Source organism: Clytia hemisphaerica, unplaced genomic scaffold (assembly GCF_902728285.1).
Source record: "Clytia hemisphaerica strain Z4C2 unplaced genomic scaffold, Clytia hemisphaerica genome assembly, whole genome shotgun sequence".
Classification (NCBI taxonomy): domain Eukaryota; kingdom Metazoa; phylum Cnidaria; class Hydrozoa; order Leptothecata; family Clytiidae; genus Clytia; species Clytia hemisphaerica.
The window spans coordinates 1,124,483-1,357,454 of NW_027103900.1; the positions used below are offsets into that span (position 1 = coordinate 1,124,483).

Consider the following 232,972-nt stretch of genomic DNA (forward strand, 5'->3'; position numbering starts at 1 on the left):
TTAGTAGATAAGGAACAGCAAAACAATGGGGAACTAAAAGAGCCAGAACTTGAATTAGATGTCGAAAAGCTTGTCTCTGTGTCAACTGAGGAAGAAAGATCGAGCCCTGTTGACGAAAAATTGGCTCAGTTAATTAAGACAAACTGGGACGGTGAGAAGCCTTTTGAGAACATGAAAAAGATTTTCAAAACATACCCTTGCCCAGAAAACTGTACCCTTGACCCCCCGAAAGTAAATGGGAAACTCTGGAAAATCTTGAATAGTGCCCAAAGAAAGTCAGATGTTAAACTAGTTACCATACAGAAATCACTGAAAAAAGCCCTGAATGTAAATCTAAAAATCTTAGAAGAAGTTAAAAATGGTAACGTATCTGTTCAATCTCTGGCACAGAAAACTGTGGACATGGCTGCTATTTTGGGCCATGCCTCCTACGAAATTTCACTGAAACGCAGAATCTTTATTTTTGCAATATCAATCCTCAATACAAGGACTTGTGTGCACAGTCACAGCCAATAACTTCAAAACTGTTTGGGGATGATTTCCCAAAACTAGTCAAAGAGTTGAATCTCACAAATAAAATAAGCAATAAATATGCTAAATCATCAACTACAAAAAGATATGACAAACCCCAGAGAGCGCAAAATTACAACAGAAGAAATTCTTTTTTAGGTCGAGGGAGGGGGAGCCTCCCATACCGTCAAAACAACTACACCCAATCGAAAAGACCAACAAAGAAGTCAAACTAAGCAAAGAAAACATCCAAAACCAGGTAAGAAACAAATTTAACCTTGACTCAAAGCTAGAGGAATTTGAAGGAGGTCAACTATCCAAGCATCAGTGCCCAGTTTTTTATTTGACGTCAATTAGATAAGACGCTTTTGCAACGCTCTTCGGAAAAATGGCTGAAAACAAACAAAAACATCAAAATTCATGAAAATAACATCAAAATGGATAAAGATCAGCCTTTCGAAGCAGCCTCACCACCTCAAGCTTGCACGCCGTCAAGATGTACCAATGATGAAGACCTGGATCGCTTGGAATGCAAAAAATGTAAAAGATCAGTTCATTATGAGTGCACACAGCTACCTTTGTATCAACTACAAATATTCGTGACATCCTATAACGATCATTACTTATGTTCAAACTGCGTCCGAATAACGAAGAACCTAAGAAATAAAGTGGGGAAAAACACTCAACATATCATGCAAAATGAACTTAAAAAGAAAGACGACGTCATACAAAAACTGAACAACGAGGTCAACACCAACACCAAAACCCGTGATTCCATCAAAAATGATCTCAAAATTTTTCTGGCAGGAAAGCTACAAGAAATGGAAGAAAAGACAAGAACCATGATAAAGGAAGAAATCAAGCACACAACAGAAATAATGACGGAGACATCAAAGAAAACATACGCCGAAATTACTAAGAAGCACAAAGAAGACTTAAGATCTGCCGAACAACAAAAACGGAAGGAAGAAAGTGAAAAGAAAGACATAGACTCTAGAAAACTGAATATCATCGTTCACGGGTTTCTCGAATATTCAGGCCCAGATAAGGAAAAAGAAGAAAATGGGGAAAAATATGACATATTTCGGTTCCGAGAACTCCTGGAGGACATCAATGTTCCAGAAATAAATGTTACTCACCACAGATTAGGAAACAGAAAAACAAAAAACGGCCGTCCTCTTAAAGTCACCCTACAAAGTCAGCATGACAAAGATCTTATCATGAAGAATTTACACATGCTGAAAGAAACTTGTTTCTTTCAGGTAAGTATCACGGAAGATTTCACAATTAACGAACAGCAAAAGATAAAGGAGATGCACGAACAAGCAAAGAAACTTAACAAAGACAATAAGAATAAAGACTTCAACTGGCGCGTTAGAGGGAGCCCAAGAACAAAACTACGAATCGTTAAAAAATTACAAAATCAAACAAATATATCTTCAAATTATAATGAACAAAAATACACAACAGAAGAAATCGTCAGCGATTGGGCATCAACAGATGATGTAGACTATTCGTCTACAGATGATGATGAATGAATCATTTTGTAAATAGGCAGTCGAACTCTATTAGCTTTAAAGCTAGTACATATTTGTACACTTTTTTCGACTTTAAAGAATATACACATTAACACATTCACATTAACACATTAACATGGGGTAGATATACATCTGATGCTGCTATCATGAATATCATAAAAGGAGACTTTTCTCTTTACTTGCTTACCAAGGTCAAAACATTTTGCAAAAAATGCACAATTTTCTCCAGAGGAGAAATCTTTCATCAGGGAAGAAAACAAAGAAATAATCAAGTATCTAAAGAAAAAGATAATCAAAAAATGCCATCATGAAGATGAGGAATTTATCTCCCCAATATTTACCAGACCAAAATCAGATGGTTCAATTAGAATGATATTGAACTTAAAAATATTGAATGAACACATAAAATTTGAACACTTCAAAATGAGCAATATTTATTCAGTACTCAACATGATTTCCAAGGGATGTTTTATGGCAAAAATTGACTTAAAAGATGCATATTACAGTGTAAGGATAGCTAAGAGATATACCAATACCAAAAGTATCTGAAATTTGAATTTAATAATCAATTATACCAATTTACTTGTTTTCCAAATGGGCTTGGGCCATGCCCAAGAAAGTTTACAAAAATAATGAAAGTACCAACCTCAAATCTTAGAAAAGCTGGTATCCCAGTGTGTGGATATATTGATGATCTCTTTACTAAATCTCAATCCTATGAAGGCTGTCTTAAAAACATTATTGAAATAGTAAAATAATTTCACTATGTTGGTTTTGCCATTCATCCAATAAAATCTGAATTGGAACCAAAACAGATTTTAACTTTTTTGGGGTTTGTTATAAATTCCATTGAAATGTCAGTATCTTTGACCCCAGAGAAGGAAAACCAACTTAATCTAGTATCACAATTACTAAAAATCAAGAATCCAATAATAAGATTTGTAGCAAAAGTTGTTGGTACCTTGGTTTCTAGTTTCCCGGCTGTAAAATTTGCTCAACTGCACTATAGACATATTGAAAAAGTAAAATCTGAAGCATTGGCAAAAAATAAAGGAAATTATGAAGCCAAATGCCAACTTTCCAATGAATCTCGGGCAGAATTAAAATGGTGGAAAACAGCCATTCTTAAAAATTGGATAAGTCCACCACCAATAACTCTAGAAATGAAAACTGATGCATCCACAGGTGATTTCTCTCCAAATTCCTCTGGCGGTTGGGGAGCAACATGCCAGGATATTCAATGTGGAGGTGGATGGGACATTATAAAGCAATCTTACCATATAAATACTCGTGAGCTTCTGGCTATCTACTTTGCACTTCGATCTTTTAAAAACCTTTGTAAAAGTAAACATGTTCGTATTCTGAGTGATAACACTACAGCAATTGGCACGGTCAACAAAATGGGCTCTGGCAAAAGTCTTATAAATAATGAGATAAGCAAAGACATTTGGCAGTTTTGTGAAGAAAATGAAATTTGGGTCACAGCAACTTACATTCCAGGAATAGAGAATGATATTGCTGACACAGAATCCAGAAGAGAGTATAAAGAGGCAGAGTGGAAACTAAATCCTGAAATCTTTGGATTTCTAACTGCTACTTTAAATTTCAAACCAGAAATAGACTATTTTGCTAGTAGGCTTAACACTCAGCTACCCAAATATGTCTCCTACAGGCCTGACCCATATGCTCACTTAATAAATGCTTTAGCCCAAAACTGGTCCAACACTAAAGGCTACATTTTCCCTCCTTTTAGCTTAATCGACCGTGTACTTCACAAGATTCGACACGAAAAAGCAACAGCAATGGTATACAACTTACATGGAAATGCTGAGATCGAAGCTGGTAACGATTCCACCCTGTCCAACCGTAATGACAATGCCACAAGCTCCAAATCTGGTACACCCTCTTCACAAAAATCTTACCCTAATGGCGGGGATCTTATCCGGCAAAGATATCAAAATGTGGGAATAAATGAAAGCTCAATCAACATTCTTCTTACAAGTTGGAGAAAAGGTACAAAATCTTCCAATGCTAAGTACCTCACAGCTTGGAAAGATTTCTCTTTGTCAAGAGGTATTGATTCTTTTGACCCAACAATACCACAAGCCTTAGCTTTCCTAACAAATTTATTTGAGAAAAATCAAAGCTATGGTTGACTCAATACAGCTTGCAGTGCTCTTTCAGCTGTATTTGCTCCAAAACAAGGGACAACTTTCGGAAAACTTCCCATTATAAAAAGATTCATGAAAGGTGTATTTGAAACTAAGCCATCTTTCCCCAAATATACAGTCGTTTGGGATGTAAACAAAGTCTTTGATTTCTTCAGATCCCTTGAGATCACTGCCAACTTACCACTGAAAATGCTAACTCTAAAACTATGTATGCTTTTAATGTTGATATCAGGGGGTCAAAGGTCACAAACCATACATTGCATTGCAAGAGCTGATGTCAAATTTATTGACGAAACGTCAGTTTACATTCCTATTATGGAAAAACTGAAGCAAACAAAAGCCACAAACCATGTGGAACCCTTAGAATTCAAAATGTTTTCTGAACATAAGTTGTGTGCAGTGATACACTTAAAAGAATACATTAATAGAGTTGAAACCTTAGCACCAAATGCAAAACAGCTGTTCGTTAGCTTTGCAAAACCGCATAAACCTGTATCTAAAGACACAATTTCACGCTGGTGTAAGGAGGTGCTAAGGTTGTCCGGTATTGATATTTCTAAATATACGACCCATTCTTCTAGATCGGCAGCTACATCTAAAGCATCCAAAAAGTGGATACCTCTAAAAACGATTATCAACATAGCTGGTTGGAAAAATGAACGTATGTTTGCAACCACTTATCAAAGGACAATTGAATGCGACTTTGACATTGTCACTTGAAAAAATTAACACTATTTCATAGTTTACTATAATTATAATATTACTTTGAGTTATGTATATGAAATTTTGGGCAAATCTGGCGTATTAGAAGCTATTTACGTACTAACTAAATGAGATGCGAATTAGATTTAGTTTGAATGTTCTTTATTTATTGATTATCTGCTGAGAATTTTTTCTAAAGTTCATGACACTAGTTGTGTTTTTTGATAGTATGATAATACTATTTTTACCTACCTTGATGTAAGTTGCATTATATATTTTTAATTCACAGAATTACCAAAAAAGGTGTCAAATGATATCTATTTCGTTAAAACCTACCTCTCGCATTGGCTTACAGAAAAACTTGCGAAATCTTCACTATACTCTCGAAGAGTCTGGAAACTAGAATGACGTAAAATTGAACAAATAAATGAGACTTACCTAAGTTGATATTTATTTGTGATTTTATGATTTCTAGTTTCCAGTAACGATGAGAGAGATTATAGCGCCCACCCAGGTGCTTTACCCTCCCAGGTATCTCTCTCATCGTTATTTCTGTAAGCTGATTACTTGCCAATACTGACTGTTCCACTCCGCGTTCTCTTCGCTATTATAATCTCTCTCATCGTTACTGGAAACTAGAAATCATAAAATCACAAATAAATATCAACTTAGGTAAGTCTCATTTATTTGTTCAATTATATTGCATCATCTATCCTACTCTTTAAAATCTTCTCCACATCATGTCCGTTATTCCATTCAATCATATTCGCCTTAAATTTATCTCCCTTATCTTTCAACAACCTCATATGCATAGAATAACCTGTCCTCGTTAACACGTGTTCGTGACATTGTAGAGATAAAGCAGCACAAAAATCTGCAGCACCGTCACCAACATAGAAAATGTTTTTCCATTTCATATCACGTGACCATTCTGTTTGTTCACGATACGTCTCGACGAAAACACCTGGAAAATGCAACATTGAAAGCTGAGAGGATCGAGAAAAACTTTCTGGTTTGTACAATGCAATGTAAACAGGTCTATTTCAATTAAGTAAATACCTGAAGGGCTAGAAGCTAGTAGGATTCGAAGCCGCTAAATCCTACTTAAGTAGGATCGAGCCTTGATCAGCCCGCATGGTTTTTAAACAAATACCAGATTGAAAGTAGAATATGCTACTAGATTTCAAAAAAATATACATCTCGAAAACAAAGAAACTGCTAAATTCAATCCGTCGTTAAAAATAACGGTGTATATCTTACGGTTTCACTTTTCCTTGCCTGAGAAAGAGTAACGATTCACTTCTAGCCCTTCGACATCACTGGTTTATGTTCACTTAAGGAGCTCAGCGCATATCTGAACAAGAAAAAAGAGTTCTCAATAGCCTTTTATAAATTTATTGGGTGCAACGACTACCTCGTTTCGGAACACTTAACAAGGTCATAATAGTCCTCAAGTCTGTAAACATTTACAGGATAGGGTAAACGTTTTATGAATTACCCCTAGGAGTCGATTAGCATAGTAATATTTTGAAAACGAGGTAAGCGTTGCTCGTGACGTAATATATTACAAAAATAAAGTGTTAACATTATTAAGAATACAGTTGACCCTCTCTAATTCGATTTTCAATGGGAATCGGATTTTAATCGAATAAAGGAGCGTATCCAATGTTAAGTTGTCGTTTATGAGCGTTTCTTGTTGATCGTGACTTTCAATATTATCGAATAATGGAGCTTAACGAGTGGTAGAACATCAAATTAGAGAGCGTCAACTGTAACATTTTTGTACCTTTACAGAAATCTGGTGGACAGATTTGACAATTGACAAGGAATGGATGATAAGGTTTGACCAGAAGAGGTGCATCCTTCATCCATTCTGCTTCGTATGTGTGTATAGAATCAAAACAATCACCAATTGAATATTTCTTCACCAATAAATCTATGAAATAACTGAAATGGAAAAGTGGGAACACAATGTTTGAACTGGTATTTTATCTATTCGTATATGCTACTTAGCCAAGAGAAATCAAAATCGACAAAAGCTCCGATCTCCCAATGAATGCACGAGACTTTACCCTATTGTCATTAAGACTCTTTGGCCGCCAAAAGGCACCGCAACATTGCAAATGGCGACTTGTTCGTAATGAATTGGCTACTGAACTGACACACAACGTTGTTTCAACGTTTATTTAACGTTCACAACGTCCATATAACGTTAGATGAACGTCGAAACAACGTTGTGTGTCAGCTATGGGTAGCAGTGTCTCAACATATTTATTGAGGGATTGGCTTCAATCATGATTTACAGTTCCTTTCATTTTTGAATATGTTTTCTATCCTGGAACCAAACCATTAAAATTGGCATTTAAGAGGTTTCATTAACTTTCGCTTTATTGCAAACTAAAGTTTTAAGTTCAAAATTAATAAACGGAATAATCCTGCAAAGTTAATTTACAACAAGATGACTCACCTGTTCGAATGCGAGAGCATTATGCATTCACATTTCTCTTGATTCTGACGTATAAATTCAAAAACGGTTTCAAAACCAGGAGTCAATGGTATATCTTCGATAATTTTATCAATGTCCTTTTGAGAGATGTTATTTTGGTGAAGATCAGCCAGCGCCAGGGACATTGTTTCAGCCCAACCAAGGTCGTTTTTTAAATACCTCTTCCCTGACAAACATTTTCCATATAAATTTTGTGCTTTAATGATTTCTGAGTCTGTATTTTTGTCAATGATTGTGTTATCAAAATCAAATATGAGAAGAATTTCTTTCTTGGCTTGTTGAGCTTGAGGAGTGTCTGCCGATATCGGTTTTGCAGCCATTATCTGTTAATGTTTTTTTTTACGATGAGTTTATATTATGATTATTCATATGCACTTCTGAAATGAGAAGAAGTTCATAATCACCTGAAATAAAATATCAGCCATACAGTAGACTCTTATCAAACCTCGCAAAAGTAATTACACTATACAAAGTTGCCATAGTTTTAAAAGCTTTTCAGCAAAAAAAGATTGTACAGAAGCGTGGCGGGATGCAACAAAATCGCAGCCTTGGGGACAGTTGCACCTCCTAACACACCACAGTTAGTGGAGATTAACACTAGATGTTGCAGACATACCAGTATCCCTTTTATAATCAGTTAAGAACAATTTTTCACCTCGGCCCATGGTTCGATGGGTCGTGGTGAGATATCTAAACTGCCTAACCAATCAAAAGATAAATGATTTTTGCTAACAAGGCACTTTTAAAAAAATAAGTAAAAACAAATTTTGCACTCCTTTCATTTCTTTGTTGCTCATTGTTACCCGTTAAAACGCCATCTCAACAAAGCTACCATACTCTACAAAAAACCTCTAACCCATACCACAAACTACAATCCAAACTTTAATTCTTTTATATAAGAACAAGAGCCCTAATCCAAGCCAAGGGAAAACGTTTGAAATTGACAAATTCAGTCGATGGAGATCTACTTAGGTCATTCCTTTGGAAATCAACATTACCGAGTTTATGTATGTGTGTTTTTCAGCGACGGAGACGGTAAGGTTCTAATTTGGCTAGATCATGACCAACTGAGGACGACGGTAAATCAGCACTTTTACCGTCCTCGATTTTGCGGGTCAGAACTGCGGGTTTTTCAAAATCGCTTCAGTCACTTTACCGTCCTCAAAAGTGCAAATACATAAACTCGCTATTAAGGCTTGCCGTACGGGCATCAAGCGAGACGATGTTTAGGTTATGAGTAGTCTCGATTTCCAGACCACTGTTCTTTAAACACAAAACGTAGGAGCAATCCTGCCTCAAAGTCAAAAAGAAGAAAAAAAAGCCGTATGGGAAATTGGAATAGTGGAAAACTAATTCAAACACTCGAAAAGTAAACAAACTTCTAGGTAGGTTTTTTCTACTACTGTAAAAGAAGCTTTTGAGTAAAACTGATGTTAATTAGTAGTCTAGCTCTAGACTAGGTTACGAGGCACCTTCTAGTACCACAGACATCTGTATTGTCCCAGCTCAGTCATAGTGCCCTTAGCTTTCAAAACGGGCTATAAACGAGCATCTAATTCTTTCAAGATCAGAACATATAACTGTTTGAATTTGAAATACTCAACACTGTTATTTCTATAACCAGCATTCGGCTGTTCTCATTTTTTTGACAATTTAGTTCAGATTGTTCTTACCCTGTTCTAATTTTGAGGGCAAATTCGTTTATTTTACTACTTTGATGTCATTTTAAGTTGCAAAAGTTTGGAAGATCAAACATACGTGACGGGAGCATTGAAAAAGTACGTTCGTCCAAATTTCCCTATTTCCAGATCCAGCTCCCCCCTTGTTTATCAGCGTTCGTTTTAAAGTACCCCTTCCCCATTTGTACGTTCATTGAAATAATTAACAAGTTCAAACATAATTCCGACACCTATTAGATACGAATATAAACAATTATAAATAGTAATGAAGAGAGACTGTCATAGCGCCAGGAGGACCCCCTGTTATCGAAAATCTCTCACTATTAAGTTCCACCTTTCGCCACATTTTGGTCTAAAATTGACCATGAATTGCATCTTCTGCATTGATTATCTTGAGTTAGGTAATGAAATCGGCTATACCCGTTTAAAAGTCTTCTATTATAGCTTCCGAATGGTATACATGATATTGTCTAAAAATGAGTTTGAAATTTTCAAAAGATTTCACCCTTAAGGTTTTGCCTGGGGAAAAAAATATTGCCCAAATACACCAAATAAGGGATGTTCCACAAGTGGGGTTTTAGGAGATTTTCCTGCTTTCTCATCTTTTTTCAATCTTGTTACGAGACATATTTGAATGTCTACCCATCCACTCCAACCAATGTGATTCATACCTTTTCCACATGTTCGGAAAGCTATATAAATGAAGAAGAAGTGAATGAAACTGTGGTCATGAATGGAAAAAAGAAGAAATTCGAAACGACCGTCAAACAATATCAGTGGTCAATCAATAGTAAACAAGAAGCCCGTTGGGCGTGAAGGCCCAGCGAAAAGCAACGTGTTGAAAACGAGCGTGTGAAATAGCAAATGTATGACCTTGTTGACATGGATCAAAGTGAGGACAGGAAAAATCTTTTCAAAATCACCGCGGTACTTCTCATTGGTTAGACGCTTGAAATTTTATTGAATGGTCTCCTAACCAACCGGGTCTACAGGCGCAGGTTCAACCAGTTGAATACTCTCTGGTACCTAATAGCTGGGGGGTTTGGAATAAGCGGGGGGAGGTTGGAAAAAATCTCAAAACTTAATAAGCGGGGGGTTGGAATAAAAATGTCCTAGGTGGAAAATTTCCATAAATTATGCGTGCCCATAGAAAAATATTTAAAAAAACCGCAAAAATATAGTGAGTGGGCGCTTTTTAACCAATTAGGTGCACTCACATGCAGGGAGAAATATCCCTGTAGGCATGTTAGTTGGATCAGACCGTAAACCAGAAAAATAATCTTTAAAAAACTAAACGGAGAAAGAGTTTGAAAAATCAAGCGACCGACTGTTTAATGCGACAGATCCAGAAATTTATTTTAATATGCGTAGAATCATGAAAAAAGTCCCAATCTTGTTCAAATTTACACACGAGCTGCATTTTAGTCTCCATTAACATAATTTCAAAATCAGCTTACTTGAAATAATTTTGTGTCGAGTTTGAAAAATCAAGCCACCAATCGTCAAACGAGACAGATCCAGAAATAACCATTTTCACCCGTCGTAGCATCATGGAAAAAGTCCCAATCTTGTTCAAATTTACACACAAGCTGCATTTTAGTCTCCATTAACATAATTTCAAAATCAGCTTACTTGAAATAATTTTGTGTCGAGTTTGAAAAATCAAGCCACCAATCGTCAAACGAGACAGATCCAGAAATAACCATTTTCACCCGTCGTAGCATCATGGAAAAAGTTCCAATCTTGTTCCAATTTAAACATGAGCTCCATTTTAGTGTCCATTACCAAATTCCAGAATCAGTTTACTTTAAACAATTATGTGTTGAGTTTGAAAATCATACCGTGAAGTCTGGTAACTTTACATCAGTGGAGGCAAACATGCATAGCACTCAAATTTCAAACTGTCAAAACAAATGAACTACGCAGCTCCACTCGTAGCTCTATTCTACCATTTTTGTTTTGATTTAACTTTGTATTTTAATGACCAGACAGGTCATTCATTTGAGGGTATGCATGTTTGCCTCCACTGATGCAAGTTACCCGACTTCATGGTACCACGTCCCATTGTCACTGAGACCGTTGTTTTGTTAACAGCGACAGATCCAGAAGTGACTGTTTTCTTGTGTGGCATCAAGAAAAATGTTCCAATCTTATTCAATTTTACACATCAGCTGCATTTCAGTTTATTTATTTCTATATCAGAAGCCATTAATAGCTATTTCCTAAAAATAAAGTCTTTTTGAAAACAAGAAACTAAAAATGAAAGTGATTTTAAGGTAGAATTTTCACTCAAAAAACTTTATGAAAACTTGAGCAAAGACTATAAGATATGGCAGAATGTTGAAAAAGGTTTATAAAGAAAAATCAATACAAAATTTCTTTGGTTTGAAAGTCTCTTGACCACTACATAAAGCAAAGAAAATGTTCAAGAAAGTATGAATCAACCTCCTCGCTTCGACCGCCATCTTGTTTTGTTTAGAAAATTGTTTTGAAGGAGCGCGGAATCAGAAAATATATCTTTTATAGCCAGTATCCGACTTTAGCAAGCTTTTTCCTCTCCAGACGGCAAAATTAAAAAGTGTGGTACTGGTTTTAAGCGCCGTTTCTACCAAAACGGACGGACAGACACACGTACACACGAACAGAACGTTGCAAATGAAAGGCCCACTCGCTTAGCGCTGGGCCAACTATAGTGTAGTGAAAACACCATTTCATTTATCAGAAGCACTAAATATGACGTCAGCTGTGATTCTTACACTGGCTAATATCCAGAAAACGCAAAAACAAATTAGACAAGGGAGTACTTTAGGCGTACAAACTTTTGCAAACAGAAACTTTCGTGATTTTCCCGAATTTTGGCCCTGTTAGCGAAAGTAAATGTCTTTAAAAATTATAGGAAGGGCCATTCGCGAAAGTCTATGCTCAAGAAAAATCATTGACAAAATTAGACAAGAGAGTACTTTAGGCGTACAAACTTTCGCAAACAGAAACTTTCGCGATTTTCGCGAATTTTGGCCCTAGCCAAAGTAAATGTCTTTAAAAATTCTAGGAAGAGCCATTCGCGAAAGTCTATGCTCAAGAAAAATTCTTGACAAAATAGAAAATCTGTAAAACTTCAAACTTTGAATAAAATGTAACTTTCATGGCACCTTTTAGCCTGCTAAAAGACTAACAAGTCAAAGGACAAATGTTTCAAGTCAAGCTAAGAAATATTTGTCCATGTAAGCCATTTTTTCATGTGAAAACTCTCAATTTTCCGTCTTGATTCGCGAAAGTTTATGCTCGCGAAAAATATTTTTCCGTTAAATTCGCGAAAGTAAATATCGTGAATTTCACGATTTTTCGTCCTCGCGAATGTTTCTACTCGCGAAAGTTTGTACGCCTAAAGTAACACTCAATAGTATACATCAAGCTGTTTTGCAGAAATGGATGTTAACCAGACATCAATGGTCTCTCCATACTCAACGTCTCCAATGTGTACATTCAGCTATCCTGATATCTCTAGTCTAACCAGATACGTTATTGGATCAGGCTTGGCTATATGGGGTCTACTGGCTACAACCGGAAGTATCATCTCATTGATCATTCTACAAAAACCTTCGATGCCATGTAAAAAATCTTATAAAATTTTATCATCCCTATCAAAGTCAGATACATTGGTTGGTCTTGGATTATGTCCTGTGGTGGCAGGTCAATTATTATCAGACAAACTTTGGAAAAGTTGTTTGATTGAATTGATGAAAAACTTTATCGAGACATGGATTGTCCAAACATCGGCATTGAATATCGCATTGATCAGTTACGATCGTTACGTCAAGTTTTACCGATTATGATCGGGAAATGAGTAAACGTAAGTTGTACCTAATGATCTTAGTGACTTGGCTTTTCCCCCGTCGCTCTGTTTTTACCGATTATGATTGACAGACTTGTGTTTTGATATCGTTAACGGCTTTGTTTACATCACCTTTGATCATCATTATCGCAGCATACTACAAAGTGATGGTCAGATATGTCAAGAAGAACACATTTATATCTGATAACATCAAACAAAATCAAATTCGTCGCGAGAGAAACAAGAAAATCGTGAAAAGGTTAACTATTCTCATCATTTGCTATTTCGTATGTTTATTACCGCTGACTGTCAATTTCTTCTTAGAATTTTTTTATAAAGTATAATCGAGAGGCAAAAAGACGGTTGCGCATCAAACATTATCTTTCGTTGGTATATTTGCCACTTCTCTCAATTCCTTCTTAAACCCAATAGTCTATGTCTCAAATTTCCAAAAATTCCAGAATATTTCAAAAGTTTGTTTGGATTGTCAGCCAGGGTGTCAGGGGGTAGCTAAAGGTCCACAAGAAGTCCTGGAAATCAAACAACAGTGTTCTTAAAGAATAGTCAATTTCAAATCAAAGCCATTTCAAAATTAATTGATAACATCCGTGAATGAATAGGAAACCATCTACGAGTAAGAATACACAAATTCTATGCGCATATAACAGGGAAATAAATAACCAAAAAAATAAATACGCTTTATTTTTTATAAGAATGGTGTAAATCCATTTCATTATTTATATTCTTGACTTTTTTTGGGAAAATAATCCTAAAACATTCTTACAGCATTCTTAGGTTAGGATCTAATTCAGACTAGATTTAACATTCAGTACATACGTCTCATTCTCAAGCCTAAAATGACATTTTTGTGAAAGGAGGGAGGCAATTTATAAGTTAAAAGGCTCTAAAATGGCATTCTTAGCTTGAGTAGCAAAATTCCATGATGGTGACATTCTCAGCATATTCTAAATATTTTGGCCATTTTCATCATGGACATTCTTATAAAGTGTATTCTTATATAAAAAAGCGTGTACATTGCAACCACTAGTAGTGTTTTACAAGCCAAACATTAAAATTAAAATTAAATATTTTGCTTGCGTTTCTAGACCAGACTGATATTCAAAGAGGCCCCCCGGCGGTTTGCGTGATGGCGTGATTGGGACTTTTTCTTGCGTGATGGCGTGGTTAGAGATTTTTTTTTGGCGTGATGGCGTGATCAAGATTTTGGCGTGATGTGTGATAGGGCAAAAATTTGAGGCGTGATGCGTGATTTGGGCTATTTTTCACTATTTTTTGCGTGATGACAAATTTTAGCGATTTTCGTGATGCGTGATGGATAAAACTTTTTTGCGTGATGGCGTGATTAGGGGTGCCGCTGGGGGGGGGGGCTCTTCTAATTAACATTGGGTAGTAAAAATGTCGTATATTTAATTTTACAATCAAATTTCATTATCTTTTACTGCATATCAATTTCCAATCAATAATGTGAAATAATCAATTAAAAATATAGTGAAGATATGTAATATCTGTCATTTTAGAAAAAGAAAAGTATTGATATATAAATAACTCAAACTGATAAAAACGAAAAAAAGTTAAGAATATTTTTGTTAATTATGTATATTTACGATTTACGATTAATTTTGTAATCATTCCGAAAAAGAGGGTAATTTAGCAAAAAGTTAAAGGGAATTTAAATAGTGGTATGTGAAAGAAAGATTTTAGATATAGAATATATTCCCATCAAAATTTCCAAGAGTTTTTGTTTTTAATCTATAAATAGCACAGTACAATATCCCTCTAGTCCAGAAAATTTAAAAACTTAAAACAAACCCAGATTTTTTAGTTGACTCTTTCAGAAGTCGTATCATTGTTAGTCGAGTTTGTTTCGATCACTGCATTACCTCGTAACCCAAACATCTTCCGAAATTCTCTCTGGAAATCGGGAAACTTTGAAAAGTAAATAATCGGATTCAAAACGGAGTTGACGCATGCGCATAAAGCACCAACGACAGTGAGAGTTTGATGAGTAACTGATTTCTCTTGTTTTGAAAGTCGATTGAAAATTTCCCAGAAAAAGTTGACCATTAAAGGTAGTAAACAGATGAAATAACAGAACACCAGAACACTTAATCGTTGTACCAATCTTCGATTATTCTCATTCTTCGATGATTGTCCGCCCTCGCTCCTTTCTTTAACAAACGAATTCTTTTTGACGAATTTGACAACCATACAGTAAGCAACTATGATGATGATTAATGGTATGATTGTAAACAAAGCCAAAGCTGCCATAAACAACAAACGGTTGATGAAGACAGTCATGAAAAACAGGATCGGTGTTATCCATGTTGACAAAATTAGAAAATATAATCTTCGTTTGTTCATTTTAATGTCATAATTTGTAAGGCTTGACAGCATGACATACCGGTCATAACTGATCAAGGCAATATTGAGAGAGGAAGTACCAATCATCCAGGGTGCTAAGATATTCTTAGTGTTTTCAAGAAAACAACTCGATCGTAGATCCTCTGATAACATTTGTATGGTGAAAACAATACATAATCCAAGACCAACCAATGTATCTGACGTTGATAGGGATGATAAAATTTTGTTGGACTTTTTACATCGCATTGAAGGTTTTTGTAGAATGATCAATGAGATGATACTTCCGGTTGTTGCCAAGATAGAACATACCACAAATCCAGTGCCCAAAATGTATCTTGAAATGCTGGAGATATCACCGTAGCTGTATGTACATGATGTTGATGTAGAGGCTGTGCTATTATTCATCTTCAGTTCCAATAATCAAACAAATGGTCACAGGAAAAAGTCATCAAATCACACCGGTGTGAAAGTGAAAATCACACGGTGTGAAAGTATACATTTCGCACTGCTATCCCACGCGTGGGAATCGGTTCGTTTTTACGCCGGTGGGAAACGCAAAATCACACCCCTCAAAATCACACGTGTATAATTGAATTTCCGACGTGGTCAACGCAGGATCACACGCTTTAAACATTGTGTGCTGAATCGAAAATCCCACGTGTTAAATCGAAAATCCCACGTCTAATTTCGTACTTCAGGCCCTCTCTCTTCGCGTGTTAAAATGAAAATCCCACGTCGGATTTAGCATTTTACACTCGCTTATCTTATCGAAAACCACACGCAGAAATTTTGATTCCCCACCAAGTTTTTGGAAGATGGCTTTGATTTGTATTTGATAAATTGTTAAATGTATTCGATCATTCGTGAGCATTGGCTCGATAGCTCCCATTCGTTCTGTCATGTACTTGCGCTACTTTGAGAATCCCGGCACTTTTGTCACAACAGTGGAGCTGCACTAGAGAGCCAATTTAATGACCTCAAACCCGTCTCACCGATCCACTGAGCCCTTGCGACGCAAGTCCATTGCGAACGAATGAGGCCGCCCTTGCGGGACGCCTCACCTTTAGCGTTGTGTTACACACTGATCGAATACACCCTTATAATGTTATGATTTGAATGCAATCTGAACAGTTTTGGCCCAATTTTCACTTGTGGTTTTCTTTACGCATGCGTAGTACAAGGGTGGGAATTGTACCTTCCCACCGTGTTAATTTGACTTTCCCACCCGTGGGAACTAATGACTGCGATTTCTTGTTTCTATCTTGTCCTTCTACGTTTTTAGAGTTTTGTAGTGTAAGTTTTATACTTCTTGGACTATAGTTGCCAGTTTTTGACAAAGTGTTAAATTGGATTTCACACGCCGAAAATTTATAGTGTACAACATACTGAAAAGTTTTATTTGCCTGCGGAAATTAGAATTAACACGTGTCATTTTGATAAAGCCTTCTCAGTGAAGTTTTAAAGTGTTAAATTGGATTTCACACGCCGAAAATTTAAAGTGTACAACATGCTGAAAAACTTTATTTGCCTGTGGAAATTAGAAATCACACGTGTGATTTCGATAAAGCCTTTTCAGTGAAGTTTAAAAGTGTTAAATTGGATTTCACACGCCGAATTTAAAAATTAAAAATAACTATTTGAAAAGTTCCGCAGTGTGATATCGGAAATCACACTGCCAAAACAATCACACCTTATCAGTTTATAAAATCACACGCAAAAATTGATTTTTGAAAATTACGGCGTCGGAATTTAAGTTTTCCCACCCGTGTGATCTGATGACTTTTTCCTGTGGGTTGAAATGATAAGTGAGTCTCTTGGATAGAGACACGACACTGATTTATATGTTTATTCAGCTTGGAGTATGAACCTATAGAAACAACGCGCGCCCATATCTGATCTTTGCCTATCATGTTTGCCGATGTTTACTTTTCGCTATTATCAAATGTAACGCTATTATTGGTTGATTTTGATCACGTGAGCAGATTTTTAACGAAAGTCATAAATTGTTGTGTACAGAAAACAGAGAGAGAGAAAGAGATAAAAAGCAGCTCGTTATAAAGACAGTCGAAAAACAAGGGGAAATTTATCAGGAAAAAAATCATTTTTCTCAAAAAGGTTTGGTCAATTCTGAATTTAAACAACATGCTTTTAAAGTTTTTTAAATTTACATTCAAATGCCAAATTTACAATATCATTATTAAATGATAGATGAAATTGCCAAAGTACCGTGGCTGATCTGGTATTTCGAAGTTTTTAGTTATTTTGCTTTTGGCGGCCGCCTTTTTAAGAGACGGCCGCCAGTTATAATCCGCGGTCGCCTTTTGCAAAGAGCGGCCGCCTATAATACCGGCGGCCGCCTTTTATAATGAGCGGTCACCCTTTTCCTTCGAAAAAGGCGGCCGCCCTTAATAACTGGCGCCCACTCTTTATAACAGGCGGCCGCCCTTTAAAAACGCGGCCGCTATTTATAAAGGGCGGCCGTCAGTTATAAAGGGCGGCCACGTTTTATAAAAGGCGGCCGCGTTTTTTACCGCCTTTTTCATAATCTGGTCTGTGAAATGTATTGGCTAAACATAAACAAACATGGTAGCTACCCATGTGATTTTATGTATGTGGTGAGAAGGAATCTTGGCGAAGAAGACCAAAACATGGAGGAATCAGGATATGACAAGGTAATACTGTTTTTAGATTGCTTTTTTGCTGTTTTCAGAATCTGGGACAGAATCATCATCAAACCTGACAACTTTCAAACAAAATAGCTAGTGCTAGTGCTAGTACAAAATAACATTGACGACTCTTGTATTTCACAGACCAGATTATGAAAAAGGCGGTAAAAGACGCGGCCGCCTTTTAAAAAACGTGGCCGCCCTTTATAAATAGCGGCCGCCTGTTATAAAGAGTGGGCGCCAGTTATTAAGGGCGGCCGCCTTTTTCGAAGGAAAAGGGTGACCGCTTATTATAAAAGGCGGCCGCCAGTATTATAGGCGGCCGCTCTTTGCAAAAGGCGGCCGCCAAAAGCAAAATAACTAAAAACTTCGAAATACCAGATCAGCCACGGTACCAAAGTGTGATAACTGCTACAAATATATACCAGCGACAGATTTTCGTTGATAAGAGTTTCAGATAAGCTCTTAATCTTTTGGAGGTCTTGGAGAGAATATAGTATTATGTTGAACACTAAGGAGTTAAATTGTAACTTCTGCATTGTCAAGTCCATTCCATCCAGAAGACATACTCTGTTTTAAGCCCTCCATAACTTTTAGGACAACCTATATGGGTTGCATTAATCCTCTTAACATTTCGACTTTATTCTTTTTCGACTGTATATATCCCATCAACACGTGATAGTACAAACCGAACCCTTCTCATTCAAGGTATTAAGTCGTATTGCCTTTCGAAAACAGACTCTGCTGTATGAACATTACGATTGTATGATGTTATCAACCACACCACCAAGAGAACAGCACAAAATCATCGCAGATTCAAATTATACTGTTAATTTTCGTTATAGCTTTTATATTTTGCTGAAAGAAGCAAACACATCATAAACAATACGAGTCTGCTAAATGACGCGCCTTACGCGCCCACGCGCCCTCATATTTTTAACGCGCCTTCGCGCCTTACGCGCCTTACGCGCCCACGCGCCCTAAAATGTTACGCGCCCACGCGCCTACGCGCCCTGGTAATTTGACGCGCCTTAAAAATTTGACGCGCCCTGATAATTTGACGCGCCCTAAAAATTTGACGCGCCTTAAAATATTGACGCGCCCTGATAATTTGACGCGCCCTAAAAATTTGACGCGCCCAGATAATTTGACGCGCCTTAAAAATTTGACGCGCCTTAAAATATCGACGCGCCCTGATAATTTGACGCGCCCTAAAAATTTGACGCGCCCAGATAATTTGACGCGCCTTAAAAATTTGACGCGCCCTAAAATATCGACGCGCCCTAAAAAATCGACCGCCCTGATAATTTGACGCGCCCTGATAATTTGACACTACCTAAGTAACTGACAGTAATGAGAACAATTACTTCGCTTCGACTTTATTGATTTATCCTCCATATTCAAACGTCGGGTGAGAGTTCTTGTTACGCATAAAAAACGCTTAGAATGGTAAAGCTTCGGGGCCACGTGAATCATTTTTCATCAAATAGAATCATAAACAAGTTGCAGTTTAATTGATAAACTTCGTTTCAAGTGGCCCACCCCATCTTTGAAACAAAATTAACGAAACAATTTTTAACGGTCTTTCCAAAATTTTTCGAGTTTGATGAATTACGGACAATCTGCCTGGTTAGATTCATCACTGCTAAATTGATTACATTGATACACTTCGTTAAAGCCCAAAAATATACCGTGAGTATCACAGCGCGAATAAATTAATATTTTCTCTTTGAAAACTTGACCTCTGATACTCAGGGTACCAAAAATAGGTATGTTTAAGGGGTAGGAGTACATGCTTTAAGGGGTAGGAGCACATGCAGTTTCAAAAAAAACGAAAAAGATGCCTTCCGCCGACCCTTTAGCAACAAAACACTTTTCTTTTGTTACTTTTTTAATGAACTTAAAAAATATTTAGTTAAATTCTAACTCATCATGCCTGTTTTTGTGAAAAATTTATTACGTGTAAAAAGCTTCTTACATAAATACCAGTAGATTTATTTTGTAGTGTTTTTGTTGTATCGTATTTTATCTAGAAGTTTTAATTGTTTTACAGTTTTTTAAAAAGTTTTCACTGTATTTTTAATACTTCACTTTTGCCTTATGGTAAAAAATCTTTTGATTGATCTGAAAATCAGAGTTTTCTCCATGTCTCATAAAGAATGTTGTTCTTATCCCAGTGTCGTTCTATGAGCGATTGAGGATACAAACCTTTTTCCCGAGTACTTTATTACCAAGCCATAATTCGTGTTTTCAGTACATGACTTTTTTCTACGTCACTGCAGTAATCAAATTATTATTTTAAATCACTCTTTTCCAAATTGAGATGTACATTAAAAAAACACAGTAACAATGGAAAACGTTTCAAAAATTACCAAGTCAAAGATGATTTACAAAAAGTTGGGTTTTCTGTGAAGGGACAAATTTGTGCATTTTCCCCTGAAAAGTGAATAGAGATAACGTGTAGCATGCAAAAATTCTATGAAATAGACTAATAAAGTGTACATAACGTGTACAGCCGATAAATGGAACGGGCCGACTTTAGGCTATAATCTCTTAAGAAATGATCATTTTTCTAACGCCGACATTCTTTTATATACCAATCGTGTATGATTAGACCGGTCCCATTATTTCGTCCGTCAAAACCATCGAAAGCTTAAGGCACATCAAAACCCTAGGGCGTGTCGAAATCTTAGGGCGCGTCGAAATCATAGGGCGCGTCAAATTTTCAAGGCGCGTCGAAATCATAGGGCGCGTCAAATTTTCAAGGCGCGTCGAAATCATAGGGCGCGTCAAATTTTCAAGGCGCGTCGAAATCATAGGGCGCGTCAAATTTTCAAGGCGCGTCGAAATTCTAGGGCGCGTCAAAGTTTCCAAATTGAGATGTACATTAAAAAAAACACAGTAACAATGGAAAACGTTTCAAAAATTACCAAGTCAAAGATGATTTACAAAAAGTTGGGTTTTCTGTGAAGGGACAAATTTGTGCATTTTCCCCTGAAAATTGAATAGAGATAACGTGTAGCATGCAAAAATTCTATGAAATAGACTAATAAAGTGTACATAAAGTGTACAGCCGATAAATGGAACGGGCCGACTTTAGGCTATAATCTCTTAAGAAATGATCATTTTTCTAACGCCGACATTCTTTTATATACCAATCGTGTATGAGTAGACCGGTCCCATTATTTCGTCCGTCAAAACCATCGAAAGCTTAAGGCACATTAATTTGTCCCTTCACAGAAGGCGTGTCGAAATCTTAGGGCGCGTCAAATTTTAAAGGCGCGTCGAAATTCTAGGGCGCGTCGAAATCATAGGGCGCGTCAAATTTTCAAGGCGCGTCGAAATCAAAGGGCGCGTCAAATTTTCAAGGCGCGTCGAAATCATAGGGCGCGTCAAATTTTCAAGGCGCGTCGAAATCATAGGGCGCGTCAAATTTTCAAGGCGCGTCGAAATTCTAGGGCGCGTCAAAGTTTGAAGGCGCGTCGAAATTCTAGGGCGCGTCAAATTTTGAAGGCGCGTCGAAATCATAGGGCGCGTCAGGCGTGTTAGGCGCGTAGGCGCGTGGGCGCGTAAGGCGCGAAGGCGCGTTAGAAATATGAGGGCGCGTGGGCGCGTAAGGCGCGTCATTTAGCAGACTCAAACAATACATACACAACAATTATGCTATACAGGATCAGGATTGATAGTAATAGTTATGATATCCTTGTTTATCTTGTGATGCCATTGTCAAAACATTACAATAGAACTTCCAAGAAGAAAAAGTATCAGAAAAAACATTTTTGACTAATATATTATTGCTAAAAGTAAAAAGACATTTGAATTTTTATGTATTTCCATTTGTCTCGAACTTCCAACACCTCGATAAAAACAAAACAAAAGAAAAAAGAAAATAAGATGGCCACGGTTTCCCCGATTCTTGTCCATAAATATACAGTGAAAAAAAAAGCCTCTAGAAAAGGTTTGAAAAGATATTAAGTCTTCAAATAAAATACACTAGGCAGTAAAATTATTCTACTTTCACCATTTTCCAAGACAACTTTGAGACGCAACGCATCTCCTCTCAAACTCAAAAAATCATAACAGTCCAAAAAACAATATAATTTCAGAGAAAACCCCAAATATCTCCTGTTTTAGCCACGCTTTCTGTTTGATTTTTTCTATTATTCAAAGAAGAGAACGCGGAGCGGAACAGTCAGTTCATGACGTGGCGCTCATGCAGTCAACATGGCGGAGGAAAAGAAAATTTTGAAATATTTCTTTTTAAACTTCAGAGGTTTTCAAGATTGTTTAAAGAAACATCAAAGACAAAGTTGTCAAACAAAAGATAAGTACTTTCTTTCTACTCTTTATTTATTATATTTTCTGTCATAAATACACTGCAAGCTGCTTGATTTTTCCAGGAAAAATTTAAAAATGCCTAATTCTGAGAAATCTCTATCGGAATTAAATAAACGTTTGAAAGATATTCAATCCAAAATAAAGGATATGAAGGATAAACAACAGGAAAGAACAAACAGTTTGCGGTCGAAATCAGATGATGATGGTGAGGAATCCTCATCATCATCACCCTCAACAAGAAGAACCAAACATAAACATAAGAAAAAGAAGAAAAAACATAGCTGAAAACGTAAATCCGGGGGAGAAGAGGAACAACCTGCATCAGTGCATGCAAAAAGGAAGTGCATCCCAGTAAGATCGATACATACTAGCCCAGTGCGGCAAAATCATAGCATAAATCATAACATCGGCTGGGAGACAGACTCGGACAACCCAGCTCCTTTTAACGAAATTGACTTATCAGAGCCAGAGGAAACATTCAATGCAAGGGCTAGCCAAACAGATGGCTATGAGTCACTCAACGAAAATGAGAATCAGAACCCTGTAGTTTTAGTAGATAAGGAACAGCAAAACAATGGGGAACTAAAAGAGCCAGAACTTGAATTAGATGTCGAAAACCTTGTCTCTGTGTCAACTGAGGAAGAAAGATCGAGCCCTCTTGACGAAAAATTGGCTCAGTTAATTAAGACAAACTGGGACAGTGAGAAGCCTTTTGAGAACATGAAAAAGATTTTCAAAACATACCCTTGCCCAGAAAACTGTACCCTTGACCCCCCGAAAGTAAATGGAAAATCTTGAATAGTGCCCAAAGAAAGTCAGATGTTAAACTAGTTACCATACAGAAATCACTGAAAAAAACCCTGAATGTAAATCTAAAAATCTTAGAAGAAGTTAAAAATGGTAACGTATCTGTTCAATCTCTGGCACAGAAAACTGTGGACATGGCTGCTATTTTGGGCCATGCCTCCCACGAAATTTCACTGAAACGCAGAATCTTTATTTGTGGCAATATCAATCCTCAATACAAGGACTTTTGTGCACAGTCACAGCCAATAACTTCAAAACTGTTTGGGGATGATCTCCCAAAACTAGTTAAAGAGTTGAATCTCACAAATAAAATAAGCAATAAATATGCTAAATCATCAACTACAAAAAGCTATGACAAACCCCAGAGAGGGCAAAATTACAACAGAAGAAATTCTTTTTTAGGTCGAGGGAGGGGGAGCCTCCCATACCGTCAAAACAACTACACCCAATCGAAAAGACCAACAAAGAAGTCAAACTAAGCAAAGAAAACATCCAAAACCAGGTAAGAAACAAATTTAACCTTGACTCAAAGCTAGAGGAATTTGAAGGAGGTCAACTATCCAAGCATCAGGCCAAGTGGGGTAGATATACATCTGATGCTGCTATCATGAATATCATAAAAGGAGACACTTTTCTCTTTACTTGCTTACCAAGGTCAAAACATTTTGCAAAAAATGCACAATTTTCTCCAGAGGAGAAATCTTTCATCAGGGAAGAAATAATCAAGTATCTAAAGAAAAAGATAATCAAAAAATGCCATCATGAAGATGAGGAATTTAACTCCCCAATTTTTACCAGACCAAAGTCAGATGGTTCAATTAGAATGATATTGAACTTAAAAATATTGAATGAACACATAAAATTTGAACACTTCAAAATGGGCAATATTTATTCAGTACTCCAAGGGATGTTTTATGGCAAAAATTGACTTAAAAGATGCATATTACAGTGTAAGGATAGCTAAGGGATACCAAAAGTATCTGAAATTTGAATTTGATAATCAATTATACCAATTTACTTGTTTTCCAAATGGGCTTGGGCCATGCCCAAGAAAGTTTACAAAAATAATAAAAGTACCAACCTCAAATCTTAGAAAAGCTGGTATCCCAGTGTGTAGTGGATATATTTATGATCTCTTTACTAAATCTCAATCCTATGAAGGCTGTCTTAAAAACATTATTGAAATAGTAAAAGAATTTCACTATCTTGGTTTTGCCATTCATCCAATAAAATCTGAATTTGAACCAAAACAGATTTTAACTTTTTTGGGGTTTGTTATAAATTCAATTGAAATGTCAGTATCTTTGACCCCAGAGAAGGAAAACCAACTTAAAAATCTAGTATCACAATTACTAAAAATCAAGAATCCAATAATAAGATTTGTAGCAAAAGTACCTTGGTTTCTAGTTTCCCGGCTGTAAAATTTGCTCAACTGCACTATAGACATATTGAAAAAGTAAAATCTGAAGCATTGGCAAAAAATAAAGGAAATTATGAAGCCAAATGCCAACTTTCCAATGAATCTCGGGCAGAATTAAAATGGTGGAAAACAGCCATTCTTAAAAATTGGATAAGTCCACCACCAATAACTCTAGAAATGAAAACTGATGCATCCACAGGTGATTTCTCTCCAAATTCCTCTGGCGGTTTGGGAGCAACATGCCAGGATATTCAATGTGGAGGTGGATGGGACATTATAGAGCAATCTTACCATATAAATACTCGTGAGCTGCTGGCTATCTACTTTGCACTTCGATCTTTTAAAAACCTTTGTAAAAGTAAACATGTTCGTATTCTGAGTGATAACACTACAGCAATTGGCACGGTCAACAAAATGGGCTCTGGCAAAAGTCTTATAAATAATGAGATAAGCAAAGACATTTGGCAGTTTTGTGAAGAAAATGAAATTTGGGTCACAGCAACTTACATTCCAGGAATAGAGAATGATATTGCTGACACAGAATCCAGAAGAGAGTATAAAGAGGCAGAGTGGAAACTAAATCCTGAAATCTTTGGATTTCTAACTGCTACTTTAAACTTCAAACCAGAAATAGACTATTTTGCTAGTAGGCTTAACACTCAGCTACCCAAATATGTCTCTTACAGGCCTGACCCATATGCTCACTTAATAACTGCTTTAGCCCAAAACTGGTCCAACACTAAAGGCTATATTTTCCCTCCTTTTAGCTTAATCGACCGTGTACTTCACAAGATTCGACACGAAAAAGCAACAGCAATGGTAGTAGTCCCAGTGTGGACCACCCAACCATGGTATACAACTTACATGGAAATGCTGAGATCGAAGCTGGTAACGATTCCACCCTGTCCAACCGTAATGACAATGCCACAAACTCCAAATCTTGTACACCCTCTTCACAAAAACCTTACCCTAATGACTGGGATCTTATCCAGCAAAGATATCAAAATGAGGGAATAAATGAAAGCTCAATCAACATTCTTCTTACAAGTTGGAAAAAAAGGTACAAAATCTTCCTATGCTAAGTACCTCACAGCTTGGAAAGACTTCTCTTTGTCAAGAGGTATTGATTCTTTTGACCCAACAATACCACAAGCCTTAGCTTTCCTAACAAATTTATTTGAGAAAAATCACAGCTATGGTCAACTCAATACAGCTTGCAGTGCTCTTTCAGCTGTATTTGCTCCAAAACAAGGGACAACTTTCGGAAAGCTTCCCATTCATTATAAAAAGATTCATGAAAGGTGTATTTGAGGTTGAGGTAAAGCACCTGGGTGGGCGCTATAATCTCTCTCATCGTTACTGGAAACTAGAAATCATAAAATCACAAATAAATATCAACTTAGGTAAGTCTCATTTATTTGTTCAATTATATTGCATCATCTATCCTACTCTTTAAAATCTTCTCCACATCATGTCCATTATTCCATTCAATCATATTCGCCTTAAATTTATCTCCCTTATCTTTCAACAACCTCTTATGCATAGAATAACCTGTCCTCGTTAACACGTGTTCGTGGCATTGTAGAGATAAAGCAGCACAAAAATCTGCAGTACCGTCACCAACATAGAAAATGTTTTTCCATTTCATATCACGTGACCATTCTGTTTGTTCACGATACGTCTCGACGAAAACACCTGGAAAATGCAACGTTGAAAGCTGAGAGGATTGAGAAAAACTTTTTTGCTTGTACAATGTATACATGTCTATGTCGAAAGCCCAAGGCCTAAAGGACTAGCAGAAGCTAGTAGAATTTGAAGCCGCTAAATCCTACTTAAGTAGGATCGAGCCTTGAGCGACCCGCGTGGTTTTTATACAAATACCAGATTGAAAGTAAAATTTGCTACTAGATTTCAAAAAAATATATACCACTCGAAAACAAAGAAACTGCTAAATTCAATCCGTCGTTAATAACGGCGTATATCTCAAGGTTTCACTTTTCCTTGCCTGAGAAAGAGTAACGATTCGCTTCTAGCCCTTCGACATCACTGGTTTATGTTCACTTAAGGAGCTCAGCGCATATCTCAACAAGAAAAAAGAGTTCACAACAGGCCTTTTCATAAATTAATTGGGTGCAACGACTACCTCGTTTTGGAACACTTAACAAGGTCATAATAGTCCTCAAGTCTGTAAATTTTAATATTATAGATGGGTAAACGTTTAATGAATTACCCCTAGGAGTCGATTAGCAAAGTAATATTTTGAAAACGAGGTAAGCGTTGCTCGTGACGTAATTTATTAAAAGGTCTTACAAAAATAAAGTGTTAACATTATTAGGAATACAGTTGACCCTCTCTAATTCGATTTTCAATGGGAATCGGATTTTAATCGAATAAAGGAGCATATCAAATGTTAAGTTGTCGTTTATGAGCGTTTCTTGTTGATCGTGACTTTCAATATTATTGAATAATGGAGCTTAACGAATAGTACCAGTAGAACGTCAAATTAGATAGCGTCAACTGTAACATTTTTGTACCTTTACAGAAATCTGGAGGGCAAATTTGACAATTGACAAGGAATGGGTGATAAGGTTTGACCAGAAGAGGTCCATCCTTCATCCATTCTGCTTCGTAAGTGTGTATAGAATCAAAACAATCACCGATTGAATATTTCTTCACCAATAAATCTATGAAATAACTGAAATGGAAAAGTGGGAACACAATGTTTGAGCAAAGATTTTATCTTTTCTTATATGTTATTTAGCCAAGAGAAATCAAAATCGACAAAAGCTCCAATCTCCCAATGAATGCACGAGACTTTACCCTATTGTCATTAAGACTCTTTGGCCGCCAAAAGGCACCGCAACATTGCAAATGGCGACTTGTTCGTAATGAATTGGCTACTGAACTGACACACAACGTTGTTCCAACGTTTATTTAACGTTCACAACGTCCATATAACGTTAGATGAACGTCGAAACAACGTTGTGTGTCAGCTGGGTAGCAGTGTCTCAACATATTTGGCTTAAATCATGATTTACAGTTCCTCATTTTTGAATATGTTTTCTATCCTGGAACCAAACCATTAAAATTGGCATTTAAGAGGTTTCATTAACTTTCGCTTTATTGCAAACTAAAGTTTTAAGTTCAAAATTAATAGACGGAATAATCCTGCAAAGTGAATTTACAACAAGGTGACACACCTGTTCGAATGTGATAACATTATGCATTCACATTTCTCTTGATTCTGACGTAAAAATTCAAAAACTTTTTCAAAACCAGGAGTCAATGGTATATCTTCGATAATTTTATCAATGTCCTTTTGAGAGATGTTATTTTGGTGAAGATCAGCCAGCGCCAGGGACATTGTTTCCGCCCAACCAAGGTCGTTTTTTAAATACCTCTCCCCTGACAAACATTTTCCATATAAATTTTGTGCTTTAATGATTTCTGAGTCTGTATTTTTGTCAATGATTGTGTTATCAAAATCAAATATGAGAAGAATTTCCTTCTTGGCTTGTTGAGCTTGAGGATTGTCTGCCGATATCGGATTTGCAGCCATTATCTGTTAATGTTTTTTTTTACGATGAGTTTGTATTATGATTATTCATATGCACTTCTGAAATGAGAAGAAGTTCATAATCACCTGAAATTTTTCCATCTCAAAAATATCAGCCATACAGTAGACTCTTATCAAACCTCGCAGAAGTAATTACACTATACAAAGTTGCCATAGTTTTAAAAGCTTTTCAGCAAAAAAAGATTGTACAGAAGCGTGGCGGGATGCAACAAAATCGCAGCCTTGGGGACAGTTGCACCTCCCTGCTAACACGCCACAGCTAGTGGAGATTAACACTAGATGTTGCAGACAGGTCAGCATCCCTTTTATAATCAGTTAAGAACAATTTTTCACTCGGCCCATGGTTCGATGGGTCGTGGTGAGATATCTAAACTGCCTAACCAATCAAAAGATAAATGATTTTTGCTAACAAGGCACTTTTTAAAAAAATAAGCTAAGCATTTTTTTGACACTTTTAGCTTCAAAAGTTGTTTGATTGAATTGATGAAAAACTTCATCGGGACATGAATGGTCGGAACATCAGCATTGAATATCGCATTGATCAGTTACGATCGTTACGTCAAGTTTTACCGATTACGCGATCGGGAAATGAGTAGACGTGAGTTGTACCTAATGATCTTAGCGACTTGGCTTTCCCCCGTCACTCTGTTTTTACCGATTATGACTGACAGACTTGTGTTTATGATATCGTTAACCGCTTTGTTTACATTACCTTTGATAATTATTATCGCGGCATACTACAAAGTGGTCAGATATGTCAAGAAGAACACATTGATATTTGATAACATCAAACAAAATCAAATTCGTCGCGAGAGAAACAAGAAAATCGTGAAAAGGTTAACTATTCTCGTCATTTGCTACTTCGTATGTTTAATACCACTGACTGTCAATTTCTTCTTAGAAATTTTTTATAAAGTATAATCGAGAGGCGAAAAGACGGTTGCGCACTAAACGTTAGCTATCGTTGGTATATTTGCCACTTCTCTCAATTCCTTCTTAAACCCGATAGTCTATGTCTCAAATTTCCCAGAATTCAAGAAAATCTTCAAAAGTTTATTTGGATTGTCAGCCAGGGTGTCAGGGGGTAGCTAAAGGTCCACAAGAAGTCCTGGAAACAGTGCTCTTAAAGGATAGTTAGTCTCAAAATCAAAGCCATTTCAAAATTCATTGATAATATCCGTGAATGAATAGGAAAGCATCTACGATGAAACGAGTAAGAATGCATAAATTCCATGCGCATATAACAGGGAAATAAATAACGAAAAACAATATACGCTTTATTTTTTATAAGAATGGTGTAAATCCATTTCATTATTTATATTCTTGACTTTTTGGGAAAATAATCCTAAAATATTCTTACAGCATTTTCAGGTTAGGATCTAATTCAGACTAGATTTAATATTTAGTACATACGTCTCAAGCATAAAATGACATTTCTGTGAAAGGAGTGAGCCTTACTTGGGGGTAGTTGGCAATTTATAAGTTAAAAGGCTCTAAAATGGCATTCTTAGCTTGAGTAGCAAAATTCCATGATGGTGACATCTTAGCATAAAAAAGCGTGTACATTGCAACCCCTGGCGGTGTTTTACAAGCCAAACATAATAAATAAAATTAAACATTTTGCTTGCGTTTCTAGACCAGGCAGATATTCTAGTTATCATTGGGTAGTTAGGTAATTTTACAATTAAATTTCATTATCTTTTACTGCATATCAATTTCTAATCAATAATGTGAAATAATCAAATAAATATATATATAGCTTAAATAAAGATTTTAGATATAGAATATATTCACACCAAAATTTCCAAGAGTTTTTGTTTTTAATCTATAAATAGCACAGTACAATATCCCTTTAGTCCAGAAAATTTAAAAACTTAAAACAAACTCAGATTTTTTAGTTGACTCTTTCAGAAGTCGTATCAATGTTAGTCGAGCTTGTTTCGATGACTACATTACCTCTTAACCCAAACATCTTCCGAAATTCTCTCTGGAAATCGGGAAACTTTGAAAAGTAAATAATCGGATTCAAAACGGAGTTGACGCATGCGCATAAAGCGCCAATGACAGTGAGAGTTTGATGAGTAACTGATTTCTCTTGATTTGAAAGTCGATTGAAAACTTCCCAGAAAAAGTTGACCATTAAAGGTAGTAAACAGATGAAATAACAGAACACCAGAACACTTAATCGTTGTACCAATCTTCGATTATTCTCATTCTTCGATGATTGTCCGCCCTCGCTCCTTTCTTTAACAAACGAATTCTTTTTGACGAATTTGACAACCATACAGTAAGCAACTATGATGATGATTAATGGTATGATTGTAAACAAAGCCAAAACTGCCATAAACAACAAACGGTTGATGAAGAAAGTCATGGTAAACAGGATCGGTGTTATCCATGTTGACAAAATTAGAAAGTATAATCTTCTTTTGCTCATTTTAATGTCATAATTTGTAAGGCTTGACAGCATGACATACCGGTCATAACTGATCAAGGCAATATTGAGAGAGGAAGTACCAATCATCCAGGGTGCTAAGATATTCTTAGTGTTTTCAAGAAAACAACTCGATCGTAGATCCTCTGATAACATTTGTATGGTGAAAACAATACATAATCCAAGACCAACCAATGTATCTGACGTTGATAGGGATGATAAAATTTTGTTGGATTTTTTACATCGCATTGAAGGTTTTTGTAGAATGATCAATGAGACGATACTTCCGGTTGTTGCCAAGATGGAGCATATCACAAACCCAGTACCCAAAATGTATCTTGAAATGCTGGAGATATCACCGTAGCTGTATGTACATGATATTGATGTAGAGGCTGTGCTATTATTCATCTTCAGCTCCAATAATCAAACAAATGGTTGAAATGATAAGTGAGTCTCTTGGATAGAGACACAACACTGATTTATATGTTTATTCTCTCATCTATCGTTTAAAAGAAAACGAAAGTAGGAAATTTTACTAGAGGGAAACGAAAGTGCTTTTAGAGAGATGACACAGCAGAGGTCTGATGAAAAGTTTTAATTATAAACGAATTATAGGTAATCTCTTTATTTACAAGATTATATATATGTTTTTAAAAAAAGAATTTTCATAATGACTTGACTGCTTGCCTACCGAGATCAAAATTAATTCTAATTTGACTTTCTAGTTCACTAAGTGAAAAATGAAAAACCACCTTCCATTTTTCCCATAATAATGATTCTATTGTGAAAACCAAAAATTACAAAAAGGAAAAATTTCAATTATAAAAAAAATCAAACTAAGTTAAATCAAGGTGTTACAAAAAAATATACAAATATTCCGTACTAATAATTAAAAATGATATCTTTTGAAACAACAATTATAAAAGAAAAAACATCCCTTTTATAATTAAAATTCGGACCAAATAATTAAATTTGACTATGGAAAATTGCAGATTAAAATAGAAGTGGTGAGAAGGTGGTTCAAAAACATTTTAGACCCTTAATTATTGTTCCAGGCAATTAATCATTTTTCTTAAAAATACAGAATCCACCTGGGGTTGATTCATCTACACGGTTTTTTTCATAAGAACATCCAACATTTTTGAAGCCTTCAGATGTGCTTAACCCTTTTGAGTTTTAAGCCTAAAAATGTTCTTAACATGTTCTTATTTTCGCCATTTTTTGAGTATTTTTGTTCATTTTCTTAAGAAATTGGGTGTTTTTAAGGTCCGAGAAGCCTTAAAATGTTCTTAACTTTTTCTCATATTATTTTGGCCAGCGAAGCCTTAAGTTCTTATATAGTTTGTTCTTATAAAAAAACCATCTAATCGTAGTGGCGGATCTGGGTTCAAATCTTATGACGAAGATTCTTCATTCCCATATAAGAATTATTGCTAAAAGAAACTTATCGTCATAAGATTTGAGCCCACTTTACATAATCCACAATTAATCCCTAATCAAAATTGCAATTTTTTTCTATGTCCACTGTTTCTTTACCAACCATTTTCAAAATGTAAAGCATGAAAATATCTTGCCAAGCATAGTACCTTTCCTTAGCATGTCGTATGTCCGTTTTTTATGATGCTCCGCTTTGTCAATTGAAGTTTATTTTAGAAGAAACGGCGCATTGCGAACAAACATTCGACGATTGCTACGTCACTATACCAATTAACGCTATATCAATAATCGTATTACTTTAAGCACTTAGTAATAATGAAATGACTTTGGCATGCTCTAGATTGAAATATCTTCCATATCATATCCTCTCAGTTCTCAGATACTACTTCAGATGTAGTTTGATTACTTGAAGTTACTCCATCACAGACCTCGTTTGATCTGATGCTAAACATTTTGTAAAACTCTTTTTTCATATCAGGAAACTTTGACACATAAATAATAGGGTTCAAAACAGAATTCAATAAAGCTGAATAAATGCCAAATATTGTTAACGTTTGATGAGCTGCTGTTCTTTCTCTTTTTAAAACACGTGTAAAAATCTCATAAAAGAATGCTGAAGTCAATGGCAAAAGACAAGATACATAGCAAATCACCAAAAAAGTTAATTTTTGGACCAACTTTTTATTTTGCTCTTTTCTACGTATGTTTTGCTCTTCATCATTTGTGAAATGAAATGTATTCTTCTTCACATACTTAACGACTGAGTAATAAGAAACAACGGTCACAATAAGTGGAATGAAAGCCAATAATGTTAGACAAGCCACAAACAACAGCCTGCTCACAAACACAGTCATGATCATAAGGAAAGGTACAATCCATGCAGCAACGATCAAAATATTGATTTTAATTTTACTCATTCGATCATCATAATTATTGAAACTTGATAACATCACATACCTATCATACCCAATGAGGGCCATACTCATTCCAGAAGTCGCACCCATCCAAGGGGCCAATATACTTTTGACAAGCTCCACGCCACAGCTTTTAAATAAGGTTTCGGACAAAAGTTGTGCAGCTAAGAATGGACATAAGAAAACTCCAACAAAAGTATCTGAGAAGACTAAAGATGAAAGAATCTTATTGCATTTTGATCGCATTGATGGTTTGAAAAGAATTGTCAATGATATCAGATTACCAATCGATGCAAGAAATGATGAAATGATGAAAGCTATTCCCAATATATTTCTTGTTACTGGTGTAATGTCTCGATAACTCATTTGACAAAGAGTAACAGTTGTCTTATTTTCCATTTTCAATCAGTATTTAGTTCGAAATGAATATAGCGTCTTGAAACAGCTAGAGTTTACCTCAAAAATCTTGAAGAAAAAAATTGAAAAATTTGAAACCAAATTTTCCTTCTTCTCAATTTTCCCTGTTTTCTGTAGAGATATCTTTGTAAGATGATACATTTAAAGAAAATTTCGCTTCACGATATTATTGAAAATTAATTAAAATTCGGACGCATATAATAAATATTATATATCAAAATAATGTGTTCAAAAGAAATCTCATTTATTTATCAAAACTTCTTTTTTCATTTATGTTATGCAATAATGAAAAATGACTACCAGACAATAAAGAAAATACCAGACAGATTTTCCAAATAAAAGGTTTTGAGGAGGAAAAACTACTCTCAGTATACAACAACGTTCAAATAGTATCTACTGAATGCAACTAAGTTAAGTAATACTGTCAAAAACAGAGAAACTTGGGAATAAATTGTCTTTTTTAGCTTTGAGATGCAAAACCATGATGATAATCAAACGACTAGCAGCAGTCATAATTGCGAAATGGGCTACCACGACATAACAACTACAACAAGAAACATATTGGGAATAGCTTTCATACTTTCATCAATTCTAGCATCGATTGGCAATGTGATATCATTGACGATCCTATTCAAACCATCAATGCGAACGAAATGCAATAAGATTCTTTCATCTTTGGTCGTCTCGGATGCTTTTGTTGGACTAATCACGTGTCCTTTACTAGCAGCACAACTTTTATCAGACACTCTTTTCAACAGTTGCATCGTGGAAATCTCCCTAAGCATAATGGCACCTTGGACAGGAGCCACCTCTTCTCTCAGTATGTCATTTATCGGTTATGATCGATATATCATGTTGACAAGTTACAAAAATTATGATGAAAGAATGAGTAGACGAAAGATTAATACCTTACTATCAATTCTATGGGGTATACCTCTTTTAATGTTTACAAGTGTTTTAATAAGTCGAGTTCTCTTCATCACGTTGATTGCCATTTTGGCTGTTTTACCGCTAATAATCATCATAGTTTGTTATTCATCGTTGGTCAAATTTGTCAAAAAGAACTCAATAACAACAAACAGTGATGAACAAAACAAAAGAACAAGAGAAAAAAATAAAAAATTGGTTCAAAGGTTGACATTGTTGATCTTCTGTTATTTCACTTGCTTGTTACCCTTGACAGTTGCTTTTGTTTATGAAATCGTCGTTCGCATAAGAGACGAAAAATTAACAGTAGGTCATCAAACGTTGACAATATTTGGTATTTACACTGGCTTACTGAATTCTGTTTTGAACCCTATTATTTATGTGTCAAAGTTTCCAGATATCAAAAAAGAGTTTTACAAAATGTTTGGCATCAGATCAAATGAGGTCTGTGATGGAGTAACCTCAAGTAAACAAACTACATCTGAAGCACTTTCAACAAAGTAATTTGCAAAAGGATGGAAAGATGGAAAATATTGAAAATTGAAGAAAGCTTGACATATGACATTTTTATGAAAAAAAACTTTATATCAAAAACTAAAAGAAATTCTTGAAAAATTTAGCTTTCAGTATTTACTAAGTTCCATAAAAACTATAAAATGTTAAATTCATATACCTTATTTGTGATGACCTTGTGTATTATGGTATGTACCAAAATGCTATGATGAGTTTGGAACAAGAAACCAGGAACCTTTCCTGGTGGAGGTACTCAGATGTAATCGGGAACGGGGGCATGCTGTTGGTCAGGTTCCGTTTTTTAGGCTCTGACAAATATCTGACAGGGTCCCAAATTTACTAATTTTCAAGGGTTGACTTTTGGTTATTTTGGACAATTTTCAGGATGGAAATCAAATAAACGCCTTGTATCTCTTAGTCATTTTCCATCGTATTGATTAACTTATCCCTATTCCGTAGCCAGTAGCAGTAGTTACACTCCGGTCATTATTCTTTAGAGCAACTATCCCCTAATTGTTTAATTATTTGATTTTAATTAGTTTTGAGTTATTCTAATGATATTTTATATATTTACTACTCCTGGACACTCTGCAATTCCAAGTCATACTGTTGTGTCACACTTACATCCCTCATCAATCGTATTTACTCTACTAATTACCTAGATCTAACAGCCTACCTAGCGTCCTAGTCTGGTCGTACTTTATTTTACTGTCCATGGAGGAATTAGTTCTATTAGTTGTTATCAATAGTTGTATCAATTTTGTAGTATTTTATAGCGTAATCTAAATTCAAACTTTGGTTTTACACCGGTCTTGCACAAGCCACTAGCACTACGTTCACTCAGTCTACTTTTGCCAAGCTCATACTACTCTACAACGGTATTTCATCGAACCTACTCGTCTTTACCAACTTTTAGCCTTCTAGTCTCTAGTTACAACCGGTCTCAGTATTTTTAATGAACATCAGATTTTTTATACGCTACATATATATTTATCATACTCAATTTCCAGGTGAAGAGCCAATTGTAAAACTTTGGAGATACTGTGAAATATATCGTTATTATTATTGGTCAGCCTAAGCTGAGCATTCAAATAGGTAAAATTCGGTTCTTCTATAGACTAGAGTCTGCTTCTGGCTGAACTTTGCTTTTTGATAATTCTTGATGACGCTGAGTCCAGTGAAGTAGACTAGGAACGTTTGGCGAGGTCGCCATTTTGAAAAAGAATGTTTAAAATCCAAATAACAAAAAAACTACTTGGAGTTGAAAGATATAATCAAAAATGAGAAATAAACATCAATAACAGATTTGCAATCCCTTATTCTCAAATAAAAACGTTGCTTCATACTGTTTTTACCTTCCAAAAACAACTAAAATATGTTTTTTCTTTTTATTGCTGCTTTTTATTAGTTTTTGCAATAAAAACATATTTTTCTTGTTTGCCTCTAGGTGGGATTGATGGTGTTATGATGTTATTGGAATTTGATAAAGTTTACAAAAGTACAGCTACTGTCTAAATTTGATAAAGACTGGATGCAATCGTGCTTTTTTGGACTTGGACGTGTTTGATAAGGCGAATCGCAAAAAATTGTTTGGTTCCCGTCATTTCTACTTTAAAAAGTGGGGGTCGTTCGGTCATTCGGTTGAAAATATTTTTCTTTTAAGAAGCAGCTACATCTTGTTGAAAGGGAATCCGTGTGGACTGATCCGAATTAAGAAATTGAGAAACCGTGGATAAACTGGTTTTCGGTTTACTCTCCATTAGCATGTGGCTCGCTACTTCGATTTGAAAACTTGTAAACACAGAGCGTGCAAAATTATGACAAATGGTCTTTTTTGGAATTTGATCAATTATATTAATATTAATATATACAGTTCTTGTTGAAATTGATCAAACTATTTTTCATGCAGTTCCGGACGCAGATTGTGTTTTTCTAACCTTTCCTAACCTTGGCGCACGTTTTGACTGAATGATGGAATGGAATGAATGGCGATAACAGTTTATACATATCTCTTATCAGAATTGCAGAAAGTTATGAAAAATGGTTTCTAGAATTTAATGAATTATACCGCCAAGTTACACAACATGCACACTCTCGTCACAACTTGCATAGCCATAACAAACAGATCCATCTGGTCTTCATTTAACATTGTTTTAAAGTTTAAAAAACACTGCCAGTGCTTGGCACAGAAGAGAGGACTCCCAGTTGAAATTAATTGCTACTCCGCTGCCCTGTTGAATTTATTTATTATGCTCGTGTGTTTATTCCGCAAAGGCGGTAAAGCGATCGCCCAAATTCATAGACCAATCAAAAGCGAGTTTAAAGCAAAACGGGGGAAAAATGAGCTTCCCCGCATAGTTATGAATTTTAAGTTTTGCTTTCGATTATCATTTGCGACCAGCAAAGTCTTCAAGATGGTTGTGTGCATGTTGTGTAACTTGATGGTACTAAACTACAAAATTTATTTACGCAGACTGGATGCGAAATGTGTTTTTCAAGATTTTGTGATTTTGCTTCAAGTGCAAAGTAGGACAATGATCAGTCACATTTTTGGACCTACCTGGACGTCCTACAAATTAACCTGTGTTCGTTCGTCCGTCCGTCCGTTCGTTCGTCTGTTACCAACTTTTCTCGGGATTGAATCATAGAAATTTTTTGATTTTTGGTACAAAGGTGCAAAATGGTGGTGGCCAAAATGTGACGGAGCCCGATTTTCGGAAAAAAATCTTTAGGGCCAATTTAGGCCCAAAAATGCCCAAAAAAAGGGTTTTTTGGACTTTGTGAAAAGTCCTTTCATTAGATTTTCCTGATTTTTTATACAGAGATGTAGAATAACATTGTTCAAAATTTGAATTAATTCATTTTTCGAAAAAAAAAATTTGGGGGCCAATTTGGGCCCAAAAATGCCTAAAAATAGGGTTTTTTGGACTTTGTGAAAAAACTCTTCAGTAGTTTTTCCTGATTTTTTGTACGAAGACGTGGAATTACAGTGTGCTAAATATAAAAATAGTAGATTTTTCAAGAAAAAATTTTTTTGGGCCAAATTAGGCCCAAAAATAGGGTTTTTGTAGAAAATCTGTTCATGAGATTCTCCTGAATTTTTGTATAGAGAGGTAGAATAACAATGTGCTAAATATAATATAATGCATATCCACTCCACGTTTTTTTATATGGTTCGGTGCGGACTGTTTTGTTTTGTTTCAAGAACACTTTTGCCACATGTTCAAATCATGTAAACTGCTGGATTGTTCACGTGTTCATTTTTCATTCAGGTAGGTCCATAAATGTATCACTTGTTTTTAATGGAATTGCAGAAAGTTACGACAAATGGCTTTTTGACTTTGAATAATTAAAAAACCAAACAATTAAATTTGTTCAACAGTTCTGGAGGCAAATTATGTTTTTCTGACCTTGCCAAATTTTGGCTTTGACTGAATAGCAGTCAGTTTTTACGTACCTCATTGGCCTTGCAGACAACTGACAAATGGTTTCTGTAATTTGACCAAGTCTACCAAAATACAGTTCCTGTTGAAATGTTATAAATATGAACTACGTTTTGCAAAGTTTTTGATGCAAATTGTGTTTTTCTCGAGTTTGCGCTTTGTGACTTAAAGTTTGTAGCTTGTTAGTTTAAAGTGTTATTGGAGTTTTATCAAGTAAAACAAAAAGTACAGTTTCTATGTATATTTGATGGATATCTTTATTTTGGTTCTGACGCTTTGGCAATTTTCTTATTTATTTCTAGTATAACACTTTGGTCAGATATGGATATTGTCTACATCCAACATAAAAAATGTATCATAACTGACTGGAATTTGAAATTAACAAAAAGTTTAATTACACTATGTTTCTCTTTTATTTTATAGTAATGAACTATAGCTTAATTGTTTAATGTCATAGAAACAGTGCTACAATGCTAAAGAGAAGTATACTTTGAGCTTCTCGTGGCGGGGGGGGGGGGGGTTGGAGGAGCTTCATATCTAACAGGGTCCACTTTTCAATCTCCAGTGGCATGTTCCCGTCGGCTGTCAAGGTTAGTGCCCCCCCCCGTTGTTGATTGGTGACGAATTCAAATGGGAAGATCTGCAATAAAAAGGGGGAGTCCTGAAAACATTAAAACCACAAATGATATATGGGTGATTTTAAAAGGTTGTAGATTTTTAACTCTTTTAACTTAACTTTTTAACTTAGGATGTGAATTATTCCAATCAGGCTGATAGTATAGATTGGAAGCTAGTTAAAGTCTTTCATATCGAAATATCCAATGAAATAAACTGGGAAATGTTGAATTAAAACAGCCAAAAAAGATAAAAAATAAGCAAAATAGACCTAATTCTCAGGGATGCAATTTTTTACCTAAGAAAAATCTGTAAACAGATTTGAAATAAGCACTGGAAATCTAACTCTGCCTTTTACGATTTGATAGAGCTCAAAATTTAAGTTAGTCTTTCCACTTTCAACTCCCAACAATTTTTATTTTTCTTGGAATCTCAATATAAAATTATCCACTCTTTGAAACACCCGCTATAATGATCAAAGTACAGAAGGAAGTAATTTTCACAAAACAATTTTTTTTTAAAACTGATAATGTCATCATTTCTAAGTCAAAATCGGTTTCAAGGCCAATCTTATTTTTGTAGCCTGATTATCCATACTCAAATTTCAGAAATCTAACATACAATAATTGAATTTTCAAATAGAGTCAATGAAGCTTCTATTCTATACTTCATTCAAAAACCTATTCTTGATGTCATTTATAGGCAGCAAGCAAAATATTCTGCACAAAAATAAAGCCCCAGAATTCTTGGATCTTCTTTTAGCTATTCAGGACATCATTGAATATATTGAAAGAAACACCAGATATTTATTTATTTGGAGATAGTACACCATAAAAAAACTCATACACACCATCAACCAGCTGCAACAATCTCCTTTACAATGTTTTGAAAGGTTTTACATCAATTTCAAAACTGAATCAGATAATCCGTAAGCCTACTCAATTTATTGCATTTTTACTGACTAATAATTCTGATTCAATCTTAAACTACATAAGCACACTAACTGTTCTTTCAGATCATTCATTGATATACCAAGCTATTTGATATATAAAAGTAATAAAAATTTACTCTATGCTTTTCATAGTTTCAACTTCTATTATGATCAAATCATTGGGATATATCAACTAAAAGTTCAAAAACACTGGTTGGCATGAAATTTTAAACCCACTTGATTTGAATCAGACCCTGACACCCAATATGATGCTTTTATGAAGCAATGCAAAATTATATCTTTAAGCTACTGTATATATAGAAAATGTCAGAAATCTTTGCAATTCATTGTTTCTCCAATATTGCTTTTCTTCTATCATCTTTATTTGGATTAGGTTTTTCTTTCACATACATACCACTATTTAAATTCCATTTGACTTTTTGCTAAATTTCCCTCTGTTTCGGAATGATTCATAAATTAAAAAATTAAAAAAAACCAAAAAAATCGTAAATATACATAATTAACAAAAATATTCTTCACTTTTTTCGTTTTTATCAGTTTATATATCAATACTTTTCTTTTTCTAAAATGACAGATATTACATATCTTCACTATATATATACATCTAAAAGTATTTTCATCCAAGAATAAATGCATTCAAAGAGACAGGCATATTTCAATGCAAAAGAAAGAAACAGAGAAAAAGATTTTATAATCTTAAAACTGCAGTAAAACTAAAACTTGTTGAAATTTAAATACTGCTTTGAAAATATTTCACTCGAAAAAGAGAGAACAGAAAATAGGTAGCAACCTTGAAAATCAAATTCAACCCAAAACTCTTTTACTCCACGCAAATTTATTCTCCAAATCTAAGCCAAAAGCTGGACTCTTAATTGATGCAGAAACTAGAAAATTGACTGACGATCCCCTTTCATGGCCAATATTCTACAAAATCAAAACAAACAAGTCTGTTTTCTTCACTCAACCTCCTCAAAATACGACCTTCATCCACTTGAGTCACAAATACCAACATTTCAAGATATCAATCTGATTGTCAATGTCAAGGAATTTGTCAAAGAAATCAGTACACTGTTAACAACTTTAGCACCTTGACCTGATCATTTTCAAGCATTTCTTCTGCTAAAAGCTAAGCTAAAATATAACACTGCACTATCACTTTATAATCATCTGGAGAAACAAAATCAACAAAGGAATCACTCCAAAACTTTTTTGAAATGGACATAATTACATTTTGTATCTACAAGAAAATGGCATCAAAACAGAATATGCTATGCCTTTAGTTTAAGAACAAATTTCTGAAAAAAGGGTTCGGTTTATTTGTAAGTAATTTTTTTTGGGGATGCAATTCCATCCTAATGAGTACCGTGAAGTCGGGTAACTTGCATCAGTGGAGGCTAACATGCATAACCCTCAAATGAATGACCTGGCTAGTCATTAAAATACAAAGTTAAATAAAAATGAAAATGGTAGAGTAGAGCTGCGTAGTTGATTTGTTTTGAGATTTTGCTGCTTTGATCGGTCAGTCATTTGATGGCTATGCAAGTTTCCCTCCACTGATGCAAGTTACCTGATCTCGCGGTATAATATAGGACCCTGCCAACGCACCGGACTGTCCGGTGTATTTGTCCGGTGGCAAAAAGTATCCTTTTGCTACACCGGACGCAATAAGTCCGGTGTCAGTCCGGTGTTGCATACCAGGGAATTTTGGACGCTGGACATTTATGAAACAAAAAATTAAGAAACACCGGACGCACCGGACTGGTCATGTCCGGTGTTTTGATTGTCCGGTTGGAAAAAATATCCTTCTCCGACACCGGACATCCGACTTCCTTAAGTCCGGTGTAGAAATTGTCCGGTGGTAAAAAAATTTCTCATTTTACACCGGCTAGCCTTTCGCGTGTCCGGTGTTCGTTAAGTCCGATGCGTCGACAGGGTCCTTATAATATTTCTTTATAAGATACTTTGTTGTCTTTATAATCTTTGTTTAAACTTGGATATGTTTTGCATATTTTTAAACTAAATCCAAGCACAGCTTTTTTTTCATACAAACATCAACCAGGTGGTGATGTTAACCAAACCCTATCAAATTATTTTTCGTAAACAAATCATGGAATTTTATCAAACAAAATTGAGCAATAGGTGTTTGATTACCGAACCTGATGGTATAGGGATCAGTAATCAAACCTTATGCCTTACCGGTACCGGAAAATCTTCAGTTCAATTAAGTTTGATTTTAAGTCTGGAAATTGCAGCTTGTGCACTGGATATCTCAGGCGTAGATTTGAGGTTTGAGATCTGTTGTCTTCAACTTTTCCCAGTTAAGTTGGCTTAGCTCCGGCGTAACATTTCCCTTCTTTTCCGCCATTTCCAGACTGGCTGATGAAAAGATGTTGAGTGTTGGTCCCAAAAAAAATTTAATTTGAATAAAACTTCTCAAAATCACTTTCGCTTTCGATTTAGCAGCTCCCGCACCATTTTTCTTCGAATTTTGTAAATACTAGAATTATTAATAGCAAGAAAGATATAGCAAACTCGATATGTATTTTTTTTTAATTGTTAATGTATATTTTTGGATAATTAATTGAGTAATCCAATTATTGTATTAAACCATTTATTTTTTATAAATTTGAAGAGGAATTTTAGCTTTGTTTTAAGTGCCTATTCACATAAAAAAGTTATATTTATAAATCTACTCGACCCAGGCCAGCTCTCTGGTCTTTCCCACCATCCGCAGCCACAATCATTTCAGCTCGACATTTTTGGCACTTGTCGGTCACTAGCATATTCACTTTCGAGAAAATAATTTCGGTGGGCTATTTTCCACTTTTAATACAGAGTACATTTATTTCTTGTTTGTGCAAGGACCTTAACCAAAGAAGACCTTAAGGTAACTTTTTATTTACAGCCCTATGTCTTGTCTAAGGAAAGTTTCCTAGTATTTTTTTAAGCTACCAGTTACATTCAAGACTAGCAAAGAGTTTCAATATTTAGGAGAATATATGAGTTCCCATAGAATGCTGTTTTAAATATTGCCGGTAAAATCTATTTTCTGTCCCAGACGAAGAAAAGCCTTCTTTGGTCAGTGTTTAAAATATTGGGGTGGGTTAGTCTAAACCGGTTGTCGAACTAGGACCCTGCCGACGCACCGGACTTAACGAACACCGGACACGCGAAAGTCCGGTGTAAAATGAGAATTTATTTTACCACCGGACAATTTCTACACCGGACTTAAGGAAGTCGGATGTCCGGTGTTGGAGAAGGATATTTTTCCCCACCGGACAATCAAAACACCGGACATGACCAGTCCGGTGGCGTCCGGTGTTTCTTAATTTTTTGTTTCATAAATGTCCGGCGTCCAAAATTCCCTGTATGCAACACCGGACTGACACCGGACTTATTGCGTCCGGTGTAGCGAAAGGATACTTTTTGCCACCGGACAAATACACCGGACAGTCCGGTGCGTCGGCAGGGTCCTGTCGAACTTTAATCGAATACTCACAAATTTCTCAAAATACAAAGTTCGATTAAGTTCGATTACTGAAATCAAACTTAATCGAACTTTTTTTAAAGAGACCTCAACAGTTCGATTACCTTATTGGTATATATTTTTGCGTGTTACAAATTTTCGCGAATCGCGAAATTTTTTCGAAAAAACGTGTTTCGCGCGTATTAAATTTCGCGATTGCCGACTTCTGGAAAATTTTCGCGTGTATTAAATTTCGCGATTCACTAAACTAGGTATTTTCAGAAAGTGGGAATATAAAGCAAGAAAAAGACTGGTTTTGCTTGAAACACAACGTTTTTGATGTAAAAATACTAACAAAATATTAAGAAAAAGATTTTCGCGTGTATTTAATTTCGCGATTTTGTAATTTTGAAAAATTTAAACAGTATTAAATTTCGCAAAAATTGACCAAAAAACTCGCGAAATTAAGTACCCGCGAAAATTTGTAACACGCGAAAATATATACCAATAAGGTAGTTCGATTACATTTAATCGAACTTAATCAAACTTTGTCAAGTTTAATCGAATTAAAATTTGAGAAAACTCGAGCAACTGAAGGCCGCTCCACTTGCGCGTAATTCAATCGCACTTTTTGCCGGCCTTTGAGGACACTTTGAGGAACTTTGAAGCACCCCCGCTGATGCAGGCGTGTACCCTCGCGTCCACCTGACCAGTGGACACCGATCAAACTCCCCGGAACCTCCAGGGGCCGTCCACGGTGGTACCCAAATGAGGTCATTTTTCCCAATTTACGCCAATTTTCAAGCCTTTCCCAGCCTTTTAAAGGCTTCGGAGCACTGATGGAGGGTGCTTACTTTGAGGGAGAGCAAGGCAGAGGGTATCCGAAGGGGTCCAAAGGACTATGGGGGCTGTGGAGGGCTGTAGAGGCCTCAATTGGTCTCACCGGCGATTTTTCCTGGTGAGAAAGGGGTGTAGCAGCCTCAATTGAGGAAGTCATTTTTGGCAATTTTTGCCGGCTTTTGACAGCACTTAGAGGAATTTTGAAGAACCCCCAACGGTGCAGACCTGTACTCTAACATCCCCCCTGACCAGTGAGCACCAATCGGACCCCCCGGCACACCGGGACCCCCAGGGGCCGTCCGCGGTGGTACCCAAAGGAGGTCATTTTTTCTAATTTTGACCAATTTTCAAGCCTTTCCGCCTTTCCAAGCATTTTAAAGGCTTCGGATGACTGATGGAGGGTGCTGGCTTTGAGGGAAAGCAAGGTAGAGGTTATCCAAAGCGGTCCAAAGGGGTCCGAAGGGCTGTGGTAGGCTGTGGGGGGCTGTAGAGGCCTCGATTGGTCCCACCGGGGCTGGTACCCAAAGGAGGTCATTTTTCGCAATTTTTGCTGGCTTTTGACGACACTTAGAGGAACTTTGAAGGACCTCAAACGGTGCAGACGTGTACCCTCACATCCCCCTGACCAGTGGGCACCAATCGGATCCCCGGGACCTCGGCCGGGACCCCCAGGGGCCTCCCAAAGGAGGTCATTTTTAATTGTCGAACTTTTTCGAACGGAGTTTTTTGTCGAATTTGTTGAACCTTCCTTGTTGTCGAACTTTATCGAACTGAGTTTTTTTGTCGTATTTGTCGAACATTTCTCGTTGTCGAACTTTGTCAAACTTAATATGTTTTGTCGAACTTAATCGAATACTCACAATTTTAGCGACTTTTGAAAATAAGTTCAATTAAAGAATTTAATCGAACTTTTGTCGTTTGATTAAGTTCGACAAAGTTCGATTAGTTCGGTAATCGAACTGTTCGATTAATTACGTCTGGATAGGATCGATAATAGGAACGGATCGATAAAGGGTTGATAAAAGATCGATAAATTACTTATCGACTCCGATAAGGGATCGATAGAAGATTGAGCTCTAAAAAATCTTGAGTATCGATCCTTCCATGATCCCTTATCGATCTTTTTTTCAATCGATCCTCTAGTGATTTATCTATATTACTAAACATAGAATTCGTATTGAGCCGTGGTGGAGCCATTATGGATTTTTGAGATGGGGGTTCAAGAGTTACGTGACCGATTTTTGGTTGGTTGGATGGATGGGTGGTTGAAAACGAAAGCAAAAGTGGTCAAGGGAAGAGTATGAAAATTAGCGTTTTTTTAAAGAAGTCGTTGCAGTGCAAATCTTTTTCAAATTTAAAAACCCACTTTCCTTGGAAATAATTGACGTTTTTGGGTTTTTTGGGACCCTTGGGGCACAAGCTACCCGTTGACCGCAAAAATTTCAAAATTTGCGAATTGACGGTTGACAACATTAGGACATGTTCATTAAAAAAGGCAAGTCCTGTGACATGTCAAAAAGTTGGAAGAATCGTTTTTTGTTAATAAATCAATAAATATTGTCTCAAAGTCTATGAAATTTGCTGGATAATTAGGTAACATGGTAACAAAGCCCCTGAAAGGACAAAACTTCACTTTTTGTTGTTAGTTTACCAAGAATGGATAATAATGTAACTTTTTAATTCATTAGGGGTAAAGGGACCCAGTGACGTCACAGATTTGGGAAAAACTTCAAAATGCGATATCTCGAGTTTGAAAAAGAGTTGGGAGGTTGGTGACCCCTCATTGGATCGAGAATTTCATGGAGAATAAGATGGGAGGATTTATATGGCTTGAGTGTGACTTTGAAATTTGGCTGAATTTTTAGGCCTTTTCACTTAATGACGTCATCAAAACCGGTAAAATGCGATATCTCGAGATCGGAAAGGAGTTAAGAGATGGTTGACCCCTCATTGGATCGGGAATTTAATAGAGAATAAGTTGGGAAAGGTAAGAGTGGGTATAAAGAGACTTTCGAAAATAAATATACTCAAATTGAGGCATTTTGGGTCCGATGACGTCATCAAAACCTGAAAAATACAATAACTGGTGTTTGAGAAGGATTTCAGTAATGATTGACACCTCATCGGATCGGAAATCATCGTTAAAATCTTTTGGGTAAATGACAAATTGATTTTAGTGAAATAAAATATTTATTACCCTTTCGATGATGTCATTAAGAGCCCAAATGACGTCACAAAACATTAAATTTGCAATATTTTTAGTTTTCAACATTTAAAGTGGTAATTTTTCGTTCTTTGGGCTTATAAATCAGATCTATTACGGAATTATGTATTATGAATTGGATCGATGTAAGATAATAATCGATAAATGATCCTGACCAAAAAAATTTGAGTATCGTCCCCACTCGATCTCTTATCGGAATCGATAAGTAATTTATTGATCTTATATCGATTCTTCATCGATCCCTTCCGATTATCGATCCTATCGAGCCCGACCGCCTGGTCTAAAGCAATAAAAAGGTATTTCAATGGGTTGGCAGACGATATCATCCACCAGGATGCAAGTGAAATTTTTCAATCTACAGACCTAGATGGGGGTTTGGTTATTATCAGTTAGGGTTACAGTTGGAGCTCGAGAGTCACAATATAAGGCCGAAGGCCTTCTTAGGGGCATCCTATTTGTGTAATTGATTAATGTGCAATTGGAACAAGTCCATTCTTAAGAGTTCATCGTTTGTACAAGCATTAAATACATGAGAGTTCAATGATAAGCAATTTACTTGAAATGTCTAGAAGAATGTGAATTTGTACATAGTGAGGAAGCTGTAACTACTCTTGCCCTTCTCAATTTTACAGCAACAAAAGAAGCAGGGCTGCAAATAAATATTTTTGGTCACTCTGACATTATGTCGGACTGAAATTAAACCCAGTCAGTCAGACTCAAAATCCTCTCGGTCTTTCAGTCGTTATAATTTTTCAACTAGCAGGATATATTTTCTAACCTCAATAAGAGGATAGCCTTTAAAAGTTAGTTAGACAGCTAATATGTAGATAGGAGTGACCTTGGAACATACAGTAATAGAGAAAGTGGTAAGTTGATAAAAGTGAAATTAGAAACACTCTTAAAAACTACGAAAAAAGCGATTTGATAAAAGTGATCTTTGAAACACTCGTAAAAGTTACGAAAAAAGCAATTTGATAAAAGTGATCTTAGAAACACTCCTAAAAGTAATGAAGAAAGCGATTGGATAAAAGTGATCTTAGAAACACTCCTAAAAGTAATGAAGAAAGCGATTGGATAAAAGTGATCTTTGAAACACTTTTAAAAGTTTCAAAGAAAGCGATTTGATAAAATGATCTTTGAAAGACTCCTAAAAGTAATGAAGAAAGTGATTGGATAAAAGTGAATTTAGAAACACAAGGAGGTTAATCTAAAGAATCCTGCATTATTAAAAATAAACAAAAAACGACAAATTTCATATAGAACGACATATTTTGCCGTGCACAACCAGACCGAAAGTGACTGTACCACCCCTATCGATTTATTCCTCTTCGTTTATCATGGAAATTAACTGCATGTGGTTTAAAAAAACGACAAATTACGCATGCCATGTGTGTCACAATGCAGGTTTCTTTAGAAGAATAGACTGACACTATTAAAAGTTACGAAGAAAGCGATTCGATAAAAAAAGTGAACGTAGAAGCACTCTTATTAAATATGTTCACTAATATTGATGAGTGTATGCTCAGTAGAGTGAGCCTTATAAAAACCAAATAGAGAGTAGATTTTAATTATGTTGATTGAAGAAAGTCAAACAGACATGAATACACATGAATACACTCTTTCAAAAAAACAAGTTTCAGCTTCGAGGAAACTGAATAATGGAAAAAGACAAAACTGGGGGAGATGATCTGATATGGAAAAGCATAATGTTGCCAGATACAGCTCCATCGTTAATATTAGATGGTTTAGAAAGAATATTATCAATAAGAGTATTAGGATCCATAATGGACATTATCTCTGTATCATCCTCTCATTTTAGAATTGAAGTCTCCAAAGGAGAAGCTGCTTTTTCTCAGGAGTAATTTAGCTAATCAAAGGTTTTAGAAAATCGTGGTTCATGCCAACCATGTTTTGCAATAATAATGTAGTACTGCATTGGTACTGTCCCGTAGCATGATTTCTAATGAAAAATAGCAAAGTTGGTCTAAGTCTGTGCTAGGTTTGTGAGATATAATAAGGCTTTTCTCTTTTGGAATAGATTCTGTTGATGTTGTGTAAATATTATCCAAATGGCACATGTGTGACATGATTAATTTTAGATTTTTGTAAAGTGTTTAGGTTATATTTTCAATTACAAAAAAAACTTGTGGCATTGAAGGCCCTAGTCATTATTGCAGCTTCAATTGAACTACCCTTCTTCCTCAGGGCCATTTTTGCCAGGAATCCCATTTTAGAGGTTTGTATTGTGTATAATGTTTTGTCTAGCTCTTTCTACCTTTGTTAATATTTTTGACTAACTCTAAATCTTTGGTGTTCTCTTTTCTATTTAGAAGCTGTATGAGTCAGAAAACCCAAAAACCAACATTAACAGGACAGCGGATCAAGACCCGCAAAAGGGGTAGGTAACTAAAATTACATTTTATTTGGTTACATGTCTTTTGGCTTTTTTCACTTCAAAATACTTTACACTGAAAATAAATTAAACTTAATGCATATACGTTATTTGTACAAAGGTCAAACTTAAGGACTGAATATCTGTTTTAATTGTTGTCTTAATAATGGTTCATATATTTTTAGATGAAAAGGAGAAGTACGATCCAAGTAGTTTCAGAGATCAGATTGTAGCCGGCCTGAATGAAGTTAATGCAGATCTTGAACTAGTAAGTTGACTTTTTCCAAACTCGTTATCCAACTTAATACTGAACACATTGTAGTGCGTATATTTTTGCCTGTTTTAATCTAGCAAAGATAGATGGGATCAGGGGGGTCGATAACCCACCTAACCCACCCATCCCACCTAGGCAAAAGTTTTTTTTAATGCAGAATCCTTTTTTAATACTAAAAAAATATTAATTAAAACACTATCGAAACTGTACAAGAGTTATATTCTTTGTATACACATGGAGGTAATAAAGATATAGATGGAGAGAAAACGTCTCGGTAATGATCTAAATGGTCGTTGAAATCTTTTATAAATCTATTCAAAGCGGCTTTTCTTTGATGTACCATCATTGGAAGCAAAAAACATCAATTTATAACTTTATAAGAACAGAAAGAGACTGTTTGGTTGATTTTGAAAAACTTAATTTTGCCAAACATCCTTGTTAATATGCGATTCGAAATAGTTTCGACTGATGTAAGACTAAAATAGTATATTAATTTCATAAGGACACATTTTTGGGCTGGCATTTTGTTAACATTGAGAGTTGCATCACATTATCATTGAAAGTTTCTTATCTTAAAATCTTCACGTCTAAGTGGGCAGCGGTTTTCATACTCTGACAAAATGATCGATACAAGGTTCCTAATCGTAGCACGTAATTCTTTTTTAAATCTATCAATGGCTTTATGGGCAGCTTCCCCTAGAAGTTTGGAGTATTGTGCTTATTGTGAAGTTTTTTTCAATTTTTCATGACAAGGCTATTATATTTCAATATACTTGTTAAAAATGTAATGCCTTTTCATTCATCTTAAATATTCCCACGAGTATACCCAAAATTAATCATCTTATTCCCAAAGGAACCAAACAGCTGTTTGCTTCCGATGATAAATCAGAATAGAACAAAAGGCATTGACTCTCCATCTATATTTTTATTACCTCCATGGTATACATCAGCCAGGAATGTTGGTAGTTTTCGGCTGGCTTTGCGCTTTTCTTTATGTGACTTTGAAGTTTTCGCTTTATTTTAAGCTACTCTTATTACCCTGTAGCTTACAAAAAATTTCCATCTAACACACACACAAACAGAAGTCTATCGTGATACTTTAAGCGAAACTAATAAAGTTCTCTTGAGCCACTAATTACTGCTTCTTTTTAGGCTTCAAAGTTCCTGATCCAATCTGGAAGTAAACTTGATTTCCGACGTTACGCTGAGGCACTACTAGACATTCTTATCACTGGTGGCATCCTTGCCCCTGGTGGTACGATAGTGACCGACAATGCTGCCATCTCAAGCATCTGTGTGTTCAACACAGAACAAGATGTGGACAACATGCGTAATGTCATCCAGCTTTTTGAGCGTATGATCCGCCAGTACAAATACCTTGAAAAATCTCTTGATGATGAGATGAAAAAGGTTAGGGAATTTAGTTTTTACTTCAAATCATATTTTGTTTGTATTTTTCCTTTGATATCGTTTTAACAGTTTATCGAGGTATCCAACAAGTTGAACTGCTTCAGTCAGCTTTTAAACCCCTTTTCCAAATTCCCAGTTTTGATTTTAGTTTTATAGCCCTGTATGTAGATGGCATGGCATTCCAAAGTTTTTACATTCCAGCAAAATAGATGAAGACTGCCTGTAGTTTGTTGTAATTTATGTCCAATTCACCCAACACAGTTAGAAAACTATTATTGGAATCTTTACACTTCCAGCTATCGACGTTTCTAAAAGTTGTTTATTCACATTGGTTGCAACATGATTTGATTGATGTTATTTTTTCCTTTCTTTAGATATTGATGTTTCTGAAAGGTTTCACCGATGTGCAGCGTGATCGATTAACCCTTGCTACCTACCTACTCATCTCATCAAGTCTTATCCAACCTACTTGCCTCATTCAAATTTTGAATGATCATTTGGTCAATGAAGGTATTGCATTGGAGTTTGCAAGATGCTTTTTCAGCGCTTGGCTTGCAGAAAAAGATGCACCTGGATTGATCAACATTCTTAAGAAAGCTGAGATGGATGGAAAACTCATGGTAATTGATTTGGTGAATTTTTGGAAGTTTTTATCTGCTAATAATCATCCACCCTTTAAAAAATCGATACAAAACCGGTATTTGAACCATCGACACTTTGAACAAATTCATGTTGACCAGAAAGTTTCCCAGCATTGTGTAATTTAATCGAATGAATACAGTCACTCTGAATTAGTTGTCTTATAACCAGCCACTTGAACCTTTAGAAAACTGGTGAATCCAACCAGAGTCTAATTTGCAACCAAACCATCTTTGTATGTGTTTTCTCACCTTCATAGATGCTGTTTCCAGTGCACAAACGATCCATTGAAACCTTTGAAAATTATTTCAATGAAGCTGACCTGAAGCCAATTGTCGATTTCCAGGTATGTTAACCTTTACTTAGAAAATGTTTTAACAGTTTTATAATGGTCTTTTCGAATATATTGAAAACAATGGGCTATTCCAGAAAAAGTCTATGCCCATGTTGAGGAGGTATGACGTCCAGGGTGGTCAATAACATGAGGTCGGAAAGGTAGTCAAAAAATGAGATTCAAGGTGTCCTTGAAAAATTTATTTACAAATCTCAACATAGCAGATAGAGGATGCAAATTTTTCTGGAATAGCCCAATGTCGTAAAAAAGTTTAACAGAATTAATTTAAACACGAATTCATGAAATCGTTTACCTTGTCGGAGGTTTGGATTTTGATTATTTGTATGTTTGAGTTTTGACACTTAATTTCTCGTTGTTTTCTTTCAGCGCAATCAAAATGCACGTATAGTAACAAAAGAGATGAAATCACGAATCAAAAGATTACTTGAGGATGAATCTACTGCTGAAGAGGTATACTTTCTCATCCAAAACGCTGATTGAAAAAATATTTTCTCTTTTTGAGTATTTGAAATCTTCCAAGCCAGTCACCTCCCTATATATATATAGCTTTAACTAACATTGGAATATTATAGAGCTTTTCATAAATTACGTCACGAACATCACTTGCCTCGTTTTTAAATTATTGCCATGTTGATTAACTCCCAACGGATTTTATTATAACTCCTTTCTATTCATAAAAAAATCATTTTAATGTCTCAAGCGACATAATCACCATGGTAATTGTTTGAATACGAGGCAAGTGAGTTCGTGACGTAATTTATGAAAAGATCTATTAATGCCAATGAACAGTTTACCATATATTGATAACGTTTTCCTTACATTTTAGATAACCAGTTACATGCAAGAAACTTGCGAGAAAAACAAAATTGAAAACTTGGACATCATCCCACTGGTAGATAAAATTCATCTTTTATTGTTTTCTTCTTTCTTTATGCACATTAATTTGATCTTAGGGGGTTGATGTTCAGGGCTTCTCCAGTATGCTTTCACCAAGAAAATGTTAGCCTGGCAACTGCTATCTTTTGGCGCCAGCGTCATAATCTATCATCACAGTTGACGCGCTCTAATTCGACGTTCTACCATTCCATACGCTACAATTATTTGATAATATTGAAAGTCACCGTAAACGTAAACGGCGCTCTTTTATACGATAATTTTTGAAAATCCTATTTCCCTTAGACGTCGAATTAGAAAGCGTCAACTGTACATCGAAAATAACCCCCTTTCATTTGACCAATTCTTTCTTTTGCAGTTGTGGTCGAGTTTGATGAAAGGTGTCGAATGGAACAAGAAGGAGGACTTATTGGCTGAACAAATTCTTCGTCATTTGAAAACATACGCTTCAGTTCTCCAAAGGTTCACTACCACTCCTGCTACCGAACTATTGTTGTTGCAAAAAATTCAAGAATTCTGTTACGATAACATGAGCTTCTTGAAACTCTTTCAAAAGATTGTCATGCTCCTCTACAAAGGTATGTATGGTTAAATTTGTATCAATTTCGTTTTTTTTTCCCGAAAGAATCATTCAGAGATTTGAGTCAGAAAATATACTCAGAAAATTCTGGCTCGCGTTGTATTTGAATTTCCATCAAAACTGTCAAAAATCCTAATTTAGTAATAATCTATATATTAATACGCTTAAACGTGTGTGTTTACAACGTTTTGTAAAATGTTTTCGAAAATCTAACAAAGCTCTACAAAGCCTCCTCTTCATGGCGTTGAACCATCATCTTTTTGCACCTTAAAGGGATAATCAGATGGTTTGAGATATTTTGCCTACAGATAGCTTCTAGGATTTTAGGAAAAACCTCTAAATTTTTTGGTGTACTTATTTTCCTAACTCAAGTTATGCCACTTTGAAATTTTGAACCTTTGCTTGAAAACAATAGAAAAAAGTGTGAAAAGTCCCTGAAAAGTCCCATTTTTCGAGATTTCAAATTGGCATAACTTGAGTTAGGAGAATGAGTACACCGAAAAGTTAAGAGGTTTTTCCTTAAATCCTAGGAGCTATCTGCAGGCAAAATATCTCAAACCATCTGATCATCCCTTTAAGTAGATTTCCTACCACTAGACTAACTTTGAGACCCCAAGATACTATTTTCTATTCACCAAGTTTGGAGCTTGATGGGTTAAAATCAACCTTCTTCCCAATTTTTTTCGTCATTTTAAAGAATTCTTATTCAGATGCTCTTTAAAACTTTCTGTTTACAATAGCGGTTCCCTATCACTTTCAAAACTTTTCAAAGTCTTTCAAAGTCACCCTCGAATGTCCAACCACGATAGCTAGCCACGATGGCTAAAATATACTTTTGCTAAGCCATTTATTTAATTGTGGTTAAAAATTGCAATGCAATGTTATCTTCTTCCTCCTTTATTTCCTAAAATCAAAATCAAATCATCGATCGGCGGCTACCTTTCTTCCGTTAGAATTTTTTAGATGTGTAGTGACTCACTGGATTGGGACACGCAGCGTGCGACGCTGCGCATACGGCTAGTAGACCTTAAATCGGAGTTTTTTATTCTTCTAAAAAAGTAATGCATTGTGTGATTATTACAATAGAATTCCCTCGATGAATTCCTAAGAGATTTCTATTGTAATACACTCGAAACAATCCCACAATGCATCGCTTTTTTTAGAAAAATCAAAAACTCTGATAAGGTCTATGAACTGGCCATATTCTGATGTGCATTCTCTTGCTTTCTTAGTTGACGTGATTGGTGAGGATACAATCATCAAGTGGTTCAAGTCGGGACACAGTTCTAAAGGAAAGAGTGTTTTCTTAGCACAAATGGAGAAAATGGTGGAGTGGCTTCAAAGTGCTGAGGAGGAGAGCTCTGAAGAAGAAGATGATGATGAAGAAGAAGAAGATTGAAAAATAATGGGATCTTTTTTATAATGATATTTTTTTTGCTGCCACCCATATAAAATTGATTTTTTTTTGTATAAGGGGTACACTTACTTACTATAACTTTGTTTCATACTTATAAAAAAAATTGGTCTATATCTAAACTTATTTTTTATTTATACATTTTAAATAAAGTTTTTTTTCGTTCAATCTTTTTGTCATGGTGGTTAGGAAATCTATATTAAAATGGAAAGGGTCTTTAAATATAATTTTTTATACTGTATCCATAAAATGCTCTTTGATCTTCTTGCCTCACTTTAAATATTCTGACTTAAACAAGTTTGTATATTTTTGGAACATTCTGAAATGGCTATTTGAATATTATAAGGCCATCGAAAACATCTTTTTCTAAAGTCGGACTTTGATCATAGGCTAAGTTATCCTGAAACTTGAATTAACTTGTTTTCTTCCTGACTGCTCCAAACAAGCATTAAAGTCTGTCTCAAAACTATGCGAGAAAAGTTGTTCTTGACGAAAATGGTTTTCTTGCATCCTAAACTAATGAAGATTTCCGAAAGCATCCAGCGAGGACCTTTTTTTAAACATCTGTTTCCCAGAGATAGTCTTCCTTGAAAATTTTTCAAAGAGATTATTCCTAGAAATGAAGATCTGTTTCCCCTCAAAACCTAAATTTTTAATCTCAAAGTATCTTCCCTAGAAAATTTGGTCTGTTTCCACAATTTTCAGAATTAAAATTTTGATCTGTTCTCCCAATAGTCCAGGGAAAGTGTGCTAAAAATGAAAACAATTGTGCGTTTTTGGCTAGAAAGCATGAAATTTGGTACAGTGGTACCTTAGGGGGTAAGAAACATTTTAAGCCTCTGACCCACTTCCGGAACACCTGTTTGTGTATTTTACAGACTAGAATACCTCCCAGGCAAGAAAATTTTTTTTTATCTTCAAATCATGATATATCGTTGGAAAAGTTTTCTCACACTGATTCTAAAAAACATCACAACATATATCTGCAAATGGACTGGGTCCGAGTTAAAGGCTACGGAAGTAATTTACAGACCAGTCTGCATGCCCGAAAAATATTTTTATTTTTGTTCCAAAACATGTCATATAATATACTGTTGGAAAGGTTTTTTCATACTGATTCTAAAAATCATCATGATATGTCTTTCCAAACCACTCTTCCGCGGCAATTTGTACTAGTAATCGTATGGTTTGGAGTGCAATTAACGATTAATCACGAGTAACAAAGGAGAAAATAGTAATTTGCGACAGACGCTTGCTAGTCTAATCATTGACGTGTCAGTTTTCAAGATCTTTTGCTTTGAAGTCAATATCTGTTTTCATTTTTTTTACAAAGCTTTTTTGAATCCTGACACCGCCAAATCCGCATTATGCCTTCCATCGCATAGATTTGTAAAGCCCGAATAGGGCTAGATATCCTGCTTTTACTGAAAAGTGTGCCGAGGTGAGGTAGGAAATCCCCCCCGGGGGAAATCCTACCTATGTCACGCGACATTACAATGGAATTTCAGCGCTTTAGCAATCAGAAGCTTCGCGGGTTTTCGAAAACAATAGTAGACATATCTTTTGCGATATTCACTTTTTTTTGCTTGGAAGAGCTTAAAGCACGCCTCTAGCCCTTAGCAAAACTACCATTATGGCAGCCTACTTTTATGGAAAAAACTCTTGTATATTGATCATTCCGACATTTTAAATTTTTCGGGGGTTTTGTTGTTTGGAATTGCTTAGGTCATGGTTGCTAGTAACGGCTTGTCACTGTGCCGGGTGCATACTCGGCGCCTTGGGCCCCGCAGGGTTGCTAGTAACGGCTCGAATTTCAGTCAGGTTAAAAAGGGGGCAATTTTACTCATATTATAGTAACATTACCCCTGTCTTTTTTGTCATTCTATAAGTATTTCCAAATTTTGTGTTATGCTGTGCGAGGGTGGCTCAACGGCTAGCGCGCTGGGTTTTCTGATCAGAAACACTTTCATTTGGTGGGTTCGAACCCCGGTCGGGTCGATATTTCAAGGTAAGTTAAAACCACAGATATCTAACTTTAAGCTTCCTCCAGCAAAAAAAAAGTGAAGCAAAAATTTGACTTTTTAAATTTCGTGCCGATGGATAGGATCTAGCATTTTAATTGTTTTCGGAGCGCGAGATCAAAAAACGTAGGCGGCAAACGCTATTTCACATCTCTCAAACTGGTGAAATTGCATATTTTAGGCACGTGACTCTGGTAGGAAATCCTTCCAAAGATGAGCTTCACTTTTTGATAAAAGCCGCAAATCTAGCCCTTCGGGCTTTATAGATTTCTGTGGTTAAAACACTTTAGAATAGTCAGAAAACATAGTAAATAAGTTAGAAAAGTCACCAGGGGGTCAGAAAGAAGCCTCAGAGAAGATAGGCAGAAATAAAAAGTCGATGTCGGAATGAGCAATAGACAAGAGTTTTTTCCTACTTTTATGGGGAAAAAATCAGAAAAAATTAAGGATACCCGAAAGTTTTTTTTCTAAATCTGGCTCCGTCACATTTTGGGTACTACCATTTTGCATCTTTGTGACAAAGTTCAGAAAATCCCTATGGTTAAATCGCAAGAAAAGCTGGTAACAAACGAACGCACGGGTGGACGAACAGGGGTTAACTTATACTAAAGGTGCGTGTAAGTAACTAATATTTCTTTATCGAATCTGGAAACTATTAAGACCGCCATAGAGTTAAAATAAAACTATCCACGGTGCAGTAATTTTGGGACGAGATGGAGTTTTTACAAGCTCTTATTTGATTTGGTTGGTCGTTAACCAGTAATAAATCAATTTTGTTACTTTTTCTAAAGAACGTGTCATTTTTATTACTTCAAATGACCAATTATTAAAGTATCTTATAAAAACTCCATCTCATCTGGTAATTTTGTCGGAATTGAAATTTGAAAGTCTTACTTACTTACCTTTAGCACTTATTATGAATATTTTGGATTGTGAGAAAAATCGTCTGGGGCCACTAGTTTACTATAAAGGTCATGGATCCGTAAAAGAATCTAGCCAGGTCATTTTTCAAATTAAAGATTACTCAGCAAGCTAGTTGTCATTGCCAGGTTGCCTGAAGGATAAAAAGGATACAACTCGTTATTTATAGTTTGAATGAATGAAATATTATTCTCCTCGTTCATTAAATAATGGCAAAAATGATAAATGAAAAAAACTTCAGACGGCACGATGGTAGCAAATTCTTATTAAATAGTCAATGTGACGGAGAGCATTTTCAAGCATGCAATTCCATATTTGGTCTTTGGCTCCTTCGCATTTAATATTCATCATCTTCGGCTTCATCAGCGTCACCACTATCCATTCCAACTTCTTCGTAATCTTTCTCCAAAGCGGCCATGTCTTCACGAGCTTCTGAGAACTCTCCTTCTTCCATACCTAAGCGATTAGAAATAAAATTTGATTGGTTAATAACATCCGAAACTGAATGCTACAATCATGGTCGTTATATTTGAGAAAAAAAGGGAAATCCACCGGGAAGTTTTGAAACCACAATCGATTTGTAAGTGCTCTAAAGTAGGTTGGAAGGGTAGAGTTTTAACTCTGAGTTTTAACACGAGACTTAAGACTTAGCACCTTAGGATCTGAGGATCCAAATGTTCAAAAATGTTCAAAAATGGTCCAATAAGGCTCATAATATAGTATAGTCTGGAGGTCTATAAACCCGAGCCAAATTGAAATATCCGAAATTTGAGAGATGGCCCAAAATCAACTTTCTCGCCCGAACTCCAAATTTCAAAAAACGAGGAAATAAGCTTAATTCTCAATAGATTTCGACCATGATTGTAATTGGTTAAGATGAAACCAACGAATGTTGACTTTGTAGGCTATGGTCTAATACAAATTTCAAACGTCACGGGATCCTTGCGGTAAAAGAACTTTTTAAAACAAAATGTTTCTCACTTTTGCAAAAAGACTAACTTGAAAGATGAAATAAACAGGATTCCATGATAAAAAACCTCGGTTTCTTACCTTCTCCCACATACCAATGTACAAAAGCACGTTTGGCATACATTAAATCGAATTTATGATCCAATCGAGCCCAGGCTTCTCCAATAGCAGTAGTGTTAGACAACATACAAACTGCACGTTGGACTTTAGCGAGGTCACCTCCTGGGACAACACATGGTGGTTGGTAATTGATTCCAATCTTGAATCCAGTTGGACACCAATCAACGAATTGGATGGTTCGTTTAGTTTTGATGTTGGCGATAGCAGCATTGACGTCTTTAGGGACAACATCACCACGGTAGAGTAGACAACATGACATGTATTTGCCATGTCGTGGATCGCATTTCACCATTTGGTTCTGTGGTTCAAAGCAAGCGTTGGTGATTTCAGCTACGGTGATCTGTTCGTGAAAAGCTTTCTCAGCGGAGATAACTGGAGCGTAGGTAGCCATTGGGAAATGAATTCTGGGATATGGGACCAAGTTAGTTTGGAACTCGGTCAAGTCAACATTCAAGGATCCATCAAATCGAAGGGAAGCTGTGATTGAGGAGACGATTTGACTGATCAATCTGTTCAAGTTCGTGTAGGAAGGTCGTTCAATATCTAAGTTTTTACGACAGATATCATAAATGGCTTCATTATCAACCATGAAAGCACAATCAGTGTGCTCCAAAGTTGTGTGGGTGGTCAAGATGGAATTGTATGGTTCAACGACAGCTGTGGAGACTTGCGGTGCTGGATAGATAGCGAATTCTAATTTCGACTTCTTTCCATAGTCGACGGAGAGACGTTCCATCAACAAGGATGAGAATCCAGATCCGGTACCTCCACCGAAAGAGTGGAAGATCAAGAATCCTTGAAGACCGGTGCAATTCTCGGACAGTTTTCGGACTCGGTCTAAGGTTTGGTCAATGTATTCTTTGCCTAAGAGAGAGAAAAAGAAGGTCATTAACAGGTTGGCGAATTTTCCATTTGAAGCTAGACGGTAATTATAAAGACAATATCGTCAGATTAGTGTCTTCATGAATTTTCTCTGCAATAGAGTGCAAAATCCACGAGGTAAAATATCAAAATTCTTTTACAAACATCAATAATAATTTAACTTCAAATATCAAAAAAATCCTCACCGACAGTATAATGTCCTCTAGCGTAATTGTTTGCGGCATCTTCTTTTCCGGTGATTAATTGTTCCGGATGAAAAAGTGAACGATATGTACCGGTACGCACTTCGTCTACAAAATAGAAGATATAGCTCGTTAATGAGGTCGAAATATAATTAATTGCTTAATGAGGTTTTTGGGTGATTAGAGAACAAAACAGGAGGTTGCTAAAAATTTGGCAACAAATTTCGAGCAAATGCATATTGCAAGAGCCATACAGCTTTACAATTATGAAGTAAAAGATATATCAATTTTGATAACATATGTCAAAGAATGTTTTTCAAAAAGACGGCAATTAGACGGTATAAAGACTCATCCTTTTTGAATTGCTAGGGCGGTAACGAAGTTTAATTAGAAGATTTAGCAAGGATTTCCAAAAGCTATTATGTACAAGAAAGAATGTTATTCTGTTACGTATTCATGATATTAATGACGTAATGATTTCTACGGAAAGACCCCGGTTTTTGCCAGAAGTAGCAAATTTCATGTAACTTTTGTCTGGTTTAAATTTGTCACTACTTGCTTAAACCGGGGTATTTCCGTTAAAAACATTACGTCATGAATTTCATGAATAAGTAAAAGATTTGAAAGAAAAAAACTTTCAGGGATTTGTAAGAAATAGTAGGGGGAATTTTGTTCGATTTTTTGGAATCGCTTGACTGTTTTGTTAGAAGCACTTGTTATACATTTTTGGAAAGCTAAGGGGTAGGGGAATCGAAATTAATATGTTTCCAATTTTTTTTCGGACACTTTGGTGTGATTTTCGGACAAATATGACGGTCTCAGGCAAAAATCATAGGGTTAAAAATTAATGAAAATATTAGCTCGAGAAAACGGAGACCTGTTGTATATTTTTGGAAAGCTCTCAAAAAAATAAGATTAGAGATATATTGCAAGTTTAGGTGATTTTTGTACCTAACTCGAGATATTAACCCTTGAAAACCGTGTTTTTCAGCCAGAAACAGCTATTTTGTCCAGTTTTTGCGCTTTTTGAAGCTCAATATCTCGAGTTAGGTACTGAAATCACCTATACTTGCAATATATCTCTAATCCTATTTTTTTGAGAGCTTTCCAAAAATATACAACAGGTTTCAATTTTCTCGAGCTAAAATTTTCATTAATTTTTAACCCTATGATTTTTGCCTGAGACCGTCATATTTGTCCGAAAATCACACCAAAGTGTCCGAAAAAAAATTGGAAACATAGAAATTTCGATTCCCCTACCCCTTAGCTTTCCAAAGATGTATAACAAGTGCTTCTAACAAAACAGTCGAGCGATTTTACAAAATGCCCTCTACTAAAAGTAGGCAGCTAGATTTTGATACCTTATGAAAAAAGTGTAAAAAGTTTTTTGTTGAAAATCTCTTAGAAACCGTGTGACCTAACGCTTCTAAAAGCGCAAATATTATTCTCGATAAGGCGTGGAATCAAAACATATGAATCTATAGAAATACGTTGTTTTGTATACCTCCTAGCAATCAAGTTGCTATGGTAACCGCATTATTTTCCATGCAAGCAAATTAATTAGTAGATAACAAAGAGGGAAAATTAATGTTCATTTTGAATGGCAAACAGGGCGTTTCACGTGAAGAGAAATTTCATTAGCATCGTGGTACAGTTTGGCATGAATTACTTTCTAATAGTATTACTGAGGCAGTACCAACAATGTTATTATACCATCATCGTCAGAAAAAGCTGATCTAAACGGATGTTTTCAGTCTTAAGCCCGTCCCAAATTGTAAATGTTTGGAATGCCGTCTAAGGTTTAAATTCTCTTATTCTTGATATGCGTAAGTCAAGATGACGTCATATTTTTAACGGAAGCACCCAAAAAAGCCGGATTTTGACCTCTGTGTTTCTATTTTTAGTAACAGAGAGGGGTCAAATCCCGGATTTTTTCGGGTGTTTCCGCTAGAAAAATGACTTACGCATATCAAGAATTAATTGACAAGGGGTTTAAAGCTTTACGAGAGACATCTTTGTAATATCGCTGTGTCTATACCAAACAAAATACAGTGAGCAGAAAAATAAGAATTAGTTTATTAAATAACTTTGGCTCTTACCAACAACTGAGGGTTCAAGATCGATGAAAACAGCTCTGGGGACGTGTTTACCAGAACCAGTCTCACTGAAGAAAGTGTTGAATGAATCATCTCCCCCTCCAATGGTTTTATCTGAAGGCATTTGACCATCAGGTTGGATTCCATGCTCCAAACAATATAATTCCCAACAAGCATTTCCGATTTGGACACCGGCTTGTCCAACGTGAACTGAAATACACTCTCTCTGAGAAAAAAGAAATATTTAGTCAGTTAGGCTGCTTTTAGAACGTCCACGCCGTCAAATTCTACAAAATATATTTCGTTATAGTTGGCTATTGTTCGAAATCGAATATCTATTGTTCTCAACAATGCATCAACAATCTTCAAGTGACTAAATGGTCATTTTTAGCAAACGAGCCAAAAAATGCGAAAACTCACCATTTTTGCAAACTAGTAAAAAACTATAGTAACGATAAAAGTTTTTCCTCCAGTGAGCGTTTAACGTATTGAAACGAAATTCAAAAATGTCAAACTTTAAAACTCACTTCATTACTTCATTACATATAAAAGCCACGTTTGTGAATTCAAAATGGTAGACAATACTTGTTTCTAATTGGTTGTTTTCCTATTGTTGGCGGCTTATTTATCAACAAATAGGAGACATTTTATCTATAGCTCTCCAACATAATGAGTATTACGAGTGATAACAAAGATCTAATTATAAGATTATGTCGTTTGTGATGAGACAATAAGAAAACCCCATGAAAAATTCAAATATGCATATAATAATAAAACGCATCTTTTATTTGTAAGCCTCTGTCAAAAAGTAAGATATTCTTATAATTAAGGTGTTAACTTACAGCTCCTAAAGAAGACTACTGGACACTGGAACCAACCAATAAGACTTCATCGAACCAAGGATCCACGTGAAACCAAATGAAGGACAATATTTTCTATACTTTTTTCTGAAATGAGAAAGTCGATTAGCAATATAATTCTAAGAATATGAAAGGGGTATATAGAATGGTCTATAATCTAACATAATGTTCTTAGCCAGTAACCTAGCCTGTAGCTTTTTCTTATAACAAAAAGGGACCGCTGTGAAATATTTTTATTCATTTACATCAATAAACTCAAGCTGTTTGTTTTGTCCAAATCTTTTCCTCATTTCAAATCACTACGTTCCGGAGACATCAAATCAATTGGTGAATAGAACGAGCCATGATTTATGCATAACCTAGTCGAAAATGTTTTGACCTAACACATAAAAAGGACAAATAGGTAAAAAGCAAGAGTTTTTCTAAAAACGAAGGCTCGTAAAACAGCTTGGTTAGAAATGACATGACATCAATTCTTTTCATTTCAAATTTTACATAAACATTTAAAAAAAGAATAAATTACGAAAGGAAACGATGTGTTCACTTACAGTATTTCATCTATATACAATAGCAAAAACAGCAAAAACATAATATTTTACCAATTTAACTGAGATGTGAAAGTTCAAAGCATTGAGCCATCCTCGTAAGCTAAACTCGCTTTTTATAAGAATAAATTTTTCAAAACAACGATGCTCGAAATCCTCAATAATGCTGAGCCTGGAATTGCTGAATTTGTAGCAAAAAAGTGTCAAAAGACAAAAATCGGCTATAAAGCGTAACACCTTAAACACAATTTTGATAAAAAAATGCCCCACTTTTGTCCTAAAAATAAGACAAGATGAGAACATTATAATGCAATTTGAGGCTTTCAAAAAATTAGAACAGCAAAATTTGAATAAAAATTTACTGGATCTTTAACAAAAAGTGTATACCAAGTAGTACGAAGTTTCTAGTTCTCTTCGAGAATATCATTCCAATAGAGCAATCTCGTCATTTAAAAAAGTTCATCATCTTCTTCTTCATCAACATTATCCATTCCAACTTCTTCGTAATCTTTTTCCAAGGCGGCTAAATCTTCACGAGCTTCGGAGAACTCTCCTTCTTCCATACCTAGATAAGGAAATCAGTACAGATAATAGTGTGAATAAACCAACCTACCTAATAGGGACAAGATGGAGTTTTTACAACAACTCCATCTCATCTGAGCCAATCTCATTCGATTCAAGCAACAAGTAAAATCATTCACTGCCTTCAACTGCTCTGAGAGTGAGAAGGTTAACCAAAAAATTAAAAGCCCAATTAAAAGTAATACATGACCCGCTGTGAATATGTATTGATCAAAGCTTTGGTTGGTATTGGCGCCTCGTTAGAATGCTGAAATCTTGTATCCTTACAAGTCCGGCGGAACAACCGTTAAAGTGGGGAGGCTGAAGGCTCAAAATGAGATAAAATTTGCTAGGAATTTGAGAAAAGAATTCTATTTGCTCAAAACTGGGGAGGCTGAAGTCTCCCCAGTCTCCCCAGTCTCCCCGCTTCGGTCGGGCCTGTTATACCCTACCTGTAGCTTTGAAGAGGTCTGCCATTAAGACTATGGTTTCCTTCCTCAATACAGTACTATACTGAGAATTCTAACTCTTGAGACAGGGTTATTCTCATTATTCTCTTACCTTCACCGACATACCAATGTACAAAAGCACGTTTAGCATACATCAAATCGAACTTATGATCGAGACTTGACCAGGCTTCAGCAATAGCAGTCGTATTAGCTAAGGAACAAACAGCCCTCTTGACTTGAGCTAAATCACCTCCAGGAACAACGACAGGGGCATTGTTATTGATCCCAACTTTAAATCCAGTTGGGCACCAATTCACAAACTGGATGGTTCGTTTGGTCTTGATTTGAGCAATTGCGGTGTTGACATCTTTGGGGACGATTTCGCCACGGTATAGAAGACAACAAGCCATGTATTTCCCATGTCGAGGATCGCATTTCACCATTTGATTCTGTGGTTCAAAACAAGCATTGGTGATTTCTTGGACATTATGATTTTCGTGAGACGCTTTTTCAGCTGACATGATAGGACCAAATGACGTAATTGGGAAATGGATTCTGGGGTATGGGACCAAGTTTGTTTGGAACTCATTCAGATCGACGTTTAAAGCTCCTTCGAATCTCAAGGAAGCTGTAACAGAGGAAACCACTTGACCAATCAAACGGTTCAGATTGAAATATGATGGACGATCAACACTTAAATTACGTTTGCAAATATCGTAGATAGCTTCATTATCAACCATGAAAGCGACATCTGAGTGCTCCAAGGTAGTGTGGGTTGTAAGAATAGCATTGTAAGGTTCAACGACAGCTGTGGAAACTTTTGGAGAAGGGTAGATAGAAAATTCTAGCTTAGCTTTCTTTCCATATTCCACTGATAAACGTTCCATGAGAAGGGATGTGAAGCCGGACCCAGTTCCTCCTCCGTACGAATGAAAAATCAAGAACCCCTGAAGACCGGTGCAAAGATCGCATAATTTGCGGATTCGATCCAATGTTTGATCAATATACTCCTTCCCTAAGATGTGAATATATCAGAGAATTCCTCAATGGACTTAGCAAACTCGACCTGCTCATTTATTTGAGTATTCAACGACTCAGATTTTAGAAAAAAAGGATGGCACTCGCTCTTTTTGACTAATTCTAGATTCACTCTTTTAGGTAGAATCAATAGATGGATTTTTTGTGTTCTTTTACCCTGGATGAGTATAGAGAGTTTGAAATTCGTTATTTGTTGATTTTAGCTGAAAGAGATAGAAAACTTGACATCATTCTTAAAGGATAAAAAGATTTAATTCTCACCGACGGTATAATGTCCTCTAGCGTAATTGTTTGCGGCATCTTCTTTTCCGGTGATCAATTGTTCCGGATGAAAAAGTGAACGGTATGTACCGGAACGCACTTCATCTATATAATAAAACATATTAAAAGATGAAAATTTTCATTAAGACTTGAAAAAGGTTCATGTGTAAGGTTCACCTAAAAATGGAGAACTGGTTCTTCTAGTAGTGTATAATGTTTGAGGAAAAAAACCAGACACTCGATTATAAATCAGTAAGTTTGAGGTGAATAAGTCATGCTGAATCCAATTAAACAGATCAAACAGAGGTAACCTCACATTAAAAAAAACCATCATAAAAACCGGTATCATGAAGGGGTTATCCTGCATGTAACCGAAATTTATGAGGTTTGCGGGTCGTGCACATCGAGAAAAGCTAAAGTAGTTGTCATGGATAAAAGTGGTTATGGGTTAGTAAGATATTAGTTCGGCTGAAACCCACTATCTTAGATTTTTGAAAAGTTATGGAGGAAATCACGTAATAATGCAGACAATTAAAAGAAAACTATCGATTGTGTATTCTTGAAGGAAAATGTGTAGAATTTTTTTATACTTATTTTGTATATTTGAAGGAAGGTGTGATAAAAAAATAAATTCATGTGAGAAGGCTAATAATATTATGAAAAAGGCCATCGTGTATTTTTGAAGGAAAATGTGTCAAACTTGTCAATCCATATATGTTCATCAATCCATAAATATGATAGATGAATTTGGGTCATGTTGCATATTTTTAGCGAGAAAATGTGGTAATGGAGTACGAAAAATATTTTTATATGCAAATCATGATTATTCATAATTAAATATATCGTTTTAATATTTGGAACCTTGAGAGCATAGGAGCTTGTGGACAACTCAAACATAATTTAGCATGTGGTCGCGGAATCTCCAAAGATGATATGAGATTGAGATCTATCATTAAATAAATAATTCGTGTTAGCATGACGAGCCTAAAAAAAGTATCGAATATGTGAAATTTAAATTAGAGTTGTTATAAATGTGTGTAAGACTTTTAGTGAGAAATAATGAAAAGTTTTTATTGGTTTGGGATCATTCGTAATTGAGCATATCGTTTTTGAACATGGAAAATTATGAAGGAGATAACGGAATAGTGCAATGTGAACAGGAGACCATGACAGGTAGAATGAAAACTGTCCATTGTGTATTTTTGAAGGAAAATAACTAAATCTTATTTTGTAATTTTAGAGGAGAGTGTGGTGAAAAATGAAAGCATCTTGTTTTTGTTCAAATTACAGAAATATTCGAATAATAGAGATTCGAATTAGAGAGAGTTGACCGTATTACACATAGGATCTTGTTCTAAAATGATTTAAGCATAATCATTTCAAATCTTTTTGAATATCACTTACCAATGACTGCAGGTTCTAAGTCAACAAAGACAGCTCTGGGGACACGTTTGCCAGTCCCCGTCTCGCTGAAGAAAGTGGAAAGCGAGTCATTGGTGGTTGTGTCTGAAGACATTTCACCATCAGGTTGGATTCCATGTTCCAAACAGTACAATTCCCAACAAGCGTTTCCGATTTGGACACCAGCTTGTCCAACGTGAACTGAAATACACTCTCTCTGAAAAATTAAGAAAACATTTGCATGTCTCAACTAAAGCTTAAATAATTAGAAAGGAAAGAAAGACATACAAATGCTAACCATCCCTTTCAAAAGGGACATTTTCCCTAAGATTTTAAAGATTGTAGACAGAAAGCATAGGTTACGAGGAAAGACAAATCTCTTACCATTTTCGACGAATACTTTGACTGCAACGCGTTTCAAAAAGTTTTCTGTCAGTTCTGATCAATCACGAATATAGGAGTCAACCTAAAAATACAACTTCGATAAAAATATCAATATCACTGAACGTGTAAACCATGTCTTGGGAGATTTCTACTGCAAAAGAAAGAGTGGTTTCTATTTGAGTAATTTCTCATTATCACGTAGAGGTGGTACCGCTTAAACCACAAATTTCTGCGATAAGAAACACGCTTTGTATTTTTGCGATACCACAAATCTTATGAATCGATAGAGTGAGAAAAGATCACGCAGAAAGCCTCTATAAAGAAAATTTAAAAAGATTTTCAGTTAGCATTTTAAGTAAAAGGTGAGTCATTAAAGCTCATGTCATGAACGAAAATTATAATACTAAAAAATATACGCTTACTTGCCTTTTGATATGAAAAAATTTGGCCTTCAAAACTGAAAACTAAATAAATGAATAAAAAATAACACTCTTTCCAGGGTATGTTTATATAATATATATAAAAGTACGATGAAACGGCGCCACATGCGAATATATCGAAAAACTTTGTTTTGGCGATCAACGAATTATCGATCTTTGAAAACAGAATCAAATTTTGTCAATTTTGTTATCACTTTTTTTCGAAATTTTGTCAGAACAGTCAAATAAAGTTCAAAATAAAGTGTTTCTTTTCTCCAAATCTTCAGCACCGTTTGATCCAATAAAACAAAGTTTTGAGGCTCAATTTCATGCATGACACAAAACGAAATTTCTGAAATTCGATCAAAATCGACGACTAATAATACATAATTTGAAAATTCTTTCATCATTTATTATGATATTGAATAAAAGTTTATTAACATGATGTAAATTAAATGATTTAAAAGATATTGGCTAAATAAAATATTACAATAAAAACTTGTAAACGCAGTCCCCAGAAATCTTTAAGTTGAACATTATAAATAACCTTTATTGGGGTACTGTTTGGGGTAAAAAAAACATCTATGCTACAGAAAAATAATGGTTAAAAAAACTTGGTTAAAAGTAATTAAAATTGAAATAGGTAGATAAATATATAAATGTGAAACGAAACTTGTAGTTAGAAAAATTATTCTTTATTCTTTATTAGCAATGCGGTTTTGCAATTCTGTCATGATGTTCGATTTGAAAACATCCAATTTACCAATCATTTCAAATAGTTGTTTATTGGTGAGTTGGTCAAAATTTAAGTCGTGGTCATCTAGAATCTCCATCAAAGTTTTTTTAGGTGACGCTTTTTCTGGCGTTTGCATTGTGAAATCACACTTTGATGGTAATTCAATTACTTCCGTCTCAGTTCGCTCCTGAACGGGATTGACTTCGACCTCAGGTAAGATTTTCACTGTTTCTTCAGGCGGTGTCAAAGGGGTTGGAATCTCACTTTTCTCTTCAGTCACAGGCGGCGTACAGGATATTTCCTCTTCCGTTTCACTTATAATTTCTTTTGGATTTTCACTCAAGTCTATTTCCATTGCACAAGCAGGGATAGGTTTTTCGGTCGAAACATCACCTGAAATTTCATCTCCTTTTTCGTTGAAGAGTGACGTTCGCTTGACTTCGTCTTCTTGATGATAACGTGAGGGAGTCAACAAGAGAGAAGCCTCTTCGACAAGTGTCGTCTCGTCTTTGGTAGGCGTGGTCGAATCTAGGAAAGGAAGATGGATTACTCGGAAAGTCATCATCATGATCGAAACGTTCCAAGTACCTATTAGTCAGTCGTGGCCATTAGTCACAGTGATGGTCCGATGGATATGACGTGATATAGCAAGGAACGATCCCCAAAACCCTTCCACCACGCTACTGGACCATTCCAAATAGCATAACAATTATTACTGAGTGGTTTTCTACGCCCTAATCGATCTAAGTAAATCAAGAAGTTGACAAAAACATAACATACCTAGGAGTGATTCATCATTTAATTTACCCATAACCAACGGAGATTTAGGTACTACTTTATCTCGTGACATTTGAGTAGTGAAATTACGAAGAGCACTTCGAACGGTCTTCACTTTGGGTGAGCGGATTGGGAGCGCTTCGATTTGATTTTCCGACAACGAGCTCAAGTCACCCACTGTATTGATGTTTTGAGCGCGCACAAGATGGCCGAAACCACGTGAAAATGTGAGTGACGGAAGAACGCGTTCTATCGGTGCCGTGCATTTGACGAGGTCAGGAAAAACGGCGGATTTGCTGTTGATGGTCGTGTTAGTGTTGTTGTTGTTGTTTTGTTCTTTTGAAGTTTGTTCTTTTTGTTGGTCTTTCCCTTTCTTCAGTTTGGATTGCAAATTATCTCTTGACTAATTTAAAAAAAAAAAACACAATTTGCTATATATAACTTAGACATAATCAAGAATGATATGTCTTAAACGAAGAGAAATTTTATAGAAAATGTCTTGAGCACGTACAAGATGACCGTGCTGCGTGTCTCTTGAAAATGTGATAAAGAATTTAAAAGAGCAAACTATGAATTTTAAAATTATGGAAAAAAAGAAAATGGGTACCTTTCTCTTGAGTGAAGTATAAAAAGGTGATCGAGTTGTTTTGATGACTTCTTCATCTTCGGCTTCCGTAATCTTCTCCATTTCATCACAAGACAAAATGGTACCACCTGGTAGTTGGAACGAGACTCGTCTCTGAAAAAAGAATACAATGATGATGTTTACGGTTGTACAGTGGAATTTCTATAACTCGAACATTTGCGAGGAACACAAATTTCTTCGAGTTAAAGAAATTTCGAGATGTAGAGTAAAGTTCATGAAGGCATTGTTAGTTCAAGGGACGAGGGACTTCTTTGAGTTAAGGAGACATTCGAGTTATAGAGACTCCACTTAAATAGAAGTATTAGAATAAGTTTTAAGTCGAAAATTTCGAACGCCATAAACCAATATTTTTTGTGAGCAATCGATTGGAAACATGTAGCAGAAAACCATTTAATAAGGATAATTAGTTACCTTATTGGGTGGCGAGGGCGAATCAACACAAGCGAAGGGCGTTAAACGTTTCTTGAGGATTCCACCAGCGGGCGATGCACAAGGTGAGTGGGCATAATCTGTACTTGCCCGTGTAGGACTACACGTTGAATAATTCACAAAAGGGCTTTTCACTAGCCTGCTGATAGACGGTTTCCCTAAGGGGCTAGGCACACTTGATATTTGACTAGACACTGTAACTTTGTTTCTGGATAAAGGACTAGATACACTTGGTTGGTTTCGTAATAATGGACTTGATACAGTTGGGATGTTTCCAGATAAGGGACTGGATACACTAGCAACGTGTCTTGCAAACGGTGTTGGGGCATCACGATATTTCTTTGCTATACTAGGTAAAGTTTTCGGCAAAGGACTGGACAATTCTTGCAGTTTCTCTAAATCGGGAACAGGTAGTTTATTAGACACCTCGTCTACAATATCGGATTTTATTGGTTCCGATTCTAATCCGTTTATAATGCTATCCGGGTTTTGTTCCACTTTGTTTTCCATACTCTGAGAGGACAGTAATATCGTTTCTTTGTTATCGATTATGGGTTGTTCCGGCTCCGTTACCGAAAACTGTGGCACTGGTCTGACGATTTGTTCTTTATCTTTAGTCTCCGTTTCTTTAAGTTTAAACGAAGCTGGCACACTTTTTCTCGCCTTTGAACGCCGACGAATAATGTCGGTCGTTGGTTGTTCTGTTTCTGTAAAATCGAAGACGCTTTCCTGTGGAGGTAAAGGTTTTTCATGTTTGGCAGCACCTAAAGATCTGCGTGTTCGTTTGGTAGGAAGTTTATTCTCTTTACTGTTTGTTGTTTCTTCCGTTCGTTTTCTCTTGTACCCAGTTCTCTTAGCGGTCGGAACGCTCCTTTTTCTTTTGTTCGGTAATTTATCCACGATGATTTTAGGCTCCATTGCAAGTATCGGTTGGTCAGATGGCTTCTCATTGGTTGAACTCTCGTCAGCTTTGTTTTCTTCTTTCTTTTCATTGGTTGATTGTTCAGGAGCATCCTTTTGATTGGCCGACTCCTCAGTATTGGTAAGTGAAAAGTTATCACGATTGGATGAGGGTGCATCAAAGAGCTCGACATCTTCAGACAATAAAACAGTTGTAGGGTCTTCAGTTGGCTTTATGACTTCAGTTTCCTGGCAGCTAGTCTCTCCTTCTTTTTCTGACTCCTTATCAGGAAATATATCATTGAATCCGAGAAGAATAGAGTCAGTTGTATTTGTCTTCGATTTCAACATTGATTTACGACCACGTTTCTTTTGTGACTGTGGTTCCTGTGTTTGAGACGAAGGAATAATATCTGAGGATTCTGTCTCTTCTTCCACGTGTTTTTCCTCGACTTCAAAATCAATTGTCTCTTTTTCATTTGTCTTATTCTGAGCCTTAGTTTCAGTCTCTTTTTCATGTATATCGTTAGTCTTTTCAAAAATATCATCCTCTTTTATAATGCACGTTTCATTCGAGGGTTGTTTAGAAGTATCACTTTTAGTTTCAATAATAGTTTCTTTTTCGGACACTTTACTGACCGGCAGCGGTTCCTCGTCCATTTCCTTGACCATTTCTTCTTCCATCTGGTCAGCACTTTGTTCTTTTGCGTCTGAATTCGGTTCCGGTTGCTCAGGTATTCTGAATAAGGATTCCTGTGTCATTTGAGTCATATCTTGAGAGAGCGCTCGCATTAGAGTTGTATCTTGTGAATTATCAAGCGTGTTATACATAGCTGGAAGCTCTTTACGTTCACGCATTATTTCTTTCTGGTGTTCAGTTAATAAGCGTTTCTTTTTAGTACCCGGTGAGTCTTTGATCTCAACGAAATCGCAAGAGTCCTCTCGCATGATAGGCAACTTACGTCGAACGTGTTTCGTTGTTGCGGGTGAATTCTTGAACGGTGATTTCGGTGAGCTTTTAGTGGAGCCTGAAGCTAGAAAATTTCCCAAGACATCTTTAGGCGATCCCAACTTATTGGAAGGTGATTTCTTATGTTTGGAGAGGAAACTTCCGTGTATTTTGACCGGTGATTGATGAGTTGACGGTTTCGTTTTCAACTTTGATGGAGACATGAAGGTACTAACTTGAGACGAATCTTCAGGAAATTGTGCTGTATCGTCCATGAGTTGCGAAAAGGTGATATCTTGGGTGACCGGTGCTTTCATTCCAGGGACATTTAAGCTTAATTTAGCTTGATATTTTGTCAACACGCTCTTCAGTTCCTCGCTGTAGGTCAAACCAGTTTTCTTTCCGAATGTATGATTCCAAAAAGTAGCAGTGCGCATACGTAAAGATTTACGTGTGGTCGCTAACGTTTTTGAGAGCAAAATATCAAGTTTGGATAGCGTATCATTTGTGTAGTTCATTTCATTGATGTTTTCCAGACTTTTATAAACTTGAGTGATGACCTTTTCTCCTTTCATCAGAATTTTAGATGAGGATTTCATTTTTGGATCGAACAATTGTGACAGGTAAGGAGCAAAATGATGTAATGATGACGTAACAATATTCTCAGATTCGATCTTAGTGAAGAAATATTCCACTGATTCCAATAACTCGATAAACGTAATTTCAACTTGCTTTCCCTGATATAGAGAAAATAGGAAATGTTACGTAAAAACCTTGCATGTACACTTGTTAGACAAAAAGCGGAAGAATTATTCCCAAGTGAAAATGTAGAGAATAAATAAAAATAGCAGTATTATTTGTCACTGTTTGACACATTAATCAGCCAGAATAAATAGGAGCAGAAGTAAAATAACGAGAAATCGAAAATACATGAGATACTGTGGCTCTGCTCTTAATCTGATCAAACTGTCAATAGCTCGTTGACTTCAAGACTTTTACACAGGAGCATGATAACAAAAAGACACTTACTTTTGGCATGAGTTCGAAAGATTTCTCTATGCAATGCTCAATGACGTTCACGAAAGACTCAAAATTTCCCAAAGGATTATTCAAGCGTTTTGATATCTTTGTTGGTGTAAGCCTCGCCGTGTAAACAGGAGTTAAGTTGGAAAAGTCCAAATGTTTGGTCGTCGTTGATATCATTTTAATTACTGTTGATAATGTTTTGACGTCGGTTGCGTTCTGGAGAAGAAATTTGATTCGTGGTTATGGTATAACAACTTCCTTGGGTATAATAATCATACAAGAACAATTTATAAGAAAACATGAGCCTGAAATTCGATTTAACACGTTCGCTGCCAACTACGGGTATACTCGTAGTAGAGAGGTTAGAATACTGGCCGTACTTCAAAAAGCCATAACTTTGATATGGAACCTTCACTTGCTTTTTTACTGCATTTTTAGAATATGCGTAACGTTCTACGCCGATTGGTAGGCCACAGGAGCTTCTGAAAGTCAAACTTTCGATAAAATTCGAAACGTCAAAATTTCGATTTCTAAAGAAGTCTCGGCAGTGAGCGTGTTAAACCCTAGAACAGATCAAGAAAAATCTAGACTGGAAGAAAATGTTTTCAGGCCTCTATAGATTCCTAGGTCAATAAAGTAAGTGTTTGATGATCATCTTAAGAGCATTCAAGTATAGATATTTCAAAATAGATAGCTTATCCTGAGCCTCAGCCGAAGATTTACTTGTTCTTGGAAAAAGCTTCCATTCAAAACTAAAATTGATCATCTTTAAGCAAAGGAGAATTGACATTTAAACTATGAAACATTTACCTGAATAACTTTACTCGATACCAGACTCTTACAAAACGCTTCAACAGCTATGTTCGGTTCAGCCGATAGCAGAGATACACCACGACAAAACGCCTCCATAATCTCTTGCCAAACCTTCAGCAACTCATTAAAAGTCCCTTCTTGTAGTTTAGATAAATTGATAAATCGAACAGTATACGTGAGTGATTTCAAAATGGCAGCAAAGTTGTGATCCATGCTACCATCTTGATTGACGTTATTTGTTTTGATGATGTAGCCTTGTAACAGAGATGTCAAAGTACTCCAAAGTCTCCAACGAACGTCTTGATTCGTAAGATGTCTAGTAGCAAAAATCAAATACAAGAAAATGTCAGATTGTTACAATAAAACGTAAATTTCACTATCAGATTAAAGGTTGGCTTTTTTAACATTTGTCGGCATAGCATAATAACTATTGTAAATAAGGTACCATAGAAAAAATTCCCAACCCAAGATCTCGAACCTCTTCGATCATCTTCAAAGAATATTTGGTAAGTTTGATTCACGAAAAGTAAGAGAAAACCATGTAATTACCCATGAGATTCTTCCAAGATATTAAAAATACGATCGACATTTCTCAATTGATCAGTCATTGATGAGAATACAACACCGATGGCACGTTCGAATAAGATGAAAAACCTGAAGGAAACGAAACACGTAAAAAGTTCCATAAAAATAACAAGTATTATTAAGTTGCGATATGTTGCAGGGATAGTCCAGCAATTTACTAGATGTGTCGAAAAAAAGTTAAAAAGTTTGGATTGAAATTTTGAGAAAATATAAAAATATTATAAATCTTAACCCTGCCTTCGCTATTAGAAAACGCTACGATGACAAAATGTGAGCCACAGTAATTGCCTTTCGCGTTAATAAATTGTCGTACTCTTTTTACCCGCATTAAAATAATTGAAAAAGTTGCATAGGAAAGTTGTAAGGGTACATATAAGGGACATCAAATCAAACCTTTCCGATTCATAACCCTCATGATCGATGAAATTCTTGTGAAGCAAGAGGCGGATCACAAACAGAGAAATCTGCTCATCTTCTGAACCATTCTTTAAACCAACACTACCAACCGTCATCTTGAGAAAACTTTCGGGAATCAAGAGCAGTAATTTCTAAAAGTAAAGACAATCTAAGAGTATACGATATAGTTAGTAAAAAGTAAAACAACGACATTCCACAAACTGACCTTTGGCCCGTATGGTTAGACAGAAATCAATTGGAAAATAAGAATTAAAAAAAAAACCCACAAAAAAATCAAAATATACTTTAAAGGGACATAAAAGTTGTAAAATGTAAACATTGCGCGAACCACGTGTCATTAAAGAGAACAATTAGAATCACGTGTCCAAAATAAACTTGTAAAACGATTGAACAATCAAAATTAGCCATATTTGGTTTGATTTTTTATTTTGACATGTCACATTTGTTTTGATTTTGTATCCGCTGCATACAGTTTTTTTACAAATTTCGCCAGTACTGTTATGTGCCTTTTTAATATCTTAAATACGTTTCCTTCATAAAATATAAAATAAATCAATAAAAGTGCCAAGGATGTGACGCTATTGTCAAAAACTGAAGTTCTTTTACATGTATACCCCAAAGTAGAAAACGTACTGTAATTGGGAAGTGAAGAACTTACAAGTATGGAAGTCGCACTCAATGACCATTGTTCAACTCTTTCTTTCAAACTGTTCGTTATTGGTCCCCAAACCTCTTTTAAAACGGCAGATGATTCTAAAGAGAAATTTTTACTATATTTCGCAATTATGAAAATACAATATAACTGGACATTTCCATTGATTCAATGCCTGTTAATTTCTGATACCGATATCTGGACACCCGCGGAATTCCAGAGTTATTCTTTCTGAGTTAAAAAACCGAGTTATCCTGAGTTAGTTGTCATATTTGGAATTTTATGACATCATTTTTGCATTCCATAACTCATAACTTATATTTTGCTCTCTTTATAGCTTTCAGAGTTTGTTTTTCGTTTCCGCGTTATTTCTTACTTATGGACTTGATACAATGGCTACAATTTCTAGGTGAAAATTATTTTACCGATAAGTTTTCTTACCACACTCCACAGAATCTTGTCTCAATTGCACCAGAAAAGCATACCAAACATTTGCAATGGAATTCTCTAAAAAAAGAAAATATTGCCTCATAAATAAAACATCATGACATTTAGATGCTTATGAGATCTAATTTTCCAACATTCTTTATGAAGTTTTCCGAAATTGTTGAGCCACATAAGCGATACCGATTTCCTCCGTGTCTCATGGTCTATAATAACATCTACCATTTATATCTATCGCCTCCAATCAACACCCCCTCCCTTAAGCAGAGCGGACTTTGCACACCATTACACTGAATCAGAAAATTGAATTAGAACTCGGGAAATTTCAATCTTAATCATGGGATGAAGAAAGAATTACAATTATACTGTCACAAATGGGCTTCCATTTTATATCCATACAGGGGGAGTGGACGAACATTTTCAGAGGGTAACCCGAGAAAAGTTTCCAGGGGATGAAGACTGATTTTAGTTCGTCTACCCTCACTTTAAGGTATCAAAAGAACTTTCCCAAGGGTATTTTTGGAGATTTTACACTTTTCGAGGGGGAATTCACACAATTCTCAATAATTTTTTTGACTTGAAAAGGTTCGTCCACCCCCTGTACGGTTTTTTAATGGAACAGCCCAATTCTTCATCAGTTTCCCTCGTCCTCCCACTCGTTTCACTCTCTTCAAAAAATTCATAAGTAATAACGGAGAAATTAAACCCTAATTTCCATCTAACTAGAACTAATTAGATATCGATATAGAAGTTTTTTCATCCGTTTGTTTCAAGAAGAGATTTTTATTGTAATCTTAATAAAATTAATAGATTCTGGAAAAAATCGAATATTGCTAATATTGAATATTAAATTATTTTTGGTTGTAACAAAAAAGTGTGAAAGTTTACAATTTAGTGATTAATTCCATTGGCCTTTTAAAAACCTCGAATGAAGAAAAATTTGTCCTCCTTCTCCAAGAAAAGAGGACAAGGAAAATAACAAAAAAAAGATGGATTGCTTTTTTGGAAACTATTTCCAACTGCCAAACATAGTGCAAATTATTGCAACTACATTCTATACTCTATCAGCCATTATGGCAGCTTTGGGGAACACATTTTGTTTGATTGTCCTCTGGCAACCCTCACAGAGAACAAAATCGAACAAAATCTTAACGTCTCTCGCTTTGAGTGATTGCTTAGTCGGCTTTGTTTGTTTTCCTTTGAGAATTTGGTTGATAAATAATGGTCGGAAAAATGATTCGAAACTGTTTTGTCAGGTCCTTGCTGGATACTCGTTAACTGTTATATGGTTAGGAGGTTGCTCGACTTGCTCTGTCGTTTTCATTGCGTATGATAGATACACTGTCATTACAAAATCGAACCGTTATCATGATATTATGACAGATCAAAAGATGAAAACCATTATCGGGTCTTTTTGTTTCATTCTTTTGATCTTTGGGATAATTTCATTTATCAACCCCTTGATATATATGTTTGGCAGTCCTTTCGTTGTTATCATATCCATAATAATACTGTGTTGCAGCTATTATTTCGTTTGGAAAGCATTTCGACAAAGTGCAAAACGCCTCGCTCAACACAATACAATACCCAATCAGGTGGCAGAAAAGAAAAGACACATAGAAGAAAGAAAACTTGTCAACAAATTAATGATATTGATTGGGTTTTATTTAGCAGCTTTTGTCCCTTCAATATTCATGTTTATCATACAAAAGGCGTTGCCTGATAATAACGTACAACAGGAGGTTGTTAGGTATGTCAACTTGGCAGCATTATATGTTACTTTATCCAACTCGTGTTGCAACCCTTTCATATACATTTGGAAAGACACAAAATTCAGAACTGCTTGTAAACGATTCATTCAAAAAAGGGGTGTAATTCCTGCTAAAGATGACAAGTCTGAACTGGTTTTATAGATTGGTTGGTCCAATGTCCTATGACTAAGATGAGGAAATACAATGGTGTATCGTTTTTTTCATGCGTTTCCAAATTACACACAATTGATGCTACACCTCAACTAGTTTGAACAATTTTTAGGATTTTCTCGATGTTTTATTACTTTTGTCAATTTTTTTACAAAAAGATGCATTATTAGCAATGCAGTGCCAAGAATGTGACTGTTGCAGATATTTCAATCAGATTCCATCACATTTTAACAATTTATTCAACAAAAACCTGAGAAAATCTGGTGAAGACCTGTCTCACAAAGGATTATTTATAGGATCTAAGTTTTCTGTGGATAACTAAAAAAGGTATTTCCAAAAATTTAAATTCCCAACTTTTTAGAGGTTTATCATAATTATAGTTTCAATCTTATTTTTAGTTTGAGCAATTTTATACTTAATTTATTAATGAAGCCCAATAACAATCTTACCATGTTTAGGTGTACAGCTTGTTGTTAAGTCGGATAGATAGCAAATAAACTTGTTGCAGTATTTGATGAGGATTTTCTTGTCGATACAAGGTCCCTTGAATAACTCTAAAAATGAAACATGATTAAGCAGTTTCTCAGCATTCACAACTTGTACAAAGCCCGGGAGAAGTTTTTGTCTATTGAGGCTTGATAATTATAGTCTAACTAAGTGAAATATGAAATCTACTAATGTTATATTGAGAAAAAAAAACTTACAAATTGCTGCACGGTGTTTCATGCAGACGCAATCTTCGGGCAATTAAATTTCAATCATTTAAATACAATCTAAAATACACCGATTGCCTAAAGAATACGCCAGTATGAAACATCGTGTAGCAATAGACGATATCGGCTTTCGATAAATGCAATGCATTCTGGTTTCTAGGGACTCTCAAAGGAATTATAATAGATCAATTATAATAGATTATAATTCCTTTGAGAGTCCCTAGAAACCAGAATGCATTGCATTCATCGAAAGCCGATATCGTCTATTGTAAGTATTTCTTGGTATTTCAATCGAATGTTTTTTGAGCATTTTGTGATTCTATTTATTTCTCTAGTAATGGTATAAAAAATAATCATAAACTAGTTTTAATTTTCCCAGTCATCAAAATGCCTAACCTATGTCCCTCTGGTAAAAAGGAGTTAAGGGTAATCTACCTAGTTGAGATTTCAATTGATGTCTTCTTTCCAATGGTGTCAACAGTTGTAACATCATTTCAGCAAGCAATAACTTGACCTTTGGTGGAGCATTGAAAGGAGATTTGGGTGATTTGTGAATGGACTTTCTACGATCTGGAGTTTTCATATTATTGTTAGTGCTGGTTGCGACAGCTGCTTGAGTTGCATCAGCCGTTGGTAAGTAGAGATCAAACACCACAAAAATAGCCTGAAAAGAAATAAATGTATATGTTATTGTTGATAGCCCCGTATACCTACCATTGAGCTACGTAAACAAACAACATGGACACATTTTTTCAAATTAAAAGGACAGTGATTCCATTGATCTCACTGAATAGGGAGGAAAACTAAATCTGGTGAGATGAATTAATACACCCTGAGAAAAGGGGAAGCGGTACTGTTAAGATAGTAAATACCAGAAACAAAAATCTCTTAGGGTTAAAATGTGATTTAATTCGCTATTAATGAGATGAGCAGATATTTGTAATTTTGATTATAAAGTATAATCAAAAGCTTGTAAGCTTTAGGTCACTCAGATAAATTCATCAATAATCTTAAATAAAGTGGTCCGTCCCTGCTGTTTCATTGGATTTTTGTAGAAAAAATATTGCACATGGATTACCTTCTCAATATAATCATTGACATTCTGATTGATGTTACATAGTAAATACCACTGTGTTTTCAAACTTTCCTGGGCTACAATCTCGTTTTTGTATCTGACCTAGAATGAATGTAGATAGATAGTCATTTTATGATAGCTCAGTAATCTAGCACTTTTTGACAGTCTTTTAATTGTTTTCACAGAAAAGAAAGCAGGGGTCTGAATCAGAATCTCATTTTTTGAAAAGCTGACAACTTAGACCAAAAGGCCATTACTTTTTTGTAATGTAGACTATTTTTTCTGTTTTGGTTCACACATGAATATCATAGGTTTATTCCATTTTTTTGTAACAAGGCTAAAATATTTTGATATTGAAATAGGGCAAGAAATCTTACTTTCAAAGGTAATAGAAATATCTTTTCCATTCTTTTGAAGAATTCACCTAAAGAAATAAAAAAAGCATAAAATAACAAAAAGACAAAGAGTAGACCATTGATTTTTAAAATTTTAAAAAAATGTTCATGTATAAGAAAGTAATAAATGGGTGATTTGTCCATTGAATGTTTTCTTATACCATGACGTTGTAAGCATCCATGGATGTAAAAAAAAAACAATTACTTGGTCTTGTGAAAACACAATCAATCAGTGATCTCCATAAATTGTTTAATGCCAACAAAACCTCTGGTGATTTAGAAGCAAATGCCTAAAAATGAAAGGGCATAGAAATAAAATAAAGTCAAAGTAGATAAAATGCTTCTCGATTTGAACCAGACTAGATTAATTTAATGTAGGAAATAAAGTAGAGACAATGTCAAAGTAAATTAGTCAGTTTTCCTTGTTAAATTTACACATATGACCAAGGCTTTTTTTGAAGTTTGTTGTTTAATGACTTTCGTGGTATATTTAAATTTTTTTACTATATATAAGATAGTTAAATTATTACCTTTTCAGCTATCTTCAACAGAGGATTGGTTACTTTGATACGGTTGAATTGAAAAAATGACTAAAAGAAATAAATAATAAAATTGAATGGATTATTAGAGCTTTATATATACTGTTTTTTCAATAGCTTTAAAATATTTTCAGCAAAATTCTAGGAAACAAACTGACCATTTTGGTGGGCAGTTGCAAAGTACTTAAAAGTTAGCGTGCATAGATTTAGAACAAAGATTTTGGGATTGCATTATGCAAAACACTCAAAGAGGCTGAGATTTTGAGGATTTAAAGAAGCTGTTGAATAACATTGAGGACCCAGGGGAGGCACTTAGTCAAAATTGGATACAGGGAAATGCCACTGGTCAGGGTCCATTTTTTAGATTCTGGAGATATCTGACAGGGTCCCAAATTTACTAACTTTTAAGATGTGTATCTGGCAGGGCTGACTTTTAGTTATTTTGGACAATTTTCAGGGTGGAAATAAGAAAAATATTAAAATTTTTATCTACTTTTGGTCATTTTTGCCACATTTCAGGGTGAAAACACAAACATTTTCGTTTTGACAAGGTTTTGATGGGGTCCACTTTTCAAACTCCAGCGGTACGTCCCCATTGGTCATCAAGATCAGTGCCCCCCCCTGGACATAGCTATGTAGACCCTATAGGGGTTGTAGATTAAGTCATCCATACCTCTCCAATTATACGAAGTAAACAAGCCCAGACATTTAAAACATGCACTTGGTTCTCATCATATAAGCCATTCAATGTTTGTGAGAATTCCTGAAAAGCATTAGTAAAACATTAATGAAGATCAAAAAAATTTGCATTTATTTCCGATTCTTCAAATAAAACTGTCCTAATTTATATTAAAATTTGACTTTTGAGGAATGAGTCGAGAGATTTTTTGGAAAAATGGTAAGAATTAATAAGGATGCATGACAAAATTCAGGGACACCATTTGGTAATGACCAATGGAAACACTTACGGTTTCATTCAGTCTTTGTAACAAAGAAGAAACAAATTCTTGATTGACCATTAAAACATTGATGCTTGCTTCAAGAGCAGAAAATCCAACTTCTTGGTTCTAAATTGAAAAATACTAAGAGCTATGTAATGAATTATATAACAATCATTTTCGATTTTAAAATGGAATAAGTGTAAATTTGAATGAGGAAAAACTAATCAATTTTGCAAAGATATTATTTTTAAGTTATTAGCCTACTAGTTCAAAACAAACTTTAACAATGGCTTGGTATTTTTATTTTGATTACCTTTATTACTTTACTTGTCAGCGAATTAATCATTTCTGGAGCCCATTTGTCATGATTACTTCTCATACTGTCTGGACATTGCTCACAAAATCTATAAAGATATACTTTATTTTGGCATTGAAATAATTTTTGTATAGACAGTGAAGCCGAAAGAGGTATTTCCTATAAGCATCTTATTGGCCATCATAATGAATACCAACTCTCCAAGGATGTCAATCCATGAATCGATCAAATTTATAGAGTAGGTTAAAGCTTCAGAAACTTAGAAACCCAAATTTTGAAAGATAAGCGCTACCCTCTAGTAAGTGCCATACCTAAAGTCAGGAAAACTGAATAAGTCCCACAAGGCTTTGGGAAAATATGCTATATGCTAGTTCGTGTACAATAAAGCTGAAAAAATGAAATGAAGTAAAACAACTTACTTTTTGATGACTTTGAGAGCTTCATTATAAATTGTTTCTGACTTTATCTTGTCATTCTCTTTGAGAGTTGAGAAGAAAACCAAAATCCTTTCAACCTAATTTTTAAATTTGGAAAGAATTAAAACTTAATAATCCTGTTATTTGAATCAAAGTGGACAAAATAATGAAAATGGTTGAGCATTTGTTGACAGAAATTTTTATAAGATCTATTAAAATCTATTAAGTCTTTTTTCACTGTAAGCAAAAGAAAAAAACAATAGTCCCTTACATATTGCTCAATGATGTCCTTTTTCATAGATTGGTTACAAAAACACCAAAGTGTTCTTATGATAACTGTTTTCTCTCCATTAGTTTCAAGGATTTGACAAAGTGCTAAAAAAGTAATTTATTCCAAGTTTTAGCCATGTGGCTGCTCTACTATTGAAGATAAGCTACCAGAAGCTACCATAGCGCAAAGGTAGAGCATCCAGCTACTGTGTGTAAGGTTGTGGGTTCAATCACTAGCTGGTTCATACAAAAGACTTTGTACTTGGAACAAAAATGGTACTTGATACCTCTCAGCTTGGAGCTCAGCAATTAAGTGAATTATTGAGTGTATGTGGAGCAATTCACGGAGAAAGAAGAGTGGTCTACCCTCAGGTAGATAGCTATCAAAAGTAGAGCCTTCTGGTTGCCTCTGACTGCGGTAGCAGAGTTATTGATGATAAACAATAACCATATTACAATAGGTTACTTATCAAAATGAACCTTTTTACCATTTAATTTATTGTAGTTACCTTTGCTGATGTTCTTTAGAGATTCATCTTTACAAACACTGCAAAAAAAGGATTTTATTGATTATGATGATTAAGATTACGTAGAAGTGTACTAAAAGTCAATCATAATTTTATTGACATGGTTAAATTCTGATTTTGTATATCTTTAAATCAATTGGGGAGATTTTGAAATACAGAAGATTAACAATCCAAAGTGAAAGAAATATCTTTGAATCATATAATGCAAAAAATATCTAGATATAAAGCAGCGTGATACTTACAAATTGATTTCTTCAATAGCTAGACAATAACCAAGAAATGTTATTGCCGCTTCAGCCAATGACCTCTCATTGTGTTGGATATGTTTCTAGAAAAATTAAAATTAATCATCATATAAAATCAAAAATCATAAACTTTTCAAATTTATCAAGTAACCAAGCAATGAAAGTTCAAAATCAGTTTGTGTATGATTTTTACCTGTACAGTATTCAAGACAGAGTTGATTTGTTTTGTAATGATTGAGATAGATTCTTGCTTGTTTGACTGGATCAACCTGAAAATAGAAAGTCCTTTGTAGTATTAGTATCTGTAGTAAACACCCTGAAAGAAAGCATTGCAAATCAAGACATTGAATGATTTAAGGTATCTATACAACCTTTTCCAATTTTTTGTGAAAAACTTTTTTTCAGCCAATGTGGAAGAAAAGTTACTGGATTTCATTTTGGTAAAATTGCGATCTTAATTCAAAAAGCTATGGGTCACTTTAAACTTCTTTGAAGTATATAATGTTAAAATTCTTAAAATTTTATTGATACCCTGCTCAGTTTTTCTAAAGATATGACCAATTAAAGAGAATTTGTCAAGAAAGGTGTACAAATACCTGAAAACAAAAAATAACAAAATTCTTATCATTTCAAAGGAGGCTTATTAGTCATTACATAATGTTTTCACTGCTAATTTATTGAGTCAAAAAAATGGTATCATGTATAGCAAAAGGTTTATTTAAAAGATTCTAAACTTAAGACCTACCTGAATAATGTAAGGTATGCATCAGTTTTATCCTCATTTGTACATTTTATTGATCGAATAATTTGCAGCAAGTTTTCTATCGAGGCCACTGTATCCTCACTGTTTTTGGACATTATTGAGTGCTGTAAAATAAGATTTAAATTTCAGGTTTATTCAGATTACATAATTTGGACAGGGTTCGAATTATAGCTTCACACTTTGCAAAATGAGAAGTGAATTTTAGATTTAGCGACCAAAAAAGAATTCCTAACTCAAAAATGCAAAGTTAAAAAGACATATAGGTGTTATTTTGCTACCCACACATTAGTTTATCAAATTGCTGCCTCATAACTCTTCATTTGTTTATCTATTATTTTATCTACTCGCTATTTCGCAACTTTCATCATTCATTTATCCATTGCTTTATCTACAGTGACACAAAAAGAATAGGCCTTAGGATCACAGATTGAAACAAATAAATAAGGCATTTTGTAGAGTGAGATTTTTACAGCCGCATATTGAGAAAGGTACTATAAGGCCACAGGTACAGAAAATAACAGCCATGTGATGTGAAATATCTGCAAACATGTCACCTCCTTTCACTTTATCTATATTACCCGAACGGCAGTGTGCGCTTAATTATTTTGGTTTCACTTTCGATTTCAAGCAAAGGTCTTAGCAACAGGGCGCGCGTACATAGCAACGGGGCTGGGTAGAAAATCTAAACATAGAATTCAAAAAAATACCGCTCATTGTATAGAGCACTAAAAATACCCCTTTCTATTTTTAGTTTGTTCTACCTTGGATTATAACTGAAAATATCTTCAAATAACCTTTGTCCGCTATCAGCCCGTGCGGTAATCTTTGCCTGCTTCAATTCTTAGATAATGAATAAGAGAGATGCACTTAGCTAAGCCGTGCTTGCGGGCGATCAATTTATGTTTATTTATCTTGTATATTTTAGTGGTATTTATCCAATGAAAAGGATGTTGACAAAATATGCACGGCGCTGACAAAATATGCACAGTATTGATTATGACATCATTAAATATGTCAATGTCGATTCAACGCCCGTTAAAGAAAATAATTTGTGAATAGTTCTTTTATATCGTAAAATTTAGAAATATGAACAAAAAAATAATCAAATTTAATATTTGTTTCCTATCTAGATTATATTTTAAGTTCCAATTTTTAATTATCGGGAAATCGGGGAAACCGGTTCACCACGTGGATAAAAAACTAGGCCTTAAGATCACAGATTAAAACAAATAAATAAGGAATTTTGTAGAGTGAGATTTTTACAGCCGCATATTGAGCAAGGTGCTATAAGGCCACAGGTACAGAAAATAAAAGCCATGTGATGTGAAATATCTGGAAAATAATAAATCTGCTCTACCATGGGACGATTGGTCGAAACATGAGACTGTTGATATTCTGGCCTGTATCTTCACTTACTGTTAAATCTCATTGAGAACAAATTTGTTATGATAACTCCACCAAGTTTATCAATCATACTTTCATGTCATGATAACTCATGTGTGCTCCACTACGGAACAACAACTTTCATATTTCGATTTAAAAGCCTACTTGGTGCAAAAGAGAAATCGTGTATTCTTTAATACGCCGTTCATTGACTCAAATCAAATTACTTTGGAGGTTCGGTGAAATGGTGGCGGAATTGCTGTCCCATGTTTTGTTTACCTGCTCCAGATGTGGATTTCGCTATCGACACGCTTTGCTTTAGAGGTACGATGCGAAATATAACATCTGTGGACAGCCTAGAACAATTTTAAATTTCGTTTCCGCGCAAATTTGTCACATTTTGTCTTGATAACCTCATACCTATACCTTATACGTTAGAAGCAATCGAGCAAGAACAATAGAAAAATCTTTATTTGGCTCTGTAAAAAATTGCAAAATAGAAACTCGCTTAAATTCACAATACTGATTCTTTACCCCAAAATGAAACTTTTCTATTTTGTGAATCTTTTTTCCATTTCCCCATACGTAAAATATAGAGTACTTTCGTTCCCCCCAAACTTGCGGGATGAGCTGGAGTTTTTATAAGATACTTCACTAATTGGTTATTTGAAATAATAGAGATGACGCCTTCTTTAGAAAAAGCAATAAAATCCTTTGTCTCAAGATTCAACGACCAACCGAATCATCAAAAACCTTGTAAAAACTCCAGCTTGACCCAAACTTGCGAGGGAAAAATGTTAAGACCGCGCGTTGTCCTCGCGGATTTTCCTAGCGTAATTTATTTGTGTGATGTCATAATGTTATTGTTCTCTTCTCAGATTATTACTGATGGCACTTCAATCGCTTACGAGATTGGACAATGGTTGACAATAGACCGTGACGTATAAAACAATTGAACATGGACGTGACAAATGAAAGATCATTATTGGGTGGCTTGATAACACTCGTGATTTCTTCATTTTTCTAATATATTTTGTTTTTTCGTTTTAGAAGAATGATTATGGTAAAAAATAAGGTTTTATATTATTAATTTTAAATTTGATATTTTAAATGCCTATTTTGGGCGGAAAGAATAAAAACGCCTTTGTTTTGGACGCCCGACCGCCAAAATAAATACCGAGATTCAGGGACTTCTTTTAAGACAGGGGGTTAGACATGAAAACAAAAAACTAAGTAGAATCAATATTTTCAAACTTAAAATACAATTTAAAATATTTTTAATCAAAAATTTTATCTAACAATTATATTGAAAAGTAATAATTTGTCATAAGCAAAGATAACTTGTGCGGAAAAGAAAGTCTTCATTCATTGACCCCCGGATTTTTCATCGCATAATTTCTAAGGGAAATCGAAAGTAATTTCATTCGGCTTGTGAAGTTTGAGAGCTTGGATGTTGGGAAGCTGCAAGAATAAAGGTAAACAAATTATAGTCTTTTTTCTGAAAGAAGAATTAACATTTTGCTAGACTGGTGGACATTGGCCATACCGCTTTGAAAGTTTACAACAAGGTGCTCGTTGTAAAAACGGCGCCCCATTTGAGCCATTTCTCACCCGTCAAATCTATCAAAAATAATCTACCCCATAATCCTTAGCAAAAAAAAACAAAAAAAAACCTTGAAGCGGCAAATGCTAGTTTCCAGTGTTTTGAATGCGGCCTTGCATGAATCCGTCCAACGAAGACGTCAGATTGTTTGTTTTCATCCCATCCCTTTAGAGCTTCAGCGTGGTGGGCAAAAAACAATTACAATCTATTCTCAGGTTAATGTTTTGTGTCAGATAGTCCCAAGTTAGAGCATCAGTTGACGGTAGATTTTTATAGAACATTTTATTCTCTGAAAATTACCATCCTGGATGGTATGAAACTTTGAGTATAAAATTAACTTAAATCATTTTCTACTCACTTTCTAATCAAACTACTATTTACCGTAACTTGGTCTAATGTCGACATCCCTCGTCTAAATTCGACACCCTTCTCTAGAGCTGACAATAATAGAAAGATCAAAACTATTTTTCTTTGCTTAGTGGTGTAAGAGAGGAAAAATTAAGAATAATCGAATAAGCGCCCCGCTTGATAAGCGCCCCGCTCGAATAAGCGCCCCTCTTTTAGTTAAAATAATATTATAAGCGCCCCGCTCGAATAAGCGCCCCCTTTGAATAAGGGGAGCCATCCATATTCAATTGACAACGCAAAACGTCAAAATGACGTTATGACTTAAAACCACCCACCCACCCCTGATAACATCAAGCGTTGTAATGAATGAATACCTTACTAACTTTATGAATTTACAAGAATAGCTTTTTCCAGCCTGTGGCTTCATCTTCCCCTTCGGTTCAAGCGTAGTAGAGAGTTTATGTATCCAAGCATATGATCCGAGATATCTCTATCGCTACGGCTAGTGCGGCGAGGGATTGCGAGTGACGGCGAGTAAAAGCAAGTTCGATATTTGACGAACGGCACCATGTCGACTTTGCTTTTACTCGCGCAGACGGTGTTTTGGTGTTTTTCCCGTCGACAACTTCAAAGTTTTAAAGAAAGCGGGAAGTGAGCGTGCATCATTGCTTTTACCAATTTCCACGATGTTGTATTTCTAGAAAAGGTATACCTTTACTTCAACATAACGTCAAAACGAAACAACAAAAGACCCACCCACCCACTATAACGTCATTTTGACGTTTTGCGTTGTAAATTGAATATGGATGGCTCCCCTAAGCGCCCCCTCCAGGAAGGGGCGCTTATTCGAAAATTGTTATTAATTGAATAAGATATTGAGTAAATACTTGTGTCTTAAAAAGAAAGAAAGCGATTAAGAATAAAATGATAGAAATTGTCAATTGGATTTTTCCAATTTTTCTTTTATTCGTGCTTTTTTGAAAAACCAACCCTTTGAAACAGTTAAGTTTAAGCAGATTCCGAATTTGTTGATATACGAATTTCTGAAATAAAAAAATAAGCGCCCCGCTCAAATAAGCGCCCTGCCTGAATAAGCGCCCCCCCCTTAGAGCCCAGTATGGATTCCACAAAATCCCGCGCCGAAGATATTTTCCCGTGCAGCAAGCCTCACGCCAAGCAAAATTTCTTTTGTACCAACATTCAATTTTTCAATAAGGGTGCAAGATGGGAAAAGAGGCGCATGCGCCAACATAATTAATAAATTGACGCAAGCGTAAGCGAGCGAAAGCAAATTTAGCCAAATGGAAGCTAAAAATCGATGGATTATGGAGTCATTCACGCTGAGCTGGAATTATTACTTTACGCCAACTGAAAATCAAACAATCTTTGTAAGTACCCTTACGCCAATGCGCCAAAAACGTTTCAGTTGTACGCCGAAGAACTTCGGCGTTAGTTACACGAAATCCATACTGGCTTAGAGCCTGAAAAATAAAATAAGCGCCCGGGCACTTATTCGAGGATTTACGGTATCGGAATTTCCGACCACCACTGGAAAAGAAAAATTATTTCCAAGGCTAGAAAAAATTCAAAAATGCATGTCGTCTGACGGGGGTAACAAAAATTTTCTGGAATGGCCCTATGCAGCTAATAACAGACTGATTGAGAACTGTTCTGACAGCTGAGACTGATACACTGGGAGGTCGTCAGTAGTCCGACACTTTCTAGTCCGACAGCAAAAATGTCCGACGTTGGATTTGACGAATGCGTCAGTATTCCGACAACAATTTTGTCCGACAACGAGTCCAAAATAACATATAAAACGAAATATAAATCGCCGAAGAGGAGGCACATCTGATATAAGCAACCACGTGCTTATAAAAATCCAAAGTTCCGACTTTGAGGTTGGGCCCCTTAGGCTTTCAAGAGTCAAGAAATTGGATTTAGCTGTTTTTACGACCCTTCTTTTGGTGGGGGGGGGGGGTGGAATTAGAGTTTGTGTTTTACAACCCTTATAGCATAATTCTGGACAAGCAAAAAGCGGCAAAAAGGGAGTCTTAAAGGCGGTGCATTCTTTTTGTTATAAATTATCTTTACGCAAATTTAATTGTTCCTTTGTTTCTAATTATGTCAAAATTCCGCCAAAATGAACTTTTATTAATATATATTATCTCAGTGAAAAACCCTTATTCAACATTCGACACTCGTTTTCGGACAAAAGTGACGTCGGAAAAAAAACTTCTAAATTGTAAATATATCTTATAGATTCGGACTATTTTACTGTCGGACTAGAAAGTGTCGGACTAGTGACATGCACCCGATACACTACTCTGACTTTGCTTGACTGCTTGATCTCACTTTATTTGATGTCCAAATACTTACAGTGCATGGTAAAAACTCGAAAAAGAATGTAACAAAATAAAACATGAAAACAGTAGACGAACCTTATAGTGAAGTACAAAAAGGCATATCAAAGTTGTGTCAGACTTACACTGCTCTGCTCTGGTGACTGTGGACTGTGCTACACGATGTTGATCTCCCATTTCCCGCGCTTTAGAATTTTTGTTTACCTTATAAGAGAAGGTCTGGAAACGAGCTAAAGAAACAAGGGCGGTAAAAACTACCGCCAACAACACTACTACAAGCTTTGTGGGGGCGGCCGGGGGGGATGGGCTGGGCATGGGGGAGAGATAGAGAATGCTTGGGCTGCTGGCATTCAATAACGGATTCATGCTCCTTATACTACATGCAGCTCTTGAGAGCGTCTGTGATTCGATCTAGGATTGCTTTGACGAGATTTATTATTTGATATTTCTATATTGGTGTCACCACGGTGACATGTTACGGAGTTCTCGTGCCTGCTGCTGAGCGGGTGCGGCACGCTGCGTAGCAACGATTTTGACTATAATATAACTTTATAATTTCATTGGCTCATTCATTTCATTGACATATGAATTTCGATGGCGGATTGGCACATTAAAACTACGGGAGCGAGAGTGGCCAATTCCCATTCACCACCCAAAATCGGACTGGGAAAACGTGTATATACATCTTTTCGAAAGCAGCCACTAATTCGATATCTTTTATGAAAAGGCCAAAGGCTCATTCAAAAACTCGGAGAACATGACAACGACCCAGCAACGTCTACGAAGATGGAGTTCACGAAGAAGCACCAATTTGGCTCTCGACTTTCCCACTCAATGATAGGGGTCAGAGGGGACATAAGCATATATTTTGGATATATTATTAAGATGTGAAACCACTGAGCACAAGACTTACAAAGTCGAAAGGATATCTATGTAGTGTATGGTGGACGATTCGACCTTCAACGTGCATTATGATGCTTTACGGGGCTTTGCTTCATTACGCCACAACATGATATGAGATATCATCATTGTTGATGCCCTGATAGAGGTCTGCATACGTATCAACAACACAATCACCGGATAAGATTTCAAACAAACAAAATAAATCAAGATGAAACAAGTATCGATATTATTTTTCACGTGCATTCTGATGGATTCCATCAAAGAGATAATAAAAACTAAGCTTAAGCTTTTATTATAGTATATTTGATTCCATATAAGAAGGACTCTGTTTATGTTTAAGAATTAGCTGCACTACATAATAGTACCAGTATTAATGAAGTGCATCGGAATTAACGATAAAAGGGAAAAATAAGGAGAAAAAGTACCATGATATGTGCTATGCAAGTTGAACATGACAGTTTTAAGTGATAGTCCAAAAGTCCCCGTGCAATGGTCACCTAAAACACCTGAAACGCCTAGTTTATTTTTGGGGATACAAATATCCTGCAGGATTGAACAATTTTTTACAAGACAAAACATCTGAAAACGAACTACTATTTCCTCCAACCGATGTATGTCCGCTAACTAAATTAGAGTTATGTTGTTTCATATTGTCCGTATTTTGTCATCTAAAGAAAGATAACATTCAAAAGATATGAGGTCTACTCGTTTATTTTGATTTCGGTGGTGTATATAAAATATTAAGTGCGTGAATAATATAAATAGCTAAAAGTTTCTTTTTAGGTCACTATCCTTAAAGTTTACTATGCCTCCTCTTTGAAGCTGTGTGTTAATCACACATGTCTTTGTCAATACAAAAAGCTTCTGCAAAGTAAAGAAATGAGCGCTATCTTTTCTTCAATCAGATTTAAATTTGGCGGTTTTTGCATTTATTCAGGAGTGATCGACTTCATCATGGACCTTCTTGTGGTGCTTGGCTTGTTTCTTGTGTGATCTTTTGTGATGCGATTTTGCTTTACCATTCTTACAACATTTCTTGTTGCACCCACTTATACATTTCTTCTTACACATTCCACATGATGGCATGCACGGAGGTGGTGGTGGTGGACAGACAGCCGCTGGTGCGCAAGGTGGTGGAGGTGGGAGACAAGGGGGTGGTGGTGGTGGTGGAGGAGGGGAGGAGGAGGAGGAGGAGGAGGAGGTGGTGGTGGTGGTGGAGGAGGAGGAGGAGGAGGAGGAGGAGGTGGTGGTGGTGGAGGTGGAGGAGGAGGTGGTGGTGGAGGTGGCGGTGGTGGAGGGATACACGGTGGTGCACAAGGAGCAGCCATCATTGGAGGAGGGGCTGGTAACTGAACATGGGAATCAGGAACACGGATAGAAACTTCACACTGTGGTACTGCGCAAGGAGCCGGCATCGGAGCACAAGGGGGAGCAGCACATGGAACTGGAATTGGCATTGGGGGAGGACATGGGGGAGCACCACATGGAGCACCACCTGGGGGAGGAGCACCACCTGGAGGAGTAGCACCGCCTGGAGGAGGAGCACCGCCTGGAGGAGGAGCCCGCCTGGGGGGAGCACCACCTGGAGGAGGAGCACCGCCTGGAGGAGGAGCACCGCCTGGAGGAGGAGCACCGCCTGGAGGAGGAGCACCGCCTGGAGGAGGAGCACCGCCTGGAGGAGGAGCACCGCAGGACCGCCTGGAGGAGGAGCACCGCGCCTGGAGGAGGAGCACCGCCTGGAGGAGGAGAACCGCCTGGAGGAGGAGCACCACCTGGGGGAGGAGCACCACCTGGTGGAGTGGCACCACCTGGGGGAGGCTTTCCACTTGAGGGAGGGACACCACTACCATCGTCTTTTGGAGGGGCACCGGCGCCACTCTGAGGAGGAGTTGCTGCTGGTCCTAAAAAGGAAGAGAATAGTAAGCATAACGCTGATTACGAATTTTTATGATTATCATTAACATAGACATACCGTGGTGATTTTTACTTTGCTAAGTTATCATTTCTTTGAAAATAAGGGTTTAAATATGCTATTTATTAATTCTTATAAAATAATATGTTAGTCACTAGTTAGTCCATGCATGAAAAAAGAATTTCATTGCTTAAAAGCCAATCTAATCTTTGTGGGACTTCTTGTGAGACTTCTTGCAACATTTCTTATCACAACCAGCCAAACATTTACGTTTGCACATGCCACAAGAAGGAGCCATTGGTGCTGGTGGAGCGCAAGGAGCACAAGGTGGTGGACAGGCAGGGGCAGGTGGAGCACAAGGTGGTGGGCAAGCAGGGGCAGGTGGAGCACAAGGTGGTGGACAGGCAGGAGCTGGTGGAGCGCAAGGTGGTGGGCAGGCAGGGGCAGGTGGGGCACAAGGTGGTGGGCAGGCAGGTGCACATGGCGCTTGACAAGGTGGTGCAGCAGGAGCACAAGGAGGATGTGCACATGGCATAGCAGCAGGCATTGGTTGGGCGCAAGGAGGTTGAGCACAAGGCATTTGTGCAGGCATACAAGGGGGTTGAGCACAGGGCATTTGTGCAGGCATACAAGGAGGTTGAGCACAAGGCATTTGTGCAGGCATACAAGGAGGTTGAGCACAAGGCATTTGTGCAGGCATACAAGGGGGTTGAGCACAGGGCATTTGTGCAGGCATACAACGAGGCTGAGCACAAGGCATTTGTGCAGGCATACAAGGAGGCACAGGCATTTGTGCAGGCATACAAGGAGGTTGAGCACAAGGCATTTGTGCAGGCATACAAGGGGGTTGAGCACAAGGCATTAGTTGTGGCATAGGAGGTGCACATGGCGGGGCGCAGGGTGGAGCACATGGAGGAGACATCGGTGTCATTGGTGGGCAATCAGGTAGAACAGCTGGCATGTCTGGTTGAGCTTTTGGTGGTGGTTTGGAGCCATCGGAAAGAGGAGGTTGAACTCCTGCACCTAGGATCAAAAAAAGAAAGAAAACATGCATACACATAAAATCATGCAAAAACTTTTTTCTTCATCGTGCTTACACAAGGGTTAAACATGAAACAAAGTGAAACATAAGTGATAAAGGACTTGTGAGAAAATAAAACAAAACTTGACCGAAGTTTCAGTCCCGAATTTAAGGTAAGATTTTGGATGTAAATGAAGTGCAACCCTATTGACATCCAAGCAATATATTAATATTTTTACTTTAAAAAAATATATATAGTATATGTATTTTCACAAGTTTTGAAAACTGCTAGACCTATTTATAAACATCGAAATAAAAAATTACGAGCGTGAATGAAACGAACTTTCTATCCATCCGGCCCATGCGTATGTAAATTATATCATGAAGAATCTATTCAAATTCGAAGTTAAGTGTCTGAAAATATGGCTTCGGTTGGTCATGCAACTATGTTGACGATTAATTTAGATGAAGCTAACAGTCTAATCTTTGTGGGATTTCTTGTGAGACTTCTTGCAACATTTCTTATCACAACCAGCCAAACATTTACGTTTGCACATGCCACAAGAAGGAGCCATTGGTGGAGGACATGCTGGGGCACATGGGGCAGCACAAGGTGCGGCTGGAGGTGGTGGCGGTGGAGGTGCAGGGCAAGGGAGCTTAATTTCGGTTGGTTTAGCATGGATGGTAATGGGAGGAGGTGGGCAGGCTGGCGCCGGTGGTGGACATGGTGGAGCACAAGGTGGAGCACAAGCTGGCGCTGGGGGTGGACAAGGAGGTGGGCAGGGTGGTGGGCAGGCTGGTGCAGGTGGGGGACATGGTGGAGGACATGGGGCAGGGCATGGAGCTGGGCATGGAGCTGGGCAAGGGGCAGGACAAGGAGCTGGGCAAGGAGCAGGACATGGAGGTGGACATGGGGCAGGGCATGGAGCTGGGCAAGGAGCAGGACAAGGGGCAGGACATGGGGGAGGGCAAGGAGCAGGACAAGGAGCAGGGCATGGGGGAGGGCATGGAGCAGGACAAGGGGCATGGCATGGTGGTGGACATGGAGGTGGGCATGGAGGAGGACAAGGTGCTAGACAAGGGGCAGCACATGGGGGTGGGCAAGGTGGAGGGCATGGAGCTGGACATGGTGGTGGAGCTGGAGGAGCTGCTTGGCAACCACATTCAGGTAACATCGGGGGAAGAGGTTGGATGGTAAAGGGTCCGCATGGTGGTGGGCATGGAGGAGGAGGTGGTGGTGGCGGAGGTGGTGGTGGGCAGGGTGCTGGTGGAGGGCATGGAGGAGGGGGTGGTGGTGGTGGTGGAGGACAAGCAGGTTTAGGAGGAGGAGGACAACCACAACCTCCAGCACCTCCTGGAGGTGGAGGAGCACCACCTGGAGGAGGAGGAGCACCACCTGGAGGAGAAGGAGCACCACCTGGAGGAGGAGGGGCAGCGGCTGCATCATCTTCACCTTCATCTATGGGTTAGAGAAAAACGAAACATGCAAAAATGTATGCGGTGTGTATGGAACATGCACATGATTATATGAAAAGGTTACTTTGAAATTATTGAAATTACTGATTGGTTAAGTTTTAGTCTTGCTAATAATGTTACGCTTAAGAATTCAGAAAAATATTCAATCAATAAGGTTAATTTAGAAAAGATATTTCCCCATTCGTCAATTATAAGAAGAGACAGACATTACAAGGTGTAATGCAAGGAACGTAAAAGGGTCGCAAGCACCGAAATACCGACACATTTTTCTTGGATTACCGTCAATATCCAAAGCAAAAATTGCTAAAATATGCAGAAAACCGACCGTCACACCGTCGAACCGTACGCCCTCTAACATTGATTGAAGATCAACAAAAATGTTAACATTTAAAGATAGTTTCTAACAATTACTGAAACTTTGATAATACACCAGGTAGATATTTGGGAGATAATAACAATTCCAAAGAAAATAGAGAGATATTTCATCAATTGACAATGTCATTGTAAGATTCTAATCGAATTATATTTCAAATATTCCAAATATTTTTACTTCTAAGTATTGTTTAAATATCAAATCTTCACGAATACAATATAAAAATTCACTATCTAGTATACTATTGACAGCAGACATTTCATAGATTGTTGTATGAAACTGTTTATTCTTTCGGTTATTCATTGTACTCTTTTCCAAATATGAAACCATTAAAGATCGTTTTAAATTCAGAATATTAGAATAAATCTTTCCCTCAAAAAGTTTCATAACAATTAATTGTGTTTCTTGGCAGAGCGTTTGCAACACTTTTTCTTTTGGCAAGCTTTAGTGCACATTCGTTTACAAGATCTACAAGCTTGAGCTGGAGCTTGGATAGGGTATTGTGGGCAGCCCATTGGCATTTGTTGACATCCAGCAGGGAGTTGAGGCATACATGTAGCTGGAGGAGCACATCCTGTTGGTGGAGGCATGGGGTAACATCCTGGTCGTGGTTGACATGAAGGTTGTGGCATCATAGGCATTGGAGCTGGCATCTGTGGCATCATCATAGGTATTTGCTGTCCACAACCAACTGGCATTGGACCGCATCCAGCTGGCATCTGTGGCATACAACCGGCTCCTTGCATCATACAGCCAGCTGGCATTTGTGGCATACATCCAGGTTGTGGCATACAGGGGTTCTGCATCATGGGGATAAGCATGGTAGGTTCACACCATGGAGGTGAAGGGGCACATCCCATTGGTAACTGTGGCATACAACCCATCTGATTACATTGCATTTGTGGCGCACATTCAGGTCTTGGGGGTGGGCAAGGGCGTTTAGGGGCGGCGGTAGGGGCTGGCGCAACTGACCCATCGCTGATTGGTGGCATTAACCCTAATAAACGAAAAGAAAAGAGATTTTGTTGTTAGTTTTGTTTGTCGTGTGAGGTATGTAGTGTGTTGAAAAAATGCAAACTAACCCATTTGAGTTTTTAATTAGATTCCTCTGTAGACTTTTCTGTAAAGTGAAGGTGTGTATGTTTTTTTTAATTTGTTTATTTAGGGTCAAATACCGGCCAATCAGTTAAAGGGATAATAAGATCGAGTACATTTTGAAATTTGTTTGATTACGTTGTTATTTCATTGGTCTACAAGTTTTTAAATAAACTAGTCAAATCTATCTACAATTGATTATAAAAATCAAAATATTTAAAAATTTTAAAGAAGCTTGACAAAATTCCAATGCTTTACAAATTTGCTGTAATCCGTAGTTACCAGAATCTCTTGTTGCGATAAGAGAAATATTTAAGTTATAATATTTTTAGCCTTGGTAATAATAATTCACTCCTTATAGCATTCGCCCTGAAATTATCAGGTATTTTCAATTAGACGTCCATCTGAAACTTATCAAAATTTGCTATAAAACTCTAACTAAATTGATCAATCTAAATTAGTCCCTAAAGGTTGTTAATAATAATGTCTATTTTTAGTCCAGGCTTTTTATGACGTCATCTAATGATGTCGTTTGCGGTGTTGATTTATACAATGTCGTCGTCATCTGACGACGTCGTTTCAACGTCATTGTTGTCATCCTCGTTGGTTTTAACAAATTTGGAAACATGAGGTTGGCTTTTGGATTTGTCTGAAGAGACAGCAGCAAAACCTTTCTTCGTCGTTTCAACGCTGGAAGAAGCCTCTTTCGATTTAATTGTGTTTGTAGGTTCCGTTTCTAAGTCAAAAATATTGTCCTTATCTGCTTTCTCCAGTGAATTTTCAGTATCCTTGACGGAAGGTTTATTTTCCACGGCTGCTGCTGATGAGCTTTTCTGCAATGTTATAGGTACCATCTTCGCAGGGGATGGAGCAACGACGATTTTAGGGGCTACCACTGTTGTGTTCTTGGAAGCAACTACATGCTTCTTAGCTGGACATGGGTTGGGTGAGCAGGCGTCATTGATACCATACTGCATTGGGTAAGGTAGTGGAGCTGGTGGTGGAGGAGCTACAGGCTTGGAGGTGTTGACTGGCACCATCATCAACTGCATAGGAGGTGGAGGCACCTGTACTGATGGGTAGCAACACCAATCATAGCATCCAGGAGCACATTCTTGAGGACATGGCTCAGGACAGTATCTTGGTTCGTTGTAGCCCATTTCAAATGGGTCTGGTGTAGGTCCAGGCAACATATGGCCACCCGCTAACTGTGGTGGTGAGTAAGGGTCAGGCGTGGGTGCCAGCGCTTGTGGAGCTGTAGAAGAAGAGAAAAGACAACTAGATGCATTTGCATTCTACTTTTGTTTATAAGGCTGAAAATGTTTTGTTGAAATTTTTATGAAAGGAAAGTGGTGCTGCACTTTATCAGTTTAGTTTTTTTTTACGAAATATTAAACGTGAAAGATTTTGTATGAATTTTTTTGGTGTTTGTGTATGTTTTAAAGTAAGAATGCAAGCTAGTTCTCTCTTCTCCCTTCATAAAAATAACCACAAAATTGTACTGCGTTAAGCTTTGCTTTTTATCAAGAGAAGTGTTGCAAACGCAGTGAAATACAAGATTCCTTTGGATAATGAATAATGATAATAAAATAGAAATCCAGTCAAAAAAAATTAACAATGAAACTTTGTTTGATGTTGATGTTTGAAGTTTTTCATGCTTTTAATTAAAATAGGGGTAACCATAGATTTATAAAGCCCGAAGGGCTAGATGTAAAACTTTTGCTGAAAGTGAACTTTTGCTGAAAAGTGAGCCGTGGTTAGGTAGGAAATCCTAAGTCACGTGACATTACAATAGAATTTCAGCGATTGACCAATCAGAAGCTTCGCGGGTTTTCGAAATCAATAGCAACAATATTTTTTCCGATATTCACTTCTTTTTGCCTGCGATGGCTTAAAGCCTGACATCTAGCCCTTCGGGTTTTATAAATCTATGGGAGTAACCTAAAGATTTTGGAAAGTCTAAACGACAATAAGATTTTACCATGAATAAAGAACGGGGTCCCAGTAGGTCTGTGAGAAGGGGATGTCCTAATCAATCGGCCTTTTACGCCAGCCTTTAAAAGGACCAATATGGTAGCAACATTCGGTTCAAAGTTTAATCTATTACTTTAAGGGACCTTTAAGGCTGAAGCAAACGTTCTCATAAAAAACCTTGATTATTGGGCGTATAAGTCGATGGGTCGATTTTCCCGATTCTAAATTCATGAGAAAAAAATTGGTAAACATTTCAAGTTATTACCTCTTTCAAATAAAAACATAAAAAGATTCAAAGAATTCCACTCTAAAATAATTTGACGAATTTGAAACCATATTTCGAGGAAAAAATCTAGCGTAATTTCTCTTTTAAATCTAGAAATATATTGGACTTAATAATTCTTTGTCACGAATTTTTGTTAAAATCGAGAATTTGCGAAATCAAGAGAAAAAAAATAATTAACACAATAATTTTTTTTTAAATCAAGAAACATATTTGATGCAACAATTTTTTCAAACAAAACAATCTTTTCAAATCGAGAAAAATATTTGACCAAACAATTTTTTTAAATCGAGCAAAATATTTGACGCAACAATTTTTTCAAATCGAGAAAAACATTTGACACAACAATCTCTTCAAATCGAGAAAAATATTTGACACAACAATCTTTTAAATCGAGCAAAATATTTGACGCAACAATTTTTTCAAATCGAGAAAAACATTTGACACAACAATCTCTTCAAATCGAGAAAAATATTTGACACAACAATCTTTTAAATCGAGAAAAATATTTGACGCAACAATCTTTTCAAATCGAGAAAAATATTTGACACAACAATCTTTTAAATCGAGAAAAATACAGTATTTGACGCAACAGTTTTTTCAAATCGAGAAAAATATTTGACACGACAATCTTTTAAATCGAGAAAAGTATTTGACACAACAATTTTTTCAAATTGAGAAAATTATTCGAGGCAACAATTTTTTCAAATCGAAGAAAAATTTAACACAAAATTATTTTCAAATCGGAAGTTAAAATTCAAAACGTGTCTCTATGCAAAAATCACAACGAAAGTAGTTTTTTTTTTGAAGGCCTTCAATTTTCCTTTTAAACTTTAGGGGTGTAAGCTAGATTTGGCAATTTACTAAAAAGTTTTTGTAGCAATGCTTTGAAGTAACAATTCATACTGCTGACCTTTCTGGTCAGGAAAGACATTGAAACTTTTAGAATGGCATTAAGGGGTTTTATCAAGGACATGAAAACAAAAATAAACAAGGTTGACCTACCGGGATTGAAAAAAACTTAAGCTTCGGTTATTTTCTTTTGAATGAACACATTTCCGAAAAGTATGGAAAAAAATTATGGCTAAAATAGATTTTCCCTCAAAAGCTTTTTTGAATAAGTTGGTCGAAAATGTCCTTCAAATGTCAATAATTTACAACAGTAAAAAATCGACGAGGTACAGAGGTATAAAAACAAAGATTTCATAATACTGTTGAGTTGCTTCTTCAGTTGAACAAATTTCCGCTAAAAACTATCATTTTTGGACTTAAGAAAAGCAAGGAAGAAAAGAGAAGCGTGCATACTCGATGATATTTTGAAAACTTTGTTTAATAGAGACTTTAGAAGTGTTGAACCATCCATCACATTTTCATCTCTGACTATGCTTTTATATCGTTTACACTCGGTGCAAAAGCCAGATATAGGTAGGTATAAGGTTATTTAATTCAATGTAGTTGCAAAAAATAATGATGTGATGAATAGCTATGGGCGTTTCTAAATGGAGGGAAGAGAAGCCCAAGTGCTTCGGGATAAACCTAGAGTGGACTAAAAAGTTGAGAAGAAAATATTTTTGTGTTATGTCACTAAATGGTTTTGAAAGAGTCTCATTGCGTTATTATGTCATAGGTCATTTGTATGGATATGAAAACGTGTCCGTTCCTTGGGTGTCCACCCGTGTCCACCCGAAGCACTTGCGCCCAAAAGAAGTCATCAAAAATCATATGTATTAAAATTCAAATCAACTTTCTTGCAGAAAAAAAATATTTACTTTTAACAAAAAAATAATTATATTGTTTAAAACTCTATATCATGGTAAAAAAAGGTTGACATTCCACATTGTGTTTGGTTGAAGTTGGCATCATAGATAAGCGAGTGAGAATTTAATGATGTTTCTTAGCCTTCTTGGTCTTTGCGGATTTTTTGCAGCATTTCTTGGCTTGACATGCTTTTGTGCAGTGTTTCTTACACATTCCACAGGGGGACATTGGCATGGGCATTGGTGGGGCACATCCGGCTGCCATTGGGGCACATCCGGCGGGCATTTGTGGGGCACAGGCGGCACCTTGACATCCAACTGGTGGAGCCATTGGGGCACATCCTGGTTGTGGGGCACATGGGGCGGGCATAGCGGGCATGGCTGGCATTGGTGGGGCACATCCGGCTGGCATTGGGGCGCATCCGGCGGGCATTTGTGGGGCACAAGCGGCTCCCATGCATCCCATTGGTGGGGCCATTGGGGCACATCCCGGTGCTGGCATACATGGGTCAGCAACTGGGGCACAGGCTGGGGCAGGCATACAGTCTAATGGTGGTGGAGCACCGGCTGGTGGACATTCATCGCAGACAGGTTTTGGTGCTGGTTTAGGTGGAGGTGGAGGAGGTGGGGCCATTCCTATTTAATGAAGAAAAAGTTTTTTTGATGTGATTGTGAGAATGTTTTTGTTTGTTTGGTATATGTGTTTTAGAGGGTTTTTATAAAATGGTAGAAAAAGAATTAATGTTGTTTCCGCTTGTGTTTTGAGGTTTTCTTGGTTGATTTTTTATGCTTTTTACAGCAGCGCCGATGACATTTTGGGCCACAAGTACTTCCACAACCGGAAGGACACGCAGGGGACTTAGCTCCGGGACAAGGGGCAGCTCCAGCTTGACCACAAGGCATCTGTTGTTGCATGCAGGGCGGCAATGGACATGTGACAAGGAATGAATCTGGACTTTGGAATTGCACAGGGACTGGAGGAGGAGTCGGCATTTTGCTTGCTTCAAGTTCTGCTGGTGTGCAGGAACCAGGGGCAGGACAAGGAGGAGGGGGAGGAGGGGGCATCATTTGAGGGAAACACATTGGAGGTAAGGCAGCACATCCTGATGGGTATTGTGGCATGCAGTTAAGGCACCCTGGAGTGAAGGAAGGGGCACAACCAGGTTGGGGGGTGCACATGGCACCCTGTTGTTGGGCACAAGATGGGTCAGATTGGCAACTACTATCAGAAGGATCACACTGGTTACATTTCGAAGGTGGTGGTGGTGGTGTTTGTGGTGGAGGCTCATCAAATCCTAAAAATGTCGATCTCATAATGAGGAAGGCTGTCTATCTACACTAAGTTCAAAGGATGTTAAGGAATTCAATGTTTGTTTTTGTGAGATTTCTTGGTGGATTTTTTACAGCATCTTTTGGGACAATGAGGAGCACAATGGCGACGACAAGAAGCACATGAAGGTTGAGCCATGCAGGGTGGTTTAGCGCAGGCTGGGGTGGCTGCCATGGGTGGAGCACATGGAGGCTGAGCACAAGGCATAGCAGCAGGCATTGCAGGGGCACAAGGTGGTTGGGCGCAGGGGGCGGCCATTGGCATTGGGGCAGCAGCACAGGGAGGCTGGGCACATGGCATAGCAGCAGGCATTGCAGGGGCACAAGGTGGTCGTGCGCAGGGTGCAGCCATTTGCATGGCTGGAGCACAAGGAGGCTGGGCGCATGGAGCAGACATTGGCATTGGAGCAGAAGCACATGGGGGTTGGGCACAAGCAGCAGACATTGGCATAGGGGCAGCAGCACAGGGAGGTTGGGCACAGGGTGCAGCCATAGGGGCTTGCATACAAGGCGGCTGGGCGCATGGCATAGCAGCAGGCATGCATGGAGGTTGAGCACATGGTAGTGGCATATTCATGATCATTTCATGCATGGTCAAATTCTCTTGCTTAGGTTTTTCTGTTGGGGTTGGGATCTCTTCAGCACTACAAGCACCAGGAGGGAGACACTGTGGCATAGGGGTGGCTTGAGGGCATTGTGGTGGGAGGTTGCATCCTGCTGCTGGTTGAGCAGGCATACATCGAACAAGACCTGGTGCACACACAGAAGGGGCGGCAGCTGGCATGCAACTAGGGGGTGGTTGACACATAGGAGCTGATGCTGGCATACAAGGAGGTTGGGCGCATGGCATAGCAGCAGGCATAGCTGGAGCGCATGGTGGTTGGGCACAAGGTGCAGCCATTGGCATCGGTGGGGCGCAAGGGGGTTGAGCACAAGGTGCAGCCATTGGCAATGGTGGAGCGCAAGGGGGTTGGGCACAAGGTGCAGCCATTGGCATTGGTGGAGCGCAAGGGGGTTGGGCACAAGGTGCAGCCATTGGCATTGCAGGGGCGCAAGGGGGTTGGGCACAAGGTGCAGCCATTGGCATTGCAGGGGCGCAAGGGGGTTGGGCACAGGGTGCAGCCATTGGCATTGGGGGTGGCATAGGAGGCATACATGGGGGCTCGGCACATGGAGGTGGTCCGTTGTATCTATTTAAGGCCGGATGTCCACTGCAACAAAAGTCATGGCAAGCTGGAGCACATTGTGGGTCGCAATCACCAGGGCACAAACGTAATGAAGGGGCCACTGGATTTGCGGGTGGTGGAGCGGCGCCTAGATATAGGAAGGACCGTTTCATTCAGTCAGTCAGTTTGTGTGTATGTATGTATTTTACTGGTCATGGTCTCAGTAGTTTTAGAAACAAAAGTGAAAGATACTAAGGAGGTTTTATCTTTTCAAAACGGGTGTTTTTAATTCCCCCAAATGACCCAGGGAAACAACATTAAATCTTTATCACAGGGGTGCTTTAAGGGTGAAAAATAAATGACTAATTTCAAGGGACGATTTCGTGTCGCGCATGGCATAACAACTAAAAACATTCTCACATCGATAGGTATTATGGTGGGGACAGTGAACTTAAGAAAATAAAAAAAAGACAACTTCGATTTTCGATATTAGCCATTCACTTTTCATATGGACATCAACAAAAAAGAATAAAAGTTAAGCATCTGATAAGGGCAAAAAGACATGCATTTTTTAAACTCGACATACTATCAGAAATCTAGTCATTTTTTGGTCTGGTTCGTGCAAAAATGTTATTACAGCAAAAAAGAAAATTTCTTTTAGATATTGCTCGTTTCTCTTACGTACTACAATCATGGTCGAAATATATTGAGATTTTAGTGTATTTTAACGTTTTTCAGAATTTAAAGTTCTAGCGAGAATTGCTATTTTAGCACTTCCACTTTCTTTCATTGTATCTTTCGATTCTGGAGTGGTTCGATGGTTTCTATAATCCAAGCCTTATTGGAGCAAATTCGAGCTTTTAAATCCTGAGATCCAGAGTCTTTTGTTAAAACTCACAGTTAAAACTGTACTTTCCAACTGTTATTTAACGCGCTTAAAAATCATCTGTGGTGTTTAAAATTTCGCAAAGAAATCCCCTTGTCTCATATTTTGTCCATGATTGTAGTTTCAAGCTTTCAAAGTTTGTTTATTATTGTTCCCGGTAATAACCGGGAGGGCACATTGCTATACATTGTATTATTGTTTTATTGAGTTTTTAAAAATTTCACAAGGTTTTTCAAAGGGAATCTTTTCAACTTAATTTTCTACACTTTGCTATGCTTAACTTTTATTCAAGTTTTGTGAATTCGAATTTCTTTAGGTAAATGCAATGAAAACCACTGAAAATTTTAAAAAGGTTTACCCACTCTGAAATATTCTAACCCGATAAATTCATTTTCTACTTGTATTGAGACAGATTGAGAATCAATAATCTTGTATTAAATTTTACGTTTTCTTTTGGTTTCACTGCATTTACTTTTTTAAAGAAATAAATTAGACACTTACAGAAATAATCATGAAAGATGATGTGCATGAATTATCCCCAGTCCTCTAAAATTACCCTTGACTTTTTATTTATTCTGGCTTGAACCAACTTTAATCCAAAGAATACCAGACGATAGGGCATTTCAGAGGACTAGGAAAAACTCTACTATCCTTAAACTAGTTCTACAACCTTCATGGCTCAACCTGCATGGCTTAACCTTCAAGTTAGATTTAATTACTACGTGTTTTAAGAAAATGATAATAAGAATAAAGAACCGTGCTTTATCTATACCCTCATGCATGATAATTTTAATCATAATAGATTATCGACGAGATGAGAAGTCAGAGCAAATGTTAGCCAGCACACTGATTCAAGCCTTATGGGCCGTAGAGGTGAGTACAAACTTTAGCGAGGTGGAAAATGTGCACTTGAAATGTTTAACTTGTATTACGCGAAGCTTCCGAATTTTGATTTATTTGCTGACCAACTTTATCGCTCTGACTTCAAATCTCCCACAAAGAGACGTAAAAGATCCCACTAATGATAGTCAACTTCAATAAAGGTGATGATGATAATTTAAGGGAGACTTACCACTGGCACTGCCTTCTTCTTCTTCTTCAGCTGGTGGAGGTGCACCAGGTGCTGGTGGTTGTCCTGGGAGAGGTTGTTGTGGTTGCTCAAGATTGTCAGCAACACCGTTACCGTCCAAATCATTTGGGTTGATTGGAGGTTGTCCTGGTTGTTGTCCTGGTTGTTGTGGAGCACCTCCTGCACCTGGTTTTGGGGCAGCTGCGGGTGGAGCAGCAGCATCATCTTCATCATCAGCACCGGCTGCTGGTGGGGCGCCTCCTGCTGGTGGAGCATCTCCGGCTGGTGGGGCGGCGGCATCATCTGGGGCTGGGGCATCTCCTTCAGGTGCTGGTGGGTCTTGTGGGAGGGCTGTTAATAGAAAATACATAAATTAGAAAACTGAGCCCTAATAAGCGAAAAAGGGTATTTAGAGCATGGACAAAAAGCAATCCACTCAGACTAGTGATATCAGATTTTAAAAGTGCTATTTGAGATAGATGGCAATGAAACTTACCCGCTTTTTTGTGTTTGATGTGTGTTTTCTTGTGTTTCTTGTGCTTGATGGCTTTTGCGTCCAATTGGACGAAAAGGATAAGACCGCAAAGGGCCAACGTTAACAACACACGACCGTTCATCTAGAGATAAACGAAGAAGACATTAAAATAAGATACTAGGATCTTAACAAGTAATAGAGGGTTAACGATGATGCTTGCAAAACCAAGAATATCAAAATTTCATTGCTCTTGGGAAGTAGGAGAATAGAACAAGACCATTTTAAATTTCACCTCCATAAAATATTTGCCAAACACAAAATAAATTTAGATAGTTTTCTGGTAATTCTGGCTGAAACTTTTTCATATTCTTGGTTGCAATCAGACAATTTCAAACAAAAAGCAAGTTTTATAAACTTTAAACTGTCCAGTGTATTCTACATTCATTGGATATGCTTTTTCGCCAAATACACTTACAATATTCAAACCAAATAACACAAAGAAATGCCAGAAAATAACAAAAATATCACAAAAGATTTCGAGAAATATTTAAAATACTCACTCTGTGTTTTCCTATAACTATAAGTCGTATGGAAATGGTGGAAGATTCGGAAACTAAGATGGGTTGAAGCGTATCATCTGATCATTCAAAGATCATTGATTGCGTTATGCCTAAATTAATAAACAAACAAAAACAATCAGGGGGTTACGTTGGTGTATTATAAAGTGTAAATGGATAGAAACAATACCCCCTGAATAGTTTATTGAAGATCATTTCCATTGTTTGATATGTTACGCATGGCTGATTATTGTTTCCAATGTTTTTCCTTGTAACGCTTGAATGATTTTCGAACGAAAAACGACCAACTTGCATGCAGAGATAAAGCAAAACTTACCCACACAGTCAAGCTGAGGAATCAAAGAAGCAAATACTAGCTTGTAGCGGACTCCTTTGTTTAAAAACTTCTGAGAAAATCACCTTCAATAACAGCAACCCTCCAGGTGAAACAATGGGAGATAGATCCAAGAAAGCTAAAACTCAACACCTATTGGGCATTATTAACAAATAAAACAACAAACACACTTTAGGAATAAACAGACGATTAAACTTAAACAAACAGACAAACAAATTTATCACCATTTTGAAACGATTTATAAAAAACAAACACTCAATTCTTGATCCGTTAGTGGATTTTGAACAGGATAAGAATTAAACAATGGGTATTCAACCATGAACAATACAATAATGCAAAAGCTTTTTTTACCTTTGAAAGTTTGGGAGCATCATTAAAACAACACCAACCGAGAAATAAGCCGAGGGTCAGCCACAGGGTCTCAGTGTGCGTGATAAGATCATTTTAAAGTTTCTTTGTATATGCAATCTTTCTTTCATTGGCCAAAACGTGGAATATTCAATTCAACAAATCATGAAGCAAGTGACTTTTTAATCGAAGTTTCAAAAATTTTCCAGAATTAAAAACCACCATAATTCTTTTATTTTCGATATTCTTGATTTCAAATTTTTGATATAATTTCATGCATTATTTATATTAAAAAACAAGCTATTACATATTATAGCTATAAACAATTTAGTGACATTAAATAGAATGAGTTTTAAGTCATTAATCGTTCTTTAGTGTAGTATCTTTATACAATCCATTCCAACTCACAACATTCTAAAATATTTTAACTCATGTTTAAATATAAAGCTCTACAGTCGAGAGCTTGAATTAATGAGCTTCAAGAAAGATCTGAATAACTTTCATACCAATTATCTGCCAGGTCAGTTCATGTGTCGTCCTCTTACCTGAGAACTTTGCTCGCCTCCTACCTCACATTTTGTCCACCTACTGCATCATCTGTCAAGTATTGGAGCTCTCGTGCTCTAGGTATTGTCTCAGGGTACCACAATCCAAGGCTACAGATAGATACTCGAGTCCATTGAAACCCTAGAAAAATACAAAGCGGCTTCATTCAAAAACGGTTTCAGAATTCATTGGTTTTGCTAAGTTTGATTGTTTGTCCTTAAAAGGTTTGAGAAAAACAAATTATTTATCTAATTTAGATTGAACATGAAATGAACTCGTTTTAGCGTAGCAAAGATCTCTTTTTATCCCTAGATCGACATTTTGTGCTATTAGATGTTAGGTTGAGCTTAAGCAGGTATGACGTACTCGACCTGTTTATGTATGATGTCCATAAGAGATTCAATACCCTATCCCCAATGGCACAGAACGTCCAAATCACGTCTATGTAACATTCACGACGTCTATATAGCGTTAAATAAACGTTCATAAAACGTTTCTGGGAGCCATGGTTGAAGAATAAGACGTACGGGATGTTGATCAAGTTTACCTTTTTACTTTTCACAAGTTTGTGATCTTTGAACTCTGTGAGTTGTGCTCTCAACGTTAAATCACTGTTCACAAGAAACCTTTCACGACATCTATTATACAAATCAGTGAAAGATAAACCTGCAACAAAAAAAGCACTAAGTATTCAACTGATTGACCCCTAAAATGCGTGTTTTTTTATTGTTTTTTGTAGTCGAGCAGAGACAAACTTTGTTTAGTATCTTTTGATTGGATAAATATTTTTGAACCGTGTTGCTGATCTAATAAGATTGAAGTTTCATTCTTGTGAAAATGGTCATTATAGTCAAAGATAAAAACACTGCACGTCATTTTGACAAAGACTTTCATTTCTGTCGAAAATGTTCATCTTTAGGTCAAAAAAAGATAATTTCAGTGATTCGGAAAAATTAGAAAAATCTGGTCTCCGAAATTAGTTCCCTTAATATAATAGCCTCGGAATGACTAATTTTTCAAGCATGGCCCTTTTCGTTTAACCCTTTGAGTGCCACGGTCATTTTTTCTAAGTTTTTTAAAGAAAATCGCTAGTTCAAACTTTAAAGGCTTATATCTCCGGATCTAGAAGGAGTTATAAGTTCCTTTATAGTTCGTTGGATAGCTTATAGTCTCCTCTTTCTTTTACGCGTCTTCGCTGCGCGGACCTGTCTGAATGATAGAAAGGTGCCCAGTGGTAAAAATTCAAATTAATTCGCTGGAGAACAGAATCAAGAAAAGCAGGGCCAAATTTGGAAGTTCCTGGATCACTTGTTGACCAAAAACGGTCAAAATCTTAAAAAAGTGAATTTTTGTAAAAGTTTTGCATTTTTTTGACTTTTTGGCTTAAAATCTCGCTGGAAAGACTTTTTTTTCTCGCTTGACCATGAAGCCCAATCCAATTCCTACGAGTTAACCAAAAATATCGATTTCTGACTCAAACTGGGCATTACAGGAGGGCTCCTACATAGCCCATGTCTGATATATACGACATTGGCACCTAAAGGGTTAAAGATTGGATGCAGAAAGGCTATATTAAATAGGCTGTCAGATGTTTTGGAAAATTCCGAAAATGAGAATATCTCACAAACAGTTATGAAAGTTAACCTTGGTAGCTTGAGTTATCTTCATTGTCCAATTGTATATCAACTAAAAGCCTGAAGATCCCTTTTGCATTAGGAGTCAAACTTCGCAACACGTGAATAAGCGAGCTCAAAGCGAGAGAACCGGACTGTTGGACCATAAGTGAATTCTCGTAAGACGTTTCTTCATTGTATGCGTCGTAAGTGGTACAATCATGCCATAACCAATTAAATTGGCTTGAAATGTTTTGATCCCAAACTATAAATTAGAAATCAAAAGACTTTACTATAATACTTCGCTAATCGTGACCAGGCCCTCAATTCTCGAATCGAAAAGACATTTTAATTAACGCTTCTGTAATTCAAAAATCGCCGTTGACAAATCAAAAGGCACAATCTCAAAATTATTGCCTGAAAAAACTAAGAATTTTTCTGTCTGTCTGAGCATAAATTTTTGAGATTGACCCTGTTTCTTGTAGTTAGATCACTATGTTATGCAAAAGGGCCAATCCCAAATTTAAGGCTAACTAGACAGAAAATCTCTTAGATTTCTCAGACACTAATTTTTTGATTCTAAGCTCTTTTGATTTGTCAACGGCAAAATGTTATCCGTTGCTACCACGTAAGTTAAGCAACTGAAAAGAGACAAAATACAGAGTCAACAGGTTAATAGTAGACATACTAAGAAATTTCTCTCAATGATCAATTGAAACAATTACACTGCAAAGAAAAATTATAAAAGACAAGGTATCTGAATGAACCAAATTACTTAGAGGTGCATTGATGTGATCTATAGATGAGATGATATGAATATTTTTCGCAGAAGCCAAGCAACTTAATATTGATTGAACCTGGAAAAAAGACAAAAATTTAGAACAGAATAAATCTATAAAATTTCGTTTCATTAAGAACATTACGAATATGAAATAACCGACACTCACTCCCTGTACCTGTATTATGAAATTGATCCAAATCATTTGTTTATTTTTCAGTAATAACCTCAACTTGACGTTACAGACTCCAGCAGAGCATTGACACAATAACAGGTCTTTTCATAATTTACGTTACGAACGACCCATGTCTTGTCTTGCATTGAAGTAATTATCTCACACTAGGTCATGATTAAACTTATTAAAAAGAGCACACATTCTAAGAGATTCTTCCTTTAGAATAATTTCTGCAAAGTTTTCTGTTTGAGATCTTATTAGCAAGAACAACGTAAAATTAAAAAAAAATCATTCTCACATTTTTCGATCGAAGCATTTGGCCATCAATGTTGTGTATCAAGAGAAATAGCTTGCCGTGCTTATCTAAAAATGGACAAGCAACATGCTGAATGGTCCTACCTGAGATAGATAATCGGAAACATGCTATAGACCCTTCAACTTCAGTCAATTGTTTGGTCATTTTCTGTCGATTAATACGATCTAAAGATTATGGTAATTTACCCAGGGGTGTTTAAAAAAGTTAAAAAAATTCGCGAATTTGAAATACTCTTGCAGGAATTAATTCGCTCAGCAATTAGTATTGATTTATTTTCGCGACTGTTTAAACAAAATCAGGAAAATTTTTGACCGCGGCAAAATTTCTGACATTTAAGTAAGGTTGAATTCCATACCGACATCGTAAAACTTCTTTATGTGATTTGCTTGATCGATTGTATTTCGTATCGAAAGTTGACTATTCATAAGATCTTCTGTTATCATATTCAAGATCTAAATCATAGCGAGTAAAGTTCTTCGTAAAACAAAGTCGCCTAATCTATGATCTAACCACCCTTCTTACTCAGTGAGCTGCTTATAATCTTTTAGATAGTGGTAGACTGCAGTATTTTACTACCCGTGTAATACAATAATATAGGTGTTACACGATAATAGTTTGTACCGACTACAATTTGTTCCTTCCATTAATGTTTGCTTTATTGGTCAGCCTAAGCTGAGCATTCAAATAGGTAAAATTTTCCAGTTCCATCATCATCATAAGACGGCAAAAAAAAAATCCGATTTTCCGATCTCACTTTGATTTCTAAACTTTCTTCCGATCGGGTTAACTTTTTGGGTACTTTTAGCGTACGTTGTTTTTACAGATCATAATGTGCTCACTTTGATTTCTAAACTTTCTTCCGATCGGGTTAACTTTTTGGGTACTTTTAGCGTACGTTGTTTTAACAGATCATAATGTGGTGTTTCAAGATGGCGGCTCAAGCGATAGTCAGATGTGATAAAAGTCAGTGTTGTACCAAAGTATTTCCAGTATAAATCTGTTGCAAGCTTCAATTTCTGTCATTTATTTTTTAACTCGGCAAATCAAACACATGATTTTCATCAAGGGGATTCTTTTTCTACATCTTTTGAAGCTTTAAAGCCGTTTGCTCAAGTTTTTGTTTATGTTGAATTTTCTGATACTTTTTATTGCTGCTTTTTATTAGTTTTTGCAATAAAAACATATTTTTCTTGTTTGCCTCTAGGTGGGATTGATGGTGTTATAATGTTATTGGAATTTGATAAAGTTTACAAAAGTACAGCTACTGTCTAAATTTGATAAAGACTGGATGCAATTGTGCTTTTTTGGACTAAGGCGAATCGCAAAAAATTGTTTGGTTCCCGTCATTTCTACTTTAAAAAGTGGGGGTCGTTCGGTCATTCGGTTGAAAATATTTTTCTTTTAAGAAGTAGCTACATCTTGTTGAAAGGGAATCCGTCGTGTGGACTGATCCGAATTAAGAAATTGAGAAACCGTGGATAAACTGGTTTTCGGTTTACTCTCCATTAGCATGTGGCTTGCTACTTCGATTTGAAAACTTGTAAACACAGAGCGTGCAGAGGTCGACAGTGGAAATCCAGCAAAGCAGCGGAAAAGCTTTCCGACTCTCCAACTCTACCTGCTGACCGTAAATCAGGGTCGGTCAGATGACGGGAACCAAATGATGACATCACATCTCCTATTATTGGACTTGCAAAATTATGACAAATGGTCTTTGGAATTTGATCAATTATATTAATATTAATATATACAGTTCTTGTTGAAATTGATCAAACTATTTTTCATGCAGTTCCGGACGCAGATTGTGTTTTTCTAACCTTTCCTAACTTTGGCGCACGTTTTGACCGAATAATGGAATGGAATGAATGGCGATAACAGTTTATACATATCTCTTATCAGACTTGCAGAAAGCGGACTGCAGAAAGTTATGAAAAATATGGTTTCTAGAATTTAATGAATTATATCGCCAAGTTACACAACAACAGATCCATCTGGTCTTCATTTAACATTGTTTTAAAGTTTAAAAAACACTGCCAGTGCTTGGCACAGAAGAGAGGACTCCCAGTTGAAATTAATTGCTACTTCGCTGCCTTGCTGAATTTATTTATTATGGTCGTGTGTTTATTCCGCTAAGGCGGTAAGGCGATTGCCCAAATTCATAGACCAATCAAAAGGGAGTTTAAAGCAAAACGAGGGAAAAATGAGCTTCCCCGCATAGTTATGAATTTTAAGTTTTGCTTTCGATTATCATTTGCGACTAAACTACAAAATTTATTTACGCAGACTGGATGCAAATTATGTTTTTCTGACCTTGCCAAATTTTGGCTTTGACAGTCAGTTTTTACGTAACTCATTGCCCTTGCAGATAACTGATAAATGGTTTCTGTAATTTGACCAAGTCTACCAAAATACAGTTCCTGTTGAAATGTTATAAATATGAACTACGTTTTGTAAAGTTTTTGATGCAAATTGTGTTTTTCTGGAGTTTGCGCTTTGTGACTTAAAGTTTGTAGCTTGTTAGTTTAAAGTGAAATTGGAGTTTTATCAAGTAAAACAAAAAGTACAGTTTCTGACGTTTTGGCAATTTTCTTATTTATTTCTAGTATAACACTTTGGTCAGATATGGATATTGTCTACATCGAACAGAAAAAATGTATCATAACTGACTGGAATGAAATTAACAAAAAGTTTAATTACACTATGTTTCTCTTTTATTTTATAGTAATGAACTATAGCTTAATTGTTTGATGTCATAAAAACAGTGCTACAATGCTAAAGAGAAGTATACTTTGAGTTTCTCGTGGGGGGGGGGGAGGTGTGAAGGAGCTCTCAGGCTTGTTATCAAATGTTTCACATTTTGTACTTTATTCAACATTTTTAGTCTACTCTGTTTCAGTACATCTCTTACATCTGTTAACCCACTTATTAAAGCTATCTAGCTAAGCTCTATTGGCTGACCTTCCAGCCTCGGCTGGTTTATTTCAATTATGTCTGAATTAGTCGTCTAGCATGCTAGTCTAGGCTAGTGAGGATAAAATGAAATAGCTCAATGCCTCTAAAGGCCGATATCCACTTGCGCGCGCTGCGATCGCACTTTTTCGAGCAAAGTTTCCATGCTATTGGTCAAAAGAAAAATGAAACAACTCCATTGGCGTGATCCGACATAACGATTGGAAAAAGTTGAAATGTGTTCGACTTCTTTTTCGAGCGCGCGCTAAATTTTTATTACGTAATCTTTTTTCCGAGCAAAAAGGATTGAAACTATAAGGTGCGATCGCAGCGAACACAAGTGGAGACCGGTCTTAAGAATGGAAAATCGCTGAGATGGTGATTTTCATTTCTATTATTTAAAGCTCAGAAATACAGTGGGGATTCTTAAGATAAGAATAACTTTCCCTGTGGGGATGAGAGTTCAATGAGTTTCGCAATGGGGACGCTTTATTATCTGGAATGCGGGTTACAACTGGGTTTGTGATACAGGGGTTAAATCAAAATGTATCAAAAAAAAAGTGGGCACATGGCTCTATGGCTCTTTAAAAATTGATACCTGTTTGATGGTAATGCTTGGGAAAAATCCGTTTATGACTATGTGGCATTGATCCTTCAAATGTCTCTTACGAAATTCCTCCAATAATTTGTGTTTTGATCCAAAGCCATACAACAGAACATTGAAACCATTCCTTGAGAGAAATATTTAAAATTCAACACTTTCTCCAAACAAGAAATATTGAATAAAATATGACAAAAATATTCATTGGAGTTCCTTCCCTCTGACATCTGTGCAAATTAAATTCCTTGCATTATCTTGTGCTTCTAAGCCTGTTATAACTTAAGTTAAATCAAATTTGGAACAAGACCTTTTAAAGTGCGAAAAGTACCGAAAAAATCGAATTAAGAATATATTTACAGCATTTGAAACATCCAGTTTTGAAAATAGCAGGAATGCATTTGAATTAGTTTGGCTGTTTCGTGTATATGAGTTGATTGAACTTCTTTCAAATGACTGATGATATCCTGATGAGGGAAAACAAGTGAACCTTTGTTTAGAGGTAGAACTTTAAGTTAAGGTGCACAAGATTGTGGATTCAACCTGTGTCACAATTGTGGGTTCAACCCCACACGCAGACACGCTGGGACCCCAGCCCATTGGAAAATTCGGCAGAAATTACGTCCACAGTGGGAAAATACTCTAGAATTTCAGAATTTCAGCCCCACTGGAAGATCGACTTTGATTTCATCCCCATTCGAAATTCAATGTTTAAAAATTGCACTCCAAAACCATCCCAACTGGATTTTTTAACCTTGGAACAATAGAATTTCTATCCCTATTAGGATTTCAATAAGAAATTTTATCCCCATTGAGAAAAAAGGTCCACCGGGGCTTTGAGACAGTGGTGTAACCCCTACCCAGGACTTTAAGAGAAGAATTGCAAGTGAATCTAAGTGAATGGAGAAATCTAGGGAAAAGAGTGGCAGCCTATCCAACCTTCGAGTAGACAGCTTTCGAAATGGTTGAAAATACTAGCTATTTCAGTGGCATTAATGCACTGGAATGGCATGAAAAGGGTGGTTTAAGAGGTTCCGTTTTATTGAAGACTTATAGTTTTTAACGTGATAAAATATTTTAGTACCTTTTGTTGCAGTTTAGGGTTTGTCAGTCTTGATAACGTCTTGTCTGAAGTCGTTGTCCTGTTCTTGGCTGAGTGGATTTCAAAATACTCATCAAGGATATCTGATGCCTATGATACCAAAAAAATATCAGGATATTACAAAAGGTTGATACAACAGAAAATTGAGTTCTTGAGTTTTTAAATATACCGGATGCATGTTTTTTTTTTTATAAGCATAACGCTTATAAGCATATGAAGGCTCAGATTTGCAGAATTCTTAAGCATAACATGAGCATATATGTCAGCCTAAAATATTTTTCAAGTGGTCATTTTTATCTGTTTAAAAAAGGTTTGGTAGAGGTCAAGTACTTGACCTAAAATTGAAGTAAAAAATAAGACATTCCACGGCTAGCTACATTCCACTGCTCCGAAAATCTGAACAAATTTTTACAAAATTTCCGAAATTTCATTAAAAACTTGGCTCGGGGTGAATCATAAGCATGATTCTTAAGCATATAATAAGCATAAACTATGCCTGGATGCTTTGAGAACTTAAGCATACACGAGCCTGACCAAGGGGCATACACTTGCTTATAAAAAAAAAACATGTGTACCAAGGAAAAGTATACATGTTTGCCAAGGTATTGCGAGCTTACAGTTAAAGATGTTTTGTTGATTCGTTTTTTTATTTTTTTTTATTCTATAGAGGAAACCTCACCTTAAATTTTGGAACATAAACATAAATAGAGGAAACCTCACCTTAAATTTTGGGTTAAGGTGAACAAAGTATGAATGAATCTGATTGGTCAATGGAATATGTCCTTCAGTCTAAAGGATCATCCAGGCTAGTTCAATTTATTCCAATAAAGTATGAGCCCGAACACCAAAGGACTAGATAGGACTTGTAAAAGTTGTGTTTTCTGTGTTCGATCCAATAGCTGCAAAAAATTCATTTTTTATGATCGGACTTGCAAATGTTGTGTTTTCTGTGTTTTGTGTGTTGATCGATTGGCTGCAAAAAATTAATTTTTTATGATAGGACTTGCTAATGTTGTGTTTTCTGTGTTTTGTGCCCGTTTTGTGTGTCTTGTTAATTTCGCCTAGCGAAAGTATTATGAGCAAATTTATTTTTCTCATAAGCATATAATTTATAAGAATCAAATCAATAACTCTTAATAGACGGTGATATTCACTCCGGTAATTACTTACAAAGTAAACAAAGGATGGCGCGCAATATGAGAATATTTATTTTTCTTATAAGCATATAATTTATAAGAATCAAATCAATAACATATAACACAGAAAACACAGAAAACACAACAATTGCAAGTCCGATCATAAAAAATGAATTTTTTGCAGCTATTGGATCGAACACACAAAACACAGAAAACACAACATTTGCAAGTCCTATCATGGGGGAGGGGGTACCCGACTCCGCAATTCCGCCAATTTTTTCTCCAATTCCCGTCAAACCGTCTTAAATTGAACCAAAATTCCGTCACCGAAAATTCCTTTGAAATTCAATATTTTTGTCGAAAATTCCGCAAACTTGGAATATCTTTTACAATTTCCGAAATTCCGCAATTTCTTTTGCGAAATTCCGTTTTTCCGCACTAAAATTGTCTAATTTTCCGTCTCCGTCAGAGAACCCAATTTACGTAATTCCGTCTAAATTTTCGCCAAATTCCGCCACTCCGTCCGAAAAAAGGGCCGATTCCGCTCCTCCGCCAAACGTGAACCCCCCCCCCTATCATAAAATCGGATCGAACACACAAAACACAGAAAACACAACTTTTACAAGTCCTATCAAGTACTTCATTGGAATAAATTGAACTAGCCTGGATAATTCTTTAGACTGAAGGACATTCCATCGACCAATCAGATCCATTCTTTACTTTGTTCACCACTACTGTAAATTTTGGTACATAAAACTTTAAAATTGTCTCAGTCAAAAAAAAGTTATGTTTAAAAATCTTTTACCTATTCAAAATGAGAAAAATTCATTAACAACAGTGAGCAAAACCCTCTCTCTGTTAATTACCCCTTAAAGAGTTGAATAGCCCTAAAGTTTGAAGTTTGAAATGGCTGATTTAAGGTCTCTGAAGCACATAATTTGCTCAGAACGGGACAATTTCCATTAAAAAGATAAAAAAATGTTGGTAAAATAACTAAAAAACCCAAAGAAACCACTGAAAGTTTAAGAAAGCCATCGGAATGCCACATATTGATACTTTGATGCCATTAGTTCAGTTTCACACGACTTTATTTGGATCCTTTTTATACGATATGGTACTTTTAGGATTGCAAAAAAATAAAAACAATTATTCCCCCCAAAATAATGTTTGAAAATCTCATTCTAATTAAATTACTTTTAATAATAGTGTTGATTCTTTATTGAAATTTTGAATACCGTTTCAATGAATTTTGTCATTTTGGGTAGGTAAAAATTTTCAGTTTTTAAGCATAACTTTTGATTGACTGAATCGATTTCAAAGTTTTACATACCAAAATTTAAGTCGAGCTTTTCTCTATAGAATAAGAAAAAATAAATAAACAAAAATCTTTAACCGCAAACTCACAATATCTTGACAAACATCTATGCTTTTTCTTTGCGCACCCTGTACATGATTTCAATATGGAAGCTTTTTCGGACGTTCTTTTAAAAACTTTTTCACTGGAATAAACACATACCGTCAGCTCCTTTGAAGCCCTAAACAAAGAAAGAAAAAGTTTAGAAAAATAGTTTTGTTTACTGTCAATATTTGGGTATTGTGAGGGGATACATCTATCTTTACAAATAAAACTCATTGCAAAAAAGTTGACCCATGCATTATTGTACATTGTTTAACTTCCAATCCAATCCAATTCTTATTCAAGAAGTTGATGGAAGTTACTCTACCTAATTCGGGGATTTAGCTTTATTTTTGATAGGCTGGTGAATGAAAAATTAACGCCCGCAAATTCTAGATATTAGGCGAATGAATTCTTAGCAATCCTACCGTATTCATTAGCGTGAACATGTACTTGAGGCAGGGAACCGAATTTTCATACCGGCGCATTATAATTCTAGGAAATTTGCATCGGGGAATTTCGCCCATCAACATTAAGATTATCCAACTCGATCAAAGTCTTAAGATAACCTTGCATATCCATTGATACCTAATATTTTATTAGATACCTAATATTTTGATTAACACCTTAATGTAAGGGCGATTTTCCCGTCACCATTTTTATCCTAACTAAATAAGACCTTTGCTAATCCCCTTTCGGACCCCTGTAAAAATAACCAACAACTCACGTTTGTTTACTATCTTCATTTTCTTCATCCTCACTTTGGCTTTCCTCAGAATCCTCACTCTCGTCACTCAAGTCGCTTCCACCATTTTCTAAACAAATAAAAATTTTTGCACCAAAAATGATCTCAAAATTGTATTTGATATACTTTTTTTGATTTTAGCCTCTGTAAAGAAATATATCCTCCAGAATCGTTGTCCTTTTCTAAAAAAAGTAATTTTGAGAAGGTGTTTTTATTGTTGTGATCATCGTCAAAAATTATAAGTCTTTTAGATCTGGGTTACTTCAATATTCTCATTTTTGATAAAGTAATAAATAATTATATAGGATATGATAAAGTGTATGTATATATTTGAAGCCAATTCATAGAATTTCTGTCCAACTATCTTCCTTGTATGCATTTCGTCCTTATAAGGCCTCATCAGTAAACTACATACTGCCTAGGGTGCAGTCAGATTTAGACGGATCAAATTGCCTAGCATCTCACGCCATAAAACTAATTGTGGCGCAGACTGAAAGAAGAAGTGGACAGAAGGAAAATTCCCTAGAGAATTCAGTGAGTGACTCCTCTGGAGTTAAGCTTTAAAGAAAACCAAGAGGGAGGAAAGCCTCGACACTACTTGGTCCAGCTTGGTCTTAAAAAAGAATATATAAATGAAGAAATTCATATAGAAGAGATAGTCTATCTTCTTTCAGTACGTATATAACTTGATGGAAAACTGTTATAGGTGTGGGACGAAAACTGAGTAGAACTTTTTAATACCAACGGACACAATAAAAACTAGTTTAATGAATGTGTTGCAATTTTCGGATTCAACCTCAAAGCTGAGCTGGTATGGTTGCTTTGTTTGATCTAAATCATCCAAAAATTATGGTTTCAATAATACTCATTTTCATATTAAGTAATTCAGGATTAAAGTCAAGGAGTAAAATATAACCATCATAATATACCTTGTACAAAAAATGGTGTCTTCTTATTGAGCTAGAAATAAAGAAGTGTAGTATTTTCACTGATACGACATTATTTTATATCTTGCGTTTCCTTCTGGGTAAGAGTATTTATACAAGAGTGATTTGAAACAACAAGATCAAGTGGCGTTTTTTCAGAAAAAAATGGCGATACATTTGAAAATCAGGAAATTTGCATATAATTAGCAGAAAAAGAGAAAATTGGCGTGCAGCAATAAAAAAGTGGATTTTCACGTTCACACAACTTTTTTCACGCAAGCAAAAAAGCCCATTCACCTATTCATGCAAATCTCCCTAGGGCCTCCCTAGAAGGTGACTTAATGTGTTGGAAACCCACAAAAAAAAAAAAGGATTTCAAGTCACCAGCTAGGTATCTTTTGAAGAAAAAGCTTTAGAAAAAATGTGTACTTGGAAATTATTATTATGTAGTAAATTGATTATATCATTACCGTCTTTAATGGTTTTCTGCCTGGAGCTGTTAAATAAAATGAAAAATAAAGTTTTAAAATCTGGTCATATAATCAATCAGGAAAATAGTTAAACAGAATATTTTATCTCCAAAAGAAAGTTAAAAAATCAAGTATTTTCAAAAATCTGTATCTCATATAAGAAGAATATTTGAATATTGTGTATGTACGAATTAGTAACAACTATAAATATGCAGGAATATCATATTAGCACTAAAAGCAAGTAAAACCTTTGATTTCATGCCTTTCAAGGGTGCGCAAATCCAAATTTACTGAGCAAGTGAAAATTAATGGAATTAATTAAGGTACCTTTCTCCTTAGATACGTTTGTTCTGCTTTTTGTTCGTGGCTTTGATGTAGATTTCTTCCCACTCTGAATTGAATTTTGTGCTAAAAAATATATACATACAATAGAAATATTCAAAAATGCAAGGGACAAGGATGAAAAGGACAGATAACGAGAAAATTGGAAAAATTGGTAATATTGTAAAATGGACCAATAAAGTAGATACATCCCTCAAGAAAACTCATAGAAAATACACTAGCTACCAAATCGTAATCAAGAGGTTTCAGATGAGTCAAGGATTGGAATTATAGTAGGGGGAATTTTGTTCGATTTTTTGGAATTGCTCCACTGTTTTGTTAGAAGCACTTGTTATACATTTTTGGAAAGCTCAGGGGTAGGGGAATCGAAATTACTATGTTTCCAATTTTTTTTCGGACACTTTGGTGTGATTTTCGGACAAATATGACGGTCTCAGGCAAAAATCATAGGGTTAAAAATTAATGAAAATTTTAGCTCGAGAAAAAGGAGACCTGTTGTATATTTTTGGAAAGCTCTCAAAAAATTAAGATTAGAGATATATTGCAAGTATAGGTGATTTCTGTACCTAACTCGAGATATTAACCCTTGAAAACCGTGTTTTTCAGCCAGAAACAGCTATTTTGTCCAGTTTTTGCGCTTTTTGAAGCTCAATATCTCGAGTTAGGTACTGAAATCACCTATACTTGCAATATATCTCTAATCTTAATTATTTGAGAGCTTTCCAAATATATACAATATACTTTAAAAAAAGATTTTGTTAATTTTTCTAAATTAGAAAGTGAAAATCTTTTCTTTTTTGGAATAAAACCATTTTATGGATACACCGCCATAGATAAAACAATACTAAAAGTACCTGCATTGACTAATGCTTCTTTTCTTTTTGGTGTTTTGAAACCAAATATAGCTTGTCCCAAATCACTGCCACTTGCTTGAAGAACTAAAAAAACAGGTAAGTTATCAGGAAAAGTGCAGCCTTTCTAACTCAGATTTATTTGCATCGGCAAAAGATTCTGGGTTCTATAGTACAGTAAGCACTTTTACATCGGCATTTGCATTGGCAATAGCTGAACGCCAACGCAAATTAGAATGGATGAAGTATCATTGGCTACATGAATAACATTTGTTAGAAAAGAAAGATTAGAAAAATTGAATTATCCTTGGATTTCAAATATAACAAACCTCGAGTTTTCAAAAGTTTTTGCTCTTTTATTTTGTCTGCTTCCGCTTCATTAGAAATCTTTTCTTCCTCTTGTTCCTCTTCTCTTGTTACTATCAAGCAAAAATGATTTTAGTAAGTAAGTCTGTAAGTAAGTCTGTAAGTAAGTATGCGACCGCATTCGGAGGCGACCTGAAGGCTCCTCTTTTGATAGCTATCTACCCGAAGGTAGGGGAGGGCACCACTCTTTCTCCCTGAATAATCTCTACTTACCCTCGATCCTTCTCTTAATTGCTGAGCATCAAGCAGAGAGGCTTTAAGTACCATTTTGAGAATCTTTGGTATGACCTGGCTTGGGATTGAACCCACAACCTTGCAAACTGTAGCTGGATGCTCTACCACTGCACTACGGTTGCTTACGGTCGATTTTAAATTTTATTAAGAAATTGAAACTGTTTATCAAGTACCTTTCAACTTTGAAAATTATTTTTGAACGGTATAATCCTACTTCTCAAGTGTTTTAATTTGTATTTTTCAAGGAAAAAAATACTATTAAAAAAGTTTATTTGTATTTCCCAAGGAAAATAACTAAGCTGTATTTTATAAGGAAAATCCTTTGTTGAATATTTTTTTGTAAATTTTAAAGCCTTGAAAAATTCAGCAGTCAAAGCAAAGTTTTAGTTTTCAATTTCAAGACAACATCTTAACAACGAGGTGCAAAACCAATAAACCAGCTGGGCTGGAAGGTCAGCCCAATAAGCTTAAAACAATTAGAAGGAAGTACAATCAAGAAACCTAATTCAATGTTAAAGCCAAAGAGGTTGAAAAGCTCATTTTGGTTGAACTTCAGACAAAAAAAAGTTAAACACAAAGTTGAATTTGACCTGAATCAGACAGAGATGTGATAGATTATTTCATCCTTGGAATTTCATATAAATCTTTTCGTTAGAATGATAGAAAAAATGGTTTATCCCCTCTACTCAGGTGAGTTAAGGAAAGTCCAAAACCTATTTCCCGATTTTTCCACCGCTTCCCATTCTTCCTTAACTCTGGTATATAGCTCAAAAGAAGCGTATTAATAAGAGGATTTCGGAAAGTGATGGGCCAAAAATTTAAATTAAGCCAATCTCAAGATATCAGCCAAAAACTGATTTTGACGTTAGGAAATACGTTGAAAAAACACGTCAAAAAGACAAGTTAAATGACGTCGTTTTTTAAAACAGCGATAATTTTGATTCTATTACTACAATTAACACCAAATTTTGACTGGAGACGTTGATTGTTGATTTTGAAATAATGCATGAAAAAATTTTTTGATGACGTCATCATTATTTGACGTATTTTAGTTTTTACCGACAGTAAATGACGTCATCTTAAAATTTTAAAAATTTCTCAACAAATATTTTTGAATCGTTAATCTACGTCTCCAGTCAAAATTTGGTGTTGATTGCATTAATAGACTTGAAGTTATCGCTGTTTTCAATAATGACGTCATTTGAATCTTATTTATGACTTGTTTTTTCAATGTATTTCATAATGTCAAAATCAGTTTTTGGTTGATATCTTGAGATTGGCTTAATTTAAATTTCCGGCCCATCACTTTCTGAAATCCTCTCATTAATACGCTTCTTCTGAGCTACATACCGGAGTTAAGGAAGAATGGGAAGCGGTGGAAAAATCGGGAAATAGGTTTTGGACTTTCCTTAACTCACCTGAGTAAGCTCAGGGGGGGGGCAGGGGTTCATTCTATGTACTCTTCTACTTCTCACTTCCTTTTTAGCTTTCAAGAGCGTTCCTAAAGTCTACATTAATTGACTGTGTTCTTTGTAATTTTATCAACTCGCTTTCTTCGTAACTGTAACAAGATCACCAAGATTACCAAGAGCATTTTTATCAAGTTGCCTTCTTCCTAACTTTCAAAAGTGATTCTAACTTCACTTTTATCAACTTGCGTTATTTGTAACTTCCAAGAGTGTTTCTACGATCACTTTATTTTATCAACTTGTGTTCTTCTTCATAACTTTCAAGGGTGTTTCTAATAAGATCACATTTATCAACTTGCTCTCTTTGTAACTTTTATGAATAGCTCTAAGTTCACTTTTTTTTATTGACTCGTATTCTTCTTAACTTTCAAGGGGCTTTGTAAGATCTTGTTTATCAACTCACGTTGTCTGTATCTTTCAAAGGTGTTTCTAAGATCTTCACGTTTATCCATATGCTATCTTTGTAACTTTCAAGGGTGTTTCAAAGATCTCTTTTAACTACTTGGGTTCTTCGTAACTTTTACAAGGGTGTTTCTAAGATCTCGTTTATCCACTCGCTATCTTTATAACTTTCAAGAGTGTTTCTAAGATCACGTTTATAAACTTGCTATCTTCATAGCTTTCAATAATGTTTCTAAGATCTCTTTTATCTACTTACTTTCTCCAAACTTTCAAGATTGTATAATTTTAGAAAAAATATAGACTCAATGACCGACAGAATTTTTTTGACAAATTTTATTTCTGTTGGACATGATGACCAAAACTAAACCACATACAAATTTTACTCTGGCCTCTTTTCTTTCAGAGTGTGAAGTAAGAAATTTTTCAATTATTTTACTTGGTCCAATAATAGACATTGTGTTGTCCATACTTTTCATGTTACAGGACAATTTATTGTCATTTCAGTTCAGCAAATTGCATAGATCCGCAACGCTGCGTAATTTCTCATTTTTTGGGTTGTAATATTCCGCAACACTGCGAAATTCCGCAGCTTTATCACTGCATAATTTCGCAGCCCTAGCCTATGGACTAAAACCGGCATCGCAGGGCCTGGACCGGGGTCCCAAAATAATGTGCATTTTGAAGAACAACTCAAAAGGAAACTTTTCACCCTAGCATTTTAATTTCCTACCTAGCAATTATTCACAATCATTCTTGACGCTAAGGCTACTTTGTTCAAAAAAGCGCTACTTTGTTCAAGGAAGCAAGTTTATTCCTGATTTTGCATGTGTTTAGGCGGTCATCGAAAAATTGTTCTATTCGCGTCACCCGCCCGCATCAAATTTTCCGCTGATTTTCCGGTGCGGAGATGCGGAAAAAAATCTGGGAAAAGCAATTTGTTCTTTTAAAGTATAGCTTTTTTCTCATTGCTCTGACGACCATCGAAAAATAGTTTTGCTTGTGTTACCACCCGCCCCTGAGTTACTGGCATGATTAAAAAAACACGACCCTGCCGGTGCACCCGACAGTCGGGTGCTGTTGGGTGTTTTGTCGGGTGCTGAAATTTCTAAATTTGCGAAAACACCCGACAAATAGTGCACCCGACAGTCGGGTGCTTAAAATTCCTAACTTATTGAGAACACCCGACAATCAACACCCGACACCGCCTGATGGGCATTTGGCGGTTTTACGCCCTATACTATTTCCCGCCATCTTTTCCGATGCTATGGGCGTCAGTCAAATGATATGAACATCATCGGCCCTTATAAGGCGCTATTTCTCGTCACTGGCGGAAAAGGGCCGGCGTGTAAATTGGATCAGCGATGGGTTTAATAGAGATCTTCGAGTAGAAAAATAAGCTTCGGCGTAATAAGGGCAACTATCACCCAAACTGGAACCCAGTCCCTTAGTTTGCTTTTTTAATTTATCATTCTGATAGCGCTCTGTTATCCGTGGAACGATTGTATCGCGTCCATAAGTAAAATTAAAAAGTGCGATGCAAGTGGCTCTGGGTACGAGTTTGGGCGCAACCTCGTCCCGTGTATCCTAGGTTTTTTTTTACGTTACTGATCGATACGATAGAAACGCCATACCTGACATTAACCTTTACCTCTGGGAGCTAACCTCTCATGTCAACTAAATCTCAATATCATTCTTTTTATTTAGAGTCGCAAATAAGAGAAAATGAATCAAATAGCAAAACAGGTAATCATTTTTAATTCGATATTTACATTTTACTCGTAAAAAATTTGGCGTGTCTTTCTTTTGATTCTGTACTTTGATCATATCAATTTCGATATTCTTAAATTCCAGCCTGCACTCGATGGTCAATCTATTTCTCCGTGTTAAGGTTTGAGACATGACAATCCGCTCGCTTTTTCCTCTCTTCTTTTCTTCGTTTTTTAGACATTCTGATGATGACAAAACACGCTGACGTGGTACTGGTTTGTCCAGGTAAGACGTTAATTACCTTTAATATCGTGTTATAAATAGCTTTGTCTCATCTGATATTTAGTTTCATAATGACGTAATTTCCATGGCGTTCTAAATGGCTTGTAGAGATGCGTAATTCCGGAGAGAGGAATTTTTTTTAAATTAGTTACTTTATGGATACTTTTAAAAATATTTTATCGGGCTTATAATCTCAGACATAATGCAATGGATATTAAAGCTGTGGATAGACAAGAGATTCAAAATCGTGAAGAGGATGGTAGTCTTATTAATAAATCTTTCTACTTTCTATCTCTTTCAGAAAGAAAACAGAGGGAATGCATTGATGATCAAATGGCCTTATATATAATTTATTATTTTACATATTTTTAATTGTATGTATTTCAAAGATCGTCTGTAAGACTATGTTCAGACGTTACGTTTACGTTACGTGTTTCCGCGAGGGTGGTGTTCATATTGGTTTCGGAGCGTTTCGGAGCAAGAAAACGGAGCAGTTCCGTTCCGTTGAAAATATAGTGGAGCGAAACTGTTTCCGATCTGTTTTGCTTTGTAACGTCTCCTTTTTTTCTTTTTTTTCAAATTTTGGCGTTCAAACTTGTTTTAGAACCGTTTCGTTTTGGAACGATACGGAACCGTGACGTCTAGAACATGGTTTTTATTATGAAAAGATTGTTGTCCAATTTTCTTCTTTTGAGCATAACACACACGTTGTCCCCAGCCATCCAAACAGTTTGTATGTACGCAATTGTTGTATAAGATTGGTGGTGGTACGCTAAAAAGATAGAACAAAAAATTCGGCATAGTAGTAGCTTTTTGGTAGAAAACGAAAACCCAGGTGATATATAGCGTCTAGTTGACGAAGTTACTCAGTCAGCTCATATAAATTGAACGTCACTTAAGAGTTTAATGACACACGATTTTCAGGTAGGTAAAAGAGGGAAAACCTACCTAGATAAACTTAATACCCAGAATGGATTTTTGCCTACCTAAGTACTAGTGAAGGTTGCGTTGATATGGTGACTCATTGATGAAACATCTCTATTTGTCTTCATCGTCGTGTCGTTGTTTTACAAGTCGCTCATCACGCATGAATGAATAAAAAGAAAGAAAAAACGTTAATCCGTGAACTTCTCCCAAGAACATCAAAACCCGAGAATCAGAAATCACATTTTTCAACCAAAGAGAGATTGGTTTGACAAGAGAGTAATTTCGTCAAAAACGCCGCGTGCCCACTACGGGCGGGGCGGCGGTAGTAAAAAGAACCCGTTTTTCCGCCCTTCGGAAATCGCCACCCGCCCGTTACATGTCGGGTGCTGTTAAGAGCGTCAAAGATATAGCACCCGACAAAGTGCACCCGACTGTCGGGTGTTAAAATTTCTAACTTCGAGCACCCGACAACAGCACCCGACTGTCGGGTGCACCGGCAGGGACGTAAAAAAACCCGGGAATGTTTTTGACTGCCCGTCCGTCCGCCTGCATGCATTTTTAACACCCGTTGCGACGCGAACAGAGCATTTTTTCGATGACCGCCTTAGTTAGAAAGAAAATTGGTAGGCGCTCATAATTTTTAAAATCACAAGCTTCAATTGGAAGCGTTGCGTAAAATAGCAGCGCAACCCTGGAGAAATGCTGCGAAAAACTGCAACGTTGCGGAATATTGCAACGTTGCGATCTATGCAATTTGCCGAACTGATTTTATAAGGAATCAGGTTCTTAGGAATATCATAAAACCCTGCCTTAATTGTGTAAAATTTCAGCCCGCTAGAGGGCAGAGGAGTATTTAACCTTTAAAATGATCATTGGTAGCCAAAAAGTGTCCGACAATTACAAACCGATCACCAGCACGCTACGGCCACGGGTCGTTATTATTTTGCAGCACTGAAAATATGAATAGACTGACTTGGATTGCAGTATTAGAAAAACAAATTTATGTTTAGGATAATCTAAATGCTTACTCTGGCGAGCACTCCGACGAAGAATAACTTTAGGAAATTCGTCTGAAATAAATTTGATATTAGGCTCTTGGTATTCACTATCGGTTTCAGTTTCGGTGCCACTACTGGATTCAACAGCCGCCATGTTTGTTTTTCCTTCACATGTAAAATTCGGAGAATTTCGCGCTAAAAACCCTCTTCAGGATGTCAAGCCCCCTGGAAAAGATACTTTCTTGAGACAATAAACTTGAAATAAAGGCTAAAAAACGGGGGTTTTATTGAACCACAAACGGTACTTTGATCTCTTGATTTTGTTGAATGAGAATCGACATATGCAAGCATTATATTAAGGAGGTAAAAACTTGCTCCACTAGATTTTCAATCTCGGGTGTTATCTCCCTAGTAAAACACACCATATTAGACTGATCTTTGTTTTTGTTTTGATTTGAATGAGTGAATTTTGAAAGTAGTAGACTGAACAAGAAGCGGATAGTGACAACTTCGTGGCTATCTTTTCCTTACTTTCCCTCACTCACCTCCACCAATTCCTTTTCAAATTCCATCTTGGATTCCAAATTGCCCTCATTCCTTCATCCCAAGCTGAGGTATGTTATTTTTAATGCTCTTTCTTATTTATTTTATTGAAGGAAAGAGGTTATTTTCTCAGACATTATTGTTTTGGTTGAGTGAACACAAAACAACCTGCAACGTTTAGCATAGTAACATGTTGTGAAGAAAAGAAGGAGTTTGAAGATTTTTGGGTATTCAGATTTGACTAGTTTCCCCTTCATATAAATTACTTTCCTATCTCCTTTTCATTTTTCTGTTCTCTCTATCTCAGCAGAGCAGCCAGTGCCAGAGGAGCATCTTAAAAATGTTTATTTTGAAATTTGAGACAAAATTGTTTTGAAACAAGAGATCACTCAAATAGATTATACTACTTTCATTCATTAACAGCAAAAATGCCCTAATCTTTGCCTTTTTCCTATACAATCAATAATATTAGGCACATTTCATTTATTTGTTTGCTTTATTATTTTTCAAGCTACAGTATATAAACTCTATACTACATTCTTACCAATAAAAAAATGGTTCATTAGTTAAGTTCTACAGAGAAAAAATATAGTTAGACAGAAATCCATTGAATTTCTTCAAGTATAAATTTTATTTTTGGGCAATGGCAGTGCCAAGGCTGTGCTCTTTGCTATCTCCCTCTTGACTATCTTCTAATAAGGAGCCATCAACATTCAAATAGACCTTTTTTTAAAGAGGCAGCCATGTTGAATAATTATGTACTCCAGCATAAAAACAATGATACAGCCATGCATGATTTTTAAAATATGCATGATATAGTAATTATGCATGGCTGTATCATTGTTTTTATGCTGGAGTACATAATTATTCAACATGGCTGCCTCTTTAAAAAAAGGTCTATTTAACAAATTTCTTGGCGGCATTTGGCTGTTAAAGGTGGAGGGGTCAAGGCTAATGCCAGTCAGTCACACTAGCCTCCTGCCAAAATGTGTATGAGAGAAAACTTCTAAAGGGATTCATGGAAAAATAAACCCCTGCTTTTCAATGAAATTAACATTTTCAAAAACTATGGGAAATGACCAAAATTTTGAGCCATAAATGAAAAAAGCCAACCTTGATTTAACAAATTTAAAGAACAAATTCCTGAGAAAAAGATCTACAGGGGAGAAGACGCATGCCGGATAGGCTATTTCCAGACAGTGTCAATCGAACAACTTCGATCAAAAATCGCAATCGAGCCAATCAAACACGATCAAATAATTGGGATTCGATTGTCGAACGTAATCGAATCTCAATCGAACAGCCGATTCCTGGGTAATATTCGATTGTGTTTGATTGCGTTTGAGTAAGAGGTTAGATTGGTTCGATTGATAGATGAACTATGTTCGATTGTCATTTGTATTCGAATAATCTTTGATTTTGTTAAATTAGGATTATGTTTGATGAGTTTGATTAAATTAAATTGGATCACGCGGCCGAGTGCTTAAGTACCATACCAAAGCGCTTAAAATCTAATGTAATTGAATCAATCAAACGTAATCGAATACAATCGAATGTAATCGAAGCAATCGAACAGCAAATCCTGGGTAATATTCGATTGCGTAAAATCTTCAAATTGAAAAGTTCGGCACCATTAAGATATTTCTTTGGTCCAAATTTGAAAAAGATTTGACATGTACTTATAGAGTTAGAGCTAATTTACGATTTATGACGTCATAATTTGATGGCGTCACAATTCACACTTTCTTTAATAATTAATTTTTAGGTTAATATTTAATTACGTAACACCGGGTTTTGAAACTTTAAGGTATATGTCATCTAAAAATCCATAAGTGAATCCCTGAGAATGGGTGCTATTGGTCGCGGATTCGGGATTTGTGATTTTTTTAAATCTAGACACGCCCTAACTCACCCGAGTATTGACTCATTTACATGTGCAGAATTATTTTTACTAGCGTGTAATCTATCTATCTATCTATATATTTCATACTAAGAGGTCCTAGGACCCATTATCCGTACATTTGTTTGTTTAAAAAAATGAAAAATGAATAAATAAATAAATGAAATGTTAAGAGCAATAAGATATTTTAGAATTTTAACTAATGCTTGATAACGAGAAAAGAATGAATAGTATAAGTGGAAAACCAAGCATGCAGCCCTGTGTGCTGTGATAGATTGTGCTTGAGACTAGATTTAATATAGAGAAGTACTAAAGAAGTATTAAAGCTAGCAGAAAGAATGTAACTTGAAGTAGCCTCAGTGCTGGGGTAAGCATAGGAGCAGGCATAATGTGGTAGCAGACTACTAAATATTACAAATATTTAAATAAATAATATAAAATTAAATAATTATTTTTACGATTAAGATATACAATTAAAATGGGATGAAAATTAAATATAAAATAATAATGACCTATCCAAAGTGGTCTTCAAGTTTGTTTTTAAAAGATGAATGTCCTTCAATTGTCGTAAGACCACCAGGGAGATCATTCCAGAGTTTAGCTGTTGATGGAGCAAATGAGTTTTTGTAGGCAAGCACTCGCCCATGCATTTGCTTGAATCGAATACATGTTGAAAACCTAGCCCTGTTTGAAAATATAGTCTCAGGAATTGCAACTACTCCGTGAATGATGTTGTGCATCATTGTAAGGTTGCGAATTTTCCTTTGAGCTTCTAAGGTTTTCCATTCAAGATCGTTCATCATTCTCGTTGGACTGGAGTGACGGTTCCAGTCAGCATAAACAAAGCGAGCAGATTTCCTTTGAATCATTTCAATTCGGTCTCGCAGACCTTGATTGCTCTCCCCGATAGGGTTCCAGACAGTAGATGCGTAGTTGAGGATTGGGTTTATGTACGTCTTGTAGGCTTTTGCTTTGGTGGCTTTGGTGCATCCTCTCAGATTTCGCTGTAGAAAATTTTGTGTTTGTGTACCTTTTTTGCAAACCATATCAATGTGTGTATTCCATTTCAAGCGTTTGTTTATAATGACACCAAGATATTTGGCATTGTCGACACATTCAAGAATCTCATTGTGAATGGTGTAGTTAGCGAGAAACGGTTTTGTTTTATTAGTTATGCGCAATCAAGTCCTAAGGAATCGAAGCGCTGTCTAGGGAATTGAATGACAAAATTTGGTTGGTTAATTCTGGCTGCTGCACCTTTAGAAATGGGTCATTTTGCTTCATTTCAAGTTTTCAAGTTTTAATTAATTGTCTTGGGATCTTGAACTAGATTCAGGCGGTCTGTTGGCGGTTGCTCTCTAATTCTCCAATTGGCATTGGCCATTATGAAGGGAAAAAAAATTAAAAAGGGCAACAAGCTAACAGTGAAAATATATTTGCTCATGGACCTGTTGCAGAAAATGTTGTCTCTTTTCTGTTGTTAAATGCTGAGTTTATGAAAACAAGAATACAACTGTGTACCCTATAGCACTAGACCTGCTTACAAAGATAACATGAGTAGAAACAGCAAAGAGTAGAAATATGAAGAAAAAAAGTTTTTGAAGTTTGGGGGACTGAAAAGGGTGAAAGGAATTTTTTTCAATTAGCAAGGGGACCCACCAACCAGGACACTATGTACTATCTTTCCTGCATTTTATATAAAAACTGTGAGTCTGAAAGTCTTTAAGGAACGGTTGGAAATAAATGTGGTTTTTGTATTCTCTATTCTATGATCAGAGATCTTTCTAAGCACTTTGAGCTGGAGTCATCTTGGTAAATTCAGAATGAGTTTCTAATATGCCTGAATAGTAAAGTCAAGATGATGTAAGGCCCCCAGTGCGTCTATTGAAAATCCTAGGGGGTTCAAGGGCAAACCACTGGAAAAAGTTTTGAATATGTAGAAAATATTAGTTATTTTACTAGTCCAAAATAGTTCTCTCTTTGCTTTAGGATTCAATTTTGTCTCAAAAAAGTTGGAGTTTCAAAGAAAAATGTTCCCTGTGATGACCTTCATTGTTCTTTGTAAAATATTTCGAAAATTTGTATATGCAAGTGATTTAGAGCACATTCAAGATTGGCCAGGATCGACCAAGTAATTCTACGGCCCAAATCGACATAGATCGGTTTGGTTCGGATCGGCCAAGTCCGGTCTGGATCGGCCAATAACAGCCAGGTCTGGTTTTGTCAAGTTACAAACCTGATAAAACAAAAACAATCTGAAACAATGATGTTCGGCTAATGTAAGACCGGTCTAGGCCAATCATGGCTCCGCCCCCCCCCACTTATTTGGGGGGGTGTAAATCTCAAATTGGCTTAAAAGTGGGTGGGAGCTGTCTCATTTTTTAAACTCAGGGGGGACCTAAAAAAGTGGGGGGAGCTGAAGGGCTACACTAAAGTTCTGGGGGGCTAATTAGGAAACTGTAAAATACACTATTGTTTTGGTTAATAAGTTAAGGATTTTTCTATTGAATTTATTATCTCTTACATTCTATCAAAATGTAGGCTAAAATGGCAGATTTCTACCCTTAAAATTCCAAAATTTTCTCGTTGCCCAACCATGGTGGGCAACATTTATTTAAATTTTCAATTTGGACCCCCAATTTTTTTTAACCCCGCATTTTTATGATGTACATGAATTCTTTCTTCTCTTCTTCAGTTGGTTGACGTCCCATGTTGATACGTAAAAAAACTAGTAATAATACTACCAGAAATGACAGTAGCTTTTTTTGCTGGGACCTGAACCTTGAAAGCAATTTTTTCAGGGACCTGAACCTTTACATTTCAACTGGGACCTGAACCTTACTGAAAAGTGGGGGGATCTAAATCGTAGGGGGGACCTAAATTTGTTGGGGGGACCTAGAACCCCATTCGGAGCCATGCCAATATGGCTTGTACAAGCAAACACGAACCGGTCCAGAACATTTTATGGAAGCCAAAATACTAATTATAAGCAAAATGGTTATCAAACAGTTTTTTCGTCTTAAATAACATACTCCCCTGCATTCATAACCTTGACTCACTGGCTGTTATGAATACATTTAGAATTTCACTGTGCCCCTAGACATCCCTGTATCATTTACATATCTCCCTTGTTAAAACTTGCATGTCAATATTATTCTTTGTATTTCATACACAGCTAGTGAAGCAACACCAAAACCAAAAGGAATACCAATTGCTTTGACCTTTTACTAACGAAAGCACAATCTTTGAAAAAGAAACTGCTATTGCCTTTTCCTTTGCTGATATTCCAATAATGTTACAGTAATCTTGATACTTTGGATTATATTCTTATCTTTTAGCTCAAGAAAAATTATTCTCGTGATGGTTTTCACTCTAGTGAAAACATAAAAATAAAAATACTTCTTCCTTCTTGCTTTTCTTGTTGTTTGTTTCATTTTGCTTTTGTTTTGATTTTAGAGTCAGAGACTTTTCAAAACATTAGAAAATCTTTTTTTATAATTTGATCAAACAATTTTCAAAACATTCGAATGTTCTCTGTCATGCAAAAAAGAGTTGCTTTTTTGTTTTCGGACTTGGCCGATTTGGACTTGTCTAGATTGACCTTTGTTTAGAGAAAAGATTTAAAACATGGCTCAGCTAAGATCGGCCTAGATTGGCCAAGATCGGTCAACATCAACCAAATTTGGCCAGGAACGGTCCATATGAGCCAGAAGTTTGGCTTTTTTAAAGGATCATCCCATTTTCAATGTGCTCCAAATCGCTTACAGGGACACATTCAGTGTGTTGTTTTGTCTGGTGGTCGTCTTTTTAAATTGCGCCATAACTTTTTGTTTTATGATTTTTCCTTTATTTTTCATTTTTGGACATTATACAAAAATTTGGCAAATCAGTAGGATGTGTCAGGTTAATCAGCAATTCTTGCTCTTGTCAGCAAACATTCCTGGAAATAGAAATTTTTATTTGGTCAGTCTAAAATCTAAAAGGTTAAGCATTAGGTACAAAGTCCAAAGTTTTATGTTGCTTCATCACAATGGGGGAAGGTTTAGGCAAGGACTCATTTTGTTTAAAAGAGCATTTTTACACATTCAATGATTACTATTTTCTTCAAAAGATTAAAGGTTGGAAAGTTAATGGGATTGAAGGTAATCATTACAAATGTACTCAAATAGCTTATTTAATAAAGTATTATAAGTATAATATTATCCATATTTGGTCAGACATTTCAATTGTATAGCCAAATTTGAGATAAAGCCCCCTGGACTTCTGGTGTTTTGCCTTGATATTAGCTTTGACCCCAATACCCATTCGATAGTCTTTTGTTTTATAGCCTTTTTTATAGCCTTTTTTTATAGCCTCTTTTATAGCCTTTAGGGGAGAGTGGACACGAAAAGTGCCCAATTGCTGCACAGTACTGAAACCTGCTGACTCCCCTGTATGAAATGAATTAATTTAAAAGTCTGCCCTTTATAAATAGTAATTCAATATTGGTTAAAAAGTAATCATATTTGTATGTAATTGATTTCATTAGCCCCTGTATTTGTTCCGTCAACCCCTTGTCTGACCATGGCTGGATGAAAATGAATTTTTAAAGCAATGTGTAAGGTTTGTTTTGTATCCCTTTACAGACCCCAGCTAGGCAATAAACTGTACAAAAGCTGAACTCTAATTATTTGAATTTAATGCTTGTTTTTTTTTTTAATTATATATTATTGTTGGTATGGAATTGTTTTAATATCTTTATCAATGCTTCTTGATATAATTGATTAAAAGTTTTGAAGATGTCTGAAGGGTGCCTATTTTTCTGAAAAAATACTGTCAACAAGCTCTAACTCTTTTGTCCTGCTTTGTAGTAAACAAAAGGCAGACAAATGTGTCATTTATGCAGAGGTTTAATAATTGTTCTAAAATTTGGTCTTTTCACCATTTTATATGATAGTAGGGGGAAATTTGTTCGTTTTTTTGAGGTCGCTCGATTTTTTTAGTCAAAGCACTTGTTATACGTTTTTGGAAAGCTAAGGGGTAGGGGAATCAAAAAAACTTGGGTGCCAATTTTTTTTCGGACACTTTGGTGTGATTTTCGGACAAATACGACGGTCTCAGGCAAAAATCAAAGGGTGAAAAATTAATGAAAATTTTAGCTTGAGAAAACGGAGACCAGTTGTATATTTTTGGAAAGCTCTCAAAAAATTAAGATTAGTGATATATTGCGAGTATAGGTGATTTCAGTACCTAACTCGAGATATTGAGCTTCCGAAAGCGCAAAAACTGGACAAAACAGCTGTTTCTGGCTGAAAAACACTGAAAAACACTGTTTTTAAGGATTAATATCTCGAGTTAGCTAAAGAAATCACCTATACTCGCAATATATCACTAATCTTAATTTTTTGAGAGCTTTCCAAAAATATACAACTGGTCTCCGTTTTCTCAAGCTAAAATTTTCATTAATTTTTCACCCTTTGATTTTTGCCTGAGACCGTCGTATTTGTCCGAAAATCACACCAAAGTGTCCGAAAAAAAATTGGCACCCAAGTTATCTTGATTCCCCTATCCCTTAGCTTTCCAAAAATATATAACAAGTGCTTTGACTAAAAAAGTCGAGCGATTTTACAAATTTCCCCCTACTATGATGCGAATTGTAGGTATCACAGTTTCAGTTTCAATTTGGACTTATTCAAGTTATATTTATTATTTATCATGGGCTTGCTGGTAAAAAGAACTCAATTTGCCCTAGAAAAATACTTTTGGTTGCAACCTTTTTGCACAGATTTGGGCAACTTTACAGAGAAAGATTACTTTACCCTTCTTATAGAAAGGTTGAGCATAGAGAAAAAAATTAATTTGTCAGATTTCCCTTTTCTCAAAAGTATTCTAGTGAAGAAAGTTTTAGAGTGCATTGGTGACAAATTGTGTTTATTTGAGAGGGGGACATGAGAAATTGTTATAGCTTGTTAACATTGTCAAACACCGTGTTATTTTTATAAATAGACATATTTGTTTCTGAGACACACTGTAGAAAGTTAAAAGGTGATCTGATTTCTTCCTATTAGTAACTTTAGTGTTTTTTTTCCTTTAGCTGCTTGTGTGAATAGATTTTGTATCTTCGGACCATTTTTTAAACAGCTTAAATTTCCATGTTTGACCTTTCATTTTGACAACTTTTTCTTATTGTTCAGTTTCTTAATCGATACAATATGGTATTTCTTTGGATTTTGAAAATATGCTCTCTTTGTATTCTCTTGGTGCCAAAATGATTGTTAATGAAGTGCAATTTCTACCGGGTGCACCAAAAAAAAGTATGTTTTTAATGAGTTTTTAATGATTATTTGAAATTTTGACATTAAAAAAAGTCAGTTTTTTTAAAATAACTTTCGAACTACTTTTTCAGGTTTAATGTATGATAGCTCAAAATTTAAGTTAAAGCATTCTCTATACGATAAAAAAAAAGAATGAACAAAAAATTTAAATCCTGAAGCTCACAATACCTCGACAAACCTGTATACTTTTTTTTGGTGCACCCGGTATGCTGATTCTAATTTTTCATTAAATGTCATTATCTTAAATTTTGTTCTAAAAATGGCAATGTTGTTTTTGATATTGTACTGGAAAATACCTTCTCCAGAAAAAATTTAGTGAATACTTTTAATTTAAAAATTCTTTTCTTTATAGATACCAATATGGCAGATGAAAGAATTGAACTTCATTTTATCATTTTAAGCCAGGTAATTTACAGTTTTTGCTTTACAAATCGAAATCCCTGGGTTGGTCTCTTTTTTTTTTCTTGTCAGGATGTCAGTACTTACCTGTTGTCATGTGACAGACTGACATACGAGAAGCGTCTCATTTGTTTGTATAATACTAGTACCAATCATAAATACTGGTACATTAAAATCCCATGTGATATTTTGATCATGAGACATTACGTATCAGATTTCAATGAGTCAAATTATATTACTTTTTCAAGAAAAATGTCTTACTATGAAATTTAATTTGTTTCATTCATTAGTCTGTATTCTTTAAGTTATAACTTTTGATAACTCAGTTGATTTTTTTGAAAATCCAAGTAAAAACGGTTTTAACAAATTTCATAATTCATAATATGATTTCTGGATTATTACATCTGTTGAATGAAACAGAGATTAGAACTTGCAAAACCTGTTTGATGATGTATGTCGAAAGGGAGGGGAGTGATAAAACTCAAAAGATAAATAAAAACATTTTGACCAATGATTCTTAAAAGATACTGATTGAATACAAAACCGAACTTTTTACATTCACCTAATCCCATTGGGAAAACAAGATCAATTGTGGCCATAACATGGATAATACCCATGTGCTTATATCAAATCATTGCCTCTTAATAGTGCACATGGAATTTTTGTCTCTTTTTTTGAAAATTACTCCAAAGTATATTTTGCTACTAGTAACTTGACCACAAAATTAACTGCTAATAATTTGTGCATTTTTGACATTTTTTGAATGACCAGTGATATAAAAAAGCAAGGTCAAAATTCTCTGTCATTTCCTTTCTATAACCTTTCAGTGAATATTATTAGCCTATATATCTATATAATGGTGATCATAATAATCATTCTAAAATTAGAATGATCAAATAATTTTTACAATGACAATTAGAATTAGCCAGCACAGCAATCAAGGTAATGCATACAATGCCATGATTATCATTACTAATAAGTTTTTTTTTAATTTAAGGATGCTGGTGGAATTATTGGACGAGTAAGTTTCTTCTTCTTCTTCTTCAAAAAAAAAAAGTTGATTCAAATTTTAACTTTGCCTTGCTACGAACAACATCTCCACAAATTTATTACTGTATGACATACGTTGTATGATGGTTTTTCCCATATTTTAATTATGTTTCATTGTATTGTATTAAGATTCTTCTTTTCTTGTAGGAAGGGCGAAATATTCGACAAATGAGAGATGAGGTAAATATTTACTTCTTTGTAAAATCAGGAATTGACCAAATAAAATTATTTCAACTCCCTTTTTGGAGATGAAAATATTAATGAGAATTTTGAGAATTACAAATCGTTCCAATTATGATGGGAAAACGAGAGAGGAAATCGAAAAATTAGAAATTACTGGTATTGCTATTTAAAACATTTTTTAATTAAACTAGACCAAAGTTTATAGATACAATTTCAAAGGCTGGAAGTTATTTTTTATCACTTTTAGAGTGGTGCCAATATCAATATTACAGCAGGGACTGGTGTTGAGAGGTATGTATGCTGCCAAAGAAAACATTTGACTGTTGCTATTTCGATCCATCCAAACCACTTTGAGGAGGTCCCAAATTTAAATTTTCCTAAAAATATACTAAAGTAGCCAATTTTAAATTTTAAAAACGCTTTTCGTTTTTCTAAGCTTTTAGCAAACTTCCTTACGATGCAACTTCGAAGAAACAGTAATTTTTTCTTGTGAACTGAGCCTGGGGGGCACTTGATTTCGAAACGACGGTATGTGCCGCGCAAAATCTGCTTTTCAAAATCGTACCCTTACAGTGCAGTTCAATATGGCTGAAAAGTACCCTTTCAGTGCATTTTCTCTTGATTTGCCCAACCCTTATAGTACACTATATTTCTCAGCTGTAAATCTGCGTGAAAGAAAAAGCTTGGGAAATTTTCTATTTCAAAGAAAAACTGAAAAAACTGTTCCTGTCAGCTGTAATTATCAGACAATAGAAACAATTATTTTGAAATTGTTTTAAAATTCGACCATTGCAGTGCAATCTCACAGAAACACACCCTTGTAGTGCATTTTGAGATGCTGAAGAACCCCACCCTTAAGTGCGTAGACCAGATCATATGAGTGCCCCCCCCCCCCCCCCCGGGAACTGAGTCTTTTCTCAAAAGAAACTTTTATTTGTTCATTTTTACTTCAGAATTTTGAACATCAAAGGGAACAGTGAACAAGTCAAATCAGCCGTACAAATGACTGCAGAAAAATTGCAAGAGGTTTGTTAGATTGACAAAGAAAATTGTTCTTTTTTTATACTCGTAACACATTTCTGAAATAATTTCACAACGCATAACTCGTGAACTTTTGGATGTTGTTAATTTAAGACCTCGTCTTATTGTTCTCAGATTGCTTCAAACGGTAACAGTGACAGTGTTCCGCCAGTGACCATGCGACTCTTGGTACCAAACAGTCAATGTGGACCTCTCATTGGCAAAGGTGGACAACGTATCAAAGAAATTCGTGAGGTATTATTCTTCATAATTCGATCATCTTTGTCGTTTTCCCGAATAATATTGTTAATAACTTTGCGATTCTCTGCTCATTTAATTTCTCAGTATTAAACTCTACTTTCTTTTTTATTAAAGCTTACGATAACCTTAATTTTGAAGCACTTGATATGTAAATAATTTGCCGTGTTTCTCCAAAATGCGAAATATGCGTATATAAATGCGTATATACCCACGATGATCAAGAAACTCATTTGAATAACTAGAATTCGAGCTTTTCAATGATTTGGAAATAAGATTAATATGGGAAAACAATGAAACATTTTGACAAAAAGCAAAGTCTTAGAAATGCTAATTTATTCAATCTTAAAACCAGGGTGTAGAATGCACCTCATATGAAACTAGATTTCATAAGTTCCATTTCTTTTATTTATAGGCGTCAGGTGCAACTATCACTGTAAGTGTTATTTGATTGAACTCATATCTTTACCATAAAATTAATAAAAAGATTTTACTTTCCTTTTATCGCAATTTTGTCATTGTCATTTTCTTTTGTAAGATGAGTCGCAATTTGTTATATCTCAATAACCTTGAAAATACACAAACCTCAAAAATTGTCCTGGGAAACCTCAAAAGTTTCTTAAAAACTTGGAAAAGAATGATCTTCATCGGCATCGAAATTCATTTTGTGAGAAAGAAATAATTTCCTTACTGGGAAAAAGTAGTGAAGCCCATTGTGCAATTAGCTCGTAATCACATAATAACTACATACAACTCGAAAATTGCACTCGTTATCATGTGATAACATTTACATATTGATGAATTTGATTATTGAAAAACCTTAAAAAACCAGAAAAACCCTGAAAAATCCGCTAAAATTAAGTCAAAGAAACTTGAAAACTTGAAAACGATTCATTAGACACCAAGTTATTATTTTCAAACATGTTCACATTTAGATTCCTTCAGAAACGCTTCCAGGATCATCCGAAAGATCGGTCACGTTGGCCGGTTCTCCACAATCACTTGGTACCTGTGTCTCTAAAATATACGAAGTCTTTGAAGAGGTGGTTTTTATTTTTCTTCCTCTTGTTTTATTCCTCGTAATATAAAGCTACAATCAGTGCCATAATATATTGGCACTTTTGGCTAATTTACCATTTTTCGAAAATTGAAGTTCGAGCCAGAATGTCAATTTCAAGCCTTCAACTTAATTTCATCGATTATTTTATTGGTTTCTAGGCTATATTTCAAGCCCTACTGGACCATTTTTGAACTTTTGGATCCTCAGATCCTAAGGTTCTAAGTCTAGCGTTAAAACTCAGAGTTAAAACTCTACCCTTCGAACCTACTTTAGAGCACTTACAAATCGATTGTGGTTTCAAAACACCCCGGTGAATTTCCCTTTTGTGCCAAGTATTTTGTCACTGATTGTAGTCCTAGTCTACACAATACACAGTTCCATGCATTTAGGCCTGATTCGACAAGTAGAAGTTTTACGCTTGAAATGAAAGAAGATGTGCCTAAGCTAGTCTTAGTTTCTTTCTGACAACGGAAACTCATAAAGAAATTATTGGATCTTTTGAAGGTCTACTATAAATAATTGACACTATAGGACTGTTTAGAGGTGGAAAATCATAACAACGATGTTCATATTCTCATTCATTCTTTCAGTTTCCAGCACGTCAAAACAATGTTCAATATTTCCCACATATGTATGGACGTTCAATGGGCCCCACTCAGGTAATCAATTCTCTGACAATTCCTTAAACTAAATGTAAGCCTTAAAGAATCTAGGTTATCAGACTATTTTAAGAATTTAAAGGGCTAACCAGCTATTTTTCATATGCAGATAATGTTTTAGGGAAGGTAATCACTAGGGTTAGTCTCAGATCTTCACTTCCTTAACTACTAATTTTTTTCCTTTTCTTTTTCTAGGTATCGGTTATGTCGGGTCAATTATCTCTGCAAGGTATGATTAAAAACCTACACAATCTTTTTAATGCGTTATTACAGAAAAAATTATAACACCCCGATCCCCATTTGAAGAGACCTAGAAACTTTGCAGAAGTCATCTGGACTTCCTGATTCTCCATAGACTTTTACTAAAATTTCAGTGAACCTCGTAGATTTTTCGTAAAATCCCATATGGTCTTAACTGTGCTCGTTGATTGTAATGAAACTTCATTCTACGTTGTTTTTCGTTCTTCTCTACAGGCCTATCAAGACGCAGTGAACAAAGAGTTCGACTTCCAAGCAACGTATGTAATTTTCTTTCTTCTTTTTGTATTATCTTTGGTATGAAATAGTTGTATCTAATCGAAGCAAATCACCTTATTTACTAGAGCTTTTCGAATTTATAAACTAAATCTCGTCCACACTAAAGTCTGTCCAGATATAATTGGCAGTGGAAACAAGAATGCCTGTAACTTTTGATAGTCAAATATAATTATGGAAATTTTTTTTGCTTGTTTTAGAGAATCAAAAGCGCTATATTTGAATGTATTTTTGGTTGAAAAATTCGCGATTTTAAGCGGTTAAATTTGCGATTGCAAAAATTTAGCTTTTTTTCTACTTATGCTATAACGTTCATTTTTACACCAGTGGTAGTTCAACCTTAGGTTAAGAAGTTGGTTAAATTTCAAGGCAAACAAAAAAGTCCTTCAGAAAATATGGGACCCGAAATACCCCTTGGTAGCACTTTTCTGTGAAATATCAAATCTCCAACTTATTACTAAATTTGATTTGTAGAAAATGGAAGGAAAGAAGTAGCGAGGAGTAAAGTGTGGTTAAGGGCTAGGACTGACGTCATTTTTTTCCAACAGAATAGCTTCATATTGTTTTGAAACGATATGGAACTGCAACGTTTGGAAATAGTGTTTGACTTGAGTAAAAATAGGGGGATCACTATGAATAGTGTTAATTGAATGAGGGAAATTTTAGGGAATTAAATTTTAACATACCTCAGAAGTAATCACTTGAGAAGTAAATAGAGGGGCCATCAAGTGCTCAATGATACTTCGCTGAAATGTAATCGTTCTGGACTTGTGCCAAATAACATCACAAAGTTGACACATTAAAAAGCCACTTCAAAAAAAAGTCAACTAAGCACTTTCAGCTGTCAAATTCAATTAATGAACTTCTACCCCACCGTGACCCCTCTCATGTTTTTTCGTCTCATTTTTTTTTAAACTAGGATAATTAATACCCATAAACCATTGTAAGGTGATCCCAACCACGATTAATAACATCTTTTTAAAAGCATAACGCTTGTACGCATATCCAGACTCAAATCTTTGAAAAAAAAGCATTTCCTATACATATGCTGAGCCTCAGTTTAGAAAAATTACACAAAGTGTAGGTGAACAAGTATATTGATCAAATGCAAAAACAGTATATTGTATTTCTCTTTTTCAGGTTATCGGTTCTTTAATCGGAAAAGGTGGCTGTCATATAAACGAAATCAGGTACTTCTTATTTTAAAGTAGATCAGCTGAAAAGACATTTAGGAACTCCATTTTCGTCTTAAAATACACCTTTTCGTTTCGACCGTAGCGGGCATTTTTTTGTCCGCTTTATCCCACTAAAACCGTCCCAGTCCTTTTTTTGCACCTATAGACAATAGAGAAATGACTCAAAAAAGGATTGGATCGAGTTTAGGGGGATAATTAAAATAATTAAGTGGCACGCGCCTGACCGAGCGACTACGGTCGAAAAGGTGTATTGAACGCAAAGATATCATGATGCCCAATCGGATTAAATTTAAAAGATTTCTCACCATTAAAAAAATTTCTCACCTTTAAAAAGAATTTTTGGAACAATCACTCTGCCACTAGTAAATTTGGAATTTTGCCAGGAATTCTTTAACCTATATACAAAGCTGCATTGTGCTTATCAGATTTCAAACGAATCAAATGTTATGACATTATTAATGAAACAAATTTAATGTGCATTTTCATGGTCATTTTTATACAATTGATTGATTATTGTTGACCCTAAAATGTTTGTATTATAATATAATGTCCTATTCCTCTTTCATTCTGTAGACAATTTTCTGGTGCAACAGTACAAATTGAGGAGAACAAAAAGGATAGTCGAATGTCAGATGTTGTGATCGCTGGAACACCAGAAGCTGTCAGTTGTGCAACCTTCCTCATCAATGCAAGGTACAAAACAACCCATTTTAATCTCTTATTTCCCAGTTTTTGATATACATTATCCCTTTTGACGCCAGCCTTTATTGGCGTAATAAAGGCCGGCGTAAAGATTGAAATTAAGTCAGGGCCGGGCTAAAACTGGTAAAAAATGAGCTTTGGTGTAGTATTTTAGGCCGGTGCTAAATTAAGGGCTCTGACCTGAATTTTTAATATTTGCTATTTACGAAATATAAAGTTCTACTTGATGTAGCCCACAAAACTGTGACATGTTATACATTTTTTGTTACGTAGGCCAATTATCCTTGAGTCAGAAAATTTAAGAATCACAATGAAAAAAAATTGATGAAGAAGCAAATGAAAACTTTTGCAAAGAAGAGTATTTCAACTTTGAAGAGCTTATTTTCGGTGAAGAAAAAACATTTTGAATTTTTTTTGCGGTAGATGGTGTATCTTTTATCGAACTAAAATATTTTTCTGAAAGCTTATTTGATTCAAAATCTTGAAAATAGTGCTTTTTGACCAATTTTCCATCCCGATTTTTCATAGAAAAGCAGCCATAACGTTTGATGCATTAATTTAGAAAACTTTTCCGAAAAATTTAAAACAGTTCAATTCTTTGCGGACAGTTTAAAAGAATTCGTAACAAAAAGGCTAATTACCCATTAAAACTTAGCACTTTTTATAAAAGAAGGCGATGCAACATATTATTAACGTCTTTTTAAAGTTCATAACGTCATTTTTGTAATTAAATTCTTAATTACTCTTAAGGGATTTGATTAAAAAGCAATTTATAAAGGCAATTCTTTGTTAAAAGTGTTAAAGAACCTAAAACATAACTTTTATATTCAAATACTAAAATTAATTTTCCGACTATGGTCAGAGCCCTTAAAGCTGGTGTGAAAAGGGCCGATAAGGTAGTTATATGTAGCTTGCAAAATAAATTAGTTACCACAGGAAAGAAATCTCAAATTGAATCCTCAGGTCTCATGTTGGATCTAATAAGTATTGGGGGAATGTGGAAAACACATTAAACATAAGGGAAATAAGAAATGTTTTATTGGCAGCTAAAAATATTCTTGAAATTCTCTCGCTCATAGGTTTTTGAAATCTTTGTATGATGATATATGTTGGATTTGGATTAGCAACTAATAATAATACTCCTTTTTATATTTAGAATATCAGCTGGGCGTAACGCCATCAAGAATCGTCGCCAGGGTGGTCAGGGTGGCCAGGGTGGTGCTAACAACGGTGGCGGCAGTGGTGACGAAAGGCGTGGTCGACGAAACGATCGAAACGATTATAATCGCGAGTAAGAAACGCCCTCTCTTTTCGCCCCCTTTACCCCTTTACTAAATGAACTTTTTCTAGCATGTTATGATGTCAAGATCAAGCATGTGCTTTTATTCCCCCCTTTTAGCAATTTTATCTAGTTTTTAAATATTCTTTTCGTTTTCTTTTTTCATGACTGACTGCTTGTTGCATTCTCATAGTTTTCAATTTTCTTTAAATTATTTCGTAGAACTTATGACGAAGCGATATTTATGTGGGACATCATACACTAAGAAAAATCTACTGTGACTTTTTGGGTGATTTAACGGTGAAAAGCTACAGTGTTGGAAATTTTCAGCTTTTCACCTTGTTTTCATCCAAAATGCCACGGTGAATCTTTTTGATTTCTTTCTGTGATACCACCACTTACCACGCATTTCAAAAAATCTCATTCTCTCTCAAAAACGAAGAAAGATTTCTGTTAATTTGATTTTTATCAAAAATATTTTTTTCTGTTTCGTTTATTATGATCATAATTTATTATAATGTATAGATATTGATTTTGTTCGTTTTTTAGTATTTTATGTTTCAGGATTTTAGTTTTAAAAAGGATGACAAGTTCGTTTATGAAATAGCAAGGCTTTATGGCTGCCTTCCAGTTCATTTAGTTTCTATGTATGTGTAGCATTGTGTTTGTGTTGTTTTATGTACGCATTTTGAATTTTAGGCGGAATTCCTATTTTTCGTCCTGTTATTTACTCGTTCGTTATTTACAATATATGTTTTGTTGTTTTTTGTTTGTGTTTTTATTGTTTTCACTCAAATTTTTCAGAAAGTCTTATTCGTTCACGGTATTTGAATCGTTGTTCTCTGCAATCTTTTCTACTCCACCCTCTGAGTTTCTTCTTTAATGGGTTTATACTTCTGAGCCTCTTTAAACGCCCATTTACAGCGCCACTTATTTGTGGGCTACGCCCTTTCTGAGCCCCTTCTTTTTGCATTGTTGTTTATTGCCGCATCATCTAAGTTAATTTTAGGAAGATTATTTCACTATCAGATATTATAATGGAAATATATTTGGAAATAAAAAGAGCTGTAAAATATGATGTTTCTGTTTTTTAATTATTTTAGTCCTTGCCTATACGTTGATGACACAGCGACTTAGGGTTGGATAGGTTCCTGGTTTCCAGCATTAGTTCTCGCTAAGATTGAAGATTGCGCCAAAATGAGTACTTCGTCAAAATTATGTTTTTCATGATTTACATATCCTGTCAGTCACCAAAATTTGCTCTCGTGAAGATTAAAAAAATTGATGCCTCGTCAAAATGTTAATATTCTTTTTAATAACAAAATTTGATATTCTTGCTGTTCTCAAAAATTAATTGGTTTTAATGTATATGTATTCTTAGTCAAAAATGTTTTTTTCTTTTAAAAAATCTTTCAAAGTCGTATAAAATTTTCTTCATCCATTTTCTCGTCAAAAAATCTTATGCCAAATATTTCCCATGTCAAAGTCTTTCATCGAATACTTTCTGGTCAAAAAATCTTTCGCCAAATATTTCTCCTATAAAAATCGTTTGTCAAATATCTGTCAAATATTTCTCCTGTAAAAAAGTCTTTCGTCAAATATTTCTCTTGTAAAAATTCTTTCGTCAAATATTTCTGCTGTACTGTTAAAAAATCTTTCATCAAATATTTAAAAAAAAATCTTCTGTCAAAATTTTCTTCTGTAAAAAAGTCTTTCGTCAAATATTTCTCCAGTAAAAAAGTCTTTCGTCAAATATTTCTCTTGTAAAAAATCTTTCGTCAAATCTTTCTACTGTTAAAAAGTCTTTCGTCAAATACTTCTCTAGTAAAAAAGTCTTTCGTCAAATATTTCTCTGTAAAAAATCTTTCGTCAAATATTTCTCCTGTAAAAAATCTTTCGTCAAATATTTCTACTGTTAAAAAGTCTTTCGTCAAATACTTCTCCTGTAAAAAAGTCTTTCGTCAAATATTTCTCTGTAAAAATCTTTCGTTGAATATTTCTACTGTTAAAAAGTCTTTCGTCAAATAATTCTCCTGTTAAAAAATCTTTCGTCAAATATTTCTCCTGAAAAATTATTTCGTCAAACATTTAGCATCTTACGTTAAATATACATTTTTTAGTCAAAAAATCAAATAATTTTTCGGTCAAAATATCTTTTGTCAAATATGTACTAGTCGAGAAGTCATGTCATAATTCATTTATTTTCGACTCAAAAATATTGTCCTGATAGTGATAAATTTCATAATTTTTGTTCGCAAACTACTGCTTTTTTTCCGCTGCAGCATTCGAAGTGCAACAGATTTTTCAGAGATGTGTTTGAAAATTTCTAGATTGATATATGTCCTGATATGAAATATGTGTCTGATATGAAACGGGAACCACTTATGTAAAAATAGATTTTTTAATTAGATTGATAACACTCAGTCTTTTCTAGGTTTTTGTTTCGATGTATGGAAAAGAAGCCCCGCGATATAAATGTATGCCCGGGCGGAGGGCACTTAAGCAAAATTGGGTACGGGGACGTACCGCTGGTGGGCAGGGTCCATTTTGGCTCTGAAAATATCTGACAGGGTCCCAAATTAACTGATTTTCAAAATATTAATCTTACAGAGTCCACTTTTGCTTATGTTGGACAATGTTCAGGTTGAAAATTAGAAATGTTTTTAATTTTTCGTCTACTTTTAGTCATTTTTACCAATTTTCAGGGTGAAAATTAAAACATTTTTCGACTTTTCGTTCTGACAGGGTCCCAAATTTACCAAACGGGGTCCACTTTTTAGACTCCAGCGGCACGTCCCCGTCTGTCAAGGTCAGTGCCCCCGTGCCCCAAAGAATGTATGCTTGTAATAATGGTTAAAAACAACACTTTGCAACAACTCTTTTCGGCTGGTTTTGTTTTGATTTTCCCCCCGCCGCAAATATCTAGATACCAATCAAAACGCGATGATATTTTTTTGAGTAAGTTTACGTAAAACATCTTACATTAAATATATATTTTTGGTCAGAACTCTTACGTCAAATATTTTTTTCCTGCTAAAAATTGATGGAAGAATTTTTTGAAAAGTTTATTGGCGTAAAATTATGGATAGATGTAATATAACTTTAGAAAGTTGCCGAATTTATATTTTGGGAGGCCATTAAGAAAATGGGAAACGATTTTAATTTAGCATGGTTGAAATCAGAATTTTTGAAAAAGATCTTTGGAAAGGAAAAAACCAAATCATTCAAAAATAGTAACAGACGGTGATTGGTGCGATGCTAGAGTCAATTTAATCAAATTTGACCTTCATTTTAGGGGCCGACTGCTTAAAATATTGAAACATTCATCATTCACGATTTTATTAGAATCAGTAGAGAAATAAACACAAAACAATTATAATTCGCACTTTCAATGTATTTTTAACGTTAAATATTTGAAAATATAAAAAACAATGCTACGAATTTCTGAATCGTCGTTCTTTGAAAAATGAAATCGATTATCCATACGGCTGACAGGATCCTGATTCCAGTATTCGATGTTGACTTGGTATTTTAGTATGAAGAATGGTCGATACACCAATAAAGATTAAGAAAGAATGGATGCTAAATAGTCTTTTATTTCACTAGGTGTAAGCTTACGGAAACCATTTTTATCACATATTCCCACTTCAATATTATCTTCGTTCATTTGTCCTTCGAAACCTTCTTTGAGAGTCAAGATAGCTGTGTGAATGGCATCTTCTAATTCCAGCGTATCGTTGTATCTACAAATGAGAGAAGGAAAGAATACATTTAACATGGCTATACATGGACATGTCCTCAAAAATCACTGTAAATTCTGTTCCGCTTTTTTCCGCAAACATTGTATCGGGCTATGCGTGGACCCTGTACAAGTGTGTCTGAAAGAAAGCGGAACGAATTTTATAAATAAACGAAAAAAACAATAACATAATAATTATATTCTGCTTTTTTCCGGACACGCGGTATGTAAGGATTGACAAAAGAAAATATATGTGCTCCACTGTAACAGTGGAAACAGTGTCGATACAGAAGAAATCGACGAATATGGGACGGTATAACTTTTCCGAAGATGTATAAGCAAACTTAGGGACGTGGGCCTTAAAAACATACCTTTTTTCTAAGAAAGTTTTTCCGTTGACGTAGTTTTTGCCGATAGCGGTGGCTTTCCAGGCGAAGTAAGCACCGGAAGGATCACATTGAAAAAGAGATGGTGTTTCTTCATCGAATCCGCATACTAACAATGATACACCGAAAGGACGGACACCCCTAGAATGAAAAAGAGTATCTGAAAGTTAACTCCGGTCTTCAACGGTAGAATTATCTACAAACTATAGATAAGGCTTCAATCGCCAAAAGTCAAGAACAAGTTGAGAACATTTTAAAAGCTTTATGGACTCTAAAACACCCGATTTCTAAGGAAATTGCAAAAAATGATAAATTAAGACATTTAAAAACTCAAAAATGCTAAGAACAGTCGATGGCTACAAATTTTTGGAAAATAACGTCTATTTGGAAATTTGGAAACGAGAAAAATATTGTCCAAATTTTTCAAAGAGCACAGCTGTTCTTATTCTTTTGACAATAAAATGGCTATATATCTTTGATGGGTTTCCCTAAAACGATTACTGTACTACGGAATTCTATAATTATTCGTAAGCCACGAAACGAAAACCAAACACTAAAAAATTTCAGAAGATACCACGCGAGCGAAAGATTTTATTCAGAAAAAGAAAAAACATTTTTAGAAAATTTCCAAACCCAATGAAAAATGCAAAATCCAAACAAAAATTAATAGACATTGAAACTAAACTAAAGCTATCCTACGAATCAGAGAAGAAAAGCCAGGAAAGGAAGGCAACAGAATCAATAAAAAACAATCCTAAATTTTTTATGCATATGCAAAAAAGCATAGTAAATCAAAATCCAAAGTTGGACCACTGCGTGACAAAAATAATTCTTTGATATATGATGCTGACCGTATTGCTAATATACTCCAAGACCAATACACATCGGTTTTCAGTGTACCATCGGAAAATGACGTCACTCATCCAACAATATGTCCAAACGTGCTAAAAGACATAGACTTTGACGAAAAAGATTTCATTGAAGCAATCTCAACATTGTCATCAAACTCTGCTCCAGGTCCTGATGGATTTCCTGCGATTTTGCTGAAAAATTGCAAAGAAGAACTTGCTAAGCCACTCGCAATATTCTGGAGGAACTGTCTGAACCATGGAGTAGCAGAGGAGATTCACAAAAGAAATCATATCACACCAATATCAAAGGGTGGAGATCAAGGAGAGCCATCTAACTACAGGCCAGTATCACTTACGTCCCATCTCACCAAGGTGTTTGAAAAAATAGTTCGAAAGAAGATAGTCGAATTTATCAACAACAATGACTTGTTCAAACCCAACACAGCATGGTTTCCGGGAAGGGCGATCATGCCTTAGTCAATTACTCAGCCACTATGACAGTATCCTATCAAAACTAGAAGAAGGATTGGATGTAGATGTTGTATATCTCGATTTTTCAAAAGCATTTGATAAAGTCGACCACAGGATACTGCTATCAAAACTGAAATCTATTGGAATAACAGACAAACTACTTAAATGGATTAAGTCATTTCTTCAAGACAGAAACCAAGTAGTATTTGTAGACGGTCACAAGTCGTACCAGGCAAAAATTCAATCAGGAGTACCTCAAGGATCGGTTCTTGGGCCATTATTCTTCATCATCATGATATCAGACATTGATGAAGGGACAACCAAAGCAGAACTTGCAAGTTTTGCTGATGACACACGAGTAAAGAAAGGAATCCAAAACATCATTGACCAAGTTTCACCTACAAAACGACCTTAACAATGTTTATCAATGGTCGACCATAAACAAAATGATGTTAAATGGAAAAAAGTTCGAGCATCTCCATTATGGAAACGGGCCAGCCACCAGTTATTTCACAGGTGAAGGAAAGATAATCCAAACCAAATCTTCAACAAGGGATCTTGGTGTTACCATGTCAATTCAACCAACATATTCTAACCATTGTAGAAAAAGTACAGATACTCATTGGTTGGATTCTGAGAACATTCAGCTCAAGAGAACATGATGTCATGCTCACTCTTTGGAAGTCTTTAGTCAAACCACACATCGACAACTGTTCTCAACTATGGTCACCCAATGAAGTTAATCTGATCCAGCAGATCGAAGATCTCCAAAAATCATTCACAAGGAGGATTAAAAACCTACACAAAACTATTGGGAAAGACTACAAACATTAAAACTGTTTTCACTGCAGAGAAGGCGTGAAAGATATATTATACACTTGGTGTATTATTGAGAAGCTTGTCCCAAATCCTGGGACAATCACGTTCTATGCCAATCCCAGACAAGGAAGAAAATGTCACATACCACTAGTGAAAAGGGGGCCCTGGCAAAAAGTCATATACTCAAGTTTTAAAGTCCAAGGACCAAGGCTTTTCAACTCGCTGCCAAAACGTCTGAGGGATCTCACTGGGTGCAAGAAATTGAAATTCAAAACTGAGCTGGATAAATATCTTTTTACAGTTCCCGACGAGCCACTTGTGACTGGCTACACTATGATGAGACGAGCTGAAACAAACAGCATCATCAATATGAAAATTTACATCGGTCCTCACAGGATGGATGCGTAAAGATATTACGAAAGAAGCTCAAGGTAACTCAAGGTAAGGTAACTCTAGCTAAATTCGAATCGAATGACAAATTTAATTTGTTTAAGTTGGAAGTACCTGGCTATCAGTTCGAATATATTGCCTTTGATAAGATTAAACATAATAGAAGTTTTTAACAAAAGAAGTTTATCAATAGAGATATAAATAAAAGAACGTTTACAATAGGGGGGGTGTTATTCTGCAAAAATGGCATAAATTCTTAGCCCATTTGTCAAAAGTTGCCTTTGGGTATAAAAAGAAGAAAAAATCATGTTAATCATCAAAATTTCAAAAATTTTCAAAACATAGTGAAGTGACCCCTCATTTGAAAGGTATTTTCATGCTGATTGAGAAAGTCAATATAATGAGGTTGAATAACACTGTCACAAAAAGTAATTTCCGACAGTTGGCAAAATTTTGAGAATTTTGCTAAAAACGCAATTTTTTGATCGTTTTTCTTAAGTTATTTCTTGTTAGAGTGTTTTTCACCTTTACAATATTGATTTTCTTAATCAGCATGAAAATACCTTTCAAATGAGGGGTCACTTCGCTATGTTTAAAATTTTTTTGAAATTTCGATTTTGCTGGCGTAGCGGTGGTGGCACCCTACCCGTGGCAACCTTGAAAAAAGTGCCACAGGGTTTTTACATGAATTTTTCTTCTTTTTATACCCAAAGGCAACTTTTGACAAATGGTAAAAAATTAGTCCTAACATCCCCCTCCCCCTATTTAAAACACAGCTGATTGGCTTAGGTCTCGAAACTCTCTATTGTTTCATCAGAACGCCATCGCGCATGCGATGTATCCGGAGAAATTCAATTTTCAAAACAAGAGCAGTGCGCATATCCCAAAGAACAGGAGTTTAATGTGACGTGCAATATGTCGTTTTATTATTTTTAGGGATATAACAATTCTGGCCTTTATTAAAACCTTTTCGGAATGTCAAAGTCTGAACGTCTTTTTTTCGCGACATTTCAACGTAAACTTTTCGCGACATCTCAAATTCATTTTTCGCAAAGTCTCAAAGTCATTTTTTCTCGACATCCCAAATTCAACTTTTCGCAACATCTCAAAGTCAACTTTTCGCGACATCTCAAATTCATTTTTCACGACATCCTAAGAAAGTCAACTTTTCGAGATGTCTCAAAGCCAAATTTTCGCGATGTCTCAAAGTCAAATTATCGCGACATCTCAAATTCATTTTTCGCGACATCTCAAAGTCAACTTTTCGCGACATCTCAAATTCATTTTTCACGACATCCTAAAGTCAACTTTTCGAGATGTCTGAAAGCCAAATTTTCGCGATGTCTCAAAGTCAAATTATCGCGACATCTCAAATTCATTTTTCGCGACATCTCAAAGTCAAATTATCGCGACATCTCAAAGTCAACTTTTCGCGACATCCCAAAGTCAAATTATCGCGACATCTCAAAGTCAAAGGCAAATTCAAATTATCGCGACATCTCAAAGTCAAATTATCGCGACATCTCAAAGTCAAATTATCGCGACATCTCAAAGTCAAATTATCGCGACATCTCAAAGTCAAATTATCGCGACATCTCAAAGTCAAATTATCGCGACATCCCAAAGTCAAATTATCGCGACATCTCAAATTCATCTTTTCGCGATGTCTCTACGGTATCTCCAAGTATCACTTCTCAAAAAGTTATTTTGTCGCCTTTGCTCGTCGTCTGCACGATCGGGGCAGTTAAAAAAATAAATGTCAAATTTACAGACTGACAGTTTTGGATCTTTATTTAAAAAATTGCAATATTCCATAGTTTTTATGAAATAAAAATGCTTAAAAATGAATTGAGAAAAAAGGAAAAGTTAAAAAATGACTTTGAGACTTCGCGAAAAAATGACTTTGAGATGTCAAGAAATATTGAGGCCTATTGATGCTGAAACATCCTGAAAAAGTTAATATAATGGCAAAAATTGCTGTTTCCCTGAAAATAATAAAACGACATATGGCACGTCAATGTTTACACGTTTTTTTTTTATAAGAACGTCAAAAATTTTCGAAGCCTTCGGATGTTCTTAGTTTTTTGGATTTGAAGCCTAAAAATGTTCTTAAAATGTTCTTATTTTCAGCATTTTTTGAGCATTTTGATGTAATTTCTTAAGAAAATGCATGTTTTTAAGTCTCCAAAGCCTTAGAATGTTCTTAGAATGTTCTTAAATGTTTGGGCCTCGAAGCCTTATGTTCTTATATAGTTTGTTCTTATAAAAAAAAAACGTGTAATGTTCAAAATGAAGGAAGATATGACGTAGCCTAAGGATTGTATAAAAGTGTTGAAAATCACGCGAAAAGAAATTCACGCATGAATGAAAAGATTCCTTTTCTCAATTTCCTCAATTTGTTTTTGACAACTACTTGAAAAGCAAACTTCCTTTCTAAAAGAAATCACATACTTTTTCCTGTAAACACTTTCATATAACATAATGAACTTTCTTATGTAATTTAATCCATCGTCAAGGAGACGAAATTATTGAGATAAAAAACCTTTCATTTATTATAAATGAGAAGAGAGAATTTTCTCATGAGAAAAAAAAAGTAGTGTGTGATATGAGAAAAAATAGTGAGATTGAGATGTGGTGATTTCGAGAGAAACATATGTGTGTGTTATAAAAGAAACAGCGAATTCTGTTCTGATAAAAAATTTCAAACAACCAAATTGTTGTGTACTATATGAATTGCCGAGAAGAGAGATTTCGGATTCAGAGGAAAACAAACAAAAAAGAAGTTTTCTCAGAGAATGGATATTCACAGCAGAAATTTGGTTTGGGAGAGAAGCATAGCAGCATGTGTTAGACAACATCCATGCCTGTACGATAAAAGTCTTTCATCTTACAAGAAACCGTCTATCAAAGAAGAAGCATGGGCACGAGTGGATGAAGAATTGAAATTACCAAAAGGTAAAAGCAATTTTCAAGTCACTGAAACTCAATTAAATGTGTAATGTGTTAGAGAAATGAAGCGTTGGTTGAATGGGGACAAGTAAAACGCGAATTGTAACACACTTAAAGCAAACTTAGTTCAGTGATCAAAACAAAATGGACGAAATCTGACGAAATCTCTCCCATAATTCTGAATAGGTTGTTGGTCATGCATCTATATAATTTCTGTTTTTCGATATTTTCCAGTTATCATACGTAAAGTACTATAAATTCTCGATGCAAGTTCACGAAGTTGTACAAAAACTAAACCAAAAACTATATAGAAGTCGTAAGCACAGTTTATAGAATCTCTCAGATTTCAAAGTGGCGACACAAAAAAAATTGTTAACTGGAACTTTCTTTATTACTTCAGGGATGGGTCAACGGCAATTCGTCATACTTTACAAACGGTACAGCCGTAAACGCGTCGCTTACAAGAAGGCATTAAGTAACGCAAACCTGAAAGAAATCGAGAAAACGAAACGTGATTTGGATGCATACGATTTCTTTCATTGGTTCAATCAACATTTACGAGAATACAAAGGGCGGAACCAAATAACGGGCGTTGAAGAAGACGGACAATACCGTAACCATGGTGATGAAGATTTCAACCAATCAGATGACGATTCAACAGAAAGTTTGACCATCATCCATACAAATCATTATGGAAATGTGGATCCAACGTATTTACAAGAAGAAGAGATATTCGACGAAAAACCCATACAATACCAAAATACACTAGATAATCCGAGCTTTCAACATCGCCATTCAAATCATAATATTCCATCAGGCGAACAACAAGCGTCTAGTCAAAACTCAAATCAACATGAAGCAGTCGCTACAAATTTTCACCCTACGCCTATTTCAGTGTCGGAGAATCTCGACACGTCAAATCAAACACCACAACAAACTTTCTCTTCCTCCTCTACAATTAAACAACAGCGACAGGATCCACAAACGGAGAGGAGGAAAACTTATAATAACGTGACATCCACCACAGCCCAACACGACACTCATCCAGATGATATTTTCGGTCAAATGATTGCTTCTGAATTGAAAACATTTCCAGATCACATGAAATTCAGAGTTAAGCATGAATTGAATAATGTACTTTTCAAGTTTCGTGAACAACAAATGGCTGGTGGGCAGCTTTGAAAATACTTTTTTTTAAATGCCTTCTGAAGATTTTCTGTATAATTCTTTTAATTTTATAGCTTCAACGTTGATAGGATAATCCACAATGGTAGGCCGAAATTAAAAAAAAAGATTAAAGCCTTCTAATCAATTTCTAATTTTAAAAGCTTCTGATGGGTCAACATGGTAAACCCAAAGGTTAAAAACTTTGCAAGTACCAGATACTCCACCCTAAAATACAAGCCATTTTGTTACAAGAAGTTTCTCTGAGCTATCAACAATTTGAAAAGAGATTCCCTCGGCTTCCTTGGTTTTTCCCCTAAGAGATTTCCGTAAAAAAAACCTTCATTTCCCAGGTTTCGAGGTTTTCCAAGGTCCGTCTGAGGTTGTGGTAAAAACTTACCCAGATTGTGTATATTCTTGCATGACAGAAGCTACTTTTTGTACAAGTTGTGAGGTTGGGATGGATTCTCCGTACTGTAGTTTGTAATTGACTGCAATTCGACGTGCTTCTGAGACTAACAGCCTGAACAGTACAAGAAAATAAGTCAGTTAATTTTGTAATAAATAAATGGTTAACTTTAATGGTAAAAACTTTCGAAATTTTTACGAATTTCGGGATACCTTTTAAAAAGATTGAAATTTTTTTTTTCCATAAAATAAATCTTGAAAATCTGTTATATTAACAATAAAAGGGAAAGACAACAAGTTTTATGAATAATTCAAAATTTTGCAAGTTGGGCAGAGTTGGGCTCAAATTTTTTTCGAAAAATGAGCTTTTTCATATTTAGCACACTGTAATTCTACGTCTTCGTTCAAAAAATTAGGAAAAACTAATGAACAGATTTTTGACAAAGTCCAAAAAACCCTATTTTTGACCCAAATTAGCCCAAATTTTTTTCGAAAATCGGGCTCAGGTCACATTCGGTCACATTTTGGCAATCCCCAATCTGCACCTTTGTACAAAAAAATCACAAAATTCCTATGATTCAATCCCGAGAAAAGCTGGTAACAGACAAACGGACGAACAGATGAACAGACGAACACAGGTTAAAAACTCCAAGTAGGTCCATTAAAAGGAATAACAAGGAAATGGTGAAGTCAATTCTTTATACTTTTGGTTTTTTGATAATCTTACCTGAAGTCTGGCCCCATCCCACTGTATACCATTCCTATATGCTTTGTTATCATCTCAATCTGAAATACAAAGTGCACAATGAGATCATTAATAAGCGTTTTATGTTCTTGAGTGTAATTTTATTCTCATTTTTATGTGATTTACTGGACATTGCCTACCGTTGAAATCCAACAAATATGGACATACCATTGGCAAAAATATTTGATATCTGAATATCACTCTTTTATCAAAATGTAAAATTAATTGTGCTAGAAAGGAGGAATCTTTTAAATACTCGATCTGTCCATAAAAGGCTAGTAAAAAAGCCCCCTTATCAGATCACTGGCCAGGAACGGGCTTCTAGGTAAGTCCGCTAATGATTAGCATGTTATCATTCACAGGAGTCATGGGCAAAGTCATACATTTTCATTTGAACTTTAAAATTATTAGAATGAATTTCTAGGGAGTAAAAGCAATAATACCTTTGATACTGTCTTTTCATCGTATAATATTGATTTTTGTTTCTTCTCTGCAGCAATAACTGAACCATTCACGGCTGAATAAAAAAAATGAGATCAAATAGGAATAATCAAGAAAAATCAAATTTTAAAATCGATCTCAAACCAGATGTTACTTGATGTTTTTCATTTTTCAATTCAGATTGTTTTAAAGAAAAGATAAATTAAAGAATATGAACTATCCTTTATATTAAGAAGTGGCGATCATCATCGCCAAAATTCTACCCCCTCCCCTAATAAATTCTTGTAAACCTATACGAATGACAGACCTTTTAATCCAACTGATGGACCACCAGCAGCTACAGCAGCTAAAGCATATTCGATTTGTACAAGCTTTCCAGAAGGGCTGTAAAAAAACAATATTATCATATTATAACAAGCAATATACATTTATGGGGAATAGAGCATCAATGAAAAAATACAATTGGGATGAAGAAACAAAACATTTCTGAACTTGCAAAAAATAGCAGTCAATCAACCATCATTCCAATTACACACAAAGATATTTCAGGGAAGCAATCTCAATATAAATACTTCAAAAAAACCTCCCCCTCCAATCAGGGTTTTTTGGATGGCTCCCTTCATCCTCCTTAAAAACTGGTCAATTATGATGCTGATTGTAGTATCGTATATAATCCAGATAATTTTGCTCAATCAGAATTCACAATTGAAACAATTGGACCAAACTGAAGGCAATGAAGCAATTAAAAACAGAACGTAAAGAACACAAAAATGAATTTCTATCAAGCTGGTAAATCCAAGGTAAAATTTGATTGCTTTGATTATAATCTTTGAAAATGTCCAACACTTATGTTTGATGTCCACCAAAAGTGCTTTGATTTTTTGAATCATTATTGGTTTCAGTCTGATAATTGAAGTTAATTTCAATGACTTCCTCAATAACTGGTCGCTCCAGGCTAAGTGGAGAAGATCTTTAAAATTTGGTGTTTCTCAAGACAAAAAAAGTTAAAGTTTGGTCAACCGATTCTGAATTACTTGAATGTTTGGGGGATCGGGAAAATATTTCCGCATAAATTCTTGTATCAGCCGTTGTATCTTCCTTGTGCCACGAAATCTTATCAGATTTAACACATTTGCGTTTTAATGAAAATTCTTAGCTTACTACATTAGCTCTGTAGTAATTAGTGCACTTGTTTCATTTCTTAATAACGAAGATAATTGGAAAAATTTGAAGATTACAGCAGACAGACATTACTGATTGGTGTAGATTTACACAATCCAAACTTAATTAATTTCTGTACTTTATACTAATGTGTGATTTTCCAGGGATTACTTTTAGGCGTACAAACTTTCCAGACCAGAAACTTTCAAGAGGACGAAAAATTGCAAAATTCACAACATTTACTTTCGCAAATTTTATGGAAAAATCTTTTTTGCGAGCATAAATTTTCGCAAATCAAGACCTGAAATTGAGAATTTCCTCAATGTCCCTCATGGCTTAGAGGGATAAATACTTCTTGGATTGGCTTGAAACATTTGTCCTTTGACTTATTAGTCTTTTAGCAGGCTAAAAAGTGCCATAAAAGTTACATTTTATTCAAAGTTTGAAGTTCTACAAATTTTCTATTTTGTCAAGAATCTTTTGCGAGCATAAACTTTTGCGAATGGCCCTTCCTAGAATTTTTAAAGACATTTTACTTTCTCAAAAAGGGCCAAAATTCGCAAAATCGCAAAAGATTGTACGCCTAAAGTACTTAAAAGGATTTTTGGTCTAAGTGTCCTTCTGCCACACAAACTGAAAGCAATAATTATGAAACCCCTGTTTTGATATACAAGGTCAAGCACAACATGTTGGTAAAAGCCGCTGTAAATCAGGCGGTTCAGATCAATGTTTTGATTTGATCATTTGGCAGCTCTATTCCCAGGAGAATAATTTACCGTCAGCCGAATAAGGATTATTTTTGTACCTTCCCTGGTGATTTTTCAGCTTGACTTTATTAATGTTATGGTGTTTTGAAGTGCTTGTTCTAAGAGATTATCAAATATAATTATTTCTAGTTTTCAAAAGAAGCAAATTTAATCTTTCTTTTACAGTACAAGATTACACTTATTATGTCAATTATACATGTAGTAAGTTTTATATTAAAACTTTCTTTTTGCATAGGTTTTGCATATTTTCAATGCAATCTCACCACAAACACCATTTTTTAATGAGTGATGTTATGGTTTTTTTGATTGCGTACAGGAACTCGCCAAATGTTCCTAACTGAAGGTACTTTTTATTTGAGATTGAGTGCTTTACTAAACAAAAAGATTTAAAAAAGTCTTGACAGGCCATTTTGTCATTTTTGTGTCATTTTGGTCAGCTGAACGTATTGACGCATTTCCATTGTTTTGCTTTTTAGAACATGCATGGAGAACAGTTGTTGGTTCCCTTTTTCTTCCTGTACTACTTTGGTATAGACCAATTCAATGTGATGTCATTATCTTTTGGTTTGTCTTGTTTAGTCTGGAAAACTGCATTGAAATACAGGATAACGGAGACAAATGCCTCCAAAAATCCAGTATGGATTCCACGAAATCTTGCGCCAAAGATATTTTTCCGTACAGCAAGCCCCACGCCAAGCAAAATTTCTTTTGTACCAACATTCAATTTTTCAATAAGGGTGGAAGATGGGAAAAGAGGCGCATGCGCCAACATGATTAATAAATTGACGCAAGCGTAAGCGAGCGAAAGCAAATTTAGCCAAATGAAAGCTAAAAATGGATGGATTATGGAGTCATTCACGCAGAGCTGGAATTATTACTTTACGACAACTGAAAATCAAACAATCTTTGTAAGTACCGTTACGCCAATGCGCCAAAAACATTTCAGTTGTGTACGCCGAAGATCTTTGGCGTTAGTTACACGAAATCCATACTGGCCAAAAATGCCTTCAACCTGCTTCAACTTTTTATATTTGGTTGAGTAGCAGAGGAGGCTTTGAGAGGCCCATTTTTGCAACTATAGACGGTTTCAATTAGTGCCCGTCAGCACCTTGAACTAACTACCCAATTCCCCTCACATGGCATGGGTTGACCCGGGCGAAGGTTCATTCACTTGCCAAGTGAACCGCTGCAAGTAGTGGGGATCGAAACTCAGTCACCTCTCAGTCAGTCAGGCACAGCCTGGCAAATGAATGGGGTGATGAGATAGGACGTCTCAGGCTAAAAGCGTGAAAATGAATAAAAATGAACTTCAAACTGAAAAAGGGAAAAAAAGAAGAAAACTGGGAACTTTATTTTTTCATTAAAAGTTTCTTCAATCTTCGAAGACAAAATTGACCCATGGAAAAAAAATTTCATCTATGCAGTTCTTTGAAATGAAGCAAAATATTTCCAACCCGGTTCAATTAAACTGGCAGTGTAGACCTAACTCTTCACACAAAAATTACGGGAAACGCATGTTTGGACTTTGTACCCTATGCTGCACTCAAGCACTTGAGCCAAAATCCCGCAAAGGCGGGACAAAAATCAGTTTTTTGAAGTTTGCAAAAAAACGCCACATAGAAGATCTTTCAAATTCAGTATGTGAATAGAGCAGTAAAAAATACAACTTTTCTATTTTTCCTTTTTTTTGCAAAAGTTCTAGGAATGAAAATAAAGGGATAATGATAATTGAATACTATCCATTGATAATCCGCGACACTATCGTAAAGCTAGAATCGCTTCGCCTACTCTTCGCTTGAGAAAATGATTGACAGATTGAAGTTTTTCATCCCCGCGGTGTGCGCCGCGCGGGAGCTCGGGCGCTCTGCGAGAGTTCTCGGCTCAATCCTCGGACCGCGCTAAAAATGGTAGACTGAGCTGTGATAGATCATTTCGATGCAAGTTGTTGGAATGTTCACAAGGCTCTTGACAGAATATTGTTTGATTTATTGTCAACGATGACAGTGCCGTTATGAATTTTGTTAGATCTGACAAATTGATGTTTGTAAGTGCACTTTATAGTTTTGATTCCCATTGAAGAATCATATTCTGGTTTTCATGTTATTAGATGCTGTTTTAGAGCTTTAGGTCTGACTGGGTATTCGGCGCTATTACGTCACATTCGTTTTCGACCCCGTTTATTTGCCAATGGTCGCAAGTGAAAAATACCCCGTTCATTTGCCAGGATGTACCTGACTGTCAGTACAGCAACCAAGATCAATGTACAATAATGACCACTATACCTCAACTTTTGCCTGTATCTCTTTTACCTTTGTTTTCAAGCCTAGAATCTTAAACATAAGTGAGACTAAGCGAGATCACAAAAACAAACCAAAACAAGGGAGAAGTAGTCTATGGCCCAAAAAAACCTCAAGCATTTTACGGGCCAAGTTCAGGACACAAAACTTTGGATTTTTGCCTCTCTGAAAACATAGGGGCCGTCGACATTCGACTTTCGAATTTTTTAACGGCATTTGGCCGTTATGGTTCTGACCCCTCCCCCCCTCTACGTTAACGGCCATCAAATTCTCTAAAGTTAAAAAATTGTCAAAAATCGATGAAACTCTAAATTTTCTCCTTCACTTTCATCGATGTTTCGTCAGCCATCTTTAATATCGCTACGGCTTCGCTCAGTTTACATTTTAAAAATAACGGAGATAATTTCTAAACTTTTTTCCCAAAGTTGCGCGAATTAATTATCTCCGTAATCATAATCAAAAGAATAGCGGCATTTCAAAGAAAAAAGGCCAACCGTCTGCGAAATTCAAGGGCCGCGCGGACCGTCTAAACAAATGGAACACGAGACATAAACATCGGGTCGTTTGTTTCGGTTAAAATTATTCTAAAAAATAGCGAAGTGAATATTTTAGGTGTGCGACTTTAGCAGATCTTAGTTGATAAAAGGAGGAAAAGAAATATGGAAAGTAACATTTGTATGGAATAAACGTCTCAAAAATCGATATTTTCTGGTGAAAAGAATTGATATGTGGTGAGTTGACCCCTAAAGAGATTTTCGACCTTCCCTTAACGGCACATGGTCGACCCCCTCCCCCCCTTAACGGCCAAATGCCGTTTAAAAAATTCGAAAGTCGAATGTCGACGGCCCCATAAGTCTCAGCATGCACGCCATAGGTAAGATTTGGGTCATGTTCAACACTTTTTCAAGTTCAAAATCGCCAAGTGGCCTGAGAAGTAAGTTCAGGCAATACAGTGAGTGGGTGATGTGAGTGTGGGGGTCGTCTTCCTGGCTGGTTTTTCTATTTTTAGGTTATCCCCCCTCCTTCCAGAAAAGGGTTTGAATTATGCTGTGAGTAAGTAAGTTAGTTAACATACCTGAAAGTTGTCAAACTGAAGCTGTATCTCTCTCCCATCTTTTAACACTACTGAAAAGTGTTTATGATACAATTTTGATTGTGTTTTTTGGAAGAGTGCAGGTTTTTTTAATAAACTCCTGACTCCCGCTTTCAATTTCGCTTATTCATGCGATCACCTGAGTGTACATTGAATTTACCAATCAACGACCCGCGCGGTAGCTTTTTCGAAAATCTTCGAAACAGGTTAGCCCGTCTACCATGATAAGAAAGACAAACTTTTTATTCTAGAGAAATGGAATGTCGAAGTGGTCAGTTTTACCAAAGAATAACAAAGAAGGAGAACAGGGCGATGGAATTTCTCAGCATGACCACGGCTACATTATTTGAAGGATTTCACATCTTTGCACGTTTCATCGTTCTTTCGTTTCAAGCCAACAAGAACTCAAGATGGGTCGTATGCACGCTAAGGGGTAAGTAAAAATGTCTTTCATACCTATCAGCGAGCCGTTCAGTATTTTTGTAAACTTTTCCCTGATTAGAAAATCATTTTTTGGTCGCATTGAAAATTATTTTATAGACAAATGTTCCATGTTCAAACCAGACTTACGAAGAGCTTACAAATTTTATGATTGTTGTGTGGAGTATTTCTTGTTTCGGCAGGGAATAGCTCTGAGTATTACCATGTGATGTCTGGAGTATTTTTTGTTTTGGCAAAAAATAGCTAAGATAAGCTTGGAAATCAAAATGTATTGGAGTATTTCTTGTTACGGCAAGAAATAACTAAACATGTGATAAACCCAACAAAAAGGTAAAAAAGATTGGTCAAACTGTCAGAAGAATTTTCTGTAGCCTGGTTTATTTCATTGTGTGGATTTATACAATGGCTAGTGTTTTAGAATCCAAAACAAACATGGCCTACTAAATTCTTTTAGACAGGCAGCTGAGGTCACAAAAAAATTGGACGGGGTGCGAACAATCCCAAACCACTTTTGATTGAAAATATACAACCTAAATATCTAGAAACGATCAACCGGAGTTGTTGAAATTACTTACCGGACGTGTCCGGTAATATTTTAGTACCTGATGACGTCATGCGTGCCCATAGGCTAACTGAAAAAAATTTTGAGAACCAACATAGACATATTATACACTGATCGAAGCGTTTTTTAACGCAGATTAAGAAAATGGTCAGTAACCATATCTGGAAATTTTGCTATAAAAAGTTAGAGCGCTTTTCCTTTATGTCCGTAACGTCAATTTTACCTGTTCGAGACGAAAAAAAAATCAAAAATTCAAACTTATCAAAATTGAAATCTAAGACCGCCATTCGAAAGCTCTCAAAAATCGATGTAGAAGACTTTTAAGAGGATATATATGATTTCTCAACCTAACTCGAGAAAATCGATCCTAAAGAAAGTGTAAATATGACGTCATCAAAACTTCGGAAGCTTGTAACTTTTTATTATCAAATTTTCGGACATAGTTACTGACCTTTTTCTTAATCTACGTCAAAAAACGCGTCGATTGGTATATAATATGTCTATGCTTTTGTTCATAAAAATTTTCATTTTGCTTGTGACGTCATCAAATACGAAAATATTTTCGGACGCGTCCGGTAATTATTTTCAAACTGTCCGGTTGATGATTTTGTGTTCAGAAAGGTCGTATCTATTGAAAACAACTGTTTAAAGTTTGTTCGCAAACTTTGTAGCTACTGCACTTTTTTATGTGACCTCAGCTGCCTGACTATTTAGGACACTGCTCACTTTGGGACACTTTCAACTGTGTCTTGTAATGGCCGGCTGTAAAGGTCTTGGCTGGCAAACATCTTTCACAATTTATCTTATTTTGATATTTGAAGTAATGAAATAGTTCATCCCATTAAAACCATTTACAAACGTGGATACAAATGTTTAGATGGGTCTGGTTTTTCTCAAATTTGAAGGTGGGGTCCGGTTTTTCTATTTAGAACAAATAAAACAACTTAAGGAGAAGGATCGGTCCGCATATACAGATACCCAGCCTGTTAGTCACACTAGCGCACCGCCGGATAGGCTATTTCCCGGAAATTTTGCTGGACCTCAAACAATGACCCATTTACATGTGCGAAATTATTTTTACTTTTGCGTATAAACAAGGCCTTAAAAATCGAAGCGCTGTCTCGGGAATTGAATGATAAAATTTGGTTGGTTGATATTTTGGTTGCTGCACATTTTATTTTGTTTCAAACTTTCAAGTTTTAATTAATTGTCTTGCAAACTTGATTCAGGTAAGTCTCATCCTTGTTGTACAAATACATCCTGTAGATGACTGATGTTGTTTTTTCTGAAAGCTAGATTTCCTAGTGTGACTAACTGCCAGCATCCTCCAACCCTAGTATATATATATAGCCTGGGTATTGCCCCTTAGAGTTACAATTGATATAATCCAGTATTATATATCACTCATTGTTTTGGACTTCTACCATTGTATCTATTTTGATTTGTTTGATTATTTGATTCAATTAGTTTTGCATAATTCTAAAACATACCAATTTTATAAGATTTTGTAAGATGCAGACCTATGTAGTATGGTACAAAATCGAAATTTAATTATTGTTGCGGAGCAATCCTACACCTTTTGGTTATTTCAGAATTTTGGAACAAAAGTAATTAAAGATAAATTGTTTTGTCCATTTAAAAAAGACTGAGAAATGATAATATTTGAATCTGTTTGAATCCAGATCAAGAAATTTAGAAAAATGTTTTACAGCTTTTTACACCATGTTTGTTTACAAGATTTTCCTGTTAATTCATTTAGCCTTGCTTAATTGCAGACAATGAAATAAACCAGGCTAAGCAGTGCAGGAGATTCTTAAGAAATCTTTTTTCGATCCAGCAGAAATGCTGAAATTCTAATTCTGTGAATAATGATTCTTCCGACCATCTTGAGGGATTCTTCTGTTTGTTCATGAAAAAAATTTGCATATCAGCGCTGGTGTAAATAAAAATGAAAAACAAACTTTTTATCTACAAAGGTTTTGTTTTGATTTTTGATTGAAAGATCCAACGATGCTGAGTTGGCAATATTTCCGAAACTCATGTGTACTAGAGTATGCGTATTTAAAAACAAGTGTGACAAGATTAAAAAAACTAATACCCCAAATAGACAACTAGATAAAAGTATAATCAAGCTCTACAATCTTCTTTTTTATAGAAAAGGTATCTCTGGATCCGCACTTCCATACCGAAGAAGTGTACCCACTGTAAGTTCACTTTTACAGAAAATCTTCAGACCTGTGCTACTTTCAAAAGATCTGTCCTGGAGAATTATTCAAATTAAAATTGAATGTTAAAATTTTTAATTAAAAAGATGTATACTGTGGCGTTTATTTATTGACATTTATTCTTTTCTTTTAGTGGTTGAAATTGACATCTGAAGATGTCAAAGAACAAATCTACAAGTTGGCTAAAAAGGGTCTGACCCCATCCCAAATTGGTATATACTTTGCAACTTAAACATGAAATCATATCTGTGTTTAATATTATCCTAAAATAACAAAATTACAAAATCAAATTTTTTAAAGTTGTAACACGAGTTCTAAAGATCTATAGGAATTTTAAACTTCAAAAAAGATTTAAAAATTCAATTCTAACAACTTCTGTTTACCTAGGTGTTATCCTTCGTGATTCTCATGGTGTTGCGCAAGTCAGATATGTTACTGGAAATAAAATTCTTCGTATCTTGAAGACTAAAGGATTGGCTCCATCATTGCCAGAAGACTTATACTGTTTGATCAAGAAAGCTGTCTCTGTCCGAAAACATCTTGAGAGAAATAGAAAGGTATATACAACAATGTCACTTTTGCTTAACAGAAGATTTAAAAAAAATCTTGCCATTTTTGGCAAACAATGAAGGCTGTCATACTAAACTGTCAATTCTTTATTGCCTAATATTATGTTCTATGTTTCAAAGTTTTACTTTTGAGATTTCCAGACAAGACAATTAGCTTCCTGCACTTTTAAACAACATAGCTTCAATCAGGGCATTCTCATTTAATTTCATTCTTATTTTCAGGATCGTGACTCAAAATTCAGACTTATTCTGATTGAAGCTAGAATCCACAGATTGGCAAGATACTACAAAACCAAAAGAGTCTTACCTCCAAACTGGAAATAGTGAGTCGTTTTCAATCTTTTCTACCCCAGTGACCATTCTCTAAAACTAACTACCTTATTACCGTAATACTTGGAATAAACGCCCCTTCTTTTAAACGCCCCTCCTAAAAGGAAAATTATTAAATAAACGCCCCCTCAAATAAACAAGAGTCTTCGGGGTGTGATACCTCACCCTCTTCGATTTTGCTGAAATCTTCTGGACAACAAGCACTAAAATCCTGATAAAGAACCAAAACAAAGGGTATATTTGCTCTAAATATTCGACATTCGAAGTAATACGGACACGAATATTACTATACAAGTATTCAACGGCCTATTAATACGAAATTTTTCAATTCGTGTTATTAAAATGACTAGCAATATTCGTATAATAAGGTAAGTATTTTCCACTTAGATGAAGGTCGGATCCTATCTTAGGTACTCATTATTTTAAAAGTGGATGCTTCATTTTTGCTCCATTAATAATATGAATAGTTTTTAATGGTATTTTTTTTTTTACTTTTCAGCGAATCATCAACTGCATCCGCCCTTGTAGCATAATTGAAACAAATACAGTACTGAAAAATAAAATTATTAGTTTCTGTTGTGTACAGCTCTCCTTTCTCTCCCAGGGGCTCAGTACTAAAATCTCGGACATCTTGATTTGTTCATTCGTTTGTCCGTCCGTTCGTTCGTCTGTTACCAGTTTTTCTTGGGTTTTGCCCATTGTTTTTTTCGGGTTTTTTACATAGTGATGCAAAATGACAGTACTCAAAAGTGTGGAATGTCATTGCAAAGTTTCACAATTATCGCTGACCTGTGAAAAAGTACCATTCAATAAAATAACAATTAAAGTTGAATAAATAGAGATTTTTCAATTTTGTTTTGAATTTCTAAAAGCAAAAAGGAATATCTTTTAAGGCCGTTACCCAATCAGTATTTTATGGTATGGCTTAATTACATAAATTTATCCTTTTCAGGCTGTCGCTTTGATTGAGCGCAACAAGAGTTATCTGGCACCCGATGTAGAAATTTTCTTCCGACACGCTAAAGCTCTGAAGGTCGGGAAAATTTTCAACATCTGGAAGAAATACATTACGGAATTTCGCCTGACCGCGTAATTTTTTAGAAAAATGGGCCCGAGTGCAATATGGACAGGGAAGGTGTCATGGCCGACAAAATTTGGCTCAGAAAAAACTTCAAAAGGTTTCACGAAATTAAAGTTAAATACAAAACTTTTTGGAGAAGGAATCATGCAAAATATTATCATTCTTTTCACAAGGAGGGCATGTAGAAATACTCAAATAATTATTTTTCCTTCTTTAAACTGATCACAGAAGCAAAAACAAAATAGAAATAACATTGTACACAAAAAAGCCTGAAAGAAGAGAAAAGTCATAATCATCATCTATATAACACTAAAAGAAAAACTAAAGCTATAGAAAATGAATACTAACCCTCAATGAACACTTTTGTGAAGTTTGATAAAGATTTTATCCAAAAAACTTCAGTTCTGGAACACTGAAGTCGGTGTGTCGGTTGTTGGCCGGTGGAAAACAGTTGTATTTGGAGGACGGTCTAAGATAGATAACAACATGAAAGTTGCTGATAAAAGCCTAAGCCCATAGGAAAATACCTGCTTTAGTTTCTTTGGTCTTTGATCATGGTATAAAATTTGAGAAAGTGCAGAAAAAATCAGCCATCAAAACAAACAAAAACAAAAGTTATGATATTATCAACTTTTCTGTGGTAGAAACACATTTTTTGAGTTGGTGCACATACATAAATTACACTGGATACTAAATCTAATATTCAGGGAGTGATAAGTACAGTTAAACTACAAAGAATCCATCAAAAGAAACCAAAAACAACCATACAGAACACATTTTTTGAAAATTACATCAGCCATGTTGTTTGCAATTTTTGCCGACATACTCATGACGTGGTAAACTAACGACAGTGATTTGACGGTCTTTTTGAGGCGCCAGATCTCAAAAAAACAATTTTTGAGCGTTCAGCACGGCCCCGAAAATGAGGGCTAAACTTATGTCGGCACATCAATGGATGACTACTATTTCTCTCCGATGGTATATTGGCCCGCTCCTTTAGAGCTTTAGCGTGGGCGGCCGCCAATACGCCATCGGAATATCAGATAACAAGAGTTGAAACTTTTCACAAAAAAACTCGGAAGTGCGCAGTGTCATCCGCACTTCCTAGACAGTTCTAGTTCACAAATTTTATAAGAACTGGAAGTGCGTGGCGAGCCTTAGGGGCCATCGTAAAAAGGTACCTATATTTTCTTGCTCAGAATTTCCTATCGATTCTACTGTCAGTAATACTGATATAACCGCATCATGACCGCACCATAATATGGAAAGCTAGAGCTCAAGAAAATTTCAACTTCATCTTGATTTCACCCGACTTCTGACAGTTTTACAAGAACCAATTTAATATCATTGCGTTAAAAAATTTCTTTTACTATACATTGGTAAAAATATTGCTCCTTATTCTTAAAAATTGAACTAGTTATCGGCAAAAAAGGAAAAACAAATTTTCATTTTATCGTCAAATCATGTAGAAACCGTCCGATTTGTATGGCGAGCCGTCTTTTCTTGACTTTCATTTAATGACCTAATCAACGTTTTTACAATTGAATTTTCAATAGAAGTGATCGTTGAACTTTGAGTAATCAGAAAAGCTGTTTTTCCATCTCTTTACATTCCTCTGGTAACTTTCAAATTCGGATTCAACACCCAAAGTCAATCGCCAAAGCTTGGTCACAGACATTTTGAATATTTTCTTTATTTTTGAACATTGAACCATCCACAGCAGCATCCACTGGCGAGGCCTAAATATATAATTGATTGAGAATAATTGATTAGATTAGAGATATGTTCTAAAACTGGCCTTTCCAATTTTTTTAAGTAGAAATTTAAGCGAGACTAATCTTAGCGTTTAGCGAGTTTTCCCTTTTTTCGCTAAAATAAATCTCGCTAAAACACACCGAATCGACAGATCGCTAAAATTTATCCGCGCGAAATTTCTGGTTATATTGCCTAGATACATTTTTATCAATAGGAAGGGTTTCAGTGTAAGGAGAAATGCTAGAAAACGAATTCAGTCAATAATGTGTAATACGAGTATTCGCTAAAATTTATCCACGCGAAATTTTTTGTAGTAATATCGTGATTCGCTTAAATATATCCAAAAAAAGATTTTCCTGACTCGCTAATATACGCTAAAATTAGTCGGGTCGGTTTTAAAGGTGATCGGGTCGGTTTAACAAGTGATTGAGTGAGTTTAGTAATTTTACTCAGTTTTAAGATCAATCGGAAGGAGTGCCGGTTTAAGTCGCCGTTTTTTTCGGATTTCCCCGGGAATCGGATTACTCAATCCTCTAAGTCTGGTCTGGAGAATGTCACATTTCACTTTTCTTTCTCAATCAACTGTCAACTGATCTGATCAAGGATTTCAGATTTCGCATTGTTTACATCCCCAGCCTTGGAATACTTTCTCTTTTACTATTTTCCAGGCTGTACATCAAATCTACAGACCAGATTTACACTAGCCATAGCTTTCACTAACTGCCACCCGCTACAAATGCTTATAACGACTAAATGCTGATTAAAGCTTTTTAATGCTTTATAGTGAAAGTTTCAAAAATTATTAGGAACAAGAATCGCAAAATTGCGACTAAATATTTCCTTAAAAATGAAGGTCATTATCGACATATACTAGCAAGTAGCTGTCGCTAAGAATGGCCCGCAGAGCTTCCTATTGAAATATCCCTAAGTAAGCAAAATTACGCATGTGTAGATTTTAAATTCGTTTTATCGATAAAGTCGGAGGAAGAAAGCTCGGTTTCAACTTTACTTTTGAGATGACATGGGATAGATGGTCGCTCACATCTCAAAAAGAGAAGTTATCGCTCACATTAATCACAGTGAAAACGCAAATAATTCTGAAATTGATTTGATTCTTATAAAGTAGACACTTATAATAAAAAAAATATGCTCATCTTTTTCGCCATCCTTTTTTTACTTTGGTCGAGGGTCGGCTTTTTTCCAAGGGTCGAGGGTCGGCCTTTTTCAAGGGTCAGGGTCGAGGTAGAAGTCGGGTTAATGGAGATTGCCATACATTATCATAACTATGTAAAAGGTCAATGGCTTTAAAGGGACATTACAGTAGTAAAATGTAAACATTGTGCGAACCACGTGTCATTAAAGAGAACAATTGAAATCACGTGTACAAAACAAACTTGTAAAACAATTGAACAATCAAAATTAGCCATATTTGGTTTGATTTTTTATTTTGACAGGTGACATTTGTTTTGATTTTGTATCCGCTGCATACAGCTTGTTTATAAATTTCGCCAGTACTGTTATGTCCCTTTAAAGCTTATCTGGCAGCAAAAGCTTGATATCTAGGAGACTGTTCATCTAACGTTTCCATATCATCTAAAAAGAACGACAAATAACTACTAAAAAGCGACAAAAAGAACGACAAATATTTGAAGAACGACAAATTTCATATTTTGCCATCCACAACCCCGACCGAAATTGTCTGTTCCACCCCTAGAGATTCATTCCTCTTTGATTGTCACGGGAATTAACTACTTGTGGTCTAAAAGAACGACATATTACGCATGCGTATTAGTCTCTATTTGGGTGAGCTGGAAACATTACATGAACTAACTCCTAGCGCTTCAGGCGCACGCATAATTTATGGAAAAAGCTGACATTGCAAAAAAAATTCTAAACAAAATGGCCGCTGGAAAGGACTCAAACAGCCACAGCCTTTATAAATGTTGCTGATGTTTTGAAGTAGTTTTTAAAGTAGTTTTGAAACGTTTTTTGTAGTCTGCCTGGGTTTCCAAAGTTTTGATAGTCCAGTCAACAAGGGTGCCAGACTAATCTATCTGCACCAAGCTCTATAATCTTAGAACTTTGTGAGGTGAGGTATTTTTTGTTTTTTTCTAAGATTATGAGCTTGGATATCCAGGCTAAGTTGACGGTAGCGATTATTCACAATCACTCTTCAAAGAAATCCACAACTTTGCTCAAATATGCCAGATTTTGCCTTATTTTGCTTCCATTTGCAAAAATTGGTCGTCACAGTTGGTGTTCATAAATCCCACACTTCCATTGAGAACGTTGTGAAAAATTGCAGCGCAGGCTGAGGAAAGCGTTAAAAATGCAACATTACAAACACAGATCTATATGCAATTTCATGAACTGACTTGTTCGATATGGTTGGCAAACGATATCATACTCCAGGCACCAGGATGCACTGTCTCTTCTTTTTCCCCTATTTTCTACTTTCATTATATACTGTTGTTTTAGCGACTCCAGAAGTCATGCAACTTTTGTTGACGTCAAACCAAATGTTTCATTTTTCCGTGAACTTTGAACCCTTCAAACTTTTTTTCTATGTATGCTAAAGCGTTCCGGTTTCTACTAAAGGAAAGCCCGTGATCTTCGCTTTCCAGCGGTATATAACACTCTGTGGACACGGGCTAGACGGCAAATAGACCTTTTTGCCTTTCCATCCGCCATATTGAATTGTATGCAAAAATTATGGTGGCCGAATTGCCGTGGTGAAATTCCCTTAGAAAGTATGCAAAACATATGCAAAAAGAAAGTATTAAATAAAAACTTACATGCATAATTGGCATTATATTAAAGTGTAATCTTGTAGAAGAAAGATTAAATTTGCTTCTCTTGAAAACTAAAAACAATTATATTCACTCATCTCTTAGAACAAGCACTTCAAAAGACCATAACATTAGACAGAAACTCAAACTGAAAAATCACCCGCGAAGGTAAAAAACAATCCTTATTCGGCTGACGGCAAATTATTCTCCTGGGAATAGAGCCGCCAAATGATCAAATCAAAACATTGATAAAGTGTGACGTCATAATTACTGCTTTCAGTTTGCATGTTTTGAAAGTTTGATGTGTGTACTCCGTCTTCGTGGAATTTTTTAATGGCATGAAAACAGAATATGCAATGTCTTTAAGAACAAATTCCTAAAAGGCTTTTGTTGTTCTGTAAATATTTCTTTTTGGATTAAGAAATCTCATCTTTTATTGTTCTAATGATTATAATATTTATTTATAAGATGCTTTGCCAGGCAAAATTCCAAGCACTCTGGTCACTGACCGTTTTTTGACTTAGAAATTGAGTTTTGGCTTTCAAAAGTAACCAAAATTTTTTATGAAACCCCTCAAGGCCACTTATGAAGGGTTTATTTTCAAGGATTAAGCATTGCATTTGCGAAAATAGAAAGAAATGTATTGAATTAAATTTATTTTCAATCATCATAGAAAGAATACATTTTGATTTTGCTCACTATCTTCATCTTTTTGACAGTTTTGTACACAAAATAAAAATTCTCTAAATATTGAGTTTTGAAACTCAATTCAAAATTGAATATTTTGGCCGTATAACGGCCACAAAAAAATGCTTGGAATTTTCACTGTTTGCTGTCTTTTTAATCTTTGTGTAAACTTGCATATGTTTTGCATACATTCCAACTAAATCCAACCACGGTATTTTCGTTCCTGTATTTTTGCATACAATTCAAGATGGCGGACGGAAAGGCGAAAAGGTCTATTGGTAAAATGCCGAACATTTTGCAACATTTTGAAAATTGTTTGCCGACGGGAGAAAACAAAATTGCAACTATTGATGAACAAATGTGTCTGGAAACGGAGGGAAATGTATTTGAAATCTGAAACTTTGTATGTTTATCAGAAAAAGGATGAGGAATTCAAAAATCACATTCGCTAATTTTAGTTCTTTCATTTTCATTTTTTTTTTTTTTACTCTTTTGCTTCTTTTGCATGGGAATGTCCCATAAAAAAGTTATTTTTTCTGCCGAAATGGATTTTCTTTTCATTTGGGGTTTCTCCTTTCAGAAAAACTTATTCTTTACTCATAAGTTTTTGTTCCTCCATTTCCAGAGGCCCCTTGAAAATGGGTCCTACCACCTTTTTTGACTCATTTCAACCTTTTCCAAGCTACTTTTCTTCAAAAACAAAAATAAAACAATGCAATGTCTTCTTTTTTCAAAAAAGTATATATCTTTCGTTATTTTGATAAATATACTGAATATTTTACAAATATTTTTTTTTATAATAATATTCTAACACCATCAAAGAATTCTCCCTCTAAATTTCAGGTCTCTAGCTACACTAGAAAAAGAGATATGCAAAATTGAAGAAGCATGACTTGATAATTTTTCTTTTTCTTTTTTGACACATTTTTCGAATTTTTCCAAGCTATTTTCTTAACCTTTTTTTTGACATTTTTAGTCAAATTTTTTACACTAAAATTTGAATATCTTTACAACCACTTATCCTCTGGAGGCTTATGACCCCTCATTTTCTTTCTTTTTCAAAGCTCTACAAGATAGGATAGGTTTTGAAAAAAAAATTAAAATTTGAAAAATCTACTGGAGTTGCTAATACTTCTACAGTATCCTGATTTTCTAACTTTCTCAAGTGTCTTTAAACTGTTTTCTAAGTATTTTTCTGAATTTTGCCTGTACCGGTGAAATACCTCACCTTGTGCAAGCAATCTTGGTTTACAAACCCAATGTCTAACCGATTTTGTTAACAAGACACAATATATTGAGCTTCAAAAAGCGGCTAGTTCGAAACACAGGTCACAGGTCACAGGTCAACAGGTCACAGGTCAACAAAGTGCAGACCGGAAAAAAGACAATAAGATCATAACATATACATAACATAACATCAATACATAACGCATTAAATTACAAAAAAGTAATACATGTTATTCAGATATTATAAAATGACAATTGAATAAAATAACAACCTTAGTGACACTTACTTACAAAAATAATGACAAAATCATAAAATATGATGCCTAACAAGACAAAAACACAAAAAATATTTATAATACAGAATGTGATGTTGATAGTGTGAATGGATATAAAACGGCACCAATCAGAAGCTTGTGAGGTCCCTAAGAGAGTGGTTTTAGAAGGATAAAACTAATTAATCATTATGATTAACATTCAATTGTTATTTTAATGACTTAATGACAATTTTTGACAAAAATGTTGACAGAATCACAAAATATCATGTCTTACAAGAGAAAAACACCAAAAATATTTAGCATACCAAATGTGACGATAACAATATGGCTGGATATAAAATTACACCAATGAGAAGCTCGTGAGTTCTCTGAGAAGGTAGTTTTAGAGCGATGAGTTTTATTATATGTAACCATCATATAACATTACAAACATTACAATATGTAATATACCTGTTATACGTATAATATGGTTTTAAATTTTCTGGTCTGCGTTATGCACGGCGCAAACTGCGAAAGATCGATAAAAGCACATGGTTAAATTTTGATGTTTGAAATGGTTTTATATGGATGAAATTGCTTGAGAATTATGTTTTTGATAATTCTTTGTGTTTTCCAAACATTTTCCTCTGCAATGACATTGATTAGAGTCAACCTGTCATCACTGACCTGTGACCTGCGACCTGTGACCTGCGTTTTGAACTAGCCGTTCAAAAAGTGCAAAAAGTGGACAAAATAGCTGTTTCTGGCTGAAAAACTTAATTTTTCAACCATTCTCAGGGCTGGACCCTTAGCAACTCGTTTGCTTATATATAAAGAAAAAATGTGTAAAGGTTTGCTTGATTCATCTAAGATATTTTTTTTCCAGCAACAAATAAGAAAATGTATTAATAAAAAGTCAATTCAAAAAACTTAAAAGCGCAGCAAATATGGAAACGAAAGGTTACAGCTTCAAGCTTTCTGGACAAGATGTCAGTGAATTTCGTTGTAACATTTGCAAATTACTTTTACGAGAAGCAACTGAACTACCATGCACACATATGTTTTGTCAAGCTTGTCTGTGGGAATGGCACATGGATCCAAAATCGAAGTAAGAAAAATCTGAAACTCAAAATCAGCCTCTTGTGCAGTCTGCCATCTGGGCAATAAGGCAATGTGTAATACTAGTAATGTGCAAGCATAACAAAAAAATCTCTAAGAGTTGTAAAAAACTAATACCTTATTGGTATTAAATTTCATGGGTTATAAAATTTCGCAATGCGTGAAATTTTTTCAAGGAAACTTGTTTCGCGTGTATTAAATTTTGTGATTCACTACTGTAAATTGGGCATTCTCAAAAAGTGGGAATAAGCAAGAAAATGACTGATTTCGCTCAAAAAACAACTATTGGGTGTAAAATACCAAAAATATAGTAACAAAGCTAGTGACAAAATAGTAACTAAGTATTTTCGATTTTCAGCCTATTTTGAAATTTTTTTGCGTTATAGCAATTTTGTATTTTTGAAAAATTTAAATGGTATAAATTTCGCCAAATTTTACCTAAAAAATCAACTAAATTAAGTACCCGCAAAATTTTGTAACCCGCAAAATTTAATACCAATAAGGTTCCAATATCTATAATGATTCAAAAATGATAAAACTAAAAACCTCTGACATCAAAGGCTTTCCCAATGTACTTTAGAGGATAAAATGATTAAAGGCCAAAATGATTTGAGTGGTTTTAGGCCAATAAAATTATTTCCTGTTATTTTAGGGCTGGCGAGTCTTTGGATGAACAGACTGATTTTTATGAATGTCCCGATTGTCATCAAAGTTATTCTATCGAGCAGGTTGGTTATAATTTATAGTTTATATCTACCTGGTAAAGGAAAAGCTCAATTAAATTTAAAAGAAAATGCTCATCTGTCTTTCAAGAGCATTAAAACATTAACTATGACCCCTTTTTTCGAAATCAAATACTTTAATGGGATAAACTTTCGCAGGGATTGAATTTCGTGGGGACTTAATTTTGGGGATGAGGACTTCCCTGATTTTTCACCTAATTTTGCAGATCAGGATTAAATTTAATTTTTCTAAAGTGATTCCAAATTTTGCAAAACCGGGGTAGCAAACAGAACTTCTCTGAAAATGTTCGTGATATATGGTAGTGTGCTAAAATTCGAAAAAATAACTAAGAGATTTTCTTCAAAGCAGGGTATTCTGATTTGCAGGACGAAAAAATGACGATAGAAATTTGAAATTTTTGCGGATCGAAGAAAGATTTAAAATTTTTGGCAGGTACTTGATTTCGCGGATGAGGCCCTTCCAAATTTCCATTGGCACTTAAATATCGCGGATTTCCGCGGATGACACTCAAATCTGCGAAATCCGCAAAATTTAATCCCCCGCAAAAGTTTATCCCATTAAAGTAATTGGGGTTGCATCAGATAATGTAATAGCTAACTTTTTTATATCCTCCCACTTTCTAGTATTTTGGCTATTCTCACTTTTAGATTCGTCGAAGTGCAGTCACCGATAAAGTCATCACAACTTCATTGATGGTTAAATGTCATTTCTCAAAATATGGGTGCTCTTGGACAGGACATATCGTACAATTTCAGGTCAGTATTTAAACAAAATGGTTTCTCTACAATTTTTGCTTACAAAATTGACGTCTTGTATGTTCATCATATCGTAAAAAGGAAACGTTCCCTTACACCAATGCACAAAGTAGCCAACCAATTTCGTCGCTAGCTAACGCCTCTTACTAAATAATCACCAAGCATGAGGCTTCGATGATAAGAATACATCAAGTAAGGCACCTCCATTAGTGAGCGTTGATCCTGCTTGACTCTGCAGTACAGATAAATCAATTCAATTTATTTACTTTCAGGAGCACAAGCTTAAATGTGATTTCACATCGGCTAGTTGTCCTTTTCAAGGATGTTACAAAGTCTTGAATCGGGGACAACTCAAAAAACACAAAAAGAATTGTCAACATCGATTTGCAACTTGTACCGAATGTGGCAAAAAATATGAAACTAAAGATGTATGTTTCATTTGACATTCTTCTTACTAATCACATCGTCCTCCCACGAAATACCTTTCTTTTTAATGAAAAACCGTGGTCAAAAAATATCTTGATGATAGCCTGATGATGAGAGAAGAACCTCTCGAAACGAAGTCAAACGTAAAATCTCGGGATGCATATAGGTAACTTGCAGACTAGGGGTGGCCCATATGCGATTTTTAATGGGCACCAAATGCACTGGCCTGTAAAATACACAATACCAGCAGATTGCAAATATTGACCCAGCCCACTAAAAACATATGTTAAGTAGGGTTCTCACAAGATTTGAGCAAAAGAAGAAAAAAACTGAAAGAAAGATCGAGGGGGTCAAACTTTCGGCATTTTCGAATACTAAAGACGTCATCAGGTGACGCTGAGGTTACCAATGATGCCAAAATTTTTACGAAAGATGTCATCATTCCCATTTACTACACATTTTCAAATTTTCAATACCCATCGATAAATATTATCAAAATTATCAAAAGAGCAATTTGTTTTCTCTCTTTTCAGGGTCACTCGTGTAAGATTGAATGTCCCAACGATGGATGTTATGTTCAAGTTCCCGAGGATGAGGTTCAAAAGATCTTACTATTGATGTTTTTATTATTACATGTAGGGGTCACGAATCATACAAACTCAGTTATTTTTTCTCTTACAAACAAAAGGCTCGCGTGTACTAAGGTCAATGTTGGGTATGTGTGGACAGGATTCCTTAGAGGGAGACAAAATTTTTGCATTAGTCTTTGCAGTGATCAAAGTTCTTCCGTCTAAGACGGATTTTTGTCTCACAGAAATTTTTGTCAAAGTATTCCGTCTCAGTTAGCAATGGTTATTTAGCAAGAAATAGTGATTTTATTCTCTAGAATAATTCCATCAAAAAGAAATCTTGTATTAAAACTGTGTTTATGGCTGATTTTACAGTTTGGTTATGTATGTACAATAGTATGACGTTCATATATTTTTATTTTTCAACCTTTTTTAGATAGATATTATTATTTTCGCTGTATGTTAGGCATTTTAAGAGCATTCTGAGGGGGGGGAGGAGCAATCTAGGGGGTAAAAAATCTGAAAATTTTCGGGCCCTTCGCCCCAACCGTGGCCTGCGGGTGTCACTGTATACCTAAATATCTCTATTAAGAAATTTTCCGTCTCACAGAAAAAAACTGCTTTTACCACTGTCTTTGAGAGACAAAGTTGGAAAAAAAGTGATCTTTACAGTAAAGAGAAAATTTCGAAACATTTCCTACAAATCTAGAGGTCTTTTTTATTTTTCATAGTCTTCGCCGACCGTCAGCGTCCGCGCATACCAAGCACCTTTTTATATTTGTGATTAAGTACCCAAACTCATCCTCCCTGGATGCTTTGGCATAAAAGGGTACAGGAATGCAGTTGAGTTGGGTACCCTTTAAATTATCTATTCATCGGAAAATACAGCTCTAACAAGGTACTAATAATCATACGGTCATTAGCTTCCTGAAATACAAACCACCTACATCAGGTGAACCTGTTATTAAATTTCAAATCATTTTACGTTTTCAAGATGGGAGCGCATCGTGATCGATGTCCGAAAGAATTGGTGAAATGTGGATATGTTATGCATAAATACTATTCTAGTGCCCCAAAGGTAAAATTATATTTTGTTTGCGAAAGAGGACTGTCAGTTAAAAGAACTCTAAACATTTTTCGAGATTTTACAGGCTGAAAATAATCTATAAATGAAGATTTGGTAAAGATTTTCGATAATTGAGAATTGGAGCTGCCAATATTCACTGCTTAATCAGAAATAAATCGTATTTTACAACCCTTAGGAGAGCAGAAATGAGATACAAATATTGTGGGATATTACATTTTTAAATTTGGTTTAAATAGGAAAAAGAACATGGATGGATAGTGTGAATCGCAGACCTCTACAAAATTAATGCAAATAGTTTAAGGAGTACGAATCCGTTAGTTGATGCTAAACAGCGTAATAGGCTTATAGATTAACACTTCTATTTTGCTCCACAGTTCCGAAGGGAAGATCTTTTGAGCCATTGCAAAGAGTGCAAAGAAGGCAAAATGGTGGAACTTCTCAAAGGCAACGAGTGCAGGAAGATGAAATCAAGGATTTGGGAACTGGAACGGAAAATTGCTCAACTACCCACTACTATCAAGGATTATGACGATGATATTGAGAATTTCGAAAAAGAAATTGAAGATTTACCACCTAAGCTGAAACAAATCCAAACGTAAGAACTATTTCACTAGTTTTCTAGTGCAAGAGTATCGAAAAATAGTCGACTCACCGATTGATTTTTATGCCATTGAGAGTCGGCACTATATGAAATATAAGAGAATTGAAAGTTTGAGTTTTGTGAGGGGTCAGGTTTGTGTTTCACCTGGTTCACTATTTAGCAAAACAAACGAGACTCGAGAATAAGAGAAATTTCAGAGCAAGATTTAGATCTGAGCCTACAGTAGTGGGTTTTTTAGCACATTAAAGATAATATTCTTTTTTTATGATAAAGAAGAAGAAAAAATTTATTCTCGCAATTGTACCACGGCTACCACGTGGCACCGAAGGGGAAGAATATTGTTATTTCTTTCGTTATGCGTGTAAGCAAATAGTAAGAGGTGCTTTAAATGATATTCTTTAAGGTTCAAGAAAGTAAAAAAAATAATTGAATAGAGACTATTTTCCTTGTAATAACGATTTCAAAACAAATCTGGGCTTTTAAGTGCCAAGGAAACCAGCTGTGCTTCAGGAAACAAACATTTCTTCTTGAATAAGAGAAGTCTTTATCTCGGTATTTCCTAAGCAAATGAAGCTTTTCTTCAGCCAATCATTGAGAAAGTTGAGAAATTTAAGCAAGAAAACAATGCAATTTCAACGTTGAAAAAAAAAAAAAACCCGTGGGTCCAAAAAAAAAACCTGGAAAAAAAAAACCCGTGGGTCCAAAAAAAAACCAAAAAAAAACCCGTGGGTCCAAAAAAAAACCCGATTTTCAAAAAAAAAAAAAAGTCTCAATCAACAACAAATTTTGTTTAAATGTAGGCTAATAAATCACCCACGAGATAAGCTCCCTCGAACCCATACCCTTCTACCATTCCAGAGATACCCACGGACCCTACTTTCGAATTACCTTTGTGTGTAAAACGCAAATGACTAATAATGTAGCTTCTAATTCTTGTTTCAGGCTTCAAGAAGCAAAAGAGATGGATGGTCAACCCACAAGTCTACCTGTCGAAAAGTAATAACTGAGTAGTAACTTTGCCAATAGACTTTCGTTTACTACTGACGTTCGAGAAAAAGATTCTACCCGAGACCCTGAATGACCCTGAAGAGACTGTTTTCTGATTTTTTGTTTTTGTGACACCATATTGGACATGGGAAGTGGAAGAGTTACCCTGCCCAGCACATTCCGTACCTTTTTTTTGCTGTAACATCTAAAAAAAGCGAGAAACATAATTTTTCTTCAAATTAGTCCAGCCCACGCCAAATTCAGTCATTGTTTTGTTAAATTTCGTAAATTTTTCGGGAAAGATTTTACTCAAATGCTCTTTGTTTTATTTTTCAGTTTCCATAGTGATCTCGCGACTCAAGGTAAAAACATTAATTTGCTTCAAGAAAGCATAGCAAACCTTTTTCATTCTTCAATATATTTAATGTTATTTTTCGCTTGATATACTACCGTATCACGACCCCGGTGAAGCCCCCCCCCACTCGATTAAAAAAAAACAAATAAAAAATTGTCCCTGGCAGTAAAACATGTGAAATATAAATTATACCGTTTTCATTGAGTAATTTTTGAGTAAAAATTAGATTACCTCCGATTGGGATGAAATATCAGGGTATTTTTTGAACCGGGAAAAACTTTTTTTTGTGGATTGTCCAATTAACTAAGTCTATCGTAATATCCGCCAAGCATGCTTTTAAAGGCTGACATACTGAAGGCTACAATAATTCAAATTTACAACGAACCAAGTTGAGAGTAAAAACTTTAGTTTACTCAAAGTCTGCAGGCTCTAATTATATCATTATAAATTTCCACCAGAAAAACTAACAGAGAACTTGGTAAGATTTATCAAATCTGACAATATCTTGGAGCTTGTGACAACGATCAATCAACATCCCGAAATTAAACCGAACGTTAGTGATTTAATCAACAACTCGATCTGGTCCAAAAGTAATAAATGTCTGGTATTTGTTTTGACAAGGTATCTTTTTTTTTTTGATATTTCTGATTTTTGACTATAATTTCCAAATCAGTAAAGACAGATTGTCCATTGCCCTGTCCAAAATTAATTTAGAATGAGGTAAAAATGAAAAAAATGACGAAGAAATATCAGCTGTTGGAACAGAAAGGAACAAGATTACTCCCCCCCCTCATGTAGCAAGGGCTTCCATTTGACCCTTGAGACCAAGTCCCCCCTTATTTCTCAGTTTTTAAAATTTTTGCCCCTTGTGTTTTTCTCTAAATTTTAAATCACCCCTTATTTTAAGGGGGGGCTGAAACCATGTTAATGGACGTGGTGAATTTTTATGTCGGATGGACAAAAATACAACGAATTTCATAATAGACTCAATATTCAAACTGACAAAAAGATTAAAATATTCCTATTCCAGCTGGCACACAACGTTGTTTCAACGTTCATATGACGTTATATGACATTGTGAACGTTATTTAAACGTTGAAACAACGTTATGTGTCAGCTTACATAACTTCCGCCGTCGTGGAAACACATATTCGATTTGCGATCACTTCGTGGAATTCGAATGTTTATCTTCGAATGTTGGATTTCTTTAAAGTTGTATAGCTTTTGGCAAAGCCGGGAAAACCTCTATATAACCACACAACAATAGATCTTATCGGAGATTTTTCTAAAAAAGCGATGTATTGTGGGATTGTTTCGGGAGTATTACAATAGAAATCTCTTAGAAAATCCGAGGGAATCCTATTGAGGAAATCCAAAATGCATCGCTGTTTTAGAAAAATCAAAAACTCCGATAAGGTCTATTGTTTTCCAGGACGTAGGCAAATCACGCCATAATCATAAACTTGAACTCAGGTAACCTAAATCATATTCTTTTCTTTTAGGTATTCTAATGAGCTCACTGAAAATGAAATGAAAGAACATTGGACGAAAGCTATAACATCTAATCGAGAGGGAATACACCCGTCAATACCTATCTTACTAAAGTTTTATCCAAACCTTTTGAATATCAGAATTGTCACAAATGATCAAAGTGGATCTGCAATTAACATATCATTTTTCGCAAAACAGCCCGAATTATTTGAATATTTGATTAATCAACCTGGCATTGACTTTGATTTTGCGGAGTACAAAACACTTCAGGAAATGGTCAAGCTAATCCCAGAATTACACAATTGCAAGCACTTAATCAAAAGAAAAAAGTAAGTACACCATCTTTTTTCGTGTAAAATGTTTAAATGTGAAGCTTTTTTGAGGCTTTCCTGTTTTTATTTTCTCCGCTGACACATAAGATTTCCGGGGGAGTAACTTAGGCAAAAATAGGTGATGGGTATTTGCGAACGCTTTTTGACTGTCTGAAGTCGCTGGGATTACAAAAATAAAACAATGAGTAAAACTAGTCTATCTAAGGGATCGGTATTTTTTCCCTTTTGGGTCTCACTACAAAAACCATGAAAAGTAAAAAATCTGAAGTTATGAAGCTTTTCGGAAATTGTCTCTGAGGGTCGGTTTTAGGAGGCTGATTAACAAGCTTTCTGTCCTTCCCGCCGATAAACTTTTTTCCTAAACTTACCTAATTTCTCACTTTTCACGCGTGATACTGTTCCAGCTCGACTTCAATCTATTGACTGCCAATTTAAGACCCAAAAATTCACAGGGGAGTAAACAATGGGACTTCGAAAATGGTCGGGTATGGCTGAAATTTAGCACACTTGTTCCTTGGGCGAATATCTGGGGGTGTTCCTTTCATTTTTACAAAAATTTCATTTTTAAGAGCGTGGTCATGAGTTTTAGCTCTAATACGAGGCTGAAACTTTGGGGGTAGGCTTCAGACTACAAAAATGATTGGGTTTCGGCTGAAATTTGGCCTACTAGTTCATTGGGTGAATATCTGAGGGTGTTTTTTGGACCTACCTCCGGGTACCCCGGTGGAGGTCCTATAAATTAACTGTTGTCTGTTCGTCCGTCCGTCTGCCCGTTCGTCTGTTACCAGCTTTTCTCGAGATTGGCTCATTAGTTTTTTCTGATTTTTGGCACAAAGATGCAAAATAGCAATGGCCAAAATGTAACGGAGCCCGATTTTCGAAAAAAAAATTTTCCGGCCGAAAATAGCGGAAATATGCCGGAAAAACTGTTTTTTTGGCATTTTCTCGAGATTTTATCATAAGTTTTTTTCTGATCTTTTGCAGAAAGATGCGTATTCGCAATGCTCAAAACATGGCCGAGTTCGATTTTTGAGAAAAAAAATTTTCCTGTTGAAAATGCCGGAAATCGTTGTTTTTGCAGATTTTTATTGGATTTTTTCCTTATGTTTCTATATTTTTCACACAAAAACATTATTGATAATAATGCTCACCATCAAGCATGATTCAATTGTCAATAAAACTGATTTTTGCGACCAGAACTTTATATTTATTTTTTCCCTTCAACCCCCCCCCCCCCGTCAACAATCAATGATGAATTTATTGCGTTATGCGTTTTCGCTAAACGCTGTATTTTCTTACTGATTTTTTTCATTTTTCTCCTCACATTGCTATCTAACTTTCATCATCAGCTAGGTCCATTCAGCATCTAGTTTGTTATTCAATTTTTGAGGATTTTGATTTTTGGGACCTGGGGACAGGTTTTTCATCAAAACGAGGCTTTTGTTAATTGGACTTTTCTATCACTTTTACAATTGGGGCTACGAATGATTGAAAAATACTGAAGTTCAGCCCAGTGTGGTTTGCACGTTCGTCAGTTCTCAGTTCTTTATCGTTTATCGATATTTCGCCTCTCATCTTTTAGGAAAATCTTCAAAGAAGGTGGATTCTTCAGTTTTTTCTAAAGCCAACATTTTCTTCGACACGATTGGACGAAGAAATGTTTTCAAGAACAACGACTTGAACAATTATGTTTCTTGGAAGTAGTCTGAGTCTGTGTTTGAATTCAAGCTCATTTTTAGTAGCAAAAATCGTCCCTCTTGCGTCTATGATGTCCAGGTTACGTTCTTTCAACCTTCAAAACAGCGGTGTGTACCTTTTCGGATATAACATTAAGATTGCTTTAAATATATTCGGTCATATACAAATTATAAAGATAATGGAATCAAGTACTGCCACGATATAAAAGAACGTTCGGTCAGCTCCACAATCGCTTCATGGTCCTAGATCTTTTGTTACAATTTTGTCCTAGGTGTGGGGGACACTCGAGGTAAATAACCTACCATACGTGCGGCTTTTAAGGGTATATTTTCCATGCTTCCCAAAGTGAAACCAGCAAAGTTGAAAGAAAGGGCACTCTAAGGGTGTAAAATTTCGAAAATCTGACCATATTTTGCCTGAAAATGGTCAAAAATTCTCAAGAAATACACCGTAAGGGTCGATTTTTCGCTTAAATTTGCTCAAATTTTGTAAAATTTTCTCTGCACTGTAGGGTCCGATTTCTAATCTAAAATCTATTTTTGGTATAATTATTTGTAAAAATATATATTTTGTAAATAGGCGAATATTTTTCATTTATATTTTTGAATTTATGAATAATTTCTCTGGTCACATTGGAATTCTACATTCTTGAAATATTTGCTGTCGAAAGATACGAGTTTAAAATTCTGAAGATTCCCTTCGACTTTTAATGCACAATTAAAGTCTTATTTTTATAGCAAAAGATAGCAAAAAAAAAGAAGAACAAAAACAGCAAAATCAAAAAACTGAAAAAAATGGAAGCGAAAAGTTACAGATTCGAGCTTGTTGGACAAGATGTCAGTGAATTTCGCTGTAACATTTGCGAATTGTTTTTACGAGAAGCAACCGAACTACCATGCTCACATATGTTTTGTCAAGCCTATCTGTGGGAATGGTACATTGGACTAAAATCGAAGTAAGAGCTTTAACGTTATAGTACTCTGGTACACGCTTCTTTTTTTATAAGAATGGTGTTTTTTTCATTTTATCATGGATATTCTTTACTTATTGGCGAAAATCATCCTAAAAAATATTCTTACGGCATGGACCTTTTCATAAATTACGTCACGAACATCACTTGCCTCGTTTTGAAATTATTGCCAAGGTGATTAACTCCCAGGGGATTTTATTTAAACTACTTTCTTTTCATAAAAAAATCATTTAATGTCTCAAGGGCCATAATCACCATAGTAATTGTTTGAAAACGAGGCAAGTGATGTTCGTGACGTAATTTATGAAAAGGTCTATTCTTTTAGGTTAAGATCGAAATTTAACTAAGATTTAACATGTAATACTCGCCTGAAGCATAGAATTATGGCGCGCGGAAGCGCCAATAAATACTATCTTGTTTAAAACGATAATATTTTTTTTTAAACATATTGTCTTCGTTTAAAAACATACTGTCTTTTTAAAAACAATACTATCTTCGTTTAAAAACATACTATCTTCTTAAAACAATACTATCTTCGTTTAAAAACATACTATCTTTTTAAAACAATACTATCTTCGTTTAAAAACATACTATCTTTTAAAAGAATACTTTGTTTTTTAAAAACATACCATCTTCGTTTAAAAACATACTATTTCATCTAAAAAGAAACTGACGGTTTGAAAAGCCGAGTTAACAGTTTAACGAGTGAAAATATATATTTTTTAAATGTCGAGTAAGGTTTTATCTCTTTTACCCAAATTATAGGGGCTACGCTGGAGAGTGGGTACCTTGGGGTAGAGTGACACACATTGAACGCAATATCAGCGTTTCAAATAAACATGGCGTTAAGGAGGAGGGGAAGGCCAACCGAAATCATTAACGAGAAACAAGTTGCTGGTTTAAAAAGGACTGGACTCAACGACCCTTAGCGGGACAAATTTGACCAAGTTTGACCAAATTTCGATCTTTCAGGGATCTTTCCTATTATTCCAACCCTTAGTGGGACTGAAATTTGACGCTGAGAGAACGTGGTGATCGACCACATGTTATCGTAATGCGCATGCGCACCGTTGGAAATTGGATAAGCAAGGCAAGAAAGATTTATAACTCGGAATTTTTTATAATCAGCCAAATTAGTTGATCTATAACTCGACAACCTTTAAACGAAGATAGTATGTTTTTAAAAAAGATAGTATTGTTTTAAAAAGATAGTATATTTTTAAAAAGATATATGTTTTGTTTTAAAAAGATAGTATGTTTTTAAACGAAGATAGTAATGTTTTAAAAATACAGTATCGTTTTAAACAAGATAGCATTTATTGGCGCTTCCGCGCGCCATATAGAACGGTGTTCTTAGGCTCAGTTGCTAAATTCCATGATGGTGATATTCTTACCATATTTGGTCAATTTCATCATAAACATTCTTATAAAGTATATTCTTATAAAAAAAGCGTGTAGCTTCCACAGTAGACCTCTTTATGTATTATACCTTAAAGGGACTCCTTGGTCATTGGAGTTTTTCCGAGCATGATATTGTATTGATCCAAAAACCCCAAAAATGTAATGAAAAAGTGTAAAACTTGCAACTGACTCTTGTGCTGTGGTTTACTTTTCTCCTTGCAGCCCTTTGCTTCAGACTGTCATGGCGGAGACCACAATGTTGTCTACAGAGCCAGTTTGCCGACTTTCTGTTTTTTTTCTCCATAAAATCAACTTGATTTGCCTGTCTAATTTGAACATTATCAATTTTGTAGAGAAAGGCGGCCGTTGGAGATGTTATATTGGGGTATAAGTGACTTACTTTGAGCAACAACCCAGGAGTCCCTTTAAGGAAAGAAATTTTGGCGTAAAGAAATTTAAATTTAAAGTTCATTCGGCAAAATAAGCTCTCGCCAAATTCAATTTTCTTTCAATTAAGTCTCTATTTCTCCTAAAAACCCTTTTTTCCTTCTTTTTTCAGCTAAAACATTAAACAAAAATGGGTCGTTCGCCAAAATTTCTTTTGATTGAACTGATTGAGAAAGAAATTAGAAAGTAAGATTCGATAAATTTTCAAAATCTAAAAAATGGAAACCCCCTATCGAGGGCTTAAAATGAGAGTTTTTATCTTAAGCAATTTCTCCTTAAAATTTGAAAAGCTCAATTATTTACCACTCTAAATTAACCAAAATATTTTTTTATTCAATGAGTTTTCAAGCAAAGCCCATATTAAAACTGAACTGAGAGTTGACTTAGGGTTTAAAATGCTTGTAAATAAAAATAATTTTTGATACATCGCAGGGGAAAAGTCCGGAAAGAATCCGGAGAACCGATAATTTGAATTTTCTAAATCTCCGGTTTAAAGGGCATTCTTGAAGCTGGATGGCCTTTCTTAATGTCCTGCTGGGCTAGGATGGGTGTGAGTCCTCGTCCCACACTCGCACGACCCCCGGTACCCATTGAGCCATTTTTTTAAGAAACATTATTAGGCTTTGGGGACTTTAAAACACTCGATTTCTTAGGAAAGTGGACAAAAATACTGACAAAATGGTGAAAATAAGAACATATTAAGAACATTTCTAGGCTTGAAACTCAAAAATTAAAGAGGCTTTATTTATCTAAGGCTTCAAAAATTTTGAATGTTGTTATATAAAAAACGTGTATTTTCTAAAGATATTTCTTTGGGACTTTGAACAAGTAAATCGAGCTTCAAATACCACGAGGGAACGGAGTTACGAATCTTGGCATACGTTCTCGGTGACGGCATTAATGAGTTTATGTATGCAAAATAAATCGAATGAGATGGTATAAAGCAAAGTTGACATGTCGCCAAAATTGCCGTCAACTTTGCTCGACGACGGTAAAAAGAACAAAATACAGCCGTCTGTTTAGGTGAGCAAATAGACAATATAGAGCCGTACATTAACTATCGACTTTGTTTTGCGTCGACTTCACTTACCGTCGACTTCACTTACCGTCGCCCTCAATATCCTCCGATACGTAAACTCGCTATTTGCTTTTGTGCAAAGGTATATCGAAATTTGGAAAAAAGGAATTTATTTCGGTAGTGAAGATCACTCGAAGCTTCCTCCTCCTTAAAGATTTTTTATTTCGCTCAAATTCACAATCGTCATAGCTAAACAAACATTATTTCTTTTTTTGACGTAAATTTGTGAGCGAATATTTGTTCAGGGATTGACACATCAAAACTTGAGGCATTTAAAAAAGTAATCCATGGATTTACTTCTTACCAGTTTCTCAACTTAAACTCTTTACTTTGTAACGAAAACAAGTAGCAGGATATTCTCAGTACTCTAATTTCCTTTAGGCGTATAAAATTTCGCGCGCAGAAACTTTCGAGATTTTCGCGAAAGTTAAAGTCTTTGAAAATTTTTATCGCGAAAGTTTATGAAAAAACTCTTAAAAATTTGAAAATCTATAAAACTTTAAAATCGTAATAAATATGAAATTTTCAGCATATTATCCCTTTTAACGCCTTTATAAAAATTAATGAACAACCCTTTTTATCAAATTCAAGGCGTATTTGTCCTTTTTTAATCAACTCAATTTTCGTTAAAAATTCTCATTTTATCCAACGATTTTTCGACCTTGCGAAAGTTTCTGCACGCCTAAAGTAGGTGAAGTAATGAGGTAGGAATTCGACTAAAGAAGAAATAATTTTCATTCTAATTTCCATTATTTAGCTCAACGTAAACCTGTGTAATCAGGGATCTTTAACATACATTCATCTATCGGCCATATCTCTGTTTCTGTTACTTTGCTTGGTATCTTTGAAGCCTGAAACCAGCTTTTTTCACAGCCGCCATTTTTTTGCTTGAGTTATGGTCAGCTTTTAATTCGGCCAATGAGAGAAGAATGTGTTTACTGCAGCCACACATTTTTTATATAAGAGCATACAAAACATTTGGAGTCTTCGGTTTTTCTTAACTTTTTGAATTTTAGGCCCAAAAATGACTTTTTCTTAATATTGTGGCCATCGAAGCCTTTAGCTCTTGATTTAATATGTAGCGTAAGAAAGTGTTAAATTAATTTTGAAATGCGAAGCAATCTGGACTTGGAAAGGCTAAAGATTCAGTCCTAGTACATAGTGTCCTCCCCCCCTCTCCCTGGATTCAGGGGGGGATGGGTTTTGAGGTCAAAAGGACGTATAGGGGGGAAAGAATTTTTTTTGAAGCCAGGGGGGGGGACGAGGGGGGATTTTCATTCTAGGCATGGGGGGGAACTCACCAAAATTAATTCAAAATTGAAAAAAATCTGGTTTTATGAGATGATATAGCATAATGCTTAGTTTTATTAATATTATGGTTTAAAAACAACCATCCTTTCCATATATTCTTGAATTAGAACTACCTTAGGGAAAACAATAAGCGTTAAGTTCATCAAATTACAGCTTTTTAATTTTATGCTTGAGGGGGGGGGACAGAAAAATTTTTGGAGGCAGGGTGGGGAAAAATGAGGGGGGGAATGGAAAATTTTCATTCTAGGCATGGGGGGGAAGAGACCCTGAAGGACACTATGCGCTAGCCTTTATTATTATCTCCATTGTTATTAGCAAGCAAACTGATATTTTGCTTTTTGTTTCAGGTGAAAACCCGCATTCTCGTCTTGAAATACAATGCAATACGTCTAGAAGCTGTTGCAGAGATGAGCGATTGAGTGGAAAGAAAACGTTTGGAAAGCTTCGGATTTTAAGGTTAATTTTTTTACCATCATTATGCTGTTTAGATTTCAATAATCTATTGATGTTTACCATTGGTTGTTTGCACAGCAACATATTAACGCATAATGCGGTGAAAGCTTGTTTAGCTTCATGACAGTTCTATGAAAAGCCGAGGGAAAATTTGACGCCAATTTTCAACAAAACTATCATATGCTCTGCGTAAACAACTCCACGCATGGTCTATCTGCTATTTCCTTCCTTGTAGTTATTGTGATAAGCAAGGTCAAATTCAAAAATTTTCACTGCTATTCATAGCCTGGGAATCCAAGCTCATAATCTTAGAAAAAACAAAAAATACCTCACCTCACATAAAGTTCTAAGAGTATAGAGCTTGGTGCAGGTAGATACAGAATGTTATAAACAGTCTGTGTGTGAACCCTTGTTGACAGACTTTCTGAACTTTGGAAACCCAAATGCAGGGTCAGCTTTTTCAATAAATTATGCGTGCGCATCGAAATTATCAAAATACGCGCGAAAGTACTGCTAAGTAATACGCACAAAATCTGGCCAATCGGACTGAACCTGCAATGCAGGGAAAAATCTCCCTGCAGGCGAGTTACTTGCGCCAAGCGTTAAACAAGCAGCAAAAATATCATAAAGAAGACTGTGAACAAAGTTTAACCCTTGGATTCCCAGGCTACGTCAAACGTTCAAAATGCTGTATTAGCATATTTCGAAAGCTTCGTGTTTTGAGTACATGATTTTTTTCCACGTCAGTGAAGTAATCAACTTTTATGATTGAGAGCTCTTTTGCGAATTGACATTATAAGTTTTACAAAGGCAACAACTATAGAAAACGTTTCTTGAATTCCCATGTCACTTCAATGATGACCAAAAATCAATTTTTTCATCGTCTTTCTTGGAGGGAAATCTGCACAAATTTGTACACCTTTCCAGTTTAAATTGAATAAAAGGAAGCATGTAACAGATGCACGAACCACCCGTTGAAACTTCCCTAGGAAATTTGCAGGGCTCTCTACCTTAAAACCTTTCAGCTCCTATGAATTAGCCTCCTCTATAGGATTCGGTTCTGCTAAAAGATTAAAATAAAGCTCAACATTTGTATGGACAGACAAGTTCGTGGGTTTCTGACATGATCCATAAAATTGTCAATTTTGAGCAAAAAACACGCTCACAACTACAAACTTCCTTTTCATGTTGTTTATTATAAAAACTTCACTTTGACAAATGAGGCTTAAGATTTCCCCATCATACTGGCGACTCCATTTGTAAGAGGATATTTAATAGGAAAGCTTTATATTCTGACTTTTTTGCTTCTCTCAACAAAACACAACACAATGATAACACACGACGTTCAACACGACTTGAAGCAGGGAGGAAGTTTTGGTGGTCATTGTAGTCTTGTAAAAATTAGCGTTTTTCGAAATAGATTACTGATTTGATTGGTTTTGCGTGGAAGTTTCGCACAGCTCTGCTCAGATTTGTACAGGCTCTGCTCAAATATCGTTTCCTTTATCAATTGAGTGTACTCATTATTTAAAAGTGTAGTCAATCGAATCATTCGTTCGATTGCCGATCAATCGAGGATCGGTAATCTATTGAAGCGATTGAATAACAATTTATCTTTAAAGTAAAGAAAGTATCATTCGAAATCGATATGACATCAACCGAGATCCATCGAATGTCAATAGAAGTTGACCAATAAACATTTTTTATCTTCGGTAACTTTTTGCTCGCAAAATCGTTTGATTCGTTTTTGGTGTGGTAATGATTGCTTGTAAATCTTCAAGTGTGAACATTTTGTAATATCAGAACTTTTGTCGAATTATTATTACTGTCATTTTCGAGATTTGGAGGAAGAATCTATACGCATCTTTTCGGCTCTTGTTCCATGTTTTTAATTTCATGAGAGTGGTAAGTCATTGTGAAACTCCTCCTATTGCCATTCCCTACCACTTACATTTAAATTGACGTCATTTTCTTTTGGATTATCACACCATTAGTGATTTTGAAATCAACATTGTGTCTCTACAACCTCTTCTAATCTCGCTCCTCCCTCCAACCAATGTTTTCTTTGGTACCCAGCCAATTTTTTTCAAAAATCCTCCACACATAGAAAGAGGAGTTGATTGGTTTCAATTGTGATACTTCAATGTTAAAGGATTTTTCTTTCGTTAAAAAAGATGTCTCCCTTTTTCATCGTTGAGGTGACGTTAAAGACTTCTGCATTTTCTCCGCACCGTCATTGGAGCAAGTCATCATCGAGCTCGTCGCCATGGTGCTTGTGACATCATAAACTAACAGATTTTAAGTCCGCCTTTGTACTGGTCACACATACAATATTGCGGATGTTGTAAATCTATTTCTGAATCATTTTCGTTGACGAAGTGTTTATTTTACACTTTGTCAACAACAAATCCCTCGCCTTCTTTTTTCGCCGCAAAATTACAAAATATACACGTCTTTCTTTTCAAAAAGCATCCTTTTTCGTCAAAACAACATGACTTTGCAAGGGATTAAGATGGATTATGGCGATAAGTTGGGACTGCCTTAAGAAGAATGGTGTGGGTTTGTTGTAGGGTCAATGAACGATAAACTCAGCGTAGAATTTTATGTTCAATGTCCATTGGAGAGGAAAAAAGTTTGGTCCATCTGAGCTTTACTGATCAATGGAATTGATCGCAATAGAGTTTTGACTAGACATAACAGTATTGAGTAAAGTAGTCGTTACTGGCTAGGTCCAATAAAACAGGAAAGCCTTCCTTGTCTGAAAAATTGACGCAAAAAAGTGAAGTGTGTCTGAAATAAGAATTGAACAGTTATATGCCTCGGGATTTTGGTCTCTTCCATGGTCTGAAAACTTGTAATAAAATGTCTCTAAGTTGTCAACGGTGAAAGAGAAAGACGATTCAGTACTGTTGCAGTTACAGCAGGTTTGTTCTTGAGGTTCGGTATGTTTTCTTAAAGGTTTTGTTTTTAAATAAGAGTGATATCGTTTGCGTATCAATTTTAATTCACAACCTTTTTCACATTGAATTGATACGGATGTGGAGCAAGATTGGTCAGAAAGAGGAAAAGAAAAAAAAATCTCTTGCTTATATAAGCAGAATATAACAATAGGCAGACACTGTCCTGATATGAAATATGTGTCTGATATGAAACGGGGATACAATAAAACCTTTAGGTAGGATGCCCTAATACTCGATATAAAAATTAATAAAAATTCTTGTCAAGCAGAAGGCCAAACAAAGTTCATTGGGAGAAAATCAGTGACAACATTTTTTCTTCCTTCTTGGAGGTTTTGTTTGCCAAAGGAAACGAAGGCAATATCCGAGGAAAACATATTTAAATGAAACACGTTTTGAGTGAAGGTAACAGGTCCGCTGGTGAGAATTAATATTACAATGTTCTTCTTTTTATAAAATCTTAGCTTTGATTTACAAGTCTTGTTTAAAGGAACAAACATTAGTAACGCAGTCTCCTTATCTTGAAATGTATTTAAACCAACTGTCTAAGCTTTTGATTTGGATATGTCAAAGAAATTCGTTGACTTTAAAGAGTTTTTTTTAGAACCATTACTGATGAGAAATTGTACTTTTACTTGTTCGAATTAATGTCACCCCAGTCTCAATATGCATGGTGGTGTTAAAATTGAAAGTCTCGTTGAGTATAATATACTTTGCTCTTTCAGGACGCTGACGAGTGCTCTTGTTTTTTTCGTAATTTAAATGTTCTTATATCGCTCATAAGTTCCTAAGCTCCTATTCGAAAAATTGACCTCCAGATTTTGAGCTAAATTGAGCGCCCTGTTCTTATAAAATGTGGTTTATCTATCCGCAGACACGTGTTTCGTCCTTCCTAGGACTTATCAATGCGGCTCGGGTAAGCGAGCATAGACTGCTGTTGTCACCATAGTGCTCAAAACACTAAGTGTCGAGCTTCGCATAAAAATTGTCTTATAAAAATGTAGCTCCTGTGAAAAGTGGCATAATTTAGTTGTCTCTCATTACTTTAGGTCGACCTTCCGCACTTGACTGATAAGAAGATTCCTTTGTATACGTCACCGAGCGAGAAAACGTTTTGGCTACGTAATCTCTACTTTCATTGATTGGCTGAGAAAATTGATGTGTTTTCTACTTGGGGTCACTTTTATTAATGTCACTCAAAACAAAGATAGTTCTGTATGTTATTTGGTTTTCAAGTCTGGTTGTTGAGATAAAACCTTTTGCACGTCATAACAAGATTGTTCGATACATTTTTTGAATTTTAGAGCGGTTAAAAGCTTTCAAGGCTCCAAAAGTAAGGAAAGATTTTTAATATGATTTGGTTGGACGTGGCTTCTGGATTATTGGCTTCATTGCTTGTTCGGCTCTGTATTGATATTGAAAGGCCATAGTTGGGTAACATGAATTCATTTAATCCCAGGTGAAATTTATAATTGGGGGAGTAAGAAAGGTGTCCGCGAGGAGCCCCCCCCTACTTTTTGCAGACAAATTTCTTTTTTTGTCACTTTTTAAAGATTTGAACTTAATAGTCACATTTTATCCAATTAAATAGCGTTTTAAGGCGTGTAGAAGGTGCGAAAATAAAAAAATGTTGGCCCCTCAATTTAACCGGCTTGGCGGTGTCCATGCAATTTGTACTACTACAAAACTTGCCGGCCTGCTTTAAATAGTTAGAGAAAATTCTCTCTGCTACAAAATGTATGTATGCGCCTAGAGTATAACGTTACTATAATGCGAGAATGACGTCATTTATGTGCGAAGGTTTACCTTATGGATTTGATTGGCTTAAACATGGTAACTTTTCATGTACTTATCTTCCTTGCACAACTTTAATACTAAATCAACATAACGTCACAACATTGGGTTTTGAATGAATTTCGCTTTTTTCTTCCATTCTATTTTCTTGTCGAGTCAATTCATTCATTTTTTTCGATATAAAAATCCTTGGAGTGGTTTTGACTTATAGCCTATTTGTGGTGAGTGCATGTTGGAACATAGTCTCGTTTTTGACCTTTTCATGCTTGCACTAGTTACCAGTACAGTTTAAGAGAAGACACAAGTAACATGGTACCCAGTCTTGTCCAGCTTACTTTGAACAGATAGGATTTACATGAGGATTTTCCTGGATTGTTTTCAGACCTTCTTTTACTTTTACTTTTACATCAAAATAATACTTTGAAGCTGACAGGTGTAACAAACTGGTTATTTTCTCAGATTTATTGACTTTATTTTGGTATTTTAGCCATAATTTACAGTAAATTACAAGTCTGCTATGATTAGGGATCTTATTTTTGACGCTTTCTTTTGCTTCTTTGGAATGTAGGCCATTTTTCATGTTCTTTTAGCGTCCGGTAGTCAGACACTGTCCCTCCTGAAATCATTAAAAATTTTGGTAATAACAGCCTTTTTAGTAGAAAAACACAAGAAAAAGTGCCCTTTTTGGGCATCAACGGACTGCCTTTCTAAAATATGGCCTGGAATGTTAATGTTATATTTAGTTGGAGGTTTTTACTTCGAATGGAAGTGTTAGTTAGAAAAAAACGGATTTACAATTTGAGCTTATCTCACCAGGGGCCAATTGACCTTTTCTATTGAAGGAGAAAAAATGGACTTGTAAATGTAAACACATTCTTAATAATCATGTAAAGTAATCAACAACAGTGTTTTGGCTTTGCTTTTAAAATCTGTAGATTGTACATCTTGTTCGGGGAGGTTTTTTAGGAGAAATGTTCCGCCTCAAATCTGCCTTCTGCTGTTTTATTTTGGCTGGACTAAAGAATGAAGATGATTGTGGATTTTTATGCAAGCCTATCCTTTTTTTAGCCGCCTGAAAGGTGTTTATTCATCCGATGTTGCACCCTACTTTCAAACTGGCGTTCTTAATTGACTGGTTTTAAATCCTACCCAAATTGCAAGCCCAACACGCACATTCCCGTTGATGTTTTTGACGCTGTTTTATGTTCAACGACACTGTGTTAAACTTCTTTTTAACTGTAAAGGCTATATAGCACTATTTTTATCACTCTATTGGTCTTTAACTTTTTATAATAGCTTTTAGATACATTGAAATGGCGTAAGGTCCTTGGAGGAGCAGTACTTAATTAACTTCAACATACCTCAATCTTCCTCTATGATTTCTGGAAGGGATTTGTATTTCTGGAAGGTATATTTGTAAAAACAGTTCAGGAAGGAATGGTGCTAGAAAAAGCCCTGTCCGTCAGGTACAAGTTAAGCTACACGCGGATACGTAGAAAAAATGATCACGTAGGTCCTTTGTGGTATCATCTTTGACTTCTTATATTCTAATTTATTCTTAAAAAATAGCTTCAAATCACGTGAAATTTTTTTTCGGATGTTCATTCTGACCGGGTTTACTACGTTTTGGGCATAGATTTCCGGCTTGGTAACTTGGGCATAGATTTTGACAAAATGATGTTTCACATTCTTTTACCCTACTTTATCAGCTCATTTAATGAAAACGTTTATAATGTATTGCCAGGTTAAAACCATTTTGAAAGTTCTTTTTCAGTGTTTTTGATTTCTTTGACCTTAACATCTGAGTAGAGAAAATCATGGAAAAAGTTCCCACGAATGTAGTTTGATAGATATTATGATATCACAAAATTGCAAAATGTAATTGTATCCATCATTTTTGCTTTCCTACATTGCAAAATTGTGAATACAGTTCTTTCATCTTTGCTTTACTTACCAACCAGAACTTAGCTCTTGTTCTGACATGAAACCCAAAATCCTCTCTAACGAAATTATTTTCCAAATTATCATGATACCTTAAAGTGTAAAATTTGGACAGGAAACGTGACAAAAATTTTAGTCTTTTACGCAAATAACTACACGCTTTTTTTTATAAGAATGGTGTAAATCTATTTCATCATGGATATTCTTAACTTTTTTGGGGGAAAATCATCAGCATTCTTAGGTTACGATCCTAATTCAGACTAGATTTAACATTTTAGTACATACGTCTCAAGCATAAAATGACATTTTTGTGAAAGGAGTGAGCCTTACTTGGGGATAATTGGCAATTTATTATTGAAAATGCTCTAAAAATTACATTCTTAGCTTGAGTAGCCAAATTCCATGATGGTGATATTCTTAACATTATTCTTAATTTTTTGGCCATTTTCATCATCATTCTTATAAAGTGTATTCTTATAAAAAAAAGCGTGTATTGACAAAAACTCCCTGTACCCCAGCTGGCACAAAACGTTGTTCCAACGTTCATCTAACGTTATATGGACGTTGTACAAAGACAAAGTACCAAGGTGAACGTTTGAAAAGTCTGAAATACATGGAATTCCATTTAAGGTTAAGATATAGAGACACACCCACAAAATGTTATGTTCAACAGTTTTCCACCATTGTTTTTTTATTGGAATATTTCATGTTTGTTTATATTCATTTGGAAATTTTATCCTAAGCTTTATAACTCTGCAGGCTCCAACGATAGTTTATGCTCTATGAGAAAAGCAAAAAAAAAGGATATGCTAACTTCTTTTCGTATAAAATGAAAACTTCACTCCACTCCAAACTCGAAGTATTAGATAGTTGATTCTCCAATTATCTCCTGTGATAATTACACTATTTATCAGAATAACATCGAAATCTTAGTAAGAATAATGGCATCTATTTTTCAGTATAATTGAAAATGAGGACAATTTGGACATTCAGCTTTATCTTGACTAGCCTGTACATAACAATATTTGCAACATTGCATCACCATGGTACTGGCAAATATACAAATACATGGGTTGTAGAGGTTATCGATGACCACCCGGATACTGTCAGAAAGGTTAGTATACCTCAGATTTCATACCCCTGTCCCGGGGGGGGGGGGGTAGGGTACTAGGGTTGCGAGCTGACGGGGGGGTGCCGCCCGACTTTCGAGCTTTGGACCCTTACCGGGACTAAAAAATTTGACCAGTTTTGACCAAATTTCGATCTTTCAAACTAGGCTGTTTTAAGATTGTTTAGCAGTTTGAGTCTCCTGGCTCAGCTTCTGTTTTTAAATAATTGATAATTTTTGGCGCTTCTGAGACAATAATATTGTTAAGAAATACACGTTATTTTTAATTAGAACACCTAAAATTTGGCTGAGCCTGGATGTGCTTATTTTTTTAGCAATTTTATAGCCTAAAATGTTCTTAAATGCGTTCTTAATTTTTCGAACTACTCTACTAAATTGACAATATCATGCAAAATAAAGACACTTAAAATTGGTAAAATTTGGACAATATTTGACTCTCGATTTTAGAAAATCCATTACTAAGTTCGGTTAAAACTGCTTGAAAAAAGGAAAAAATTGTATTTCTTGTAATATTTTTCCTAACTGAGCCCCTGAGGCTGGGCATGTTCTTACGATGTTCTTGATTTTTGACGAATTTCAGCCTCAATGTTCTTACAAACTGGGTTCTTATAAAAAGAACGTGTAGTTGGTTTATTTGTTACAATTCCCACAAAGCTTTATAAGTGAAAATCCGGTGTTAAAAATGTAGGCGAAAAGAAACTTAAGGGTTTTCGCTATCCGTGCTAACGGTCGTTGAGCATACATTTTAGGTATCGTACAAAAGCACTTCAACTTTACTTTTTTGAGAACAACTAGAAATGACCATTTTCAATGAATTTACTAGGTAACAGAAGAATTAGATTTACATTACCATGGACCAGTTGGGAGTCTCAAGAACATCCACGTGGTCCAACACAAAACATTGGAGAGTGGTTTGAATAGAACTTCAGACGAGCATCACAAGAAAATCGTTGTTCACGATAAGGTTTTGTACGCACGTCAAGAACAAATTCTAAACAGGAAGAAAAGAGGTTATATAAGATCTGACCCTGATTATAAAAAACAATGGTTCTTGAAAAATACAGGTTAGTGCGCCTCTGAAAGAAGAAACATTCAACCTTAGGGAGCGGTCATAAAGTATCTACTAGAGGGGGGTGGAGGATATTTTGAAAAATCCAAAAAATAAGGCCCAATATTTTTTCGCACCCCCCCCCCCTACTAAGAAAATTTTTATGCGAAAAAGAATTCATCCAGATGCGGTACAAAGAGTATTATTTGTTTGTATGACAGTTTTTTATGTCAAAATAAGGTAAGGGAGATAGTTTAGCCCTGTTAAATTAAAGTATAACAGGGTTAAGACAAGAATCATCAAGTGGTTTTCTCTGAGCTTCTGTAAAATTTGGAAAAAAATACGGCTTATTTTCCCCAGTAGCGACCTGGCTTAATTTTCGGGGGTGCAAACTTTGAAATTGGCGCCCCTGGTATTTTTTGTCCTTACTTGCGCCCTCCATTATTAAGTGAAAATATTAAACTGTAAGAGCAGTATGGTTGAAAGTAACGCCCGGAATCTTTGAGTCAAGAAACTTGGAATTTGCTTTTTGTAATTTGAATATAAGGTGTTTTGACATTAGCAGATGCTAAGGAGGCGCAACCATGGTTTGCGCCGACGGGCGAAAATTTCAATATTTTTCACCACCATTTTAGCTAAAAAGACACTTTGTTTTGACAAATTTCTTTTAAGAATTACTTTTTCAAACCACTCTGATGAGCTGTGAGAGCCACTAATCTACTTCCCTCACTATGGAGCGGTATCCGTGTCAAAAACATCCAGTTTAGATAACGGTCGGAGGTTTGTAACTGATTGGGTCGGTTTGAAAGGTGATTGGGTCGGTTTGAAAGGTGATTGGGTCGGTTTACATAGTGATTGGGTCGGTTTAAAAGACGATCGGGTCGGTTTGAAAGGTGATTGGGTCGGTTTAAAAGGTGATCGGGTTGGTTTTAAAGGTGATCAGGTCGGTTTAACAAGTGATTGAGTGAGTTTAGTTTTCTACTCAGTTTTAAGATCAATCGGAAGGAGTGCCGGTTTAAGTCGCCGGTTTTTTTTGGATTTTCCCGGGAATCGGATTACTCAATCCTCTAAGTCTGGTCTGGAGAATGTCACATTTCACTTTTCTTTTAGAAATCTTTTCCAAAATTTCTCTTTTACTATTTTCCAGGCTGTACATCAAATCTACAGACCAGATTTACAAAAATCCGAAAAATCGTAATCCGATTGCCCGAAAATCCGGCACTGTAACCGGCGATTTTTTCGATTGATTTGTAAATTACGATTGACTTCTGAACCGACCCGATCATATCTTAAACTGACTAATTGACTTTAAAATTGACCTAGTCGACTTTTGAACTGGCCAACTTTTTCAAACTGACCCAATCGCGTCTTAAACTGACCCAATCGCGTCTTAAACTGACCCAATCGATCTTTAAACTGATCACCTTTTAAACCGACCCGATCACCTTTTAAACCGACCCAATCACCTTTCAAACCGACCCAATCACCTTTCAAACCGACCCGATTGTCTTTTAAACCGACCCGATCACTATGTAAACCGACCCAATCACCTTTCAAATCGACCCAATCAGTTACAAACCTCCGACCGTTATCTAAACTGGATGTTTTTGACACGGATACCGCTCCATACTCACCTAGCTCAATGTTACAAACCAAAAGGGCAAGGCGATGATGCCCAAATAATGGCAATATGAAATGTACATATATCCAATAAGATAAATTATTAGATGTCGGCCGTAAGGCCGAAAAATTTTTGAAATCTTCAAACGTAAAACTATGAAATTAGGCTTCCTACATTTTCTCTTGAGTTTCCCAAAAAATATTGGACCCCCCCTAAACCCTCAAAAATAATTTGGAACCCCCCCTAAACCCTCGAAAAAAATTTCGTACCCCCCCCCCCCTAGAATCCATCCACCCCCCCCCCCCCCTAGTAGATACTTATGACCACTCCCTTAGGCAAAAATAAAAAAGTGTAGTGTTTCCAGAATGCGGGTGAAGGAAAAAATCTCTGATGCGGCCGGCCGGAAAATTTTTTGTTGCTATTTTTAACGAACAAAGCTTGATTTACAAGCGGGAATATCTAACCAAAGCTTGAGCGGTCAACTTAATTGATGAACCCATAGTCTGCGGCCGAGTCAGAAAAATTATTATAAGGAATTTTTGCGGAGGCTTTTTACCCCCCCCCCCCCCCCCCCCCGGGGCATGGCATGGACCAGGGGTTTAGGTACCCCCTAAGAAAATAGGTACCCCCTAAGAAAATAGGTACCCCCTAAGAAAATAGGTACCCCCTGATTTTTAGGTACCCCCTGTGATTGGTACCCCCTGTGACTTGAGTATATGCCAAGAAATGAAAAAATTGTATATTTTTACAATTAAAAAGAATAATGATAGTTAGATAAAGGCAAGATAAAATATAGTTCCCAAGCCCCCAGACCTTACTGCATAAAAGTTAGATACCCCCAGAGATCAAAGGTACCCTCTGGAATTCAAAAGCCCCCCCCCTGCGGGCTGGGGGGGGGTCATGCCATGCCCCCATCATATGTTTTCAAGATTTCAGGCTTGAATGGTTTTAAAATGTTCTAAATATTGGGATCTTTTGCTTAAATTGAGCATTGTATTTATGTATTTTAATCTGAAGTTCGTATTGTTCTTAATTTGTTCTTATTTTTTGGTTAAAATTTAGCCTCGTTTTCCAAAAAATGGGTTTTATAAAAAAAGGGATATACTTTCACCTTGTAATGATCAAAGTTTTGTTGTGGTTTTTGATTTTAGGACAAACAAGACATTTATGTAATGGTGAATTGTACGATATTAATGTTGAACCGGTCTGGAGAGAAGGAATTACTGGTAGAGGCGTTGTGGTGGCCATCTTGGATGACGGTTTAGAATATACTCATCCTGATTTGAAACGAAATTTCAACAATGTTAGTAGCTTTAATTTCAATTCAAGACCGTATTCGAGGGACCCGATTCCAAGAGAAACACCAGATGATTTGAACAAACACGGCACAAGGTAATACCATGTTACGTCTGCGATATATTCGGCTTTTCCAGAAAAAAAATTTACCCCCACTGTTGAGGATATTGATTTTTCGAAGTATCAAACCCCCTGGATATCCTACTTTATTAGTGAAGACCCCCTGGATGTCCACTCTCAAAAATATGCTCAACCCCCCTGGATATCCTCTTTTATAAAGATGCTTACGCCTGGATATTGTACTTTTTACTTGAAAAGACACTTTACCCCCTGGATATCTGCTCCCTTGTAGATATTTAACCCCCCTGGATATTCACTTTTGAACAAAAATCATTAACCCCTGGTTATCCGACATCCTCAACAGGGGGGGGCACGGACTATTTCTGGAAAAGCCCATTTTTTTAAGCTATATTTAGCGAATTCGAACGGTTTTCTTTCTCTTCCCTATAAGTGATTTACCGTGTAAAACAGCCTAAACGAAAATCATTGTAAAGGAAGTTTATTTTAAAGGTTTTATTTTTACAAAAGTGTTCCCATTTCATATCAGCCACATATTTCGTATTAGGACGGCGTCTCCCTATTGTTATCTTGTGCTGAATAAACAAAAAATTGTTTTTCTTTTCCTCTTTCTGACCAATCTTGCTCCACATCCGTGTCAATTCAATGTGAAAAGGCTTGTAAATTAAAATTGATGAGTAAGCAAACGATATCACTTCAATTTAAAAACAAAACCTTTAACTGTGTAGGTTATTAGTTTTTCAGATAATTATCCATTCCCATTTTAGGTGTGCAGGCGAAGTGGCTGCAGAGAGAGATAATGGTGTATGTGGGCGTGGCGTGGCTTACAACGCCCAAGTTGCCGGTATCCGAATGTTGGACGGAGAGGTCAGTGATGCGATAGAGGCTGGCTCGTTGTCTTATAGACGTGACTTGATTGATATTTATAGCAGTTCGTGGGGCCCTGATGATGATGGATACACGGTGGACGGACCTGGAAGGTTGACAAGAAGAGCTCTTTCTGAAGGTACGTCTCTATTCATCTTTGATAGAAAAGAAGTTGATTCCTATTTTTGCATCCTCTTTTCTGAACTAAAATTCTTCAATGAACTTTACTTAAGTATATAGAGGTTTGCTGACAAATAGTTTGACTGAGTAGAAATCAGCTCTGTGACTTTTTGTGATTCTTTTGTTCAAGGTATTTCAAAGGGTCGAAATGGACTTGGATCCATCTTTGTGTGGGCCACAGGAAATGGCGGTGGCTTATTCGATTATTGTTCTTGCGATGGCTACATCAACTCACCTTATACCATTTCGATTGGCGCTGTCAACAATTGCGGGCATAAACCGTGGTATTCAGAGCCATGTCCGGGAACGCTGGCCGTGACTTTTAGCAGTGGTGAAACATCCCGTGAACGCCGTGATTTACAGATTGTGACGACAGATTTGCACAAAAAATGCACAGACTTGCATACTGGAACATCAGCAGCGGCTCCTCTGGCAGCCGGTTAGTATTTTACAATAAGTTTTTTATAAGAACAATCCTATAAGAAAAAAAAGGGACTGAAATTGAAAACAAATAAAGAACGACATGATGCAGATCCCACACTTCAGATATTCTTAAGAAAGTTTCGATTTGATAGTTGATGTTGCGTAAATGAACAACGTAAGGTTTAAGATTTCATACAGTTATAAATAGCCGTACCAGAGTGTATCTCACGTTTATCGTTTCGTAATACACTATGTGCGCATTGTCTGTTTGATAAAAGAATCCCCGTAGGGGAACCTGTGATGAAATATGATTTACAAATAGCAACACTTCTCCACCCGCACTCCATCGCGGTTTGAACAGTGTCAAATCAGAGAAAAAAAACAATGACAACAGACCCTCTACGACAATGAATTTTGAAATTAGGTGTAGATATCGGGTCTGTGTACAGACTAAAAGAGTCGATGCTGAGCCTAAATTTACTGGTTAAGAGAAGTGTGTTCCGGACCTTCCACTCTGTTGTTTACGGAAAACATTTACTAATAGGGGCAATCTTTAACGTTTTCTGATACGATTCCATCAGTTGTAAGGAGAACGGATAACGTTTCTTAAGCGAGGTAGTTTCATAAGATTTGCAGTAGTTTCGAAGTAGTTTCAAAATTCCTTTTTTTTTCTATTTTAGGAATATTTGCTTTAGTTTTGGAAGCCAATCCAAAGTTAACTTGGAGAGATTTACAACATTTGATTGTTCACACGTCAAGAAAAGTTCATCCTTCTGATTCAGGATGGAAAGAGAATGGTGCTGGTCTAATTGTTAATGAAAATTTCGGGTTTGGTTCTTTAGATGCAAAAGCTTTGGTAGATGCAGCCCGTGACCCTAACTGGAAACAGCAGACACACGGAAGGTTTACGAAACGCCAGTCAAATATGTGGGGTTACATCGCGTACCAAGATCACAAAGTGAAATTATCAGTAAAATTCCCTTCAGCCAAAGTACAAATGGTGTTTGTATAAATAAACTCGAACATGTTCACGCTATTGTATCGTTGAGATTATCAAAACAAGGTTACCGTGGCAACCGTGGAAAACATTCGATCAAGTTGATTTCACCTCAAGGAACAGAATCAAACCTTTTATTACAAAGACCAAGAGACTATTTTCATGGTAGAGGAAGACATTATGCTTTCCGTGAATGGGAATTTATGACTGTTTTCAATTGGGATGAGAACCCCGAAGGTATTTGGACTTTAAAGATGAAAGACCATACACCTTATTCTTACTCATCATGGGCAGAAAAAACTCATTTATCTTGGAAACTGAGACTTTCTGGAACATGTAAACAAATAAAATGGCCATATTGGAACTTTTTTGATAGCCATGGTCATAAATAAGTTTAAAACATGCAGTTTACATTTTTGAATCGTTGGAAATGTAACTACAAGTATTTGAAGTCGAGTCTTCGCTTGGCAGATGGAAAGTGACTATGTAATCCTATGCTATCCTGCCTACAACGGCTGGGTTTTGTGATTCCGATTGTTTCTATGGGAACATCATTTGGAGAAGAAATAAACTTGTAAAAGACTGTATCACTATATACTCCCAGAATCATTCATGAAGGAGTAGTAAGATATGGAGAGAGCTGGCACATTTTTAACACCTCCAGCAATGCCGAAAGTGAGTGACACTACAGAAAGTGAGTGACACTACAGAAAGTGAGTGACACTACAGAAAGTGAGTGACACTACAGAAAGTGAGTACATTGTTGACAATAACACCATATGAAAGGTATGATTATGATAGTTCTGGCACAGCATGCTCAAAGTGAGTGACTCAAGGTGTGAAAAACATCTCAATGTGTGAAAAACAACTCAATGTGTGAAAACGACTCATTGTGTGAAAAATGACTCAATATGTGAAAAATAATGCTGAAAATGTGCTCCCAAAAATCTAATTTAAGCTATGGGTAAATATTCTGTCTTATTCATTAGCGAGAAAAATGAGCTTCGTTCGAGTTTGCTCTAAGATCTGGACTAGTTTCACTACTATAGGATTTCTTTACTCCCTTGGATTTATCTACTCCCTTGGATTTATCTTTTTTACGTATCTCTCTGTTAAACAATGGCAACACCAAATCAAAAAAGAAGTTTATCCTGTTCAGATGCTCCAAAGAAGAAACGGTGTTTCAAGAGCAGAATTTCAAGGTGGAAGAATGACCGAACCTTAAATTTCAATGTTGAAAACTACTTTGATCAAGAAGAGGAATTCTTTATCATAACTCAAAAACTTAGTGGGCAACATACCAACTCAATCATTTTCTCTCCTGACAAAGCTGATCTTCTCATCGCTAATGTCACTGGTTATCTTTTGGAATGGAAACGAAAGAAGTTCAAGAATGAAATGCAAGACGTGTTTTTTAAGATCATGCGAGAAAAAGTCTTGCAAGTGCGGCGAGAAATGTGCGAAGGATGTTTGGAGGACTACCCAAGTCAACTTCATCACTACTGTCTCACAACGGAGACTAAGCAATTTGTAGAAGATGCATTTTCGAATCTCCTTAAAGTGGTCGATGAAGAGGAAGCCAACGAAATTTGCAACAATACGCTACAGATGAATGGTGAAATCAAATATTCCAAACAAGAACTCTTAGTTGATGAACAATGGGTCAGAAATTTGAAACAATTAATTTTAAAATACTTAAATTGTTAAATTATTTTATTACTCATAATATACCGTTACATAAAATAAATAAATAAAGCTAATGAAATAATCAAATTGTTGTCTTTACATATGTATCGATCTCTTATAGAAAAATGAATGTCATCAATATAATAAATCAGCGTGTTAAGATAATCCACCTGTTCGATTTTCTTTCGTTGGGTATATTTCTTTACACCTTTTGCTTTCTTTGATTGAATTGGGACCAGTCTCTTTTTATCTTTGTAGTGAGCGTGATGGTACATTGAGTACATCTTCGCTATTAACTTGATAATACTCCCATTCAGCAAAGCCTTAAAAGTAACTCACTTTTTTTAGTCTTTCTTATATTAAGGCAGTTGAGCTTGACGAAAGCCTCAAATAACTTCAATAAAATACCTTGAAGACTTTCAAAAAGCGAACGTTCCCAAATTCATTCTTTACAATAAAAATAGGACATCATTGTTTTCTTTAATCACGATTACTGATGCCTTGGTCATTTTGTTATTACAATACTCCATTTCATTTATATTTATACATTTATTCTAGCTTTTTGTTAGTGCTGACATCCTTGTCCTGTTACTTTTAGTCTTAAACAACGTATCTGAAACTTAAAGCATCATATATATTATCATGATGTTTCAGTAACCCTACCTTACGCTAAATACTTGACCTCGGGTGAAATGATTGACCCAAAGAATAAAAGAAATAAAATACAAGTATAATCTAATCAGAGAGCAATATATTCAGAGCTTTAATGAAAATACAAGTGTCCATTACAGAGATCGATTCGTTTCATTCTTTCATTTCATCATTTGAAAATTGAAATATTTGTCGATGAATCAAAAACCGACGTTTTTCAATAGCAAAATCCAATGCTTCCTCAAAGTCCATATCTTCTTCGTCTCTAACTCTTTGCAAAGTTTGCATGATGGCTTTATGAGTCATATTCTTTTTCATTGCCGGAGAAAAAGGATCTTGTATTTATAAATTTCATTAATTGATAAACCAGTCTCTTCGCATTCGTTGAACATGGTCTCCCAGATATTTATTGTTTCTTCATCACCTTGAGATTGTTCACTGTCATCAGAATCTTCATCATTGGACATTGACTCACTGTCTGGATGATCCTCATCTTCTTCCTCTTCAGATTCTTCAGGGTGGGCTTTTGCAACATGGCGATTGTAGTTGCTTTTGTGGAAAAGGTCTTTTCGCAATCGTCACATTCATACATCGTCGCCGTTGGTTTTAAACATTATGAAGAAATGGAATCTTTTCTTGCCAATTTATAGGCCAAATGCAAGAGGAATCCGATATAGGGTTTCTCTTTAGGATCTTGGATTCTTGTTCTTCAATTGAATACGCTCGTGTCTTTTTTTCTTTTCTTTACAATCGCTTTTGGGACAACGCTAGCTTGATCTTATTCTACATTTCCTAGTCTATTTATTAATCATTTTGGGACCATCACCTAATCTTTGTTTGGGATTACCTAATCCCTATTAAAGATTACCTAATCCCTATTAAAGATTACCTAATCCCTCTTTGGGATTACCTAATCTAAGGGAATCCTTTTTGAGATCACCTAATCCATGTTTAAGATTACCTAATCTTTAATTAGGATTATATTGAATCCATGTTAATATGTTTTGGAGATCACCTAATCCCTGTTTAAGATTACCTAATCCTACACTTAATCTCTCTTTGGGATTTCCTAATCTCTGTTTGGGTTTACCTAATTCAAGCTAATCCTTATCTCAGATCACCTAACCCTATTATAAGATCACCTAATCCCTCTTTGTAATTACCTGATTCAAGTAAGTCTTTTAGAGATTAGCGAATCCTTTTATTAGATTATCTAATCCCTCTTTGGGACCAACTTATCCTCATTTGAGATTATATAATCCCTAAGATTTTTTCTTCCAATTCACATCATTAACTGAAATCGCTGGGCGGGGAACGCCTCCGGCGTTCCTTTTTAACAAAAAGGAAAACCTCTGGTAAGTGGCGGTACAGGGAACGCCGGAGGCGTTCCCCGCCCAGCGATTTCAGTTAATGATGTGAATTGGAAGAAAAAATCTTAGGGATTATATAATCTCAAATGAGGATAAGTTGGTCCCAAAGAGGGATTAGATAATCTAATAAAAGGATTCGCTAATCTCTAAAAGACTTACTTGAATCAGGTAATTACAAAGAGGGATTAGGTGATCTTATAATAGGGTTAGGTGATCTGAGATAAGGATTAGCTTGAATTAGGTAAACCCAAACAGAGATTAGGAAATCCCAAAGAGAGATTAAGTGTAGGATTAGGTAATCTTAAACAGGGATTAGGTGATCTCCAAAACATATTAACATGGATTCAATATAATCCTAATTAAAGATTAGGTAATCTTAAACATGGATTAGGTGATCTCAAAAAGGATTCCCTTAGATTAGGTAATCCCAAAGAGGGATTAGGTAATCTTTAATAGGGATTAGGTAATCTTTAATAGGGATTAGGTAATCCCAAACAAAGATTAGGTGATGGTCCCAAAATGATTAATAAATAGACTAGGAAATGTAGAATAAGATCAAGCTAGCGTTGTCCCAAAAGCGATTGTAAAGAAAAGAAAAAAAGACACGAGCGTATTCAATTGAAGAACAAGAATCCAAGATCCTAAAGAGAAACCCTATATCGGATTCCTCTTGCATTTGGCCTATAAATTGGCAAGAAAAGATTCCATTTCTTCATAATGTTTAAAACCAACGGCGACGATGTATGAATGTGACGATTGCGAAAAGACCTTTTCCACAAAAAGCAACTACAATCGCCATGTTGCAAAAGCCCACCCTGAAGAATCTGAAGAGGAAGAAGATGAGGATCATCCAGACAGTGAGTCAATGTCCAATGATGAAGATTCTGATGACAGTGAACAATCTCAAGGTGATGAAGAAACAATAAATATCTGGGAGACCATGTTCAACGAATGCGAAGAGACTGGTTTATCAATTAATGAAATTTATAAATACAAGATCCTTTTTCTCCGGGCAATGAAAAAGAATATGACTCATAAAGCCATCATGCAAACTTTGCAAAGAGTTAGAGACGAAGAAGATATGGACTTTGAGGAAGCATTGGATTTTGCTATTGAAAAACGTCGGTTTTTGATTCATCGACAAATATTTCAATTTTCAAATGATGAAATGAAAGAATGAAACGAATCGATCTCTGTAATGGACACTTGTATTTTCATTAAAGCTCTGAATATATTGCTCTCTGATTAGATTATACTTGTATTTTATTTCTTTTATTCTTTGGGTCAATCATTTCACCCGAGGTCAAGTATTTAGCGTAAGGTAGGGTTACTGAAACATCATGATAATATATATGATGCTTTAAGTTTCAGATACGTTGTTTAAGACTAAAAGTAACAGGACAAGGATGTCAGCACTAACAAAAAGCTAGAATAAATGTATAAATATAAATGAAATGGAGTATTGTAATAACAAAATGACCAAGGCATCAGTAATCGTGATTAAAGAAAACAATGATGTCCTATTTTTATTGTAAAGAATGAATTTGGGAACGTTCGCTTTTTGAAAGTCTTCAAGGTATTTTATTGAAGTTATTTGAGGCTTTCGTCAAGCTCAACTGCCTTAATATAAGAAAGACTAAAAAAAGTGAGTTACTTTTAAGGCTTTGCTGAATGGGAGTATTATCAAGTTAATAGCGAAGATGTACTCAATGTACCATCACGCTCACTACAAAGATAAAAAGAGACTGGTCCCAATTCAATCAAAGAAAGCAAAAGGTGTAAAGAAATATACCCAACGAAAGAAAATCGAACAGGTGGATTATCTTAACACGCTGATTTATTATATTGATGACATTCATTTTTCTATAAGAGATCGATACATATGTAAAGACAACAATTTGATTATTTCATTAGCTTTATTTATTTATTTTATGTAACGGTATATTATGAGTAATAAAATAATTTAACAATTTAAGTATTTTAAAATTAATTGTTTCAAATTTCTGACCCATTGTTCATCAACTAAGAGTTCTTGTTTGGAATATTTGATTTCACCATTCATCTGTAGCGTATTGTTGCAAATTTCGTTGGCTTCCTCTTCATCGACCACTTTAAGGAGATTCGAAAATGCATCTTCTACAAATTGCTTAGTCTCCGTTGTGAGACAGTAGTGATGAAGTTGACTTGGGTAGTCCTCCAAACATCCTTCGCACATTTCTCGCCGCACTTGCAAGACTTTTTCTCGCATGATCTTAAAAAACACGTCTTGCATTTCATTCTTGAACTTCTTTCGTTTCCATTCCAAAAGATAACCAGTGACATTAGCGATGAGAAGATCAGCTTTGTCAGGAGAGAAAATGATTGAGTTGGTATGTTGCCCACTAAGTTTTTGAGTTATGATAAAGAATTCCTCTTCTTGATCAAAGTAGTTTTCAACATTGAAATTTAAGGTTCGGTCATTCTTCCACCTTGAAATTCTGCTCTTGAAACACCGTTTCTTCTTTGGAGCATCTGAACAGGATAAACTTCTTTTTTGATTTGGTGTTGCCATTGTTTAACAGAGAGATAACGTAAAAAAGATAAATCCAAGGGAGTAGATAAATCCAAGGGAGTAAAGAAATCCTATAGTAGTGAAACTAGTCCAGATCTTAGAGCAAACTCGAACGAAGCTCATTTTTCTCGCTAATGAATAAGACAGAATATTTACCCATAGCTTAAATTAGATTTTTGGGAGCACATTTTCAGCATTATTTTTCACATATTGAGTCATTTTTCACACAATGAGTCGTTTTCACACATTGAGTTGTTTTTCACACATTGAGATGTTTTTCACACCTTGAGTCACTCACTTTGAGCATGCTGTGCCAGAACTATCATAATCATACCTTTCATATGGTGTTATTGTCAACAATGTACTCACTTTCTGTAGTGTCACTCACTTTCTGTAGTGTCACTCACTTTCTGTAGTGTCACTCACTTTCTGTAGTGTCACTCACTTTCGGCATTGCTGGAGGTGTTAAAAATGTGCCAGCTCTCTCCATATCTTACTACTTGAAGGTTTCAGGCCTCTATTTAATAGCAAAATTTTTAAACTATATTCCCAGGATTAAACAAATTATGTTTGTTGTTTTTTGGCCTACCACGGAGGTCCTTTAAATTGACTGATGTTCGTTCGTCCCTCCGTTCGTCTGTTACCAGCTTTTCTCGGGATTGGCTCATTAGTTTTTTTCTGATTTTTTGCACAGTGATGCAAAATGGTGAACCCGATTTTCGAAAAACAGTTCTAGGGCCAAAAATTGCGTAAAAATGCCTAAAAATTTGGACTTTCTGTGAAATTGGATTTTCTTATTTGGGGAAATTCCCTTTTTGTCATATTTAGGGAAAAATGAGCCTTTCTCGCGATTGGATTTATATTTGTTTCTGATTTTTTGCACTTTGATGTAAAATGGTAATATTTAAAATCTGACGCAGCCAGATTTTCAAAAAATAATTTTTTGGGCAAACTTTCTCATCATCAGGTAGGTCGATTCAGCATGTTGCTTGTTGAAAGTGTTCTCAACCTTCAGTTGACCTAGGATCTTAGGCTGCATGCATCCCCTCTGATATTTTTTATACAGGGTGTCCGGAAAAAAAGTATCGAGTTCGAACATGATTCTGAGTAAAAGGTTGTTGCTTGTGTTTAACAAAACGTAAGAAAACATATATGTACCAACACAATAATTGTTTTTACAACAACAGTCGTTATGATTAAAAAGAATTAACTTTCATTACAATTTTCATGTCGTTAAAGTTATTGAAAATTGTTTTTTGTAAAAGTTATTCATAAAAGGATGTCTCATGACAATTAATATGACACTGAGAGAAGATAACGAGTTCAATAGTTTTATGCGTTGCCTAACAAGTCTCTTTGTTTGAAAATGCTGGCCTAGTTTGTTGCTATAGGGCTATTTTCGATTCTTGCATATCCAAGCAATTCGCTTTATTTTTCAGAACTCAGAACGATGAGTAAGCAAACGATATCACTATTATTTAAAAACAAAACCTTTAACCATATTTTTAAATGAATTTTTCATGCTGATTCCCATATTTGAAATCTGTTTCTCCATATCTCTTACCCCTGGGCAGCTACTGGAGACCTCTTTTTTTTGGGGAGGCGTACGGGGTTTGTTATCTCCGAAATACCGAATAATTTTGCTAAAATTTCCGAAATTCCGTAAAAAAGTACCTGCAATTCTGCCGTCCAAAGCAAAAAGCAGGTAAGTCCATAAAAGTCAACATTAAGAAAAACGCAAAAAACCTTTTGACCTTGGCCGAGGTACATTTTCTCTATTAACTAGCTCAAGTTTTGTATTTTTGGAAAGAAAGTAATTGTAGAAAGTAAAAGGCTAGTCAATTTCTTTTACTCAGCTATTTATTATCGATTTATTGAGAGATTGTGGACTTACCTGCTTTTGCCATAAGAAATGAATGTCGTGGTTATATAGTATTTTTTTAAAAAAAGAAGGTAAGTCCATGTTTAAATTAACAAGACGAGTTCAGAGTGAGGGAAATTTCGAAACAAACTTTAGAATTCTAGAATGAATTCGAACATTCGATTGACACATTCGAAATGGTAAACGTTCGTACAGTATCTGGAAAATTGACAGTGGAATAGCATTTTTTAAAAGAAGGTAAGTCCATAAAAGAGGTAAGTCCATCTCAGAGAAATAATTTATTTTCCTTAAAAAGAAGGTATGTCTATTACTGTGATAATAGGTGGACTTAGGGAGCGGTCATAAAGTATCTACTAGGGGGGGTGGAGGATTCTAGGGGGGGGGGTTCGAAATTTTTTTCGAGGGTTTAGGGGGGGGTTCCAAAATTTTTTTGAGGGCTTAGGGGGGGGGTTCCAAATTTTTTTGGGAAACTCAAGAGAAAATGTAGGAAGTCTAATTTCATAGTTTTACGTTTGAAGATTTCAAAAATTTTTCGGCCTTACGGCCCACAACTCATAATTTATCTTATTGGATATATGTACATTTCCTAATGGCATTATTTGGGCATCATCGCCTTGCCCTTTTGATTTGTAACATTGAGCTAGGTGAGGGAAGTAGATTAGTGGCTCTCACAGCTCATCAGAGTGGTTTGAAAAAGTACTTCTTAAAAGAAATTTGTCAAAACAAAGTGTCTTTTAGCTAAAATGGTGGTGAAAAATATTGAAATTTTCGCCCGTCGGCGCAAACCATGGTTGCGCCTCCTTAGCATCTGCTAATGTCAAAACACCTTAACATTTCAAATTACAAAAAACAAATTCCAAGTTTCTTGACTCAAAGATTCCGGGCGTTACTTTCAACCATACTGCTCTTACAGTTTAATATTTTCACTTAATAATGGAGGGCGCAAGTAAGGACAGAAAATACCAGGGGCGCCAATTTCATAGTTTGCACCCCCAGAAAATTAAGCCAGGTCGCTACTGGGGAAAATAAGCCGTATTTTTTTCCAAATTTTACAGAAGCTCAGAGAAAACCACTTGATGATTCTTGTCTTAACCCTGTTATACTTTAACTTAACAGGGCTAAACTACTATCTCCCTTACCTTATTTTGACATAAAAAACTGTCATACAAACAAATAATACTCTTTGTACCGCATCTGGATGAATTCTTTTTCACGTAAAGATTTTCTTAGTTGGGGGTGGGGGTGCGAAAAAATATTGGGCCTTATGAGGGGGGGGTTCGAAATTTTTTTTGAGGGCTTAGGGGGGGGGTGCGAAATTTTTTTTGGATTTTTCAAAATATCCTCCACCCCCCTCTAGTAGATACTTTATGACCGCTCCCTTACCTTCCTTTGCTTGGGAATTTCCTTTTTTCGATGGACATACCTGAAAATGACATGGCCGTTTTTCCCAGTAGGAAAAATATTTTGAATTTTTTTTTCAAAAATAAGTTACTTGGGTGCTATAGAGTCAATTTTTAGCAAAAAATAATTTTTCGAAATTTTGGACTTACCTGGTTTTTGCTTTGGACGGCAGAATTCCTATACCGACTTTTTTTGGGTATATTTCCTTGTTTTGACTATTTTTTCATCACAAATTTGATTTTTCATGTATAAATTCTGAAAAAGGGGGATAAAAACTTACCGAAATTCCGAAGCGCATGGATTTCCGATACCAAAACAATTTCAACATTCCGAAATACCGAAGGAATTTTGCCCGATTTCCGAAATTCTGCAATTCTGAAATACCATACGCCTCCACTTTTTTATGGAAAACTGCCCAAAGGCGATAATTCCGATTAACTTACTACAATCAAAGCAAAATTTAGACTGGAGATGTTAATTATTTATTTTGGAATATTTCATGAAAAAAAAAAGAAAATTCATGATGACGTCAGCATTTTTTGACATGTTTTAATTTTTCCCGACAACAAATGACGTCATTTAAATATTCTGAACTTAATTTTTTAAAAATATTTCAGAAGTGTTAATTTACAACTCCATTCATATTCAAAATTTGGTGTTGATTGCATTAATAAAATTGAAGTTATCGCCGTTTTTCAAAAATGACGTCATTTGAATCTTACTCATGACGTGTTTTTTCGATGTATTTTATAACGTCAAAATCAGTTTTTGAACGATATCTTCAGATTGACTTAATGCAAATTTGTAACCCAGCACTTTTCGAAATCCTCTCGTTGATACGATTATTTTGAGCTATATATGAGAGTTAGTTAAGGAATAATGGGAAGCGGTGCGCGTCACGCAAAATATATTTGGGACATGCCTTAACTCACCCGAGTAAGTTTGTAATATATTTTATAAACATTTTTCAACGCTGAAATGCAGAATTCCAACTGCGTGTATACTTTTGAATCAATTTTGTCACTCCAAAAAACCAAAAGAAAAAAAGTTTTTAGCTCAAAAGGATAAAAAGTCCATTTTCTTCTTCTTCATTTTCACGAAATGAAATGGTCACTTCACTTTTTTTTCTAGAAATTTTTGTGCTCTGAATCATCTTTTAAAATGGTATGTAATATGCTAGGAATGGGCTTTTCCAGGAAAAAATTGAATATGGTGGTGGAGGATATAACAATTTTCAGTGATTTAACCCCCGGGCAAAGTGACTTTTGGCCCCTCGGAAAATGCATCAGTTGACCCCCCGGACAACCCATTTAACCCCCGGACAGAACAAATTTACTCCCGGACAAGGCAAATTTTGATAATTTTTCGCTACCCCCCGGACAATATATCCTCCACCCCCCATGTACGGACATTTTCTGGAAGAGCCCAATGAAGCAATGGGTGGAAAATGGCATCGATGAAAATGGCAAGCAGAACAATGATTTAGAGTGCACACTTAAGGCAAATGGGCTTTAAAAAGTACTAAGTGCGATACCATCAAGGTATATGAGCCAATAATCACTATTCCCATAGTCACTGATTTCCTGACAAAAAACTTGTCTGTCCGTCTCAATATAATCTGCAGTTAAGACAATAAACTACTGCAATAGACGATATCGGCTTAACCGAATTCTCCCCGAATGATTACCCATGATGCATTGCACAAAAAAAATTCACGGACGATAATCCTAACCCTAACAATGCATCATGGGTAATCATTCGGGGAGAATTCGGAAAGCCGATATCGTCTATTTCCGAGCACATGGAAAAAATGTACTAATTCTCATGCCCCCTGCACTGGCCTAGCAACTACCATTTTGAGGATCCTTAGCAATTTTTGGAGCTGTAAAAAAAAAGAATTTACAATCATAGCAAACACATAGCACAATCTTTGTTGGCATGTAGCTTCTTCCATTATTGAAATAGCACCCTTTGCTGTAAACTGCACCAGGGCATCCATAGGCAAAGCGAGATACCCTGCAAAATTTATGAGGGAGTGCAGATGTTTATGACATATTCATTATCTTTTGATAAAACAAAGACAATAATTACAGTGTCGTAAAAACTGCTCTCACCCATAAATTTTGCAGGGTATCTCGCTACGCCTACGTGATTGAGACAGGGGTGTTTTTTATTCTTTTTCTTTGATACAAATAAGATCCTCTTTTTCACCCACCATGAACATACCCTTCAAATTAAAAATTTGATTTGGTTTTATCTGAAGTTACAAAGCCTTGTCAAAAAGTTGAGTCTTGACGCATGAAAAATATGACCTCGAAGATTTTCACAGTATTGGCTGAAATTGATCATAACCTAGCGTGTGAACATGTTACTTCGAAGAATCAATTAAAGTTGATTGCGTAAACATGCAAGTATGCGAGGTCACGTCATTTACACTGTCCACTATCTTATTTTCGACATGGAAACCAGATGAAATGGAGTTTTTATAAGATACTTTTATAATTGGTCATTTGAAGTAATAAAAATGACGCCTTTTTTAGAAAAAGTTACAAAAGTGTTTCATTACTAGTTAACGACCAACCAAATCAAATAAGAGCTTGTAAAAATTTCATCTCGTCCCATGGAAACGGCAAAGTGTCCCTTAACGCAGCCCTAATCGATCATATAGTGTTTCCAGGTCTCACTTGCATGTCACGATCATAGATTTATAAAGCCCGAAGGGCTAGATGGCGTACTCTTGCTGAAAAGTGTGCCGTGGTTAGATAGGAAATCCTAACTAGGTCACGTGATATAGCAATAGAATTTCAGCGCTTGACCAATCAGAAGCTTCGCGGGCTTTCGAAAACAATATTCATTTTTTTTGCTTGGAAGAGCTTAAAGTGGTCAAGCGTGGTGAAGATTAACTTTAATTAGCCTATTTCATAGGATTCGTGTTTTTAGCATATGATCTTGATAATCCGAAGTAACATGCAGATTGAACCTAGCGCTTATTTTGTTTTCACAAGTATTTCCAAAACTGGCGATTATTTTCAGCCCGGCGTCTATGCGCAAACCGCAATTTCCGATGGGATATAAGTGACTTCCAAAGATTGCTCTTTAGCTCATCGGGCTATGAACTCCATGCTTCTGTTTCGTGAAATATTTAAGATGAAAACAGGAGAGAAATAATTTCGACTCCCAAAGGAAAATTTCAATTCCATTTATTAATGAAGTTAGATTTGAAACACTTTGTTAGGAAGTGCCTCCTATTTCCCAAAACGTGTGATGGATTTAATCCGTCGTACCAAATGTGACGCAAACCATATCAAATAGTTAAGAAATTTAGAAATATTCAGGGTCAGTCTTTGTTATTTAAAACCTGGTTGCCGTCCACTGCAAGGGGGTTTCGAAGGTCAATTGACCTGTCATTAATGCGGGCCTATAAAAATGTAAACAAGATTTACCCATCCGTCAACTTACTGTCAAAATTGCTGCTCCAACCTATGAAAATGATTTTCTGTGCAATAGACATCATTAATATTCCAGGTAACGTATTGAATTTGACATCGGAATGGGGCTTCAGTTAAGTGGGTTTAACATTAAAAATGCAATTGATAGATCCAAAGGGTAATAAGACGTCAGGAAATGATATCAAAATAACACCAATGTTAAAAATAATTTTCTAAAGAAAAGTTCTTATTTCCTATTCATAGATCAATTATCGTCTCAGTTTTCTTTTTGGGCGTTGGTAGAACCTTTCGTAAGCGATATCAGTATCATTGATAAGCGAACTAAGGAACTGAGCTCGAGTTTGATAAAATTGTCTAACATTCTATTGGCGTAAGAAGCTCTAATAATTTAGAAGGTTTGCCTATAAGGCGAAAAAAAAAATGTAGTGTTTCCGGAAACCGGCCGGGTAAAAAAAATAATTTTCTGACCCGACTGCAGACTATTTGTTCATCTATATAGTTCATCATAAAGAAAATCAAGTTGACCGTTCAAGCTATCAAACGTCGTTTGGTTAGATATTCCCGCTTGTAAATCAAGTTTTGTGTCTTTAGTAATTGATGCGTTAGTATTCAGGGCTTACTTCATACTGTTTGCATTTCAATGATCCTAAAGTTATCAAAAATAGCAAAAAAGATTTTTTTTTCTGGCCGGTCTTATGAGAGCGGTTTTCCTTCACCCGCATTTCGGAAACACTACATTTTTTTATTTTCGCCTAATGTGTTAGTAATCCTTTCTTTCCTCTCAAATAGGCTTCAGAATGTGAAACTGAATAGGAAAATGTCAAAAGATTGGTAATGTCCAATATTATAGTACGCTTAAATGGGAACTCTCCCATTCTCGCATGAAGCTTTTTCGCTAGCGATTTTTAAGCATCCGGCAATTCTTTTTCCCGCTTTTTCTGTATTGATCTTTCAATTTAGTCAATTTTCAGTCTTAAGGGCTCTGGATATACCCAATTTTTCGATTTTACACCAACTTAAATGGCAATTTCTGCATTTAAAAAAGATTAATGTATAACTTTTTTTATATGTCCTGTTAAACCTACCTTTTTAGAATTTAAAAATCGAAAATTTGAAATGAAAAAATTAAATGAAGAAGAAAACGAAGAGTATTTCACTACACCTTTCAAAGCCCTAATCTCGGTAAAAATCAGAATTTTTTTTGGTTCAGGTGATGTATCTATTTAGTATCCAAAAATACAATTTCGGAAAATTTTTCTGGAAGTATCTTTCCTTTAATATCTCCAAAAAACCTTATTTTTGGCAATTTTCTCCACTAAATTTCCATACGAAAACAGCTATAATTTGGGATGTAGCCAAATAGAAAATTTTTCCGGAAAAATCTAAATAAAGAAATTATTTGTCATTAACTTAAAAAAAGTTTGAAACAATAAAATGATTTTCCCAAGGAGATTAGGCTTTTTTTGTGAAAAGTATATGAATAGCGTCGTTATGACGTTTTATTAAGGTCCATGTCACACTTATTCCTTAATTACTCATGATGTAATTACTTAAGTTCATTTTTTCAAAAGCAGTTTGTTCTAACATGTCAAAGAAGCGAAAACAGAAGATTTTCAAATTCTGAAATTGATTTTTGACTATGACCAGAGCCCTTAAATTGAAAGCCGTGAAAACGTGTATTCTTTTCTTTTTCTAATTTAACACTTAATCTCTTTTTCTTTTTCATTCTTAAATATCGAATTTTCAAAGCTATTCAAAGTCTTTCAAATTCAACCTCCAATGTCTGCCCACGGCTAGCCATGATGGCTGCGAATAACTCCTAGCATAAGAATAGTTTTATAAGATACTTTTCATTGTGGTAGATCTAGCGATGTAAAATCTTCTTGGGGATCTTATTTTTTTGCAATTAGATAAGAAAAAATAGCACTTTCGATTCGATTGGCTCTCAAAATAACCTCGACCATTTCCAACCTTTTTTTAAGACCGAAAAGGTAAAGTAGCAAAAACATTGCTCTAGATAATTTTCTTCAAACATTCTTCAAACAAAATTGTCTTACGTAATTCTCTCCTTGGAATCGATTTTCCTTGAAAGATACAAGAATCTATTTTAGGTTGTTTACCCTGGCAAATACAAGAAACGTGTTTTATCTAATTTTCCTTGGAAAATACAAAAAATTGTTTGCGGTAACTTTCCTCGGAAAAATATAAGACATTTTCTCAACATAATTTTCCTTGGAAAATACAGGAAAATGTTTTAATCACAATGTTCCATTCAATATACAAAAAAATATCATTGCTCATTTTCTTTTGAAAATACAAGAAATCGTTTACATATTACTTTTAAGAGTAGTGCTTTGAATTTTTCAAAACTAACAGCGAGCGAAGTGGGCTTAATTATCAAAAGACGTCTCGGACGACGCCGGGACGGTTAGTCTTCTATTTAGACGGTATACATACGCTGGTGTGCTTATTTGTTGATGATACATAACTAGTAAAAGATAAACACTAAAGACGCAATGAAGTTACAACAGGATATCGACGTCAACGACAGTTGACATACAAAATATATTTTTTTGGACGAAAAATGCATCCTTTTTATATGCGCAATAAATGGGCCTTGTCTTTTCTTCAGCAAGTGACGCAAAATGATAGCTGGGCTTGTCAAAGAATGTATGACCTTTCTATTTGGAAAAACATAGTCAATTTTATTTTGCAAAGACAGAAATTTTGGAAGGTAGTCACGCAAACTTTAAAAACTCAATGGAGGAGGTATCTCCTTGCCAAGGAATTGCTAATTTTTACCTTGAAAAGTTCTCCACGCTTGAGAGTGACATCAACCCATCAACCAGTATTATAAAAAGTTCCAAAAATAATCATAAAATGATTGAAAAAAAATCCTTGTCCATTAAATTAAGAAATGAACTATAAAGAGAACAAAGGCTTTACTTCTCTTCTTGTTCAACCCAGTCCTAAAATAAGAATATGTCTAAAACGGTACAAATAGAGATGGACCTGATACATTATTCCCTTCACTTACTCAAAACAGACGCACATAGCCAGTTAGAAGGTTCAATCATCGTTTACACTCACTACAAGGTAAGTTAAAGATTAAATTATGTAATGGAACTTCTTTCATTCAAAATATACACCACTACAATAACTTGGAATTGTGAGTCTTTTCTGGCTTTTTCTATCAAATACATTAAAGCCAATCAGCTGTAGTAAAAGTGATGTAATGTCAGAAAGCATTACAAGGGGGAGTATACCTTTAATACATTTGGATTCTGGGTTAGAGTTATAAGTGATGGTGTTAAATATCTGAATTCAACGACATTCTCATACACCCCTGTCTCACTAACCCGGTGGAGCTTTTTTCTTCATTGGGGATAAAAATCTCTTTTGAAATTCCAATGGGGATAGGAATTCTTTTGTTCCAAGGTTAAGAAATCCAGTGGGGATGGTTTTGGAGTGCAATTTGAATTTGAATTGAATTTCAAACACAGGGGTGTCTCATAGACACAGAATATTGACTTTTAATTTTTCCTGGTAAACTTTAACCCAGCCTCCTCATGCTTCAAGGGTCAATATCCCAACTACTGGCACACACCGTTGTTTCAACGTTTATTTAACGCTCACTACGTCTATATAATGTTAGATGAACGTTGGAACAACGTTTTGTGCCAGCTGGGAGGTGTATCTCACCACCAACAAAACTGCAAAGAGGTGTTACTTCTCTACTTATGGCAATCTTAGAGGTGAATTCGTTTTCTTTTACTTTCAACAAATTTTGAAAAACCTATCTATCTATTTTTTTTGTTTAAATTTCAGAAACCATAAAAACCACAAAATACCAACCTACAATGAACTCATTCACTAAGACAATCTTTTGCTGTGCAATTCTCGTCTTTTCAACGGCAAATACAGCACCTGTTACCAATAGTAACACAGAAAACAATAATAATGACATACCAATCGAAATTGTTGACAAAACTGGTTTTGCAAGTGGAACAAATGACATCAAAATTGAGGGTTATGACTTTGAAGGACAAGAGAAAGGTAGGATGAGGTTTAATTTCTAACATTCTTTGTATTAGTTCTCTTCTTAAGCAACTTGACAAACTTTTGCACTTGTTTCCAATACTCGCTATAGGGTTCATTGTCCTACAAGCATTTGAACCCTTTTTTGACTTTAAAGAATATAATACTAGCATTAACATTAGCATCAACTAGAATTGAATTGAAACATCATTTTGGCGTAGCTAAGATTCAAGCTCTTTAGAAGATCTGATATTTTTTTTACAAACTGGAACTTTTAAACCCTTATAGTAGGAATCGTGACATCTTTTATACGACGCAACCAAACCTGGTCAATTCAAAAAATGAAGTTTTTAAAGAGTTTCTTGCGATGGGGGTTTCCGCTAAGGCCTAGGAAACTGACGTCACAGACAATAAACCCCTTGACCCCAAAAATAAAACTCAATAAAACTCAAAACCACTTACTAATTAAAAGCTCTCAAAAATCTATATAGAGGACTTTTAAGTGGATATAGTCGATTTCCCAATGGAACTCGAGTAAATCAACCGGGAATGGCGTCAAAACGCAACTTTGACATTGATTTTCTCGAGATAGGTATTAAAAGGGTGCATAACTATAATAGAGACTCCTTCTGACATTTAGCTTCGGACATTTAGCTTTAAAAAAAAACGGAAAACACTAGGTCACAGATATTGTGTTATATTAGATCAATATCAAAGACATGTGTCGCTCAAGGAAGGGTGTACTATTTCAGAATTATCAAGATCGTCTCAAAGAAAATTCCTGAAAACAATCACTGTCTTTCATTTAAGATATTGAAGGGCAAACCTGCAGACGCGTCAAGACCTCGAAATATTTGGTAGATAAGAAGAAAGGATGCAAGAGTATTCGCAGGGTTGAAATCGCTGTTTGTAGAGGCATTAACCAAACAACCAATCAACAATCAAATCAAGATCATTTCGACCAATCATCATCATCATCATCATCATCACAAAATGGTAGCCTAGATGTGGTAAATGCTAATCCTTCTCGAAAATTCGAATGTCAAGCATCTAAAGCACGAAAGCAGAACGTCGACTTTTTGTGTCGAGGAGGTGAAATAAAAACTTTTTACATTCGAATAGTAACATTGTGCCGGTTCAAAGGAGTTTACAGCAATAATAATCACTACCCACGTGTATGAGCAGAAACTGTACCAAAAAAACAAAACCTTTGACCAGGTCAAATCAAATTTCTTTTAACATTGACTGTATATGGAAACAGATATTTTAACGTGAAACTTTTTACTTGTCAAAAGAAAATATTATTTATTGCTAAAACACAGGTCTTTAGTCCTGTTTTTTATGACGAAACGAAATATATTATTTACTACTTTTTAACTGTTTATTTTGCACTTTTTCTAACAGAGAACTTTTTTCCAACGTCGCTCCCATATTATCCCGTTACGTCACAGTTCCCGTATTATCAGCTTTTTCATACTTACTGATGGAGCTAGATAATATTCTCTGGCGTCCATCAGTAATGTAAATAAAGCCTGGAATACACGGTCACGAGGTTGCTCTTCTCTATTAACTATCCCTATGAGCCTATGAGATGATTCTGCCGAAATAAATACCATCTTTTTTTTCTTCAGACCGAAAAACCGACAAAAAGGGTCACACTGTAGAACCGTACGCTCCCTTTAAACGGTGTGGATGTATCGTAGCTTAGAATATTTTTTCACTTTTATATTTTTGTGGGGTGTGCACTGTTTAAACCAGTACTAATGCCTAAATACTTTTAAAATTTTCAAGTCAAAAGACTGATGACTTCTGTAGGGGGGGGTATTTTTAAAGATCGACCTGTAAAGTACCAAATATGACGAGACTTAGTCGTCGGAGGAATAACACTAACCAGAATAATAAAATTAGCAAATTCATGATTTTAGCCAAATTCACATTCTGGTCAGTTAGCTACTATATCAAAACCAAAAGGTTAAAAAAACTCAAGTACTACAATCAACACCAAATATATTGAGAATCAAGTTCCTTTAAAACATCCGGCCTGAAAAGTAAGCTAGAGCACCTAAATATGATTGTGGTTTTTATAAGTTTGCAGTTTATAACTTTGATTGTAGATTGGTACCTTACCAACCTCGTGCCCGTGTATCCCAGGCTTTATTTACACTACTGATGGACGCCAGAGAATAATTATCTAGCGCCATATAGTTAAAGCATAAAAAAGCTGATGATGCGCAGGGAACGAGGTTGGGTACCTTACCTTACCGTTGATGACTTGATCTTTCTAGTACTGGGAGGTCCACGCCATCCAGAATTTTCTCGAGGTTAGATCCTTCATGGTTAGATTTCCATATTTTGTCTATAATTTGTTGAGGGCTGACCAGGCTTTTGCTTGTCTGATTTCCATATCTCGTTTTTTAGAGAAAATGAAAATGAAATTCTTGAACAGCTTTGATATGTCTTGAAACACCCCCTTCTCACAGACCCGGTAGGATTTATTAGCCGGTGAGGGTAAAAATAACAGACCACTCGATGGGGATTGAAATTACAATGTTCTTTTATGGCTGGGGACTTGAATTATATTGTTTTCTAGCTAGAAAATTCAGTAGGGATGGAAAAAATAGCACAATATTTTACAGTGCGGATTTGCTTATCTGCTTATTTCAGCGGGGACAAAAATTAGAGTATAATTTTCTACTGGGAACGATATTTTTGCAAATTTTTCCAGTAGGAAGGGTTCCCAGTGGGTCTGTGAGAAGGGGTGTCTTGAACCCTGTCTTCTTTGCATTGACAAAAAGACCTAAAGTCTATTCACGATAAGTGTGCACTCTTTTTTCTTTTACCTATAACTTTTGAAGGAATTCTTCAATCTTTATAAATTTGGTATCGTTGGAAAGATATTAGTGAGTGGAACAATTTGAAATAAAAAAAACTTTAAAAAGATTATAAAAATGAAGATGAAAATGGAGAAGAAAAAAATGAAGATCTTGTAGAAAAGTGCTATAACTATCATTTTCACTGAAGTGAATCCTTAATCTTCGAACGTCATCACTGTGAAAAAAAATTCTCAAAAATAATCATTCAGTCAAAAGATATCAAACAAAGTTATAAGCTGATTGACGTCTAAAAACGCTGCTTTCTGTAGTTTTTTGCTGTTTTTTGGGGTCAATCCCTTATTAAATTTGTATCATAACTTTATATTGAATAAATATTTTAATGAAATTTCTTCACAGTGATGATCTCCTAAGATCAAAAAATCTCTCCAGTGAAAATGAAAGTTATAGCACTTTTCTACAAGATCTTAATTTTTTTCAAGATCTTAATTTTTTTTTTTTTGGTGCTTCTTCAATACGATGAACGAAGATACCTTAAGGGAAATTATTTTGGCGGGAACTAATTTTGGCGAGCGGCGAAAATCTTAAAAAAATTTAATTTTGGCGGGAACTAATTTTGGCGAGTCAACGAAATTTTTAATTTTGGCGGGAACTAATTTTGGCGAATGAAAACGTAAATTTGTTCTATTTTGCCTTATTTAGAGCAATTTTGATGAATTTCAGGGGTTATTTTGGCAAGGAAACAAAAAATTTAATTTTGGCGGGAACTTATTTTGGCGAGTGAGCAAAATATTTAATTTTGGCGGGAACTAATTTTGGTGAATTTCGTCTAAATTCGCCAAATCCGCCAAAATTAGTTCCCGCCAAAATAAGTTCCCTTAAGGTAGTTGCATCATTGAGAAGGTCAGGGATGATGCATAGATCATCGGCATAATCAGCATCAGTAATCATATCGGGGGATGTCTACGGCTTTTTTGTTGTTTCAAAGTATGCCTAAATTCATTATTAATTTGGCTGCTTTTCTCATTCTAGCATCAAGGCAAATTACAAAGAGGTATGGAGTGAGCGTGCCACCTTGCAAAACTTCTTTGGTTATGTTAAGAATAGCAGTGCTGCCGTTTGAAGATCTTACCATCGATTTTGTATTCTTATAAAGCATCATTATAGTTAAAACAGTTTCTTCAGGTGTGTCATATGAGAGTAAGACCTGTTCCATTTTGGTTCTAATTATAAGTCGCTATATAAATATACAAAAAAAAATTGTTTCACGCCACGGTGATAGATATTTATGCTGCTGATACTTGCACTTAAATACTGGCAGTTTTGGCTATATAAGGATTCTTATTTCAAAAATCAGGCAAATGCTGAGGAAAGAGGGTTCAGCGTCAGTGAGAAAGCATTTCTATTATAACAAACGTTAACGAGTTTAGCTATTCTATTAACGAGATAATTTGCTTAAGTTTGGTATATAAAATTCTCCTTAATTTTCAAATAAAATTTAAGACTTCCCGTTGCATTTCTTTCTTTATCAAAATGGGAAACAGGACAGTTAAACATCAAAAGCTTTATTTTCATTAATTGCCTTTTCGAAACAAAATGTCCGCAAATTCATACTTCCGCATTTCTTTTTTTCGATATTCCGTTTCAAAAAACTTGATTCTATTATTGTATTAAAGTTTCTCTATTCGAGGTGGAATAACTTATAGAAAGATTTTTGCTACAACCAAAGTTGTAACATTTGAAACAACAAAACAGGAATGTCACAAATCACATATAGTTTTAAAGTGCGGGGAATGTTTGGAGCATTAGGTAGGATCTCAGGATATAAAACTATATTAAAATTCATCTTTAAGCTTTGATAAAATACAAAACACCAAGAAAAATCTTTGGTGGTTTGAAGTATTCAATATACACTGTGATTTGGAAATCTCGATAAATTTGTCAGTAGAGAAATAAGTATGCTTTATATATATATATATCAAAAATTGCCTTCAATAAGTCACAGCTATTCAGGTCAGCGTATAAGCTATTCGCGCTGATGATGACCCACCTCTTTGTTTGATACCCACGTGTGAAAGAAACTTATAATGATGTATGTACATGTAACAACCAGTGTCGTGTCAAGATTGGTCATAGCCTCGTCCCTGTGTATCCCAGGCTTTTTTATTTACGTTACTGATGGGCATGAGGGGGTAGTACTGTCAGTAAGCATAAAAAGGTAATATGCAGGGCAGGAAAACAAGCTTTAATTGACCCATAAAAATCTTATGAATGTTTTGAGTTTTCGCAGGTAAGCAGGAATTAAAAGTTCCATTCCAAGAATCCCGCCCCTGGCAGAAAGAGACGTATTATTGCTCTAATGACCATAAAGTTCAGTTTGCGAAAAAAACACGAAACAGCCTCTGAATATCGTAATATCGTTCTTTGTTTGAAATCATATCTGAGAGTCTCTTAATAAATTTTAGACATTCTCATCCAGTTCCAGCTGCGAATGAGCCGTGCTCAATTTGAAGAACTCGTTCGTTGTACTCTCGCTTTTTATCATTTTCATTTACGACGTAACTTCGCGTCGGATCTTGAGTGGCGTACCTCTTCGCTAATGGGTTGAAAACCCTTACATCAAAAAATGCTTTTTGGCCGGTCACCCAAAATCCTCTTGCTGATACATCGAGTCTGGCTTCACGAGATGTGTTGGCAGATTTCGGTAGAGTTTCAGTACCTACTCTACGATGGCCCCTAAGGCTCACCACGCACTTCCAGTTCTTATAAAATTTGTGAACTAGAACTGTCTAGGGTCATGGCCCAGAAGGCTCACAAGACACTGCGCACTTCCGAGTTTTTTTGTGACGACATTGCACACTTCTAAAAATATTTTAGAAACGTAAAAGTCCCCCTCGAAAGATAGCCGTTCTGGTCAGCAAAATAGATACCGAGTTGTAATAAGTGAGTTGATGATAATAGCGAAGAGGCTCGGAAATCCCGAGTTATATTTCTTGAGTTCAAAAGCCGAGTTAGTTACGGAAAACCGAGTTATGACGTTATTTTTCGGAAATTTCGACGTCATTTTGTACCTTCTATATGACGTCATTCTCAATTCTGTAGCTCGTTTTTTTTCCTTGACTTTAAAATTTCGAGTTATCTCTGATGGTATCTAAACTCAAGTAAGTCCTGCCTTTAAATTTTCGAGTCATTTCTCGTTTTTTAACTCGGTTTTGTTTCTTTTAAATTTTCGAGTTATTTTCCTTCCTGTAGATTCTCGGATTCTCGAATTATTTTCACAGCAGAAGGCTCAAAACACACACACACACACTTCTAGTTTTCATGCACTTAGGGTGGTCCTATGGCGGAAAATACCAGCGGCGTGGAGGCAAAAAAACAAAGTTGATATTTGCTCACTTTTTGCTTCCCAGATTTTTGCCACTGGGGGGAATTTTGCAGACCAGGACTTAACTCAGAAATTTTAACCTGTAACTCTTGATATGAGCAACTCGGAAATTTTAACTCATTTTGCGTAACTCGACATTCATTTTATAGACCAAAAAAAAAATTGATCGCGCGGGCCGCTCGCTTGGAAATTTCCCGCCCTGACAAAAAGTCAGAAGTGCGCAGTGTCACTTGAGCCTTCTGGGCCATTGACCATAGGCAGTTCTAGTTCACAAATTTTATAAGAACTGGAAGTGCGTAAAAACTAGAAGTGCGTGTTTTGAGCCTTCTGGGCCATCGTACTAACGGATATAAGGTTGGTTCTTTCCGGACATCTCAGCAAACCTTTGATAGCTGGTTTGCTATGAAGCCGCTGATATCGTTGTGCCTCATTGATACGAAACCACCTTTTTTGCACGTCAGGGCATATTCGAGCGAGAACGGAGTTCCACATTTGCAATGGGAAGGTGTACGCTGTGTAATGCCCACCCGTAACGGATTCTGATTAGGTCAACGAAACATTGCTTGTTGAGAATGTATCCTTCGTTTTGAACAGGCAAAGTCGTGAGCCATGCTTAGGCTCTGTGTTGTCGATTGAGCTCCATCAGCTGGACTTGATTTCTTTGGAGAGTCAGGTCGTTGTGAGGTGAAGAACGATGTTGCTATTTCGTTCCCTCTTTTCATTCTTGATTTTCTTTGTAGGCAGGCGAGGATCAAGTTTATATGCATATTCTTGGCTTACGATTGTCTCGGATAGATTGGATGTGATGAGTAGTAGTAGTAGTAGTTAGATTCCGTTTTCTCAGCAAAAAACACAAATTAAAAATTTGGCGTTGATTGGGCGGATGGAAGGGTGGTAAAGAAAAAATGAGCGAGGAGAGAAGGTTGTTAGGTTAGTAGGGGCGTATAATTTGCCGAATGAATTTTTCGCGGAATCAGCAGGCGGACCTCCTGGTTTGGTTGATTTTGTCAGAGGATTGGGACGAAACATAGATTTCTCCATCTTGAATCCGAATAAACTTGACTTGGCTGAGAGGTTTTAACCTGTTACAATAATAGCTAATTTGTGACTCATTTTACTGTTCATTTAGTTTAGAAAAAAATTATTGTATTTATCTGTTATTGTATGTGAATTTTAATGGTTGAACTGGACTGGTGTTAGGGATATTAGAACATGGTTAGTTTCTTTTCTTATAAATTTGTTTTCATTTATACTTGCTAAGCTATCATTGTCTGGAAGAAAAACCTTATATTTTCTGACATTATAGTTACTAGAAATTTTTTCCTGCTTCATACTTTTTATGGCGCGCGGAAGCGCCAATAAATACAATACTATCTTGTTTAAAACAATACTATCTTGTTTAAAACAATACTATCTTGTTTAAAACAATACTATCTTGTTTAAAACAATACTATCTTGTTTAAAACAATACTATCTTTTTAAAACATACTATTTTCGTTTAAAAACATACCCAGACGGTGTCAATTGAACGAATCGAACGCCAAATCAATTGAAAGCAATTGAACACAATCGAATAATTGCAATTCGATTGTCGAACGCAATAGACCTTTTTTCAAAGAGGCCACCCTGTTGAATAATTATGTAGTCCAGCAGAAAAACAATGATAAAACCATGCATAATTATTACAATATGCATGATACAGTAATTATGCATGGCTCTATCATTGTTTTTATGGCTGGACTACATAATTATTCAACAGGACATCCTCTTTGAAAAAAGGTCTATCGAATCGCAATCGAATATTACCCAGGATTCGTTCGATTGCTTCGATTACGTTCGATTGATTTAGATTTTATTCGCTTTCGTACGATACTTAATAAGCGCTCGGCCGCCAGCGCTAAAAAGCTCTAACAGAGTGATCCAATTTAATTTAATCGTAATCAAACTTGTCAAACATAATCGTAATCGAACCAATGGAACATAGTCAACTATTAATCGAACCAATACAACGTTACTCGAACGCTAGCCTGGATATCCAGACCGTGAACTGTTTCACTGTCTAGTTTTTTTTAATATTTTGTCTCTGGTTTACGGTCTGGTCCAAGTAACTCGTCTGCAGGGATATCTGTCCCTGCATATGCGAGTGTCTCTAATTGGTCAGTACGCGCCCAGTCACTGAGTATAATTTTCGCGGGGTTTTCGATATTTTTCGATGCGCGCGCATAATTTATGGAAAAAGCTGACATTGCAAAAAAAGATAAACAAATGAAAATGAATACACAGGTTCATTTCTAAACAAAATGGCTGATGGAAAGGAGCCTTTATGAATGTGGCTGACAGTTGGCACAGGTGTTTGCCACAAGCAAAAGTTGGTAATGCAAAGTCTCACAAAATCGCATTTAGCAGACGCAAAAAAAAAACTCCATAATGGCGGCACCATGCGAGAGAGCAATCACAATACAAAATAAACAAATTTCAAAGGCTCATTGTAAGTGATTGAGTGGAGCTATCATCAAAAAATAAAAATAAAACAAACCTTTGACCTTTCAATAATCCAAACAAACAAAATATTTCAAATGAATTGATGTTTAAGTTTGAAAACAAGCACCATTTCCACCATACACTTTTAGAGCAAAAAGCAGCATTTCGCTGAAATCTGCTGCTCTTCTCGGGCAAATAATTTCTCAGAATGTCAAAGAGTCTGGTGCTGAATATATAGTTTAGTGGGTCAAGCTTGTTTTAGTTCTCTATCTTAGATAAAGCCTGAAACCTCATCTGAGACGGGGTCATAAACGATCTTTGTCTTTTTTGAAGTCGTACAATCTTTTACTTCTTAAAACCATTTAGATTCAGGTTTTGTATATAATAACAAAGATATTGAACCAAAATTGGTTTCATTAAAGCTCTTTTCTTTCAGCGAAATAAGCCTTTAGTATAAATTTCAACCCCCGGTTTTATTTCGATATTTACAATGTGATTTTATAGCGGGAGTTGGGAACCGGCTAGATTGTGTGATCTGATTGGCTGAATGAGCAAACGCGGGACTCGGCCCAAGACTTTTTACCCGCGTTTTAAACGCGTTTACGGCAATGTTTATTCTTTACACTTTCGTTTTCAAAATCTGTTGAACATGGATTTTGGCTTGTGACGATTACCTCACGTAACATCTGTGTTGGATGTGGTTTGAATTAGTTTTGAAAGGCTTTTGAGTTTGTAAAAGAAGTTTTATGGTAAGTAATTATGTGTGTCTGCCTGGGTTTCCAAAGTTTTGAGATTCTGTCAACAAGGGTTCACTCACAGACTGTGTCATTCAAAACTGTATCAGACTTTTTTAGTTGCACCAGACTCTAAAATTTTAGAATCTTTGTATGTTGAGGTAAGAGTTTTTTTTCTCTAAAATTTAGAGTCTGGATACCCAGGCTACTCGAACGCAATCGAACACAATCAAATATTACCTAGGAATCGGCCGTTCAATTGAGATTCGATTGGTTCGATGGCGATTTTTGTTCGAAGTTGTTCAATTGACACTGTCTGGACATACTATCTTTTTTTAAACAATACTATCTACGTTTAAAAACATACTATCCTGTACTATCTTTTTAAAGCGATTTTTAAGCCGAGTTAACAGCTTTTTAACGAGTGAAAAAATATATTTTTTAAATGTCAAGTAAGGTTTTGTCTCTTTTACCCAAATCATAGGGGCTACGGTGGTGGAGAGTGGGTACCTTCTTGGGGTAGAGTGACACACACATTGAACGCAATAGCAGCATTTCAAATAAACATGGCGTTAAGGAGGAGGGGAAGGCCAACCTGGGCCAACCAAAATCATTAATGAGGAACAAGTTTCTGGTTTAAAAAGGATTGGACTCAACGACCCCTAGCTGGACAAATTTGACCAAGTTTGACCAAATTTCGATCTTTCAGGGGGTAGAAAGTTGAAATTTTCCGATTTTTTCCAACCCTTAGTGGGACTGAAATTTGATTTTCTGATTTTTCCGACCCTTAGCGGGAAATCCAAAAAAGCTACCCTTAAGGACGGCACATACCGTACCCTCCATTTGCATAAATACCGCCCCCCGGGTGCAGAAAGCACGCTGAGAGAACGTGATGATCAGCCACATGTTATCATAATGCGCATGCGCACCGTTGGAAATTGGATAAGCGAGACAAGAAAGATTTATAACTCAGAATTTTTTATAATCAGTCAAATTAGTTGATCTATAACCTGACAACCCTAACTCGGCCTTATTGAAGAAAGAAGAAAAGTTTCAATTTCAATTTTGGATGTAAGTATCGGTTCAAATATGATAGTTTCTTTTTAAATGAGATAGTATTGTTTTAAAAAGATATTATGTTTTTAAACGAAGATAGTATTGTTTTAAAAATATAGTATGTTTTTAAACGAAGATAGTATCGTTTTAGAAAGATAGTATATTTTTAAACGAAGATAGTATGTTTAAAAAAAAAGATAGCATTGTTTTTAAAAGATAATATGTTTTTAAACGAAGATACTATTGTTTTAAAAAGAAAGTATGTTTTTAAACGAAGATAATCTTGTTTTAAAAAGAAAGTATGGTTTTAAACGAAGATAGTATTGTTTTAAGAAGATGGTATGCTTTTAAAAGAAAATAGTATTGTTTTAAAAAGATAGTATGGTTTTAAACGAAGATAGTATTGTTTTAAGAAGATGGTATGCTTTTAAACGAAGATAGTATTTTAAAAAGATAATAAGGGCCGCTCTAAGGTTAACAGATGTGCGCACCCATTTAGTTTGGCAAATTAAAGGTGGCGGCATAAGATTCTGTTGATTGCCGACTTGATTCATCAGGATTTACTAGATCTTAAAAATCCGACAAAATTTACTACTGACCGACTGGATTTGAAGATGTTTTAGGACCCGAATGGAACATATTTTTGATTGCCGCCCAAGGCTTTTTAGTTCCTGTTTGGCCTGTGCTTATTTNACAACTTCTCTAAAACTCTCTAAAAAAGGGTGTCAAAATTAGAAGAGGGATGTCAACAATAAACCAACTTACAGTAAGATTCCCCAGGAAAGATCCTTGGAAGCGAAGATTCTGGAAGCTTTAAATAATCTTGATAAATAACACGTCGTAAAATTAACTGATTAATGAAAAATGGACTAAACCTCTTCCTTGGAAAATCCAAGATCAGAAGACCCCTCTGGAAAAGTTTGCGGTGGATACTCCTGTCAGGTAGAATAGAAGTCCTACGTTATCCCAGCTATAAGCAGATCCCAGCTGATTTATTGCTTTAACCAAATAGTTTTAAAAAAGTAGGGCATCTAAAATATGCAGTACAGACATGAGCATGACACATGAGGATTCGAAAGGAATGTTTTTAAGGTGTTTACCCGTCCATTAATAAACACAGAAGTAAGCAAATCATATCTTTTCCGTGTTTAAGTCTAAACAGAGCTTTACACCGAAAATACATTCGAATTTTAAAATGTAAACAGCGCTTTGAAAATCGAAGGTTTTTGAGTGTCTACACGAGCGCGCAAATGTTTTCGAATGTTTTGAAACAATTTGTTTTAGTAAGTACGTTTAATCTGGACAGTCTGGAGAATGTTATTTGTCTCTTGATCTTTCGAAATCATTGAAATATTTTTTTCTGAGAGGGGAAGGACTCTGATATTTTCTTTTTCTGAATGTTGTATTAGCAGTGGGCTATAGAGACCTTTTTTTTCAAAATTAAGTTTGCATAATTTTTTTTGGTGGGTTGGGACCCAAATAACATAAATCTAAAATATTTTTTGAAATTTCCCAAAAATGGCGGTTCTCCGCCCTTTTTTATGCCCAAAATGGGCCATTTTCGGGCAATCTTGCTTGGAAAAAAAATCTAAAACCTGCTGTGTTGGTGCTACAACCCTCAAATTGGGCTCAAAATGTTCCTTGGAAAAAAGTAGGATTAGAATGTAACAATTATATAGCTCTGGCATATATATAAATGCAGAAAATTGAGGGATTTTGGTCAAAAT

The 232,972-nt window shown here is 35.7% G+C and overlaps 19 protein-coding genes and 1 long non-coding RNA gene across 24 annotated transcripts in view; 8 read left to right on the plus strand and 12 right to left on the minus strand.

The window, feature by feature from the left end:
- Positions 1-5,584: 5,584 nt before the first annotated feature.
- LOC136808846 (pyridoxal phosphate phosphatase PHOSPHO2-like) lies at positions 5,585-7,959 on the minus strand. Its single transcript, XM_067065403.1, has 3 exons — positions 7,389-7,959; positions 6,708-6,868; positions 5,585-5,885 (listed from the first exon to the last, which is right to left on the minus strand). Exons 1-3 carry the CDS (start codon positions 7,745-7,747, stop codon positions 5,617-5,619), a joined length of 789 nt encoding a protein of 262 aa, XP_066921504.1. The 5' UTR covers positions 7,748-7,959; the 3' UTR covers positions 5,585-5,616.
- Positions 7,960-14,685: 6,726 nt separating this feature from the next.
- Positions 14,686-15,747, minus strand: LOC136808901 (protein trapped in endoderm-1-like). The gene has a single exon (XM_067065467.1). The coding sequence runs from the start codon at positions 15,723-15,725 to the stop codon at positions 14,778-14,780; it is 948 nt and encodes a 315-aa protein (XP_066921568.1). The 5' UTR covers positions 15,726-15,747; the 3' UTR covers positions 14,686-14,777.
- Positions 15,748-25,945: 10,198 nt separating this feature from the next.
- LOC136808845 (pyridoxal phosphate phosphatase PHOSPHO2-like) lies at positions 25,946-28,381 on the minus strand. The gene is made up of 3 exons (XM_067065402.1): positions 27,752-28,381; positions 27,086-27,246; positions 25,946-26,246 (listed from the first exon to the last, which is right to left on the minus strand). The coding sequence occupies exons 1-3, from the start codon at positions 28,108-28,110 to the stop codon at positions 25,978-25,980; spliced, it is 789 nt and encodes a 262-aa protein (XP_066921503.1). The 5' UTR covers positions 28,111-28,381; the 3' UTR covers positions 25,946-25,977.
- A 1,312-nt stretch (positions 28,382-29,693) lies between these two features.
- LOC136808902 (protein trapped in endoderm-1-like) lies at positions 29,694-31,085 on the minus strand. Its single transcript, XM_067065468.1, has one exon. The coding sequence runs from the start codon at positions 30,968-30,970 to the stop codon at positions 30,023-30,025; it is 948 nt and encodes a 315-aa protein (XP_066921569.1). The 5' UTR covers positions 30,971-31,085; the 3' UTR covers positions 29,694-30,022.
- Positions 31,086-32,367: 1,282 nt separating this feature from the next.
- LOC136808772 (high-affinity lysophosphatidic acid receptor-like) lies at positions 32,368-33,428 on the minus strand. The gene has a single exon (XM_067065310.1). It carries the CDS (start codon positions 33,310-33,312, stop codon positions 32,368-32,370), a length of 945 nt encoding a protein of 314 aa, XP_066921411.1. The 5' UTR covers positions 33,313-33,428.
- A 9,065-nt stretch (positions 33,429-42,493) lies between these two features.
- Positions 42,494-54,509, plus strand: LOC136808834 (eIF5-mimic protein 2-A-like). Its single transcript, XM_067065386.1, has 10 exons — positions 42,494-42,667; positions 48,641-48,708; positions 48,888-48,970; positions 50,129-50,386; positions 50,761-51,006; positions 51,285-51,371; positions 51,747-51,830; positions 52,207-52,272; positions 52,633-52,852; positions 54,087-54,509. Exons 2-10 carry the CDS (start codon positions 48,648-48,650, stop codon positions 54,251-54,253), a joined length of 1,272 nt encoding a protein of 423 aa, XP_066921487.1. The 5' UTR covers positions 42,494-42,667; positions 48,641-48,647; the 3' UTR covers positions 54,254-54,509.
- Positions 54,510-57,369: 2,860 nt separating this feature from the next.
- Positions 57,370-62,122, minus strand: LOC136808832 (tubulin alpha chain-like). The gene is made up of 5 exons (XM_067065384.1): positions 61,880-62,122; positions 61,463-61,685; positions 59,367-59,471; positions 58,261-59,163; positions 57,370-57,666 (listed from the first exon to the last, which is right to left on the minus strand). Exons 1-5 carry the CDS (start codon positions 61,880-61,882, stop codon positions 57,548-57,550), a joined length of 1,353 nt encoding a protein of 450 aa, XP_066921485.1. The 5' UTR covers positions 61,883-62,122; the 3' UTR covers positions 57,370-57,547.
- A 645-nt stretch (positions 62,123-62,767) lies between these two features.
- LOC136808833 (tubulin alpha-1 chain-like) lies at positions 62,768-67,046 on the minus strand. Its single transcript, XM_067065385.1, has 5 exons — positions 66,959-67,046; positions 66,578-66,791; positions 65,174-65,278; positions 63,987-64,889; positions 62,768-63,429 (listed from the first exon to the last, which is right to left on the minus strand). Exons 1-5 carry the CDS (start codon positions 66,959-66,961, stop codon positions 63,314-63,316), a joined length of 1,341 nt encoding a protein of 446 aa, XP_066921486.1. The 5' UTR covers positions 66,962-67,046; the 3' UTR covers positions 62,768-63,313.
- A 716-nt stretch (positions 67,047-67,762) lies between these two features.
- LOC136808835 (telomere-associated protein RIF1-like) lies at positions 67,763-89,750 on the minus strand. Its single transcript, XM_067065387.1, has 26 exons — positions 89,649-89,750; positions 83,856-83,977; positions 83,304-83,379; positions 83,108-83,193; positions 82,848-82,885; positions 82,340-82,443; positions 82,072-82,166; positions 81,650-81,740; positions 81,364-81,462; positions 81,069-81,158; positions 80,387-80,446; positions 80,062-80,146; positions 79,839-79,885; positions 79,465-79,563; positions 78,822-79,050; positions 78,123-78,227; positions 75,749-75,814; positions 75,314-75,408; positions 74,632-74,786; positions 74,203-74,307; positions 73,651-73,969; positions 72,844-73,056; positions 69,948-72,551; positions 69,498-69,629; positions 68,894-69,293; positions 67,763-68,641 (listed from the first exon to the last, which is right to left on the minus strand). The coding sequence occupies exons 1-26, from the start codon at positions 89,745-89,747 to the stop codon at positions 68,073-68,075; spliced, it is 6,183 nt and encodes a 2,060-aa protein (XP_066921488.1). The 5' UTR covers positions 89,748-89,750; the 3' UTR covers positions 67,763-68,072.
- A 1,358-nt stretch (positions 89,751-91,108) lies between these two features.
- Positions 91,109-92,556, minus strand: LOC136808773 (basic proline-rich protein-like). Its single transcript, XM_067065311.1, has 4 exons — positions 92,541-92,556; positions 92,192-92,374; positions 91,541-92,145; positions 91,109-91,141 (listed from the first exon to the last, which is right to left on the minus strand). Exons 1-4 carry the CDS (start codon positions 92,554-92,556, stop codon positions 91,109-91,111), a joined length of 837 nt encoding a protein of 278 aa, XP_066921412.1.
- LOC136808838 (basic proline-rich protein-like) lies at positions 92,451-105,959 on the minus strand. 5 transcript variants are annotated; one of them, XM_067065395.1, is made up of 5 exons: positions 105,850-105,959; positions 105,311-105,431; positions 104,818-105,165; positions 92,734-93,408; positions 92,451-92,691 (listed from the first exon to the last, which is right to left on the minus strand). In XM_067065395.1, the coding sequence occupies exons 2-5, from the start codon at positions 105,429-105,431 to the stop codon at positions 92,588-92,590; spliced, it is 1,248 nt and encodes a 415-aa protein (XP_066921496.1). In that variant the 5' UTR covers positions 105,850-105,959; the 3' UTR covers positions 92,451-92,587. The 5 variants fall into 5 exon arrangements, with proteins under 5 accessions (XP_066921496.1, XP_066921495.1, XP_066921497.1 ...); XM_067065394.1 differs by lacking the exons at positions 92,451-92,691; positions 92,734-93,408 and adding an exon at positions 93,614-94,865; XM_067065396.1 differs by lacking the exons at positions 92,451-92,691; positions 92,734-93,408 and adding an exon at positions 96,476-97,605.
- Positions 105,960-106,776: 817 nt separating this feature from the next.
- Positions 106,777-127,072, minus strand: LOC136808839 (origin recognition complex subunit 2-like). The gene is made up of 17 exons (XM_067065397.1): positions 126,908-127,072; positions 120,822-120,911; positions 120,496-120,579; positions 119,627-119,707; positions 119,300-119,325; positions 118,833-118,863; positions 117,886-117,973; positions 117,279-117,297; positions 114,609-114,716; positions 113,885-113,991; positions 113,525-113,657; positions 110,333-110,429; positions 109,960-110,024; positions 109,484-109,565; positions 108,740-108,973; positions 107,643-107,761; positions 106,777-107,236 (listed from the first exon to the last, which is right to left on the minus strand). Exons 1-17 carry the CDS (start codon positions 127,029-127,031, stop codon positions 107,150-107,152), a joined length of 1,575 nt encoding a protein of 524 aa, XP_066921498.1. The 5' UTR covers positions 127,032-127,072; the 3' UTR covers positions 106,777-107,149.
- Positions 127,073-127,335: 263 nt separating this feature from the next.
- LOC136808843 (poly(rC)-binding protein 3-like) lies at positions 127,336-145,050 on the plus strand. The gene is made up of 15 exons (XM_067065401.1): positions 127,336-127,491; positions 135,987-136,039; positions 137,031-137,054; positions 137,231-137,263; positions 137,514-137,557; positions 138,220-138,292; positions 138,422-138,541; positions 138,960-138,980; positions 139,480-139,587; positions 140,195-140,263; positions 140,459-140,492; positions 140,738-140,781; positions 141,938-141,987; positions 142,567-142,686; positions 143,852-145,050. The coding sequence occupies exons 2-15, from the start codon at positions 135,995-135,997 to the stop codon at positions 143,988-143,990; spliced, it is 924 nt and encodes a 307-aa protein (XP_066921502.1). The 5' UTR covers positions 127,336-127,491; positions 135,987-135,994; the 3' UTR covers positions 143,991-145,050.
- A 2,297-nt stretch (positions 145,051-147,347) lies between these two features.
- Positions 147,348-161,802, minus strand: LOC136808850 (proteasome subunit alpha type-2-like). The gene is made up of 7 exons (XM_067065411.1): positions 161,638-161,802; positions 156,645-156,721; positions 156,340-156,413; positions 155,879-155,937; positions 155,144-155,266; positions 148,085-148,240; positions 147,348-147,717 (listed from the first exon to the last, which is right to left on the minus strand). The coding sequence occupies exons 1-7, from the start codon at positions 161,673-161,675 to the stop codon at positions 147,540-147,542; spliced, it is 705 nt and encodes a 234-aa protein (XP_066921512.1). The 5' UTR covers positions 161,676-161,802; the 3' UTR covers positions 147,348-147,539.
- LOC136808849 (uncharacterized) lies at positions 153,246-155,144 on the plus strand. Its single transcript, XM_067065410.1, has 2 exons — positions 153,246-153,585; positions 153,980-155,144. The coding sequence occupies exons 1-2, from the start codon at positions 153,426-153,428 to the stop codon at positions 154,759-154,761; spliced, it is 942 nt and encodes a 313-aa protein (XP_066921511.1). The 5' UTR covers positions 153,246-153,425; the 3' UTR covers positions 154,762-155,144.
- A 179-nt stretch (positions 161,803-161,981) lies between the features above and the next one.
- Positions 161,982-166,345, plus strand: LOC136808851 (small ribosomal subunit protein uS15). Its single transcript, XM_067065412.1, has 6 exons — positions 161,982-162,088; positions 164,814-164,862; positions 165,017-165,095; positions 165,271-165,440; positions 165,675-165,775; positions 166,282-166,345. Exons 1-6 carry the CDS (start codon positions 162,066-162,068, stop codon positions 166,313-166,315), a joined length of 456 nt encoding a protein of 151 aa, XP_066921513.1. The 5' UTR covers positions 161,982-162,065; the 3' UTR covers positions 166,316-166,345.
- Positions 166,346-174,448: 8,103 nt separating this feature from the next.
- On the plus strand, positions 174,449-183,746 carry LOC136808852 (TNF receptor-associated factor 6-like). Its single transcript, XM_067065413.1, has 12 exons — positions 174,449-174,683; positions 175,347-175,422; positions 176,086-176,193; positions 176,466-176,621; positions 177,153-177,215; positions 178,183-178,266; positions 178,650-178,870; positions 179,819-179,872; positions 180,200-180,225; positions 180,677-180,839; positions 181,721-182,038; positions 183,624-183,746. The coding sequence occupies exons 1-12, from the start codon at positions 174,523-174,525 to the stop codon at positions 183,661-183,663; spliced, it is 1,470 nt and encodes a 489-aa protein (XP_066921514.1). The 5' UTR covers positions 174,449-174,522; the 3' UTR covers positions 183,664-183,746.
- A 728-nt stretch (positions 183,747-184,474) lies between these two features.
- Positions 184,475-204,114, plus strand: LOC136808854 (neuroendocrine convertase 1-like). Its single transcript, XM_067065414.1, has 8 exons — positions 184,475-184,694; positions 189,294-189,402; positions 197,051-197,205; positions 198,044-198,284; positions 201,041-201,281; positions 202,031-202,269; positions 202,441-202,749; positions 203,414-204,114. Exons 3-8 carry the CDS (start codon positions 197,062-197,064, stop codon positions 203,743-203,745), a joined length of 1,506 nt encoding a protein of 501 aa, XP_066921515.1. The 5' UTR covers positions 184,475-184,694; positions 189,294-189,402; positions 197,051-197,061; the 3' UTR covers positions 203,746-204,114.
- A 15,606-nt stretch (positions 204,115-219,720) lies between these two features.
- On the plus strand, positions 219,721-222,135 carry LOC136808903 (uncharacterized). The gene is made up of 3 exons (XR_010846928.1): positions 219,721-219,816; positions 220,549-220,776; positions 221,569-222,135. It is a non-coding gene; the product is annotated as an uncharacterized lncRNA (long non-coding RNA).
- A 5,963-nt stretch (positions 222,136-228,098) lies between these two features.
- Positions 228,099-232,972, plus strand: part of LOC136808871 (WAS/WASL-interacting protein family member 1-like) — a 20,266-nt gene continuing 15,392 nt past the window's right edge. Inside the window, exon 1 of the mRNA XM_067065430.1 lies at positions 228,099-228,189. The gene's annotated coding sequence lies outside the window, so the exon portion shown is untranslated. The remainder of the gene's footprint in view (positions 228,190-232,972) is intronic.

Excerpts from the sequence above, each read along its gene's own strand:
- LOC136808846 (XM_067065403.1), bottom strand. The coding sequence starts at position 7,747 with ATGGCTGCAAAACCGATATCGGCAGACACTCCTCAAGCTCAACAAGCC. Across the intron at positions 6,869-7,388 it reads ATGCTCTCGCATTCGAACAG|TTATTTCATAGATTTATTGG; the intron begins GTGAGTCATCTT and ends TTTCCATTTCAG. Across the intron at positions 5,886-6,707 it reads TCCACCAGATTTCTGTAAAG|GTGTTTTCGTCGAGACGTAT; the intron begins GTACAAAAATGT and ends TGCATTTTCCAG.
- LOC136808845 (XM_067065402.1), bottom strand. The coding sequence starts at position 28,110 with ATGGCTGCAAATCCGATATCGGCAGACAATCCTCAAGCTCAACAAGCC. Across the intron at positions 27,247-27,751 it reads ATGTTATCACATTCGAACAG|TTATTTCATAGATTTATTGG; the intron begins GTGTGTCACCTT and ends TTTCCATTTCAG. Across the intron at positions 26,247-27,085 it reads CCCTCCAGATTTCTGTAAAG|GTGTTTTCGTCGAGACGTAT; the intron begins GTACAAAAATGT and ends TGCATTTTCCAG.
- LOC136808832 (XM_067065384.1), bottom strand. Across the intron at positions 59,164-59,366 it reads TAGAGGACATTATACTGTCG|GCAAAGAATACATTGACCAA; the intron begins GTGAGGATTTTT and ends TCTCTCTCTTAG. Across the intron at positions 57,667-58,260 it reads ACATTGGTATGTGGGAGAAG|GTATGGAAGAAGGAGAGTTC; the intron begins GTAAGAAACCGA and ends CTAATCGCTTAG.
- LOC136808835 (XM_067065387.1), bottom strand. The coding sequence starts at position 89,747 with ATGGGAGATCAACATCGTGTAGCACAGTCCACAGTCACCAGAGCAGAG. Across the intron at positions 83,978-89,648 it reads TTTTTGTACTTCACTATAAG|CACTCAATAATGTCCAAAAA; the intron begins GTTCGTCTACTG and ends CTTATTTTACAG. Across the intron at positions 75,409-75,748 it reads ACAAGATTCTGTGGAGTGTG|AATCATCTGCCGTTTTAAAA; the intron begins GTAAGAAAACTT and ends ATTTCTCTTTAG.
- LOC136808851 (XM_067065412.1), top strand. The coding sequence starts at position 162,066 with ATGGGTCGTATGCACGCTAAGGG. Across the intron at positions 164,863-165,016 it reads ACCGAAGAAGTGTACCCACT|TGGTTGAAATTGACATCTGA; the intron begins GTAAGTTCACTT and ends CTTTTCTTTTAG. Across the intron at positions 165,096-165,270 it reads TCTGACCCCATCCCAAATTG|GTGTTATCCTTCGTGATTCT; the intron begins GTATATACTTTG and ends CTGTTTACCTAG.
- LOC136808902 (XM_067065468.1), bottom strand. The coding sequence starts at position 30,970 with ATGAATAATAGCACAGCCTCTACATCAATATCATGTACATACAGCTAC.
- LOC136808901 (XM_067065467.1), bottom strand. The coding sequence starts at position 15,725 with ATGAATAATAGCACAGCCTCTACATCAACATCATGTACATACAGCTAC.
- LOC136808839 (XM_067065397.1), bottom strand. The coding sequence starts at position 127,031 with ATGGCGGCTGTTGAATCCAGTAGTGGCACCGAAACTGAAACCGATAGT. Across the intron at positions 120,580-120,821 it reads AAAACTTTTGAAAACTCGAG|TTCTTCAAGCAAGTGGCAGT; the intron begins GTTTGTTATATT and ends CTGTTTTTTTAG. Across the intron at positions 109,566-109,959 it reads AAATGCTTCGATCGAAAAAT|GTTCAATCAATATTAAGTTG; the intron begins GTGAGAATGATT and ends TCTTTTTTCCAG.
- LOC136808854 (XM_067065414.1), top strand. The coding sequence starts at position 197,062 with ATGAGGACAATTTGGACATTCAGCTTTATCTTGACTAGCCTGTACATA. Across the intron at positions 198,285-201,040 it reads ATGGTTCTTGAAAAATACAG|GACAAACAAGACATTTATGT; the intron begins GTTAGTGCGCCT and ends TTTTGATTTTAG. Across the intron at positions 202,750-203,413 it reads AGCGGCTCCTCTGGCAGCCG|GAATATTTGCTTTAGTTTTG; the intron begins GTTAGTATTTTA and ends TTTCTATTTTAG.
- LOC136808838 (XM_067065391.1), bottom strand. The coding sequence starts at position 105,431 with ATGAACGGTCGTGTGTTGTTAACGTTGGCCCTTTGCGGTCTTATCCTT. Across the intron at positions 105,166-105,310 it reads CATCAAACACAAAAAAGCGG|CCCTCCCACAAGACCCACCA; the intron begins GTAAGTTTCATT and ends TTCTATTAACAG. Across the intron at positions 103,008-104,817 it reads AGAAGAAGGCAGTGCCAGTG|GCGCCGCTCCACCACCCGCA; the intron begins GTAAGTCTCCCT and ends TCCTATATCTAG.
- LOC136808849 (XM_067065410.1), top strand. The coding sequence starts at position 153,426 with ATGGATATTCACAGCAGAAATTTGGTTTGGGAGAGAAGCATAGCAGCA. Across the intron at positions 153,586-153,979 it reads AGAATTGAAATTACCAAAAG|GGATGGGTCAACGGCAATTC; the intron begins GTAAAAGCAATT and ends TTATTACTTCAG.
- LOC136808852 (XM_067065413.1), top strand. The coding sequence starts at position 174,523 with ATGGAAACGAAAGGTTACAGCTTCAAGCTTTCTGGACAAGATGTCAGT. Across the intron at positions 176,194-176,465 it reads GACATATCGTACAATTTCAG|GAGCACAAGCTTAAATGTGA; the intron begins GTCAGTATTTAA and ends ATTTACTTTCAG. Across the intron at positions 180,840-181,720 it reads CTGGTATTTGTTTTGACAAG|GTATTCTAATGAGCTCACTG; the intron begins GTATCTTTTTTT and ends CTTTTCTTTTAG.
- LOC136808850 (XM_067065411.1), bottom strand. The coding sequence starts at position 161,675 with ATGGGAGAGAGATACAGCTTCAGTTTGACAACTTTCAG. Across the intron at positions 156,414-156,644 it reads TCCATCAGTTGGATTAAAAG|CCGTGAATGGTTCAGTTATT; the intron begins GTCTGTCATTCG and ends TTTTTTATTCAG. Across the intron at positions 147,718-148,084 it reads AAAACTTTCTTAGAAAAAAG|ATACAACGATACGCTGGAAT; the intron begins GTATGTTTTTAA and ends TCTCATTTGTAG.
- LOC136808843 (XM_067065401.1), top strand. The coding sequence starts at position 135,995 with ATGGCAGATGAAAGAATTGAACTTCATTTTATCATTTTAAGCCAG. Across the intron at positions 138,981-139,479 it reads CGTCAGGTGCAACTATCACT|ATTCCTTCAGAAACGCTTCC; the intron begins GTAAGTGTTATT and ends GTTCACATTTAG. Across the intron at positions 139,588-140,194 it reads TATACGAAGTCTTTGAAGAG|TTTCCAGCACGTCAAAACAA; the intron begins GTGGTTTTTATT and ends TCATTCTTTCAG.
- LOC136808773 (XM_067065311.1), bottom strand. Across the intron at positions 92,146-92,191 it reads AGGCGGTGCTCCTCCTCCAG|GCGGTGCTCCTCCTCCAGGC; the intron begins GCGCGGTGCTCC and ends CTCCTCCTCCAG. Across the intron at positions 91,142-91,540 it reads CATGCCATCATGTGGAATGT|ATGACAAAATACGGACAATA; the intron begins GTAAGAAGAAAT and ends ATCTTTCTTTAG.
- LOC136808772 (XM_067065310.1), bottom strand. The coding sequence starts at position 33,312 with ATGGAAAATAAGACAACTGTTACTCTTTGTCAAATGAGTTATCGAGAC.
- LOC136808834 (XM_067065386.1), top strand. The coding sequence starts at position 48,648 with ATGAGTCAGAAAACCCAAAAACCAACATTAACAGGACAGCGGATCAAG. Across the intron at positions 48,709-48,887 it reads GATCAAGACCCGCAAAAGGG|ATGAAAAGGAGAAGTACGAT; the intron begins GTAGGTAACTAA and ends ATATATTTTTAG. Across the intron at positions 52,273-52,632 it reads ACTTGGACATCATCCCACTG|TTGTGGTCGAGTTTGATGAA; the intron begins GTAGATAAAATT and ends TTTCTTTTGCAG.
- LOC136808833 (XM_067065385.1), bottom strand. Across the intron at positions 64,890-65,173 it reads TAGAGGACATTATACCGTCG|GGAAGGAGTATATTGATCAA; the intron begins GTGAGAATTAAA and ends TTCACATCTTAG. Across the intron at positions 63,430-63,986 it reads ACATTGGTATGTCGGTGAAG|GTATGGAAGAAGGAGAGTTC; the intron begins GTAAGAGAATAA and ends TTCCTTATCTAG.